Source organism: Amaranthus tricolor, chromosome 11, assembly GCF_026212465.1.
Source record: "Amaranthus tricolor cultivar Red isolate AtriRed21 chromosome 11, ASM2621246v1, whole genome shotgun sequence".
Taxonomy (NCBI): Eukaryota; Viridiplantae; Streptophyta; class Magnoliopsida; order Caryophyllales; family Amaranthaceae; genus Amaranthus; species Amaranthus tricolor.
Genome location: NC_080057.1, coordinates 22951647 through 23225166, shown reverse-complemented (window position 1 = coordinate 23225166; position 273520 = coordinate 22951647). Strand labels below are relative to the sequence as shown.

The 273520-nt window shown below is 33.3% G+C and overlaps 30 protein-coding genes, 1 long non-coding RNA gene and 1 pseudogene across 45 annotated transcripts in view; 13 read left to right on the top strand and 19 right to left on the bottom strand.

Moving 5' to 3' along the window:
• The first annotated feature begins 277 nt into the window (after positions 1–277).
• LOC130827478 (poly [ADP-ribose] polymerase 2) lies at positions 278–15739 on the top strand. 2 transcript variants are annotated; one of them, XM_057693208.1, is made up of 18 exons: positions 278–524; positions 612–888; positions 1188–1306; positions 1414–1495; positions 3161–3387; positions 3705–3834; positions 4217–4272; positions 4679–4752; positions 4943–4989; positions 5149–5198; positions 5403–5465; positions 6518–6598; positions 13071–13181; positions 13299–13374; positions 13478–13620; positions 13952–14025; positions 15057–15162; positions 15283–15739. In XM_057693208.1, the coding sequence occupies exons 1-18, from the start codon at positions 441–443 to the stop codon at positions 15373–15375; spliced, it is 1893 nt and encodes a 630-aa protein (XP_057549191.1). In that variant the 5' UTR covers positions 278–440; the 3' UTR covers positions 15376–15739. The 2 variants fall into 2 exon arrangements, with proteins under 2 accessions (XP_057549191.1, XP_057549192.1); XM_057693209.1 differs by lacking the exon at positions 13071–13181 and having other exon boundaries at positions 292–524.
• A 1648-nt stretch (positions 15740–17387) lies between these two features.
• LOC130827477 (uncharacterized) lies at positions 17388–26584 on the top strand. Its single transcript, XM_057693207.1, has 5 exons — positions 17388–17695; positions 19177–19625; positions 24365–24930; positions 25344–25410; positions 25629–26584. Exons 2-5 carry the CDS (start codon positions 19208–19210, stop codon positions 25979–25981), a joined length of 1404 nt encoding a protein of 467 aa, XP_057549190.1. The 5' UTR covers positions 17388–17695; positions 19177–19207; the 3' UTR covers positions 25982–26584.
• A 1232-nt stretch (positions 26585–27816) lies between these two features.
• On the bottom strand, positions 27817–28287 carry LOC130826674 (uncharacterized). The gene has a single exon (XM_057692241.1). It carries the CDS (start codon positions 28285–28287, stop codon positions 27817–27819), a length of 471 nt encoding a protein of 156 aa, XP_057548224.1.
• A 2017-nt stretch (positions 28288–30304) lies between these two features.
• On the bottom strand, positions 30305–34302 carry LOC130827475 (uncharacterized). Its single transcript, XM_057693206.1, has 2 exons — positions 33698–34302; positions 30305–33062 (listed from the first exon to the last, which is right to left on the bottom strand). Exon 2 carries the CDS (start codon positions 32739–32741, stop codon positions 31929–31931), a length of 813 nt encoding a protein of 270 aa, XP_057549189.1. The 5' UTR covers positions 32742–33062; positions 33698–34302; the 3' UTR covers positions 30305–31928.
• Positions 34303–37098: 2796 nt separating this feature from the next.
• LOC130827474 (beta-hexosaminidase 2) lies at positions 37099–39994 on the bottom strand. Its single transcript, XM_057693205.1, has 2 exons — positions 38948–39994; positions 37099–38287 (listed from the first exon to the last, which is right to left on the bottom strand). The coding sequence occupies exons 1-2, from the start codon at positions 39780–39782 to the stop codon at positions 37338–37340; spliced, it is 1785 nt and encodes a 594-aa protein (XP_057549188.1). The 5' UTR covers positions 39783–39994; the 3' UTR covers positions 37099–37337.
• Positions 39995–50105: 10111 nt separating this feature from the next.
• Positions 50106–69380, top strand: LOC130827473 (gamma-tubulin complex component 4). The gene is made up of 16 exons (XM_057693204.1): positions 50106–50385; positions 50472–50769; positions 51957–52093; positions 55688–55786; positions 58444–58564; positions 59970–60239; positions 60457–60537; positions 60610–60693; positions 61411–61497; positions 62285–62340; positions 63116–63307; positions 63511–63736; positions 64417–64505; positions 65717–65867; positions 68066–68188; positions 68665–69380. The coding sequence occupies exons 1-16, from the start codon at positions 50219–50221 to the stop codon at positions 68728–68730; spliced, it is 2247 nt and encodes a 748-aa protein (XP_057549187.1). The 5' UTR covers positions 50106–50218; the 3' UTR covers positions 68731–69380.
• Positions 69381–76203: 6823 nt separating this feature from the next.
• On the bottom strand, positions 76204–81357 carry LOC130827472 (blue-light photoreceptor PHR2-like). Its single transcript, XM_057693203.1, has 4 exons — positions 80313–81357; positions 77028–77251; positions 76649–76732; positions 76204–76536 (listed from the first exon to the last, which is right to left on the bottom strand). Exons 1-4 carry the CDS (start codon positions 81273–81275, stop codon positions 76455–76457), a joined length of 1353 nt encoding a protein of 450 aa, XP_057549186.1. The 5' UTR covers positions 81276–81357; the 3' UTR covers positions 76204–76454.
• A 2387-nt stretch (positions 81358–83744) lies between these two features.
• On the top strand, positions 83745–88669 carry LOC130827471 (caffeoylshikimate esterase-like; annotated as a pseudogene).
• A 1653-nt stretch (positions 88670–90322) lies between these two features.
• On the top strand, positions 90323–95640 carry LOC130827470 (uncharacterized). Its single transcript, XM_057693202.1, has 6 exons — positions 90323–90452; positions 90535–90574; positions 92253–92277; positions 94335–94409; positions 94941–95045; positions 95211–95640. Exons 2-6 carry the CDS (start codon positions 90570–90572, stop codon positions 95325–95327), a joined length of 327 nt encoding a protein of 108 aa, XP_057549185.1. The 5' UTR covers positions 90323–90452; positions 90535–90569; the 3' UTR covers positions 95328–95640.
• Positions 95641–96095: 455 nt separating this feature from the next.
• LOC130827469 (UDP-glucuronic acid decarboxylase 2-like) lies at positions 96096–103366 on the bottom strand. The gene is made up of 7 exons (XM_057693201.1): positions 100962–103366; positions 100441–100588; positions 98816–98895; positions 98608–98691; positions 98427–98501; positions 97858–97950; positions 96096–97232 (listed from the first exon to the last, which is right to left on the bottom strand). The coding sequence occupies exons 1-7, from the start codon at positions 101556–101558 to the stop codon at positions 97017–97019; spliced, it is 1293 nt and encodes a 430-aa protein (XP_057549184.1). The 5' UTR covers positions 101559–103366; the 3' UTR covers positions 96096–97016.
• Positions 103367–103473: 107 nt separating this feature from the next.
• LOC130827468 (pectinesterase inhibitor 6) lies at positions 103474–104651 on the bottom strand. Its single transcript, XM_057693199.1, has one exon. It carries the CDS (start codon positions 104535–104537, stop codon positions 103923–103925), a length of 615 nt encoding a protein of 204 aa, XP_057549182.1. The 5' UTR covers positions 104538–104651; the 3' UTR covers positions 103474–103922.
• Positions 104652–106687: 2036 nt separating this feature from the next.
• Positions 106688–109861, top strand: LOC130827467 (mitochondrial zinc maintenance protein 1, mitochondrial). Its single transcript, XM_057693198.1, has 2 exons — positions 106688–107092; positions 109330–109861. The coding sequence occupies exons 1-2, from the start codon at positions 106852–106854 to the stop codon at positions 109398–109400; spliced, it is 312 nt and encodes a 103-aa protein (XP_057549181.1). The 5' UTR covers positions 106688–106851; the 3' UTR covers positions 109401–109861.
• A 122-nt stretch (positions 109862–109983) lies between these two features.
• LOC130827465 (peter Pan-like protein) lies at positions 109984–116595 on the bottom strand. Of its 2 annotated transcripts, none has more exons than XM_057693196.1 (8): positions 116482–116595; positions 116301–116369; positions 116008–116196; positions 114513–114743; positions 113177–113269; positions 112887–113074; positions 111260–111453; positions 109984–110410 (listed from the first exon to the last, which is right to left on the bottom strand). In XM_057693196.1, the coding sequence occupies exons 2-8, from the start codon at positions 116316–116318 to the stop codon at positions 110307–110309; spliced, it is 1017 nt and encodes a 338-aa protein (XP_057549179.1). In that variant the 5' UTR covers positions 116319–116369; positions 116482–116595; the 3' UTR covers positions 109984–110306. The 2 variants fall into 2 exon arrangements, with proteins under 2 accessions (XP_057549179.1, XP_057549180.1); XM_057693197.1 differs by lacking the exon at positions 109984–110410 and adding an exon at positions 112654–112757.
• A 6020-nt stretch (positions 116596–122615) lies between these two features.
• Positions 122616–127826, bottom strand: LOC130827464 (ubiquitin-conjugating enzyme E2-17 kDa-like). Of its 3 annotated transcripts, none has more exons than XM_057693192.1 (5): positions 127618–127824; positions 127262–127341; positions 125146–125273; positions 124367–124471; positions 122616–123006 (listed from the first exon to the last, which is right to left on the bottom strand). In XM_057693192.1, exons 2-5 carry the CDS (start codon positions 127329–127331, stop codon positions 122863–122865), a joined length of 447 nt encoding a protein of 148 aa, XP_057549175.1. In that variant the 5' UTR covers positions 127332–127341; positions 127618–127824; the 3' UTR covers positions 122616–122862. The 3 variants fall into 3 exon arrangements, with proteins under 3 accessions (XP_057549175.1, XP_057549177.1, XP_057549176.1); XM_057693194.1 differs by having other exon boundaries at positions 127641–127776; XM_057693193.1 differs by lacking the exon at positions 122616–123006 and having other exon boundaries at positions 124361–124471; positions 127618–127826.
• Positions 127827–129486: 1660 nt separating this feature from the next.
• LOC130827463 (26S proteasome regulatory subunit 6B homolog) lies at positions 129487–135600 on the bottom strand. Its single transcript, XM_057693191.1, has 6 exons — positions 134957–135600; positions 133536–133766; positions 132840–132998; positions 131980–132132; positions 131695–131778; positions 129487–129914 (listed from the first exon to the last, which is right to left on the bottom strand). Exons 1-6 carry the CDS (start codon positions 135449–135451, stop codon positions 129780–129782), a joined length of 1257 nt encoding a protein of 418 aa, XP_057549174.1. The 5' UTR covers positions 135452–135600; the 3' UTR covers positions 129487–129779.
• A 1381-nt stretch (positions 135601–136981) lies between these two features.
• Positions 136982–142316, bottom strand: LOC130827462 (CBS domain-containing protein CBSX3, mitochondrial-like). Its single transcript, XM_057693190.1, has 6 exons — positions 142166–142316; positions 139251–139505; positions 139000–139081; positions 137969–138042; positions 137451–137511; positions 136982–137348 (listed from the first exon to the last, which is right to left on the bottom strand). The coding sequence occupies exons 2-6, from the start codon at positions 139497–139499 to the stop codon at positions 137206–137208; spliced, it is 609 nt and encodes a 202-aa protein (XP_057549173.1). The 5' UTR covers positions 139500–139505; positions 142166–142316; the 3' UTR covers positions 136982–137205.
• Positions 142317–145891: 3575 nt separating this feature from the next.
• Positions 145892–151001, bottom strand: LOC130827461 (uncharacterized). The gene is made up of 2 exons (XM_057693189.1): positions 149979–151001; positions 145892–146795 (listed from the first exon to the last, which is right to left on the bottom strand). Exons 1-2 carry the CDS (start codon positions 150739–150741, stop codon positions 146689–146691), a joined length of 870 nt encoding a protein of 289 aa, XP_057549172.1. The 5' UTR covers positions 150742–151001; the 3' UTR covers positions 145892–146688.
• Positions 151002–154998: 3997 nt separating this feature from the next.
• Positions 154999–174785, top strand: LOC130827460 (serine/arginine-rich-splicing factor SR34-like). 5 transcript variants are annotated; one of them, XM_057693188.1, is made up of 17 exons: positions 154999–155135; positions 155384–155475; positions 156209–156274; positions 156403–156477; positions 156566–156668; positions 156751–156797; positions 157153–157210; positions 168470–168519; positions 168600–168656; positions 168827–168927; positions 169028–169123; positions 170360–170393; positions 170657–170894; positions 171150–171288; positions 171710–171940; positions 172605–172810; positions 173368–174785. In XM_057693188.1, exons 2-13 carry the CDS (start codon positions 155389–155391, stop codon positions 170807–170809), a joined length of 927 nt encoding a protein of 308 aa, XP_057549171.1. In that variant the 5' UTR covers positions 154999–155135; positions 155384–155388; the 3' UTR covers positions 170810–170894; positions 171150–171288; positions 171710–171940; positions 172605–172810; positions 173368–174785. The 5 variants fall into 5 exon arrangements, with proteins under 5 accessions (XP_057549171.1, XP_057549166.1, XP_057549168.1 ...); XM_057693183.1 differs by lacking the exons at positions 171150–171288; positions 171710–171940; positions 172605–172810; positions 173368–174785 and adding an exon at positions 169665–169868 and having other exon boundaries at positions 155000–155135; positions 169960–170393; positions 170657–170793; XM_057693184.1 differs by lacking the exons at positions 171150–171288; positions 171710–171940; positions 172605–172810; positions 173368–174785 and adding an exon at positions 169665–169868 and having other exon boundaries at positions 155092–155244; positions 169960–170393; positions 170657–170793.
• Positions 174786–175789: 1004 nt separating this feature from the next.
• LOC130827458 (protein TILLER ANGLE CONTROL 1-like) lies at positions 175790–180292 on the bottom strand. Of its 2 annotated transcripts, XM_057693182.1 has the most exons (5): positions 180236–180292; positions 180063–180123; positions 178318–178946; positions 177529–177673; positions 175790–176109 (listed from the first exon to the last, which is right to left on the bottom strand). In XM_057693182.1, the coding sequence occupies exons 1-5, from the start codon at positions 180239–180241 to the stop codon at positions 176096–176098; spliced, it is 855 nt and encodes a 284-aa protein (XP_057549165.1). In that variant the 5' UTR covers positions 180242–180292; the 3' UTR covers positions 175790–176095. The 2 variants fall into 2 exon arrangements, with proteins under 2 accessions (XP_057549165.1, XP_057549164.1); XM_057693181.1 differs by having other exon boundaries at positions 175790–177673; positions 180236–180291.
• A 1647-nt stretch (positions 180293–181939) lies between these two features.
• On the bottom strand, positions 181940–190330 carry LOC130827457 (E3 ubiquitin-protein ligase RFI2-like). 4 transcript variants are annotated; one of them, XM_057693177.1, is made up of 5 exons: positions 189667–190226; positions 187941–187991; positions 185925–186094; positions 185348–185406; positions 181940–182517 (listed from the first exon to the last, which is right to left on the bottom strand). In XM_057693177.1, exons 1-5 carry the CDS (start codon positions 189812–189814, stop codon positions 182208–182210), a joined length of 738 nt encoding a protein of 245 aa, XP_057549160.1. In that variant the 5' UTR covers positions 189815–190226; the 3' UTR covers positions 181940–182207. The 4 variants fall into 4 exon arrangements, with proteins under 4 accessions (XP_057549160.1, XP_057549163.1, XP_057549161.1 ...); XM_057693179.1 differs by lacking the exon at positions 181940–182517 and adding an exon at positions 183582–183847 and having other exon boundaries at positions 189667–190330; XM_057693180.1 differs by lacking the exon at positions 185348–185406 and having other exon boundaries at positions 189667–190267.
• Positions 190331–191781: 1451 nt separating this feature from the next.
• On the bottom strand, positions 191782–195007 carry LOC130827456 (universal stress protein PHOS34-like). The gene is made up of 4 exons (XM_057693176.1): positions 194619–195007; positions 193476–193570; positions 192681–192802; positions 191782–192145 (listed from the first exon to the last, which is right to left on the bottom strand). Exons 1-4 carry the CDS (start codon positions 194809–194811, stop codon positions 192058–192060), a joined length of 498 nt encoding a protein of 165 aa, XP_057549159.1. The 5' UTR covers positions 194812–195007; the 3' UTR covers positions 191782–192057.
• A 1180-nt stretch (positions 195008–196187) lies between these two features.
• On the bottom strand, positions 196188–202419 carry LOC130827455 (universal stress protein PHOS34-like). The gene is made up of 4 exons (XM_057693175.1): positions 201952–202419; positions 198896–198990; positions 197216–197337; positions 196188–196524 (listed from the first exon to the last, which is right to left on the bottom strand). The coding sequence occupies exons 1-4, from the start codon at positions 202130–202132 to the stop codon at positions 196437–196439; spliced, it is 486 nt and encodes a 161-aa protein (XP_057549158.1). The 5' UTR covers positions 202133–202419; the 3' UTR covers positions 196188–196436.
• Positions 202420–205165: 2746 nt separating this feature from the next.
• LOC130827453 (nucleolar protein 16) lies at positions 205166–208060 on the bottom strand. The gene is made up of 3 exons (XM_057693174.1): positions 207585–208060; positions 205585–205706; positions 205166–205494 (listed from the first exon to the last, which is right to left on the bottom strand). Exons 1-3 carry the CDS (start codon positions 207928–207930, stop codon positions 205366–205368), a joined length of 597 nt encoding a protein of 198 aa, XP_057549157.1. The 5' UTR covers positions 207931–208060; the 3' UTR covers positions 205166–205365.
• Positions 208061–209070: 1010 nt separating this feature from the next.
• Positions 209071–217056, bottom strand: LOC130827452 (ABC transporter C family member 14-like). The gene is made up of 11 exons (XM_057693173.1): positions 215044–217056; positions 213871–214191; positions 213096–213182; positions 212381–213013; positions 212139–212303; positions 211498–211792; positions 210915–211129; positions 210531–210836; positions 210224–210287; positions 209901–210140; positions 209071–209323 (listed from the first exon to the last, which is right to left on the bottom strand). Exons 1-11 carry the CDS (start codon positions 217054–217056, stop codon positions 209223–209225), a joined length of 4440 nt encoding a protein of 1479 aa, XP_057549156.1. The 3' UTR covers positions 209071–209222.
• Positions 217057–219612: 2556 nt separating this feature from the next.
• On the top strand, positions 219613–222678 carry LOC130827451 (uncharacterized protein OsI_027940-like). Of its 2 annotated transcripts, none has more exons than XM_057693171.1 (6): positions 219613–219867; positions 220311–220497; positions 221045–221204; positions 221292–221329; positions 221410–221467; positions 222295–222678. In XM_057693171.1, exons 1-6 carry the CDS (start codon positions 219863–219865, stop codon positions 222393–222395), a joined length of 549 nt encoding a protein of 182 aa, XP_057549154.1. In that variant the 5' UTR covers positions 219613–219862; the 3' UTR covers positions 222396–222678. The 2 variants fall into 2 exon arrangements, with proteins under 2 accessions (XP_057549154.1, XP_057549155.1); XM_057693172.1 differs by having other exon boundaries at positions 219710–219867; positions 221045–221198.
• Positions 222679–223805: 1127 nt separating this feature from the next.
• Positions 223806–228024, top strand: LOC130827450 (probable galacturonosyltransferase 10). Its single transcript, XM_057693170.1, has 2 exons — positions 223806–223939; positions 225906–228024. The coding sequence occupies exon 2, from the start codon at positions 225957–225959 to the stop codon at positions 227352–227354; it is 1398 nt and encodes a 465-aa protein (XP_057549153.1). The 5' UTR covers positions 223806–223939; positions 225906–225956; the 3' UTR covers positions 227355–228024.
• A 1367-nt stretch (positions 228025–229391) lies between these two features.
• LOC130827449 (probable U6 snRNA-associated Sm-like protein LSm4) lies at positions 229392–233520 on the bottom strand. Its single transcript, XM_057693169.1, has 7 exons — positions 233290–233520; positions 233140–233181; positions 232920–233018; positions 232714–232791; positions 230724–230760; positions 230446–230601; positions 229392–230055 (listed from the first exon to the last, which is right to left on the bottom strand). Exons 1-7 carry the CDS (start codon positions 233290–233292, stop codon positions 230036–230038), a joined length of 435 nt encoding a protein of 144 aa, XP_057549152.1. The 5' UTR covers positions 233293–233520; the 3' UTR covers positions 229392–230035.
• A 1941-nt stretch (positions 233521–235461) lies between these two features.
• LOC130827448 (translocase of chloroplast 159, chloroplastic-like) lies at positions 235462–241133 on the top strand. Of its 2 annotated transcripts, XM_057693168.1 has the most exons (3): positions 235462–235717; positions 235946–237969; positions 238061–241133. In XM_057693168.1, exons 1-3 carry the CDS (start codon positions 235663–235665, stop codon positions 240857–240859), a joined length of 4878 nt encoding a protein of 1625 aa, XP_057549151.1. In that variant the 5' UTR covers positions 235462–235662; the 3' UTR covers positions 240860–241133. The 2 variants fall into 2 exon arrangements, with proteins under 2 accessions (XP_057549151.1, XP_057549150.1); XM_057693167.1 differs by having other exon boundaries at positions 235462–237969; positions 238061–241132.
• A 3073-nt stretch (positions 241134–244206) lies between these two features.
• On the top strand, positions 244207–246837 carry LOC130827447 (heat shock factor-binding protein-like). Its single transcript, XM_057693165.1, has 5 exons — positions 244207–244345; positions 245292–245354; positions 246024–246047; positions 246138–246180; positions 246538–246837. The coding sequence occupies exons 1-5, from the start codon at positions 244343–244345 to the stop codon at positions 246678–246680; spliced, it is 276 nt and encodes a 91-aa protein (XP_057549148.1). The 5' UTR covers positions 244207–244342; the 3' UTR covers positions 246681–246837.
• Positions 246838–250906: 4069 nt separating this feature from the next.
• Positions 250907–252426, top strand: LOC130827446 (uncharacterized). Its single transcript, XR_009047200.1, has 3 exons — positions 250907–251224; positions 251430–251474; positions 251998–252426. It is a non-coding gene; the product is annotated as an uncharacterized LOC130827446 (long non-coding RNA).
• Positions 252427–255163: 2737 nt separating this feature from the next.
• LOC130827445 (heavy metal-associated isoprenylated plant protein 36-like) lies at positions 255164–257749 on the top strand. The gene is made up of 4 exons (XM_057693164.1): positions 255164–255286; positions 255485–255560; positions 256118–256723; positions 257130–257749. Exons 1-4 carry the CDS (start codon positions 255242–255244, stop codon positions 257675–257677), a joined length of 1275 nt encoding a protein of 424 aa, XP_057549147.1. The 5' UTR covers positions 255164–255241; the 3' UTR covers positions 257678–257749.
• A 15745-nt stretch (positions 257750–273494) lies between these two features.
• The window catches only part of LOC130827443 (glutathione S-transferase-like), a 2234-nt gene continuing 2208 nt past the window's right edge, over positions 273495–273520 (bottom strand). Inside the window, exon 3 of the mRNA XM_057693163.1 lies at positions 273495–273520. This exon is cut by the window's right edge and continues 591 nt beyond it. The gene's annotated coding sequence lies outside the window, so the exon portion shown is untranslated.

The window sequence follows — 273520 nt, the reverse complement described above, 5'->3', positions numbered from 1 at the left end:
GTACATCTAATCTAAATATTATAAAAAGTTAATATTATGAAAATATGTCATTCGATGATTCAAACAAGATACCACTTGAGTATTTTTTTTTTCTCACACATTAATCGCAACATATAAAACAAGTTTTAATAATAAATAGTGTTACTAACTGTTATATAGCTAGTATTTTAGAACGGATAAAATTTGTTTATTTAGGTTTTTTTTTTAAAAAAAAATTTATTTGGCAAATTACAAGTTAACTTGGGCACATAGCCCATTATTAGTGTAATACTCCCGACGGCATCCCCCGAAGGAAATCGTGCACAGCACAACACTTTAGTACACTACTTCCTTTTCCAGGAAGCCTTTCCATTTAGTCTCCAAAATTCAAACTTCCTATAAATTCAATTTTTTCTGCTTCTCCCTCCAACCGCCATTAAAACTCTCCTTCCTCGACGAAAATGGCGAACAACATGAAAGTCGATCAGCTTCGAGATGAGCTCTCCAAACGCGGCCTTGATATTTCTGGCACTAAACCTACTTTAGTTACTTTCAAACCCTTCCTTTTCTCTCTTTCCGCCTTTGAAATATTTTTGAGCTTTTGTTTCATTTAATGGCTAATTTGATTTCAGGCGAAGAGACTGAATGCTGCCCTTCGCAAAGAGGATGCTCTATCTACGCCGACGGAGGAATCAAATTCAACAATTGGGAAAAAGAGAGAGAGGGAAAATAAAGAACTAAACAATGAGGAATCTAAAGATGAAATCAGTGTTATTGACAAATTTCAAGCGATGAATGTTCAGAATTTGCGCAAGGAAGCTACTCTCAGAGGAATTTCACCCGTTGGCACTAAAAAAGAACTCGTTGAAAGGCTTTGTTCTGCTGCTACTTCTGCTACTGATGGATTCGGTATATCACTAACTGTTTTCTTTAATTTTTTTTAGCTTTTAACTTGATTGGATTGAAAATAACCTATTTGTAATTCTGAGGGTACGGTTTGCATACATTGGATCCTTTTTCCTGCCTGTAATATGTAACAGATAAGAATTGAAGTAAAATTGGTTCAGCATAGCTCAAAATTAGGCGCTCAGCCCATCCTATACTAATGTCCTGGATTCGTTACTACGACATCTAGTGAATGTTGATGGAAATAATGTTGGTTCTGCTGTACTGTTGTCTATTTTTTTTTGCTCATGTCCTGGTCAAAGGAGAAGAAGTGGAGGAAGTTAAGACCGAGAAGCAGGTGAAGGCAACAAAGAAGGGTTCTGCGGTCTTGGATCAATGGCTTCCTGACAATATAAAAAGTCAATATCATGTTTTAGAAAAGGTGGTTTCTGTTCCACTCTTTTAGTTTCATGCTAATAGTGATTTATTGAGTGCTACCTTGAAGGAAAAGAAAGTCAACAACTCTTGATGTGGATTGTTTGCTGTTAGGAAGATGGAATTTATGATGCCATGTTGAACCAGACCAATGTAGGGGACAACAACAACAAGTTTTATGTGATTCAAGTTCTCGGTGAGTTCTAGGCTTTTAAGTGATTCAATTTATGATGCCATGTTAATACTATGTTTGGTTATGCTCGACAAACTTGTGTTGGATGCAACATAGGCTGTTCTTTTTTCATATTGTTTGTCATCTTGTTATCTTGACTTTGAATTAAGATAAATTGCTTGGTTATGTATGTGATTTTTGGTGGCTTTTGAATAACCAAAGTGATGTGCTAGGTTATGTGTTAACCCTTTATGGGATATCATTTAGATTCATATGGGTTGTATTGAACACATAGATATCAAAAGATCGATGCACGACAATTTAGCCAAAAACCAGGTTTCTTAGGCTGGTTTAGAGTGTACTTGTGTCATGTCAAAGGATCCTGATTTCCAACACGCAACATGTGCGATGAGTAAGAGTGTTTGCAGTGACATGACCTTGATAAGTCATTTTGCATGTGAAACTAATATGTTGCTCTTCAAACTTGAAAATTTGGGTGTTATGCTTTATACTCTTTGGTGCAAAATCAATCAGATAATGTAACCCAGCCAGTGAATTAGCATTATTTAAATTAATCTATGTGATTCAGCAGTCAACATTATTAAAATCAAGTTTTGTAAAGTTCTGATGGAGTCTACATTCTATGGGAGATAAGGAGTTTCCAATAGTGGAGGTGTACCCATGATATCTTAAAAGAGTTTTGAGTTTTAATAAACTGAATTTTATCGTAAAAATTGAATTTTCAAACTCAACATCTTCAATTTCAATGAATTCCCACATTTAAAATCAAGACGTTTATGATTGTCTTCATGAAAATCATAGTGCAAAAAAAAGGTTGCATTGTATAGTATCGGTCGAGTTGTAAAGGTTTTGCAAATCTGTCAAACCTATATTACTGGGCTCTTAAAGATGTAAACGAACTGTAATTTAGGTCGGTTCAACAAAAACGTCACACTTTGTCCGCATCACCACAATTATGACCAAACCACATTTTTGCCGTATGATTGAAATTCAAAAAAATTAAATTACAGAATGATGTGGGAGAAGGCAGCATAATTCAAAAATGAGGTACAAACAGAAATTTATTGTATCTGATTAGTGTTTCACCAATTCTGTCCTTGATCTTATTAAAGTATAGGCCAATATGCTCACATGAAGAAAACATTAACCACACTTCTAACAGAAATTTTATGATATAATCAAGACACCTTTTACTACTATTACTGGATCCTTCGGTCCCTTTTTAGTTCTCTTTTTTATGGTCCTTGGGATTTAATAAATTTCAATTTTCATCAAATGATTCTTCTGCTTTCATGATTGTAATGGTAATCATACATTTTTCAATAATTTAAATTAGAAGATTTTATATATGGAGAGTAAGCACTAATATGAATGGGTTTTGAATTATATATATTCAGAGTTGTATTTCTTAATGCTAGCAGCACTATACTATTGTTTCCAGAGTACAGAAGTGCAGTTTCTTCAACTAGTTTAAAACTTTCTACTCCAAAATGCTCAAGAATTTAAATTGCTGGTTAAACATACGACAATGATGTTGCTTCCTGTATAATTTGATTTTGTTTTGCAATTGTGAAATTTAAATTCCTCGACTCACTACTTAGAGTAGATAATTTTTATTGTTCATTCTTAACTCAGCAACATTCTATTTATCTGTTTGTGCTAATATAGAAATTGATGGCGGCGGAACATACATGGTATACAGCAGATGGGGCAGAGTAGGAGTGAAGGGTCAAGATAAGCTGTTTGGTCCATATTCATGTCAGGAAACTGCAATTCAAGAGTTCCAGCAGAAGTTTTTGGCAAAGACAAAAAACCATTGGTCCGATCGAAAAAATTTTGTTTCTTACCCGAAGAGCTATACATGGTTGGAAATGGATTACAGCGAAAAAGAACAAGTATGGCTTTAGTTTTTTTAATGCTTTTGAAACATTATTTTGTAGTGTATGAACTTTTGGATGCTTTCAAATAGAAATTGTTATTTTCTGGAGTCTGTGTCTATTTATATGCAGATTGCAGACATGTTCAATATATGCATGGAGAGTTAAAATATTTAATTAATTAATTGTTATGTCAGTCCTGGTCCTCCTGAAGTACAACTTCTCTCAGAATTTGCAGCTACTGTTACTGGTTTATACCATCATGAGCTGTAGTGACAGGATGTTCAAAAGTTCTGATCTCGAAATATAATTTTTGCACATACTTTTATTTTCAGGACAAAGAAAAGCTGCCTTCAACTAGTACAAGCATTCAACCACGGGAAACCAAACTCGAGCCTCGTGTCGCTAAGTTCATCTCTCTTATATGCAATATCAGTATGATGAAGCAGCAGATGATGGAAATTGGTGAGTATCTTTTTGATCCAAGTTTTCTATCCTGGTTTTATTTCGGCATGACAAAAATTTTTACCCTATATTTTCTAATCCTTTTTATTGTATCTATGATTTAATTGAATGTTCTCTTGACGTTCGTTACTTTTTGTAGTGTAGTGAGAAAGGTTTCCTGATGTTTATGCCATTCAGAGATCTTTAGAATAGATAATGCCCATTTTTATTGTTACCTGGGGTTTAACTTCTGTTCTATTCCATGACGAGAGGATGGGGGGGCTTTTCATAAATACAAATGTGACTGAGAAATCTTTATTTTCTGCATCGGGAACCTTCTCTTGTATCTTCTTTCTTTATTTTCATTACATGTATGTATAATATATTGCAATTAATCATCCAGGATACAATGCTGAGAAATTACCACTTGGAAAGTTGAGTAAATCCACAATTTTGAAGGTATATCATACATTTATTGTTTTTGTTGTAGAAGTAAATTCCTATAATTGCGGTAATTTTCATTGGAGGATTGAGATGTCCATGTACATTAAGGCTGGAATGTACGTCATAGTTTTAGTATGTGGTATTTTTGCTAGATCATCGATGTTAACACTCTTAGAACCAAAAGTAAATGTGTCTTAAGCGTCCTTAATCCCTTTGTTAGTTCTTTTGTTAAGATGCTCATGCTCACTTAATGTTTGTCTAATTACAAAATTTGTTACATATGGCGTAGACGCCGGTGAGTGATAGCTTATTTGATCGTCTTGATTAGATATTAACGTGAGTTGATAATTGATTTGGCTGTTGGTGACATGGTAATGAACTATACGTTGATGTTCAGTTACTTGTCCTTGTATATATGTAGGGTTACAATGTTCTGAAGAGGATTTCAGATGCCATTGGTCAGTCTAACAAGAAACTGCTTGAGCAATTAAGTGGGTGAGTTTACGTTTAATATGCATATTTGCTTTAACAATTCTCCAAATAATTGCTCACCATTGTACATATTCTTGTAGTTTGTCAATACTTTTTCATGTCTACTGATGTAATTTCATTTCTAACTGGTACTGTCACCTGCATGAAAACTTTACGCTAGATGCTCTCCTTTATGAAGTCTTTTCTTTTTCAGGGAATTCTATACTGTCATTCCTCATGATTTTGGCTATAAGAAAATGCGTAAGTCTATATTTCTTGTTAGTATAGTAACTGTTTTAGAGTTCAATGTGATTAATTTATACTGCCTTTTACATTTGATGTTTCATATGTTGATAAATGAGCACTTGTTCATTGCTGTTGCAAAGCTGTCTTCTCGTATTTGTTTGTAAAAACTTGCAGGCGAGTTTGTCATTGACACACCTCAAAAGTTGAAGAGCAAACTGGAAATGGTAACTTTTCATATTTGTACTTGTGACTTCACATGGTGCTAATCTTTTTGTTCAATTGCCTTGATTATTTACTTATTAGGATTATGTGATCCAACTTTTTTTGAGTGAATCGTGCTAAATTTTGAGTTTCAGTCATGCTATGTTTGACAAAGGATGTCTGCTAATCGCTGTTGCTAATTAACTGATGCATCTTTGATGTGTTAGGTTGAGGCATTGGGTGAAATTGAGCTGGCAACAAAATTATTGAGCGAAGATGTGGGAATGCAGGTACACCATCTGTTTTCTGAAACTTATGTTAGGCTTTCATTTGGCCTTTATTTTGTTTTCGTCATAAAAGCTTTCTTGATTTAGCTCATGTAATAATGTATAATTGATAGGAACAAATGGAGTAAAATACATGTGGAGATGATCATTAGAATTGAGTTTCTAAGTTGCAATTTAGTACTCTTAGTTACTCTGATCTCCCACGTTAATTTGTTTTGATTTTTGGGTAGGGCTTTGGCATTGTTGCATTGCCGTTGAAGTTGCCACAATAGTTTCTACTTGTGTGGTGTGTGACTTCATATTGACTAGAGCTATTCATGGGCGCCTTGGCCCACCCGACTTGAAAATCAGGCGGGCTTGGACAATGTTTATAAAGAAAATTAATATTTGGACGGGTAATACCCATTCGCCAAGATAAATGGGCGGTTAGCGCACAAAAAATACCCGCTAGTATATCTGGCCGCTCTCTTAGTTTAATATTTTAATTATTTGATGATAATTCTATTATTTTTTAAGCTGCTCTAGTTTACTCATCTCTTGTCAACATTACCCATTAAATAATAATTACCTAGCTTAGTTTAATACTCCTATCATCTACTGTTTACATTACTCCGTTGTAAGATAATGATAGTCAATGATCGCATTGCTTTGGTTGGATCATCCAACATAATGTTTAAATTTAAATAGTTTGAGTATTTTGAGAATTTTTATGTATTTGGAAGTATTTTGAAAAATGTATTGTATTATTTTAATTGTTATTAAGACTTATCTTTATAATTTATATTGTATTTTTAATTATTATTTAAGAAATGCCCGCTCACCTGCGGGTCCCGCCCGCTAAAAGAATGGGTGGGTTGCGACAAAGGTTGGAAAAATGCGGGCGGGCTTTTGAATATTAGAGCCTGTGGGTAAGGGATTATCCGGTCCGCTTCCCGCCCAAGCCTGCCCATGAACAACTCTAATTTTGACCTATGCTGAAGCTTATTTGTTGTCCCCCTTGTGTCACGTCTTGTTAAAACTTTGTGGTTGCTCTAACTTATACTCCTTTTTTGCAGTTTGATCTCTTGTTCTCTCTATATGGACGACTTCGTTGCGAACTGATTCCTGTTGAAGTTGATTCAGAAGAATTTTCCATGGTAGAGCTCTGGTACCAAAATTTATTAATAGTTCTAAGAATTTATGATGTTGTATCCTATGCTTTTATGTATAATGTACAACCACTACTTTAGAGAATACCTAAAATGGAAACTAATGATGCAGTAAATGGATGAGTATACCCTTTTGTTCACTGTTGGCTACTAAATGTAGTTTGATATTTTAGGATTTGAGTTAGGAATTGGTTACTATTATAATCTTAAAATCAGAAAAAATAATAAAGAATCGGAAAAATTATCTTGAATCATACAACCTTTCACTTATTTCCCTACGATAATGCGAACTTTTGATTAACCCTGAATAATACAACTTCAGTGTGGATTTCTCTCTAGCATCCTTAACCTGTTGGAAACCTACAATTATAGGTCAACTTGCAAAAAAAAAGAAAATGCAATTAAAATAAGCGAAAAAAAGATAATGGAAATTAATTCAACACCCCATTTCCACCATACTTCACCCACTGCCACTGCCACCATGCCCCCACCCATTTTTGGTCACCACCACCTTCATCAAAACCCACCACCAAAATTGACTCCCCTACCTCTCCTTTATCTCCTATGCAACCCCATCCCCCTCTACTATCAAATGCCACCAAATCCTTTTCTCCACTCCACTACCCTCTTAACAACACTGCCCCCACCCCAGCTTAACCCCCTTGGCGGCCAACACATTCTTCCCAGGCCTCACCACCTTCTTGTCCACTGTCGTTCACCAAACCTGCACCTTCATACCCACCCACTATCAAAACTTTCTGCCCTACCATTTGAGAACTTAGCCACCAACCTTTTTGCCCACCATCACCAATAAATTGCGACCCTGGCTTCCAATTGCAACACCCCCTCCCCCATAACCGCCAACTGCGAAATCACCCTCCTAGTCGCTTTTAATTCTGAGTGTGGGTTGTTTACAAGAGTGGTGGTGTATGGTGAGATCTGAATGTGGTGAGATCTAGGTGTGGGCTGCACATGGGTTCATATGTTCAATTTCTGGGTTGTGGTGGTGGGTCGCTGGAAATGTTAGGGTGGTTGTGGGAGGGTAGGTGCGGTTGTTCTAGGGTGTTGGGTGGGGTGGTGCACATGTGGAAAAAGAGGAAGGGGTGAGATTTTTTTTAATTTAAATGTAATTTATATTTTTGGGTAAAATTTATTAAAATAAATGTTGGTGGAAAACTCATCTCGAAGGTTGTATACTTGTATTGTTGTCGGTAGGGCTGCAGCTTCAGATACACTAGGTCTCCCACTTCAAAGGAAACATTTCGTCGTTTCATATTAGCCCATTTTTGCATATGGTGTTGAGCACGAAGCAAGTAATAATGTAAGTTATCCACAATCGCATCACATTCACGTAATAATTGATCCAAACAATCCACTTGAGTTGTGTTATGTCCAACATGAATCAGTGAGGGGGTGAACGCCCATAAAGAGCTTTGAAACGCGACATATTAATAGACATGTAGGGAGCCGTATTGTAGCAATATTCCACCCAATGTAGCCACTTAGCCCATTGTCATGGTTGTCCATTGATAAAAGAACGAAGGTAAGTTTCTAGGGCTTGATTTACAATCTCGCTTTGCCCATCCGTTTGTGGCCATGTTTCGATTTAGAACGGTACCTTGTAGACGGAATAGCTCCGACCAAAATGTGATCATGAAGATCTTATCTCTGTTAGAGACAATGGATGATGGAAACCCATGAAGACGAACCACCTCTTTAACAAAAACAACAGCTATTGTAGTGGCATTGAACGGATGTTTGAGCCCGATAAAATAAGCGAATTTGGTAAAGCGGTCCACCACAACCAATACGGTATCGTATTCGCCGGATTTGGGTAGTGCCTCAATGAAATCCATAGTAATATCGTCCCAAACCTGAGTCGGAATCAGCAAGGTTTGGAATAAGCCGGCGGGGTGCTGATGAGAAGCCTTTTGTTGTTGGCATACAAGACAACTTTTGACGAACTGAGTCACCATTTTCTGCATGCCTTCGCAATACCAATCTTTAGCCAAACAAAGGTAAGTCTTGTATTCCCCTTTACGACCACCTATCGCCGTAGTGTGATATTCTAGTAACAATTTGTCCACCATGGCTGAGGTACTAGGAATGGCTAGCCTCCCCTTGTACAGTAAGGAATCATGATGAAGTGAAAAATCAGCTATAACCCCTCCTTGGGCTTGCAATTCTGTGTATAATTTGCCTAAAACCGCATCCTTCCGTACCTCACTCTTTAAGGACTCCTAATCAACCCAACAGGTGGAAACCAAGGCGTTTAACTGAGTGTGATAGATTTTGTGGTGACGGGACAAGGCGTTGGCTGCCTTGTTGGTGATACCCGGTCTGAATTGTACTTCGAAATCATACCCCAACAACTTACTAACCCACAAAATGTCGCTCGATTAAATAATGTCGCCAATTTCTGGATTGCCAACACAATGACCATGAGCCCCTTCTCATAAATTGATTTTGCTTGCCCCCGTACTCCGAGTGCCTTGCTAAAATAAGCAATGGGATGCTTATTTTGTGAGAGGACGGCACGTAATCCTTTTATCGATGCATCGACCTCCACTACGAAGGGAATAGAGAAATTAGGAATAGCTAGAACAGGGGCTGTGAGCATGACCCTCTGAAGGTTTTCAAAAGCTGCTGTGGCGGCTTCATTCCAATCGTAATTATCCTTTTTGAGCTGGTCGGTGAGAGGTGAAGCGAGCTGGTAGATAAACCTTTGATAATAGTCGGCTAGACCCAAAAAACTACGATGGTCTTTTAGATTTTGAGGAAGTGGCCAGTCTTGTATAGCTTGAACCTTGTCTGGGTCCATAGCGATCCCTTACTCGGACACAACGTGGCTTAAGTACACCACTGTTGTTTGCCCAATTACACACTTCTTGGCATTGGCGTATAATTGATGACGAGCAAGTAACTCCAAGACTTCGGTTAAGTGTTGAGCGTGTTCCTCCATAGAGGGGCTGTATATCAAGATGTCATCGAAGAACACCAAAACAAATCGACGGAGATATGGCTTAAAGATGTCATTCATCTAAGACTAGAAGGTGGCGGTTGCGTTCGTCAAGCCAAAAGGCATGACGACGAATTCGTAATGATAACGCGGTTTTATGAACATCCTCTTTATTCATACGAATTTGATGGTAGCCTGACTTCAAATCCAATTTAGAAAACACCGTAGCTCCACACAACTCATCCAATAACTCTTCGATCACAGGAATCGAAAATTTATCCGCAATTGTTTGCTTAATTAGAGCTCTATAGTCGATATAAAATCGCCACGACCCATCTTTTTTCTTCACCAATAACACCAGGCTAGAGAAAGGACTGTGTGAGGGTTGTATTATGCCAGCTTGCAACATATCAGCTACTAACCTTTCTATTTCGTTCTTTTGGATTTAGGGGTACCAATAAGGCCGAACACTCACGGGGCTGGACCCGCTCTTGAAAGTGATTTGATGTTGTGTCGCACGACTAGGAGGTAAACCATGCGACATCTGAAATACTGCAGCATACTGTTGAATAACAGGTTGTAAGAGATCTGAGACCTTACTGGGTATATCGAAATCATAGTATCTTCTTGTCTAGAAATACTAGTCAGCTCCACTAATACACCACCCCCGGATTTTCGGATCACTTTCATCATCGATTTGAGTGTCACTCGTGATCGTTCTAGTGATGGATCCGCTGTAGTATCACCTTACTCCCCTTCCATACAAATTGCATCAATGGATGTTTCCAGTTGGTAGAGATGGTGCCCAATTTGGCCAACCACTCAATTCCTAAAATAATGTTAGAATGACCAAGTTCCAGGGGTAATTAGTTCTCGGTAATGCTAATGGCTCCCAAGTCCAATTCTACCTCTTTACACCTTCCTTTACCGCTTCGGGTCTCCCCCGTTCCCAATGTAACTCCAAATTCCTCAGTGGGTTCTATCAAAATTCCTAACTTCTTGACAATATCCGGTGAAAAGAAATAATGGGTTCCCCTGGGGTTAATCATCACCACTACCTTATCGTCTCCAATCCTCCCCTCAAGCTTCATGGTTCTAGGGTTATCAATCCCAACCACCGAGTTAAGAGAAATTCCCATCGGCCTGACATCTGTCTCCACCGGAAACGTCTCCTCCTCACTAGTTTCATTTTCCTCTTCACTTCCCCCCACAATCAAGACACTTAACTCACGCTTCTTATAGATATGCCCTACACGCCACTTCTCATCACACCGGTAACACAAGCCTTTCGACTTTCGATCTTGGTATTCACAGTTAGTTAACCGGCGGGGTTGGTCATTTTGTGGGTTACGGTTGAGGTGGGTATGGTTTTGGGAAATTTGTTGGGTGTTATTTGTGTTTGGGAAGTGATGATGGGTATTTGTTGGGTTAGGTTTATGTTAGACATGTGGTGGGTAATGTGGTTGAGTGACAGGTGGAGAATAATGCTGTTTGGGATAATTTGTGGGTTTGGGAGGGTAGTTTGGTAAATGTCAGCCAGACCCACTTTGGTTATTAAGTAGCCCAAGAGCCAGCAGCTTCTCCTCAATTTTAACAGCCCAATCATGAGCTTCATCCATATTCACAGGATCCATCAACTTCAATTCAGTTTGTATCTTCCATTCCAGCCCCTTAATGAAATTTTCCAATAAACAAGATTCACTTATCTCCTCCTCTAGATTCGAAGCAAACTGAATGAAGACCTTTTCATAATCTTCTATACTTCCTTCTTGCTTCACGCTCATCCATTGCTCCATGAGAGAACCTCTCTTGTGGCCTCGAAAATGTCTCAGCAATAATCGCTTCAAAATTCTCCAATTGGTGATCGATCGTCGCTTATTCTCCCATTGAAACCAAGCCAACGCATCTCCTACCAATCCCAAACTCGCCGCCCCCATCTTCTCAGTTTCAGTCAGGCTATACACCTCGAAGTACCTCTCCGCCTTGTTAACCCATCCATCTGGATCCTCCCCCAAAAAAAATGGAAAATCCAATTTACGTACCTTCCCGTGATGTCTTTCAGTGTTTCGTTCCATGGATTGCGTAATTCCTCCAAGAAGCTTGAACTCTCCTCTTCCTTCAAGCGATTTTGCTCAACCTTAGATCGTTCCCGGTTACTAGCTGAATGGGTTTGTGGGTTTTCTTCGTTGTGGTTCACCATTTTTGCACTGATGGTCTTAACCTCATCCATGAGTATGGTAATGGCAGCCGTGAAGTCTCTTTGCCCTTTAGAGCATTCATCCAATTTCTTGTTTTGCTCTGTAACCACCTTGGATTGTGACTCCTCAAAATACTTCTTCATCTCACTGAACTTCTCCTCCATGGTCTTCTTCAAATATGGTATTTCGCCTTGCAGGACAGCCAACACCTCTTCCAGGCTGTCCAAGCGATTTGCTTGTGTCGGGGCCATGATCGATTTGCTCTGATGCCACTATTGTGATGGGGATCAGCAGCTAAGCAACTCACAATATCAGAAAAGAAAAAAAGAAGAGAGAAGCAGAATTAGAACACAGAAGAAATAGAAGAGCAGAAGTGGAATGCAAAGTACTCCCTCGAGCTCTTCAAGTGGCTTGATAACTCTTACGGTACAAGACCAATTTAGTACTACAAGCATAATCAAATCTATCCCCCCCTTCCCTCTATATATAATAAGTACTACATTCTAGAATATCAAAGAGTACAGCTCAGCAGGAGGTGTAACAAACTCTAACAAACAACATCTTTTGTAAAATATTCCCAGAGATTGTATAACTGATTTGTTTAATTAACATGCTTTCCTTTGCTTGAGTATATGTGCTTAATAATGGGCTTGGGCCTATCCTCTTCCATGACAGTTGTATAATTCATGGTTAACCAATAGTTGATATTATTACAAGAAAAAAGTTGAAATGTTGTATTATTCAAGGTAATTTTTCCTAAAGAATATTAAAATTCAAAAGCAAGAAGAATTGAGGTTTATAATAGCTGTCAAAGAATCCCTTCTATGACTATGCCTCTTATTAGATTTGAGAATACATATCAAATGATGTAAAGAACGAGTATTTATTGTACCAAATTGACTCTTCAATGCCCTAGCCTTTCCCCTCTATTCCTTTTTCCTCCTTTTGTAAGTACCACTCTAAAAATCCGACCACGACCAATGGATATACACCCAATTGCAACACCAAGGCCACCACTGGTTGGAAACACCACCACCATTGCAATATAATTCCAAAAAATTCAATGACTAGTAGCAACCACCACCGTCACACAATATTAGAAAAATAATTATTTTGAGTTGCAAACCAGCCACCATAAAAACAGCGGGGAAAAAGTTATTTTGCCACTACAAATCATTATAATCGGGTTATAATGGTTCAATGTCTACTCATGTATATCTGCTCGTTGCTGCAGTGATGAATCCTGTTAGTATTACTATTACATGGAAAAAATATATTACTGATTGATTTTCTGTCCGCTCAGATCCAGCAGTATACTAAGAATACTCATGCCAAAACACATTCCAACTATACTGTTAAAATTGCTCAAATATTTAGGGTGTCAAGAGAGGGAGAAGATGAACGGTTTAAAAAGGTATTCTACTCGAGTGTTTACCACTTTACACCCTCTTCACTCCACAGTTTTCTCGTTGGATATTAGATTATGTTCAGTGTCTACCTCCACTCTGATTAGCGTCACTGTTCCGACCAGTTCTCTAATACAAAAAATAGAATGCTGTTATGGCATGGCTCTCGGCTAACAAACTGGACTGGAATTTTATCTCAAGGTAATTGCTGAATCCCATCAAAGATGAGCAGGTTTGTCATTTTATGTGTTACAGATAATAGTTCTCTTTCTCTTTATTTCTCAACTTTTGTTTCATTATCCAGGGTTGCGTATTGCTCCACCTGAAGCACCTGCAACAGGCTATATGTTTGGCAAAGGGGTGTATTTTGCTGACATGTTTTCTAAGAGTGCAAACTATTGTTGTTCCTTTTCTGGAGCTCCTACCGGCGTTCTACTTTTGTGTGAGGTAGTCATTAGCTCATGGTGTTTAAATGCTTTGAAGTGAAATTCTATTTTTTTGGGGAAAGTCTGAGGACTAGGAGTAGTTTCTTTTCAGATGGAATCATGTCTGCTGGTACTTTAATAATCATATTTCTGATATCCTTAGCTTTGACTTAATTCCTATTTCATTTGGTTAACAAATAACACACCCAAGAGTTGGTGTGCATCTAAGTTGTTGTGACCTGTATGACCTGTTTGTGTTGGGGAACTAATGAAAACCGCTACTCTTAGACCTTGGTGTCTGAGTCATATCCTTGTCTAGCTATCTGATTATAGCATTGTTTCTCCTTTTTTAGGTGGCATTGGGTGAGATGGAAGAGCTCCATTATGCAAACTACAATGCAGATAAATTACCTGCTGGAAAGCTAAGGTGAGGTCTCTATGTTGCTTATAGATTGTCTTAATATGTTCAATATGACACTTTCCACTCATGACACGTCTTCATAACAAGTAAAAAAAATTAGCTTTCCATTCCTGACACTATGACCTTTGGCATTTTCGTTCCTTAAAATAATGTTGTGCTAGAGCTTGAAAACTCTTTGTACTTGGTTTTCATCTTTCACTCATCATCAACACCAACAATACCAAAGCCTTAATCTTAAAAGATTTGGGTTGACTAAATGAACTAGTAGATCATATGTAGTGGTCATTCACATGAACTTTCTTTCTCTATTCGTTTTGATTTTTTAGCATCTCAACTTGTAAATCTAAGTTCTTTATACGATTTCCTAAATTTACTCTCGATGTCATTTTTGGTCTTTCACGCTCTATTTTTAAAGGCCCATGTTCCTATTTCTTCCTTATCACTTATCACTTCATCAATACTCTATATACCCACCATCTTAAATTATTTTTTATCTTATCCTCATAATAGGCGACGCCTAAACCTTTTCTTTTGTTTTGTTTTTGTTTTGATTTCTATCCCTCAAAGTATGTCAATTCATCCATCTAAGCATCTGCATTTCGGCTACTTATATTCCTACGATGATCCTTGCTTCCTAAAAGCTTAAATATTGGATTCATATAGTAGCGCTTTAGGGGCACATCTCAATTACATATTATCCTTGTAGTTGCTTTCCATTTTGGCCACCCACAATTAATCTTTTAGGTCACATTTTATTGGATATCCCCACTTTTTTGGGACCCAAGGTGAAGTGTTGGATATCCCCACTTAATCTTATATGTTTATTGTGTCTATACTCTATGCTCATGCGTATGTAAATAATAGAGTTCCTGATTCCTGGAGATCTATGCCATTATATGAATATGATGCATAAAGTTCCTTCTATGCTTGTATGTTCTTCAACTTTTGCTTTGGCACTAGATAGATGTAATGTGTTTTGTGCAACCGAACTAATCACAGAAAAATATTACCCTTAAATTGATGATTTTCCATAACAGCACAAAAGGAGTAGGTGCAACTGCCCCGAATATGTCCCAATCCAAAGTGCTTGACGATGGTGTTGTTGTTCCCTTTGGAAAGCCAGTAGAGAAGAAAGAATCCAAGGTAAGCAGTCAAACTTGTTCCAGCTGAACTTCAATTTTAGTTTGAACTTTGGAGTGTCTCATTCTTGTTCTATAGATTTGACTTCACATTACGCCTGTTCTCATACATAAATAACTTCAGGTTTCTCTACGTTACAATGAATACATAGTTTACAACGTAGATCAGATACGAATGCGCTATGTTGTTCAAGTCAATTTCAAGTACGCATCTTAAGCAGCTTCAACAAGTGATTCCGCCCTAGCTGGCAGCCTGGCACGTACAACCGCACCAATGAGGTGTGTAAATATTATCATAGAATGGAGGAGCTCATAACGATGACTTTAAGCTGAATAGCGTGTATATTCGTTCTATATGCCTAGTTGTATTTTTCTGTAATTATTCGAAATGCCCCTAGATTTGGCTTTTTGATGGTGGCTCGAGAAGTTGTAATTTAGAATTAGTTTTAATAAGATGAAATCAAATTAGTCGCCATACTAATTGCTGTAAGAAAATTAATTTCTTTTTGTTACTTGTTTGTAAGCTAGAATGAGTTCTTTCGTTTCGATTGCGATTAAGTAATTGTGTGCCTTTTTTGAGAGATTTATCGCTGCATATTGAGATTATGCTTCGATGTCAATGGTGTAGGTTGTACGATTTGGATTTGAGTCGGAGTGGGTAAGCTTGTTAAGTTTGGATTTGGTTGAATCATTTTGAGTTAAATTTGCAAGTAATTTGATTCAAAATTACTAAGATCTTTTTGAGAACATTATTCATTTAGTGGTAATTTAACTTTAATCAATTTTAAGCTTAACTTGTATCTTGAGAGATCGTCTTTTACTGAGACGACTTTTTAGTCCCAGCCCATCAATATTTTATAATTAAAAAAAAAACATAAAAAAAAATTGCATTATAACCTATTTAAAGTTGGTTTTTAAATCTATTGAAGTTGATATCTGAAATTAATGTGTAACATGTTAAGTAGTTGTATTAACTTATTAAGTTATTGAACTATTAAGTTGGTATTTCAAGTTTCAGCTTTCTATTATTCTTATTGGTTTTCTAATACTATCGTTGCACCTGCATTAACCATAGGTAGTTTTCTTTAATCTCATTTTCAATAGTTGCAACACCAAAAATCTATTCATATGTCTTTATATTTTAATCCTATCCCACAAAGTATTCTCCCTCATTCTTTTTAACATTTGCATGTTGCTATTCCAATATTTTTATTATGATTCTTTTTAACTAACATTCTGATCCATATAGTAGTGCTAGTTAAATAGACACTTTAGTAATACACCTAGATTACATAATATCCTACTCGACGTCCTTTATTTTTGTAATCCACACTTGATCTTATGGATCACACCTTGTTGGATATATCTCACTATTCTGAGATATAGACTGATAGTAAAAGACTCGAAAGGATTTATGGATTTAAGTTATTTTTAACCTATATTTGCACATTTATCGGAGGATCATCCGACCCAAATTCCTAAGGTATTAAACTTTGAAATACACTTCCTGTAAAACGAATATGAGGAAGACTAGAATCCATTGTGATCCCTAAATTTTTTGATAGTTGTGGTGTTCAATTGTGCAAGAAAGAATACTGGAGTTGGTTTACAATCTTGTGGATCATCTTAATTTTATGTCTATAAAAGAATATAAAGTGTGCAGTTAATATATTCCTTTTTAAATACAAAAAAAATAAAATTTACAAACCGTGAAATTTGTTGGAGGAAGCACTTTTTGCGTATGTTTGTCCTCAAATGAAATGAGCCTAAATGAACATGCTTAGGACGCATTTGACCCAAGGATGAAATACTATTTAGCCACATTCTAAAATGTCGAAAAAATTGTACCTCTTTGAGGTAGCTTGATTTGTCGTCCATTATCAATAAATCGTTGATGTTGTTAGGTTTTAATAGTGGCAATAAATGGTAGATTGAGTTAAAAGGAAAATGTGATAGTTACAATAACCGAACAAGAGTGAAGTGAGGGCAAAATCGTCAAAGAAAATAACGGTATTTAAGGATACACTATGCTTTTTCTACTTTAAACCTAGTTACTTTTATTCTTATCTTATCAGAGTAAATCATACTTACAATATATATATTTTTCTACCATATATTAATGATATCTTCATATTTTTCTTAGTTTTATATACAACCTAAAAAAAATATTTCTATTTACATAGATTTTTTGTCCAAGTATATAGTTTGCTACAATAATCTAGATTAGGAGTCCAAAAACTAAATAAAATTTTATTAGGTTTAGAATGTTTTAAAAATTAATCTCTAATTTGAAGAACCTTGTATGGGCCTCAAGCAAACCCAAAGGGCCGAAAGTCGGGACGCAGTTGTCTGAAACCGCCGCACTCATTCTCACATTCTCTCTCCGGCAGTTGTTAGCCGGCGTCCGCCTTCGCCAGCTATTTACCAAACTCAGCATCCGACCATCTCTACGGTAAAGCTTCATTCCGCCGGTCAGCCCGCAATTTAGCAGCCGCCAATTTTCTCCAACAGCTAATTACTGTTTTTTTTTCCTTATGGTAAGGTGTCTTACAATCTTGTATAAAACCTTATAGGTTTATGTCAATTGTCAAATACTATTGAATTGGGGCTGTGATTTCAATGTCAGCAATTGTCAGTCTTCAAATTTGGATTTGATTTTCTTGTTCTCTCTGATTTTAGTTTATAGGGTTTTTTTTTCTTTGTCTCTTGTTTGCTTATTTGTACTCCGTTGTCCCTTGATTTTGTAACAAGTGCAATTTGTCTTTTGGGTTATGGAAAATAAGACAGAACATTTTAATTTGGAGCTGTAATGAGGAATAAAATGTGTCGATGGGAATTTAGGAGACAGTGTAGGATTTTCTTTAAGGAAAAGTATTAAATTTAGTTAGACGGAATCATCATCATCGTCATCATCGTTTCCAATGTTAGTTGGACGGATTATTGATGAAAACTGTAGCAAATCCAGGGATTGAAGAGTATTTGTTAATGGTTATGATCTTTATTGTGGTTGCAGGTTTATGGTGTTGTTAGGTTTGAGTGATTAGTAGGATTAGTTGTTTTGGGAATCAATTGTGATTGCCGGATTCTAGGTGTATTTCTTATGTTGTGTTTGCACAATAGTGTTGTTTCTGATTTGAGAATGGAGAATTGACATTTTGAAGGGGCGGTGGATGAAGAATCATTTATATGCAACTTAATTTAAAATTTATTTATTTAAATAGATAACAAAACTTAAAATGGGGCTATATTTGGATAAGAGGAAACATAGGGAAAGGTAAAGGAGGGGAACAAGGAATTGCATTTCTCGCATGCCAATAAGGGAATAGAGCAAAATGAAGGGAAGGGAATTGGAAACAAGAACTTCACATTTTAAACAAAACAAATCCTTTCAGGTTAGGAAAGATTTTGAAGGAAAGCACACCAATCTTCCCTCCCGTCCTCTTCCCTTCCTTCCCAAAATGTTCTCCAAACATAGTGTTGATGTAGATGTTTTCACATATTCATCTCCCATGAGGTGGAGGTGTTTGGGAGTGGTTTATGTAGGTTCAAGTGGCATCATGGTGACACATCATTTTTGGTAGGCAAGTTTAAAGAATTTATTTAGGAGGTACCCCGATCAGTTTCATCAATATAAGGGAAAAATGAGTTTGATTAGGGCATGTTTTGGAATTGGCAAAACGAGTTTTCTTTTGAGATTTGGCATTGTTTTTGATGTTTATTGCAATATGAAATAAATTGATGATGCGAGAGAAGAAAAGATATTATCCATTTTAGAGTAGATAATGATTATGTCCTTACTCTTGACAATTCTTATAACGTTATGTCGTCAAAAAGATGGAGCTATGTAATACTGTAGCTTACATCTATTAGTAACCAGTTACAAATGTTGTGGAGTATGTGGTTTGTATTTTACATACGATCTGGTTATATATAGTGTAAGAGGCGTAGTTTGCTAGTTTATTAAATATGTGATTATTTGCAGTATGCTTGATGTCATTATTAACATACATTTGTGCAGCATTAGATAACAACCGATCATTCACTCTGTCATGATGACATGTGAAATCGAAGAGGCCTCAGGACGTGGTGAGCAATTGATGGAAGTTGATATTGCTGATGCTAGTAATGGATGTATGACTGAGATAAGGGAAAACGGTTTGCTTCTTTGGCCGGTATTACCTCAGGAGGGTGGAGAAGGTCTTCCATATGCACCTGCGAATTGGCCGAGCCCCGGTGATATGTGGGGATGGAGAGTTGGCAAAAGAGTGGCTAATTCTGGATTCTATCTTGACAGATACTTGTATCTCCCATTGCGTTTCCAGAAATCTAAGCGCAAGAAGGATGGATTTGCAAGCAAGCTTTCAGTTGAACAATATGTTCGAGCCATGTTCCCTGGTACTGATGTCAAAGCCTTTTTTTCATCATTCAGTTGGAAGATACCTTCAAAACAGGCTTATCTTTTGAAAGGTGAGCATTTATTCTTGGTGATAAGTGAACAGGCATTTGGATTGATGATACAACTTGCTTCACCTGAAGTTGTTTTATTTACTTTTTCTTTACTTTCTTTTTTTTATTATTCTAGAACATGACCTTACATTTGAATGCCTTTTTATGCTACTTTTGTAATATTGGCTTTATAATGTAGGGAGTTTTGTTGGCATCTTTTAAGTATGGGTTTAGTTAGCATAGCCTCTATGATGGTCTGGGGGTGATAATGATGATGGTTAAGCCGGCATTAACATTGATGCAGTTTTTCTATTTATAAACCAATCAATATGTGGTTTTGAATTTTGATGCTTTATGTTACCTAGAAACTGATTCCTGTGTCCATGATAGACACTTGTCAAAGGAGTAAGACTGAGTAAGACTCATGTCAAAGAATCAAATCCATCATTGACTGAAACTTCAAGTCACGGGACTCTGATATTTACATTCACGCATGCACACAACAAATTTATATCAGTACATTATAATTTAGTATAATATGAACTATTATTTATTTAATATGCATTTTTCATTTAATTGTTGTGTTAGTTTGTTGACATTTAGAGCTAGAATAAACACAATTCAAATTGACTACTTGTTGACTAGAGGATATGTAGAGGTAGTTGCTTAAACGAGATTGTGTGGCCACTCAGTTTAAACTTTTTCTGAATGTTTTCTTAAAAGAAAGAACAAAGGAAAAAGGAAGTCTATGAAAGAGGATATTGGTAAAGTTTTTGTCGTGCTAAAGAAGCTAATTGGAGATGGGTTCGAATACGAAGACATTTCAGACTGAGATGAAAATTTGTATTACTCAAATAACTAAGGCGATTTCAAGAGAATTGGGGGATATATTGTGGTAAAGAAGGATACATGTTAGTGAAATGAGGAGGTAAAGGCAGCAGCAAAGAGACAAAGAATACAGTCATGCTTTAAGAAAATGCAGTGATGGTGAAAACTTATCAGAGTATCTGAAAATTGAAACCAAAGGAAAAGTAGCAGTTAGAGAGGCAAAATAAAGGGTTTTCAAAGAGATGTTTGACAAATTAGATACTATAGAAGGAGAAAAACAAGTATGTAGCAAAGAGGAGGCAAGCAAAAACTAAAGATTTAGCTATAGTATAGTATTAAAGATAAAGAAAATAACATTTAAATCCAGGACGGGGGACATTGATTGAGAGAGTATTTTGAAGAGTTATTTCATGGATAGCAAAATATGTTATTAGAGACATAATCATCATTCTCAAGGAAGAAAATAAACAATCTATGCAAAGAGTAAAGAAGTCATAGTTTAAGGGGGCTTTAAAGCAAATAAAGCTTAAGAAAACAATGTGGGCTGATAATACACCTATTAAGGCAAGAAAATGCTTAAGGTTTATTGGAGTTACTTGAATGGCTGTTTTTTTTCAACAAAATTTGGAGTTCAATCCAAATGGCCAACGAATGAAGAAGTATCCATTTACAAGAAAGAACAAAGATGTCCAAGATTGCTTCAAGACCTTCAATTGTTGAGGATAAAGCTCGAGCCATACTATAAAATTATGAAAAAGAGTGATAAAAAATTGTATGAGGAAATATCAGATAATTAATTTGAATTTATGCCTAAAAATTCTATGATGAAAGCAGTTTCATATGATGAGACAAATGGTGGAGTTATATAGAGGTTGTATAAATGACTTGCACTTGATTTCCTTTTAATTTGGAGATGGCATACAATGAGGTATTAAGAGAAGGACTTTGATGGCAATGACAAAGAAGGTTATTTGTAGGAAATGCATTAATATAGTGTAAGATATGCATTGAGACGTGAAGACAAAAGTTACCATATTTGGAGGGGTAATAAATGATTTTTCAAATACAATTGGCCTTCACCATAGCTCATCCCTAAGCTCTTTTCTTTTTACAACGATTCTAGATGAGATAACTCGATAATTCTAGGTAGACGTGCCTTAGTGCATATTTTCTTAAGACATGTTTTGGTAGATGCTAACGCAAAGGGGCAAACACCAAGTTAGAACGATGAAGATAAGAGTTGGATTCATGATGATTTAAATATAGTATGAGTAAGGAGTATATGAAGTGTCATTTTAGCACAAGTGAGATTAGTAGAAAACTATAAAGTTAAAGGAAAAAGAAATTACTCCAAGTAGACTTTTAAAATATTTTGGGTTCATATTTTAAAATAGTGGGAAATCCAACAAGATGTGACTCATAAAATTAAGGGTAAGTGGCTAAGATGGAATGCAACTACTGGTCTATTATGTAATCAAGGTAAGTGGCTAAAACGTATTTTTATCAGAAGACTATTAGACCAATGCTACTATATAAATTGAATTGTTGAGATTTTAGAAATAATCATAGTAGGATGATGGTAGTAGCAGAAATGAGAATGATTTAATAGTTGAACAAAAATACCTTAAGGGATAAAATTGAATTTGAAGATATAAGAAATGATTTAGGAGCAATTATTAAGGAGAAGATGAAAGAGAATTGTTTAAGATAGTTTGTGCTTGTGCAACGCCGAGTTATTAGTGAATCACTAAGGTGGATTGAAAGTTTGAACTTGGGGGACTCAAAAAGATGAGCGGACATACAAATATAAATATCGTCGTATCCATATCTAAATTTCAAAAAGTTTCCTTGTGTGCTTAATTTTGAAATATTCACGAGTCTGAGAGTTTGGCTCGAGTCGGACATCGAAACTTGAATTTGTTTCCAACATAGATTCTAGTTGATATGCTTCCTAGTTCTTGTGTAATTTAGAATCTTGAGTTTGTTATTGTTATTAATTGAAATAAACGACGTTTAAGGTATCATGATCCCTGGAGTTTAGTTGGCATTTTCAAGTATTCACTCATTCAATTTTCTAGAAAGAGCTTCTTGGTATCAAACCAAATTTCATGGATTTTCAAATTGTTGAAATGAAAATTTGATATTTATAACGTATAAGATTCTTATTAACTTATAAATTGAACTTTTTGCCTAGCATTAGCAATACAAAAAAATTGATGATGATATTCTACAACTCCAACGTATCTAATGAAGATAGAAAAGGCGTCAATAATCTAATTAATGTATGGAGATATCTTTTTGTTGGTATTATATTTCCAATTATGATCAATTTATGGCTAGGTTGAAAGAGTATTAAGGGCTAAACTATCTTAGCTATCCCATTTTCTACTTCCCTTTTAATGTGACATAGATTTGGCAATCCTTTTACCACCGTGTGGAGGCATTGATTAAATGTCGTAGATTAGGATCTATTTGTTCATTCTTTCATTTGATTTGTTGATTCCTTTTATACCTACTTGTCACCCTCATAGGCGTGCTTTGCTTTTGTTGATCAGCTGCTTACTATCATAACATGCTTTCCTCACTTAGCTTCTTACTTTTAATGTTTAATTACCTTTCTTATTTATATGAAATTATATATGATGTTTGCAATTAGCAATTAGCAATTAATCTGAAACAACTTCTTTTGTTATTTTAAGGGTAAGGTTACGTATATTCCATCCCCAAAATCTCGCCTACGCAAGAGCGACTTGGTATTGGGATAGTGTCATGTTGTTGTTACTTTCTTTACCTTCTCAGTTGTTTTTTGCTTCTTTTCTCTTTCTTTACCACATTTTTTCATTCTTTTTCTCTCCCTTTTTGGGAGATGTATACTAATTTTTCTATTCTAAACCTGCTTTTATTTTCAGTGTCCTTTTAGTTTGATTAATATGGAGAACAATGTTTGATTACTCCTGCTTCCGTATTCTTTTTAGTTGCACCATTTTAACTTTGGCACTAATTATATACTGAGTTTGACCATTTTTTTATTAAAAGTTTATATATATTGTAAAGTAAGCTATTTTTGGATTTATCCGCATGTATATTATGTTCATCAAGTTATCGCCAACATCTTAGCCTTCACATGGAAAGCACACTTGGGCCAGGCCTAGCTCCGAGTACAGCAAGCTGTTATTGCGTAACTTCATAGAAAGTAGCAAGGACAAAAAGACAGAGTCGCAATTTGCTAGGTGCAAGTGCAACTATGACGCCCACTGCTCTTTTTTGACCTCCTTTTATTTTACACTTTTAGACCCACCCTGCAAGGCATTACACTTCCCTTCCTTCTTGAACAACTATCCCGCTTTAAGTAAAGAAAGTATACCGTGATTGTCTGTTGATGATGGAAATCAAATTACATGTAAGTTTGATGTCTGCTTCTTCACTTTGTGCTTCATGTTTTGGCTCTAGAAACCCTTCTACTAGGAGTTAGGGGCGCCTTGCACTTTATATACAACTAATTTTTAAGCTGATATTCCAAGTTGGGCTATGGAGGATTATACAGTGAATTCATTATCATGCCAAGAGGACTTGTGTGTGGGTGCTGTCTAATAGATTTAAGTGCACTATACATCACAGAACCAATGTGCTAAATAGTTCTGTGTATTTATTTAAAAGGAGTGCTTCCTAAGGATAAAGCATTTTGCTTAAGAGGTTTGTGATGGTCCCTTCCCAATGCATGAGTCCTACAGTCAAAAAGATTTGATAGTCATTTGCTGTGGGCTCATATGTCGGTGTGCTTATAGTTTATTAGTTGATGTGTTCTATATTGACATTCTGTTGGGGGGGGGGGGGGGGGGGTGGATGATTTCTCCATAATGTTTGAGCCATGGTTGTTTTCAACTGTCTAAAGTTAATTTTAGACGTTCCTTGTGTTGATTTTGCTATTTTAGATGAACATGGCTCTTTTCACATATCATCCGAAGAAATGGCAGAGCAGTCTCCACTCAATATGCTTCCTGGTGCTGTAGGCTGTAAGGCTGGTAATATAATTTGCTCCAGCCTTGTGGAAAATGACCAGATTTCTCCTGCTGTAAAACCTACCCAATCTTGTGATGTTTGCTGCAGCGAACCTGGATTCTGTCGAGAGTGTTGTTGTATATTGTGTTGTAAAACCATAGATTTGGCTTATGGAGGCTACAGCTTCATTCGATGTGAGGCAACAGTTCATGATGATTTAATCTGCGGCCATGCGGCTCATATTAACTGTGCTCTCAGATCTTATATGGCTGGGACAGTTGGAGGAAGTATTGGGCTAGACACTGAATACTATTGTCGTCGTTGTGATTCACGGACTGATTTGACTAAGCATGTCACAAGGCTTTTGGAGAACTGTGAATCCATTGAATCTCGGGATGACATTAATAAGATGTTATGGGTTGGTGCTTGTATTTTGCGGGGGTCACAGAAGAAACGTTCACAAAGACTGCTGAATCGTATTGAATCCATTTTGCAAAAGGCAAGTATGATTTTTTTCAAGCGAATTAGTCATTTCTCGAATGTGTTGATTGAATTTGTATTACCATTCCCAAATTTTGACCAGTTTTCCCAACTTAACTCTACATGTGATTTTTCTGGAATAATCCCAAATTTCTACGGAATCATAGACTGAACAAAACAAGAAAGTAGAACTCGAGACTGCTTTGTGGACATCCCCCAAAACTGGGTTGGTTGGGAATCTGGGATCACTCTATTAATTAAAATTTAGGACTAATTTGGATGGGTGAAGCACTGAAAATTGACTTTAATATCAAAAATTTCTTTGTTTTTCTAAAATAAAATATAATAATATCTGTGGTTATCTTTAAGTTACTTTGGCTTAGTTATGTTTTTTCTGTAAACAGAAACTTGACCATCTTGTTCTGACAGCAGCTTAAAGGTGGATGTGATTTAGTTGATGTCTGGAAGGCGGAAATGGTGATTGTACCCGTTCCCACAGGTGAACCCTCGTATATCCCTTCCATATTTTTCAATTTCATATTCTAAATCTTCGTTTTTATATTTTGGCATTGAGGTTTTGGCGATGTGGTTGTATCTGACACATGAGACTTGGATATTTGATCATCTTTTCTCCGAGCTTAATGAACATCCCCGAATTGCCCTTCTTTAAGATATCGCAGTTGAACAATTTTGGTTGTACCTTTGATCGATTTACAGGGCAAGTAGACGGTGTTAATTTTGCTTGCATAGACGGAAAAGAGAAGCTTTCTAATCAAATTGAATATCTGAATTTGGAGGAGGAAGTTCATCGAGTTCTTCAGGAACTTAAAAACTCGCAAGAGCATGAATTCAGGATCACGCAGGATCGGCTTCATGCTCGGAAAAATCACATTTCTAGTCTTTATCAACAACTAGTGAAAGAAAAATCCGAACTAGAGCGGCTTACACCATTAACTGATCATGATGCCTTACTAAAGTCGATTGCAACCATAGAAGAGCGTATAAAGAGTGAGCTTTGCAAACTAAGAGATATGGAGAAAGTGGCCATAGGGTGTGGAAAGACTCCCTAATAACTAATAAAAGAACACTATGTACGGGTCTCGAAGATTGACCCGTACCATTCATGCAGCTCTTGCCATCCCTCTTCACTGTTCATTTTATCAGGAAGGCGGGATTCCACCGGTAAGTTTCTACTCGAAAATTTTGGGTTTCATATGAATCAACTTACATGCCTTTGAATGTGATCATCTTCTAGCCTTGTTTCAAGCTATAGGGGATGTATTGCTTGCAGCTGTATTTCTTGTACATCTGCCTTCATATATGGGATGTATTGCTTGCAGCTATATTTCTTTCATAGTTCTCTTTGTTTTCTTGAACTCTGTTTTGATGCTTGTACATTAATGGATGGCGTTGCCGTTGATGAGTCTTGTTTTGCACACTAGACTAGACAATTCTTCATGAGATTGGATGTTTATTTAGCAAACTTCGAAAAATGGTGAACATTCGAGTATAAAGATGCTCGACAGAACACAATTAGGCTACCATTTGGGCTAAGCTACTCAAACTCTTCATTTTGCTTCACGTATCCGCGTTCAATCTTTGATCCTTGGACATTGGTATTGTATTTAGACACTTCATTTTAGACGTAAAATTGAATAAATATGTATCCAACACTTAGACATGTACCAGTATTCAACATTAGTACTCGAGTCCAAGTAACATAGCATGTGGCATTTTAGGCGTAAAATTGAATATTTATATGTATCCAACACTTGGACACGCATCAGTATCCAACATTAATAGCTGAGTCCAAGTAACATAGTGGGTGTGAAGAGCCTTCCTATACAAGGAACCCCCTCCTCCAACCACACCCCCCCCCCCCCCCCCCCCCCCCCCCCCTCCCCACTGTACCATCATAGGTGAAATTACTCTACCATGAAACTGTTGAAGAAATCTTTCAGAAATCAAGAATGAAAAGCTTTATGCTAGGGACATCATTTATTCCTCCTAGAAAAAAAAAGGCATGAATGCTGCTAATTTTTTGGCTCGTAATTAAATCAAAAGGGTAATCTAACGATGAGCATATGGTCACCACTCACCACATATAGGGCTTGTTTTGTTGGTAGTCATTGTTAATGGTTTGACTTATAATCCAGCTGTTTAACCTAGGTGTGTCATGGAGATATTTGGTAAAAATTATTTGTTGATTGTTAGCTGTTTGTTAGAGAAAAGTATGTCAAAAGTCAATAAAAAAAAAAAGCTAATATAAATAATAGCCAATGTTCCAACTAACTTAAAGTTATTTATCAAACACTTTTATCTGTAATATCTATAATTACTCGCTAACCCTAGTTAAGGTAAAGAAATTTGGAGTCCAATGTGGAACCCATTCATAGGAATCAGAATTTCATGAGAAATACAATTTTATCTCGAAATAATGTTGAATATGTACAAAGTTACAAAACATGTCAAGGTAGGATTGATTATAGGTTCATTTTTTTTATATTTATTTTAGAATCCCTAACATTGTTATTTGTTAAAACCACTCTCAGATTAGGGAATCCCAATTGAGTCAATTTGAACCCATATAATATGTAAATAAAAAAAAACTGCAAGTATAAGAAAATTGTACAAAATAAATGGAACAACATCAAGATAATTGAATGCCATATGATTTATCCCCTTCATAACATTTTTCTTAAATCTTCAAAGTTTTAAGTGCAAGTTATATATCTAATATTTTTTAAATAAACAAAAGACTTTTAAACCTTTCCAAAGCTACCTTCAAGCAAACACCCTCTTTATATTTACTCATAATTTTTACTCATGTCTCGTTAAAATTGCTATATTACCCTTTTTTACATATCAATACGAAGTTAATATGTAGCAATTTCAATGTGACAGATTAGTATACAAGAATAAGATTCCCCATATTACCCTTAAAACCACCCTTACAATCACCCATCCAAACATTCTCACCCCACCCATCCTTCGGCACAGTCACAACAAGATTCCCCTGCGCATAAACCGCAGTAGCATACTCTGCTCGTGCAGACGGTTGTAAACGAAACCTCCAAACATCCAATTCAAGCTCATCAATGGTCGATTCCAACGGATTATCACTCCTTACTATCACAATTTTGATAATCCCGGGATGATACCTAACGACATTAGCTTTAACATCACCAAGAACCATTCCAGCATCTTCGATTTGAGCAGTAAATTTGAAACAATTAGGGAATTCTTGGATGTGAACATCAGCATCAGATTTAAAAGGAAGTTCCAAAACTTTGCTGAAAACATGAGGTAGTTTTCGTAATTTCTTGTTATTATAATTAGTAGTACTATTACGTGTGAAATTTGAATTTTCATCCATAATTGTTGATGAAAAAGAAATTAAATGCAGAGTACAAAACTAGAAATTCAAAAGAATGGCAAATTATTGATTGAAGTATGATTGTGATTTTTTGATTGAAATGTTCGTAAAGATGAAGAATATATAAAGGGTGATATGGGGACCCACTTGATTGGTGTAGATTGTGTGTTTACTTGAATTTACTGCAGATTACGCGTTAACTAGTGAAATTTCTCGTTTCATTACTTACTCTAAATAAAAAATAATGCTAATCCAATACTCAGAGGGGCGCAACTTGATTGAATTTAACTCTCTTTTTAGTAGTATTTGCTCCAATAAAAAACATATATCGGCTACATTTGTTAATTTTGTCATTTATGGGTGTCTTTTTTGAAATTAAGTGGCTTCAAATGTTAATTTATAATAGCTCATACTTCCTTCTTTCCTATTTAATTTCACCATTAGCGTTTTCACGCAACTCAGTAGCATAAATCTTCTGTTCTTTTGCATGCCGCATTGTTATTCACCTTGGCTGCCTTGTAAGTTTCGATAACAATTAACATCATTTTCCAAAAGGATGGTTTGGTTTGTCTTGTCTGTATCCTCATTACAATGTAACAAACAACGAACTTACCACGATGCTTCGCATATGAAAACAACGTATAATTTTATTAATATAATACAGGTTTCTAACTCCTCATTTTCATGTTTGTGGCTTAAATTGTTTTAAATGTTTGGTTGCTTCTTTTTAAATATTTTTTTTTTACCTTTTTAATAATTTTTTAAAATTTTATATATATCTTAACGAATCTAGAAAATGTTACATAAATAGTATTATTTTTACTTATGTATTGTATATCCAATAAAACAACCATGTTTAAGTTTATATCTCTTTGAATATATATGAAAAATTATTAAACTTAATCAAAAAAAGAGAATAATAAAAATGTGAGAAAATAAAATTAATGTAAAGATAAGGCGGTAAGAAAGATTTATAAAAAGAGGAATAGACTTGTGAATATAGCAAACTAGCTTGAATCCCGTGCCAAGCACGGATAATTTAAAAATAATTAAATAATTTCTTATATATAAACAAAATTAATTTACATGTATTAATTTGTTATTTGTTAACTATAATACATATATATAGAGGAAATAATATTAAGAGAAATTAAACGTATCACTTTACATTTTCTTATGCTTGTAATATCGAGTATTATAGTAATCACAATTTACTCTTTTGAATATCTACTTCTATGTGTAATTTTGTATATATAATATAAATATATAATATATAATATCTTAATTTTTTAAACTCATGAGTGCTTTTGTGTATTTTTGATGACTTAAAGGGAAGATATTTCATAAATGATATTTTCAATAGATATAGTAGTGTAGGAAAATTTTGTTGATCGAGTAATTAAATGAAACGTATGTATGACAATTGAGAATTCTTACACCTTTTCAAGATACAAAATAATTTAATATGACATTATATATAACGTGATAACATTCAGCATTTCTTTTTATATGAAAAGCACATATTTTTTTGATTTGAATCATGTATCATACAATATTAATAAAAGAGTTGGAAAATGACAAATGACAAACTCTTAAAATTTTTCCAAATGAATTTATTAAATAGGTTAGAATTAATTGCTTGGCACTTTATTATCCTAAATTAACATGATATTTTTTATTACCTTATTAGCTGATATTTTTCAAAATATGCAAGTCAACCTTTAATATTCTTCTATAATTTGCTTACCTTATTAGCTACTATTTTTCCTTTTATATTCTTATATTAGTTTTACAATATTCCTTTTAATTATTTGATTGATTGATGTTCTAGTATGGTATATGTCTAAATATGAATCTTATTTTATTAATTGAATTTATTACACAATTGACTATTATAACTTGATCAATTAGGTGGGAAAATTTTGAATCATAACTTGACATATGTCAATCAGATACTTTTTTTTTTCCTCTTTTAGTTTGTTAGTATAGAAGTATAGATACCATATAATAAGTTAAAATTCTCGTTTGACACAACAATAATTTAAAAACTTATAACACAGTTTAGTGTCAAATTAAAGAATCTAATGAATATTTAAGTAATGTTATTTTTTTTCATGTAAACTTAAATTAATGGTCGAATAAAATTGTATTTTCTTTATATCAAAAAAGTATTAGTGATACAATTTTTTTCATGTGATCTAGTAAATCAGTAAGTTTGTGGAATTAAAGGCTCTATCAAGATTTACACTAATTTAATATAATATCTTAAATTTTTCAACTAATTAGTGTTTTGTGTATTGATGACATAAGGGAAGATATTTCACAAATGATATTATCGATAGATGTAGTAGTGTAGGAAAATTTTGCTAATTGAGTAATTAAATGAAACTTATGTATGACGATAGAGAATTCTAACACCTTTCGAAGATATAAATTATTTAATATGACAATATATATACCGTGACAACATTCAACATTTCTTTTTTATATGAAAAACACAGTTTTTTAATTTGAATCACTTATCATATAATATAATAAAAGAGTTGAAAAATAACAAATGACAAACTCTTAAAACTTTGTCAAATGAAACTAATTTCATAGGTTAGACTTGAATATTTGGCACTTTATTTTCCTTAATTAACATAATATTTTTCCTTATCTTATTAACTACTATTTTTCAAAATATGCAAGTCAAATTTTAATATTCTTCCATTATTTCCTTACCTGATTAGCTGATATTTTTCGTTTCATATTCTTATATCATCTTTATAATATTGATTTAAATTATTTTATGGTATATGTCTAAATATGAAATTTATGCTATTACTTGAATTTAATGTTGGAATTGACTATTATTGCTTGATCATTTAGGTGGGAAAATTTTCAACCATAGTTTAACACGTGTCAATAAGATACTCTTTTGGTTTCTCTTTTAGTATACTAGGATAGAAATCCGTGCAATGCAGGGATTTTTTAATATGTTAATATTTTAATAAAAAATTTAGACGAATGAAAATATTAAATGAAGGTGCGTAATAAAGTATTTACATATGTATTTTGTAATTAAAAAAGAATTAAATATAAAGAAACACAAAATAGGTTGTTAATAAAGAGTTTATAAGTTTTCAAACACCTCTTTATATACTACATTCTCAGTACGATGACATATTTTACCATCCTTGTCGCATATGAGAATTCTTAGTTCTTTCCTGGTAGTCACTCTAGAAACGGCAACGTAAAATTGTCCATGACTAAAAACAGGTTTAGGTAGGAACAAACTAACATGGGATAGTGTTTATCCTTGGCTTTTATTAATAGTCATCGCAAAATAAAGAGAAACGGGCGGTTTCCTTCTTTGAATAGCAACTGGTATCTTAGAGCTATTTGAAGGTGTAAGTGTAATCCTGGGAATGAATACCTTATAACCAATGTTAGATCCTTATATAACAGTCGCTTGTATGATTCGATCACTAAGACGATGTACTACTAAGCTTGTTCCATTACATAAGCTTGCTGATTGATCCATATTTCTAAGCAATATTATCGACACACCAACTTTTAATAGTAACCTATGGTTTGAAACACCAAATGCGCGTATTGAATTGAGAAATTCAATTGAAAAGAAATTATCGTTTGGTTCCCTAGTTGCCGTCAAATTTGTCTATTGAATTCAAACTCAAGTACAATCTTTCTTCTCCAGAGATAAGTGACAAAATATGTTCATTTACTTCGTCAACAATCTCATTTGTTGGCCCCAATATCGCTCGCTCATGAAAGTAAGAACTATGAATTGACCCCTTTTGAATTTGAGGATATATACAATCAACAATTGCAGCTATTGGATCAGATGCCTCTTTTATTAATAGATCTTCAGGTATACCTATAGTAACCTCTCCCTCGTTAGGTCCTCCTAGCTTTCCATCCCCAACTCTGAGAATCCAATCTGCAAAATCTCGTAGTTCTTCTACATTAGACAATCCCGGTCGTAGTCGCATGTTCTTCGTAAGACGTAATACCTTGCAGTCGTTCCAAGTATGTGAATAGTTGAGAGCGGTAAATACTATATCTTGTCTCGTAACCTTCGGTATCACCGATAAAACTTGCCTAAAATCACTACTAAATACAACTTCGCCGCTGAAGCTCAATTTAGATGGCTTACCATTTGGACAACAAACGACATCACGGAAACTCCTATCTAGAGCTTCAAAACAATGCTTGTGAGTTATTGGGGCCTCATCCCTTATTATTAGCTTGGTTCTTTTAAGGAGTTCTGCCAACTGACTATTAGGTTCTATACCTCTACACATGAAATCTTCATTAACATTAATGGGTATCCCAAATCGTAAATTTGCAGTTCTACCTCTAGGAAGTAATAATGCTGTTATGCCACTTGATGCTACAGGAAGGACAATTTCACCCTTTGATCTTAAACATGCACATATGATCTTCCACATAAATGTCTTCTCTGTCCCACCCTATCCGTATGGGAAATAAACACACCCTGTACCTTTTTCAATGGCTCTAGTAATATCATTGTATATCAATGTTTGCTCTTCAGTCATCAATGGGAGTAACTTATGAAGTTCAGCTTTCAAAGATTCCTTATCATAATTAAGCTCTTCCATGATTAGCTTATTTTGATCATCTTTGACTATGATGTCACTCGGGCAAATTTCAGGACATATGCTTTATCCTTGAACTACCATTGCCGTGTAGTATTTCTTCAAGGTCACAAAGAGTATAGTTCTTTAATTGATAATCTGTAAGATTCAAATCTGTAATGAAAAATGTAAATTTTATTACTTAATAGTGCTTAGTTTAATTAACAACATGTGTTTAAAACTGAACAATATATAAGAAAACTGAATAATGATAACATACCTTAATTTCTGTTGGTTGAATAATATTAGTGTTTAAAACTTCACACTCATCAGTTTAATTATAAGAAAACTGAACAATATATAAATTTTTTTTTGAGCCAATTAAGATTTTCTTAATTGTAATTAGAATTGTTTATAAATGTATTTAGAACTAAATAATGTATTTATAAGAGATGTATTTTTCTACATCAATTGGTAATAATTTCTTTAGTATCAAATATAGAAAATTGCAAAAGTTAAGAAAAATTCCAAAATAATTCAAGATGCACAAAATATATTTTTATACTAAGCCTTAATTACTATAGAATAATATATTTTATAATATAGAATGTCATAAAAGTGTACTAAAAATAATTGACCACTACAACCTTGTAGTGTTATTATGAGTAGAAATAAGTTAAGTATGATGTTCCTTTTAGACATTTATGTTCACGACCAATAAATCCTGTAATAGTAATTTTTGAACCAAATAAGTACTAAATAAAATAATTTGGTAAAACTCAAAATTTAAATCAATAATATGCGAATACCTTGTTTGGAGATGTAGAATGCCAAACCTATCATGTACAAAAGACTTATCCTTCATTTTGACTACTTCAAAGACATTGTCTTTCTCCCAGCTTGATTTTGGTTTTGAAACTTTTAGCACAAAATGAATTCTCTATTCAAGATTGCAGATAGCAATGTTTTTTCTTTGTAAATTTTCCCATCGAAGCCATTGTAGATGTTCCTTTTTTGTCCACCAGAATTATGTGAATTGATGTGGTCACATTTCTCTCTTTATACTCCCTCATATATGACCTTTGCATTAATTGTTCATGTCCTCTTATCGCTCTGAATTTCTTGAATGTGATTTAAGCTCATGGTTATTCTTGAAAATATTATTCATTAATGCTGAAGTTTGAGAAAATAGAAATGGCATGAGCAAAGAATTAGAATGGTCAAATAGTCTATTTATATTATAATTCCTACGTGAAACCAAATTTTTATTTTTGTAAAGGAATAATTATGTTATATAAAAACTGATTGCTTCACGCATATTCCAGTTGGATGATTTTTTGCATCAATTTATTTGTTTCTGTAATTGTCATCTGGTTTAATATACTTCAAATTTTCCTAAAATTTAAAATTGTAATTATTGTAGCCTAACAATGTATTTTGACTGATTTTAATGAACAATCAATTTCCTAAATTGCTGTAACTTTTATACACAGTATAATTTTGATCAATTAATCTCCTGAATTGCTGTATACTTTTATATTTATACACAGTACAATTTTAATGATCAATCAATCTCCTAAATTACATTATTGTATACTTTTATATTTATACACAGTATAATTACAGTTGGCTGATTGCCTTCACATATATTCCAATCGGCTGATTTTTTTGCATCAATTATTTGTTTCTATGATTGTCATCTGTTCCAATATACTTCGCTTTTTTTTCTAAAATTTAAAATTGTAGTCATGGGAACCTAATAATGTATTTTGACTGATATAAATGATCATTCATTTTTCTAAATCGTTGTACATTAATTGTAAATACGGTAAGCGTGTAAATGTTAATCACTGATTTTAATGTATTTTGACTGATTTATATGATCAATCATTTTCCTAAATTGCTGTTTATTAATTGTAAATATGACAAGTGTGTAAATGCTAATCACTGAAATTCTATTAATATCGGCCAATAGAAAAAAGACAAATGTCATTCACTTATTCAATCCTTTTTTTTTATTATACAGCAAAATTAATATTATGTATGATTGGTATAGATAAGTGGAATAACCTTTAAATAAAAAAAACTCGGGAAATTGAGAACCAAGAAGGGCAAGGTGGTGAGTATATTATTTCAAGTCTTTGAAAAATTAAATGTTATATAACTAGTAATAATTTATCCATCAAAATTTTTATGTAATTGATTACTTTGAGATTATAAAAAGTGATCAGTTTAAAAATATAAGTAATGACTTTAGGTTATAATTTATTACTTAAGATAATAAGTGATCGCTTTAAGGTTATAAGTGATAATTAGTATCACTTTAAAACTGTAAGTAATTACTTTACAAAATTATAATTTGTAAATAATCAATCATATCAAATTTTTAGTATATATTAAATCAGCTCAGGAGCAATACACCCGAACAAAACTTTATCTCCTTCTTTTCCAACCCTTTTCATTCACTCTTCTACTTCATTCTCACCCACTAAATTTTGCATAAACTCCATATCAATCATCATCACTTATCACTAATCACAATCAATCATCATCCCTTCCACTACTCTACCATTTAGAACTAGCATCTTTCATTTTTATTCACGAAACTTGCCTCCTCAATTTAAATTTGTCTAATTTTTATTTTTGGTTAGAATCTATACTTATCTTTTAATTTTTATCCACATATTTAACTTTATTTTCGTTTCATCCATATTTTTTTCACTTTCCAAAAAAATAATAATTTATTCACTTTTCGTAATTTTTTCACAGATGGAGTAGAAACCGGTGTTTTTATAGAACTCTCATACGAGAGAATCAAGTAAAAATAAATGGAGAGAACTAATTGCAAAATAAAGCCTTAATTGTTACAATATGTTTTGTTGTTTTGTTGCATTATAATTAATAATAATTTATTGCATTCTAAAAATCGCAAAATCTTGTGTGAAATGATCTCACTGTAAAATGTTCCAACCCAATTAATATAATTATTAGCATATAGCTTCTTACTACATGATTTTCTCTCCAAAAGACAATCTCTCGCAAGAATAACCTATAAATAAGCACCCCCAATGATCTATTACTATTGAAAACCTCTTAATAAAATTAGGTTAAATTTGGGTTACGTTCTTCTTGGCGTTTATTCTGTTATTGATTGACGAATAACAATGTTATTGATGTTGAACACAAGAATCTAATTGAGAAACAATTACAAAAAACATAGATAATTGTTTTTTATCTAAATTCTCCCAACAATTTAACTGTTTCTTTATGTATGTACCAACTCATATGTAGCAAACTCAATGATTAAGAGATATAGAAGAATAGGAGTATTTGTTTTGAGTCAACCGGAAGAATTATTTAGTCTAAAAGTGTTATTCAACTTTTCAAGTCTTATGAGATCTCAACCATCGAAATTTCTATTATATAAAAATAAGTGCAAATAAAAATTTGAAATTAAATACTACTTGAAATTATAAAATCTTGATAGGAATTTGAAAACGACGATGTATTAGAGTTCGAACAATGTGTTTCAAACTCCAATATTACCAAGATCGAGTGTATGAAGTTTTAGTGACAAAACAAATTACGCTATCAATGATATCAATGTTTGTAGGAGAAAATAAAGCAATAAAACGACACAAAGATTTAACGAGGTTCACCCAACTAAGGCTACGTCCTCCGGTGTGTAGTATCTCTTATATTATCAAAAGGAGTTCAAAGAACTCTCAAATATGGAGAATTACAATAGAGAAGAGATATAGGCTGGTGTTTGGCTTGGGGTGTATTTTGTGGATGATTACAATGTGAGTAAGAGAGCTCTATATATAGTACTAGATACAAGAATATCAATAGCTCTCTTGAATACAATATTAATATAGGGTAATGAATAATATGAAATAATTCCAAGAACTTGAAAGGTTGAAAAACAACATCCCATGCACATCAGAGGATCCGTTCGACCGGATCAGAGAGCTCGCTCGGTCGAGCGGCTCGGTCGAGCGAGTATTAGCTGCATTCTGGAGCATTCTGTCTGACCGCTCGACCTACCAGTATGGCTCGCTCGGTCGAGCGACCTCTCTGCTTCCTCTGACAGAATTCTGATCGAGCTACCATAAAACAAGTCCTTTCTACTTCTTCATTAATCTTCATTAACACCCATAATTCCTCATGAGTACTCTCCACATGATTACACCCATCTGGATTCCACAAACCAAGAGTCACACACATGAATATACACTTCAATTGTGCACTCAAGTCACACTAATCACAACAGAATTAATATTGCTTAAAAGTAATGACAGATAATATCGATCAAACTTGATACTAAAACTTGATATATACCGATACCAAATTAAAAAAAAAAAAACTAAATAAATATAAATTTTATTATTTAAATAGTGATTGACTTTTAAATTCAAGAGCTATAGATTTGCCTAACTTAGTTCAGTATTATTGAGCAGCATTGCACATGCCAGGATTCCAAATGCACCAAAGGGGTTGTATAGGCTCAGCCATGACCCCTCTTTTCACCATCCTATACCTCCACTCGTTCAACCGATCTGTGGCCTCGGCATACCTTTTCTTGCCCGTCTCATCCCTATTACCCGACCATAGAGACTCCGCCAATGCAGAAGCTCGAGGCCACAATCTCGAGTCAAGAACTGTCGGGTCAGCTTGTTCAGACCACAATGCTACCTCTCCACCCAAGACCAACCTTTTCTCCTCTGCAGTAAGATTATAGGTAATGTCATAGTTATATATAAGCTGCCACGTCTTGAACGGGCCACACCACGAGCCTCCGTTCCCCTGGTCAGTCCCTGGTGGCTGATCATACAGACTCATATTCCCCACGAACGCACCATGCCCACAATCTAAGTAGTAGTAATCAGAAGAAGAAACGATTGCTCTATAACCGGAGGATACTATGCGTTTTGTGTTTCGAGGACCACCGTTCCAAGTCTGTAATATGGTGTGATCGGGGGGCAAAATCGATGTGTCCTCTACTCGGATGGTGGGGTCTAGGAGAACGTCTTCCCAGTAAATCGCGGTTTTTTTCTGGGAGACGATGTAGGGGAGAGTGGAGTTGACGAATAGTTGAAGCAGTTGAGAAAGACTGTTGTTGGTGTTGGATACGAATGCTCGAATGTCGGGGTCTGCAGTCCAACACCCAGGGACGACCTCGTCTCCACCATTGTGATAGTATGGGTCAGGGAATAGAGAGACTATATCCTTGATCACAGTTTTCATGACTTGGTATGTCTTGGGGTGAAGAGGGTTGAGCTGCCCACTTCCGGGTTCTGATGCAAACCTGTCCGCCCATGCCGATCCTGCTGGCCACCAGAACTTTCCTGCGCATGTTACTATCTCTGGGTGCGCCTCTGCCCATGACCCTGTATGTGCTGCATTTACTCGCAAATTCGCCAAATTACAAACACGGTATATATATTTTCTAAAACTGGTTATTTTTTATAAGAAGTGAGCGGTAGGTTTGTGGTAACCAATTCAGCAAAACCTAATCACATTCCATATTCTTTCAATACTCGTGGGATGACCTTGTCTCAACTAGGGTTGTTCAATGGGCTGGATACTGGCCGGAACAGACTTACACAAATATGGGCTGGGTTGGATAAGGGTCCTTTAAACTTAACATGGGCTTTACATGGGCCGGGCTTTCTACAGTTTATATTAATACAAATACAAATTATTATAATCTCCATCCCCGTTGATCAATTTATATAATTAAATTATCATTTATAATGATCCCCATTTCGCACCTTTTTTAACCCTTATATAGTCCGCTTCATTTTAATTATAGTAGTGCATGTTTTCGGCCCGACCCATTTTCAACCCGGTCCTTACAAAATCCTTCTAAAAACGGGCCGGACACCCTGTTGAACACCCCTAGTCTCAATTATGAGCATAATCCTTGATGGTTGTGGCCCCATTCCTCTCGTCACTAGGACCACTCATGTACCTAACCTCAATCTTTTTAAATTAAGACTTTGACATTTTTGTTGTTCTATGAAAATTAATGATAGTGGGTAAAGTATCGAATTTACCTGGAGAATCAATCTCGGGAATAACACGAACGCCATGATCAAAACCAAATTGGACTATCCTGGCAACATCAGCAGGAGTATACTGCATAAAGGGACCATAAGATCCTTTAATAGCAAGTTGGGGCTCAGAAGGCAAAACAATAGGAAAGGAATGAGAATCAGTGATATGCCAATGAAACACATTAAGCTTATTCCAACTCATAGCAGAAATTGTTCTTAGAATATCCTCAACTCCATAGAAGTTTCTAGAAGTATCCAACATCAACCCACGATGTCCAAATATGGGGCAATCCCAGATGTGTAAACCCACAGGAACCAACAATTTATGATGTATAAAACCTCCTTCCAATCCTACCCAAACCAGCTGAGAAAACGTTTCGAGGCCCCGCATGGCGCCCCACACAGTCTTAGCAGCCAAAACAGCAGTTTGACTAGCATCATAGATTGTGAGATTGTAGGACTCATCCACCCCATGCTGCAATCCTGCGCTGAGGTCGCTTACTTCGATCTTTAAAACCCGTAAACATGAGGTTGACAAGACTACTTCTCGGTTGATCAGTGGTGTGTGATGTTCTGTCAGGATTAGTCCCTTGTATCGCTCCATGGCGGTCAGTAGGTGTCGATGTTTTTGGGGTCCTTTGATGCTAAAATCACTCGAAAGGTAGGCCGCCTTCGGTGTATCCCACTCGAGCTTGGTGGGTTTTGGCCACACATTCAGTGTCGGGTGCGATTGGGATCGGGATCGGGATTGGGATTGGACGGGTGATTCGATGCCTAGTTGAACTAGACCATGAACATGATATATGCAACAGAGGAAGTACAGAACACTGAGCATTGTAAAATCCTGAACAGGCCCAAATGGAAAAAAAATGAAAAAATTAGATTTAAATAGATAAATTAAAACTATAATTGATTGAAATAGATGGGTTTTACATGTTTTGAAATGATTCGGTAAATTAGAAAAGATAAACTATTTTAAATGAACAATTAAATGAGAATTTGAATACGTTACAGTTGACAACTAGTCAACAAGATATTTTGTGTGGTTGTGCCACTGGTTTAATTTCTTTGCGCATAAAGTCATGAGACCGATAATATGGTCCATCTCCCCCTCTACAAGCAATTTATAATAGAATTTAGAAAATAGATAAAAAAAATAATCTTTTTATAAGCCTTAAATAAGTATATTACTAAAACAATTGAGATTAATAGGCGTTACTTCTTAAGTTTATAAAGTCAGATTTATTTATTTTTTTATCGATGTGGGACAAATTACCCATGAATTACAAATGGACACTGTAATAGTTTATGGGTTCCTTTTCACACATAAAGTGATCTATAAGTATTTATACTTCTTTTAAATTTGTATTGTGCTTTATGTTGAAGTAACAATATTAATGTATTTTAGAAGGTGTTTGGTTTGAGCATATTTATCTTATTTACTTGTATTTAACTATTTATTGATTGATACGCCTTCAAACCACAACGTTGACCTTAACTTTAGCATTTGCACTTTTTAAATTCATCACAACTAATATTTATTTTTATTTATATTCATCACAATTTTCATGATAAATATAAAAAAATTTTATCCTAAATACATATTCAATATCATAGAATGATATGGTTACGGTAAATATATATAATCACAATGATCAAGTCATTAAAAACGAATATTATTGAATGATAATTCGTTTCTTGTCAAATAACCTACTAACCAAACACCTCTAATCTGTTTCCTAATAAGATTGTTTCCACAAAGTTGAAATTTAAAAACCAATCAATAGGTATTCTAATATTATGATTTTACTAAAGTAAAAGACATTTTATTTATGGTAGGCTCTCTAAATCTTTACATGGTGAAAATCAAACCTTGTTATAGAGATAAATGGAAAAACCCTCGACCACAAAACTAATAACCCATGATTCTCATCAAACATAATTTCGAGACTAAGTGATAAAGTACTCTTTCTGCTTAATATTGTTGTTTATAATTGAAGTATTCGGACATGGGGAGAGAAATTTAAAACATTATTTTTCATAGACAAATAGAAATTAAAATATATTTCATCTACCTCTTATTTAAAATGAAATATTTAGCACTATGTAAAAAGGAAAGTATGTGTTGCATTTACACTTTTAAATTAATGTAATTTAGTATATAACTCATCCTAGAGTCTCAATTATCAGTTTTAAGCTCTCAATTGAGTTGATTCCTTGATATTTGTTAGATTTAACTTTATGTATAAAATTCCAATACATGTATTTTTTATAAAAAATATTTATAATTATATTTAGAACTTGTGCGAAAATAACGCAAATGTAAGCAAGATCATTTAACAAAAAAAAGTAAGAGATAAGAGAAAGGAGAGAAGTACCTTGGATCCTTGTCAGTAACACTGATGGGTGTCAATCAATGCAAGGAGTTACCGTTGTAACAAAACAGAATTGAGGTGTGGATTGAGAAAATGGGTGTAAAGACTAAATTCTGTAATCTCTCTATCCCACTAAAATTATCCACTTTTATTTTTTATTCGTCCTATTAAATTTATTTTATTTTTATTTTTGTCTTTAATACATCTTTTTGACTTTCTCATAAAATACAGCTTTATCCACTTCTCTTAGTTTTTCTACCAGTTATTATCAGTATCGGATCTAGTGTGATGCCACTGAGGTTTATATTGTCTTCCCTATATGCAATGGTCAAAAGCAAAACCCAATAGATACATTTTACTTAAATTAACATCACTCGTTTTTTTTTTTAAGGATCCGCCAATGTTATCATTGGAATAAAATAGGTGAGACTTGTATATTGTTTGCTTTGGGTTGCAGTTTGCTTGAAGCAAAGTAAAAGTAAAATGCTTGTTGTTTAATGGTTAAGCTTAAGCTTAAGCATCGCCATTAATGATCACTTAAAGAGGTAGGGTGCGAGAATGGTTCCGATTTTGAATGAGAATTGCGATTTAATATCACGTCAATGCATTAAATAAGATCACTACTTACTACATTGGTTTTTGAACTCGTCATTCTCACGTTAAGGCCTCACGCACATGACGTGTTCAAATGTAACTACTCTCTTATCACCTAAGGGTTAAGGGGTTTGACACAAATATCATCAAATTCTTCATCCGTCTCTCTGAGTTCGCATCATACACAGATGATAACGGTTAAGACTTAATATTAGAGATTAATCCCTTGCCAATATTATTGATGAGTATTGGTTTATATACAACCTAAGAATACATTATTCTAGGCTACAATTAAGAATAGCCTTTGACTAATATTAACCTAAAATAGAGTATTATGAGAATATTACATAATAATAAAGATATTAACAATATTACAGAATATTGTTTAACACTTAAGACAAACGTGTGCCTAAAAATTAGATTATAGTTATTTAGGGGTAAAAATTTATAAAAATATCATAGAGCGAATATCATAAAAGATAAAACTCAAAAGTTAGAAGGGTGGCCAACTAGAGGTGTGCATCAATCTAAAGCCAGATCGGACTAGACCGAAACCGATTGAACTGAAACAAAATTACTTAAAGTATCAGGATTAGAGAAACTTTCTATTCGATCAGTTTCTGGTTCAGTCCGAGTTTTGACCGGGTAAACTAGATTCCTTTTTAGATATACATCATAATAAAAAAATATTTTAGATTATTTGAAAATTTAAGAATGTTTATACATAGTTATGGTCATGGTTATCAACCCATCATCGATCATGCATAAAGTTAGGGTTCGGAAGAAGTAGCGGATATATTATACATGTTTCCCTCTTAAGGGAGAGGGCATAAAAAATACGCACACTCAAATAAAATCCCAAATATTATATTGCAAATAGTATTCCCCTTAAAAATATTGAAAATCGACAAAATATTGCAATTTTGCGTAGATTTTACAATACATAAGTATTAAGTTGAGTATTAAATTGTAAAATTTAAAACTTTAATTTGTATTCATGTATTATGTGCTGAATACTCCCTCTTTCCGTGATAGTTTTCCATTAACAATTAATTAATAAAGCATTAAGCTTGGTTGAGCCATTGAATACCAATAAAGAATGAAATTCATAAATATTAAGCGTGGATGATTTTTGTTTTTTAAAAAAATAAAAAATACCTTATATGCAGTGTTTTCTTTAAAAACCGCAGCATATAAGGTATTTTTATTTTTATTTTTTTTAAAAACGCGCCTCATATTACTAGTCTTCATGAATACGATACTCATATGCTACTGTTTTATTCTTCAAACTGCTTCTTCTTCCAGCTGCAAAAACCCACGACACCATTCTTCACATTGTTGTTGTCTACAAAAACCCACTACATTTCTTGCTTCTTTTCTTCTTCATCCTTCTTTTTTCTTGTTTCTTCTTTAAAACCCACAAATTGCTATTGTTTTATCGTTCTTGTTTCTTCTTAAAACCCCACGAATTGCTTCTTCTTCTTAAAAACCCACGCACAAAATTGTTCTTCATCCTTCTTCAAACTTTTTGTTGTTGTCTTCTTCAACCTAACCCACAAAAGGCATTTTTTAGGGCTTAGTTTTTATTAAGGTAATATATCATTTTAATTTTTTTAACATTTAACTTCTTCAAACTTCATGGTATATTAGAGCTTAGTATGGTTGTGTGCTAATTTTGTTTGTGTTTTCCCATTGTAGTTTACATAACTCTATTGTAGAGCACTAACATTATCATCTAAATACCAAGGTAATTATTAATTATATATCAAGTTTTGTTTTTGATATTTTTATGTGTTTGTAATTATTAATGCGATTTTATTTATGAATTTAGTTGTTTTATTAGTAGTTTGTATGATTAGGGTTAATTTTGGGTTGTATTATTTTTAGAAATAATTAGCTAGAGTTAGTTGAATGGATGTTGTTATTATTATATATATACATAGGGTTGGTTGAATAAATGTTGTTATTAGAATATACATATTAATATTATTAGGGTTAATTAGGATTAATTACTTAGTTTTAGGGTTAATTAGGGTTAAATATATATTTTGATTTATGTGTATTAATTTTGTTTTGAATTAATTAATCACACTTAGGATGACAAAAGATCGTTCTTGGATGTATGGAAGCATTGAATCGTCAAAATTTATTGATGGCGTATTAGAATTTTAGAGTATTGCCGTTGAACATCAAGTTAGGACGGGGAGTTGGTTTTTATTACCCATGTGTCAAGTGTGGCAATGTATCAAAGGTAGATAGTGTTGATATCCTTAGGGAGCACATACTTCGACGTAGGTTTAGGCCTCAATATCATGTTTGGGTTTGGCATGGTGAGGAGGGAGTTTACAAAGAAAAAATTGTTGTTGAGGATGTCAATAATGTGGATGTCAATGAGGATATAGTAGATCGTGTTGATGGGTATGAGACAGATGAAGAGAATGTCGATGAGGATGTAGATCGTGTTGATGAGATGATGACGGGAGTCGAGGATGAGTTAGGAAAATGTCCTCATGTTTTTGACTTGTTGATAGAAGCTTCTCAAAAGCCTTTGTACCCTGGATGTACAAAGTTCACCAAACTAACAGTCGTGTTGACAATTTTTAACATTAAGTCAAAGTTCAATTGGAGTGACACAGTTTCACATTGTTATTAGAAGCGTTAGCTGAGATGCTTCCTGAGGGAAATGAACTTCCAAAGTCGACATATTATGCCAAAAAGCTCATGTGTCCTTTCGGCTTAGAGTACCAGAAGATTCATACGTGTCTGAATGATTGTGTATTGTATCAGAATGAAAATGAGAACTTAGAAGAGTGTCCTAGGTGTGGGTTATCGCGTTACAAGCGTAAAGGGGCTGGGGATGCTAAAGGGCCCCCGGCTAAGGTATTGTGGTATCTTCCAATAATACCTAGATTCAAGCGCTTGTTTTCTATAAAGAAAGATGCGTTAAATTTGAGGTGGTATGCAGATAGGGTGAAAAAAGGTCACTTGCTCACACATCCATCTGATTCTCCGGAGTGGAAGAGTATTGATAGTGAAACAGCCCGACCCAGCATAAATAGTATAATATTACTATTTATAAAGCACAGCGGAAGACTTATAGAAGTCTGGGCTGAATCCGACCTGTGGCTCGATAGCCACAGCAACCAATATCAGAGTATTTAAAAACCTTACATAACTGTAATACAATTAATTACAACCCAGTTATAAGCTAAGTTAATACATTATAAACTCCAAAAAAAAAAAAAATTTTACAACACATGATTTGTCAAAATATCATTATAAGTTAACTTCCAAAAACGATGTCCTCGCTATCGCAACACATGACACATAAAGGAGCAACACATCCATTCTGCACTAAAGTTGGTAACCTGAAAGTGGATCTATCCCCCGTAAGGGATAGGCCCCATAAAAAACTGTCAACAATTGAATTGTTGAGTAATCCAACAAACTATAACTTTTATGTACAAGTCATTAACAAACATCTCCAATCAAATTCCTTGTTCACTTGGTAGCCATTTATAAACATTATTTTATCAAAATCCAAAATCTTTTAAAAGATCGTTTGGTATCGACATAAATACGGCTATGAACCTTTAGTTCATAACAAATCAAAATACAGCTATAACTTTACAAGTTAATAGTAAAATAATACGGAAAATGAAACATATGCTTTCATTGCGAAACAAACAAAACTTTATATACCAAACATATTTATTCAAAACTCATTAAAAACAATAATGTAATAACGATTTAAAATGTGGGAATATATGGACCGTCAGGAAGTAGGCTTGATATAAATCCTGAGAACACGGGTGATCATCATCACCAAAAATATGGTTCTTGCAAGAATGAAACGGGATCGGAGGCTCGAGACCGATCCGAATAACCATTACCTATTATCAAGCTATAGGATTTCATAATAATTCGGATATAAATATTCGTTGCCGATTCCCAAAAACGGACATTTTTCAATGTCGAATATTTTATTATAAAACAAAACGATTCAATTGATTTTCTTTGAAATCAACAATCACCATTTAAAATACCAATCAATTCATCATCAACCATCAACGTGTAAGAACTTGAGCTACTATCAATGGAGTTTAACTAATTTTACACAATTCTTAAATCCCAATAACCAACTTAAATCAATTAATCAATACCTAATCAATTCTTATGTTCCCAAATTTATACTTGAACCAAACACCCATATTACTCAAATAAGAACCATAACTCAACAATACCAATCAATAAAACAAGAATATTAAACCTAAATTAATCTCAAATACCCAATAAATAACCCTAAACATCCAATTTATTTTATAGTTTCTAATACCACTTAATAAATTCCATTTTAGTACCATATCAGGACACTTGTTAGTAATTTGGTCATAACTTCCTCATAAAAACTCGTATAGAGGTGATTCAAGTGGCTATGCAACCATGACTTAGAGCTCTAATATTCTTATGAAGAACTAAAACCTAGAAACAATCAGAACGACCCCAAAAATGGCAAAATAGAAAGCTTATTATTGGTTTTCATGACAGCCTGTTGATATTTCACTATTTTGAACATAACTCTCTGATACGAACTCACTTTGGAGCGATTCAAGTGCCCACGCGACCGTGACTCGAAGCTCTACAAATCTCATGAAGACACCAGAACCTCGAAATGACTCTAACTGTCTCAAAAATAGTAACACAGGTTCGGACAGAACTTGCTCACATAAACTGAAATTTACTCTCAACTTTGTACATGAATCAACAACCATTTAAGAACTTAAAACTACTTCAAAACATTCAATTTATGCTTAAATAGATTAATTTGTGAGTTTCTTTTGAGCAAGTTAAATTTCCACACAATCACATGAAACTTCAAAACCAAAGATTCACTTCAATTGCTAGTTCTTCAATGGCTACCTCAAAATGGCACCTTCTTGATATTACAATTATTCAAACAAAAGACCTTCTAAAAACCTAGCACATAACAATTTAAAAGTCAGTTTAAGGTCCTATTGACCATTAAATAAACTTGCAAGTAAAATCAAGAACACATAAAAAAACTTACTTCTAATCCAAAAAGAGATGGAGATGGTGATAATTAGATATGTCATCCTTTTACAATAGCTACAATCATCAAAACACTTTAATTAGATTCTAACTTCATAAAATTTGAGTGAAAATTTTCTGAAATTGAGATTAGGGTTTTTCAATTAAAAACCTTTTATTTAGATTTACTCACACCAATACTTTGAGAAGATGAAGGTAGGTAAAATTTCAGATTTTTATTCTACTTTATAAAAAGATAAAGGTAGAAATTGATCTCAAATTTGTGTTTCTTTGAGATGTTATGAAGAAGATGATAATGGTATAGAGGAAGAGTAGTAAAAATAATCTTACAGATATAACTTAGGGGAAGGGGTTTATTATGATGAGTAATGGATTGAGAGGTGCGTCATAGGCCATAGTGGCCATACGTGGGTATTAATTTCCTACTCATACTTATCACAGTATGAAGTGGATAATACATCTATATTTTTCGTCGTATAATTTATTTTGTCTCCAAAAATAATAAAACTGATATCTAAAATTCGTAGTAAAATTTTACTTTTAAAATGAGAACTCATTTTACTTATTAAAAAAAAGTAATTTTTAACAAAGACGTTTTTATAATTGTTTCAGATAGGTTGCACGAAACTTGGCACACAAAGACGTTTTTATATCTGTTATATATTTTTTTTATTATACTGATCGAGTGTATATTAGTGACGAATTTATGGTGATTATTTGCTGATTGCAATTGTGTACATTAGAAATGAATATATGCATTGGATTATTAATAAAACGAAAAAAATTAAAAAAAATAATCATTATATGCATTTAGTGTTTTTTTTTAATTTAAAAAAACACACTATGCAGCATATAATGTATTTTTGTGCTGCGGTTTTAAACCGCGGCATTTAAAATAAGCCATCTGCTGCTATCACTAATGCTTGGGGTCAAAACCGTGTGTTTCCATTCGGGTGACTCGAGGGTCCACGTACCCGGTTCATATTTATTCCCTCACCCAAATTCTGGGTTTCCAAATTTTAGCCCAAAGTCCGATTGCAGGACAACCAATTCTATGACTATTGACCCTTGTGATATTTTCTCATGACCCCATCACCCATACGCAAATAACTTGCTACTGATGATTGTGTTCGTGTGGATCGAGAAGGGCCGATTGTTATCTCCTAGTCTCTCAAATTAAAACACAGCCTTTTGATCCCTAATTTATCATATAAATTGCTATCCATTAGATAACTCACGAAGGAACTTAATTGCACTGTTCTTGTGACCGCTCATGGTTGTGTTGTGTAGGATGCCCAGACCCAGAAGATCATTTGTCATGGTACTAAAAGTGGCGAGTTGTACTACTTGGATACTACTAGCTTGGTTCTCAGGGGGAGTTAGCTCTCTCGAAGCAAAGTCAAAGAAGTTTTACGACAAGTTTGGTTTTGGTCATCTCGAGACCAAACTTGAGGGGGAGTGTAGGAAAATAAAGAAATAATTTGATTAGAATAATTTGATTTGATTTATCCCGAGACCATATTGTGTTATTTTGTTTCCATATTTCTAGCTTCTATCTTTGTATTTATAGAGGTGATTTCCTCTACTTTAATTAATGAGAAAAACTGAATAATTCAAGTTTAAACCCTGAACTTAAACTCTTATAATTAATTTCTTCAACTCAACTCTTATAATTAATTTCTTCGCATGTGATCGACCTATTTTTGCACACCTCTGTGGCCGACCCCGATCACCTTTACTCCACCTATTATGGTATGATCTAAAAACTCTCATGTATTTAAGTTATATAAAGCAAACTTATAAAAAATAAAGAGACAACAATTAATTAGTTACTAAGAGTTAGACGGAGTAAAAATTGACAAATTTTTTGAAGCCCTTATATAGTTTCAAAAATTATGATATATTTTTAACAATTTCATATTTTTAATCACTTAACATGTACTACGTAATTTAATATTAATGCATCTAATTTTTTGAGGCTTTGTACAGTCGAATATGTTCAACATGCTCAAAACCTCCCATGATTAGAGAATAAGACACAAATTTTAAATTGTATGGTTGATATAAATTAGAAGATAGAAAAATTATCTAGATGAGAATTAGAACAAGCTAAGGGACCACTTTCATACAAGAAAATGCAACAAACTAATTATACAACGATAAAAATAAGATTTGTGGCAAACTCAATGAGGTATTTAAAAAGTAAAACAAATTTTTTTTTGAGAAGTCTCACATAAAACGCATTTGATATATAAATTAAATAGCCATATAAGTTAAATAGCCCAATTAATACAAATTATCTATATGTAGACTTTTTATTTTGAATTTGTTTCACGAGAGATAGAATTTAAGAAAAGTGGCTTAAGAAGTAAATATAAACGCTTCTAAGTATATAACAAACTAGTCATCGGGTATCTTCCATAGTTCCATTTAGTAACTCATGTTTTATTGTTATAACTCTTTGAATTTCATTCATATTTTATCACCTATACATATTTTATCACAACTTGACTTTTGCAGACTAATTGCAAGTTTGCAACTAAAATGTTTCTGCTCCTTTTGTATAAACCGTTTCACTATGGGACGGGTTTATATAATTAGTTTATTTCTTTAATTAATTACTTTAGATCGTAAGTGATCGTTTTAAGGTTATAAGTTTTAAGGTTATAAGGAATCACCCTAAAACTATAAAAATAATTATTATAAAATTTTAAGTCATCACTTTAACATTATAAGTGATCACTTTAAGACAAAAAGTATATATTGGATCAGCCCAATAACAATGATCTCACCGTGAAACTGTTTTATTTAATAATTAGTGAAAATGTTTTTGACAAGTTCTTTATTAAGACCGTTTCACCGTAAGACGACTTTATATAAACTGATCCAATTCTAATTAATTAAAATAAAAATAAAAAACAGTTTAGATATAATTTAATTTTTTTTTAATATAAATAATTTAAGCTGCTTGTATGGACTTGTTTTAGAATATAGACTTGGTGAACATTTTTTAAGAAAGAGACAAATTTAGATTTTTCAAATAAAAAATGGCTACAAGTATGAAGCGGAAAATAAATAACGGTTTTAAAATCCGGCAAAATAATAAAACTGTGACAAAACCTTTTTTAGGATGAGAAAATCAAATTAAAATTCCCGCACTCCACTATACTCTCCCACTTTCACTCTACTGTTGAAACCTCGCATCAGGAAAAGCAGCACAAAAGCCTAAAAAATGCTGCACGAAATTCTACTAGCATTACTAGGTTATACTGGCGATCTTATCATCGACGAAAGAGCAAACCGAAATTCCCTTGGAATTCTCTCTTCTGATTCCCCCATTTTCGATTCTCCTACATTCAAGCTTGCTCCTGACCTCTCTTTCATCGCTTCTAGTGACCGGTTTCTTTTTCTATCTCTCATCTATTGATTTCTTTGAGTTTTGTTTTGCAGTCCGCTGAATTTTGAAATATTTGTGGATTTTTTAGGGATGTGATTGAGAGAATTATTACCCTAGGGTTTTACTACAGGGAGTTGGATCGGTTTGCTACGAAATCGAGGAATTTGAGCTGGATAAGATCAGCGAGCTTGAATGTGTCGCTATTGGAAAGGAGCGAAGAGATTTCGAAACGTAAGAGTGAGAGTGAAAGTGTGTATAGGCGTGCAATTGCTAATGGAATTGTTGAAATTCTTTCTGTTTATCGATCGGCGGTCTTGCAAATTGAACAGAAGTTATTGGCGGATCCTCTTCCTATTTTGGCCACTGTGACGCAGGGGCTCAATAAGGTTTTTGCTTCCTCTTTTTCTTGTCGCTAAATTTTTGAATTTTCATGTTCCAAAGATAAAAAAAGTGTTTTTATATTTCCTTCTTGCTGTGTATACTATATTTAATGGGGAGCATACTAACATTGTATGCACTTGAATAGCGTGCGTGTAGTTAGTCAATTTTCTTCCTGTGCCCCTGTATTGATGAAATGATCTCGACAAATTGTTTCAGTAAAGCTTCTCAAAGTGCGACACTTGGCTTTGAAGGAGTGTAAAAAGTGTCTGCGTATATGTTTATGTGATTACTGTGGGCTAGATACTCCTGGGTCTTATAGATTGTTATATAGACAGCAGTCAGCAGTCAGCAGTCAGGTAAAAGTTTTTGCATTTCATCAGATGGAAACGGTTTTCTTTTAAGAAGTGATAATTTCCAACAAAAGGAACTGAGTGAGTAATCAAATTGTAGTAACCAAAGGATGCAGTAAATATTGGAGAAATGATGCTAGTTCTTCAAAAGGCCACCTTATATATGGGTTGTAGGGAGCAATTTTTTTTTGAGAAACTTGAAGATTATATGTGTTCATAGAACTCCCTCCTATTACTAATGATGCTAGTTCTTTAATGTGACTTATTAATAATGGAGGTCATATCTTGTTAGATAGATTGGTTCATGTAGTCTATCCCAATAGCTTGAAATTGTAGTTGTTGTGAGAATGACAAATTGGTTGTCTTATCAGAGTGAGACGAAGCGAACATAATATTTGATAATTATCCAACTCATAAAACAAATCTCAAATAATTTCAAAAACTTCAGTATACAATACTATCCAACTGTGTGGGATTCATAAAACGATGTTGATGTATAGTAAATGGTCAAATTTAAGAATTCAGAAACTAAGTGCCACTGATAATTGTGATATTTTAATTCTTTTATTGTGTAAAAAATCCTAATTTCCATCAATACACCATTGTCTATTCCCTACAAATTTGGAATATAGGTGCAGTCTAACATGTCCCTCAAAGATCTGTGTGATAGTAATTTTTCTGGGAAGGAATATTATATTTTGTTTTGTTCTATTTTTATTTCTTTGTTTTTTTGCAGTTTTTAATGCTTTTATTATGATTTTTGCTTACATTATGAGTGACTCTGTTTTTAAAGTTTTAGGCATTTGAATTCAAGTTTGTAATTAAAGAATTTATTTGTCCAGTTTTTTGTTCTTTTGCCTCCTTTATATGAACTTATCTTAGAGATAGAGCACGATGATATCCGTGGAGGCAAACTTCTCAATCTGTTGCATAAAAGATGTCATTGTGGGGTGCCAGAACTTCAAACTTGCCTTCAGAGGTAAGTTTAGAATTGTATTTAAGGATTTTTTCCCGTATTGCTGCCAAATGTGCAATTGTTTTATGGCATTTTTCTAGTCTATGTATTTGGTAGACCATTCTTTGCTCACCTTGTTGTTAAGTTGTTGAAATGATTAGTTCGGGCAAAATTCAATTGTTCGATATTGGTGATGATATACAATGTTTCACGTAAAATGAGGGCTATGTATGGAGTAAAGACATGGGAGGAGGCCCAATTATGTTTATTTGAGAGTGGATGCGTGCATAACCTGTGTATCTTAGCACTTAGCATACTCGATATTAGTGACCTTGAGTTTAATGTGAAAGCTTGATTAGAGCTCTTACCTTATGATAATTTTCCTTAAAGAGTACTCATGGTTTAACTGCTAACCACTTATGTGATCCATGAATCAAACAAGTGCTTTGTAAAGGAGAGGTACGCAAAGGAGTTTGTGGTCTCTACCTTATGGATGACACACGTTTGTTTCTATCTCCAAGCTGAAATATTAAGAATCCTAGCATTCCGATCTTTTTAGTTTTGTGGCTCTAAGTAACTTGTTTAAATTCTGAATTCAGGGATAATGCAGATTCTTCTATTCTAGCTTACTTTTTCATTGGTTGAAGAAGAATCTTCTGTTGCTTTAATTTTGGATACCTCTGACTTAGTAATCCTAAAAAGAGAGTATTTTACGTTTGATGACTGAGAAAATCTATCTGAAGTTAGATGGTTGGAAAAATCTAGTGTATCTCTTGTAGGGTTGGAGTATTTATCTTCTGTCCTCTCTCTAGATTATGTAATGGACTTGAACCCAGAGGTTCATAGATCAAATGGACTCTCTCAAGTCTCACCCTAATAGGCTAGTCATTTGGGATGAATCTTCCCATTTGTTCTATAGCAGATTCCTTTGCAGTGTCGTCTCAAGTTTTTGGTTGGTATAACAGAGAACATTAGTTAGAAGTTCAAAATATGTATGTCTTATATATTGATTTGTGCTGCTTGCTTTGTCCTTTATTTAATACGGTTTTGTTCTTTGTGATAGAAAATGGTACTGTTATCTTTTATCTTCAACAATTTCCAATGTGGCAGAGTTTTTTTAGGTTTTTGGAGGTGACTAAGCATGCTAACCCACTGATCATTCTTGATTAGTTTTCTTCACAGATTATCAAATAAGGGTGTATTTGATTGGCAACGTTCTACTAGAAAATCTCACCCTTTTTCGATTTCCATTTATTAGAAGTTTAACCTTGAACTGAGTCAAAGTTTTTTGTGGGTGACTTTGCCAGGTAATTAATGGTATGTGCTTAGTTGGTGATAACATAGGTGGTTGTTAGATTCTAAAGGAAATCCTTGCTCCGAGGTGTAGGTCTTCACATTGTCTTTCTCATATGCTCTTCACATGAGCCAGGATGTGTATAAAATTATGCATATGTTCTTCGTGTCATGCAAATTTAGGGGCCTTATCATGCCCTGTTTCAATATTTTAGGAAGGTAGTGGTAGCTTCTTCGTTCCAACCAAATTTGTCTATTTTCAATTTCTCTGTCTAGGGTAAGGCTATTTGCGCATACCCTTTAATAAACCACTATTATACTTAGCAAGACCTGTAATTCTTCTTAGCCCTCTTATTGTGGCATTGTCTACTTGAGCATTACTTAAATTTTGGATTAAAATATTGTTTATTTGGATGTTGAATTTTTATAAATCAAACAAGTAACTTATGGCTTGCTAAATTCTTGTTTCTTGACTCAGCTAAGAGTTTATTGGTTGTTAATGTTTCCAGAACCTTATGTACACATCACAATGTTGTTATTCGCTTCCACTCTATTCAAAATATCATCAAAGAATACCAACGCAATTTTCCTGAAAAAATCTTAATGGCTTTAAATGCAATTACGATTACTCGTTTTTTTATTGTGATTTGATTGTCACCCAAGTGACACTCATACATTAAAAAATTTTGTGAACCATGTAATTCATCTTATAACTCGCCTATTTAGGGTTTTGGGTATTTCAAGAGCTCGATAATTAACGCCAAATGCTATGAATTGTCTGTTTTATAAACTAAAACCATGGACTAGCATAAGGACTAAGGACTGTTAGCAGGATTGTAACGTGCACGCCTCTGACCATAGGGCCAATTACATCTTATTGAGCATTCAGACAACCATATGGTCGAATGCTAATGGGTTTATGCTCTCCTTGAGTGTGATTGAATGGTCTTGGAGGCCAGGCACTGCGACGTCGAGGAATTGGATTGGCAAAGACCCGAGACTATGAAAGGGGAAACAACACTCTTTTGTTGTGCTTGTTCATCTATTTCAATCTAATTTATCTCCAAAAAGAAGTCTCCACCCACCACCCTCCTCGATCCTTGTTTTCTCAATTACTTAAAAGGAAAATTTCATTGTCCTCAAATCAATTTCACCTCTCTAGGCTTCCTTTTATTTTCTAGACATAAGGTATTTAATGAAAATTTCAGACAACATTTCATTGCCAAAGCTAGTAAGTGGCTCTTGACATTAAGTGGCGCTCATCTAAGCAGAGTTTGCTGTCTAGTAGGATGTACACAACCTTATCCTTGCAATAGCAAATATCATTTGTTGCTTCACATATATAAGAGACACACATGATTTAATAAGTCATTTTTATTATAGTGCGTGTTTTGATGAGCCATTTTAAGGAAAATTTTGAACATGTCAAAAGTTGATTTTTAGTTTGTTGTCTACTTAATTTGTTTCTTAATTGCTATGTTAATGGCGTAGAAGAGGAATGTACAACGATTTGTAAAACATGTAACTTTGATAAATAGGTTGCTGCTGGTGGTTGTGTTGAGGCTGTCATGATGGTTGTTTTGGTGACTCTAGGTGTTGGGGATAGGTGGTAAAAAAATTTCCAAGCTTAGTTTTGTATTTTTTTTGTTTTTAATTTTAGATCCTTCCCTTTTTGGGATGAAGTTATACATTTGGGAGTGTTAATGTGTTATACTTGGTTATTGAATAGTAATCAATATGCATGGGTTTTGTTAGCTCCACAACCCTAATTGTGGAATCAAACTTCAAAGACAGCGCTTGTGGCTACTAAAGGTGTTGTGGCACATAATTTTCTTGCGATTGTACGCGGTGGTTGCAGAGGTATGATAGATTTTTTTTACCACAAGGGCTTGTTTCTCTAGGAGAGAACATATACTTTTTTTGCCTCTAAAGACACATAGTGGGGTTAATTATCACTCTGAAAGATGCTTGGGCTGTTTTGATGTCTTCTTTGATCTTTCTGGAAGGCCACTGGTTGTCAGCTTTTGTATTCTTCATTTTAATGCAATGAAGTTTTTTTTGTCTCAAAAGGACGAGACAAATTACATTAACATCTACGTAAGATCAGTTTCCTTGTTCTTTATAACATATAATTATGATTTTTGTAATGAGATTTCTGCTGAGCCTAGTAGACGATTCTGTTATGGTGAATCGATGCAATTTACTCGTGTTAGGTATTGTGCTTTGTCTATCACAACAGCTGTATGTTTGATTTATTTGAAACTGAACTGGAATTATGAGAGGGAGTTCAGTTAAATTATATATTATTATGTCCCTATGTTGTAGGCTGCTTTGGCATGGTCACCAAGTGATGTTCAACCAACTTGCGTCTTGGATGGTTTATGGCATTCTTCAAGATTCCTATGGAGAATTTTTCATCAAAAGGTAATTGCAAAGACCTGCTTTATATTCATTGTAGTTGCCGTTAGTGCTATGTTGCTATCCCTTGTGACTTTTCTTTGTTGCATGTAGGTCATGTGACGTTCTTTTTCGGGAGAACATTTAATCTGTATTTATTTTATTTTTTTGTTGAAAAAAGTGTTTCCTTCTGTAATGTCAGGAATTAGGAGTTTATGGAGATCTTGTTTATGTCTAATTATACCTTGTGTTAGTGAGATCATTGATCATTTCCTTAATCCTTCTAAATTTTAGCTATAAGTTCCGAATCAGCAAAGTTATGGGAGTTTCATAAGATGCTTTTTCACTTAAAAAAAAAAAGATGATTGTGAAAGCTGTTGACATCAATTCTGATCTTGTGTCAATGGCAGTTTTAAAAGCTGAATTCATATCAATTCTGTGTATTTGGTTTAAACCATAGCTATTTATAGAAAGGTGCATCTTCAAAAAAAATTTGTATATGGCGCATTTTAAGTGCTGGCTAATGCTAGTTGGTCCACATTTCCTTGCTGCAGAAGTTGAGTGTTGCTACTCTCTTGAATGGTGCACCTATGAACCTCTCCTCTTTTCTCTTTTATTTAACTTTTCAGTGAAGCTCCTTTTAATGTTCTCCCGAGTAAGTAAAGAAAGTTTCTCAGTAGTCAGAACTCAGTTGGCTTCAATGTATCTATATGTCAGTCCTAGTAATAAATGCCTATCCAGAAGTCAATGCATTAATTGCAACAAGGAAAACGGAAAGAAAGAAAGATTGATTTTAAATATGTTGAGAGGAAAATGAATATATGCCACTAGCTTATCATAGTCGGCTAATGTAGAAGTGTAATTTTAGCTATGTATATTATGAGCTTTGAAATAAAGGGATATATTCTTCTTCCGTGGATCTATTTATTGAACTTCATTGTAAAGGGTCCTCACATCTAACTTAATTGTATTACAAATCACTTTAGCTGTTTTTCGTTGCAAAGTTTGCTAATAAAGGGATTGCAATAATTTTATCCTTGCCTAATAAAAATATACTTCCTGATATAAGAGATTGATATATCCCCTTCTGTTCTACTTCCTAGCACTTTGTCATATTGTAAAATGTTTGTCGCATCATCTACCATATTCTAAATATTTTTCAGTTTATCAGACCGTAATATAAGCTGAGACTGCTACAAACAGCCATCCGCATCATAGTGTAAAAATGTGGTAACGGCCGCGATTGCGGTAACGGAGTGATGCGGTTATCGTAACACTTAAATATCTGTCAAATCATATGATATCCCTCGAATACGGCCCAAAATGCGGTTTTTTACAACTTTACAATGCAAGAAATATCAGTTCATTTGTTTTGAAAACCTTAATAACACAATTAATGCAATGCGATGCTGCTTTTTTTTTACACTATGAGACCATTACTTTGATATAAACCATATTTTTGCACTACTTATAGATTAGTACAAAAATGAATTTTAGGGAGGATTCACTGACTTTAGAAGACGAATATTTTTTTTCTTGGACTTTGTCTATATTTGTTGTGGTGACATCTTAGAGATACTTCTGCTCTTCGGTGCTACTCCTGATCCCCATTTCAGGATCTCCAGAGGGAAAGTTCCGAATTTTCCTTAAATTAAAACTCCAATGGTTAGATGTCATTTTAACCTTTTCCTCTCTCTTCATCAGATTAGTTATTTACTTTTTCCTTTCCTCTAAATGCTTATTCTATGTAAGTGAAAGTGACAATATAACACAAACTTTTGGATAATTACTGAATAATTTGCAAAAGCAGTGCTGGATCATGCATCTTGCTGTAGGTAGTGTTGCAGTTCTTGTTTCTATTGTTACAATTGGACGCGTAAGAACTAAGAACAGAGATAAATTGTAATAGAGCTACAAAACGTTGGTGCAAAACGGGATAACCAGATCAATTGTGCCCTAATTCTATGAATTACATAGAGATCATAAATGATTTTGTACATTCAGAAGAATATTCAATTAGCTGCAATAGAAGAATAACTTGCTCTATTTTCATTTTCCATTCTATGGTGAGGATTTTTGGTTACCACATGATTAGTGAATGAGATGCATTAATGCACATTTGGTGGGGTCCATATGAGTGTTAAGTGTGGAATGAGGTGCCACACGAAGCTCTTCACTATTGGAAGATGTTTACCTTTAAGTCTGTGTTCTTTAATTGTTTAGATAGGGCTACTAAATTGTACCAACATGTATCTATATCATAAAGGAAACCCCTTATTATCACATCCAAATGTAATTTGAGATGTATAGATAAGGAGGAGCCACCGGAAAAAAATGTTGGTGATTCTTGAAAATAATCTAATTATAATTATCCTGAATTTGGCCCCTTTGTGTGAATGAACTTTTACATAAAAGTGGCAACATAGAAAACTTAAAGGGATGGAGTGGGCAAGCTATTTAGGACTGTTCCAACGCAAAAGGCATGAAGAAAAAAATTTGGTGCCGGCATTAATCGTTAATAGCCAAAATTGCAGTGAAGCTACCTCATTTTTCGTCTACTTAATATAGTCTCTTTTCCTGTTTTTCTCCGTTGTTTGTATCTACTAGTTCCTAGAATACGTTAATGTCCAATGGTCTGGTTTAATGTGAAGCTATCTTTTAACCTGTTTGTTTCTCTTTGCCAGTCAAGAAGATAGGGAGCATGAGAAAGATTCTTCAAATCCAGAAGTGATACGCAAAATGACACGCTTAACTATAGAAGATTCATCACTAGCTGATTGGCACTTAGGTTTTCATATATCTTTGGTATGTTTTTAGCTCTTGTTCGTTTATGCATATAATTGTATCAGGCTGGTAGAGTTAAGATGATTTTTTGGGTGATAATTGTGCAGGTCCTTGCATATGGACAGTGAATTGCTTTTTTACTCTTGTATTGCATTTATTTTTTCTGCAAAATGACTTTTTCTCTATAAATTCTTTTATATTCCAGTCCTTGTGCGACTAGGATCCTTATGCCTTCTAGGGTTACTTAGATCTGTGTAGTTTTAGATTTTTTCTGTTTAGTTCATTCTATTCACTGTGTCATCTCTTTGTTTTCATTTCTTTCTTCACATTCTTTTCTGGGAGGAGGCCTGGTTGGTTTATCTTAAGCTGACAGAGAACATTTCTTGACCTTTTTGAGTGCGAAAATTGAAGAAACACTCTTGGGATGAAGGGCCTTCACTGGTTTGGCTTCATTCATTTACTGAAATTGTAGTTGATGCAAATGTGATATATTTGAACTACCTTTGCACTAGTGAATGAACATGGTAATAGCTATTGTGCAAATATCTATAATTCAAGGATGCGCCCCTTCCGAAAATTGACAGAACTAGTGTAGCATACATGTCTTGAGAAAAAAATTCTCTCTTTTTGGTGTATAGTTCAAGGAATATTCACATGACTTACTAAGGATATTTGTGGAGGAAATGCTTAGTCACTCTGTGTTTTGTTTGAATAGGAATTGGCTCACAATTCTCAAAAGGCTATATCTGAATTTTGGGAAACTCACCAAGCACTCAGATAAACACAATAATTTACGAAATTTCGCTTTTCTCTGAATTTTTACCTTTGATGTGCACCCATTTATTGTATTTGTCTAATTTGCAAGGGTCTTCTACTCCTAATTACCCTAGAAAATATCACCTAATTTTATTAAAACTTATGCTGTATTACATGATGGATAATATTATTTGATAACCAATTAATTGACATAACTTATTTAGAACTTACCCATTATTGCAGTTTGTTTTGAACAATAAAACGAACATTAATTAGGATAAAGTTGGCACAAGAATGATGGAAAAACCCAAAAGGGAAAAATCAATCTCACTAGCTTATGACTCAATCCTAAAATAAGTTTTCAACTTTTAAGAAACTACTACAAAAACTTCTGTCTTTTGACTACCTACCTTTACTTGTACATTTGACCATATCCATATGTTGCAAAACTAAGTAAAGATCCGATCTTTCTTTGTCCTTGCACTCATGCATCATGTACTCATGGTGCACACCCTTTCTTTCCCTCTCTTTTCTGAAATTTGTTCAATTAAGTTTTGAACCAAATAACTTCTTTGCTATTATTGTTCGATAATTTAAAATGAATTTATTGTACTTCCTCTTCCTTGGCGTCCTGCTGCAAATAGATGACTTTAATCATATGTTGATGCAGGATATGCTTCCTGAATATATCCACATGCGTGTTGCAGAGTCCATTCTATTTGCTGGAAAAGCTGTTAGGGTGCTTCGGAATCCCAGCCCTGGATTTGCACAAGATTTATTGTACCACCACCAAATTCCCAGGGAATCTTACGTTATTCAAGGATTTGCTGATCGCTTTTCTTTTCGAAAGGACTCCCTTGCAGATTCAGAATTTACTGAAGAAGAGTTACTGCCACAAGCTGAGGCAGACAAAATTGAAGCAATGCTTCAGGATCTAAAGGTTTCATATTTACTATGTTTTTTGCGAAGGGGCTTAGAATGTAAATTCTAGTTGCAGAGTTTAAGAGATATTTAGGGTATTTACTCGACATGATAAATTCCAGTTGAGGAGATTGGTGACTTTTCAATTAAAGAGCTCACCCTGAACTTTTAAGAAAAGAAGAACAATGAAATAAAAGCTGATTGCATTCAGACATAATTTCTACTCTGATTTGTAGGAATCAACTGAATTTCACAAAAGGTCATTCGAGTATGCTGTTGATTCCATTCGAGCAATTGCAGCCAGTCATCTTTGGCAGGTAATTTATTATAGATATTTGCTTCATGTTTCTTTAGGTATTTAAATGAACTTTCTTAAATGGAAAATGCAGCTTGTGGTTGTTCGTGCTGATCTGAATGGCCATTTGAAGGCCCTTAAAGACTACTTTCTGTTGGCCAAGGGAGATTTCTTCCAGGTTAGATATGAACATATTTCAGGTTAAGAAATATACCTTGTGGTGCAGCTATTGTCTTTTATGTTTATTAAAACTTATCACCTGTCATATTCTCTTTTCTTATTGTTTCAGGATTCTGAAGTATTAAGTTGTACATTTATTTCATGTCTTGACTCTTTCTTGAAAAACGATGTGAACTTCTTCAGGGAAATATTGTATATGTTCGTGTGTCAGATCACTGATTTCAGTGCAAAAACGTGTTAATAAATCTTTACCTCCTCATATTTTCTATGCAGCAAGCTCGTATTCCATTAGATTTCTAGAAAATTGGAATCCGGTTTTCCTTTTATCTGGAACTTTTCGTTGGCACTATCTTGCATTTCTCATATCTTCCATTTTACTCTACCATTGCTTTGTAATGATTATGTCTTTCTGATCAAAGCTGCTCTATATTATGTTACATAAATCATTATTTTTGAGCAGCTGGTTTATCCCTTGCCCTATAGTACCACCCAAAGCTTTCAATGATTGCCTATTCTGGTGACGATTTCTGCTAAATCAATATTAATGTTATTCTGCATGATTGGGGAACATCATATACTTTTTTTGCTTACTTTGCTACTGTTTGTCTATAACTAATTCAGGAGATGATGATGAATTTAGTCTATTACATGATTACTCATTTTTTTATAGCATGACATTCAAGATCGCTGAAGTTTTGCTTATATTTCATATCAGTGCTTTTTGGAAGAGAGTCGTCAGTTAATGCGTTTACCACCTCGTCAATCAACTGCTGAAGCGGATCTAATGGTGCCATTTCAGTTGGTATGGTAAACTTGCATTTTACTTTATTTCAACTTTATGCAATATAAGTTTGTTATCATGTTATGAGAAGTGGGAACTGAGAAGCAATCTATTTGTTTAAATTAATAGGCTGATAAGTTATACACGGTGTCACATGATTCCCCCATCCGCTTTGATTCATTGTACGGATTCGTGTTCGCAATTTGCTAGTTGGCATATCTTTTATTCGTTCGGTTAGGTTGTTTGGATTGCTTTTTAGGTTCATGATTCGTGCATGTGCTTTTCTAGAGTTTTTTTCTTATTATTTTATTCAAAATATCAAACAAGTAGGTTTAAATAAAGGCACGACATAAACAAAAAAATTGAAACACAGAAAAGCAATCCCATCTTTCATTAAAACTAAGATTTAACTCACATGACTAGTTCTAGCAAAAAGCGACAGTTTCTGGAAAAGGTTAAGCAAAATTATCTTCAATCTACCAAACAATGGACTCCTTGAGTCCTAACCTAGGCTCCTTGCCCTTCTAAATTACTAAGCTCGATCTTTAATGCATTTATAATATGAATATTATATTATTTTAAGTGTCAAATATGTTCTACAATTGTTTTTAAGCTCTTGAGCCAAAAGCACTTCGCCTATGAAAAGCTCACGCTTTTTGCTTTTTCTTTACGCCTTGGCACCAATATCCTTTTTTTTTCCTCTTTGCTCCTTGCGCCTTTTAAAACCAAGGCCGCGGGTTTTTGGATATTCTGACTATAATTACTTTTAAGTATGTAATAAATAAGGTTGACTTTCTTTGTGCTACAGGCTGCAGTGAAGACAATCAGTGAAGAAGATAAATACTTCTCTGGAGTATCATTGCGGTAAAGCCAATACTCTCTTTGATGTTTGAGTTACCATAGGTTTATGTGTTGTTTATCCACCTTCAGTTTGAGAATGCGTCTACTTTATATTATTTTGTATATGATATTTGGGAATGGTACAAATTCTATGCTTGAATCACTAACAAGGTAAGGTTGAGCCCTCCCAAAGCCCGCCTAGTTGGGAACCTTTTAATGGCACTAAGATAATGAAATGGAACAAAATTCTGGGTAATGAAATGAAATGTTTGGTAGATCTTCATGTGTGTTTATAAGCAATAATTTAACTAGTCACTCTAAGTTTTTCATGAAAAATGGCATGTAATTATATCAATTAAGAGCACTCGAGTCATCATTGTGAAAATCTTATGGGTCTAATATCCATGCATAAGGACAGAAACAAAATATATATAGTTCACGAACTATGATGATAAACTTACTTAAAATATAAGAAATTCACAAACAATACACATTTCTTAAGCATCATTGATCACTGTTGCATATTGGCCTTGGGTTAAACAAAAATTTTAGCCTCTTGATTATAACAGGGTGGTTACATTGATTCTCCCTACCTTCCTCAACAAGGGAGATTCATTACAAGTATCAGGTTATTAATGTTGTTAAACTTGTTCAAAGTGTTGAAAATTCTGGTATGTTGTTTCGTTTTGAATGCTTTGTTGAAGTAATTAAACCTGTTTTGCAAGTTAAAACTCCATTTTGTTTGTAGGCTCTTTTTGCTTTTTTTTTTGCCCATCTTAATTTGGTTTGCTTCCTCCAGGATGCCTGCAATTGGAGTTTCTGTAAAATCAACACAATTTGATGTATCTAAATCAAAAGCTTACACCAGTGGAAGTTCTGGTGCTGCCTCATCAAATATTACAGGGGATGTGGATGGCTGGGATGGTATAACGCTTGAATATTCTATTGATTGGCCCCTGCAATTGTTTTTCTCACAAGAAGTGCTGTCCAAGTAAGCTTTCACCTGTTTGCATACCATTTGAATTAAACTGATAACGGATTGCATTACTACATCAGCATATTCGATATGGATCCCCCGTCCTTTTTAACTGTCATTTACGACTTTGTTGGAATAAATGTTTTCAGAAAGTCATCCAGAGTAAATTAGCTAAACCACACTTTCCCCCCTAAAATTTATTGTTTATTGAATTTCAGGTATTGCCGTGTATTCCAGTATCTGTTACGGCTTAAAAGAACACAAATGGAATTGGAGAAGTCGTGGGCTTCAGTGATGCATCAAGATCACAGTGATTTTGCCAACCGTCGCAAAGAACGTATGAAGTGCCCAACATCTCAGCAGAGGCGGCAACGCTTTAGACCTATGTGGAGGGTTAGAGAACACATGGCCTTTCTGATAAGGAATCTTCAGTTTTATATCCAGGTAACTAAAGATACATGTCCAAGGTTATTTTCTCTGCTCTTCTTTTTCTCCTTTTTGGAGGGGGAGGAACTGTTTCTAATGTATGTTTCTTTATCCAGCTAAGGATTATGTTTCAATTGCAAGACAGACTTATTTGTCCAAAAAGACTGGGCTTATTTGTCTTGAAAGACTTGGCTTATTTTCTTTATGGTCTCTTTTATAAAAAACTATATTGCTATGTGGAAGAGTCTTTACTAGAAAATGCTATAACTGCACAATATGCTGTACCTCCATGTTATTTTCACCTGATCTGGCATACAAGAAAAATGACAAGGATTCTAAAAAGAATAAATTATTGTCTTCTAGATATCATCAATTTCAAGAATTTGAAAATCTTGAACTTTGATTTTTATGTTTTCAAGGATTCTAATCACTTGTTGAAGTAGGCATCTCAATTGTAGAGGTTCTTTCATATTTGATTTTTTTGTTTTCATTAATTCGTTAACCCCTATTTTAATAGAGATGGGATGAAGAGGAAGCAGAAACATTGTATGTATTCCCTGTACTTGTTTTAATGGCTTCCTCTGTTAGGTGATGGCCTTTTGCAGGCCATGGTTGAGCATTCCTGTCTCTATATGCTGACTTCCCTTCACCTTTCGGAAAAATATTCTGTTAAACTCATTGCACCTGTCTTTCTTCAGGTGGATGTTATAGAATCACAATGGAATATTCTACAATCTCATATCCAAGATTCACGTGATTTTACTGAGCTTGTGAATTTCCATCAGGAGTAAGTTGAGATTGTTTAGTTACGGCATCTTTCTTTCTAGAATCTAGATCCACTTGTAGCAGTTTTTTATGCAATAAGCCAACTTGTGTTTTGAGCATCTTCAGCTTAATATTGATATGGTTAGAACAACATTCCAAGCCTTAATCTCGACTATATGGGGTTTACTAATTGATATCATAAGAATATGATAATGTTTTCTCCACCTTCTCTTCTTAATCAACTTTTTACTAAAGATAAGATACAATGGAAAAGTGGTGAATTGGAAACAAAGGTGGTATATGTTGTCTTATACTCTTATTGGAATACAATATGCTACTACTCCAATGCCAAGTGGCTCTTAACTATTTATGTTGTCTTATACTCCAATGCCAAATAAGAGTATATGTTGTCTTATACTCTTATTTGGGTTTGAGGGGTCGTACGGATACAACCTTGCCTTTGTAATAAAAAAGAGGCTATTCTCCTTAGTATTCCAATAAGAGTTTATGAGTTGGCTACTTCTGTGTAGGGAGTTAAGTAAAGCCCTGCAAACTTTTCTTTACACACTTGCTGATATCCACCAAAGGGTTCCAATTCTTTCCACAATCCACATTACCTATTTACCTTATATCAGTGATGAATTAAGGTATTTTGTTGGAACTTGGAAGATTTGAGAATACAACTATGATGTTTTTTGGACCATAGATGCAAAGGCAAGGCTGGTTTTATCTCTAAAGTTATATTGTACTAGGTAAACTATAACGAAGGAGAAAAAAAAATCTTATCACCCCTTGCTCTAGTCAGTATTAAGTGCTTTTAGTTTTTTGTGTAATTTTTGAGGAAAATCATACGTCAACATTCATAGTTCGTGGTGTTGTTTTCCCATCCTCAATCTACCCTTTTTCTTTATGAATATTCATTACTATCCGTTAGCATTTAGAAAGTGGTCTTGAGTGTTAACAAAAATCTATGGGGAAGAAATTTGCACATGATTGACAATGAAGCTTCATTTACATGGGACTTGCATCAAATTTTCATGAAACTTAAAGCTAAAACCCATTACCATTAACATACCATTACCGGCATGCAATAACAACTACAAAATGAGGCATAAGTGTTTTGTATGATTTCTTTTTCCTTTAGCTACAGCTTAACTTTGTAGATTTTGATCTTGTTCCTTGGTAGCATTTTGATGGCTGTAATTGTTTAAACTATAGTCAAATTGTTTGCAGGTATTTGGCAGCCTTGATTTCTCAGTCGTTCTTGGACATTGGCTCTGTATCTAGGATATTGGACAGTATTATGAAGCTTTGTCTGCAGTTTTGCTGGAGCATTGAAAACCAAGAAAGCCCAAATCCAGCCGAGTTGGATCACATAACTGAGGTAACATGGATAATTTCTGTACTATTTGGTATACATTAAATGAAAATCTGGGAGACAAACTCTATTGGATTCAATTGGTTTTCCTTTTATTTGTTGCTAGAGTTGTGCCATTTATTTTGTGGACCCTAAAACGTACCATAATTGTAGTTTTCCCCTACAGTTGTTCCAACTTAAGAATTCTCATTTAAAATCTGAGTAACACAAGAGTTAAATTTAAGCCGGAGTAAAACACAGATTATACAATATCGTTTCAGCATGATTGATCATGATTATTTATTCAATCATGCAGACATTATGTTGCTATAAACTTTATTTTGATTAATACATTTTTATTTATATTTTTTTGAATCAATTATTACATTTTTATTGAAATAGTAAATTTTGTATTTTTATTGAAACTTGAAGGATTTAAAAATAGGTAATGTAAGATCGAAGATAATCTAGAAGGCAAGAGCGATAAAGGATATGAATATAGATATAATGGTAGAGATGATACAACAACATTCCATTACCCCAATGCTATTAAGGGCTCTTACTTAGGGTGAGGTTTAGATTTTAGAAGGGTAGGATGTATACAATCTTACCCTTGTTAATAACCTAGAGATGGTAGATGAATGAAATTAATGGAGAAGGAAAGTTCATGTGGACGCCCATTGAAACTGAATTATGGATTCATCATTCATGTAGCCGATCCCAATCTTTTGAGAAGGTTTTGACATTTTTGTTTAGCGATATATAAATATAAGGTCGATTTAAGTACAATATTTGTGATCATGATTATTTATTCAATCATGATTGATCATGATTATTTATTCAATCATGCAGACATTATGTTGCTATAAACTTTATTTTGATTAATACATTTTTATTTATATTTTTTTGAATCAATTATTACATTTTTATTGAAATAGTAAATTTTGTATTTTTATTGAAACTTGAAGGATTTAAAAATAGGTAATGTAAGATCGAAGATAATCTAGAAGGCAAGAGCGATAAAGGATATGAATATAGATATAATGGTAGAGATGATACAACAACATTCCATTACCCCAATGCTATTAAGGGCTCTTACTTAGGGTGAGGTTTAGATTTTAGAAGGGTAGGATGTATACAATCTTACCCTTGTTAATAACCTAGAGATGGTAGATGAATGAAATTAATGGAGAAGGAAAGTTCATGTGGACGCCCATTGAAACTGAATTATGGATTCATCATTCATGTAGCCGATCCCAATCTTTTGAGAAGGTTTTGACATTTTTGTTTAGCGATATATAAATATAAGGTCGATTTAAGTACAATATTTGTGATCATTATCTCTCATGTTGCTTAATTTGAAGTCATGTAGATGCCCCCATGTATTGGGATTAAGGTTTAGGCAGTGTTATAAAAGAATTGTGATATTTGGAGCTTCAATTGGATGAACTTTATATTTGTGAATTTTCTTGATGTAGAGAACATTAAGTGTTGTTTGATAAAATAATTGTCTAACTCTATTTGGAGATCCTATAACTTGACGTAAGAGAATGGTACCCTAAGCCCAGTCGGCGCCAAGTTATTCTGAGCCTAGATTCCCTATTTCCATTGCATAAAGTAACAGAAAACACTGGAATGGTTACATGAATGGCCCGTATGAGCCGTTAGGCTTTAATTAGATTATGGAAGTGCTTAAAACTAAAAACTAGAAAGCATCTTTAATTATTCAATAAAAATTGATATTAGTGATAAGGTCCATGATTGTAGGATTGTGGAGCATTGGTTTGAGCTAAGTACGAGGTGTTTTAGTAGCAATGCTCCACAATCCTATAATCATGGAGCTCATCACCTTAATATCAATTATCATTAAATAATTTAGATGCTTTTTAGCTTGAAGCCCTTATAAAATCCAGTTAAAACCTATGTTCATTCTTCAAGGCTCATGCAGAGCTGACGTTCACATGACCGGATACTCTTCCGAGCTTGCAATCCATGTCGAATACCTGGCTAACTGGATGGCCATATAAGCTTGAAAAGCAGAAAAGAAATTAGAGAGTAATTATTAACACCTTTATAGATCTAATCTGAAAGAGAAGACGTAAAGGGCAGGAAGCAGGGAGTTTGATAAAGAAAGAGAAAGGAAGAGAGAGAAAATGACACAGCAAATAAAAAATTCATACTTGCAAAGCTTTTCTGCTCTAATACTACGCCTATTATTGTTTCAGGAATTTAACAAAAAATCAAACTCCTTGTACACTATATTGCGCAGCAGCCGACTTGCTGGGAGTCAGAGAGCTCCATTTTTGCGGCGTTTCCTTTTGCGTCTCAATTTCAATTCATTTTTTGAGGTAAATCAATTTCCTTTTCCCCCAATTATAGATTGCTTGTCTTTTGCTCTTTTTTTGGTGATGATGAAATCAATTTGTGATTCAATATTCATAAATATCATAGTAACATAACATTTATTGAATATAGACTAACCATCAAAAATTGACTAGTAAGATTTTTTCTTTTTCTATCTTCTTTTGGGTGATGTTCTCTTCTATTTTTCTTTATTTTGCATGAATCTGTTCAATTTTCCACTAGTTATTATCATGTTATGAGTTAGTTTATAGAAGTTCTGAGGCATTACCATCCCAGACGAATTCACCATCTATAGAGTGGGACAGTGAACAGGGAGAGAGGGGATATATCATATGTACATACATCAACATGAAAATGAAGAACAAATTCCTAATGTTTTTAGATTGTGCCTATTTTGTATTGCATTTTCACTTGTCCTGCTTCTGTTTTTGCTAAATTTCTCATGCTTTGTTCATCACAGGCAACTGCTAGAGGTGTTCTGAATGTTGTCAGGCCACGCCCATCTCTTCCGGTTTTGCAACAATAAGCTTATGAATGGTGTTTTTGTTGTCAGTAAGTCTGAGATGGATCAATGCTGTGTTGGATCTTCCACCGTATATATTTCCTTCTTTTTTAGTCGGTGTGAATCCTTTTACCGTTGGCACTCAAAATATTGTGCAATGCTTCTCCATTATCTATAGCATTGTTGTATACTCCCCCATCCCTTTGAACTCGCAACAAGTACAAATTGTTGCTATTTGTGGGTTTGTGTTGGAAGGAATAAGACTATCAATATGTCAATGAAAATTGATGAGGATTGAGGAGTGTTAGGTAGCTTTAAGACTAGAAATGTAGCAAAGTCGGTGGGACAAACCAAAAAAGAAAAATGTTGCTAATTTAAGGAATAGATAGAGAATTTTTATTCTGATATTTAGCTATACTAGATTTCGTGCAGGCTTGTTCTTTTGGCTAGTTGGTGTATGTGGTGACACATTTCAGTTTTCATGTAAGTTAAGACTTGTGATATTTTCTTCATCTAAATATATAGAATTGTGTGCCCATGGAGTGTTTTTAAAGCTGAAGTAATCAGTTTTTAGGTATCTGGACTAGATGGCTGATGATCACCTATGACTTTGTGTATTTGTATGCAATGTTACCCTTGTAAAAACAAATAATTTTTATTTGTTTTCAATTAATCTTTGATAACAAAATTTTTCCTTCGATGTTATTTGTTCTTTGCATATTCTTCAAATGAAAATTTCACAAAGATTTCATTATGAAAGTTTCCATTTTGAATTGTTTTTTAGACAATATAAGTAAATAACATCATTTGTTTTGCCCATTTTACTAAAGGATACACATTTAACCCCTAAAAATCCTTTTGTGTTAATGGTATTTTTTTTTCATTATGACTTTCTTCTTTTTATTAAATCTACTTTTTTTATGATTTTAAACAATAATATTTATTAGTTATTTGAATTAATTATTATTATAATTGAAATTTTATTCATCATTGTTATTCTCCTTGGTTTCTTTTTATATTTCAAGTGAAAAAAATATTAAATATAGACAAGTCAAGTTCGTCCATTAAGATTGATGTTATTCTAATCAATAATCACAAATTCTTGTGAGAGACGGTCTCTTTGAGAGACCACCCTAATTTAGTGAGTCCATCATCATTTTTTAGTTTAATTAAACTTCAATGGATTGGATTTAAAAGGCATCTCTCAAAAAGACGGTCTTTCAGAAAACTTGTTAATCAATAATTATCCTTATTGGAATTTTATCCATCATTATTACTCTACTTGATTTTTTTTAATATTTCAAATGGAAAAAAATATAATTAAATTCAGCCAAGACCATCTATTAAGATTGATGAGATGGTAACAATACAAAAATATCCCACTGATTTTTACTAGTATTTATAATATTTTTTAAAAAATTTGAAAAATTTGGATAAATTTAATCAAAAACATCCAATAGTTATAAACTAGTCAAGCATTAGATGATTCAACTTGACTCACAACCATTAGATTTCAAGAGCTTATGTCAATTAATGAAAAACATCCAATTGACACTGATGAAACACCTAAACAAGAGCTATTGAGCTATCTCACGAAATGTAAATTTTAGGAAAAGTTGAGTGAAAAAATAAAAAAAATTAAGCAAATAAGCGAAATTCTAAACTTTTCCCAAAAGTAAGCGTCCGAACCCCAAAGCTGTGCTTTGGAGCTGTTCGCAGTTACTAACTGCGAACAGCTATAAAAGACAAAAGAGCTGTTCGCAGTTAGTAACTGCGAACAGCCTGCTCGCAGTTACTAACTGCGAACAGGCTGTTCGCAGTTACTAACTGCGAACAGACCTGATATACAAATTCAGATCAGTTTCTGGATTTCGCAAAATCCCATTTCTCAAACCCTACCTCACTCGACATTTCCACCTTCTCCCTCTAAAACCTTTGATTCATTCCATCAAATCGTGCAATCCTCTTTCAATTTGACACTTCAAAATTAGTGTGGGATACTATAGCTTGCGCAAAGGTAAATTTTTTTGTGTTTTTTTGGTGTATATTTGGATTTTAGGGTTTTAATCAAATTTGTTTATTTTTCAAATGTAGGTTTGTAGTTGTTAAATCAAGACTAATCTTAATCATCCATAAGCATTGAAGGTAATTTCTAATTGTTTTTATAGCTTTATGTTGGATTTTGAAGTAATGTTGTTGTATTAGTTGAATATTATTAGAAAATGTTGATGTTGATGTTGGTATTAGAAATGTTGTTTGTGAACTTATGAATTTATTTATTATTTGGATTATGTGTATTATATATGTATGAACTTAGCTACATTATGGATTTGAATAATTTGTAGACCAAAAAAGATTATAATCAAATGAATATAATGTACTTGTATAGGCATGAGTTGATGTTGATGTTGATGTTGATTTTCTTTGTGTTAATGAAGAAAATGGCATCATTTCGCGTCACTATAGTATGTTTTTGGAATGGTTGTATTAGAGAAAATAATGGCAAAGTTCATTATGTTGGGGGAAGACGTAAGTTGTTTGCTTGCAATTCGAACATGGATTTGAATCACTTTAGACGTTTTATATCTTCTAAGATTGGATTGGACCCTACTAGAAGTACCGTAAATATAAGCTTTAAATATGCCTTGAGTGGAGAATTTATTGCCTTTCCTGTTGAGGATGATGAGGCTATAGATGCAATGTGGGAGCATTCAAAGTACACCCAAATTCCCTCTTTGGAGTTATACGTAGAAGAAGTACCATTAGAGAATGTAGTTGCTTCTAATCCTACTCCTACCCCTATGCCTATAGTAACTCAGGAAACTGTAAATCCCGTCGTTTCTCAACCCCCTACGAATCAAGTTCCAATTGATTCAATGGTTAACTTAGGAGAAATTGCTGAGATGGGACCTTGGGATGATGGAAATGAGAGTAATGAGCTCATTGACGATCCTTCTGAGGACGATGTGGATGCCGATGAGGATGCGCTAGCAAATGACATGACTCTAGGCAACATTCCTACAATCATTCCTCCTACACCTTATGCCCTCTGTCCACCTTTAAACGAGTATGCGGAGGACAACTCATGGAGGACTTGGGCTTGTGATACCATATACACCGAACAGGGAGAGTTTGAGAAGGGTATGATGTTTGATAACAAGGAATCGTTGTTGGAAGCTATCAGAGTGTATCATATTGGGAGAAATGTGGAGTACAGAACGGAGACCTCGAACCAAACTGTCCTTTCCTTGAAGTGCAAGCGGGGTTGTTCGTGGAAACTTAGAGCTACGTTTGACTCTAATATATCTTCATGGCGTATTGTTACCTATAAAGGTAAGCACGGTTCTTGTGTATTGGGTAGTGACAATGTGTCGGCTGGACACATTCACCTAACATCTTCTGTCATTAACAATGTTATTAGAAATTGTGTTGCTAAAGACCCATCCATTAAGGTATCTGTCGTTCGTCAGATGGTTAAAGATCGCTTTGGTGTGGATGTGAATTATAAGAGAGCGTGGTGTGCAAAGCAACAAGCTTTGTTATCCATTTACGGGACATGGGAAGGTTCTTACTCACTCCTTCCACGCTTTTTAGAAGCTTTGCAACATTCCAACCCGGGGTTAGTATTTGAGTGGTATTTTAAGGAGGACAATGACATTGGTGTATATGTGAGACCTAATATTAGGACCTTCCAACGTGTCATTTGGGCCTTTAAACCTTGCATTGAAGGCTTCAATTATTGTAAACCTCTTATTGCCATTGACGGCACACACTTGTATGGTAAATATCGCCATACCTTATTGACTGCCATTGCCCAAGATGGTGATAAGGGAATCTTTCCATTGTCCTTCGCATTGGTAGAGAAGGAGAACATAAGTGCGTGGTCCTGGTTCATGTCCTGTATTCATAAGCATGTCACACAAAGGATGGGGCTATGCGTTATTTCTGATAGACATGCTGGTATTTTAGCAACCATGGAAGAGCCGGAGTGGCAACCACCTAATGTTTATCATAGGTTTTGCTTACGCCATTTGCTTAGCAACTTTAATCGTGCTATGGGTAATGTTCGGTTGAAGAAGTTGTTTGGTAAAACAGCTGAGCAAAGACAACAAGTTAAGTTAATGAATGGTCTAAAGGGGGGGAAGTTAAGACCGGGAGGGGTACTAGAGGATCGTCCAAGGGGGGAAGATTCAACAAGTTCACTTGAATCAAGGGAAGTGCACATGTAACAAACTTGAGATATACCACCTTCCTTGTTCACACATACTTGCTGTGTGCATCAAACGACACCTTTCATTTGGGAGGTTCGTGGATCCGTGCTATACTAGTCAAAGTTATGCAAGTACATACGAACATTACTTCATGCCAATGATCGATAAGAGGTCATGGCCGCAATACACGGGCTTTGAACTTAGACACGATCCCGATCAAATTCGGGGTAAAGGAAGGCCTAAGTCTAAGAGATTTCTCAACGAAATGGATGAGGCTAGACCATATCGATCTAATTGTCGTCGTTGTGGGAGCGAAGGTCATAACACTAGAACTTGTAACTCAAGGTAATATGTTATATATATTATTCTACAATAATAATCTGTAACTCAAGGTAATATGTTATATATATTTTATATTATTACATAATAGTAATATTAACTAAAACTAACACGAACACAGCAGTAGAGGAGATGGATCCAGCAGCTCCAGGACCCCTAGACCCTAGTGTGTTAACCATGCAGCATGAGCACAGGAGTACTCCTCTTTGGGATGCCCAGGTTAGTTAACGATAGTTATGATTTACATTTTACTATTGCGTACATACAAGTAACTTATTTATACTTCAATATTCATAGGTGTCTGATGCGGAAACGCTGGGCACCAGGCATCCAGATTCTGTTCCATGGGTGATCGATGATAGGATCATCCCATACTTAGAGCTAACGAGGTTATACGACTTTCACCTCGTAGCATACGGCAGAGTTGACCGTGCCATTATCACGGCACTGGTTGAGAGATGGCGTCAGGAGACGCATACATTTCATCTCCCTCTAGGTGACGCTACCATCACATTGCTTGATGTAGCCTTACTAACGCGGCTTCCCATAGAGGGACGTGCCGTTTGTACAGGCGGACGCCAGCTATCAGGCTGGCGTGACATGGTGCATCGCATATTGGGAGAGCGCCCTCCACCGGAAGTGATCAGGGGGAGCGGTTTGCGATGCACATGGTTGGTTCAGACCTTCTCGCAACTCCCCGGAGATGCTGATGAGGGCACCATTTCGAGGTACGCCAAGGCGTACATCCTATATTTGATAGGTGCTGTGTTGTTTGCCGATAAAACAAGCAACCAAATACAGCTCCTATACTTAACATTACTTGACGACCCGTGGGAGCGCATCGCCGAGTATAGCTGGGGCTCCGCAGCCCTAGGATACTTGTACAGGAGGCTTTGTGGTGCTGCCCATAAGAACGTCAAAGAGATTGCAGGACCACTAGTCATATTACAGGTAATAACAATAACATTTCATTCTCATCCACATTTGGTTAATAACATATTAATAACATTTGCGATCGTTAGCTGTGGGCGTGGGAGCATATTCTTATCGGCCAACCTTACAGAACCGTTGGTCGTGGTGATACTGCTCCTCCACCACAACCAGGCCCAGATGTTGCGTACGGTTCGAGGTGGAATTTTGCCCGCCGGACGCGCAAGCACACCGGCAGCGGTCTTGGATTCTACCGAGATCAATTAGACCTACTACGACCCAACCAGGTAAACATTTCAGTACTCATTAACATTAGTACAATTTTAATCATCATATCATTTACCTTTTTCATAACATGTATTTTAGTTTTTGTGGGACCCATACCCAGCGGAAGCCTACGCAGCTGTACCCGAACACTCAGGGATTCATTCCGGGGCGTGGAGGGCTTCTGTGCCACTCATATGCTTCGACATTGTCGAAGTACATCTACCAGAGCGCGTAATGCGCCAATATGGGTTGGTACAGGGCATTCCACCGCCTTGTGACACTGAACCCCGGCTGCACCTAATTTCGCGAAGAAATCAAGCTGGGGCTAACTGGATGGAGATCAACGGGCGCCACATCGCTCGTTGGGATCATAGACTTGAGCTGCTGGCACAAGGTGCGCCGATCGATGTTGTCGGCGCACCTACTACACCTGACTATATGCCGTGGTTCCTCTCCATCACGCGCCGATGGATGACACCACGTGCCATCTTGGATGCAGCACATTACACACCTGTTGCGCCTACGATGACCCAATTTGTAAGTCTTCATTTGCATTTATTTGATTAAGTTGCCAATTAAATAATAAAATGTTACATTATCTAAATATTAATTGCAGGCACAAGGTGCGGGAAACGTGATGCGGTACAGCCAGGAGGAGCCGGTGAGGGAGATTGCGCATGGCATGCTCGTCGGCTCGCAGTTCCAGCACTTCATACCGGAAGTCGCTGCACAACACTCACCGACTATCTCCCATACGCACATGGCATGCTCTCCTTCTTATGACTACCATTTGGAGGAGATTGATCATTCATATCCCGTTGACGCTGCGGGGACCTCGCAGGCTGGGCCATCACAGCCATCACAGTACCAGTCCCCTCCACTGCCAGAGCATCACGCGAACGCCTCTTTCTATCGTAGGAGGCGAAGGAGACCAACTCAGTTGGATAAGGTAGATGAGGGTTCGTGAGCGTTAACGATTACCTTTTGTGTATTTGGATCGACTATGTACATATATATATATATTTTAATTGACTTGTATATTTCAAACATTTGTGTATATTTTGTTGTATATACATGTTTAATTACTTTATCATAAGCCCCAAACTTTGACTTATGAATGATCGGAGTTTTGGCGATGAATCATGCCGCCTTAAAAATACATCGACTTGTAATTACCTATTCTAATGTCTCTAGTGCAATTACAACAAACAACTCAAAAATAAAGGAAAAAAAAAATTAATTAGCTGTCCGCAGTTAGTAACTGCGAACAGATATAAAAGACAAAACAGACTGTTCGCAGTTACTAACTGCGAACAGCTCTTTTGTCTTTTATAGTTGTTCGCAGTTAGTAACTGCGAACAGCTCCAAAGCACAGCTTTGGGGTTCGGACGCTTACTTTTGAGAAAAGTTTAGAATTTCGCTTATTTGCTTAGTTTTTTTAATTTTTTCGCTCAAATTTTTCTAAAATTCACCAAATGTCTCCAAATTTCAATGGAAATTTACCAGCTCCATCGCATGACAAAACGGAGCCCATTTCAATGTATATTAGGAAATAACTCACTTCAATTATTTAAAGAGACAAATCTTAATTGTCGAATCAAGTCTAATCTACTCTGGTCAGGATGAATGGGCCTGGCCCATTTGAGTTCATTTTCTTCTATGTATAGCCTGTTCCGTTTTCATTTGTGCTCAGTCCGGTCCGTATCCGGCCGTTGAAGTTGAGAAAGGCAAACAATATATTCTATAGAAGTTGAGAACAGAGTGAGAAGAAGATTACTATAAAAGCTCAATATTATTAGTAGCCGAGTTAATACATTTAGAGATGGACAATGAATAAAGGAAGATGCTTGTGCATGGATCTTCAGTAAAAAAGGAACAAACAAGCTACTCAAGAAACGATATTCCCGAAATCACTACCTTTTTGTTCTAAAGGAGCTCAATGTTGTATTCAGCAACCCGAAAATTTACAGACCCGCTTTGGAACAAAAATGTAGTTCTTGCTTAAGCAAGAGCGCCTGTGCAAGCAGTAGCCGGGGTAGCATCGACAAGTTTCTTTGCTGAGCTGTATTTTGCGGTGATAAATCTGGAAAATCGTAATACATTTGCAACAAAATGAGAAAGCAAGAGATTAAGAAGAAAAAAGTAAATTTAACGCGATATTATGACTCGTGGGTGTCTAGCAAGAATCAACCAACCTGAAAAAGTCCCTCCATAATAACTCGAACATCAACCAGTTCATTCCATCATCACCATCTTTCCGATTTTTAGCAGATATAGTTCTGATGATTGCGATACAGAAATTATTAAATTATTTATATACATTCCAGATGAGTAACAAGCTATGTTACTCGGACTCTTCATTTTGCTTCACGTACCTATGTCCGATACTTGATCCTCGGACATTGGTATGGCACTTAGACACTTCATTTAGGCGTAAAATTGAATATTTAGACGTATCCGGCACTTGGATACGTACCAGAATACAACATCAATATCCGAGTCCAAGTAACATAGGTAAAAAGCAAACGAGCAAAACGTAAAATCACAAAAGAAAACTGCCAAAATTGAATGTACCTAGAAGCAGTTTTCTTCATTTCGTCAAACATATGCCGAGGAGAAAGGCATCCCATAGCTAGCCAGGGCGAAATTTTGCATGAGAAATTGGCACCATATATGCTGTTGTTACCGTCCTTGGACTTAGGTGGCTGTGCCTTGCATTCAGCTGCAAAATTTTGGAGCCTTTGCATTGCTTCAGTCTCTCCTCCCACGAGAGAACTATTAGCAGTCGGTTTCCCATTCTACGGAAATTTAAACGAACAAGAGAAGCCAAAGTTACGATTTTACGATTATGCAATCAGATTACAGAATGTCGAACTTTAATAATCTATTCTAAGGCCTGTAATACACTGCAATGACAGCAATACAATGAAAAAAGTTGAAATTGTCTACAACAGACATGCACACACGCATACAAGCATCCGCACAAAGCTCGCATGATCGGCCATTGTAACATTACGGACGGATTTTTCGAACTACACATGACTAAACAAGTTTCCGTCAAGTACCCTCTAACATTACTTTTGATGATTGATCATGAAAGTCTAATATGATCGAGATGTCTTCCAATCCTTGATAATAAATCTTAACAGCCGACTTTGCCATGAACATATATTTCTACAACAATTCAGATTGTATTTTGACAATAGACACAATAAATCAACATCAACATTACTTTAATGCTTCTAAAGAGGCTCCCACATTTCCATCAACTCCCATAAGTACCATTCCACTAACTTTTAGGGGTCACCTGGATTGAGAGTTAGTATTTAAAGGGGTAAAAAAAGTCAAACTAATGTAACAAAGGTATTTAAGGATGCAAATGAAGTTATTGAAATAATTGTGATAGAGGTAGAATAAGAGTAAATTAAATAAGATGAATAAAAAAAGAGGTTGATGTCCCTCATTTGGAGGTAAAGAATAACCCCACCCTACGCCCATAAATATTTTCCCTCAATCCAAACGACCCCTAACGATTTTATATTTGTAGCAATTATTTTGGAACAAAGCTAGTATAAACAACATAGTCCAATCCACTATCTAATATCTACTAACCGGGAAAATAAACTACGTAGTCCAATCCACTATCTAATATCTACCAAATCAGAACTAAAAATGTTTTGTGGACAATGGAAGCGATCACCCAAAAACAATCAAGAAACAATAGAACTATGAACAACAATAAGAAAACACACCGAGAATTCGACGTGGTTCACTATTAATGTGATAGTTACACCCACTAGAAACCGAGACAAATTCACTATATAAGGAGATCAGAAACAAGATGATACAGAAAATTTTGCCAACTCATCAAAAACTCTCAATTTTTGTGGCTCTTAGTTTTAACAGCTCCTCTCCTTCGGAACCCTGAGCCTAAGCAACGGGAGGTGTTTATATATTCAACCCCCTTTTGAAAAGAGTAATTAGGTTTAAGGAACTTAATTAAAAAATAATCGTGCGCCGCTCACAGTCTCTGCCGAGACTAAGGGAGCCTCGATCGAGATTCCAAATTCACCCAAGATATGAGTCTCGCTTGAGACTATATAATCTCGACTGAGATTGACTTAGTCTCGCCCGAGACTACAAGACCCAAAGCTTACAGTCTTCCACAGCATACTAATCTCGACGATATTACTGTCAGTCTTGGCCGAGATTAAGTTGTTGCTAACAGAAACTCTTCAACCACTCCAATAGTTTGTTCCAATGTTCTAGACTTAGTTCAAAACACCAAACATCAACAAAAAGTGTCACATAATCCAGCAATTTTCAGCATACCAAATACTTAGCAGCCTAAAAGGAATATCTTTCTAACAAATGTCAAAAAATGAAAAAGCTGCAAATGCCTCAAGACTTTTCTCAAAAGACCAATTGTCTAACCAAATTAACTTAATATAGAGTGAGAAAACCCCAAACAATTCCTGTAAATCAACTCAATTAATCAACAATCAGTGCACAAATTGAAGATACTTCAAAGCAATGAACAATGTAAAAGAGCACATCCCATTACATGAATACCAACATATGAAATCAAACATAAAAGGTAAATTGTTAATAATAAACCAACCTTTGCTTAATCCACTGAAAATAAATCCACCTATTATATATTTTAAATTAAACTCACCTATTAGTTGGTTTATCAATCCGATAGTTACATCCACCAGGCACTGAGAACAAATTTCACTATGTAACCAGATCAGAAACAAGATGATAAGAAAATTTTGGCAAGATCATCAAAAACTCTCAATTTTTGTGGCTCTTAATTTTAATTCCTTTCCTTCTTAACCCTAAACCTAAGCAATTGGAGGTGTTAATATATTAAAAACCCCCATTTACCAAGTGTAATTAGGTTCAAAAACTTGATTAAAAAATAACCGTCGAATAATCAAAGCCGCTCACAGTCTTGGCCGAGACTCCAGGATTTCACCCGAGATTGATATGAGCCCCACCTGAGACTCAACACCACAGAAGCTACTGCTTCCCACGAAAATCAATTTCAACCGAATTGAGATAGTCTCGCCCGAGACTACAAGACCCAGAGCTTAAAGTCTTCAACAGTATACTAATCTCGACCGAGATTAATGTCAGTCTTGGTCGAGGAAACTCTTCAACCACTCCACTTATTTCTTCTCGTGTTCTGGACTTAGTTCAAGTCACCAAACATCAACAAAAAGTGTCACATAATCCAGAAAAAAATAATAACTAGCAACTTCACCATACGTCCATACCAAATACTTAGCAGCCAAAAAGGATTATCTTTCTAACAAATGTAAAAAATGAAAAAGTTGCAAATGCTCAAAGACTTTTCTCAAAAAACCAATTGTCTATCCAAATTAACTTAATATAGAGTGACAAAACCCCAAACAATTCTTGTAAGTCAACTCAATCAATCAACAACCGGTGCACAAATTGAACAAAATTCAAGGCAATGAACAATGTAAAAGAGCACGTCTCATAACATGAATACCAACATATGAAACCAAACAAACAAGGTAAATTGTTAATATATTAACCTTTAACCGATCCGCCGAAAATAAATCCACCTCTTATTTATTTTAAATAAACTCACTGCTAAAAATAAACCGCCCTATTATTCATAACAATCTTCAAAACTTCTTCGTAAGTTTATAATTAAGAATAAACAACATTTGAGCTTATTTCAACAATTATACGGAGTAAGAGAGTTTATTCAAAAATAAACAATACTCTGGGTTTTTTTTTTTTCAGCGGATTGAGCAAAGGTTATTTAGTTTTTACAAATTCCCTAACAAATAATAAATGATACCAAATGTTGGAAGTAAAAACCTGAGATAAACTAGCATTTGGGTTAATACCCAAATCAACAAGAGAAGGAATTTCTCCAGGCTCAACATCCCCTTGTGAAGGTAAACCTTTCAATTGATCCAAAGCAGCTATAGTCTCCCTAACTTTCAACCCTTGTACTTTTTCCCTAAACCCACCATAATTTGTAGGCATTTCCTCCAATTTAAAGGGTAAATCGTCCAAATGATACAATGTACTTCCCCAAAAATACTTCATTTCAACCCCTTCATTCTTCATTGCAGCTTCTATCCTTCCCTCAGATTTCGCCTCCTCATTCGACACTTCTCGGTGTACATACACTGCATCAGCACCAATTGCCTTAACCATCTCAGCAAGAACAGTCTCAGGTTTACCAATTCTAACTATTAAATCAGACCCTCTTTCCCTAAGATTCTTCCTAAGATCAGAAACTGATTCAATCAAGAAAGAAGCACGATATGGGCCGGTTTTATCAAACCCAGATGATGATTTTCCATAATCTCTTGGGTCAAAACAATAGAGTGGAAGAACAGACATAGACTCATTGTTTGCAGTTGTAAGACACTCATTGTCATGAACTCTAAGGTCATTTCTGAACCAAACAATGGTGGATTTGCTTGCTGCGGCGCCATTGGAGGGTTCAGAAGGTAATCGAGGGTTAAGAAAAAGGGGATTTTGGAGAGGGGAAGCAGAAAACGATGAGTTTTTGGAAAAAGGTTTTGGAATAGAAGGAGAACTGGAAGAGAGGGAAAGAGCAGAGGTAATTTGTGATGGGATCTTGACATTTTTGGGAGAGAAAAGATGAGTGGTTTTAGTGGGTGTGAAGAAATGGGTAGGTAAGATTGTTGAGAGAGATAGAGAAATGGAAGCAATTGGGGGAATTAGGGTTAATGGTTGATTTTGATTGTCAAGATTATGAGTTTCTATGCATTCTGGGTTTTGCGGTGCTGCTGGTTCAATCTCCATTGATGATTAATGGAAAAGCTTTGAAGATAAGTTGTGGGTGTTTTTGTTGATTTGGAGACTTGGGGGATTATGTTTGGTGGGAGATAATCTTAGTAGTGTCTAGTATTCATCTTAATAGTCTTATTTAACGGATATATTTGACAATATAATAATTTTATTATTAATATCTTTAATTGTATATAATTAAAATTGTAAAAAATTGATATTAATGATTATTGAATTGAAACGAATCATACAAACTCTCATTTGACTATGTTATAACTTATAAATTAAAAATAATATACAAGTTAAAGATTGATTGATGAACAGTGTTAAAAATCAAATAAGTCTATTATGATGAATTGGAGATAGTATCATAATCCATACAGTAGGTATATTCAAAACCGAATACAGACTCATTTCAGATTCGGATATTTGAATACCCGATTTACGGAATACCTAAAAATACCACCCATTTCCAACAAGTTAGTTTGGGAATCTGATTTTCTCCTTTATTCAATCCTAGTGGAATAGAGATACAAAAATGAACTTTGGTGCTTGATGGTAAAGATGAAAGAGAGTAATCTACTCTATACTTGTACTTCCCAAGTACCTTCGTTTTATTTTGTTCATCGCCTATAAAATGTATTTCCTCCTTTTCACCGTAATTTTATATTTTAGCAATTTAATGTACTATTTTAATTATTTATATATTAAATTATATAAATCTAACAATTATAAAAATATAATATTATGAAAGTATAAGATTAGACGATTCAAATAAAATCTCATTTGACTATATTTTTCATATACATTAGTCGAAATATATAAAATAAGTTTGAACGATAAATAGTGTCAATAATCGTTATGTAACAAGTATATCATAACAAGAAAAAGTATAAAATGTACTTCCTCCTATTCATCTTATTAGTCTTATTTGACCGGGGCACATTTGCCAATGCAATATTTATATTATTAGTTATTAATATCTCTAATTATGTATATTTATAAAAAGTTGATATTAATAATCTTTACATTGAAACGAATCAAATAAAATTTCAATCGACTATATTATAACTTATAGATTAACACTATGGAAGGAAGGAATATAAGGGAATTTGAAGGGGTTTAGTATTTTATTTTTGTTAATAGTTAAATATTTTATTTTTGGAGAGATTTGGAAGGAAAAAGGGTATATTGACTATCAAAATAATGAAATGACTTTTACTCTTACCATTTTGTTTTCTAATTTGGATGAAATTATGTGATTCCCTTTCATCATTTCTAACTACAAAAATTTCATCTTCTCTATTTCCTTTCTTTTCCTTCTAAATATCTCCTAAACAAACAAATAAATTATCTTATTTCATTTCTCTTTTCTTCCTTTCTTGTCTCTCTCTTTTCCTTCCCCCTTTCCTTTCCCTCCTAATGCTCTACCCAAACACAATGTAAGAGTAAAATACAAGTTAAGAGTTATTGATAAACAACATTAAAAGTTAAATGAGACTAATAGCTTGAATAGCAGGGAGTATAAGTTAACCGATGAATAGTGTAAAAGATTTAATATCACATTTTGTACTCTAAACTTGATAATATAAATTTAAAAAAATTTCACTTGACTATTAATTTTCTTACAAATTTGTGAAAGAACTTAAGACAAATTAATTGATAAATAATGTAAAATGAATGAAATATTACATTTAATTAAAAGCGAAGGAAATATTTTCTAAAATTGATAAAAAAAAATAAAAAAAACCTATTTTGACTATTTTCTTGCATTTTCCATTAGTAGTATAGTTATTAATTCTCATCATAAAAGAGTTTACGTATTAATATTATTAAGTATCATTTGACGTTCCTTTTCAAAAAACATTATTATTGTGACTTTTTGAAAAAATTATAGCCTATCCAAATCATGAAGTTGGATTGGTAGGCCAATCTTTCTTTAAAGTAGATTCGAACCAGATCTTAACTTATTTGAAAAACTTAATATCAAAAAATAGGTTTAACTCTCAAAAAAATTATCATAATCTAACTTCGCCAAAAGTTCGAATATCAAAACTGCAGAAAATTTAAATTATATATAATTTGAGTCGGAGTTGAACAAAAAGTTCAATAAAGTCGAGATTTTACTTAAAACGAAGACAGACAATACAAAGAGGTTTGCTAGGTAAATAATTGTGATTTACCAATCAAGTAAATCACATGTAGGTGGCATGTACTTATAGGTCTATAACTATAATAATTTTATTTTCCTTTTTTATTTTGATTATTTTATTAGTTTTTATTGTAATTTTATGGTAATTTATAAATTATCATGATTAACTTAGCTTTCTATTATGCAAAATCCGATTTAAGTCTGACTCGTTGTGTGCCCTAATATCAACGTGACAAGAATATAAGGTATGGGCAGACGTGGGGCGTGTGATGGTGCAATGCGTGTGCATTATGCTGCGTTTAATCAGTCATCATCCATCTCATTGTCACCTTTTTTCTTATCATATTATCGTTAATCATGTTTCCATTTCATCATATAAAACATTATATCATTCTCTTTTCAACTCTTAATTATCTTCTTCCAATCATTCTTATTTAAAGTTATCAAAACTGGTATATAATGGCAACTACATTTACCAATTGCATGAAAATTTAACCTTTTTTGGCGTCAAGACATGGAATTCGAGTACCAAGAGGTGATTTTCCCTTATCACTCTTATTCAAGATTTTTAACTCATTTTTATTTCTGGGTTTTGCTTATTTATTGATTTTTTGTGAGTTGGGTTTTGTCTTTAATTTGATTATAATGGTTTTTTTTTTTTTTTTTTTTTTTTTTTTTTTTTTTTATGGTTTCAGGATTATATTAGAAATTCTAGAGATGTTCAACTGTTTACTTGCAGATGGCTGCCTCTTTCTCCTCCAAAAGCTATTGTTTTCCTCTGCCATGGTACTATTATATCATATCCTCTAATTTGTGGTGCAACAATTTACCTTTTTAATAATAAAAATAATAAAGGTGAATTCTTGGTCATCAATTCATCATCATTCATCATTCATCATTCATGTCAGGGTATATTCCTCTCATAAAAGTTGTAATCGGGTCTCAGACCTGGAAAAAATTGGATGCAAATCGTTAAAAGTAGTCTTTGACAAAAGTTAGATTTTTCTAGGTTGTTTCTGAGAATTTTCCCTAATTATTTGACTGGTTGAGTTAATATTTTTGCAGGATATGGCATGGAATGTAGCAATTACATGAAAGGTTTTATTCAACTCTTTTTTTAAGTGCATTTAAAGCTGAATTTTCAACTTTTTATTTCTTTTCTGAATTTTCTGATGGTTTTTTTCTTCACATATTGGCTGTCTAACAATTGCTTAGTTGGCAGATTATTTGCAAATTGCAAGAGTTTGTTAAGAATTAAAATATGCTTTGCTTTGACAATTTAAGAGATTTTTTAAAAGATGCTTTTAGAAGAAATGATTTGCAACATTGCTCCTAGAATATGTGTCTAATGAGTGGGCCAGCCTGTGTTGCATCAATATGGATGTATTTTCAACCATTAGAAACAATAGTGCGAAAATACGTTCGGTCACCGTTGCGGTAATGGTCGTGCAAGTAGCGCTCAAAGCAGATGATTTGCACAAGTAGTGCTTAAAGTAGATGATTTTATAGTCAATGCGGCTTTTCGGTTGCCGTAAACTCAACCTTTACAATAAAGTCGTAATACTGTGATACAGTTTTGTTTTTGCACTATAATTAGAGCAATAGTTTAATTTCATAATACTATTTGTAAATTTTAGGATGTCGCTTTCTTCTTAATTAGGTAAGATTAGGTATATTATTAACTTATCATCTAGTTTGGTTAAGATGGTACATCCATCTATAAACTTTTACTAATAAGCTTTTATAGCAAATTATAGATTGAAACTACTCATATATACCCTACGAATCTACACAAGAGTGCTAAGTGCTTGTTCAAATAAGGCAATCTAGTGAAGCATTTGAACTTAGAATTTTCATAAATTGTCATGACTCATACAAGAGATTTCAATTCATGCAAGCTTAGAATTTGTGGGACATTGAATGCCAACTTTATTGAGTAGAACTTTCAAAGATAATATTGAATTATACTTCAATGTCTTCAAAAGTGTTTATCTTCTTGTTTATCTTCTTGGGGTTTGTTTGGTATGAAAGATAGGAAGGACATGAAAGAAATATAATGAATTGGTTGAGGAAGGGAAAGGGCATGACAACGTATCATATCTGCCATTGTAAAGGCTATCAAATTTACCAAACCAATTGTACACGCGTTGTCAAGGAATGTCTCATGATTTCGGCAGCATCATCGTATTGTTGCCGCAATCATAACCGTTACCGTATTTTTGCACTATGCATCTACAAATGTTAATGTTATCACTTGTTTGATATTAAAGTGGTAAAGAAAACACTAACTTTATTCCCTTTTTGTTGTTTGGTGTAACAAAGAAAATGATACCTTAATTTTGTAACTATTTCTATCTAGATTTAAATTGCCACAAATTAATGTTTCGTTTTGATAACTAGAAATTGTCTCTCGAATATAAGTCAAACGACAACTATTTTAATCAAAATTGCTCACTCGAATATATATATCCAACAACTTGTACCGGATTAAGAAAACATGTTTGTGTTGGATTGGTTTGTCCCAAATCGATTAATTAAAGATGGTGTGCATGCTTTATAAGCCATTGGAGCCCTTCTTCCCTTTACCATATGGTTTGTATCTCCTTGGCTTATGAAGTGTGTGCACATCGCGTTTTCCCGACAATATGCTTGCATTCACAATAAGTCCAGCCTAATTTAACAACTCTTTAGTTTGGTTGTTTCAGGATGTGGAATCAGGCTAGCTTGTGCAGGCTATGCTGTGATTGGCATGGATTATGAAGGGCATGGGAGGTCCAAGGGAGCTCGTTGTTACATTAAGAAGTTTGACAATATTGTAAATGATTGTTATGATTTTTTTAAGTCAGTTTCTGGTAGGTTAACAAATCCCTTACGATGATCCATTGTCTAATGTTCACATGGTCTGTAATCAGTTTAGATTATGATTCACAGAACAGAACGAGTATCGGGATAAACGAAGATTTTTGTACGGAGAGTCGATGGGAGGCGCTGTTGCGTTGCTACTCCACAAAAAAGACCCTACATTTTGGCATGGCGCAGTCCTTGTCGCGCCTATGTGTAAGGTAATGCTAGATCGGCTCTATGATCTGACGCTAACGACTAGTTTGTTGGTATTAAATGATGAGAATGGTAATGAAAATATAATATAATTTAGCTAACACCCTGGTGAAACTACAAGATATCGGAAAAGGTGAAGCCTCACCCTGTGGTGATTAGTATCTTGTCAAGAGTGGAAGAGATTATTCCGAGATGGAAGATAGTTCCAACCAAAGACGTTATTGATGCTGCATTTAAAGACCCGATCAAGCGCAAAGAGGTTTTTTTCTAATTATATTTCATTTTTCTATAATCCTATCAAGTAGTGCACCACAACAACAATGTCAAAGCCTTAATATCAAAAGATTGGGGTTGGCTATATGAACCAATGGATCGTCTAAATGAATTAGGAGACGCCCCCATGAGAATTGATCTTTTTAGTTCATGATCATGGGATGTGACTAGGTTTTACTGAGCTGATTGTCACAAACCTACCGTTCACCCTCCTCGAGGACTCACCGACAATCAAGTGGTGCATGTGTTCTATACTTCTATATATGCACTCGTCATTTGTCACAACTCGTATTTTAACTCATGTAGTTTCGTTGTTTCTCTTTCAGCAGATAAGGAGTAACAAGCTCATATATCAAGAGAAACCAAGGTTGAAAACGGCCCTGGAAATGCTGAGAACGAGCATCAGTTTGGAGGACAGCTTAAACAAGGTTAATTCCTATACAATCTCAATCTTAGATTTCAGCTTATGTTTCTTCTCATCAATACGATCATAGTCATTGGCGAAGCCACACCGGGCTCTGGGAGCCTCCAGTCCAAACGTACGATCTTTTTTTATTTGTATTTTTGACCCGGTTTAAACTGATTTGCTAGCTTATCAATTATTCGACTATAATTAATTTATTAGTATATCGGCTATTTGGCCCGTCATAGTTTAAATTCCTGGCTTCGCCCCTGATCATACTTCAAGCACTACAAAGCTTGTAACGCGGATGGTGGTGGTTACAGGTAACCTTGCCATTCTTTGTGGTGCATGGGGAGGCAGACACGGTGACAGACCCAGAAGTAAGCAGGGCATTATACGAGCGAGCCAGCAGCCTAGACAAGACTATCAAACTGTATCCGGAAATGTGGCACGCTTTAACCTCGGGAGAGCCTGATGACAATGTAGAACTGGTATTTAGTGATATTGTAGTGTGGCTCGACAAGCGTAGTAATCTTGACAATCGTAACACTAGTAGCACGCTGCAGGATCAGTACCTTGCTCGTTGTGCACCCAGGTTGTGAGATCTGCACTCGCAATGTCATTGATGAATGGTCGGAACACAAAGAAGCAACAATCGAGGGCGTATGAGAAATACGTGTACGGTTATAATGGAAATTGTATGCATCATCATCCCGCAATGTAGAGCTTCCATCTAGTGTCTAATATGAACATGTTAACATATCTACTTGCTGGTTGTGAACTTTTCTTTTCGTCCATTCGTCTTTCTTCGAGTAAAATCAGCGTTGGGTTTGTCATGACCATAGTTGTTAAAATCGCGATTCTACTTAGAATCGTTTAGAGAGGTAGAATCGAATTGTAGAATCGTACGATTCTAAAACTACCGATTCTAAAAATAAACTTAAATATTTTAAAAATATCTAGTTTCTTATTATTATTATCCAATTTAAAAGTTTAAATTTATGAATTAAAGTTTCTTTGACTTTATTTTAAGAATATAACGAAAACTTTTTAATAATTAGTTCAAATCTTCATACCGATTAAGGAATTTATTTTTTAAAAGTTTTTATGATGGAACAATTGAAATTTATGTGTATATGTGAAAGAGATTAGTAAAAGATAGTACATCAGAAAAATTAAAAATAATTCATACTAAATTTGTAGATTGGATCGTTAAATCCTAGAATCGTGAAGTAGTGTAATGATTCTACCTCTAAAAATTTTATTTCAACTAGAATCGTAAGAAACTACAACTTTAAGTATCTACCTACGATTCAAATCGCTCGCTTGTTTTGGGATCGTAAAATCATAAAATCGTTGATCAGAATCGTGATTTTAACAACAATGGTCATGACAAATGATTATAAACTGAGTGATTTTGCCTCGGTCTTTTTTTTTTCATTGTAATTTAATGGGAATTTTAGTTTAGAACTATACTCTTTGATGCAATGTAGTTTTTGTGACGTCATTTTTACCATTTTGTGCATTTCTTAAAATAGATATTCGATCAAGTTAAAGGTAATTGGTTAACTCCTCGTGTTAGTGCAGAAAATTTCTTTATTTGAATTAGTATTAACTTCTTATAAATAAACCAAATCAATATTATGTTTGAATATATATATATATATATATATATATATATATATATATATATATATATATATATATATATATATATATATATATATATATATATATAACTATGAAAGAGAATAATTTTATATTTATTATGAAAATATGTTTCTTTATATTAATACAAATAAATATTTGTTGAATAATTTTCTTTTTACCCTTAATAGATTTAGTGGGGAAAAAATAAACATGAATGCGTGTTATTGAGATTATCAATTTTAGTATATAGTATTAGTGTATTACCACAATTGCTAGGACCAAGTACTTTAACAACCCTTTGATCGTTGGTACTTAATAGCATGATAGAAATGATTTGTAATGTAATCAATTCCATGGTAAAGAAAAGTTAATTATAAAGAAGTTATTTTTTTACAATTTTCATCGCTACTAAATATCATATGATTTCATATCTCTAAATTGTAATGCATTGAAATGAATTTTATGACAAAAAATAAATGATTCAAGTAAAATAAGAATAATCATTAAACTTACCAAATGATTTTCACGAATAATTTGCCTAAGGGGTGTTGGAAAAAAAAAAATTCAACTTTTGTGTTCTCTAAAACTTAATTCTAAATAGTGTTCTCTTAGGTAAGAAGTTTTACTAAGCTAAAATATTTGGTTTGGAAATCTTATCCTAATTAACTTAATAAATTGTAGTCGTGTTATTATTTATCTTGTATTTATTGTCTTATATTTTTGGATCTCTATGAATAAGATTGTTATTGAGTGACTTGTATAATCACAAATCTATCAAGCGGCTCTACGGTAAACGGTTGATGTTATTATACTATTTCAATAAGAATATTTTAAAATATGCTATGTTGATGTTTAATTTGTTAGTCAATCTATCAATAAGAATATTTCTATGCTATGTTGATGTTTACTTTGTTAGTCAATTTAGCAATTGACTTTGTTAAGCAATTCATTAATTGTCAGTAAACGAACTACACTTTATTATTCATTGTTAATGCACTCACATTTTATTGTGATTGACAATAGTTTCGACAAACATCTTTATTGATTTTGACTTTTAGACTTGATTGAGATTTTTGGTATTATGGAGAAGTATTTTTTGAACATTCGATTCTTTCTGTAAAACTTGTGGAATTTTTTTGAATTTGTTAAACGCATATATTTGCTTGACAAAATAACATTATCCTCTTATAGGTTTGGAATTAACAAACTAAAAAGATATAGCTTATTAAAACTATTTAACTATAAGAACACCATTTTGGGTATTAAATTTTAGAAAACACCAAAGTTGAAATTTTTTTTTTGTTTGACAAATCACTCGTCACTAAAATAACACTCAATCTTCATCACAAATTCTTGTACTCCGAGACAATCAACCCTCCCCATGAAACGCATCACATGTACGCCAATAAGTTAATATCCTAACTAACTAATATAAATTATTAGCATATACACAGTACTTCTATAATACAAATATATACACTTTTTATTTTAAAGTCACTTTTATCATAACACAATCTCTCAAATAGATATTACCATATAATACCAACCGTCAAAGTACTTCTAGTAAGTGTAGTTCTATTGCTACTCGGTCGTATTACTCGTATTCTTTGCTTCAACAAGTTTTCCCACCCTCCATAAACCCTCGGTGTTAAACCCAGTAAGGCCTTCGTCTTTCTTGATCAATTTTCGTGTTCCTTTTCATTTCATGCCCTAATTTTGTTCGTTACTGTAAATTTCAGCTATCTGTTCTTGCTTTTAGATCCAGATAATTAATATGAGGTATTTCCATTTCCATTCCGATTTGAATTTCGATTTTCTAGTATTCTAGCAATTTCCTTTTTTTCCCCCATAATTATATGGTAATTTGAATTGGACCCTTTCTGGTTGCTAAGTTTTTCTTGTTCATTAATTAATATTTTTTGGTAGTTTGAATATAGTGGAGTTTTTACCTATCTAGGGTTCTGAATAGTATTGGTTACTGGGTTTTAAATTTTAGGTCAAATTTCAGGGCGCCTTTTTTCATGAAGATGAAGTAGATAACTAGGGATATTTCAATATGATTGATAAAGTTGATTATAAGCATTTTAACTTATGATAGTCCCGATTTTATGCGTATTATATTGTTGTTCTTGTTGCCTGCTATGACTGTATTGGCCTGTTTAGTAGCGGGTAACAATTTTTGGTAATGGGAATGAATTTTAGTTTCCAATGGCGATTAGCACATAGGTCATGCTTATATTCCATTCAAAAATTTTAGGTGTAAATAATATGGAGAACATAATACAAGGGGAAATTGCAACAGTGAAATAAATTAGTCAGTATTAATATCATATGTTTGACATAATTTATTGACTTACTATTTCTCTCCTCATTTGTTTTTCTCTCCTTCTCATTGCATTTCACCCTTTGTTTCCAAGATTCCATCATTGATTTTTTAAGGTTTTTGCTCATCTTGAATTTGTAACCGGATTAATTGTTGTCTAATAGTTTTCAGCTTTCAAGTGTAAGGAATATAATTGAAAAAAGTGGAAGGTGAGTTGATTGAGTGCATAGGTTAGAATTGGAGTCATGTGAATGATAGTAGTGCATAGGTACAACACATTGAGTTGGGGATTAATGGTGAACATGATGATAAAATGATGGTTAGGAAGAGCATGAGAGGGAGGAGCAAAGTGGAGTTGGTTGTGAGGATGGAGGTGATAAAGACAACAATTACACTATCAATGCAAGTTCATAAAATTTAAAGAAATTTTCTCACTTATTTTTTCCTCCCTTTTTACATCCAATCTAGACATGCTCTTAGTGGAGAATGTGGTGACTGCTTGCGTAGACATTTATATTCACTATGTGTGTTCAGTTAATCCTCTGGTTCACCAATTCATTAATTTGTAGTCAAGTAGTTGAATTAGTTACTTAATGAGAAATGTTTTGTTAAGATTTAAGTAGATTACTGTTTTTATTTTTGATTGAGTAAGATGAATCTTTTCTATATGCTAGGTTAAGTAACTTGTTACTTTTTATTATGAATAATATTAGCCCAAAAGTTTGTGAAAAATGATTTTAATTACCTTTTGTATTGCTGTTAACTGCTAATATTTGAGTGCAATAAGGGTTTTTTTGGAGTAGTGGTGCTATATATACTTGAAAATGACAACAAAAAAGAGAGAGCCTATGCTATATATTGTGAAATTAATTTCTGATTGTGTATGCTTTGAAGATAACTTGTTCTATGACCAAGTATTAGATTGCTTTAGATCACAATAAGTTAAAATGAAGAAATAATAAGTTTTCTCTAATTTCTTTCTTACTGTTTGTCTTTGGTTTTGCTTGCTTTTTGTCTATTTGTTGATGCTTATTACTGCGGTTTTAACTTAATACAACATATTCTATTTTAGTTCGAGAATTGCCTATGAAGGATCTACTTTGATTAATTTGTTTTTTTTTTTTTCACTTTCAGTCGACCAATGGAGGAAGATGCCCCGGTAAGTATTATTTACCTTTTATATTTATTTCAATTTTATTTGTGTATTATAGTCATTAGTATAGCTATCTGAATTGAAATTTTTGGGTGGGCTTTGTTTGCCAATTATTGTGGTGTTTTAGTCATTTGGTGTAAGCTTATAGCGTGTAGATTGCATTTCATTAAGATATTTGGTTGTCCATGACAATGTATGACCCGTCTGTGTTAGCATGTCTCACCAAAGTGGCATTTAGCCGTCCTTTTTCTTGATTTATGTTTGCAATCCGCCATCTTCGAAACCCAAGCCTATTTTTTCTGAATGCTAGATGAGCTACAAAAGACATTTGCTCGAGTTAATGATGGCTCAAGTACAAACATAGAGCCTAGAGTTGTCAGAGTCGAAAAGAGGATTTCTCACTGCTATCTCTCATTCAAAACCATGCATGAGACTTTCATCTCGCACGACTCCTAAGTGATAAAAGAAAGAAGAACTCATTTTCTTTCTTTTTTGATTAACTTCCTCGCGTATGTATAAGACCGAATCCGTTCGATTTCTAAAAAAGATTACTAATCCTTAACTTTTCGAGGAATCCTTCATCAGTGGTTTCGAATGACTGATTTTTCAATCTTTTCGCTCTTGGTTCCGTAGGAGTCAATGTAAATTGACAAAAGTGACAAGTTGTCCCCTTAACTTAGTCAAAGGTGTAATTTAGTTGCATAGGTTTTTATTTTAAGAAAGATTGACATTAATAATTCAATCTTTCATCCCATGAGCTGTAATGATCCCACCTTTATTATTTTATTCTAATAATCTAACCTTTGACTAACATTTGTTCACAACATTCCCTATTACTTGTTAATCTGCGCGTCAAATTGTTAAAAGAAAAAGAGAAAAAAAACAAAGATTTTTCGAGTCCTCTATGTTAGTTGCCCTATTGAAGTTGCAAAAAGAGAGTTTTGAAATAGTGAAACTCATACTTGAATTCTGCAAAGAGCAACGTGCTATGTTCATTAATGAAGAAAGAGCATTGAGTGGGGAGGGGGCTTGTCAGACATAGGTCGGTGGAAGGGGTGGGGCTGAGAATAGGTTTGATTTCCTTTTTTTTTTTTAACACTGCAGCAGATTAACTAGTAAGGGATGTTGTGAGCAAATGCTAGTCTAAGGTTGGATTCACAATAACAATGTAATTATGGGATGTGACCAAGTTTTACAGAGTAGGTTTTCACTAACCTACCGTTCAACCTCCTCCTTTATCCGGGTTTGGGACGAACAATAAATAACAAGCACTCGCAGGCGGAGTTTCAAAGGTTGAATTATTAGATAATAATTCAACGGTGGGATTATTCACGTCTTTTGAAAAGAGATATAGGGAAAAGAGGAGAAACTGATATAAAGATGGGCAATTTACAGTTTTTTTTTTTTAATTTTTTTATTTAACAATTTCATGCGCTGGTTAAATAGGAGGTGTATCTAATGCTCTGTGCGATCTTTTCTTTATTTCACGCGCTGGTTAACAAGCAATTCACAGCCTACAAGTAAAAATTTTGATTTTTAATGTCAATTTCTTCTTTATTTTAGCACTAAAACAACTTTATATCTAATGCTCTGTGCGATTTTGGGATTATGGTTTTAGAATTGTTGTAGATGATTCTCAAATATTAACATGAACATATTGCAAGATTTTTGTCATACTGTTACCTGATTTCCAAGTTGCAGCATGACAAATCTCATTTCAGATGCTTTGCATCTAGCTTCAACCATTTTCCATTCAGATCTTAATTAACTGAATGATGGACATACTTTAGAAGGTGCTTAACATGGTAATTTATATCAAAAAGGTTTTTCATTATTGAGTTCATTTTAGTCTTTCATCTCTTCTATAATCTTGGAAAGATTCGTCTTTTGATACACCCACAGTTTTGTAGAGTACATACTGAAGTGTCTTTCACAAGAACCGTGCTAGTCAATGGCCCACTTTTAACTGCTGTATTTTCTTAATTATGCGGTCTTTATGTTCATGCTGTGATTTATATGTAATTTTGTTTCTTATATTAGCTCATGAAGGTTACCTTTGGCAGGGAAAGAATGAGGAAGAAGAGTTTAATACCGGTCCTCTCTCCGTTCTTATGATGAGTGTCAAGAATAACACACAGGTACACGACAATTGCTATTCTTCTTTATCTTTGCAGATTATATTATAATATAAGTTTATGGAACTTTTAAGAACTACAAAGTTCTTTTTCGAATTATTGGACTTCAAGTTATCTGAACTCGAAATCTAAGAGTGACAATACTTATAACGATCGTTCCGGATATTATACTAAAGATAGTTGGAATAATCACATTAATAATTGCATTGACAGTTATCTTCATTCTCAAATCAGTATTGGGAGTTCCATCCTAAGTGGTAGTGACAATTCCAGTGACAGTTACATTTTGAATTACATTTTTAATGAAAGTGGAAATAGGAGTGAAAATTTCAGCAAAAGAACGAGCACAATTGATAGTAATTTACCTAGAATAGAAAGTTCTAATAATCTTGATGTAACTAAAAGATATCTCATTCATTTTGCTTTCATCTTTTGGACAATGTCTCTATGCAAAGGAATGTGATTATATTTTCTCCCCTGTATACATTTTTTATACTTTGTATAGTTGTCTAAACTTCCGATTTGCCTAATCAGGTCCTTATCAATTGCCGGAACAACAGAAAATTGCTAGGACGTGTGAGAGCCTTTGATCGTCACTGCAATATGGTGCTTGAAAATGTCAGGGAAATGTGGACTGAGGTTTGTCTTAACTAAGAATGCCTTTTCTCCCCCAATTTGTACAAAGTTTCTTAATTGATAGATCATACATATTTTTCTTCAATTGAAATATTCTTGAAAGGAAAAAAAGGTTACTTGTTTACCAATTCCGAAGTACAGGTGCTTATTCATTGTTGATTGCTGCAGGTACCAAAGACCGGGAAAGGGAAAAAGAAGGCGCAGCCTGTGAATAAGGACAGGTTCATCAGCAAAATGTTCCTTCGAGGAGACTCTGTAATCATTGTCCTACGGAATCCCAAATAGGTTGCCTGTACTGATGATGCCTATGCTGGAGGTTCTTACTATGGTCTATTTGTATTGTGAAGCTGAGATTGGTGTTACCGTAATCTTGTTTTGGATAGACGTATGTGCTCACTAACTCCTGCTTGGTTCTGGTGGTTATGCTGGTTCACAATGTAGTTCGTGTTTCAATCTCGCTGTTATAGTGCATTCAAGCATCACTGACTTGCCATTTTGTTCTTAGATTAATCACAATGTTATATGCCAAGTTTATTTTGGTTATGCGAGAGATGCTCTTTATATTTTTGTTATAATTATTATACTCTATGTTGCTCCTTTTTGTTTTAGCTTGTGCTAATTGAGATGACAAATTTTGATATAAGAAAAAATTACTCGGTAATAATTTTAATTTTTTAATTAAACATGAATAATCCCACTATAAAGGGTGTTTGCTAAGAATATACTATGGTAACTTTTTATCTATACAACAAACCATCTTGTATAAAAAAAATAAAAAAGTGAATACAAAATTAAATTATATGAGAAAATTTTAAAATGATGAAAAAATAAAAAGAAATTACATAAGTTTATTTTTAAATTTAACTTCTTATTTTTAAAATTTCACATTTTTTTAGCAATTAATATGCAAAAACTAGTCATCATTTAGACAATAATGTTCTTGGGTAAGTGACCCTAAAATTTAGATTATTTATGAATAATTAAAAATTTAAATTATTGTAGAAAAATCAATAGAAAAATAGATTATTTTACGTAATTTTTCCTTTGATAAAAGACCGGTTCATTTTTAGAATACAACTCTAATTCTTGGGTTTTTATTAAGCTAATAGTTAAATGTATATATTAAGTGGATGAGGAATATTTAGGTTTATTAAAAAAACTCTAATCGATCTTTTAGGCAAGGGACTCTTAAAGCTCTAGCCCACATCAACATGGCTAAGCTTATTTGATTAAAAATCTGATTAATATCAAGCTGTATAATATATATAGTATGCAAAAATGACATTTGAGTTGGTTCAACATACATGTATTGTATGTATGGTCGTATGGATATTCAGTACACTTTATACTAGTATCATGGATTTGCTAGTGGATATGAAGCTTTTTACTTAACGTTCATTAACCGTATAATATTTCTTGTAATAAAAAGAAACCAATGATTTACATGCAATTGCATGTCTATAAAAAGTGCCAAAGAGACTTCATGCAATGAATGTCAACAACCTTCAATGGTGAGGAACAACACTCCTCTGTTCCATCCATTTTGTATTATTTAGGAGAAAAACTCACATGGTAACCCGGACAAAGAAGTATATAGTTTAAGAAGGTATTAATTCAAAATTTATCTTCCAAGATGAGAAAAGACAGAGTATCAATAGTAGTATAATGGAGGATACAAATGAATGAATCAGCCATAAAAAAAAATTAGGACAGTCTTCAATAATAAAAATACTCGAGGCTATAGTAAAATCTACATATCTATTCTCAGAAAAGAGAAGCAATTTTGGGGCCAAATCTGCAACTAGTTGAGCCTTGAGATGGTATACTGTGAAGGAAGATGCCGTGTTAGGAGAATGGTGCAGAGATAAATTAATCATCATTATAATCATTACGCAATATATCTACCTCATCGAAAGATATCTTTGTAAGTATATGCCAGACATGTAAGCCAAAAAAAATAAAGAAAAATTGAGCTTAAAATGCGGTGGTGTTTCCGACTTTCTGGTCACCGAAAATACGCTGCCTGAAGTCGGAAATCATCATAGGCAGACCTTTATTGAGCGGGATCTTAGGCTCCCATCCGAGCAACTCTTTAGCCTTTGAGATATCGGGTTTTCTCATGTGAGGATCATCCTCTGTGTTTGGTTTAAATTCTATCCTTGCATTTGGATCTATTGTCTCCTGAACAACCTGATATAAACAAATCCAAGAAGTAGCATATTTATTCAATGGACAATGAACAAGACATGTTCTTAATACAGATCTACAAAAACTCAAGGACGAAACCTCGTTGTAACATCATCAAAATATGCCCTACAAAGAAATAAAGTTTGCACTGGTCAAGGTCTAATCATAACACAAATTTACATCTTTCCGTTCTATTCTTATTAATTTACTTTGTCATATAGAAGTAGTTCAACTACACCCGTAAGTGCTCTTGGGCATCGTCGGCATCAAGTCCGGTTAAAGGAAAAGGTTTGCGGTGCAGGTGAAGGAAAAGGGTTGTAATAGGTTAGGAACTGTGCAAAAAACAGTCACGTCTTATGTCAAGAGCCGAAACAGCCAACTATAATTGGGAGGAAGCCTTTGGCATTGTTGTATCATATAGAAGTATTACACTGGGGACGGCACAACTGTTACAGCTTGACAGTCAGAACTAAACTACATAAAACCTTTTCTATTCTAGTTGATTTGGGCATATGCATTTATGAAACAGTTGGTAATGGTGACGAGTCCTAATAGAAGCATCCCAATTGGAACTTTAACCATTGATAATGAAAGTTAAGTAATGATTTAAAAAAGTGTGACGGAGTACCTTGGCAAGTTCAAGCATGGTAAATTCACCGGGATTTCCCAAATTGAAAGGACCCACATGTTCACCCTCCATAAGGCGCATCAAACCATCAACCTGGAGCACAAGACGGATGGTAATGAAATTGGGTATTCACACACAATCTCGGGGAAAAATCAGGTCGGAGATTAAAATTTACGAAATTCATTTTATATTTTGAACTATGTGATAAATTATGCTCAAACTACTTGAAGCATAGTAGGGGACAATTTTATTATAGTTAAAAATAAAAAGTGTACTAACAACCCCTTTTCTGAAGTATAAAGGCCACTTTCACATGGGTTTATTCCACCATCTAGTAAAAATAGATTGATGGTTACAACAATGGATTCTTGAAGAGTAAATCCTTAGCTTGTGAAGACAGCACAATAAAAAAACAAATCATCGAATATATTAATTATTCTCCTTTATGATTAAGGAACCATGGACACTAAATCATCAAAGATATTAAATATTATCCATAAGACCATAACAATTAAGAAACCATGGACATGTAAGAGAACAGAAAACAAAAATGGATGAGACGAACTTACCAAGTCAGAAACAAACTGGAAACTCCTGGTCTGCTTTCCGTCACCATATACAGTCATTGGTTCCTTCCTTAGGACCTAAATCATGTCACCATTTGGCATAAGGTTAAAATCGAGTGGATTAATACTAATCAAGAAAACTGTATGTATCTGTTGAAAGAGAGGAGCGTAAATTCCTAATTACCTGTGCAACAAAGTTACTAACAACACGGCCATCATCAATGCACATCCGAGGACCATATGTGTTGAAAATCCTAGCAATCCTCACCTACAGAGATTAGAGAACGACAAGCAATATTAATAAACAAATATTTCTAAGGTGAAATGAACACAGTCAATCAGTAATTAGTTAGTATTCTCATTAAAATTTGATTAGATGAACTGCTACGAACCTCAACACCAGCACCTCGATGGTAGTCCATGGCCAATGTTTCAGCTGTACGCTTTCCTTCATCATAACAACTTCGAACACCTACAACGCGTCCACCCAAAATGCAAAAACTTTGGTCACTTTTTTATTGGATACTAGTCCATGTCGATATTTGCTACACAATGACATAATAACAATGCTTTAACACACAATTTTCTTTGTAATGGGTAAAATCATTTGGTCCTCACGGCCTTCCCACACACATCCAAAAGAAACAGAATGATACATCATTCTGATAGATACTCGGCATTTTTTTCAATGCATGAACAAGACGAGACTGTCTCGTACTAATTTACCATGATACTTTTTTAAATGAGCCACACACCTAGATGTAAATTACAGTCACCCTCGAAATAGGATTAGTTAAAGATAACCCACATATAAAAATAAATATTCGTTAGATTACTTGTATAAGCATAGCTGAGGAGTAGTGATTTTCACTTCCTTTAAGTATCCATAGCTGAGGAGCTGATATAAAACTGCAATGCCTTAATAAATGTAACTAGAGTCCTATAGGAGCAAGCCAAGAAAAATCCCTATGAAAATGACAAAGGAGAAAATGACCAATTGACATCAACTAACATTTGAGTATTAGGGGTCCCGCAAAACAACGATTTAATCTATACATATAATTGACACATGAAGCTATCATTTGCTGAAAAATCAGAACAGTAAATTTTAAATTTCTAGTCAAAGTGATATAATTGAAAAATCCTTAAAATTATACTCCATTGGTCTAAAAGATTTCTACTTCTACTATACTAATCTAAACAGCAGATCTAAACCCAGTGTCAAGCCGCACACTACCCCACGTGGCTCAGTGTTCTTACTTACGACCCCAAAAGTGAGGGAATACTAGAAATAAAAGGCTCTGCTTTTCACTTACCATTGGTCCACGTGTCTGCTTTCTGTTACTTTCCCATGCAAACTAGCAATATGGAGTATCACCTATCACCTATGCTATTGTTAATTTAAACACGCATGTCGATGTACATTTATTAATAGCTAATATCTCTTGAGTAAAAATTGCAAAAATTTAATTTATTAACAGTTTGACAACTATACATCGAAAATGAATTTAATAAAATATATTCATGATAATTTATTAAAGAGTTAAAGTAAACTTGTAAATAGAGTAAAATCAAAGTGCTATGAAGAGATGGAGCATAATACTTCATCACACATTGTGTCATTATATAAGTAGAATGAATTGTGTCAGATTTAAAATGTATGAATGAGATTAAAAGAAAGTGATCGGTTATTGTTTAAAAATAAAAATAATACAAATTAAGTGAGAGTGTGGGACGGATCAAAATGGAAAATACTACGACAAAAAGAATATAGCAAATTTGCAAACAAATTCCCAAAAGCATCGTCAACAAAACTCACACATAAAATGATGGGATAACTACTCACTTGAGTCTAGAGTAATAGAAATCATAAGACTCACATGTTTGGTGAGATGATGGAATATTACTCCAAAGGCATCACAAAAAATGTGAACAGAGAAGGGTATTATGTACAAACTACAAACCATGTGATAAAACAAAGAATTTCCAATGAAAATAAAGAGAGAAGGATTGATACCAATGGGATTAACGTTGCCCCAATAAGTCTCTTTCTGAGGATGTTCCAAAGGATCACCATAAACTTCACTTGTGCTTGTTAGAAGAAACCTTGCACCCACTCTTTTTGCCAACCCTAACATGTTCAATGTTCCCACCACATTTGTCTTGTTAATTCAATTCAATTCATACCAGTTAAGGTTTCAATATCAATCCCAGTTCCATTCTAATTTACAAAATCACATAATTGCAACAATATAGACTCTAGCATCTGGCCCACATGCAACCCGCTCAGAAAATTAACATGGAAAATTCCAGTAATCTGTTTACGTAAAAATGGCGCTTTTTTTGATTAAATTGCCCAGAAAACATAATCATTTTGTTTTTCAAACAAACTAGTAGTCAAAAAACGTTCCGTCATCTGTCAATTTTGAATCAACTGCACAAAAAATTGCCCGTATTTTCCAAAAACAGTGTAAATTCAACGTGAAATGATAGGAGTATTAAACAAAAACAGAAGGATAAAAGGAAGAGACAGGATATGATAGTCTTGACAGGGTTGTGCTTGTAATGAACAGGGGAAGCAGGGCAAGCCAAATGATAGATCTGATCAACCTCCAATAAAAGAGGTTCAACGACGTCGTGTCGAATCAATTCAAATCTAGGATTTCCAAAATGATGCATAACATTCTCCTTTCTTCCAGTAAAAAAATTATCCACTACAATCACGCTATCACCTCGAGCAATCAAACGGTCTACGAGATGAGATCCTACAAACCCCGCGCCACCCGTCACAACTATTCTCAATCCTTTTGTCTTCAACCCTAGAGTGACTTTCCCCGATCTAAATCCGCCCCTCACTCTGTGTGGCAACAACCGAGTCGGCTCAGCCGTGAGGAACGATTCTCCAACGAGTGAATCGTGCATGTTGTAATTGGTTAACGTCGGGGGTGATGAAGGAAAGAAACAGAAAACCAATGTGGAGATTGCAATGCCGAGGAGGAGGAAAACGAGTCGTTGTTCGCGTAAGAGATAGTGAATCGGACGAGTTACGCTGTGCCATGGTTTGGGTGGTTTGGGATAGTACTCGTCCGAAAGGAGTTGAACTTCGTGGCCTCTGAAGGTGAGCTCCATAGCCATGGATTTTATTGGCTCGGAAATGAGTCGAATCGGTGGTGAGTTAAAATAAAATGGTTACCGAGTTATAAGAGGGAATGGAAGAAGGAGAAGAGTGTGAGAATTTACGAGGAAGGAGGAAATAAGAAATTTGTAGGTGCCTCAAATTCTTTATTTACAATTATACCCTCGTATTTTCTGTTATTTGGGATTTTGTAAAACAATTTTTTTAAAAGTTTCTCCATCCCATTGGGATCAAATACTATCTCTGGTCTCTAATAATTGCTATAGTTAGTAGTTACTATAATTATTATTGTTCATCAATTGACGCATTTGACATGAAAGTACTGATCTATATAGAAGTCTGATAACGCAATCGAGTGAAATATAATTGTTTGATTCATTTTAATACATATTTTCATAATATTAACTTTTTAGAACTTTATAAAAAACAACACTTTTTAAAACTTTTTATCATATGAAATTAAAGATGTTGATTAAAATTGTATTGTTTATGTATTGGATAGCGTGAAAAACAATATTGTATCAACTATTAAAAACTAAAAGATGTATGTCTTTTGATTTTTTTAATAACACTCATCAATCACTATTAATTTACAGCAAGTCTTGTATAAAATCATCTCACAATGAGACGAGATCATACAAACAATCCAAATTAATTATATTTAAAATAAAACTAATTAAGTTAAACTTATACGACAAATAACTAAAAAATGTTTTTTTAAAAATTTTTAAGAAAACAAAAATTAAGCGAGTCTTTATTAAATTATCACATAATGAAATGATCTTAATAAAAAGTTTTTCTTTTAATATTTGAGTTTTGAATTTTAAAATGTTCTAAATAACTCTTCCTTTGGGTTGACTTTTAAGACTTGGGCTTAGCCGAAGTGATGGATAAAATTGTTTGTCGTGTAAACTGGTTCTCTCTACTTCGGAACATCCACAAATTGTTGTGAGAGACGGCTCTACTTGAGCCGACCTATAGAGTATTAAGAAATAGAAAATGTAGTGTAACTACACACTTACTCGATAGGGTTTTAGAATGCCTTAAGTAGGCATTTAGAATACGTCAAGTAGGGGTTCACAGGTATGTCAAGTAGGTGTTTTTTAGCATGCTGAAGTTGTTTCAGTAGGTATTTTTAATCGCCTAGCTAATTTTTGTAAACCTCAAACATCTACTTAGTAAACCTGAAAACACCTATTTGACATACTTGAAACAAGTACTTTATATACCTCAAACACCTACTTTACATACCAAAAATCATACTTAATATACCTCAAAAATCTACTTGATAACACCAAATACCTGCTTAGTATACCACAAAACCTACTAGGTAATTTCAAATCCCTACCTAACATACCTCAAACACTTACTAGGTATATCCTAAATGCCTAATTGATATATCCCAAATACTTACTTGGTATATTTCAAACACCTATTTGACAACCTTAAATATTTACTTGGTATACCCCAAATATTTGTTTGGTATATCTCAAACCCATAATTAATATACATCAAATCCTTACTTGATAACTATAAATACCTATTGATATATCTCACAATGCTCCTTAATATACCCTAAATACCTACTTGATATTATCAAATCCTTTACATGCTATAAGGGATCAACGAATCAAGTTGCCGTTGGATTGTCGTTGCGATGCCCATGATTAAATAGCATTTCCATGTGCAGTAAGAGCCTACAGTCCAACAAATCTTTTTACATAGATCCCACATATTATTACGGCAAAAGTGTGTGCTGAGTCATTTAAAAGCCGTCTTTTAGAAACGATCTCTTAGAAGACCGATTATGTCACTACGTAATTAATTAATTATATATATATATATATATATATATATATATATATATATATATATATATATATATATATATATATATATACTCAATGTAATTTAAAGTCACGAAAATAAAATTAAAAGTCATTTATTAGACTGGTAAATGGACTTTATTTTTTGTTGATCAAATATGGCACGACACGACATTTTTCCCAACATAACTTGACACAAGGGACAATAGACACGATATTTGGACGATCCATCATAGCATGAGTTCAATATTGGTTAAAAAATACACATATTTGCAAATAAGTAAGTACAATATTCATCTTTTGATTTTGATTTTTAACAAACATCTTATTTGTATGCCAACTATAAGCGGAACAGAATATGTGCTTACCCTCCGACAAGTACATAGAAAAGTAAAGTGCATAGTATAGTATATAGAGGATAAGACTAATCATCATCAAACCCTATAATGATTAATACTTTACTCCAAATCAGTATATAAGATATCACGAGACTTTAATTATAAGTTTCAATTGATAGTTGAGATTCTTTAACATGATCTAAAGATGACGAGCATCCAAATCTTCAAGTCCAGCACTAGCAAGTTTATTAACAAGAGCAAGAGCATTACTAGTAATATAACTAACATTTTGAACCTTATTACAAACCTTAACAATACTCTTATTTCTTATTTTAGCACCATCAAACCCATTAAGACAAGTGTCCTCATCAGTTAAAGCAGCACTTAACCAAGTCAAAACATCCCCAACTTGATCATTAAACTCCCCAAAACTTAACCTTCTTAACACGCTAAGTGATTTATAAAGATTATCTAGTGTATCTTGTATACACTCTACACAATCACTTAATGCTGTCCTAACTTTTTTACCTTTAACATGATTGCGTATTTTGACTTTATAGAGGTATTTTGACACATATTTTACCTCAGAAATTGTGACGGATACGCCGACCCGGGCCCACTTATGTGGGCTCTTTTTGGCCTTATTGGAGTAGGAAGCTAAGGATTTGATACATAAGTCTTGGTATCTTGTTACTTTACATGCTTCTTCAACATAATTTTCAGCATTCATAACAGTAGGGTATTGTGCAGTTGTGATGATGAAGCCAAGTAGGAATGAAAATATGGTGAATGATTTTGTTGGGTTTTGGATCATTTTTATTGTATTTTTTGGATTTATTTTTGGGTTTTGAGGAAAATTAGAAGGGGGTTATTTGGTTATGAAAGAAATAAAAAGAAATAAGCTAAGGGTGTCTCATGTTTGTACTAGTAGAAAGAAAAAGGGAAGTGTGACTTGTGAGAGTAATTAATTGGAGTTGGAAGTGATAAGAAAAGAGGGATGGCCTTGGATTTCTCATGAACTTGTTTGGTATGTCAATGAGCATCAATGCAATTTCTATCTCCTCATTAAAAACATCACAGTGCTTTGATATAGTGCATGTGTACTTCAAACACTTTTTTTGAACAATCCAACTAAAATGTTCAACCTGAATGGTCTATTTGATAATTAATTGTTGGTTAGAGTTATTAACCAAAGTTTTTAGCTGGTTGAAAATATAGGCTAATAAGTGCTGGTTGAATATATAAGCTAATAAGTGAAGGTGTTTGGTAAAACTTTATTGTTAGCTGTTGGGTGTTTATTGGAGAAAAAATTAATAAAAAAGTCAAAGTCAATGAAAAAAGTTATTTTTTATAATTTTTTACTTTTACTTAAAAACTTTTTAAAAAGAAATTTTCATAAAAAATATTGCTGAGTAATGTTTTATTTGTCGAACATCCCCTTATTATAGAAGTACTTTCTTAGTTTTCGTGAAATTACTAGATCTTCAAATGGCAGAAAGATTAAAAAAGTTGTAAGGACATTAAAAGTGCATGAATAATATAAAATAAAAATAAAATATATTTATTTAAGTTTAATAATGCGGTAAAAACATTTTCATAAAAAAAAATTACAAAATTATAATCGCGGACCAAAAATATTTATAGTAAAACAATGGTAACACAAGTATTTATTAGTGTTAAAAATAAAATAAAATAAAAAAGAAAGTCAAGTATTGCTATTTTTTGCTGTCTATAGACTATAGGCCACACATTGGCAAGTAGTAACGCTTCAAATATATGGGCATTTTGCGTGATTTGCCCCAAAAACATATGTTCATACTTCATACTACTACTACTCATTATTTTAGAAAAAGGAAAATTGTATTTAATGCATAATGTTTAATTCAATTTAATTGATAATTAGTGATTCATTTATTAGTCACCTATTTGAAAAGGAAAATTATGTATTTTCGACTCAAATTTATCTATAATTTAATTATAAATTATTGGATTATAACTTTTAATTCTGACTTATAATAATGGTTATTTGTGTAAAATTTAATTATTTTCTCCTAAGTCCTACTCTTATTATTATTCAAGTGAAAAACGAGGGATAAATTATTTAATATAAAGTGAAAAAAACTATTCAATAGTGAGCTAAAAGAGGTTCATTCATTACCTATCATTGCCTTGATTCACATGAACTTTCATAGAGTCTATCCTTACTTTGTAATGGGGTGATAAATGAGTAATGAGTGGCTTCAAGTAGGTTTTAACTACACACCATCAACAATAATCACAAAAAAAAAGCAAAAAATATTGCCCATATAGTCACTGTGTTAAAATAAGCAAAACATCTTAAATTAAAACTAGTTGTGAGACGTTTTATTTTGAAAGTGTGAGAGTGTCCGTAATCTTATCCTGAGAAAAATTTGTAAATGAATAAAATTTTAAATTTTAAAAATTATTTATGTCTATAATTTTAATTAATGTATTTAAAAAAATATTGTATAAAAAATATACAATTATGAGCTTTGTTATTTTATTTGAATGTACATGTTTCATCATAATAATCATAATCATCAATACTAATAAAAGAACTGAAAAATAACACATGACGACTTCTTAAAATTTTGCCAAATGTGTTAATTTAATATGACTATAATTGATTGCGTGAGAATTTATTTTCCTAAATAAATTTAAAGTTTAATCATGTAATGTATTTTTGTATGGTTTAATTTATTATATAATTCTATTTACCTAACTTAGAATATAATAAGTTCAATGTAATAAAAGTAAAGGTATGTGTTCAATAAATAATTTTAATAAACGTTAGTAACTTTTTGATTTAAAAAAGTCATGTATTCGACCAGTAAATCTTATAACGATAATATATATGTGCATCATTATTTAAAATTATTTTTTTTATTTATATTCTGTACTAACAAGTTCGTGCATTGTCCTAGTTTCTATGTTGGTATGGATTAAAAATAGACGTTAATAATCTTCAATATTAATTAATCTCTAATAATCCCAATTCCCATCTAAAAGAGGTTTAATTTATTATTCCCATTCAACCGCCGGCAAAACCAAGAAATTAACGAAGAAAATCATCGGAGGGAGAGGAGAGGAGAGATAAGGTGAAAGAAATGATGAGAACAGAGGTTCTAAAAGCCTATAGACAGATTCTCAAAGCCACTCGAAAATCGTTTGCAGGAGATTCCCAGATGCTTAAAGCTTCTGCCATGGAAGTTCGTACCAAATTTGAAGAGAATCGAAGCGTCGCTTCTGAATCCGACATTCAAAGGCTTATTGACGATGCTTACACAGCTGCTCAGTTCATTTCTACCAACATCGTCCAAGCCAAGCTCAATGACCGTGGTTCTTATGGTAATTTCTTTCTTATATAACTAGATTGCCCACCACGTGTTTGTTTAATTGTCTGAATGAAAATGTGAGAATATTGATGAATTATGTAACTAGTTGAAAATTTTCTTTTTGGGTTGTTTGATTGCATAAATATCTATATTGGGTTCAGTTAAAGCAAATCCCAAATTTTCAATGTATGGAGATGGTTTGATGCTCACACCATGGCATGCTCTACTCTATGGAGGATGATGAGGGGTGTGCATTTGATGTTTGGAACTTTGGTTGAAGGCTTGGTTGAAGCAAAAAGAGAGCTTCTTGAAGGGCACCTTGAACAAGGTAAGGAGGTGTATAAGGTGTGCTTTAAACGACGCCAGGAGTTGTGCAAGGGGTGCCTTGATCGTGGCAAGGCGTCAACAACTTCCAGTAGCATTCGAAAGTGAGTGCTCGTTCGAGCACTCTAATCCATGCCCATATTCGCGTTTCCATTTTAGCTGGAGGCTTAAGGGATACGTGTTATGTTTGTCCTAGGATTATTACATTGGTGTAGGGGCCTATATGTATACCTAAATCATCATTGGAATGAGTGAGGGAGGAGCTAATATATAGGAGCAAATAGGGTTAGAAAAACCTTGAATGTTTTCTTGTATTTGATAAGTGGTTTCTATTAAAGGTAGTAACATCAATTGAACTGAAGTTATACGCACTCTGTCCCTATTTACAACTCTCAATGTGTCAAACTCACGAAGACAGAGGAAGTAGCTATTAGCAATGTTGAAACAAAGCTTCAAACTTTATCAAACAAGATATACATTAGTAAATGAGGCTGAATTTAAAACTATGAATTTGGAGGAGCTAGAGTATAGACAACACAAACAAGAGGAGAGGGGATTGTAATTTTGGTTCTAGAGTTTGGGAATGCCCTTTATCCAGCAGATTGTTTACTGGCATTCATGTTGCCAGGTTTATTAACATTCTGCTTTCTGTTAAAATTATGATGTTTTGGAAATAAATAATTATTGTTTTTTCTAGAATTTTTTTTAGTGTGGTTATATTGGTCATGAGTCTCGAATCTAGCAACTAATAGAACCTAGTGAATGAGCTGACTGATATCATGCTGAGAATAAAAATCTAAAATTGCATGGATAAAGTATTTAAAAAGTGAAATCCTCTCTATCTAATATGCCTCTTAGAAACCTCATTCAAGTGCAGGTTTAGGATCCCTTGTGTGTTGCTCTTGTGCTTTATATTAGAACTAAGAAGTTACAACAAAGGGTGGTAGCTGCTTGAATGAATTCTTCCCACTCTTACACCTAGAGAGAATAAAGGACAAGTTTTTTGATAAATTGATCAGTTCATTTCCAGAAGAACTGTCCCCGTCTTACTTCACCAGTTGAAAGGCACCTTTATAGGGAGATAGCTTATGAAGTGAATAAAAATAGCATTTATGTGATTATGCCGCTTCATCACAAAGTGGTTTGTATGTTATATTGCTAAATTCATTGCTTCTGTGATATTGTTCTAGCACTTGAGGCACCACTTGAAAGTGATGGAACCATCAATTGCAAAAGCTAACACTTCCTGTGTCTTTTTTAAGTTTCTACATCTTGACTATGTGCTATTGTATATTCTGTTTTCAGCCAAACCTCCCATTCCCAATTGGCTTAGAATGTGCAATGAAGCTTTACCGAACCATAACCTTATCCTCGTCCTCATGTAAATACAATAGTGCATTAGAGGGTGTGCAATTAGGAAATACGAAGGCTATTCATAACATCTATTGAAGGTTTACTCCTGATTTTCATCTCTGGTCAATTTAGCTCAAGGACAATTGTTTCCATCTAAAAGAAGTGAATTTTACTCTATAGTCTTATCGTCTTAACTCAAGAACAGTATAGCTCTATCTGGATAAACCTGCTTGTTATTTCAACATCCGATCATCTAAAAGAAGTAACAGAATTTTTACGAAAATAGTGATGACGGTGATGTCCAAACGTCTGGTAGAGAATTGTTCTCCGTGGTGGAGATTCTGTGTTACCGTGGTAGGTGGTTCTGTGTGCTTCGGAACTATTAGCTTTGAAGAGATACAATCGTACGTGCAATGGACTAAATTATCCATGTAATATTTAGTTTTTCCAAGTATCAAGAATTTGAATCCATCTTTTCATCCTTTAACTGGTTTACACAGAATTGTTCCTTGCTATTACAAAATTGTATTTCATTGTGAGCCGTATTTAACATAGTATGATAATGTGTTGCAGAAATGAAACCAAGTAAAGAACACGCTGGTGCAACTTTGGAGGTTCCATCAGAAGAGATTTTAAAGAATTGAGATTATAATGAACACAGCATTCGCTTTTACTGCATTGGATTTCTCGGGTAATCTGTACCATCAGCTTGAACATTTTTACAATCGTACGTGCAATGGACTAAATTATCCATGTAATAATTCCATGGAGGCTCGCATACTGTTTTTTTAATGTTTTTTTAATCTGAGTTTTTAACAATCTAAGGACCAGGAGAGTAGGAGGAGGTTCAGCAGTAAGCTGTTCAGTGAATTGTTTTCAGGGTTCCTGATATGTCCTTAACGAAGAACAAAAGAGTGATTCTCTCCTATCAAGAAAACATCAGTGATTCTTCTTTCCTGTTAAGAACCTTGAAAGGAAATTCTACTTCACTTTGATACTCTCTTTGGAAAAGAATTGCAAAAAGAAATTAGGTCATGGTGGTAACTTTGAAGTTAACACTGATACTCTTTTGTTCTAATATATTACACCATTTCTATTTTGGATATGATTCGGTACAATTACACCATTTCTATTTCGGATATGATTCGCTACAATTACTCTATGTTTTATCTTTTATTTCTTAAGATATCACTACCTCAAGAAAAATTACATACGACAGACCAAATGGATTTGCAACACCTCAAAGTTGGCTCTCATAGATAGAATCTAAAAAGTCATATATATACACATCCTTGTAAAAACAAAAATATCATTTATGATATTTAAGAATATTAAATAAAAAAGTGAGAAAAAAATGAATTTAAACTGATGGAGAAATTTTGAAAATGAACAAAATTAAAAAGTATAAAAACTATAAGGTGAACATGAAAGACAGAGAAAGGTAACTACAAGTTTAGCAAATGTATTTCCTAATTCCACTCAAGTAAACATACAAAAAATTTTGTAACCTGCAACTCGGCAATGTTCACTCTCCGGCTGTTTTCAGCAAACTATTCTTCCTCGTCTTCCCCATCGTCCTCGTCCTCGTCGCTTTCCCCTTCTAATCCTTCGTCTTCTTCATTTTTCTCGTCAGATCTCACTTTACCATTGTTTTCTATTTTAGACCAAAACAGATATGATTGAATGGTAAGATACTTTTTTTTGAATAAAACCCCGATCTTCATTAAATTAAATCAAGAGAAGCCAAGGTAATAAGACCTTGAGGGAGAGGATTCATATATTTTTTCATATGTATACCCCGTGTCCCATCTCACTAATATAAGCAACAGTATTACCATTTCTACGAACATGGTTGTATCTAAAGTCAATAAACAAGTCCTTATAAAATGCACACCTTAACAAGGAGGGAAATATCGGTTTGGTTTTACAACGTTACAGCATGGTTGATGCGATGCGACGCGGTTTTGCGTTTGCTCTATGAAGCAGATAGAAATATTAAAAAGAAGACCCGTAATTCTAATTTAAAAACACCTATTTATCGACACCAATAAATGCTCATGCAGTGCTGAGCTACGTTTCAACTGCGAGCTATTTCCTTGTCCTTCGTTCACTAGTGAAACTTGCAGCACCACCTCAATTTATTTCTGTATCAAGGAGTTTTACTTGATTCGAGCAGGTAACCTCAAATTAATTCTGATTCAATGAGCTTTACTCATAAAGCCTCCTCTCAAATTACGACAGTGCCTAAAGCCTTAAAATCATGGGCCAACTACATGAACTGATAATCTATCTTCTGTGGTAGTCCGCAAAATTCTCTTCTCCATCTACTTGATCACTTCTATCTAGATGGTTTCTTGCAAAAGCAAATCGTCATATATATTGGGCTAGGCATGTTCAGCTTAAAATTGTTTCTTTTATCCAATTCTATTGACTGGTCAAATTACAAAGGCAAAAAATATGAGAACAAAACAAGACACTTGCAGCAGAAACAAGATTCACTTACCATTGATACTGAACAGCACTTGACCAGTACACAGTCCCTCCTCAATTTTGATCAGTTCAAGAGTCATCCTTGGTCCAATCTCTTGAAGTTTAACAGCACTTTTCGTAGATGCATGGTTGACTCTACCAAGATCACTCATGAGGTTGACAGTTGCAGCTTCTTCATCAGCTTCACTTTCAGATCCATAACCAGTCCTATATAAATTCACAGCATATTGAAGAAGAAATGAATATTAAAGCAGAATGTATGTATATTACAATGATTTTTCTCTCTTTATAGAGGGGGGGAAGACGATGAGTGATTGGCTGTTTAAAAAACTTCAAGTTCCAAAACTCTTGGCAATGAACATGAAGCTATAACCAATCACAAAGCCATGAGCACAATAACCCCTCAACCAACTGAAACTTTTATCTTTTTTTAGGTTTCATTCTTCAATCAGTCTAAATATTTAAATGTTGGAATTTAATCTAAGGTAATGTTAATAAAAGAAATTTAAATTTTTATTTCAACATCTAAAAAAAGTGGCCTATGGAGTCAGAATGCATACTATGTCCTCAGTACTGTATAGAACAATACAAGTCATTACTAACAGCTAAGTATAAAAAAAAAGATATTCTATATGGTAAGCACTAACTATTGCAAAAGGCGAGCGGTAGCAATTTTAAAATTTTTTCCACAAAATAGCTCTCAACTCTCGGAAAATGAACTATAGTGACATTATGAAGGTAAAAACGTTTAATTTCCGTTAAGTTTTGATAGAAGTCATAAATGCCCCTAATAAATCCCAAATGTAAAGCCCAACTTAACGGAAATTAAACTTAACGGAAATGTCATTGTAGTTAATTTTCCAAGAGTTGAGTGCTATTTTGCGGAAAACATTTGGGATTTATTAGAGGCATTTATGACTTTTACCAAAACTTCACGGAAATTAAACATTTTTACATCCATAATGTTACCGTAGTTAATTTTCCAAGAGTTGAGTGCTATTTTTGTGGAAAAAACTTTAAGAATTATTATCACTCGCCTTTTGCCATAGTTGGTGCTTACTATATAGGATATCCAAAAAAAATACAGTTAAATTAGTCAGAAACATAGATACATGGAACGTGGAATGTAGCCACGTTTCGCGACCCCGGAACGTCAGTCCCTAATCACCACGAAATGCGACCCAAATCACTCAAGGTGAGTAGGTGACGTCTTGGTGTAGAAGACTTTTTTAAAGATATTTTGGGTTTTATTTACAAATTAAAGAGAAAAAGGGATAAAAAAAAAATGAGATGAAACCTAGAAATCTAAAAAAATTCCACTTGAAAATAATTTCTTAAAAGTAAAAAAAACCATTTTAATTTAATTTTTTTTTCAATTATATATTTTATACATAATATATCTCGTACCCAATCGTTCCCGAGTCAATCTAGGTTGCGTTTCGTGTTCCTGTTCCCGTTCTCGTTCCCCGTTCCAAACCGAATGTAACTTCCAGGTAACAATGGTTAGAAACCTAGAAGAGTGCAATAGAGTTGAATTACAAACTTGAGTACGGAATGAAGTAACCAATATTTAAGCCAAAATTGCAGAAAGAAATCAAACGTTAGGAAGGAAGGGAAAGAGAAAATGTGACCATTATTACCTGGTAACAAAATCACTCACATCCTGCAGGTTTCTTAAATCAGGCACCTGATGATTCTGCACAAATTTTCTTATCCTCCGTGACACACCAACAGGTTGTAATCTTATAGAATAATGCCGGAAATCTATAAGTTTAGTTTCTTTGTTATAATTCATCAATACTATTCTCTGACAGAGACAAAGTTTTACCTGTAAAGTATTAGGAATCAAATTAGTCCAAAATAATATAGTCCGAGTTACTTGGTGATTCCAAAAAATGACATGCTTTGTTGTTGCAAAAATATAACTTACTGTATTAACATCAATAGTAGGGAACATGTGCTGAAACATTCTAGTTGTCAGAGTTAAATGTTCCTCTCCAGTGCCAAAGCCGGATAAAACAAGCTGCCACAATTAATCAAACGTTAGAAAAAAAGATCAATAACGTATCATAAAAGAAAAATAACAAGGGCCTTAATCCAAGAGGAAGCTGACAAATTACTCTAACAAAAATGATGTTCTTTTCAACACACAGCCCCTTAGCTTAACTCCTTTGAACTTATCTTATTACATCAAAGGACCAGATACTAACTTACTAAACCAGAATTATTATATTTTAGTGTGTAATATGTGTACATTGTTAAGCATAGGATTCAGCTTGGCTTAAATGAAAATTCTGAGTTCTGACCAAAATATTACACCAAGGTGTTTCACTTAGGTATAAGAGGAAATTTTACCACAATGCCGTTAGACCAGCAGCATTATATGGGTTGAGCTTTCAAAAGAGATCATTGCAGAAATACGAGAATAGTTGAAACGTGCAAGTCAAGATGGAAAAGTGGATATAACATAGATGATAAAATCCGAAATGAAGACAAAATAAAGGGTCTTACTTCTTAGAGTGATGCAATCGTAGATATTGATTACAAAATGAGATAAAACCGTTTTGAATGGTTTGGTCATGCGAAAATAGAAAAATGCATTAGTTAGAAAAGTGGAAGAATGAACTTTAACGTGCTTGGAAGAAAAGAGGTAGGTAGAAGATCACAAGGATGACAATTTTCATAAGTTAAAAATGATATGCAGAATTGGGATTTGTGGGAGCATATGACAATACATAGAAATGAAGAGAAGAAGAAAATATACGTGGATGATCATTGAATGGAATAATTAGGTATAGATTAGGTATAGATCAGTTTTAGATAGGATCAAATAAAGTAAACTCTTTTTTAGCAATGATCTCTTACGTTAATTTGTTTTGGTTCATGTAGCCAACCCCATATTATTGGAAATAAGGCTTTGGCATCGTTGCTATAAGTGTAAATTAAAATTGCCAACCTTATCGAATATTCTAACCTTTGTTCAAAGTTTGAACTTATTAGACCTAAATTTTCTTCTTATACATTATTGGAGCAGAGATGTTTTTCTTATACCTTACAAAATTACTGAAAATTTAACAGCATAAAAAATATATAAAGCAAAGTTTTTACCACAAAAAATCCAACGCTGAAATGTCAAGAAGAACAAGACAATTAATCTATAAGTAGAGAAGCCACAGTATTATACGGTCCAGTCTTAGGATTATAAACATCAAAACATCTCAAAGAAGAGAGAAAAAAAAAAAACTAATCAGATAATATGGACTCACCAATGGAGAATTTTTGAAAAGATCTTGTGGACATCGAGGCCGCAACTGAGATTGAGCAACATCCACAGCTAATGAGTATTTGTGGATTTTAAATGTAAGAGTTGGACCCTGTGGGATCTTTGCAACTCTCAAAAATGGCGCAGTATGGGTTTTAGACAATATCAGGAAATGAGTTACGCCCATAGGTCCAGCAACATTCAAAAAGTCCTTGATATTGTTCCTCTTTTTTTCCTGAATTACAGAACAACTAAATAAATAAATAAGAACCCACGATTGCATCATCACATAAACTGGAATCCAGGAAAAATAATTAGAAACTGGAGTCTGAAGACTCCCGAAAAAATAGTTTTTAGTACGAATTACCCAAAAGAAACGACCCAAATAGAATATAAAGAAGAATACAATGAAGAAACAGAAGATCAATGGACTGAATAATAATACTTCCCGTATTCTTGTTATTAAACTGTTACAATATACAAGATACAGAGGATCTTTCGAGTGGTCCCAAACTCCTATGTGAATTATTCACCCAAAACATACAAGCATACCCACAATAGAAGACCCTCAACTATAAATATACAAGACTCTAAGAATAAACCACCTAATAAAAGTGAAAGACTACTAATAGTAAAAAGTCAATAATGCCTTTGGACCCTTCGACCCAATTCGTAACATACTAGTATACTACTGTGATACATGGCACCAAAGTAGTTCAAAAATCAAATACTTTTTAATTCAGAAGCATGGACATGCTCCCTTGCCCAGGGATAAGATCCATAGCAATGGAAAGCCATACTAGTAACTTTTACACTCGCACCGGAAAGTGAATGACCAATGAAAAATTAAGAAACTTTGCCTCCACCGAGGAAAGGACAGTTCAATAAGTACTCCATTATCAGATTCTAAAATCTTGAATGATGCTATAGCTCAACAACCTATGGCCCCTGTGGAAATAAAATTTTCAAAACTCCATAGAACTAGATACATCATTAGCTTTGTTAATTAATAAATGATCATCAAATAAGCAAGATGTTTCAAATTTATTCTTTTAGCATTAACTTTTACGGTTTAATTGCACTCAATCATCAAACAAAGTAAAAGAAGTAACTAATAAGTAATAACATTTGCCTTGATTGAATTATCATCAAACAAATCAACCCATGAGTTCTAAAAGCAACTGCCATAGCCAGCTTACTATTTTAAAGCTTAATGGCACTAAATTCTTTCATTTCCATCCAATTACTCTAAAATAACATTTTCATACATACCCGTGCAAGGATCTAGAACCGGGCATGCCTAGTCATTTGATTGAAAACCTTATGAAATTGAATTGTGCAATACTCACAAAAGAATGGTAGCTCAGTTGATTCAACAAACATGCAAGATGAATAGTCGACGCACTCAATACTAATATCCTAGACTTGCCCTAGTTGGACCTCTCACATATAGTTCTCATTAAACAAGAGTTACGAAAGGAAGGCAAAAAGAATGAAACCTTGAGCTTAAGGGCAGTATAAGGAAGCATCAATTTCCTCAAATCCATTTCAAGTTGTCGTAAAGAAGAAGGAAGCTTTGTTCTAGAGAATACAAAATTTTGGGGTATCTTCTTCCCAGTAACTTGATCAACAGTAGGAAGCTGCTTGTTTTTCAAATTCGACTTAACAACTATCTTGCTCCTTTTCCTCTGATAATCCAAAAACCCATTAACATAAATGCGTTAATAGAAGAAATAAACTGTGATACCATTTATAAAACCAAATTAAGTAGAGTTAGGGTTTGATGGCTTACATTTCGAAATCGAGCCATGTAAGTATAAGCTAGATGAATATGACTGAGTACCTGTTATCAAGTAATATACTAGAATAGAAAGGTAGAATTTTAGCGTTAATTGAGTAAATTAAGCAAGGGAAAAGCTGATAAAAACTAGAAGATACAGGAAAAAAAATCCAAAAGGCGAAATTGGACTCACAAAGTGTAAATGAAATAATGAATGTAAGAGAATTGAAAAGAAAAACAACAATGGAGATTGAAGAATAAAGAAGACGCCAATAGTAGCGGCAATTGTTCTTTAGTCTTCACAATTCGGCCAGCCCCTACTTTTATTATTTCTTTAGTACCGTCTCACCATGAGTTGAACTCATCTCACGGTGAAACTCTATTTTACAGTCAGACGGTCTCATACAAGTAAGTTCATTTCTCTAAGTGATCACTTTAAAATTATAATTAAGGTTATAACTGATAACTTTAAAACTATAAAAAGTCATCACTTTAAAAATAAATGTATATTGGGTCAACCCAATTAAAATGATCTCACCTTGAGATCGTCTCATATGAGAATTGGTGATTATTTATGTATTTTCTTGTTCGCCCGGTTGAAAACGGACAAAAACCCTATGTTAGCAGCTTTTTTTATTCTAATATTTATTAATTTTATTTTAAAAAAATATAAAAAGTAATTCGCAAAAGCTCTAACTTATATTGTAGTTGCAAATCATCTTTTTAATTTAACTTTTGTATTTAGAATTTTCTTATTATATAAGATAGGCCGAATGAAGGATAATTGAATGAAAATGAAACACAGAACCTTCATAAAAAGTGGTATTTGCTCTTCAAGATCTAATTCTTATATTTAGAAAAGTATATAAAAAATTTAACTATTAAATTAACATGGCAAAAGTCATTAGAAAAGTGACAAAGGAGACTTTGGGGGTGTCGTCGGGTAAACCAAAAGTGTTCAAAGAGTCATGGTGGTGGAACGAAGGGTGGAAAAGAAAATAAAAGATAAAAACAAGAGATTTAAGGAACTTATGGCATGCACGGAAGAAGAGGATAAGATTGAAAAGAGAGAGCTATAAAGAAGCAAAGCAGGCGGCAAAGAAAGCGGTTACAGAGGCAAAAAACCGTGGTTATGAGGACATGTATCGAAAGCTTGATACCAAAGAGGGGGAGAAGCAGATTTTTAAGTTGGCGAGGACTAGGGCCAAACAACGGCAAGACTTAGAGGCAGTGAAGTACATTAAAGATGAGCGGGGACGAGTTCTTCTGAGACAAGAGGAGATCAAAACCAGATGGTTCCAGTACTTCTCACAGCTACTCAATGAGTCTAACGGGCCAAAGGAGGCGGATAACCAAATTTGTGACGTCCAAAGAACACTGGAATAGGGTCAATGAGTGATATTACCACAGGAGAAGTAGGAGAAGCTCTCAAAAAGATGGGAAGAACAAAGGCAGTTAGGCCAGATAACATCCCGATTGAGGTGTGGAGAGGTTTAGGAGAAGAGGGCATTCGTTGGCTGACTAACCTCTTTAATATTATTTTGAGGACGCATAAGATGCCAGAAGAATGGAGGAATAGCACACTAGTACCTCTATTTAAGAACAAAGGTGAAGCGCAAGTATGCGACAACTATAGAGGTATCAAACTCCTAAGCCACACAATGAAATTGTGGGAAAGAGTGTTAGAGGGGAGAAGTAGATAGGAAACGGTGATTAGAGAGAACCTATTTGGTTTTATGCCAAGAAGGTCAACCATGGAGGCAATTCATGTTTTGAGGAGACTGATGGTGAAATATAGGGAGCGAAAGAAAGATCTGCACATGGTGTTCATTGACCTGGAGAAAGCGTATGATAGCATACCACGACGTGTAATCTGGGATAGCCTCAAGGCTAGAGGTATTTCTTCAAGGTACATTGAGGCTATACGGGATATGTATGACAGAGCTTCGACTATCATTCAAACACTGGTGGGGATAACGGAGCCTTTTTTCCGGTTAAAGTGGAAATACATCAGGGATCGGGTTTAAGCCCTTTCATTTTTACTGTCATAATGGAAGAGATTTCTAAATCTATTTGGGAGACAATACCGTGGTGCATGATTTTCGCGGACAACATAGTGCTAGTAGCAGATACTAGAGAGGAGGTTAGCAATAAATTGGATAAGTAGAGGGAAGCTCTAGAAGGTAAAGGGTTGCGCATTAGTCGTACGAAGACCGAGTATTTGCGCTGCGACTTTAGCGGGCCACCACAGGTAGGTGAACCAGAGGTGTCCATAGGTGAAACAATTGTTAAAAGTACAACCAAGTACAAGTATTTGGGATCGATCATTTAAAGGGATAAGGATATTGACAGGGAGGTAAATCATCGTATACAGGCGGGTTGGCTAAAGTGGCAAGCAGCCACCGCAGTGCTATGTGATAGGCAATTATCAAGCAAGTTAAAAGGAAAATTCTATCGGGCGGCAATCAGACTTGCTCTGCTATATGGGACCGAATGTTGGCCTGTAAAGAAGATTTTCGAACATAAGATGGAAGTTACAGAGATGCGTATGCTAAGGTGGATGTGTGGGAACTCTATGATGGATCGAATTAGGAACCAAAAGTTTAGGGACAAACTAGGGGTAGCCCCTATATCTAGAAAAATGCGCGAAAATAGATTGAGGTGGTTTGGACATGTGTAAAAGAAAGACTTTCGACGCCCCTGTGAGGAGGGTAGAAAGCATTATAGTAGCGAGTAAGAGGAGTCGAGGAAGACCCAGGAGAACTTGGGACGAGCAAATAAGAGTTGACTTGTATGAGTTACACCTCTCTGCGGACCTGACTAGGGATAGGAGTAGTTGGAGACGCCTTATCCACGTCTTAGATTACTGATGTCCTCTTAGTGTACCTTTTGTGTCTTTAACCTCTTGCTTTTCTCGTTTCCTTTCTTTTAGTTCTTTATTTTCTTTTTGTAGTGGGTTCTCCGTTTTATTTATAGGCCTTTTAGTTATCTTTCACGTGTATCTACGTCTCTTTATCTTCCTCGAGCCGGGGGACTCCTTTGGCCGCGCTCTCCTTTATGGCTATGAGTTGCCGACGTCTTTCCCTCCCCAGACCCTGTCCTTAGGTTTCTATGAGCGCGAGACACTGAGTTGGATAATGATAATGAAATAATATTTTTCTATAAATAGTATAAAATTAACAATTAATTTAAGATTTTCTAACATGAAAAAATCACATTTCATCACTGAGTAGTGCGTTTTTGGTTATAGAAGAAAATGTGGTTAAATTTCTACAAAAATGCAAACACAATCCTCATGTGTTAGGTTGTGATCTGATCTCAAAAGTCGTGATATTATGTAACCGTTGTGTGCTCCAAAGCTTAACTTTTAAGTTTTCGCGTTATCATATTATTCAAAACTACTATATGCATTAGAATATTGAACTATATGGGGTAGCAAAATAATGTGGATGCTTAGGTGGTTAAGAAAAATTACCGTGAATAATACAACTTTTTGTTATTTTTCTACAATAATATCAACTATTGATTAATCATGAATAATACTCCCTCCTATTCTTTTTACTTGGGACATTTGGGTTGGGCACGGATATTAAGAGTAGGAGGGGGTCCACCAAAAAGGTGATAGTTGGGGTATTTTAAGTGATTGGATTAATTGTTAATGATTTCCTTCTTTTTGTTAAATAAAGTAGATAGAATTGAATTTTGGAGAGAAAATTGGGTTTCACATTTCCAATTAAATTAATTGACAATACTACATTTTTCGGGTTTTTTTAATTAACAAAGTATAAAAGTACATAACTTAAATTACAAAAAATTACATAAATTAAATTACACATTATAAATTGAAAAAAATAATCTAAGTCTTCAATTCTTCCTTGATTTCTTCAACGTTTTTTGAACGACAACCGAAAACGAACAACCCTCTCGCCACATGCGCATGCGGATATTAAATCTTTCATTGACTTCCGATTTAAAAAAAAACAAACACGGTATGCATTTAGTGTTCAAAATTGATTAAATAGCTACGAAAAAAATAAACATTTTGATTTTGAAACAAAGCCATCAAACACTGAAATCAGCCATGATACAAAGAACACAACAGATCAGTAACATCATAAGGCACTGAAGAGGCGCCAATTCCAAACAAGAAGCAAGAGTAAACAAAAACCTAAAAGTTTCAAAATGGCGCCAAGTAAGAGATTAGAACCACCAACAAGTAAAAATCAGAGGCGCCAAGTAAGGGAACAAAGCAACAGTTATATAAGGAGAACATTAAATAAAGAATAAATTATCACTAATTAATTTCCACCAACCAAAATTCAAGTACAACCATGGAAAAATCAAAAGAGTTAGACGATGACGTAGTGTTTAGAGAGACAGCAACACTTGATGGATTTAGTTTCCACTTAGTGCAACAACCTCCTAACTCACCAGATATGAATGTGTTAGACTTAAGATTTTTTAGGTCTATACAAAATAAAGGTTGCAAAGGAAGGGAGACTTCCACATTATTTGGAGGTACGAAGGGAAATTATTTACGAGGCACTTTATTATTTGGATACAAAGGTGAATCAATGTACATTTAAGGTCATCTTATTTTACTTGGGAATCAAAGATAAACAATTTTTTGATCAACAACAGTTAACAACAACACCAACAGAACCACCAGCACCAATAAAAACAACAGCACCAACACAAACACCAACAACAACAGAAACACCAGCACCAACGGAAACAACAGAGGAAACAGCAACAACAGAACCAGCAATAGTGGCATACGCATCAACATCAAAACAACCAGCACTAATAGCATGAACACAGGTATCATGTATATATGACAGATATGAGTATACTTTTGGGTTACATGTTTATACTCACTTTTGGGTGAACTATGTAGGTAAATGTTTTGGTGTAAACATGATGTAGCAAACAAAATCATCAAGTTGTTTAACCATTAACATTTAAATGAAAATGGCAACTTCAATAGATTATTGATGGTTTCAAAAACAAAATCGAAAAAATTCATCTCAGAGAACAAAATGTTCTCATCACAGATACCCCATAAACCATAGTAATTGCCTCCTGAATTTGGTAAGAACATAGCCTCCTAAACATGATGTTTGGTGGCTTGTGAATTGAAAACCCTAGATTGGTGGCAAAATAAATTGATTTAGGGTTTTTGCAGCTATAATCAAATGTTTACCCTCAAAAAAATTATAAGGCAAAAAATCAGAACACCAACACAGATATGCATACCATAAAAAACATACACAAAATCATCATAAGTCATAAAGGAAAGATGTATCCATACGAGAGAATGGTCTTCCAACAACAAAATCAGACACCAAATCATCATCATCAAGTGATTCTTCATCTGAGGAAGAGAATAAGTTCTCAATATAAAGATCTTGTAGATCTAGTTGTAAATCAAACGAATCCTTAATTTCTTCATCCTCAGAAGTTAAAGTTCTTCCCCTGTTAGGATCCGTTTCAGCAGAGCTCCTAGGAGATGGAGGAGCTCGATTGTAGCAGTTAAACCAAGGATTAGGAGGACCAACTAGATCACCGTCTTGGGATGAAGACAACCAAGAAATACAAGAACTTGGTGACTACATATTCAAAAACCCAAAAGCATATACAAAAAACCCAGATCTGAAAAACCCCAAACGTATTAGGGTTTCAATTGAACACCAGAAAAAAGAGAAGAGAAAGGGATAAAGAAAAATCGACACACAAAGTGAAGAAGGAGGAAGATGAAGAAGAATAGAGGAACACACAGTAACAATGGAGATGAAGATGAGACACACAAGGACGATAAAGAGAGAGAGAAAGCATTAGGGTTTCAATCAGGATGAGGATGGGGGGAGTGATTTTAAAAGGAAGGGAATCATTAAGGATGTTAATGACTGATTATGAAGATAATCAGTTTGGGTAAGTAGTGTAAACAGGGGTATTTTGGTCATTACGGTGTGAACTAAGGGTATCTTAAGTAAAAAAAAATTAGTGACAAAAAAGAAAATGGAACAAATAAAGTAACTTTACCCAATAAGAAAATGGGACAAGTAAAAAGAATAGGAGGGAGTACCAACTTAAGGGGGTATTTTCCTAGAATAATACCAACTTTAATTTAATCACAAATTTACCAATTATTTTGTCTTATAATCACCTATAGTTTAATTTTTAACATGTTAGGAATTTTCTAGAAAAATATCCCTTTAAGTTGGTATTATTCATGGTTAATCAATAGTTGGTATTATTATAAGGAAATTAACAAAAAGTTGTATTATTCACGTTAATTTTTCCAATTGACAATCAGTAATCAGCTCATTAGCACAAGAATGTAATCAACAGGCTGACATTGAACTAGTTATCAATGAGAGCAACATAATCCATTATCCTTCAACATACTAACACTTAAAACACATCCATATCTCACCAAAAGCAACTAGTAGATACTAGATAGTACTTAGCTCATACAAAGCAATAGAATTTTTATGTAGTATTCACAAAGGCACAACTCAATGCTTTTCACCACTAATTTGTGTCGGATGTGATTAAGCGGGGATACGAACAATCAACCCATAGCATACTTCTGAGTCCAGCTGCGAGCAGTGGCCTCATACTTTGATCTGTCTGTCTTGTACATATGAGCAATCTCAGGCACGAGGGGATCATCCGGGTTTGGATCAGTCAAAAGAGAACATATAGAGAGAAGAACCTGAATCATTTTCAAGTTAGAATTACTCATGTCGGAGAATTAATGCTGAATACAACCATCACAAATCACAAATCACATCGTTTTTAGGAGATCAAAAATCCAAATCAGTTAACTCCTATAATTAAAAGGCATAATATTTCAAAACTTCTCGAAACTAGGAGACATACAAGCCAACCCAAAGACAGCGGTAAAGCTTCAATGCTAGAATATGAAGAAAATTTATTCCCAAGGATCTCTATGTGATGGCATCAGCTTGATCCTCTTACTTTTTGGACTGGTCTAAAATGAAGTTCATGTCGTCCGGGTCATCGTTATCCAAGTCAATACCACTCTCAGTCTGTACATCTGAGTATAATCAATCCATGTCCAGCTCCTCATCTGAGTAAACAGTCACCTCAGGAGCAAGGGCTCCACTGTCCACCGAATTACCCATGGATCTCTAATGGCCACACCAGAAAGTGCTCTTGGGTTCCTGTTAGTCCGCCGAATAGTCATCCCACCAAGGATCCTCAAATACTAGTTTCCTCAACCCTAGGTCTGCAAGAGTTGCATACTCCTGTAACTATTCCTCATCCAATGGGTTTTCCCCTCCTTTTGGACCAACTATTAACATGCACCCCTGTAATGCCCTCTTGGTTAACCTATGGGTTCACTCGCTAGTAATCCAAGAGGAACTTGTTTCGAACCACTAGAGAAGAACCATGAAAATGCTTTGGATGAAACAAAAGATGAAAAGTCTGTAGAATTGAACATTTCCGATGGTAATCAAAATGAGGAGCAACATGATGGAGAGCAGATTCAACCACTCCCAATAGAAAATACTAGGTAAAGCACCTTGATATCAATTTCAATATTCATACCAATTTATCCGGTATAATTACCCTCTTTGTCCCTCACAAGTCAACACCAAAGCATACCTCCCCCATTCTTTCCACTATTTTCTCAAATTAATTACAAGTTGCAAGATAGTTGCTTTTCTATCAACTATAGTAGTTAGCCTCAACTTGTTCACGACTTAAAACAAAATGGCATCCTTTTGCGCACCACCATCAACAATCACATTGGAAGTCTTCTCATTAAACTCAGCAACTTGTTTCAATTCAAAACTATTAAGTAAATGAGTGTATTAGGTAACACGGTCCAAATTGAAACATTAAGAAATACAACAAAAAAATACCGAACAAGAGACCCATATTACTCATCATAAAACTTGCTCTGGGAAAAATATATTAATCAGAATCTGTATCACATAATACATTGCATACATTGGCAAATATCTTAGTTCATTTATATAAGTCACATTACAAAGAACAACTAAACACACCATTAAAATAGCATACAGAAGCAGAGATCATCATACCTTGGAAATAGTAAGTGCTGGGCTCCATTGCTCTTTAAGAATATCCAGACATATGCTTCCATTACTGTTTATGTTGGGATGGAAGACCTTTGTCTTAAATGCAACCTGATTAATTCAAACAAATCATATCCATACTGAAGAAAGAAATGTATCAAAAGGAAGAGTGGGTTTTTGTGTGTTTAACAAACAAAAAATATGAGCTTGTGTAATTATAGTTCAAAAAGCAACTTCACTGAAACTGCACACAAGATAGAAGCGGGAAAGGAACCAGCATATGTAGATACACAGGCTATATCATACTATCACATTGAAGCTAACATCACCACCTCCATATCCTAATAAAAAATAGGACTAGCAGTAACACTGAATTGCACTGCTGTTTAATCTTTCTTCTCCTTCTCATCAATCAGTACTATTAATTTATTAAAAAAAACTTGTCTATTCTGATATTTTCATCCATATTTCTTAATCATTCCATTTTGACATCTCAATGCCTTCAACCATACTATCTCAAAAATCAATAAACTATAATTTAGCCAGCTGTTTGTCAAGGTTCAAAGCAAAAGTGATGTGAAAAACTAAAATCAGTAAGGTTTTACATATATTTATTACCTATAGGTAATCATACAGGCAACTTCAAGTAAAATATTTCAAATGTAATAACATGCATATGGGTGGGAGAGAGCATTCAAGTCTTTGTTTTACAACCTCAGAAACTTAGGCAAAATATACCACTACAAAAAGGGTAACTTATTACTAACAAGGAAGCACTAATTTACCTTAGGTGGCTTAAATGGATAATCTGGAGGAAAATGAATAGATATAAGGAATACACCTCCTGCATATGGGCTCTCAGTAGGACCCATTATCGTTGCTTGCCAATGGAACATGTCTTCTCCAACTGGCCCTGTAACATAATATTTTATTATTGTCGACAGCCCTAAAGACAACAAAGAAGTCATAATATCTTAAAATTTTCAATGTTTAAAAGACCATAAATCCAAACTCAAGCAAGTGATTCAAAAGTATATGGTAATACTAAAGGCACCACAGTTGAGGGCTTGAGGCACATCAGGAAATGAAGTAAGTTAAGGCTGCGTAGAAATCAGATAACAAAAAGAAAATAGCGAAATAAAGGTAGTTTATGATATCAAGAAATATGTTTAGCCTCACATTACTCCATGGTAAAAAGCCAAGGTAAGGCTTTCATAAAAATTCTCGTAATGGAGAATGAATTTTGCATATAGTTACTACATTCAATCTCCACAATAATCTCAATTTTTACTATTTTTTAAAGTAGAATATTAACTAAATCTCCATGTATAGTACGGTACATGATAATCTTCTCTATCATTCTTAAGTGAGTTCCCGAGAGGACTTAGTTGGTACAAGAACCCAAAAGGAAAAATTAATTTGAGCAAGTAAGACCCTAAAAGAAAACCACAAAAAACTCGACAAAATCTTGAATTGGATTCAAACATCATCCCGCAATCGATACAAACAATGCTATATTCCCAACAACTCTATCATAAAGTTTTGACTAACAGCAGCAAGACTATAGTATATCAATCTCTCCGTAATTCTCTCACTGACATGTTAAAGTACAAACAGCCATATGCATTAGGGGTGTTTATCCCGAATCCGAATAGTCTAATCTGATCCATCGACCTACCCACTCGAAGAATTAATCACGGGTCTTTTATAAAGAAAAATATATGATCCCAGGTCAGATCATGGGCCATGAGTTAAGAATATTTGGGTACCATAACAGCCACATAAAAAGGATGCAAAATTTTTCTCTTCTTATATCTACTCCGCTTGGTTAAGACTAATGTCAGATATACTACTTCTACTTGAAATCTGAAAGCATCCCACACTTAATAAGATAACAGTGAAAGACACAAGTAAAAGACATTATTCCTGGAAGCTAATTTTGTTTAACAGCATCTCAAAATACATGAATAGGTAGTATCATACATGAATTCACAATTTCATACAAACTATGGCAAGTAAAATTAATAAGGTTGCGTCAATCACTTCAGAAAAAAAATAGGTAGTGTCAAAATAAACGACTAAAGCATGATTCTCCAAGATTTTCTTTATCAAGAACAACAAGCTAACTTAATGCTATGCATAATAAGCCCTTGATTCGTGCTCAAATGATCGAACTGAGCACCAATAAGGCAGTAAACATAACTCATAAGCACTGCCACACACAAATCAAATACTCAATGTCCCGGTCCGATAATTGGGTACCTGGATAACTTTGGTCGGGACATGCGTCATTTAAACAGAAACTAAGTATCCATTTGGTTATGCATACCTCTAGTACGCATGATTAGCAAAGAAATTTACTCGAAGTTCCAAAAACAAACAAGCCATACAAATGACCGCAAACAAAACATCACATACATCAAAGTTAATCATCAACAAAAGCTTCTACCATGTCTCCGTACTATATTCACCATATACAGAACGCAATTGACCCATGTAAAGGTACCCGTTGCAACTCGAAGGAGATGCAACCACAAATGTTGTCCACTACCCATATCAACTCTCCAAATAGCTTTTATTTCAAACAAGGGACTCAAAATGATGATAAATACAACTCGATATTAATGGAGAAGATACAGTCTCAGCTTTAAAATACTCCTACGTGATACTCAGAAAAATAATAACAAAGATTAATCCTTTCAAGCTTCTTTTATTGAATTTCAGGCTTGTTAATATACACTTCAAAGGACAAACAAAGAAAATCAAAATAAGCAACAAAAACAATCAGTGACTAGGAAGAGCTAAATCACCTACGAGCGGGACAATGATGCTCAAAAACCACAATTGTACGATGAATAAAAAACATTTAAACCTATCAAATCGTGTATCAATATTTCTTACCTGCACTGCAAGAAGTAGGTGGATCCTTCTGCAAATCCTTAAGCTCTTTCACTATTCTCTTGGATGCCATTAAAACAAACCTTTGAATTTGAAACAAACAAAAAATTCGATTCAGCATGTGACATCTGATAAGACTTAAGAATCAATAAGTTTCAAAATAATAGATGAGAAATCCTGAATCCAAAAGGATTGAAGATGACTTTGAATTGCACAAATTTAAAACATAAACCCTAATCAATAGAAATAAAATTAAACTAACAAGTGTAAATTAATTAAATGATATAAATTAAAACCCTAAATTTGATGATTAATTGAAGTAAAAGAAATGAGAGAAAAAATTGAATGCAAATACGAACCAGAATTGGAATCGGTGACAAACCTTAGATGAAAATTGGAAGTTCAATTTGGATTCTGAACGTTTTTGAGGGTCGGAGTTGAATTTATATTGCGAAGACCGACCGAGAATCAGGTAGACGTTAGGTAAGAATTGAGTTTTGACTTGATCATGCGGCCACTCCCAATAGCCGGTGATCAAATTACTTGACCATGTTGATACCTGATACATGTGACCATCATCATTTTGAATTTATCAACCAAATAAGCTTATTATAAAAATAAATACCTAAAATAAGATTCGAAAAATCTTAATTCTCACGATGAGCGTCTTCTTGTCCAAGCCTAAGGTTATGTATGGACATACCTTTTAAAAAAAATATATAGTTCAGATAAGAAAAATCCATTTATTAAGATTATCAAGCAGGTAGCGACATAAAAAAATACGAAAATTTTATGCAGTAATTTTAAATTTTTGACTTTTTCATGTGGTAGTTAAATATTTTTTAATGTATGGAGATACTGGCTTCGAATTTTTTCATGTGATAAATATTCTTTATTAAATTAAGTATACCCATTAATCATTTCGAACAAATTTTCAAAAAATGTGCCCCATAAGAATAATTGTGACGTTTATTTTTTATAAAAAGGTTGTTAATGGTTAATGAACGTAAATTTAACAAAAAAATCTTAACATTTTAGATGTCAAGTGGAAAAGTTAAAAGCTTATACTCACCATGAAATTCAAAAAAGTTTGTACAACACGTGAAACAACAAAAAACTTAGGGTTACCACATAAAATTTCCAAAATAATATTTGCAGATAAGCTCGCACGCCATTTAACTTAAGAAATATATTTTGAAATTTCAAAATTGTGAATAAAAAAGGAGTTTTAATTAGTAAAAATGTAGTTATTTAATTACAATCAACAAAAATTAATTTTAATTAGTCAAAATTAGTAAAAATTAGTTACAATCAATAAAAATACATTTTAATCGGTAAAAATCAATTTCAATCTGCAAAAATCAATTGAACAAAACATGGCCTTATTGTTGTCATACTTAATTACTTCAAATTAAAGCTTATTACGGGGGAGCTACCTGCTAGACTCGACTAATCTGACTAAAAAAATGGACAGACTTGTACAATACTTTTGAAAATATTTTAATATTTGAATGGGTAATACCTACTCGCTAAGTTGAATGAAATAATAGTGGTAAGAAAAATAATACATACGAGTAAACCCACATGTTCGTTTATTTTATAGATATACACTTAATTATATGAGAAGATACCATACTCTCACTTAACTTCAGTCTATTTACTTCAATAGCACAACTATGTGAACAATGAGAGTTTTAACTTCATTGTCTTGTATATTCCTCTACAGCGTCAAGTGTCTCACCTTTTGAGAATATTTTTGTACTTTGTATTTGAACAGCGTGTTGTATTTATTTTAAGATTATATATTTAACTTTTATATCAATTGTGCTCATTTATCTGCAAGTCCTAACTGCAAAGAAAAAGGACGAGTAGCAACAACAAAATAAGCTCCACAATAGCTAGCAGACTTCTATAAATTTAAGCCTACAGTTTATAAGCATGCCTAATCCGTTATCCGCCCAACCCCCATAAACAAACATGTGGGTACAAGTATTTGTGGTCATGCGTTGATTAATGTGTGGGTGCAAGTAAGCTAAAAGGAATAGCACAAGGATGTGCTATTGTTACACTACAAGGCTCATGCTAGATTGTTATCCAAGACCCTAATTGCAAATTTAAGGGTGGGAACATTATAATTATCAACAAACAAAACCATTACATAATGACATCAGGGAGTCGGGGACACAAGTCGGGAAATATAGGAAAATGCAAACTTTTAAAGCAAGTAATTTTCAAAATAAGTGTTTTATAAGGCCATTTAAAAGGATCAAAAAAAATAAACATAAAAAAATAAAATTATGTTTCGTCCATTGTTAGTAAAATGCTACTGGTAAAAAGTAAATAAGAAGAAGAAACCAGATAGTCACTCGGATATTTTTGAAGTCAAAGCAGAAAGTAAAACTCCCAGTTGAACAGGATGTTTTAATATGGAAGTTACATGTGTACCTAATACTTTATATAAGATTAAAACCATGAAATAGACAATGAGCTCATTTCCTAGCACTTCTATATTCTGCGATTATCACTTGTAGAAATCAAAATCGGTGTCAGGCTTCTTCACATTGGATCGATAACCCTTTTCGAAATCCTTGGGCAAGATGACATACCGATTCTTACGAACAGCATGCATGCCTGCTTCTTGACAAATTGCAGTGATCTGCAAACATCCAAACAGTTGCAAGAGTTATTCGACACCATGTATACATTTGGAATAGGAGCCCAACAGAAAACTTTATGTAAAAGATAAGGGTGTCCTCCATAATTAAAATTTGTAATGAAATACTTGGTCCAAAACACAACCTTATAGCATATTTAATGAAATCTAAAACTAAAACTCAAACTCATTCCCATTATTATCATATTAATACACAACAAAACGACCCATAATAGATTAGACACAAACAACGAAATAACCTATCACCTGTTGTTTCAAAATTCATATAAAGGGAAAGAAATTTCCATTTATATTCCGCCAGACCCACAAGCACTGTGAAACCCCAGTCTAACATCTACTATGGTCGTATGTAAGCCACTTCACTCAGGTTTAATCTCCAAGCCTCCAACCGAGAACAGGGTGAAAAAGGCCGTCACCGGAAAGCTAATTTCCAAAAAGCCATTAGTAATTTACTGTTTTTTCAAGCTGTTAGGTTAGATTTTGGCCTTTCATGAGGTCAAAAACTAAAAAACATGTTTGGTAAACCATTATCACTACCTTGTTCTTTGCCCAAGATTTTATTCCCACCCATTCAAAACTAATATTAAAAGCTACTATATCCCTAGGACCTGAGCCGAGGAGGTAACGAGGGAGATAGCAACATTTTACTAAAGAAAAATAAAGTGAAAGTGTAAACACCAAAATGAAACGACAAAAATTAAAGTGTAGACATCATTTTAAAACAGGAGTATTAACTTACAGATAGACAAATAAAATAACTATGATGTCCAATGACTGCTATATTAAATGATATCTAATAACTTGTGTATAACTGAATAGGAAATAATATTAAAAAATCATGATTTCTTCATCAGAGGAAACATATATGGGAAGATGGGAAGGGTCAATTGATGTCATTTTATTGAAACCCTTGAAGGATAACAAAGAACAAGATTCCCATCCCTAACAGGATAAGACATCAATTATAATGGAAGGTCAAATATTTCACAACTCAATGGCTCAAATACTTTTCCATTAGTTATCCTAATCTAGCTTTCCAAATTAAATAACAATATGATAAGTAAAGTTTAATATCAAGATTTAAGGCCCATTCTCCTCAACATAATGATAGTGAGAGAGTGAAAGTGATGGGCAGAACTCAACTGAACTAAAATTGAGACAGCTGAAACGATGGGCAGTACTGATGTGATATCAAAATCGGGGAAAACAAGCTCTTAATATGGAGAACCAAAGGCATAGATGACTTCTCCATTCTGATGACGATTTAAGGAAGAAGCTCCATTCCCACTAAACATCTTGTTAGTGCCATCTACCACCCCTTACTTCCATGTCCAAACTAAAGTTCTATTATGTATCCCGTGTGCTAGAAGTACCACCATAAAAGGGGCTACTCTAATTCCTGTGGGCATTTTCGCTTATTTCCTACAGACATCTTCGTAAAACAATTTTTTGATACCAAACAAATTTCCGGTTGCAATCACAATCATGAAACATTGAAAGTTTGAAATCCATGCAAGAGTGACTTCCTGAAAACCAAGCCAAGCATGCGGACGAGGGTGATACGACTTTTGCAACACGAGGGAAGAGGGAAGTCAAGACTGTAATACAAGAAATAGAAATCATATACTCCTATATGGCTCAACAAGGAGGGGTGAATTAGAAAATAATGTTATGGCTAATTCATACCATTAACATAAAAGATGTCAGGTATAGTCAGAGACCATAAACGTACAAGACAGGGAAGAAATATCAAACTACTCACCTCAGCAGCACTAATCTTGTCTGGCCGAGAGACATAATCTTCTAAGTCAACTTCATCACTCAAGTTCATTTTGGCAGTACACACCTAAACACAAAAAACATAAGAACAGGCAGATGAAACATTAATACCATAAACCGGCCACTGCAAATCAGAAGTAGCTCAAATAAAATCTACAATCCCAACTTGACAAGTAGATAAAGAACATGTTTGATACCCCTCCCAAAAAAAGTCTCTAAATAAAGGGGGAGGGAGAGTTGAGAGCAGGAGATGTGAGATAAAATGTACCTGAAAGACAAGCCTCTTTTGACGTCTGTCGGGCAAAGGAAACTCAATTTTCCTGTCTAACCTTCCAGGTCGTAGCAATGCAGGGTCAAGAGTGTCAGCTCGATTAGTTGCCATGATAACCTTAACATTCACTGTTTGGTCAAATCCATCCATCTACAGTAACAGCAGAACAAACTCAAGTGAATACATATATAATGCATGGGATGGAAAGATATAAGAGTAAGATTTCATCTTAGCCCTCGTTTCCTTCACCTTGTGACTTCATTTTTATTAGTCCAATGCCATTAAATAACTAGTAGGATGGATATATGCAAGTAGCAACCTTATCCTTGTGAAAACAAAGAGGTTGTTTACAATTGATCCTCGATAACTATTATCATTTGCAACTTCACATAAATTAGAATGCACAAGATTAAATACCATAGTCTATTATTCCGTAAAAATAACTTCAGCTACGCAAAAATAAGTTCAATTCAACCAAAAAATAAGCTCACTTGGTTCAGTAGAACAAGTTTAGTAAAAACTGTGACTGTAAAGATTACAATAGGGAAAAAAATGAATTCAATTCAGCAAAGATAAGTTTGTCTCAGCAATCATAACATCAATCAGCAAAAAGAAGTTTGACTTAGCCAAAAAAAAAAAGCAAAAATAAGTTCAGTTCACTTTACTTAAGTTCAAAAATAAGTCTAGTACTGTAAAACAAGTTCTTTATACAAAAATTTTGCGACCGCAAAGAAAAAAAATGGAGAATCAGTTATAAAAAAAAAAGTTATAGCTCTGTAAAAGTAAGTTTAAATCAGCTATAATGAGGTGAAGAGAATGGGAGCTCAAGTATATTTCATATATACTGCTTTAAATACCTGGTTCAAAAGTTCCATAAGAATACGCTGAACCTCCCTATCAGCACCAGTCTGAGCATCAAACCTTGCAGTAGCAATAGCATCTACCTCATCAATGAAGATGATTGCTGGGGCATTCTCTTTAGCAAGGCGAAAGACATCACGAACCATTCTGGGACCCTACCAAAGAAAGTAAACAAATTTTAAGGCTCCTAAGCATATTGGCCGATGTGATGCTTGGGTTTGGTACTAATTTTAACCTCAGCTGTATTTCCTAAACCCTGACATGGTAATTTACAAGCTTGATAGTGAGAGTCCAAAGTTATAATTGATTGCAACAAGGATTACTTCAATTTGATATATAAGGGAAAAGTAAATCTATTAAATTTCCCTTTTCTGGATGAATGAAGTGTCCACACCCATGGATGCACACAACACGGATACTTGAGCTGTTAAAGAAGTCTGAACTCTAAATATAATAAACTAGAATAATTTTACCATCTTGAAACGGTAAATATTCTTAGCAAACTCGCATACATCCAAATGCCTCTTATCATGTCAAAAACAGCCTTATTAGAGGCTTTTGGGTAAAGTAAATGTTGGTGTTAAATGGCAAGGATATACACGAATATTTAAAATCTAATAATATATGTAACAAAAAAACCACTCCAAATTCACATGAAACTAAGTAAGGAAAAAACACATGCAAGACCCTACCTCACCCAAGTACTTCTGGACAAACTCAGAGCCAACAACCCTTATAAATGCAGCAGTAGTATGATTGGCAACAGCCTTAGCAAGCATTGTTTTTCCTGTGCCAGGAGGGCCATAAAGCAAAACACCTCTTGGTGGATCAATTCCTATTTGCTTGTACAAGTCATGATGAGTCAAAGGTAGCTCAACTGCTTCACGAATTTCCTGCTTTTGTATATCACATCCTCCAATGTCCTGAGGAATCCAGAGGATAATCAAGAAATGTATCTTTGCAAGAGACTCATGAATTGGAAGAATATCAGTTCTAAATAACAATAAATCAAAAGAAATGAAGAAATGTATCTTTTGTAATTTTGCTCAAATTGGGGAAACCATTGTTAAGGACTAGATCTTCGTTAGTATTGAATATTTGACAAGCTTTCATTGGTTTAGGGAGGAGGTTCCTTGGGTTGATTCGCAAGCATTTAAAGTTACTAATGGTGCGCAAATTTGTGTCAGACAGTTGTGTGGTTTGACACAAAAAGTCCACAACAAATTCGATTGAACTTGTTCACCAAACATCTTTGGCTAAAATATTAGCATACTTTCCTTTTATCCAAGAGAATTAAGCTATCTCAAGTCAACCTTGTTGCCAGCTACTGTTTTTGAGGTTTGTTATAATCAAGAATGTGTGCCCCAACTTAATTTCAGCATTATTTATGCATATAAGTTTCACGGTCAATAAATAAAGTGATAATTGGGCTGTATTACTTTCTGTGTTAGTTGAGCGAACCAACTGTCCCTCTATAGAAGAAAAAAGGAAAAGATATCACAGAACCACAGTATACTACAATCATCATTTTAAATGCTTTACAAGAGTGCCTTCGAACACATAATGCATTCACCACTAGTAATCTAATACTAATCTAATAACAAGTTCACTTATTTGCTTTAGCAAATCTCGCTTTAGTCATTAAAGAACTGCCAAACCCAGCTACCAACTACAAATTGCATATTAATACTTCAAATTAAGCTTAAAAACATTAATTTTGGAAATCCCTTGCTAAATAGGACGAAAAGAGTAAAGTACATTACCTCATTAGAGAAATCCAAAGTCCATTCAAGTTTTGGGATAAAATGATTCCAAGTTTAATTACTCGACGATTTTACAAATTCAACTACAACTACCACTAAAAGATTTATTACTTGTTGTTTGTACGACAATCTGAACAAAATACGTCTAAATGCCAAACTTTAATCTACCTAGTTCACATGTTTACCAAATAAATGTCCTTCTACACCTTAATCAACAACTCTAAATTCTAAATCTCAAGCACAAAACTTCATAATCAGACAAAAACCCTAAAATTCTAAATCCATAAACATAGAAAAATCACAAAATTTCGAATTAGAAATGACATTAAAACAAAAAAAAAAAAACTCACATTATAAGTGACATCAGGCTTCTCAGATTGACTCAAAAGCGAAATACTGGAATCAGCTTCAGGAGGAAGAACATCAACCAAAGCATTTGAATGTCGATGAAGAGCAACAGAAGCTGAAGGCTTAAGCAACTCACGATTAATAGTACTAAGAATCCTGACATAGTAATTACTTCCAGTAGTAGATCCAACAATCCCATTATTCTGGTCTACCATCTCCATGAATTGTCCAATAACAAGAGGCACAGATTGAATTCTCTTGACTTCTTCTTGAGCTCTAAGAAGCTCTCTCTTAAGGTTTTTCAATTCGTCCTTCACGTATTCCTCTTGAATGTCTGTGAATTCGATTCGTCTTTCGAGTGATTTTAGTGCGCCGTAGAGATCTTCTTCGGCTGGAGAAGAATCTTCGGCAGATGTAAATGAAATTGTTGGCGGTGGTTCGGAAGATGATGGTGGTGGTGTTGGTTTAGGGTCGAGCACCATAGCTGATGCCGCCATTGCTGTCGAATTGATTGAATTAGGTGTGAGAGAAAAGTTGAAGTGAGGGTTTCAAGACGTCGAAGAAATCTAGATTCTAGAGGGTAAGGAGAAGCGCAATTCGAAACTGGAATCGCGTAGGTTCAAAAGGCTTTACTTTGTACTCGTAATTTTTCATTTTAATCCATCCCATATAATTTCTTATTTTTTTATTGGTTTTCATACATTATAATGACTTTTTTTTAAAAAAAATATTTTAAAACTTATTTTAAAATACTAAAATAAATTAGTGTATAAAATGAAATAAACAAGAATTTAGTTTCCAAAAATGATTTAAAGTAGATCAATCAATCTCCTGACGTCTCTTAAGTCCAACTCATCAAAGCTTAATGTTTACCCATACTTTACATTTTTCTTTATGAGTCAAACTAATTAAAGATAGTCTCTCAAAGAGAACGCCCTTTACAAAAGTTTGTGAAAATAGAAAGATAGAGTTAAATGTCCTTAAGCAAAGTCAAAGGTAATTATACCTTTGATGCAAGAAGGACATTTAACTCTATCTTTTTATTTTAAATGTTTTTGAAACTAATTTCTTATTTAATTAATTTTATATACTAATTTATTTAAATATTTTAAAATAAGTATTAAATTTATTTGTTATTTTTTTAAAAGTCATTATAATGAATGAAAACCAATAAAAAATAAGAAATTGATTTAAATAATTAAAGTGAATAATAAAGTCAAAAGTCACTTAGGTTTAGTCAAAGTCAAACAGGTTATCTTCAATTAAAACTATTGGAATCCTAAAATTCGACTATAGTGCTTATTTTTTTTAGTTTATTTATAGTTATAACTCACATAAAAAAATCCACGATTATAAATTCTAAAAGAATCAAACTTTAAAACTATTTTGAACAAATAAGACATTTAAGTGTTACTCTATCAGTAACATCCAGTTTTCTTCTCGCCTTTTGCAATTTTAATTTCGATTAAAGAGTTAAAATTAAAATTACAGGAACTCATAGTATAACCCTACAAGACCAAAGAAAGTATGGATAACAAAGAAAGAGGAAGGTAGTGAGATTGAGAGAGATGATAAAGGTAATTTCCTTAGAAAATGTTATATTGAAAATAATTTGGTATTACCATTAGAAAAATGTTTTTCAACTAATTAAAGAAAACTCAGACACTCGTTACATTAAGTAAAAAATAGATAATCACAATGTCTTAGTTTGCACCTTATATTATTTTTGTTTTGTTTTATTGATTTTGCAGTCCATATTATGACAATAGTCTCACTTTTTAATCTCATTTACAAATATATATATATATATATATATATATATATATATATATATATATATATATTCTTACTATCTATTTAACCAGTTAATTTTATTACCTACTTATTTTTTTTATTTTCCAACTCTATTCTCTTTCATCATTTTCATCCAAAGAGCAACGAGTATTAAATGAAAGGAACGAACGTAATATATCTTAAATTAGTGACATCATCCCATGGCAATGATGGGAATGAAAAATGGACTCAAATTCACAATGGAAATGAAATATGGATACACTTCTCGGTGAGCATCTGTTTCACCCTTTTATTAAAACATAATCCAATATACATTTCTTGGTACCTCGGACATTCAACCGATGTCCAGGAAGATAAGCAACCCAAAAACAAGCAATACGTATTTACAAGCACGAAGCCAGTGATTGAAGTTGTACTGATACACTACGACAGATAAAAGATTATTTCTCGTCATCATCTAGTAACCCCCTTGTATAAAGGCGTTCAAGCGGTCTAATTCATCTCGATGCTCACTGACCACTGCACGAACTACATCACCAATAGACACCATACCGATCATCCCTTTGTCGTCGATCACTGGGATGTGTCGAATACGGTTATCTGCCACACACCCCAATAAAGGAGTAAGAAAGTGTTCAAGTTTTACATTTGCTCTAGAAATATTATAAGAAAGGAACCAGAATTTGGAATTAGCTAACTAACCTGTCATGAGCTGCATTGCCTTTAGAACCTTAGTATCAGGTGTGACAGTAATGAGTTTGTTCTACGAGCAGACAATACGTTCAGTAAGAGGACATGGAAGAGTTTAATTAGACTCAAAGGCAACCATATTTAACGAAAGTGTAGACAGAGTCCCGAATGCAATTATATTTGGGGGTTGTCATAGGATGAAGCATAAAAATACTGCGAATGTTGTCATGATTGCAGTAACAGTCACGTTTTTGCGGACGTGGCACCTCACGGTGCAGTGTTACAACACGTTGCACAGACATCACAATGTGAATAATTCATTTGCATAGTAATTCAAGTTTTTCAGGAAAATATATTTCAATTAAAATGACAGCTAATAATGGTTTATATGTTAAGAGTGACAGCTAATAATGGTTGTTCCTATACGTTACATAATGGGGTTTTGCGATTCGGTAGGCTCAAGAACTGTTATAAACTGGTCATTATGTAACGGAACGACCTCTTTATATTCCCGATGAGATGTGACATACCTCTTCAGTCATGATGTCACCAACTTTGGTGGATTTTGAGGATCTTCCTTGTACAATGATTTTTCTTAGATAATCTGCAACATGAAAAACAAATTTTAGTTGCCTGAAGTCCAGCCGCTATGCTTTTGTTAGCTGCATTTAGCATGATATGAACTAGTTTAAGGGATAAGTTTGTGCAAAGAAGGTACGGTTTCTTTTGAGTCTAATCCAGGAAGCAGCTCACTGAGCATATGAAACTCACTCAGAAAGTAGCAAAGAGCATATGCAGGAAGCAACTCACTGAAGCATTATCTTATGTATTGCAAGCCTCTTAACACTGCACATTCTGAACATGCGAAAAATAAGCTAATTGCTTACCTAAGGCTTTTCAGCCTTGCTTAAACGCTAGAAAATGTGTGGAGAGCTCAAAAATTGCCAAAGATACTTGACAATGAGTCAATGACACAAGACTTAGAAGAATCCAGGAGAGCCATCTGACCAACACTATTATAGAGTCAAATTGTCATAACATTGGGCTTTTAAATGAGACATTGTAGGAAGATTGGGTAGTTAAGATGAGTATGTTAAGGTAGATTAAATAGGCATATCCTAAAGGAAAAAACTAACTGATATAACCCCATCTTTAGTTCATTACATGGTCCCATTTGATGATTTTTTCACGTATTAGAGATCTAAATAAGTCAAACCCTCACATCCGCTTCACCCAAGGCAACTTGTATGTCTTGTAAATAAACGACACAAGTGAAGTTTTGGATCAGTGGCGGATCTTGGGTCGTAAATTAGAGGGGGCCAAACTTATAATCCAAACAAAAAGCTAGGAGGGACAAAGTTCGATCTTCCAAACTCTTGTTTAAGAAATATACTATTAACCATTGAACCACATCTTTTATTTTAAAATGTGGACAATATTTTGGTTCGGGAACCCTTCTGGCCCCAAAGAAGATCTACCCCTGAATTTAGCCAAATCAAATTTGCACAATTTTCAAAACAAACATTGATGTCAAGTTATTTTAGAAAAAAATTTCATATACCTCTTTCTGTGATGATACCAGCAACTGATTCTTTCTCTCCAGGCTTCACGACAACCAATGCCCCAACATTGTGTTGTGTCATCTGCAAAGAGAAAGATGATGTCCAAATGAAGTAACAACTTCAGCTGACAAACTTCACTATATTTAGAAACTCATCTGCCCCCTAAGCTTCATAACTAAAGGTGAAATGAACAAATCCATAACAGATTTTTTTAAAATTTAAAACAAAGAGGAAGATATAAAATGCATACCGACTTAACAGCATCATAAACCGAGTCATTAGTTGTGCACCAAAGCCAAGAACCATCAGCCCCTTCACCCTTTTCTTTCAAGACATCTGAAATAGTCGTCCTCTCAAAGCCATGCTCATCTATACGACCAGGTGTAGCCGACTCAAAACGTACAGATACAATGGGTCTTAAAAATTGAGATCCCAAGCGTACATGTTGCAAAACAGCATTATTTCCATTTGAGAGAAGGGCTCTAAAAGCTCCTTGCATTTTTCCCTGTAAAACAACACTTAATGTGTAATTTTGGAGGGTAGAGACGGAGCGAGTTAGGAGAAAGGCGGAAGAATTGGCTAACATCCTTTTACATTTTTGACATTCAAAACAGAAAAAATGAAACCCATATGTTTAATTCCCTTCTGTTTTACCAATTTATAAAGGAAAGCATATCACTCACTCTTATCTTAATTTCACTTCACGTTGCAACTTACTTACACATTATTGTATGTAGTAAGAATTGTAATAGAGTCAGAAAAAACCAAATTATTTGACATGATATGGTAAACAAATCAATATACCAATGGAATAAACTTCAAAGTTTTGATTTACAATACACACAACAAAAAATGATGATTGACTTGAGGATGAAATGGAGGGAAGGTAAACAGGACAATTGTCAGCAATCATGTTACCGTCTAGAAGAATTCAAAGGGTTGCACGGAGGACAAGGGTAAATTCGTATTCTCCTTATGCGGAAGGTTCTTTATTCGCGGAAGAACGCAGAACCAAGGGGATGCCATGCAATGCACCCACACCTTGTACAGAAATCAGTTCGGTTCTAATAGGTCCAGTAATATTTGTTCCATATTGGAATTTCAGGGAAAACTTGAACTATGCTAACAAAAGTTTCGAAATAAGAGGACCAATGGATCAGCCGGTCAGGACCTCTTAGATCAAAAGTATTGGGCATTACATTATTATCAGGCCAAGCTAGCAACATCATACTCAGGGAAAAGTGAATACCCTTTACATGATCCCAAAGTATTGCATTGTAATATTATCTCAACTTTCATTAGTAAGCGAAGTTTTCAATTCAATGTTGTAAGTGTTCTATCAGGTTACAAAATTCAGTATAGAACTTTGAACTTGAGGGTTGAATTGACTCTCCACACCTATGTATGACTTGTTTGTACAAAAAAAAAGTCTTCCTTTCTAGAAAACCTTAATTCCATGCTAGATTGACATTCCTGCTCTGAACTTTCTGATTGATTATGTTCTGTCACTCTTGTTTAGAATCACTTTGTGCAATCTCATTCAAGAATTCAAGTTCACATCACTTTTCCATTTTGATTTTCTCTTACAATGCCTTTGTCTCTTTGAATTCGCCACATTGTATCCACAAAAAACTCATTTTCATTTGCGAAATGTAGCTAATTCAAAGTCAAAATAAGTACCCAAGATCAATGGCTATCACCTATCATTTTCCGAGACATCATCGTCATCATAGCCGGGCTCATAGAACTATAATGGGGTAGTGATAGAAAGAGAAGGCAAAAAAATAAAATTACTTGTGAGTTGTGACATTTGTGTATTCCTCGTGATTACACTGCAAACTAGTATACATTAGTTTGTGTTCTTTTATGTATTCATGGAAAATTATTCTCCAAAGAATATATTTCCGCCAAACCAAACACCTCTTAATTCTTAATTCTAGATGACCGTAACCACGCTGCAACTATATATACATCAAAAATTTACAGAAAATAGTAAAGTATGTAAGTCAAAAACGCTGCTTTGTACTTAATTTAATGAAAGTCAACTCATTGGAATTGGTTGAATAATTTCGAACTCAAATATTAGCTGAAAATTTAATCAAACCGATTTTTCTAAAAGAAATTTCAACACCATCAAGTTCAAACAAACTATTCCTTCACCCATACATTTTGCCATTTAAAAAATTAACTCTCACATTATAATCTGAAATAATTCAAAATAAATGAGCCGGGAAATAATATAACTACATATCAGACATACAGTGACTCAGACCTAAAGTATAAATTATACTCTCTATTTCTTAAAGTTGTTTTCACAACAAATATTTATGAAAATTAATAAAATAAAATTTTTAGATAGTGAAAATACTATTTAATTAAATATTTCAATGGAAAAAAAATAGAAACCATAAACATAATATTGATAAAAAAAAATATTGAAATAAAATGATCGTAGAGAATCTACTATAAAAATATCAAACATAACTCATGGTGAGGATTATTACTCATAGGTACTATTAACAAAATATTAAAATAAGAATAAATAAAATTAACTATGACCAAAATTAAGATATACTTCTAAATAGAAAGATTTTTCACGAAACAGAGGGAGTATGGATTTTCTAGAAAACAAAAACTGAAAAATTGTTAAATATATACATAAATTTTTAAAATTAATCCAAACACTTCTATACACAATTATATGTATTTGTCGAATACTTTATGTCCCCAATTATATACGATTAAAAATTATAAAAATATACATTAAGATGAACAAAATAAAATATCATTGTCACTTTATTTTTTTTTCTTGTATAACAATCACAACATGTAAAATATCAAATAACGATGAAGACGGCAAAAATTGTTTTACTCCATTGTAAAAATCTAGAGTGGTCCAACTTTTTTGACCTGGAAAGAAATTTAGGACTCTTTTTTCTTCCAGAAACAATTTCAACATAATAAATCCATCCAGAAAAACAGAAAACCAAAAGAAAAAAAGCATGAACCCAAACAGAGAGATTAAATTATATACTTCTATATAACAATGGAAACAAGATCTTAGAAAATAGTAAATCAGCAAAGCATAGAATCAGCAAAATAAGGATTATGGAACGTAAAAAATAAAGATAAGAGGAAAGCTAGGGAAGAAATTGAAATACGAACCCGTGAATGAAGAGGAGGAAGAGAGAGAGGTTAGATTTAGGGTTGGTGAAATGATGACAGAGATTGAAACAGACAGACAGACAGATAAGCGTAAGGAGAGCGAGCAAAAGAAAGGGGACGATTAGTTGTTTAATTAGGGGTAATCTAAATAAATAAGGGTAATTTGTTGTCCATAATCTCATTTATTGTCTATCTGTTGTGAATAATCCTTACTATTGATTATTTCTAAATAATTCAACTTTTATATATTATTTGCTAATACTTTTACATTTTAACTGGCAATCATAAATACCTATCACCAAAGATGAGTAGGGTAAGACCAACGAAGAAGCATAGGGGCGAAGAAGAAGTGAGTGTAACGGCTCTTAGATACTTACAGTATCCGGTTAAAATTTAAAAATAATCAATAGTAGGAATTATTCAAAACAAAGAGAATCGATGTTATGATCTTGCGTGAGGACTGAGGAAGGTCTTGTCTAAGAAAGATGATAAGATCCAATTATATTAAAGTGAGTTTAGTATATGATTGATGAGTGCTTCCTAGGATTGAATTATGTATTTGTAGGCATAAAGCTTTATAACGGATGAATGAAGTCATAAGTCATTAAGTCATGGTCCCTATGTTGTCTTTAGAAATTGGACAGTTCTATATTGTATATATAAAGATAAAGAATTGAGAAGGCGTTTAATTGCATGGGAGAGAATTTAAATGTGATGATGAGAAAATATAGTCATAGGTGTTAATGTGTTATACTGGATATTACTTGTGATTTTATTAAATTTTTCGATATAAATTTTATTAATTTATATAAAATATTACAATTATTAATAATATATTTCAAAATCAAATTTAACACAAAAATATGTAAAATTATTTTATAAAAGTTTAAATGAAAAAAATAGTTTTCGTCATGAAAAATATAAATGACTTACATAAAAAATAGTCATAACATGAATCATATTAGAATTAAGCATTGCATTTAAGCAACCAATTGTATAAATAACAAAAAATCCTAGTAAAAGTATATTATGTTTTAACCATCTCAAAATATCCAATACACTAAATAATACTCATTTAATGAATAAAATAAAAAAGATTTTATAAATAATTGAAAAAAAAATAATTTATATAGTTTTCAAATACATTAAATTATGTGAGTAATAAAGTCAAAGATAAAAAAAATAGTCATAAAAACAATGGCATTATCGTCGAATGTTGGAGGGAAAAGTTTTGTTGAGATTGTGACACGTAAGCAATTTTAAATAGTGATAATGTCAATAGTGTTTTATTTTAGTAATAGTTATAGATTATAGATTCCCTCTGATTCACACCTAATGTCTCATATTGATCGGTCTAAATAATAGATGACAACTAATATGTAATTTTAAGGATGAATAAATTGGTAAAAAAAAAGTAAGTACTTTTTTGAATTAAAGTGAAATTTTAAGGATAAATTGGTCGAAAAAATAGTTATTATAAATAAAAATGAGACATTTAAGGTAAATTTATCAAATTAGAAATGAGGATATCTCTTCTGAATTAGAGGGTGTAAAAGAAAATATAAGAAAGTAAAAAATTTTGTGTAGCAAATAAAAAGAAAAAAGTATTAGGAAGAAAGTAACTCATAGAGTTAACTGTTATCATCATAATTATTATAATTATAATTATTTATTATTATAATTATATTAATCCAAAAGATGATAAATTGATCACAAATTCTTACTTGAGACCGTCGTTATAAAAATATGCGTCTCAAATGGATCGGTCCATTATTAATAAAAAAATAATTATCAGAAAAGCGTGCACTGTGTAATCCTATTTGAATTTGGTGTAAAAACCTATTGAAGTTGATGTTATAACCTAATTGAGTTGATGTTATAACCTATTAAATTTAGTATCTCCAAATAGGTTATAATACCAACTTTATTAGGTTATAACACCAACTTTAAATACCAATTTTAATAGGTAATAATATCAATTTCAATAAATTATAACACCAACTCTAAATAAAATAAAACGCGCACGTCAATTTTTAAATTTTTTTTTTTTTATTTGTTAGGTCTGAGCCCGGAGAAGGTCTTTTAAAGACAGTGTTAGGAGAGGCGCTGTAAATTGATTGATAATATCAAATTGCTTTATGGATGAGAATTGAGACATGACAGATACCGGCAGTGTGGCCCACTTTCTTATAATAAGAAGATAAATAAAAACAGAGGAAGTGCTTCTTGGTGAATCCAAAGTTGTGGAGCAATAATAAAGATATATAGCAATTTTCGTGAGATAAAAAATTATTAATATACTTAAAAAAATTTCAAAGAAAATTTTAAAAATTATTTAGAAATTGCATGTACGGTTTCTCTACCTAAAATACAAATTAAATAAGGCAACTATGTTTATTCCATTGTAAAAAAAATAATATTGTCGATAAATTATTTCTACAAAAATGTTTAAAGTGAGATCGAGGTATAACAGATATACTAGTATAAAAATTAGTGTAATGTGATGTATGAAATTTTTTAGTATTAACATATAAAATTTCCACTTTTTAATTTTTCCCATTTACTTTTGCACAATTTTCAAAATAATTATTCGAGTCTTACATGCATAACAAAAATTATTAAAAATGTATAATAAGTAATTATACATTAATACGAATTTTACAAGATCTCAAGTTCATATATCTTATCGTTTACGTATCTCTAAAAAACCTAAATTCCTCTCTCTTTAAAGTGAAAAATTTTAAATGGAAAAAATATTAAAAAACGAATAAAGTGTAACAAATATTATTTCTAATTATTTATAAGTGAATTGAATGCGCAAATGTAAAATAAAAGCATAATTATTTATAGTTAAAATATGTTAAATAGTGTTATAATTCGGTATGAAGAGTCAATTATTTTAAAAAATCTGTTTAGAAATTTTTTTAAAAAAAATATATTTCAAAATACTCCATTCAATTCACTATAATTGTCCTATTAAGTTTGGGAATAAGAATGAAGAAATAAAGGGGACCTTTTCACATAAAGTGGTACTCCCATGTGTTATTTTACATAATATATCCTCCAAATTTCAATCCATCATACATATCACTTAGGATATTTTTGTAATCATAAATAGTTCATGAGGACAATTTGGTAAAAAAAAATCTATGACTTAAAATAAAAATTGAACAATTAAGATGAAACGACTAAATAAGAAAATCGGACAAATATAGTAAATCACCTCAAAATCACTTCAAAATGACAATATGATGTATTAATTATATTCAAAAATCTTATAAAAATAAAAATTCATTTTGTTGAGTAAAATAAGTTGTTATAAAGCAACTAAGATGCACTTCAATAAGTATATGACGAATTATCAATTAATTTAAAAAAGTTTTCCATGTAACTACCTTTCAAAAAAAAAAAAAAGATTCTAATTACTTTTTTTTTTATATAGATTTTCAGTTTGAACTCTTTTGCTTCATAGAATAATTTGAATTTTGAGGTAAGAAATACTTTTTAAAAACCTATCAATAATAACATAAATCTAAATCAATTTGATGTTTCGTTTTCGAATATTTTACCGTAATTGCATGTTATAGAGGCTAATTTTTCGTATTAAATCTTAATAAGTTAATTTTTATTTGTGCAAATAAATCTAAGCCCCAAAAAGAGAATGTGACACAATCAGCTCAAAGTCTACAATCTTGCACCATTTGGTAAAGCATTATAAACCACACATTGGTCATTTAACAATTCTTTTATTATATTGTGTATGTTTTATATTTGTTCCATAACAATTTAAACAAACACATCTGCTAAAAAATTTGCTGGAGAAATATAATGCCTAGCAATTAAACTACGAATCTCAATGCCGTTTATTAATCACAAGCGCCAAAGAAAAAGAAATCGATGAAAACAATATAGCGATATTCTTTTACGTCGACGTTTATCACAAGGCAGTCTCATACACTGCTACTCCATCTCCATAGGTGATGCTGGAGGAGCGACTCAATTGAACTCCATGTGACGGTGACCCAAGAGGCCAGGACCAGATTTTTGAATTGGTAGCAGTCGTCCTACACTTATGTTACAACACCCAAATTTCCTGTCTTTCTTTTTGATTGTGGTTTCATAAAAGTAGTCAGAAATTCAGGAGTATACGAAAGTACAATCGGAAAGAATAGAAGGAAATTCGGGTGTTATATCTGTTGCCCCCACTTATGAAGGAAAAAGAAAAGGAAAATGAAAAAACGGGAAAAAAGAGCTTATACCAAAAGCTACTCACCACTCTTTTAGGCTCGGCATTTCAGTTTGAGTGAAAAAAAAAAAAGAGCAGCTCATTATACCACTCCAGCTATCCGTACACTTGATTTACATAGAAGATTTCCAAAATTTCTTCCAAGACCAACCACAAATGATTAATGAACATAAATGGCTACCGAACACTTTAATTTAGCTATGGAGTTAATAATTAGTGGAACAAATATGATTTCAGCATATTTGGAGATTATGGCTGCTGCTCTACTACACTATCATCATCGCACAGAGGCCATCATTCTCCAGTCGTGCTTCTTTCTACGCCCTCTATGATGGGCTTTCTGCGCGGAGAATGAGTTCTCTTCCACCATCTCCAAGCGGATACCTGTATCAATAACTTGAATTAGCAAATGTCGTTACCAGCATTCAAATACGAGTTTTGACAATTTCCTTTCCTATGACATCACTGACATTGGCAAATTGGCAATAAATGCAAGGTACAATATGTGTTGTGTGCTTCTTGACATTAACAACTAAAACGTTGTCATTTCAGGTACTAGTCTAATAAAGAGATATAAACCCCCCAAAACTGTTGGTTTGTATTGAAATTCGCACCAAATAACATAATCTCTATTAATATTAGTTTCACTTTCCAAATGTGGGTGCCTCTTTGTTTGTCTTAGCTTCAATATTGTCATTGTTCCCAAAATGGCCCCTAGTCACTACAATAGATTACACCACAACCCACCACTTAGGTTCCCATCCCAAGACCCCACCACTATTCTCCGACCTTGTCAAGTATAGAAACTTCTCAAATAATGAGGATGTAAAATAAGGAGACATCGTACATGGTTTGTTAGGAATTGTAATTGTTTCTAGATGATCAAACCAAGTAACCAATCACCACGATACTATTCCAAACAAAATATAAAGCAATAGAGAGAACATTGGTAATTTAGATACTTCTTTCGAAACGAGTATCTTAGCACATTATAGAGCAGATGATAGTTGAAGGCTGAGGTAGTAAGACGCCACATAACTACTTTGGACTATACATTAAAAATATACATCAACCGAGCACTAAAATACACCACAAGCCAGGTTAAATTATGAACGATTTAAGCATTTGAAGTTAAAATAATAGTAACTATCTTTTGGGTCGCAAAAAAAGAAAGTTAAAATATGGTGCGAAGACTTGCTAACATGTGAGGCCTGATCAACCCTTACAATGGATGCTCAGGCACGAACAAAGCTAAATTAGGCCTTTTAAAAACCTTAGCAGTTTTAGTAAGATAACTTGGCTCCTACTTGCTGCTTGTCTGAATTGGTCAACTACATAGAGTTGTTCCTCACCAGGACATTTAATTTTGGAAGTACAAAAGCACTTCAATGAGAAGAGAATTGGGGACCACAGGAATCCTTCAATTCACAACTGCTAGGAGCAACTGAATTTACTTTCTTTAAGGTTCTAGATTTAAACAATGTAAAATAGTTTCTCTACTTCATTCAAGGAAGAAATATTTTCACATCTAAAATAAGACATTTCTCGAGTATGTCAAGAAACTGTCATGTATTGGATAAGGGGGAACTATGGGTATTTTAATATTAGTTGGTTATGAAGTATATTCTGGAAAAGGATTGTCCCGGAAAAACTAGTATAAATAAGAAAGAGAGAAATGGGAAATCATAAGAAATTTGATATACATTTTGTTAGTCTTTTACTCATTTTGGGAGAGTTGTAAGCCTCTCGAGTGCTTGTATCTATCCATTATTATAGTTCTTGAATTGCAGTAATACAATCTATCTTTACATTTCAATATACACTATACATTTCTTACAATTTCTCTATAAGTAGGTTATATTTCAATACATTACAGAAACACAAACATATTCCATTCCCTTTAAGAATTCATCATTAGTTGCTTACAACTTGACAGTTCTGCTACTTACCAGTAAACTAACATCCTATCAAGTCACTACAGCGTTTTATGCTCTCATCAGTTCATATATTTTGATTTCAATAACTAATCAATTCATACTCCAATTAACCTAGCAAACATTGCTCCAAGGATGAGTCCAATTTTTTTATCAATGTCTTTTCAGCAACCCAATAGTATATCATAGTCTCGCAACCCATGTTACCTAAATTGCTTTTTGAGTTTGCTATTCTCCAAAATGGACTTTAAATAAATCATAACCTACCATTTAGATAACATTGCTTCCATCCTAAGTTCCTTACCTAAGTGATTTAATTTACACCACTTGATCGATTCCGATAGGCTTGATATGCAGACGTTACATTCTTAAAGAATGCTAATCTCAGTCCCTTTTTCTCCATTCCATCTAGTTCTCTATCCATAAGCAAACAAATGATCAATATATTTTAATACTCTAATTAATAATTTCTTTTAACTCCTAACACCTAGAAAATGCTTTGTTATGGTGTTTCCCTTTGCTCCTTCTCACTACTCTCATCTTTTATCCTCTAATCCCTCATTTGCTTCAAGCCTACAATTTAATAGCACTTTCATGTCACATGAGGGACAACATAGGACAATATATGGGTATAACATTTATCATCCAAATAATTGCAAAATTGCAGACAGGACTTCAAATCATCAACTTCATTGAAAAAATTTATTGACATAAAATGTAATTCTATATAAACACATTTGAATCCAATAACAAAACCTCTTTAAAAATGTATGCAATACCTGATTTGTTCAAAAAATACATCCTCTTTAAGACACAATCTCTAAATCATTACTCTGTTTGTTGAAGATCACATATCCAATGATGGTTGGGCACATATCCCATTGGGTTTACTAACTTCCCACACAATATGCATACTTTCCAGTTTAGTTATAGATCCCACCATGTATGACTACCAAACCCCTTTCTCCCTCATCTCTCCCTTCAATATAGTCCACTCATTTTCCTATCTCATCCCTCCATACTAAACATCCATATAATCAGAAGGAAGTGTAGGCTACGCAATAAAAGAGTACTATACATTCCATATAGGACCCGTACAACAATCATCATTACATCCTTATAGCCAGCCAGCACAATAGGCAATATGTTGGAAAGACAAAGGCAAACTCAAATCAACATAACAATTAAAAATCCTTATTGCTAGTAACAATCGTCTAACCAGGAGTAAACACTTCTCCAGTATACCATACTTCCACACTTAATAAAATGAAAAAACATTGAAGTACCAGGATACTAATTTTGGTTGACCTGATGACATCTATCAGAACTCTGCAACTTTCACTTCAAAAATCAGAACTTTCTCTACTTGCTAATTGTTAAAGACTAAAGAAATCGAATGCGCTAAATGCAATAGACACTCAACATTTAAAAGACTTATGAAGTTATGATTACGCAAATTTACACCACCCCAACTAAATACCAATAAACAACTTAGAAGAGGTAATTCTACAAGAAAATTGCAAAAATCATACTATAAAGAGTACACCATCACAATCCCACTCCAGTATAATCACAAAAATGATGGGAGTATATAAAATACTTCTTACAAAAACAGCATAAATAAAAAGTGTACCTCCAAATTTATCACCCCACAACGACAATCTGGCATCCTCCTCTTCATCGTCAAATTCATCACCATATCCAAACTCTGCATCGCCACGATATCCAGGTTCACTCCCATACCCGGATTCGTTCCCTTGAGCATCACCCCCAGCGCCAAAACCCGTAATCAAACTCTCTTTTTCCCCACTTCTCTCCCTCTCTCTCCTCGCTTCGCTAACATCAGAAGACCATCCATTAGCATTCCCATTCAAACCACCATTAACAAACAACTCCCCACTAGAATCAGTCCCTCCAGCTGCCACCATAAAATCCGAGCAAGTAGCCGTCGCAGTGGCCCCCATAGAGCAACACTTCCCATATCGGGTCCCACTACGATCACTGCTTCTACCAGAAACAGAACGGGACCCGCCTCGTCGACGTCGCTTCTTCGCCATCCACCGAAATTTTTCTCTCCTATTAGGGTGGCGGGACTTGTCACCCCCACCATCGTCGAAAAGACTGAGCTTCGAGAAATCAATAGAGTCAATAGATAAAGAAAATATAGAAGTCGATCGATCTGATAAGCAAGGGCGTTTCGAATGGAGCCCGGTGGGTTTTTTACGATTAGGGTTTGAGTGAGAATTGGGAATTGTTGTAATGTACGAATCAGAATCTAGGGTTTTGGAATTAGAATTAGAATTAGAAGTTGAATAACTGTTGAAAGGCTTCCAAGTATGGAGTTGGAACAAGCAAGAATCGATTGAATGACGAGATGTTAAGGGTTTTGGCGACATTTACTTACAAAATTTTAACAAATTGAAGAAAAAGGGGTTTTTATTGAAGAATTTAGAAAGAGAAATCGATGATCAGGTTGAATTGGACTACTGGAGTGCTGGAGGTTGAAGATGGTGAGTGAGAAGAAGATTCCAGAATGTTTGAGTCGATAACATTTCTTCGTTGAAAGCTTCGACTGAGAATGAATGAGATTTAAAAATTCCAGTTCAAAAGGAAAAGAAAGAAAAGAAGGAATGGTTTTAACGAAGAGATATTTTGGGTATGAATTAGAAAATTTGAAATGAATAACCAAACAGATAGAGTATAAAAAATTTACATAATAGTTAAAGTTTTAAATTATTTTTTTAAGATAAACAGTTTTTTTTCAAAGCAGAGGTTCGGCTTGTTCGCTATTATTAACAGCGAACAGAGAAGCTTGATCAAAAAAAGTCGAGGTTTTTGTTGGCTGTTACTAACAATGAACAAAGATTTTTACCCTTTTTACCCCGCAGAATAGAAAGAGAAAACCCTTTAAATACAGCAGTTTTAAATTTTACCCCCCAACTGTTCGTTGTTACTAATAGCGAACAGCTCCAAGCCACAGCTTTGAAAAAAAACTGCTTATCTTGGAAAATAGTTTGAAACTTTGGCTATTATATGAATTTTTTATATTTTTTTACTTATTCATTTCAAATTTTCTATGAATTGTGATTGTTGGCCCAAGTTCGAGAAAGATTGGACATTCATATTCATATGTAAGGCCTAATGCATGTCATAGGTAGACATGCGAAAATTTAAAGTAAATAAGTAAAACAATATTAAAAATTTCAAAATAAGCAATGGAGAAACTTATTTTTCAAAATAAGCGCTTTATCCCATTGGTGAGATCTGGTATTTGTTCGCACTTACTAACAGCGACCCATTACTAAGTTGAGTGAAAGGAAGTCAACTCAGCAATCGGACGCTGTTAGTAAGAGCAGCCTATTGCTGAGCTGACTTTCTTTAACTCAGGTTATTAATGGGTCGCTCTTTTCTTTGACTCAGCTTATCAATGGCCCGCTCTTACTAACAGCGGCCCATTAATTAGCTAAAGTCAGCTCAGCAATCGGCTGCTGTTAGTAAGAGCGGTTGATTGCTGAGCTGAATTTCATTGACTCAACTTATTAATGCCCCCTGTTAGTAAATGCGAACAAATACCAACCTCAGCATTGGGCTAAAATTGCTTATTCAGAAAAATAATTTTCCCCATTGCTTATTTTAAAATTTTTTAATATTATTTTGCTTATTGCTTCAAATTTTCTAGACATGCTTGGTCAAACCAATAGGTGTAATAAGTTGCGCTGTCTTCAACATTTTAAAGGTCCTGAGCAAAATTTAGGTTATGACCCCTAAACACATTTTGGTATTTGCAATACAATTTTATCATTCAATACAAGCTGATAATACAAATTTATTATTAGTACATTTCAAAGGCCCTGAGCAAAATATACTAGTATATCTTAATCATTCAATACAAGCTGATAATACAATTTTATTAACCAATTTATCTAATTACTGACCCTATCAATTTAATTTTGCTACATAATACACAAAAGCTCTCATTTTAGTTTTAAGCATATAACAAAAATATGAGGCCCCTATTAATCGGGGCACTAAGCAGTAGCTCGTCCTGCTCCCCCATGTAGTCGGCCCTAAAAATAAGAGGAAAAAGTCAAACTGTAGGAAGAAAATAAGAAATGGCATGTTGTCCTCACTTTGGACATGATCGATTGGGCTTAGCCAACTGAAGTGGTTAGGCGGTCGAGATGTTAAAGAGGAGTAACAAACACAGGCGAGAAGCAAGGGTTTTTTCAAATCAACTGTTTTTCTAATAGCGTATTGAGTTTTTTTAAGGGTTGTGTTCTTCTATTGTGACCATCAAAGTTAGAATGCACGCTTTTCAACGCAATACATGCAATCAAGTCCAAAATGACTTCTCAACACAAACCAAGAATTATCATAACTGATTCCGTGATAGAAGGGATTATATCGTACATAAATCTTATCATGTTGTAGCCATAATCTATACCAGATTCATGATGTGCGCACTGCACAAGAAAGAAATGAAAATATCATAATGTCAAAAATCACTTTGTATGTAAGTTTGAAATTAAAAGGCCTTTAAAACGTAACTTATAAACCTTATTTCACACACATTTTAATTTTTTCAATTCATAGCCATCTAAAAGTAAACTAACAAATTTATATTATAATGCATTACTCTTTTTCTTTCATAGTTATATTTCATTTTTTTTTGTATTTATATTTTTGTTATCTTAATTTTAGTAGTGTGAGAACGATGTTTGTATTATAGTTCAAACAACGTGTTTCAAACTCCAATTTAAATAGTTTCACCATTTATCGATCATTATTCTGTATGCCGATAAAGGTGTTCAAAACAGACCCGATGACGACCTTATAATGGAATCCAATTTGACCCAACTTTAAAATATATCTATATATAATTGTGTTATGTTTTTTAAATGTTACTTACACTGTCATTAAAATGCATTTCTTATTATTATTGAAACTTCAAAGTTTTCGTGCTGATACTCCCACTGTCATTATTTATTTGATTGCACCATATCAAATATTTTAATTTTCTTACAAGTTGGTATAATTGCGTTACATTTGTAATGATTTTTTTATTTTGTGATTTTCAAATAAGTGGATAATAATAAGATAGTAAGATTTAGTGAAACTTGAGAATAAAGTCAATTAGATTAATATAGGTTAGTCATCTCCCAAATAGAACTTGAAGCAAAAGTCAGGTGATACTTTAGATATATGCGGCAAAAGAATTTAGCTACAAAAAGACAATATATTTCAAATAATTTTTTTTACAATATATACTCTTAATACAAGCTTTTGTGTTTTAAGAACAAGTTTTATGAAAGTAATTAGGGCTGGCCTTGAGATTTGAGAGGCTTGGGGTAAAATATTTGTTATAGGCCCCTAATTACTAAAAATATTATTATAGGCCCCTAACTATTAAATGCTAAAATCATTGTTTTTCTAATTTTTTATAGGTCCGGGGCACAGGCCCCTTATGCGTCTTTTTAAGAGCAACACTGAATGCAAATATATTGATATAAAAGGAGTGACTTTGTTTATTATAATTTTCTTATATTAAATCTTTTGGGAAATTGATTGTTGTGGCAAATTTTTTAAACTTTTACCATCATTTTATAAAATTTATACATATAGTGTATAATAAATATATTATTGTCTTACTGAAATTGAATAATAATATATGCATGAAAAAAAATATATAAAGTATCACATATGTTACATTCTTTACAAATATTAAATATCATTTCTTCTAATAAAAATCTTAAATTAATGTATTTTCTTAAAAAGTGAATTTTTTTCAATGCAAGTTAATTAACAATGAATGAAGGACGTTTTAGACACTAAATTTCAAGTAACAACAACAAATATATTTAATTGATATTTTTGTGTGGGCTTTATACTAAGTTTAAATTTTATTAACTGTTAATTAAATAATTAAATTTAAATTATGGATATGAATTGTTTGGATTTGATTTATTGGAGATTTTGATTGATGTATTTTTTTTTAATACTGATGGTTTATTTAGCTGGTAAAATTGATTTCTTTATTCAAATTGAGGCGAAATAAGTCGTGCTTAGAGATGGGCGATATCTAATACTTATTAATGCGTGATCGATCATACGTAGTTGTTTTATGGGTCAAAAGTAGGCAAAAACTAAAGATTTTAATATGTGATGATTATAATAATATTTATGCTTTAACATACAATATTTATACAAAAAGTGGTTCAATATTTATAGTTGATAAAAGTTCTTATAAATGTATCCATTTCACTAAATTTATATATTGTTTAACTTTATTTTCTATCGCAATATATATTATGGTACACAAACCTATATTTCAAATTGCGTACCGATATTAATTTTTTTTTATTTTATTCATCTGTTTTGATATTTTTTATTTATTTATGTAAAAGTATTAAATAACACGTGCTTAGCACGGACAATTTCCTAATTTATAGTTATGTAAAAATCGATATAGATATAAAATACAATTTTAAACGGAAGTGAAACATCTGACCCCAAAATAAATTCCATGACCCTAATAACCACAATAAGTCGATTTTGAAATATTTGCTGCTGACGGTGATGTAAGACGCGGGTAAATGTCACCGAACTCACCGTCTGGTGCCGGTAAAAGGGTATCCAGGAATTACTATTACTATTACTATTGGCTTATAAATCCTCATTAGTCATTACTCCCTACTTATTACTAGTCATTCCTCGTCGCTCTTTGAAATCCGCCGACCGAAATTATCTTCTTGTCCTTCCCTCCTTTCTTAGTCCCCATCTGCCTCTACTGGTAAATCTTTCTCTCTACTTTCACTGCTTCAATGTGTGATGTTTTTCTCAAATTAGGGTTTATCTTCCTTTTATCAAGTTTTTGTTTTCTCTAAAAAGGATTTTTCTATGTAAGTTTCTCGTATTACAATTTTGTAAGTAAAATAATTTATTTTGGATTTTTAGGGTTTACTCTGATTTCTTGATGATTTTGAATGTATCGATTTTAAACATGTTATCATTGATGATGTTATGATTGTAATCATTCAGAAACTATGATTAGCCGTTCCAGAAGAACTCTATATGTCGGTAATCTCCCAGGGGATATCAGAGAGAGGGAGGTTGAAGATTTGTTTTACAAGGTATTTTTAGGTTTTGCATTTGATAGTGTTTTATTTTATTCTGTTTTTCGGATTTGTTTCATTAAATTGTTTGCTTATTGGCCGATTGATGTTGCCTTGTTGGTTTAGAGGTGTTCATTGGGGTCACGTGTTTTGGTTCGGTTCAAGATTGAGTCTTGTGTCCACATTGATTTTTACATTATTTTAAATTCAACTTGAAGTTGGGTTCGGTTCTAAGTCGGTAAATATCGGGTCATCGGGTCTGTTTCGAACACCTTTAGTCAAAATGATGCTGAAAAATTAATGTTATTTAGTTAGAAAACTGTTTAATTACATGGGAGTGACAAATATATTTTATGAAAATTAATATTAAAACTTATTTATATAACCACCATTTAAAACCACCAATAAAACGGCACATAAAGTATATTTGTATTATATTTTGAAGATTATTTGTTAAGCATAATTTAGATCTAATTACTAATGAAGATTAAAGCACATTTTTTATGCTTATTTTATGGCTCTTGGGGTTTTGTGGTCTCAAGTCTGGTATTCAAAGTGAAGTATTTTACACTTACATGGACTATGACGGTGAACTAATTTTTTTGGTTATGCACTATAGTCTTCTGGTATTCTTCAGTGATGAATCTTGGTCCAAGGCTTTGATATATTATCATTGTTGTTACTGTGAACAATATACTATATTCGAACAATCTGGTCTTACTCCTTATGAGGTTATTGATCGTTGATGTAGTATGGACGCATTGCTCATATTGAATTGAAAATTCCGCCAAGACCTCCGGGTTATGCGTTTGTTGAGGTGAGCTTTTTTCCCATTTTCTAGAAGCGGTTAGGAGTGATTTAGTACATACATTTTTATAGATTTTGGCTACATATAATTGTTGTGCAGTTCTAACTACTGTTGATGTGTTTTTATTATGTTCTTAGTTTGAGGAGGTCCGTGATGCTCAAGATGCTATTGATGGTCGGGATGGCTATGATTTTGATGGGCATCGACTAAGGGTTGTTGAACTATATTCAACTTCTTCTGTTTAGTGGAAAGCTATGCAGGCAAATAGTTTGAAAAGTGTATTGTGATGTTTCTTTGAAGGTTGAGCTTGCTCATGGTGGGCGTGGAAACTCTTCATTGACGGACCGCTATAGTAGTCATAGTGCAGGACGTCGTGGTATATCCAAACATACTGAGTTTCGTGGTAAGTGCTTGTTTTAAAGTGTTTCCTTTTGATTATTTACTATTTAGCTACTAGATCCTCCTCATATTTATACTGGATGCAGTGTTGATAACTGGATTGCCTTCTTCTGCTTCTTGGCAAGACTTAAAGGTACATGCATATTGTAGTTGATGACTATGTCTCATGCCAATCTCCTCATATTATAGTTTACATTTGTGGTTTTGGTCACAATTACGGTGACGATCATGGTGATGCGGTAGCAAGGATAATACGATTTTCGTACAACTAAATATCTTTCGAGACTATGACATATCCTTTGATTTGTTCTGAAACATTTTTTTGAACATATTTATGATGCAGAAAATATTTGAAAGTTTCTACATCTTGGAGGATACTTTTAGATACAACCTTGTTTTAACACTGTCATATGCAAATGTATGCATGAACAAAATTTCATTTTCCTCTTGTAATGGTGGATGTGATTCTAACTTGCTAATATATCCAGGATCACATGCGCAAGGCAGGAGATGTTTGCTTTTCCCAAGTCTTCAGTGATGGTGGTGGTAAGATACTTTTAGCTCGAGTATGATTTATTGGTAGTTATTGTGCTTGCATGAGCCAATATTATGGTTTCTCTATTTGGATGTCGTTGTCCTTCCCTTTTGGGTTGTGGTTCATTCTAGTAAACTTCATTTCATTATTCTCTCATCTTATTCTCAATATATGTGTAACAATTCGACTCACTTATTGACTAAGTAAGAAAAGTCGTTACAAGTATGATTACCCAAACTGAATCCAATCCCAAAACAATATCAAGTAAAAGTGAATCACAAATCTCAAACATAACAATGGCAACTAATCTTGAGTCCAACAATTGAAACACAATTCAAATTATACCACAGGTAACTATATTAGTCTAGCGTAGTTAACTTAACCTAATATATTATATTTTTACTATAGTCAAACATTGCTACTATCATGAGGTCAAACTTTAACTAAATGTGAAGAAGTAATCCAAAATAATACATAACGAGAGAAAACAATCCAAAAATATGCAGTTGGAAGTATAACACTTCAAGGAAACATTAGTCCCAGATCTTTGTGCGCATTAGGAAGGATAAATATACAATTGATTTGGTTAGAAAGCATTATTTTGGGTATCATATTGATGTTGAGTTTCTTTGTACGGTAAGTTAGATTATATTTGAGATACGTAACATATTAAGATTATTGAATACCTTAGAGTAATACTATAGTACAACAACTAAGGAAGATGACGTACTGCGAATTATTCGTGTGTTAGTAAAGCCTAAGTAAGGACGAAAGATGATTATTAAGGTCTATAGCTTGTGTTGCTGGAGGTAATCATATTTTGGTTGAGTTCAATGAATTTGCAGTACTGTGGGATTTTCTTATATAATTACTTCGATTAGAAAGAATTATTTTGGGTATCATATTGATGTTGAGTTTCTACGTAAGGTTAGTTAGATTATATTTGAGGTATCCTACATGTTAGATTATTGAATAAAGGATTATTGATTGGTATATGAACGTAAAAATCAATGGTTATAAAGTATCGATAATTCTAATGTTACAGGAAAGTGGACTTCGATTACCTTAGAGTAATACTATGGTGGAACAACTAGGAAAGATGAAGTAATGCGACTTATTTGTATGTTAGTTAAGCCTAAGTAAGAACGAAAAGTGAATATTAGGTCTATAGCTTGTATCAATAGAGATAATCATGTTTTTGTTGAGTTTATTGAATTTGTAGTACTGTGGGATTTTCTTATTTGATATGGAGTTAGACTATTATGTTATGGAGAGAAGTTTTATGAATAGATAGGGATTTATAGTTTGGACATGAGTACGTTATTTGGAGGTCATGCAATTTAAAAGAGAATAATAGCTTTATTTGGATGTCGATAAGTATAAACATAGTTTGATGATAGAGTGTTACTGGTGAAGTTTAGATCTTTGTATAATTTTGATTATATCATTATTAAAAATGGTTTTTTTAAAAAATTTTTTTTTAACTTTTTTTAATTTTTTTTTTCAAGGATAGTATCTCATAGTTGTAATTTTTGTTTATGATAATTCGAGGCTATTAGGCTACATTCTATTACATATATTATGAGTACCTTATAACTGATATTAGTGGGTATATTTTGAGGTTTTATTAATCTTGGAGGTAACATTAGTGAAGAGTGGTGCATGACATAGGTACGAAGACTTTGTGGGAACATAAGTTTCATGAATATGTAAAGATAATAATGCTAAGGGATAATGTTTTGAAACCTTGAGGAATAATGCAAAATTAAAAATTAGTTTGGTTATGGACTTGAGCAAAATATCATGATTGTTCAATGAATGGGAATGATTGATATGATGAATTACTTTAGAAGTGTAAAATTTATTTTTGAGGTTATATTAGGAGTTTTGAATTCTGTTTGACTTGAGGAAATTATGAGTTGATTGGATTCCAATTAGCAAATTGATCATTGGTAAGGATGAGATATGAATTGCTTTATATAATTGGTCGGTTAGAAAGAATTATTTTGGATATCGTATTGATGTTGAGTTTCTATGTAAGTATATTTGAGGTATGGAGCATAATATTTATCGAAGGATTATTGATTGGTAAATGAAAGCAAGGAAAGGATAAATGGTTTTTAAGTATCGATAGTTCAATTATTAGAGGAGAAGTGGACTTATTTGTGTGTTAGTATAGTAGAGCAACATGGGAAGATGAAGTAATGCGAGTTATTTGTGTGTTAGTAAAGCCTAAGTAAGGACGAAAGATGATTATTAAGGTTTATAGCTTGTATTGCTAGAGGTAATCATGTTTTGATTGAGTTCATTGAATTTGTGGTATTGTGGGATTTTCTTATATGATACGGTTTAGACTATTATGTTGAGGAGAGAAGTTTCATGAATAGATAGGGACTTATAGTTTTGACACGAGTGCGTTATTTGGAGATCTTGCACTTATAAATGAGAGTGTAATAAACATCATTTAGATGTTGATAAGTATAAATATAATTTAATGATAGAATTCCACTGGTGAAGTTGAGATCTTACTTGGTATAAATTTGATTACATCAACAACGAAAATTGAAGAGTTATATCATCAAAAGTTTTAAAGGATATAGAGTGGTAGACTCAGGTTCTTAAAATGGTTTGGTTTTTATATTTCAAGGATTGTATTTCATAGTTGTGATATGGGTTTATGATAATTCGAGGCTAGTAGGCTACATTCTATTACTAATATTGTGAGTACCTTATAACTGATATTAGTGGGTATGTTTTGAAGTTTTGTTAATCTTGGAGAATAATAGCTTTATTTGGATGTCGATAAGTATAAACATAGTTTGATGATAGAGTGTTACTGGTGAAGTTTAGATCTTTGTATAATTTTGATTATATCATTATTAAAAATGGTTTTTTTTTTTTTAAATTTTTTTTAAATTTTTTTTAATTTTTTTTTTCAAGGATAGTATCTCATAGTTGTAATTTTTGTTTATGATAATTCGAGGCTATTAGGCTACATTCTATTACATATATTATGAGTACCTTATAATTGATATTAGTGGGTATATTTTGATGTTTTATTAATCTTGGAGGTAATATTAGTGAAGAGTGGTGCATGACATAGGTACGAAGACTTTGTGGGAACATAAGTTTTATGAATATGTAAAGATAATAATGCTAAGGGATAATGTTTTGAAACCTTGAGGAATAATGCAAAATTAAAAATTAGTTTGGTTATTGACTTGAGCAAAATATCATGATTGTTCAATGAATGGGAATGATTGATATGATGAATTACTTTAGAAGTGTAAAATTTATTTTTGAGGTTATATTAGGAGTTTTGAATTCTGTTTGACTTGAGGAAATTATGAGTTGATTGGATTCCAATTAGCAAATTGAACATTGGTAAGGATGAGATATGAATTGCTATATATAATTGGTCGGTTAGAAAGAATTATTTTGGATATCGTATTGATGTTGAGTTTCTATGTAAGTATATTTGAGGTATGGAGCATAATATTTATCGAAGGATTATTGATTGGTAAATGAAAGCAAGGAAAGGATAAATGGTTTTTAAGTATCGATAGTTCAATTATTAGAGGAGAAGTGGACTTATTTGTGTGTTAGTATAGTAGAGCAACATGGGAAGATGAAGTAATGCGAGTTGTTTGTGTGTTAGTAAAGCCTAAGTAAGGACGAAAGATGATTATTAAGGTTTATTGCTTGTATTGCTAGAGGTAATCATGTTTTGATTGAGTTCATTGAATTTGTGGTATTGTGGTATTTTCTTATATGAAACGGTTTAGACTATTATGTTGAGGAGAGAAGTTTCATGAATAGATAGGGACTTATAGTTTTGACACGAGTGCGTTACTTGGAGATCTTGCACTTATAAATGAGAGTGTAATAAAGATCATTTAGATGTTGATAAGTATAAACATAATTTAATGATAGAATTCCACTGGTGAAGTTTAGATCTTACTTGGTATAAATTTGATTACATCAACAACGAAAATTGAAGAGTTATATCATCAAAAGTTTTAGAGGATATAGAGTGGTAGACTCGGGTTCTTAAAATGGTTTGGTTTTTATATTTCAAGGATTGTATTTCATAGTTGTGATATGGGTTTATGATAATTCGAGGCTATTAGGCTACATTCTATTACTAATATTGTGAGTACCTTATAACTGATATTAGTGGGTATATTTTGAAGTTTTGTTAATCTTGGAGAATAATAGCTTTATTTGGATGTCGATAAGTATAAACATATTTTGATGATAGAGTGTTACTGGTGAAGTTTAGATCTTTGTATAATTTTGATTATATCATTATTAAGAATGGTTTTTTTTTTTTAAAATTTTTTTTAATTTTTTTTTCAAGGATAGTATCTCATAGTTGTAATTTTTGTTTATGATAATTCGAGGCTATTAGGCTACATTCTATTACATATATTATGAGTACCTTATAATTGATATTAGTGGGTATATTTTGAGGTTTTATTAATCTTGGAGATAAAATTAGTGAAGAGTGGTGCATGACATAGGTACGAAGACTTTGTGGGAACATAAGTTTTATGAATATGTAAAGATAATAATGCTAAGGGATAATAGTTTGAAACCTTGAGGAATAATGCAAAATTAAAAATTAGTTTGGTTATTGAGTTGAGCAAAATATCATGATTGTTCAATGAATGGGAATGATTGATATGATGAATTACTTTAGAAGTGTAAAATTTATTTTTGAGGTTATATTAGGAGTTTTGAATTCTGTTTGACTTGAGGAAATTATGAGTTGATTGGATTCCAATTAGCAAATTGAACATTGGTAAGGATGAGATATGAATTGCTATATATAATTGGTCGGTTAGAAAGAATTATTTTGGATATCGTATTGATGTTGAGTTTCTATGTAAGTATATTTGAGGTATGGAGCATAATATTTATCGAAGGATTATTGATTGGTAAATGAAAGCAAGGAAAGGATAAATGGTTTTTAAGTATCGATAGTTCAATTATTAGAGGAGAAGTGGACTTATTTGTGTGTTAGTATAGTAGAGCAACATGGGAAGATGAAGTAATGCGAGTTATTTGTGTGTTAGTAAAGCCTAAGTAAGGACGAAAGATGATTATTAAGGTTTATAGCTTGTATTGCTAGAGGTAATCATGTTTTGATTGAGTTCATTGAATTTGTGGTATTGTGGGATTTTCTTATATGATACGGTTTAGACTATTATGTTGAGGAGAGAAGTTTCATGAATAGATAGGGACTTATAGTTTTGACACGAGTGCGTTATTTGGAGATCTTGCACTTATAAATGAGAGTGTAATAAACATCATTTAGATGTTGATAAGTATAAACATAATTTAATGATAGAATTCCACTGGTGAAGTTGAGATCTTACTTGGTATAAATTTGATTACATCAACAACGAAAATTGAAGAGTTATATCATCAAAAGTTTTAGAGGATATAGAGTGGTAGACTCGGGTTCTTAAAATGGTTTGGTTTTTATATTTCAAGGATTGTATTTCATAGTTGTGATATGGGTTTATGATAATTCGAGGCTAGTAGGCTACATTCTATTACTAATATTGTGAGTACCTTATAACTGATATTAGTGGGTATATTTTGAAGTTTTGTTAATCTTGGAGAATAATAGCTTTATTTGGATGTCGATAAGTATAAACATAGTTTGATGATAGAGTGTTACTGGTGAAGTTTAGATCTTTGTATAATTTTGATTATATCATTATTAAAAATGGTTTTTTTTTTAAATTTTTTTAAATTTTTTTTTCAAGGATAGTATCTCATAATTGTAATTTTTGTTTATGATAATTCGAGGCTATTAGGCTACATTCTATTACATATATTATGAGTACCTTATAATTGATATTAGTGGGTATATTTTGAGGTTTTATTAATCTTGGAGATAAAATTAGTGAAGAGTGGTGCATGACATAGGTACGAAGACTTTGTGGGAACATAAGTTTTATGAATATGTAAAGATAATAATGCTAAGGGATAATGTTTTGAAACCTTGAGGAATAATGCAAAATTAAAAATTAGTTTGGTTATTGACTTGAGCAAAATATCATGATTGTTCAATGAATGGGAATGATTGATATGATGAATTACTTTAGAAGTGTAAAATTTATTTTTGAGGTTATATTAGGAGTTTTGAATTCTGTTTGACTTGAGGAAATTATGAGTTGATTGGATTCCTATTAGCAAATTGAACATTGGTAAGGATGAGATATGAATTGCTATATATAATTGGTCGGTTAGAAAGAATTATTTTGGATATCGTATTGATGTTGAGTTTCTATGTAAGTATATTTGAGGTATGGAGCATAATATTTATCGAAGGATTATTGATTGGTAAATGAAAGCAAGGATAAATGGTTTTTAAGTATCGATAGTTCAATTATTAGAGGAGAAGTGGACTTATTTGTATGTTAGTATAGTAGAGCAACATGGGAAGATGAAGTAATGCGAGTTATTTGTGTGTTAGTAAAGCCTAAGTAAGGATGAAAGATGATTATTAAGGTTTATAGCTTGTATTGCTAGAGGTAATCATGTTTTGATTGAGTTCATTGAATTTGTGGTATTGTGGGATTTTCTTATATGATACGGTTTAGACTATTATGTTGAGGAGAGAAGTTTCATGAATAGATAGGGACTTCTAGTTTTGACACGAGTGCGTTATTTGTAGATCTTGCACTTATAAATGAGAGTGTAATAAACATCATTTAGATGTTGATAAGTATAAATATAATTTAATGATAGAATGCCACTGGTGAAGTTGAGATCTTACTTGGTATAAATTTGATTACATCAACAACGAAAATTGAATAGTTATATCATCAAAAGTTTTAGAGGATATAGAGTGGTAGACTCGGGTTCTTAAAATGGTTTGGTTTTTATATTTCAAGGATTGTATTTCATAGTTGTGATATGGGTTTATGATAATTCGAGGCTAGTAGGCTACATTCTATTACTAATATTGTGAGTACCTTATAACTGATATTAGTGGGTATATTTTGAAGTTTTGTTAATCTTGGAGGTAATATTAGTGAAGAGTGGTGCATTACATATGTGATGATTTTGTGGAAACAGAAGTTCTATGAATGTGTAAAGATATTAGTGCTAAGGGCAATATCTCGAAACCTTGAGGAATAATTAAAAATTAGTTGTGGTTTTTGACATGAGCAATATATCATAATGATTATTTAAATCATGAGGATGATTACTATATAAGATTAAGTATGTCAGAAGTGAAATTTATGTTTGAGGTTTTATCAGGAGTTTTGAATTAAGTATGACTTGAGGAAATTATGAATTGATTGGATACCGATTAACAAGTTGAACATAGGTAAGGCTGAGATATGAATGGCTATATTGAATTAGTTCGGTAGAAAGAATTATTTTGGATATCGTACTGAACATATTTTGGTTGAGTTTATTGAATTTGCAGTATTTTGGTATTTTCTATTATATGATACGAAGTTATACTATTATGTTGAGGAGAGAAGTTTCATGAATAGATAGGGACTTATAGTTTTGACATGAGTGCGTTATTTGATATATTAGGCTTTATTCGAGGCTATTAGTTGGTAAAATTATGATAATTCGAGGCTATTAGGCTATATTTTATAAGTTATATTATTAGTTGGTATACTTTAAAGTTTTGTTAATATTGGAGATAATATTGGTGTATAGTGGTGCATGACATGTGTATGAAGACTGTGGAAACGGTAGTTTTATCAATGTGTAAAGATAAAATTAAATGTGTGAATTAGATTAAAATATAATTTAAATACTCCCTCCAATTCAATTTAGTTGTCCCATTTTGTTTGGGCACAAATATTAAGAAAAGGAGGGGACCACCTAAAATAGTAGACTCATGTGCAATATTGGGTGTTTTTAATATTAAGAATTAGAGGGGACCACCTAAAATAGTAGATTCATATGCAATATTGGGTATTTTTAATATTAAGAAAATGAGGGGACCACCTATAAATATAGGTCTTAAAATAGAAACGAGACAAGTTAGGTGAACTTACCCAATAAAGGAAATGAGACAAGTAAAAAGAATTGGAGGGAGTATGTAGTTTAGAATTATAAAATGAGTGAGTTATTTTTAAAAAAATAAGAAGTAAATTTTACAGGAATAGTCCGTTGTGGGTTAATTCAAACAAGAAACATCAATTAAAGAGTGTGAGGGAATATTCCTGCTTCAAAATATTGCTTTTTTCAAATGTTACATTATGTGACTGATACTTTCTTATGTCTCGATTTTGAATTTTGTCATTTGACGGTATGTCCGCTCATCTATCTTATGATATACATCTCACTCACCCCTTATTCCTACAATGTTCACTCCTTGAAAGCGCACTGGTTTAATTTAACAAAGGAAGTTATATAGAATTTGGCCTTCAACCTTGGTGATACACTTTGGTCATATAATATTATGGTCACTACTCTCTATTTTAGCTACCCTCAATCAGATTCAGATTCATTACATCTTGATCTGTGTAAAGTTGATTTAAAGTACCTAACTCAATTGATACATAATGCTTACAAACTTTTCAGGGACACTGAATTTTATTTCATCTCATTGGTAGATATTGGGCCCAATTGGGAGGCTTTCTATGTTTTGTATGATCAATATGCATCTGTCCCTAGTGTTTTTATAGTTGGAAAATGGACTTGTCAACCTTGCATAGCTTGAGTGTGCATGTAAGGGGTTTCAGGATGGACTGCATAAGATAGATTGCTATATGAAGTGCTGTGCTTCATTGTCACTAGAAGGGCAGGGTTGGTGCCTGCTTTTCTTGGTCCCTCTGTTTTTTTTTTCTTTCTACGCAGAAAGAATCTAAATTATTCTCCCTCTGTTAATAAGGAAAAAAGTTTGCAGTTTATTTTATGGCCAATTTTTGTTTTTTCACAATGGGATCTACTGATTTTTTTGGCAATTAATGAGAAATATATTAACTCCAAAAAAAACCTTTTACTGCTATAAAGGGAACACTTTCCCAACATGAAAGGGAAGTTACACTAAGCCAAAGCCAACAACAACCAAACAACCCAAAAAACAAGAAAAAGCCTTAACCATAAGCCAATGCTTACAAGAGTCCTCTAGTCTAGCAACTACAAGGAAAATAACTATGAGCTACATGTTAAGCAGGAAGTCCATGATTACCAAAAACACGAAGATGCCTTTGCAACCACGTCTGATAAAGCATTTCAGTCCAAAGCATGGTATATAAAGAGGCTTTGGACTGCTTCTGCTTACACATCTTACTCATACTCGGAACGGCACAACCAAAAGAAGGGGGCCAACAGAAATATGAGACAGAATAATTAATGTGAAGAAACATATCATGAATGTAAGGACAAGAGTTAAAGAGATGATCTCTATCTTCAGCAGCCAGGTGACAAAGAACACAAGTAGGATCACAATGCAAACCTCATTTAACAAGCCTATCCTTAGTGGGAAGCGTGGTAAGGAGAATTTGCTAAAGACAAATAACACTTCTGGGAGATGCTTTGTTGTTACACCATAAGGCTCACCTACTCAACTCCCCCCAATGTGCATTCTATTTCCTACTATCAATAATCCAAGTCAACATCCAAGAGGTTGTGCACCCTAAATTGCATAATATCACCCTTCTATTAATAATCATTCACCCATTTAATCCCAAACCTATCTTTCTTAGAAGCCAACGCTCATAAGCTCTTAAGGAGGATAACATCATTCCAAACCTTGATATTGCAAATGTTGAAGGCATGCAAACTTGATTCCAAGCAACACGAGGTTTTGCCCTTCTGATCATCAAGATGCCAAATAAATTTGTTGCAAATCTGCTTAGCCATAGAGATAATCTTCCTTGGTAACAAATTGATCTGAGCCCAATAAGCATGTATGCCATGAATAACACTATTCACCATTTGGAGTGTTGGACCCTACCAGCCATAGAGAGGATTCTAGAAGTCCAATGCTTAATTCTGGCAGTTCTCAACAATGGGCATATAGTCATGAATACTAAGCCTCTTAGAAGATAAAGGAAAACCCAAAATTTCTAAAAGGAAAGTCCCCTTTAGGAACACCAATAACATCCAAAATAGAAGCAATAGAGTCCTCAGGAAAATAGATAGCACTCTTACCCCTATGTACTGATTGTTAGGTAAGGGTAATCTCTGAATTGATCTTAATTGAATAGACTTTGGTGGAAGAATGACCGGAAGTAATTCTTGTGTAACCCCTTCAAATGGTACATTTTTTGATTGCTTCTTGGTGGAAGCTTGGTTGCTGTCTCTCTTTGGTTTTTCACTGGCTCACAATTGATGATCCCTTGGTTAGGAAAAAACAGGGTAGTGCCATTGTGGATTCATTGGGAGATGGCGTGGGAATTCTCATGGAGATCAACACCACGTCACCGCATGTTATTATTAGCCTTTCTTGCAGTTTCCCGGTCAATAAAATCTAATTATTGACTTATTGATACTCTATTCAGCCTTGAATGCTCAATTGATAGCTTTGGTGCTCAGTGAGCGAGTAGAGAGTTTTACGTTGGATTTCATTTGATTATTTCTTGAAGTGAAGGGGAGGAAAATTTGGGGCCCTCCAGATATGTGAAAAGTTCAACTCGCGGTGCTACTACATGAATTAAATGCGTATAATACACCTACTCTAATTCATTGATAGTGAGATTATGTGACTATAAAACTGCCTTGCGTCATCCCTCAGTTCCTATGAGATTATCCCATATGCTATTTACAGCTGTCTTCTGGAGTTTCCTTCTTTACCATTTTTTTAAGACTGACCTTTTGGTTTGCTCTCTATCTCTCTTTTCATAATTGGGTTACCCCATCAACCTTTATCCTTTAAAAGTAACTGTTTTGCTATAAGGCAATCTGTTAGGGACAAATGAGGTTCCTGGAAGGAGCCTCCAGTGGAAGTTTTGAACTGTTATTGCTGATAGTATCAACCCTTCTTTTGCGAAGCTATTATTTCTCTGTTGAGAAATAAATGATGAAAGATTACTCTAGGATCATATTTTGTCTATTAATTAATTGAGTCATGTGTGATGTCTGAAAAGTAGATTGATTACAAGCAAATGATCACTCTTTTTGCGCATTCAAAGGAACATTTTATATCCCATTGTATATCGGATTTCCATTTTATTGCTGCTTTGTACAGTCCTGGTCATAGTTGTAATGCTAGATGCCTTTTATATGTTAACATTTTGGGATGATAATGGTCGATATCGTTGATTTTTTGTGTGCAGGGACCACAGGGGTTGTTGATTATACAAACTATGATGACATGAAGAAAGCTGTGAGTTCATCTTCAATCTATTATTTTCTTTTTCTAATTTCCTATGTAAGTTACAATTTGTTGCTACTTTGTTACTGCAGATCAGGAAGCTTGATGACTCGGAATTTCGCAATGCATTTTCTCGGGCATTTGTTCGTGTATGGTCCTGTGTTTCTTTCACGTAGGCATATGCTTTGTCTTAACTCATAAGATATATCTGCATTTGGCACAAGTACACTGAAGTCAACTTATATATTCTAGAACATGTTCTGTATATACCTTGCATTTATGTATTATGAACTCTTTCCCCCTTTACCTACTCTTTCAGGTGAAGGAATATAAAGGTAGTCGTAGTCCGCCGTCAAGGAGTAGGAGCAGAAGCTGCAGCCGAAGCCGTGGTCGAAGTTATAGTAGTAGTAGAAGTCGAAGGTAGAATTCTTTTGCAACTTGTAGCAATAATTTCACTTACTCAGATTTCAATTGGCATGTAATGCCTAGTTCTTATTTCCTTGCTTTGTGTGTTATGCAGCAAGTCTCCAAAGAAGGCCTCACGCCTATCACCTGCTAAACCCCGTTCCCGATCTTTATCATCTCGATCTAGATCAAGGTCTCGTTTGTTGTCAAGGTATGACATTCGCTTCTTTTTTCTGTGTTCTGTCCTACCAAAGCTTTTCAACGAATGCTAGGTTCATTTTGATGATAATTTATTTGTCAAGTTAAAGTAATGCTATTTTTTGCGTTGAAATGCCCAAATCTTTTGGCCCAGTTTCACCATAGAATTTCAATCTGTTTGCCCTTATCCTATATTGATGATTTATAGCTCTGTCCCACTTCCATTTTTTTAAGTGAAGGCGATAGATTTCATTTGACCTCCTCTGAAGGCCCGAAACCAAAAAAGGAAGATATTGTAATAACTGGTTCTGTATTTTAAGGGTGGTTTAGTTATGAGTTTTATGATTGACGACCTTGGTTTTCTCCTTATGTGTGTTTGTATTTACCTTGGAATAAGAGAGGATCTACTGTTTAAAGTCTTTATGAGAAATTTTCTTTTTTGATTTGGTGTTCGCACGTTCTATTCCTTGGTAGTGGTATCATGAGGATTGGTTTAGTTTTCTTTCTTTTTCGATTCAATTTTCATGTGTAAAGGTTGCATGTTTGTTTGTTAGATTTGAATATGTGCAGCAATGTGGGAATCGCAAATTAGGATCTGGATACGTACAGCTTTATGGGATTTGCAAATTAGGATCTGGATATGTGCAGCTTTATCGGAATTGCAAATTAGGATCTGGATATGTGCTGCTTTATGGAAATTGCAAATTAAAATGATGGGGTGTATTTCAATTACCTCAACTTTTATTTTAGTTGTGGAGGTATGCGGCTGTTTCTTTGAATGGCAGCATTGGGTACCTTCATGATCTATTTGTTCTAATACACTTAGCTTGACATGTCCATGGGTGCTAGATTTGGACACAGAAGCTTATGGACTGCTATGTTAAAGCTCTGGAATACTGGAAACTAATTGCTTATTGCATTTTGGAGCTTTTTGGATTCTGTGGATATGGTCATACAATCTGGAAGGGATGCCCCTGCTCCATGTGTATATTGATACATTAAATTATAGTATGGTGATATTCTAAATGGTTTACATTTCCACGTAAAAGCTTGTTTGCCGGGTTTTAAAGATGTTTTAAGTTTTATATTTTTATTCCTCCTGCTAAAGATATTTGTTTTCCTTTTGCTCCTCTTTGCGTATGAATGTGGTAACACTGTCCTGCAAGAGGAATCAAGGCTTTTGGGTCAAGGTCTGAAAGGTTGTTGAGGACATGTGGATAACAAATTGAGTTGTTTCTGGAATTTGCAGATCACGATCAAGATCCAGTTCGCCAGTGCCATCTGTAAGTTTACTTTTGTTAATGTACTTTAGTTTTTTTTGAAAGATTTGTTGATGTACTTTCGCAACTGTTATGTAGAGCTCAAATAGTCAAATTCAATCCTTGGTTTGAGTGGTTCTTGTAAAGATTTTTTTTTTCCTGACAGCATCTTATTTCTTGTCATTCCCAAACCCCTAGTTGTGGCTGAATAAAGAATCTGTTTGCCAAGTTATCATGGGGAAGATCACTACAATAGTTAGGCTTATTTTCTGTTATTCTATGTGCAGCGTAAGAAAGTACCGAGCAGAAGTCCCAAGGAAAGTAGCCCCAGTCCCCGTAGGGATCGTAGCAGAAGCCCGAGCAAGAGCCCGATCAGAAGCGGGAGTAAGAGCAGGAGCCGGAGCAGGAGCAGGAGTCCATCAAGGCACGAGTCCACTTGACAATGCTTCGTATTCTTGCTTCTGTGGCACTTCTGCAGATTCATGTTCTAATCACTACAATATCTTGGGAAATTTGTGATTACAGGTAAAACTTGATTGGATCGTTGGCATTAGGGGTGAAATTTATTCGGATTAAAACCGCAAACCAAACCATACCAAACCGAATAACAAATATGGTTTGGTGATTTTTTTAAATTTGGTTTGGATTAGGTTTGGAATTTTTAAAAACCGAAAACCGCATTACTAGACCGAACACCGAAATATTAAGGGTAAGACCGTAATTTTAAAACCTAAAACAAAAACCCTTACCAACACTCACCTTTTTTCCATTCTCTCCCAGAGTCCCAGTCTCCCTCCCGCCGTCCCCTTTTTTTCATTCTCTCTCTAAGTTCTAAATTCTTGAAAACCTAAGCCTAAGCCCGCCGGCAGCCAACGTCGACGCCTCACGCTACTCCTCTCCAGCCGGTCCAACCGTCCAAGTAAGTCTTCTTCCATTTTTTTTTTGTTCGATTTAATTTTGTGTTTAATTTTCTGGTTTTAATGTGTTCGTTTAGGGTTCGATTTAGGCTTTTTTGTGTTTAATCTTTGTTTTTTGTGTTTAATCTTTGTTCGATTTAGGGTTCGTGTTCTTCCATTTTTGCTTGTTTACTGTTTTTCTGGGTTTAGTCTTCTTCCATTTTTTTTTTGTTCGATTTGATTTTGTGTTTAATTTTCTGGGTTTAATGTGTTCGTGTTTAGGGTTCGATTTAGGGTTTTTTGTGTTTAATCTTTGTTTTTTGTGTTTAATCTTTGTTTTTCGTGTTCTTTCATTTTTGCTCGTTCGATTTAATTTTGTGATTAATCTATGTTTTTAAGTGTTTAGGGTTCGATTTAATATATGTTCTATTGTTCTTTTTCAAGATGTCAAACCCAGAAATTGATAGTGCTGGAACAGAGACCTAAACGGCCTCTAAAGCAACCATTGGCACTGTTCGAAAGCGGATGAAGATCGTTCCGGCGTATGGGATCACTTCTTAAAGATTGAAACAGAATCTGGAATGCAAGCCAAATGCAAATACTGTGCAATTCAATACAAATACAATAGTAAGAGGAATGGAACAAGCACTTTGTGGGCACACATTTCAAAGTGTCGTAAGTATCCTTACAATGTTCCTAAAGACTAAGTCTAAACAAAGTTTGCTTTCATTTCAAGTTGCTAAAGAAATTGGGGGTGCTTCTAGTGGCTTAGTTGTTCATAAGTTTGATGCAGGAAAGTTTAGAAAAGGTTTGTCATATATGATAATTGTTGATGAGTTGCCTTTTAAGTTTGTTGAAGGCCAAGGATTTAAGTTTTTTTGTAGTCGAATGGAGCCTAGGTTTTATGTACCATCTAGGATTACTGTAGCAAAAGATTGTTATGAAACATACTTAACTGAGAAAAGAAAGTTAAAATCATTTTTAAAGAGTTGTAACTCTAGAGTATCTTTAACCACTGATTCATGGAATTCTGTGCAACAAATTAATTATATGGTCTTAACTGGTCATTTCGGCACTAGGTGTCTGATACAGACACGTTAGGCACAGGTTTTAGTTAAAGAAGGGAGTATAACCGAGAGATACAAAGCATTATCAATAATCACAAACACACACCATGAATAACAAATAACAAAATGATTAAAATCTTGAAGAACTAAAAGGTCTAAAACAGAACACTGAATTCACTTAATCTTGAGACTTGAGAGTACCCATAAAGAACAAAGAAGGAGAATGGTGATGAACTAAAAGAATGGTGATGAACTGAAACAAACTTACCCAGTTAATGGTGATGAACTCGATTCTTGTCGACGTCTCAATGTGAATGGTGAAGAAGAAGCAAGATGACGGCGTGAAGATTGAAGAAGATGGGAGTCTGCCGTCTGGACGAATTTGAAGATGCAAGCAGCAGCTGCCAGCCAGGAAGAATGAAGATGAAGATTGAAGATTGAAGACGGGATTTCAGAATCATAAATCAGAAGGCCCAAGGTAGATTTAGGCATTTTAGGTTTTGGCGGCCAAATTTAGAGTTTTGAAAATAATTTTTTTTTTTTTTAAAAAAATATAAACCGGATACCGGGTACCCGGTTTCCCAAAATTTGTACATATTTTGAGGCGGGTATCTTGAGGCGGGGCGGGGCGGGGATGGGGCGGGTATCACCTAAAACCCATCCCCATCCCCATCCCCGCGGTGGGTATGAATTTTATACCCGACCCGCCCCATGACCTATCAAACCGGGACCCATCCCCTCCCCGATAGGGTGGGGATGGGGCGGGTCTCCTATTAGACCTGCCCCGCCTGCATCCCTAGCTGCTGGCCCAAGGTGCGCCGATCGATGTTCGTGGCGCACCTACTACACCGGACTGCATGCCGTGGTTCCTCTCCATCACTCGCCGATGGATGACACCACGTGGCATCATCGCAACATCACACTATGCTCCTGCTGCGCCTACGATGATCCAATTTGTAAGTCTTTATTTTCATTTAAATGATGAAGTTGTCGATTACATAATATAATATTAAATCAACTAAATATTAATTGCAGGCACAAGGTGCTGCAGCAGTGATGGGGTACAGCCACGAGGAGCCGGTGAGGGAGATTGCGCAAGGCATGCTCGTCGGCACATAGTTCCAGCACTTCATACCGGAAGTCGCTGCGGAGTCTTCACCGGTTACCGCCGATACGCACGTCTCATCTCCTGCTTATGACTATCATTTGGAGGAGATGGACCTTATATACCTCGTTGACGTTGCGGGAACCTCGCAAGTTGGGCCATCGCAACCATCATAGTACCAGTCCTCTCCTCTGCCAGAGCGACACCCGAACGCCTCATACTACAGTAGGAGGCATAGGAGACCAACTCAGTTGGATATGGTAGATAAGGGTCATGAGCGTTAGCATTTCGTTTGTGTATTTGGATTGACTATATATATATATATGTGTGTGTGTGTGTGTTTATTTGGTTGTATATTTTAAACATTTGTATATATTTAGTTGTATATATATGTTTATTTACTTTATCATAACCTCCAAGCTTTAACTTACGAATGTTTGGAGTTTTGGCGACAAATTATCCCGCCTGAAACATACATTGACTTGTAATAACTTATTCTAATGTCTCTAATGCAAATATAACAAATAACAACTCAATAATTAGGAAAAAAATATAAAGTAAAGTAACTGTTCGCAGTTAGTGTCAAAACAAGTCAAACAGCTGTTCACAGTTAGTAACTGCGAACAACTATTTTGTCTTTTTTGACCTGTTCGCAGGTAGTAACTGCGAACAGCTCCAAACCTTTGGTTTAGAATTTTCACGCTTACTTTTGGAAATAAGTTTAAAATTATCTTATTTGGTTCATTTTAAATTTTCAATCAATCATATACTTTTTGAACATCTAACAAAAATGTGTTTGATTTAGTTTGTCCTAATTCTTATGGTTGGAAACTTCGTGCTCAATAAAAGAATAGTGTTGTATCTTTGTGGACCATAGTGACTTATAAAGGTCCACATACATCTACTTGTGTTAGTGACAACAATAATTTGGTGTGCGCCAGTTAAATTCATCTACATGATGGGGGTTTTCCAAATGGCTATGCTACACCAACATGGCAGAGGTTTTCAATGGTGTCATGAAAGGTGCTAGATTCTTACCTGTTGCAGCTATTGTTGAACTTACTTTTTATCGTGTGAACAAGTGGTTTGTAAAGAAAAGGGAGATTGTTAGACAACGACTTGCTTCTAATTATACGTACACTCCCTACATTGAGAGAAAAATAGAGGCAAACAGGTGTAAGGCAAGATATCACAATGTAGAGCCATATGACATAACCAATGGGAAATATGAAGACACAACCAGTAAAAGATGAACGAATAGAACGCAAAGGCAGGAAGCGTTACACTGTTAACTTTTCAAACCGCACTTGTACAAGTAAAAAGGTTCGGGTATTTCACTATCCATGTTCACGCGTGTTAGTTGTATGTTCAGTATAAAGCTTATCTAAAGAACCTTTTGTGGATCGTCGTTTTCGCACTACTAGTTATCTGAAGACTTTTGAGCCACAATTTGAACCTGTGCTTGACTATATATATATATATATATATATATATATATATATATATATATATATATGTATATATATATATATATATATGTATATATATATATATCTATGTATATATATATATATATCTATGTATATATATATATATATATATATCTATGTATATATATATATATATATCTATGTATATATATATATCTATGTATATATATATATATATATATATATATATATATATATATATATATATATATATATATATATATATATATATATATATATATATATATCTATGTATATATATGTATATATACATATATATATATATATATATATATATATATATATATATATATATGTATATATATGTATATATATATATATATATACATATATATATGTATATGTATATATATATATACATATATATATATATATACATATATATATATATATACATATATATATATATATATATATACATATATATATATATATATACATATATATATATATATATATACATATATATATATATATATATATATATATATATATGTGTGTGTGTGTGTGTGTGTGTGTGTGTGTATATATATATATGTATATATATATATATATACACACACATATATATATATATATACATACTCTTACTCTACATTTTACTTTTATGGGTCAACCCAATTTGAAATAGTTTCTCAAAAAGACCATCTCATAAAAATTTATATTTTAATAACATGTGTATTTGTACACCTTGAAGCTGTATTATTATATTCAACCGTGCTTGACCTTAACTCCTAATTTCTCCCTTTTTCTTTTTTTTTTTTTGTTATTTGTTACAAACATAACAAAAACTTTAAAAATTGCAATTAGAAGAACAATGAAGTGGGACTTATAATAGTTGTTTTGCAAAAATATCAAATCTTTAAACATAGTTTATATTATAGTAGTAGAAGCAAGAACAAATCGGAAGTGACATACATACATAATTCTAAAAGCATCCACAAACAACTAATAGTAGGAGTAGGAGTAGGAGTATTCATGATTAGCCCTTAAGAAAAGCAAATCCATTTTAATTAAACGAGTAGAATTAAAAAAAGCTAAGCATTTTCCTGAGTCATACAATGCATATTATACATCACTTGATTTACAAGCAATCATAGGGCTTCCTTGGAACCTTCAAATTCATCACCTGTCTGCTGCTTAGACCTCAAACCATAGCAGCTGTACAAGGAATTATGAGGGCATTATTAATTGGTTTCTCAATCTGTCTGCTTTGAGATTATTACTATAATGTTATGTTGTGAGGGGAAATGAAAAGTGTTACTACCAACCCTATCAGTAATCATCTCAGAGGAATAAAAAGGTACATAATTTACAAAAAAAATATTATATTTAAAGTTTGCTACAAGTCGATGTTATTACTTTATTAAGTTTGGAGAGGATTAAACAAAAAAAAATTAATTTGTAAGGACGGTATAAAGACATAGATTTAATGTGTCCGTGAGAATTTATAAAGCATAAGACCATTTTCATAATAGATTCTGAAAGTAAATTTTATTAATAGATATTATTACGAAAATAATGTAGTCCATTCGAGGAGATAAGGTGAATGATAAAGATATTATTATGTTTTTTTCTTATCTTAATCATAAAACGGAATACTCTAAGCTAACATTATTCACTCATTCAAAAAAGGTGTAATATCAGTATTAGAGGATGGAATCCATCTTTCATATTTCAAAAACTCTAACCCTTAAATAATTAAATGATTCTATAATATTCTTTATACTCCTTTAGATTTGATACATCATTATAAAAAATCCCTCGTATCTAATTTGTTATCTAATCTGCCACATTTTACACACCTCTAATATATGCTTATACAAGCGAAGAAATTAATTTTTTTGAAAATGATAAAAGATTAAATTTTTGCCATAAAAATAAAAAACATGAACACATCATTTCATGAAAACAAAAGAATCCATGTGCAAATTCCCAAATAATGATTCATAGTGAGCTCTCACTAGTCACTACTTAAATTCTATCAAAACTCAAAAGGTAGATGAAATGGATTATGCAAGTTAATTGGATCACATTACATGAGTGGTAATATTGGGTCCCAACTTGGTCAAAGTAAAAAGACTTATTCTATTGCTTCTATGTATATGTACCATTTTTGTTGGAAATTCAATTATTTGCTAGTGTTTGGGGACACAACACTCAACAACACACATTAAAAATTTATGGATCTTACTTGTCTTACATATAAGACGTAATATATAAAATAAGCTTAAATGATAAATAGTGTTAATAATTGTACTGTAGCGAATATTTCAAAACGGAGGAAATATTTCACTACGTCAAACTTTGATCTCTTGTAACTTATAACTTTATAGATGCGGTGTGGATGACATTTATCACCCTTTTTATTTATATTGGCAGTGACATAAGATTATTATTGTGATATTTTACTTGTACAAGTTAATTTGGAGTAATAGAAATTTTTTGGATTGTTTATTTTACAAACAAAACTCATCCGAATTTTTTATTAATTTACTTTAACACATTAGTACTATCCATAATTTTTAGTCGTAGATCCGCCAGTGATATCAACGGATAATCAGTTAGAAGATAATATACCTTGAATGAGAAGCAATGAAGCTAACTCGTCATTGGAGAGATCTTGACCATTGGTGGGACTGCTTGGATGGATCTGCATGTCTTTGTGCAGTTTTCCTTCTAAGTCATCCGGATGAATCTTTTTCTTCATCATCCTTTTCATTAACTAAATAAATATAATAATTACAAAGTAATCAAAAATTTATTATTTTTAACTCATCAAAAACTATGACTTAAATGGCATCCAAAGACATTTATGCACATCTATTCAAACTTTGATACTCAAAAACGTTTATTTTATTTTATAAGTAATATCAATTTTAAAAAATATATTAAGTTATGAATTTAGCGGGTTTTTTCTGTTAAATATGAATTGGTGACATGTAATTTGGCTTGATTTCGTTTTAATTATTAAAAGTAGGGTTTGGATTTGGATTGAAAAAATCAACACCAAATTTAATTCAGTTTAATTTGATTTTTACAACAAATCCAAACCAAACACTAAATTTACACCTCAATTATGATGCAACACTAATCTTGTTATTAAAAAATATTTTTTAAGGGGAAATGAAAAATCGGAAACAAAAAGCCAAAATTAAAAACAATCCAAAATAAAAAGGATAAAGGCAATAATATCTAAGGAATGTAAAGATAACAAGTAGGGCTTCTTTGTTATTGTTTTTTATTTTCGGTTTTTAATTTTTTTAAAACTAAAAATCAAAAAGGGAAATCAGATAAAGTGGTTTTACTTTATAGTAGTCAGTTTTCAATAAAAAAAAAAGAAAAAAAACCCAAAAACAAAAAACATACCTGGTTGAACTTCTTGAGTGGGTGCAAATCCTCTTTAAGAAGCTTTTTAGCTTTGAAGAGACCATTTTTAGCTAAAGAATTAGGCTTCATGATCATCATATCAATACCTTGTTTTTCATTCATCATGATGTCACCCTTAACACCATCATCATCATCATCATCATCATCATCTTGCAATACTTTCACATTATGATGATAATCAGAATCTTCCAAGAAAAGTTCAGCAAGAGTGACTCTCCTCCTGCTTTGTTCTTCATCTTCAATACAATTATTATTCTCATAAACTTGTTCTTCCTCAATAATCTCATGATTAGCACCAATAACTTTATCTAATTCATGGCTAAAGTACTCAACATTCATCAATGGACTTGATTGATCATCATTTTCATCAAGATCATAACGATCATCAATAACATGATGATCATCATCATAGTCATGATTATCATCATGAATTTCTTCAAGCATTGCATATTTACTAGCCTCTAAGGGACTAATAGCAATGGTACCAATGGATAGAATTCCATCTTTCCAAGAGTCTAGCATGTCTACTATCATATGAGAATTATGGCCATGGAAAACATTCATCTCATTTTCTATTTTTGAACTCTCATCTTTTTGTGTTCCATTTTCTGCAAAAATTGTCATGTTTGTAAATTTATGTTAAAGAATTAAGATACATTAATATTGTTAGAATATACTCACTCCAATTCACTTGTCCCATTTGCTTTTTGGACATTATTCATCTCTTACTATTAATTTGTATTTTATTACTAATCTATAAGCTATTGGTCTCAATGCAAGTATTATTTATATCAACTTTCTATAATTTTTAATTACGCACAATTAGAGATATTAAGGATTAAATAAGTGCATTGAATAGAGTGCATAAAACAAATGAGACATTAATAGCGAATTGGAGGGAGTATAACATATCATAGGGCTTCACCATCAGCTTAAGTTTTTGGTGGAGTTGGTTCCTAGACATGGTATCAGAAGCCAACTTGACAAGAGGTCACGAGTTCGAATCTCAATCATCTCTCATTTAAAGTGAAAGAATTTTAAGCTATAAAAGAATTATGCTTGATTGAGTTGGTTGTTAGACAAATATATGTTTGATGATAGGAAATGGAGTAAAGAAAGGGGAAGAATTTTAAGAGATTACGTATATTTAGTGGCAGACTAAGATTTAAACTATAAGGTCCTCAAAATTGATTATAATAATAAGCAAAACCCAAAAATATAAGCAAAAGCCAAAATTAAAGGGCCACCATAATATTTTTTTACTTAAAGAGATTCAATATTATTTACAATATTTTCTTAAGAAAATCAATATAATTCACTTTCAAGTCCATTTATGCATTTGCTACTGATCACATTTTCTTCATTTGGATTCCAAGGGATGATGAAATGGAAGAAAGTGATCTTGAAGAGAGAACTCTTTTACATTTTAGACAAAACAAAAGCCTTCAAATATGAAAAGAATTATGAAACAAAAACACGTATGCTAAATTTGCTCTTTACTTCTCTACCTTTCCTTACAAATTATTTATTAAAACATAGTGTAATTAATGATGAATGTAGAGTCATAGCATTTGGCAATTTGAAATATTTTATTTGTATTTTTAATCATTTCTTAATTAGTAAAAAATCAATGATTCATATATTATTTCAAAATAATCAACAATATTTTTAATTTCTTTAAAAGTTAATCAATAATTATACAACTACAGAAAGAATCATATTACCTTCGAGAAAAGCTGTGCACGGATTAACATTGAGAAATCGCGGATGAACCCAATTAAAGACCTACATTTAAAAACAGAAAGCTAAATATAAAACTCTACATTAACAAGATTCAAACATATGAATTGGGTCTTAAAAGTTGCATGGAGAAAGAAAGAGGGAATTAAGAACTAACCTTCATTTTTTTTTTTTACTTGGACTAAGTTTGTTTTGTTGGTAGGCAAAGAAGAGTGTGTGTATACGAAAATGTTGGGCTTAAAGTATATGATTGTGAGAGTAGGAGTGGCCAAGAAGACTTGGACCCATCGGCTCATGGTATGTTTTGATTGATTAAGATTTAATTTGTGTTGGTTATTTGATGGAATGATCCATATGTAAAGATTCTTGATGCAACCTTAGGCATCAATTTAGGTAATTATTTTTGATCATCAAAAATTTGATCTTGATCAACCTTTCTTATCATTTCATAATGTACTTATCATCAAATCATGTAATTTTCACTGATGTCGTTATTTTTGGTATTTTGTAAATTTTAAGAGAAGAAATATTTTTTTGAGGATGTATTGAAGAATTTTTTTTGTTATGACATCACAATATAGAGGAGAAAAATTGTACGTGAAAATTAATTTTTAAAATATGGAGTGAACCTATTATTAATTTAAGATTTATGACTTAGATTTTTCACATACTTATTATTGGTTTTAGTATTTTTTTTAAGATTTAGGATCAAATGACTTTATTGACATAAAATAGGAAAATTTTCACTTGTTTCCTATTATAATTTTATCTTTTCATTTATGTTGAATACTCCCATCTTTGATGGTTCATGACATTGTTTTAGTCAAAGACCATCATCACATTCTCAGCAAGTCGGACCTTTAAAGTTGTAATTATTCAGAAATTAATTAAAAGACAAAAAATATTATATAAAAAATAGATAAAAGATGAGATAGTTATAGATAATTTTTCTATGAAATATTGATACTTATTGATGTTATAAATGCAAGTTTTCTATGTGGCTTTGGGATTCCGTTGGGCATAATATTCCATTATCTACTTACCGACTTTTAGAGCATCATTGTTTTCATCAATTACATCAAATTTTTTTTAAAGCTGTCTATTTGATTGATAATAATAAGAACATTTTTATTTTGTTTTGGCTTTTAATACATTGGAAGTATTTGGTGATGATCATTTCATTTTTGGTTTTTATAAAAAATTATCTTAAATAATATAATTTTTATGAACTTTTCTATAATTATATCAACTTCTGATTAGCCATGAATAATATTGATTTAGGAGGTGTTCGTTTAATAATACCAACTTTTGTTTATAATAGGTTATTTGACAAAAAAATTGTAAATTAATGATCAAACAAAAGATGGTATTCTTCTAAAAAATTCTCCATAAGTTGGTATTATATATACTAAATTAAATGTTGATATTATTATAGGAAAATCAATCACTGCAATTTTTCTTTTTTTTTTTATAAAAACTTTTTTCTTGTGTCGGTTTTGTTCAAAAATGGAAGATTGATTATAACTCTAGGAAAAACTAGTCAAATTGAGTAAATGCAAGATACTAAGTACCCAAATTCATAGTTTTGAATCAATCAAAAGGTTTACTGAAGCACCAATGTGTAGTTGGTAATCATACGATTCGTGGGTAGCTACGAACAATGGTTGGATAGCCTAGGAAAAGGAGGTAGAATGCTCGACAAATCACTGATTGTTCTATCCGAGAAACACATGGAGTGTTATAAGAACCAACAAGTCGAAGGTCTCAGGTGACGACTTGTAGACTCTGCGCTGATCTTTTTTACGCGTTATGCAACACCAGCTACTCAAGGTGCACATATTTCCTTTAGGTACAATCTGGCTTTACGTACGACTAAGTTTTCATTCGGCATGAATACACATCGTTCAACAAAATGTACAAATTATGGGTCCGAATTGATTGTTTTCCAAATTTACAAGATTGATCTCGACGATGAAGTTTCCGTAGCAGGGTTTCACAGCATTCATGATCTACATAATATGAACATTATACCTCAAGCAAAATCCACCAAAGGTTATATTTTTCACCAAAGTTTGATGAGCTTGAGATAGGAATGCTGTATATTTTATACATACATTGATAATAACCCTTCATGGCAATAGAAAGTGAGGACCGTTATCTCTGCTCCACGGATGGGCTCTGGAAGAACTGTCCGCGTAGTATGAGAAAGTCGGATTAGGCTCATATAATTGTCCTAAAGGCACAAATCTAGGCATGCTTCTTTGAGTGTCGAATCTTACGGGGCTGCTACTAATGGGCACAGGTAGGCCTGATGCTTGATGGGGATGTAGAAATGATGTGTGTTGAAACTGAACCCATCCGTGAGGGTGAAGGCCGCTTGCGCCAGGATGCTGATGAGCGACCATCGGTGTTAATGCGCTCATAACTCCAATGCTTGGCCTATGTAACATAACAAGATTCACATCAATCAATTATTTAAGGTTACATATACGGGTAAAACAAACCACATTTTAGTAAGCAACTGTTGGAAAAATAACCCACATGTGATGCCACATCAAACAATTAGAGAGAGGTTGGCTAACATATAAGTTTAATGGGCTACTCCTCCTATTATCGATTGGTTCTAGGATAGAACCTCATCGGGTTTTTGTGCAGTCAACTCTTTGCTTATGTGGGTCTTATTGTGTACAAACCCGTTAACAAATTTATCAACAACATTCCATTACCCCAAAGCCATAAAATGGCTCCACGTGAGTGGGGTTTGGGTTTCAAATGTGCGCAAGCTTACCCTTGTTAGTGATAACAAATAGTTTGTTTCCAATCCACTCTTGGTAGCCGCAACTTCACATAGATAAAAAATGCACATGATTTTACGAGTCATTTTAAAATAATCCATTATAATCTGAAATCAAATAACTATAAATCTTTAGCCTCATCAAAATAAGGGACATCATTTCAGTAAGCATCGATACAATAACCCCCCTTTATTCTCTGATCTATTCTCCAATGTACCCTAGATGCTTAATGATTGTAATTTCCGTCCAGTAGTTTACTAGACAACTCTTCCACTTACCAAAGAAAAGTTTCCTCTCTTTCCTTTTCTCCTTATATTTTTCATGCTTCCCCGGTCTAAGAACAATCACAAACCTAATAATTGGTAGTTTTGCAAATGAAGGATGCATAATGATCTATACAAATAACAAGTAGCAATGGCAAATTTACAATCCTACACCAACTATTCCACACAGACTCTTCTTTTCACCATTTAACAACGCCAAATCCAAAATATTCCGAGGGCCATTGAAGTTTAGTCACTTCACAGACTAAAAAACGTATATTTTGGAAAATGACACCATCAAAGAACTGGACAAAATTTGTTGGTAGTAGTAGCTTCGCCTATACAACATATAGTAGCATACTTTCTAACCTTGAGAAAAAAGAGAAAATTCTAAAGACTAAATGACAGATATAATTGCCTAGCCTGCGAGTCTAGTAGAGCATACCTATGATTAGAGCAAAGGCCTCCAATTCACTCAAACCAGGCCCCGGATATATTGGTGGATTAGTAGCTTGACCAGCCTCATTCATTTGGCTTCTAGTTGCTAAGAACATAGGCAACTAGGCAAGCGATAGCCCCATGTTGGGTATGTGATCTCAAACAGCAGTTGATCCATGGAACACTAAAAGCATCACACTGCCTAAATAAATCACTGAAGTGATTAAAATTAGGGGCATGCTGTCACTGTGCCCAGAAAGGATGCTGAAGGGGCTGAAAACACAACCATATGAGTAAGTTTCCAAGGCTATACAAAAACACTCAAGGTGTTCAATGGTCGATCATAAAGGTCATGTCCATAAAATAAAGATAGATGTTCCATTTCCCATGACAATCTGTGCTTGTATTTTGTAAATGGTCTAAAACATTCCAAAGTGTAGCAAAATGCTGCTATTCAAGTCCGGTTCCGAGCAACACTTTTGAAGTGATTTGTTTGTAAACCTTTTTTATATTTGAAGTAATATAATATTACAACACATTTTGTCTTGAATTATTTTTCTTGAAGTGGAAAAGCTTTCATTTTCTAATATAATGAGGGCCCATTTAAAAAGACATGCGAAATTTGGAGGCCCTTGAATCTATGATACCTCCACTAAAACTCAATTGCATAAATGAAGCTAAAGAATGCTGCATGTCCAAGTGACGCCACAATGTGAAAGTGGGGACACTCAAGTATACTGTAAGAGTAGTGACTGATAAGCCAGGTTTTTGGAGATGGTTGGAAAAAATTATTTGTTGATTGTTAGTTGGATGTTCATTAGAGAAAAAGTGGGAAGTTTAAAGCCAATAAAAAAGCTTTTCAGCCGGCTTAAAAGTCATTTACGAAACACTTTTTTTGGCCGTTTGACCAAATAAAAACCTAAAAGCTAAAACCCAACCAAAGAGGCAAGAAAGAAGGCATTTGCCGAATACCCCGTCGTCGACATAACTAAAGCTAGGTAAACATACCATGATTATGACTACTAGATTCCACTCAAATCAAAAGATCATCTTCTCTCAAAGTCAGTGTAATATCATTGTGATCATTGTTAGCATAGTTCCTCTAACCCAAATTAATCATCCAAACATCTTTAAGCGAACTACGGAAGTTATGATCAACTGTAATATCATTGTGGCATTGTTAGCATAGTTCCTCAAACCCAAATAAATAACCCAAGCATCTTTTAAGCGAACCACGAAAGTTATATTGTGTTAACAACAATGGTGTAGGCTATATCCCATGTCTTTTACCCAATTATATTGTGTTAACAATATTGGGCTAGCCTATATAACAAGTACAGGCATCACAGTGGATTTACATACAAGAAGAGCAGAGAAAGATAGCAATGCATCCCAAAAGGAGATTAAGAAAAGTAGACAACAAATTTTGAAAAAGTTAAATAGGTAAAAAAAAAGAAAAAACCTCAAAGCTCTACGAGGTTAAAGCATACATTAGTTGCCTTATTTATCAAGAATCACATGTTTCTCCAAGTAGAAATGATTACAAGTCCTAATCTGTCATGATATTCAAAATAACGTTTGTAGCGCAACACTAGTTTTGCCGTAATTTGGTTGAGTCCAATAAAAAATGTAGAAAATTTTCTTTTTTTGCATATTGATGGGATTTGGGACCAAGAGCAACGGCTATTGTAGTTTTTCAGGTAAGTAGAAAGATTAAATGTGTATCCAGGAAAAATGATTTGGCTAATACATTATAAGAGAGAAAGTGCTTACTGAGAAGATGGATAAAATTGTGTGAATCCACGAAACGGACATATGTGAACTCTATAGGGCTGCAGCAGACAGAAAATGAAAACATTACATACAATTTGACTTTTCTTCATGTCACTGGAAATATCATTAAATAATTCTACATCAATAATAGCATCTACAAACAAATATCTTATGCCCACTGCCCATATACGAGCGTCACAGTATCAGACACGGAATATTCATAATTTACATACAGCAGTCAAAAACTACAAGGGATGTAGTGGCTCTCATATAGGATTTGCACACCATTTTTAAATCAAAAATCTATCAGCAAAAGATCAGTAATTTGACCGTTAATAACTACAGTCAAAATCATATTCGCATTGCCGCTGCATTGTGAGAAACCTTAAATCTTACCCACAAAAATTAATTAAACAAGTAAATTTATTTTCATGATGAGCATTCATTAAGAAATTGTCAAAGCTAAAATGACATTTGAGGGCCTAAGGCCATTCTTCAAATCCAATTTCTGATCACATATGATTTACTTGCAGACATAAAACTGTATAACGTCAAGAAAGATAAGCAATTGATTTACCGTTTCAGCAAGAGTGAAATAAAAGGGATAGTGATCAACACTTCCATCATCGACACCTAGCTCCGGAGACGTAAGAGAACCACTAGAATATTTCCATTGACCTTTCTCAACTGACCGGCAATTCGGACATTGCATAGCTCCCTTCGCATTAAACGCAGAACCAATGCAGTCTGTACCACATATCATGACAATGAACATCAAAGAGCTAATAAATATAGGAAATAATACTTTCAAATTTATCAAACTCCCACAAGGGGAAATGGTCAAAATAGTAAAATTTGAGCGTTAATACTCTTGATTTGCAATTAGCAAAATTTTATAAATAATATTTGGAAATAAAAATTCATGACAAATCTAACAAGACACCACACGCTAATGTTTCTCTATATAGATGTATTAACTATTGATGTTTCAAGTTTACTAGAACCAATCTGCACTCCTTTTCGATGATGCAAGCATTATGAAACATAGGAAAAATATTTTTGGTACATCGGCACTCCAGATTAGGGATCCGTTGATTTCTTTAGTTGGTTTGTTTGACCAGCTGAAAATGTTAGTTGTTTTATGCCAGCTGTTTACGTAGATGTTTGCTAAATTTAGGTATTGACTATTGACTATAAAAAGTGGGTCAACAAGTCAAAAACCAACAAAAAAAGCTATCTGGAGTAGCCATTTACCAAACACTTTTTGTGGCTATTTGACCAACTAACAAACCAAAGCCAACCAAAAAGCCAATGTAAAAGCCAACTACCAAAACACCCCCACTAACATTGTGTTTGAATTCTGAATGTGAGTAAATGGGGAAAAGGGAGGAGAGAGAATTGGAGGGATAATGTTTCTTTCATTGTGATAGCAAAAGGTGAGAGGGGAGGGAGCAGAGGTAAACAAAATGAAGGGACTAAAACTGGAGAGAAGTTTCACATTTTGCATTAAGCAAATCCTTACTACAACATAAAGATTTGGGAAGGATAACTCATAACTCTTCTCTACCCCTCCTTTCCCTCCATCTTGGGAAATGTTAAAATGTTCGATGGTTTGAGATACTTTGTTAATGTGTATAGGGCAAGTTTGAATCAAGGAGGTCCTTACATAGGAACCAAGTGAGGTGCAAACAAGAATACAACTAGAAGATGTCAACAATGATAGGAGAAGATGCAATATGGTGTCTTTCCTAGAATATATATCCAAGATGTAACGGTGGTGGGTGTAAAGAAAATAAGAAGAAATTATAGGAGTATTGCAGGACTCGAACTTTGCTATCCACTATCATCTCTTTATCAGAAAATTACTACTCTTTCTTGCAATTCTTGTAAGGAGAACAAGTTCTATCTATTACACATTCACATTTTTTTATCAACACTTATTGGCATTTCAATATAGCCGAACAGTAAAGATAATATCATTATACTCATCTGTCCTCTTTGAACTGCATCAAAAAGAAAGTGGATAAGTTTTAAAAAAGTGGTAATAAATGAAGAGAGAGAATGAATTATGTGGATGAAATTAAAAGAGAGTTAAAATGTATGGATAAGATTAAAAGAAAGTGATGGGCCATTGTCCAAAAATAGAAATGATGCAAATTAAGTGGGACGAATCAAAATGAAAAATGAAGCAAATTTAATGGGATTGAGGGAGTACTAAGTATACATTTGCACGACATATTCCACTCTTCTTTTCCAGCACACCCACATTTTAAGTGTATATAATAGCAATATCAAACCTTCTAATACAATTCCCTTATTGACATCTCCAGCATAATAACAAGTCTCAAACCCATAAAAAAGACAATGGAAGAAAAGAAGAGAAACTTATATGCTTTTGATTACTCAAAGTTATATAGAGGACAAAATGGAAGAAACGGGTTCAGCCTAAAGAGGCGAACAGCAAAAAGGTGTTGAAATCCTCTCAATGAAATATCTCCAAAGGGGCAACAGCCAATGCATACGAGGCATAGTTCACTACTCAATATAAACTAACCAGACAGCACGTGTAATAACCAATACAAAAACAAAATACCATTAATAACAATGATCCAGCCATTTTGTTTCGCAACTACCCCAGCCACTTCTGCATAAAGGATGCTTAACATTACTTTAACCGAAATCAGTATCAAAAGAGGAGCATATGATGCTGATGAAAATGAGATATAAAGATAGATATGAATTCTCAAAACGCTGGCTCAAACTTTGCGTAATTGCTTTAGTATATCTAATTTACCACCAAAAAAGCTAAATAATCTATCTCTGTGAAGTCAAACAAATAAACACTACAACATAAACCTTGGCGTGCAATTCCAAGTTCATTTTTAGTTGCACGAGAAATCAAGATTTCATATAAGATAATAAAGCTTGGGTAAGCAGATTTTATCCAATACAAGAATCGTTGAGCCGTCTACATCATAGTATATGAAGCAAAAATGGACAAAATACACAATGATAACTTGTTAAGTTTAGCTGGACTTATTGTCAACGCCAGCATATAATCAGGGAAACACCAGGTGCACACTCTTCATAAGCCAAGAAGATACCATCCCATGACCATATGGTAATGGAAAGAAGAGCTCCAATAACTTATAAAGTGTGTACATCATCTTTAATTCATCGATATGGGATAAATCATCCCAACATGACTATCTCCCACCTTCTCACTTGCCCTTCTGTTCCTAATAAATTAATTATAACGTGAAAAATCTTGTGCGACCTACTTCTTATGAAGAATTGATTTATAACAATTATGAATACTTGCAATAAGAAATTAATGGCAAAGCCTTCATCCCAACATTCGGGGTTGCCAACATCAACCACAAAAAATCAATGTGATATATCGTCAATAATAAAGATACAACTACGAAAATCAATTATATATGGTATCCCTACTCCTTCATTCGTATATATTATCATATGCTCATATGCTCCGGAAAATTCCAAATTTTATGCCAATGCCAATTTTTACTTTTGTTAATTATGTCATTTCAACCCATTTTTTCCTCTTCTAAGCACCTCAATGTTCCAACCTAACAAGTACATCTTCTGGTCTTTTTTGCATATAACTAAACCAACACAAAGCGGTTTCTTCCCATTTTGTCTTCCATATTTGCAAATCAACAACCCTTTCCTTTGTCTTCATTTCAAATTTATTCTTTAGCATATATTCACTCATTCAACTTAACGTATGCATCTAAGCTACCCCATCTTCATTATGATCTCTTCGTAAAGACCCAACATTTGCATTGCTATCAAAAGTGGAAGGATTAAACTTGTTTCCATTTGGGTCCTAAGCCCTAAGTCATACAAAGGACCTAAATTAAGATTTCGCTGTACTGGTCTTATCATATCTATTCCTAAGATCCCATAATCCAGCTCTAAATAACATGCTTTCAAGGACACGCAAGGCAATTACAGTCCTGACTCCTATACTAAAAACATAGTCTCAATCAGCATTCATCAGCTTTTTTGTTTTTTGATTTTGTCAGCTAATGTCACATAATTGAATACAGTATAATATAACCATGAATCAACCAACCTACAACATAAATTGTCAGCTTAAACAAAACACACCAAAAGGTGAACTAAACTAAAGGATTCCTCAAAAAATTCACAAGTATGAACACAATACTCAATTTTGTAAAAAGTTCATAATTAACCAATCAAAACATTTCGTATAAGCATCAATATAATAAACCCATAAACTACCTTAAGAAATTAAAACTACCAAAACAAAGATTGAGCCAAATGATGATTACCCAGATGAAATTCATGACCACATTTAAGCTTAGCCCTGGATCTATCCCCATCATAGGTAACCAAATCAAAACAAATGGAACATGGAATTGATGATTCAGGTTCAACATTCAAATCAATCCCTTGATCACTATAATCCGACCTTACCATGTTTACAATCAAAGCTTAAATCTTTATTATTATATAATCAACCCTCAAAAATCCAGCAAAATAAAAGCAAAACCCAGCTTGAAAATCCCCTCAACTGTGGATCAAAAATCTGGGTTAAGACCCAGAAATGTGATCACGCAGACAAATTATATTTGGTTCCCTAAATCTATCCCTTCCTCCTTTTTCTATGTTCTTAGAAATTTGGAATATCCTTTTTTTTTCTCTTCTTTATTGGGTTTTCTGGGTTAACTGTATTCTCCCTCTATCTGATCTGTATATTACGTGGTGCGTACCTTTCGTGGTATAGTTTCGCAAGCATTTGTATTTTGTAAGAAGATCACATGCTAGTTGCTACAACAAGCTAACCAACGTTTAGCGTGTTTGGTTATATTTTGGTTCAACTAAAACCATTAGGCAAATTGTCGTAAAAATATAGTAGATATATGAATTAAATAGATCAATTAATATAAATTAAAGAGAAAATAAAAATATGAGTTTCTTATTTCGAGGCCGTCTTTTTAAGAAACGTTCTCTCATAAAAGTAGCTGAAAACCATTATTATTCGTCTCTCGATCCTACTAAAATTGCATCAAAGAGAAAATTAGTGAATTTTAAAGAGATTATAAAAAACTGGCAATATATAAGGAGATATGTTGAATCGTATAGAAGATTTTAAGGAAAGTTAAAATATACAGATATTGTCTATTTCTAAATAAGGAAACGATGTAATATTAATTAAAAATTTTAAAATTTAAAATGATGCAAATTGAGTGGGACGAAGGAATAAAATATTTCATTTACAAGATTGTTTCATTCTTCAATTAATTAATTAAATAATAACCAGGTTTTTTGTTAAAATGTGGGACTTGAGAATAGTATTTTTTTTAATTCGAAATGAGATTAGGCTGCAAATTGTTTTAATTTTCGTATAATTTAATTGAACCTGGATTTAGTAGTTTGGTATGATATGCATTCTCAAAATTGGGTTTTTTGCGATTTTGGTAGTTTTTAATAAATTAAATTGGGCCAAATCGTAAATCATATTTTTTTTAACATATAATGTAGATTGTAATTAGCTAATAGATAATAAAATTAAAATTTTATATAAACTCTCATTCACTTTATATAAATTTGAAAAACAAAATCAAATTCCTGATGTAAGATTATATTTTATATGCAGTTAGAAATTAATTTTTAATTGTCTGAAAAACTAAAAACTCATAAATCTAAACGGACATAATCATTATAATTTGAGGGCAAAACTTTGTAGAGGAGCAGTGCTAGAAACCATGGGGTTGATTAACTTAAAATTATTTCATCATCTCCTTAACCCAAGTTTGTTCTCATGGAAAGTAAATTCACGCTTATTGCGATCAGGAACTAAAACTGAAACTCAACAATCTAAGTCAGATTCCATTTTTTAGGAACCAAAACTGGATGAAATTGTGATATCTCAAAATGAACTTTATAAGGGATTGATAGACTACTCATATCAACAGGGTGCATCTTCTTTTCATGAAAGCCCATTTGCTAAGAACTTCACAGTTAAGCGTACTTAGTGGAGAGCAATCTTAAGATGGATGACCTCCTAAAAAGTTTTCCAGTTGTGCACGAGTGAGGTCAAAGTGTGTTGGAAATATTTGTATTGGTCTGTGAGGCCAATCTACAGTCTCCATGAGTAGTTACCTGTGGTCCGAGAGGTCGGATTATTACAAGAATCGGAACCAAAACTAGCCCAACCCGGATCCTGGCCATCACTAAGTGTTGTATAGGAAAACTGAAGAGGTATTTGTATTTGAACATGTTATTACAACAAACATTATTAGTTTGTTTAAGAGTACAATGTAGCTCAAGAAGGAAAATACACAACCAGCGCACCTCAACGACAACATTTGCAACACCTTATATTCAGTCACCCGACTCTAAGAGGACCAAGAGATGAGATTGTCACCCAAGAAACATGAGTAGCCAAAAATAAAAATCTATTCAAACTCTCCAATTAAACATTAGTGTAAATGTCTAGACATGCTGTTACCCTTAGTATTCAACTAACAAATGAAGGAACACCTAAGAATAGATTATAAAGTACTCAGAAACAGCAATCCATAAGTGTCCGATTTGTCGAACTCAAACAACATTTTCTGGAGAAGTATATACATAAAAGATAGACAAGGAATGAAGGTGAAACAGGTCAATCCTTTCTTCCAAAGCCTCATTCATCAACCAACACTTACAAAATGAGATTAGTGCTTAATCCCAGGCTTCTTAACTATCATTACCGAGCAACGAGCATGATGAGCACAGTAATCACTTACACTACCTAACAAAGCCCTGCAATACAATCATATATTTAGTGCCAGCAAAAGCTAATATAGAGGCAACGCAAGGTGAAGGGAAAATTGATAGTCTTGTGATTGAAACGTAGAGTTTAAATAATTTGTGGACATAAACCTCATTTGTATTACATTTTACGTATCTTATCTTTGAGGGTGGCTCGTAGCAAGCTTTGGCTCACTAGTAACCGTTGCGATGGTTTGTTCCAACATCGATGAATTAAGATAGTAGGCACACTTTATAATTCATTTGAGCCGTTTCTCTCATTACCATATGATTATGGGATGATATCTCCTACACTTATAGAAGTGTGTGCTCTTTGTATTTCTCCGGTTATTTACTGGCATTTACAATAAGTCCAGCTCAACTTAGGAGTAACTCTATCTATGCACCAAGTTTAATCGACCATATTGTGGAGTGCAAAGTTTGTTTGATAAACAACCATAATAAAGTTGTTAAATAACTGAAAAAATAATCTATACATATTTTTTGAATGCTTAATTGATGCTGATATAAGTATGTGACAACTTACCTCTTAATTGCACCATAGCCGTGACTGCCCACAATCAACATAGACGCATGGAGCTTCTCAGAAGCCTCACAAAGAACATTCCTTGCATCGCCTTCCACAACTTTAACTGTAACATCATGCACCTGAGATCATATCTAATCCAATTAGTTTCAAAATTCAAATGTAGCAAGTAAAGCACAGCACTTAACAAAGACCCTATCAAGCTGTGAAGAACTAATGATTCTTCATGTCAAGATACATGATCAGCACAATATGCAGAATAAAAGCAACTAATAGCGTAACTCATCATCATAATTAACAAAATTTTGGTGGTTCCTTGGTGAGGAAGCTCAAATAATGAATGGAGGAAGATAAAAACTTTTTATTTAATATATTTTCGGGCTCCAAGACTTTTATTTTCTGACTTCGTCCCTGAAATTGCGCTAATACGTTGAAATCGACCAAAATATACATGATGGTTCACAGAAAACCTCAAAACAATCCATATGCTAATAATTTTTTGCATAAGGCTATGTAACCAATATATAAAGTGCGTCTGGTGACTTCATCCTGAAATTGTGCTAATACGATGAAATCGACCAAGATACCAAGATGGTTCCCTCAAAACAATCAATATGCTAATAATTTTTGTATTAGGCTATTTAACCAATATATGAAGAGCGTCTGGTGAGACAATTTCAAACAAGAATTTGTGGATATTGATTACAATGAAAAATCCAAATGGTAAGAATGATGAGTATTGAGTCGCACTTAGCACACAGAACAGAAGATAAAATGATCGAGTTGAGTAACTACTGATTTAGAGTGGCACAAATCTTTAGCCTTATCAATCACCCTTGAAGCTGCTTTCTTTAGACCTGCTTCCGTCAATGATAAAACATTTGCCGCTCCTGCATTTGCACAGTTTTATAAACCCAATGTCAAATATACTTTAAAACACATAATTAACACAAAAGGGAGGTACAAACAAAAATTACCAATAACAATCAATACCCACTTGATTATACAACTCCTATGGTAAGAAAATTGTTAAGAAGCAAAATTTTCAACAATGCTTAAATCATGATTATCAATGTCCAACTAAGAAAATACAACATAAAAAACATGAAAAATTATGAGCAAGGATAGGAGCAGAAGTGTAGAAAAAAAAAATTTTAAAAAATATGTGTTTTGGACCGTATCAAAGGATATCCTATGCTTTCGACCGAAATTTAAGCTCTTCCCGTTACAGTGATCGCAATCGTCACCTTATGAGCAAGGATAGGTGCAAGAGTGTATTTAAAAAAATATATATGTTTTGTGCCTTATCAAAGGATATCTTCATGCTTTCGACTGATATTTAAGCTTTTCTGGTTATCGCATTAGAGTTCCCTTGCCATGATCACAACCGTTACCAGATAGGTGCAAAAGTGTAGAAAAAACTATTTTGAGCCGTATTAAAGGACATCTTATACTTTCGACCCATATTTAAGTTGTTTTCGTTACCGCATCAGTATTTCGTTACCGTTATCGTAACCGTTACCTTATGAGCAAGGATAGGTGCAAAAGGGTAAAAAAAAATATATGTTTTGTGTTGTACCAAAATATATGCTTTCGATCAATATTTAAGTTCTTCCCATTAGCATATAGTGTTCCATTATTGTCATCGCAACCGTTATCTTATAAGCAAAAGGATAGGTGCAAAAATGTACAAACTATGTGTAGGACCGTATCAAATGATATCTTATGCTTTCGACCAATATTGTTCCCGTTACCGCATCAATGTTTCATTATCTTGATTGCAACCATTACCGCATTTTCTACAATATGATCTTACGACCATAAAATATTTGATAAATGATTTTGATTACTAAGCATATCCATACTAGAACTACACTGACGTAAAGAGAAAATTCACAAGAAGAAAATAAAGAGAAAAAAGAGAAGAAATCAAATTACCAGGACCAGTGGCTCCAATAGCAGAAGAAGGAGGAGGTTTAGCATGAACAAGTAAGATCTTAAAAGGGTAATTAGGAGAGTAAGGAACGAAGAAGTGATCAAGTGTCCATTCTAACGCATAAAAACTCTCTTCACTTTCATCAATTCCTACCATCATTACTGGTTTTTCTGAGTCTGATTCTGTCGTCGCCATTTCTAAACTTTGCCTTTAAAGGTTTCGATTGATTTCTTATTTTAGGGTTTGGGATTCGACAAGCTGAAAAATTCACTTACAAATTGGATGAAAAAGGGGATTTTATTGTGAAGAAAGAAAAGAGCGGTGAGAGGGTTCTTCACACTCCTAGACGTTTCCAGGACTTTACTGGGTGCTCTGTTTTCATGCTAAACTACAACTACCCATTGTTTAATTTGTTTTCCTTTTTCTTCTTTTTTTTCTTAATTAGCCTTTTTTTTTTTTTTCTATTTTTAAAGGTATCATTTTTGAAGTGAGTCGGCTTAATGAACACTGATCATAGTTCTTATGAACGGAATATACTGGGTAAGATGATGATCACGATGAGTTGGAGTTAATGTGACTTGCTGAAGAATTGTTAGAGATGTGCATAAATGAGGATAAGTATGTTATAAAATATCTTGTGTTGATTTAATCGAGGTTAAGAAGTAAATGTACTAGCCGATCCATTTCTTACTCAAAAAATAGTCAGATAAATGATATGCTAATAAATATGGTTGAATGAGTGGGCAAAAATTTATAGTCGGATCATTGACACTAACAAAAAAATATAATCAAATGATCGATAAACCGGTAAAATGATTATTTAAAAAGTTAAAAAGTCTAGACTTTTGTTTGATGGAAAACGTTTAATTTGAGACTTGGGACGTTGAAAGTTTGTAAGATACCAATAAGTATTGCGTGAGAGTATGAAAGACAAAAATTCTATTAATTAATGATTGAGTGTTAAAAAAACCTCCATAACATCAAGCGAATTACATACCTCAAATTTTATTTTTAAATAATTTTACCATTTGATTTTTATGAATTTGTGACATATAAATCGTCCATTCATTGTATTATATTATAAATTATGAAGAAAACCGAGTTAAAGATACAATAGATTGTGTATTTAGAGTAGAGTGTCGAGACTCCCCTGATCTCGATGTAGCTTCACCTAGATTTAAGCACAAACATATAAGCAAAAAACATAACATAATTACAATTAAAAAATATTTGGATATTTATGATATCTAGTTATAATTATATAAAAACTAAAGTTAAATCAAAATTAATTAGTTGAATTTAGAAGAAGAATTACAAGCATAAACATAACAGAAAAATAAATGGAAATTATATTCTAAAACCTTTGTCTTTCTTGTTAATAAAATCAAGATTTCACATAATAAAATTGAAATCATAAAAAATTAATATTGTGAAATTTGCACCGAAAGTAGAGATGAATTAAATAAAATTTTATTTAATTATATTTCTTCTTATACATAATTACATACTTAATATACAAGTAAAACAATTAATTTATACTAGAGTTGATTCAATCAATAAAACTACTTCTCTCTGAATAATCAACCACTGCATTAAAAAACAGTTTATAAATTTCATATAGCTCATGCTGTCATGTATCACACAAGCTTATTGCCCGAACAATATAGAATGTCACATTTGTATCATCATTTGCATCATTTTCCTAATAATACATCATTACAATCCAAATATTTTTGTTTGAAATGGAACTATTACACACAAATATATGTGTTACATGAAGCAGCGCATACTCTTCTCATACAATAAGTCGAAAAAGGAGTTCAGTGTTTTATCTTAGGTTTCTTCACGATCATTACTGAGCAATGAGCATGATGAGCGCAGTAGTCGCTTACACTGCCGAGAACAGCCCTGCAATCAAATATAAGTTACTTTCAGTGGCTTTCCCAAGCGTACTTCCCATACAAAAAAGGAGAATCTAGGCTCGTGCCTGCCACAGGCATTGGCCAGTTTGACTAAAAACTTATATTGAATTGTGTAACATACTTTATAACATAGTAAGATGGCAGTTGGGTTGATTCAGTACACATGTATAGATGAGTGTTCCGATACATACAAATGCAAAGCACTGATACAGTGATAATCACTTGAATGTCACTGGTCAGAGATTTGGTTCAAAGAATTCTTCATGGAAGAATAAATATGGTTTTTTATGATATGAAGATAAGAATAATGCACCAAAAAGGAACAAGATAGTTGGCAACATAATATTTAAAAAAAAAAAAGACAGGTCGGGTACCTGACCCGTAACATATTTTTTTAAAAAAAATTGACCCGCCATTTAGAATGTGAATTGACGAGTCGGGTAGGGTTTTTTTTGAACGCCCCTAGTTCGCAACAATCTATGTTGCATCACATTTATGTTTTTAGACTTGAATGTTGTATAGGGTTTGATGATATATCATGCATGACTTGTTCTCCTTAACTTGAGAACTGAACTTAGCTTCATAAGTTGTTAAAATGTAAGACTAGGTACTGAGCAAATTCAAACTCGACTTATTAAGCAGTGAAAGTCAGGGAGAACAAGTCGTAAATATCTTACCTTTTAATTGCTCCATAACCATGACTACCCACAACCAACAGGGATGCATTGTGCTTCTCAACAGCCTCACAGAGCACATTCCTAGCATCACCTTCTACAACTTCTATAACAACATTGTGTACCTGAAGAAAAAGCAAATTCCAAGAGTTTTAGCTGCCTCAAAAGTCAAATATAATGCGAAAGAAACAAGTACATCTTACTTAGCAAAGGATAAAGAACATAGGAGAGAGCTACCATCCCCCTCCCCCAAGAGCCCAACCCTACACCTATGTTATTCTTATATTATTATGATTGCTAAATATTTGCTAATTGAAGGTAGTTCCTTTCGTTTGAGCTCCGCTCAAGCTCAACATGTTCGTGAGCAAGCTCAAACAAGTTATTTCAAAGCCTATATTTCTTATCAACCTTAACTTTCTATGCACTAAAACTCGACTCGATTCAGTTTGTTTGCATCCCCATGTATAAGGCATATCCAATTTTTAACATGGCTCTATCCATGGTTAGTTCTTAAGAAAAAGGAGAAAGGTAAGGGAGCAGAAAATCGACTACCACAAACGTTCAGTCACTGAAATAAAATTTTGGGGACTTCTCTGGATTAAAAAATCTTCCTGCATACAGTGGCCTAAATCTAATAACACCTATGCCTATGTTGATGACATACAACATTTCTCTAGAGGAGAATTTTCATCTTTTTCTTCAGTACTCGAGAATTTTTTTACAACCTACCCAACACATTTGCCCACTAAATTTCTACGGCCCAATTGGTTGTTGGTGTTGAATAATGTTAATTGGTGGGATGGTAATGCAAAATTAAGCTAATATAGCTAGAAAAAATTCTTGAAAAGGTTTATGGTTGACTTTCTATTCCTATGGCCCAAAGCTAAGTCTTTCATTTGGGATGCAAGCGTCATTAGCTGTAAAATGTACTCGCAGAATGCAGACTAGGAACTTTTACTCCAACTCCAAAAATGATGGCAAAGGGATGCATCGATTTTGAATCTGGCATATATTGTTAGTATTGAGAAAATATTTAGAACACTTCTCACAAAAGTGACACCTTCTGGATTAGATTGGTTAATACTTAATTGTGTTACTGGTAAGACAAGTAGTTGCATCATTTCTGTTTATTCTCTGATTATAATATAAAACGATTCATGATATTGAATCATTGACATAACTAGACCCCTACATGCACTGGTGCTGAGTAAGATTGGTTTCCAAAGGATGAAAATTTCATCGGTGCTTTATTCCCCTTAAGCAAAGACTTGGATAGGACACATGTATAGATGATCTGGAATAGTTGGCTATGAATCTGTTATAACATTTGCAATCAAAAATCAACAACAAAGGATAGTCAACTTTCTTTATCAGATGCAGTGACATGTTGTGACACAAGAAGCCAGAAAACTAGGTTTGGAAATACCTATTTGTATAAATACAGTAACTTCTGTCAATTATAGAGTGCATAGAATCAATCATGAACTATAAGGAATGATCATTCCATAGAATCAAAATTTATAGGACTACGAATTGGTGTAGTTAGAGAAATGCTAAAATTTTCAAAACTTATCATATTCACCATAATGCAGGATGAAATGCAATAAAAAAAAACAAAATTGTAATAATCTACAGTACCCAGTAGACATTTTTGTGTTTTTCAAAAAAAAAAGAAGAGTATACCGATTTAGAGTGGCACAACTCTTTAGCCTTGTCTACTATCCTCGCAGCTATTTTCTTTAGATCAGATTCCACATAGGGAAAAATTTCCGCACCTCCTGCAAAACAGATATCAGAAAACAAATTCTTATTCCTACATGCTCAGTCATGCAAAGAAAAGTGTAAAGAAATGAAGTTGATAAACTTAATCAAAGTAAGCTGAAAATACAAAAAAGAAAATTCTATCTCAAATGAGCTAAAAAGCTCTTAAAAAATACTTCACAATATTCAGATGCCGATCTCTGTTCCCCCTATGTTAATGAATTTTTCTTTTCATTTCCATCTCTTCCATCTAGCTAACTCCTTATGTGTTCTGGTTCAAGCAACATACAATGCCGTTTACTATATATATCTGCATTTTATATTTGAAACTTTTTTCTTGATAACCTCTTGCTTTTCTTCATCACTTCCCATCCAAGTTTAGCTCACTTATCATGAAAACGTAAGGCATATAAATAAATAAAACACCTATTAATTTCAATGGTGGAGATAAGTTCATACAAGACAGTACATGATATGAATTTACTTATGGTGTTTTTGGATGAACAGAGAGGAAGAAAAGGAAAGGGCGCACAGGGAAGAGAACGGGAGGGGAATAAAAAAAATTGGAGTGAAGAATGATGAGCTTTCCTTATTAAAAAATTGTTCTCACCATTTACGAAAGATTTCATCTCTTCATTGCCCTCCATCTAATTCCCTTCCCTCCTCACTTATATATAAATGAAGGGGTAATCCCCTCAATTTCACTTACCTTTATTTCCTTTCCCTCTGTTTCTTTGAACCTAGACAGGTTGATAGGGTTAAAAGTTCTATCAAGCAGAAATCATAACCAACTATAAAATATGTTACAAGGCCCCCGGTACCATAAGTCCATAATACTTCCTTTAATTTGCAAAACTTGCATAATAGTTATTTTTCATCAATCAATCTTGTCTCACATTCACTCCCTAATATATGAGATAGACTATTCGTCTAATAGCATTGAAAACAACCTCCTTGTTATCATGAGGATAAGGTTGCATACTTTTATCCAGTAGTAATATGTTAATAGCATTGAAGTAACAAAATATATCTCCACATTATACCTTTCCTTTTTCTATCTCACTATCCACCACTCTCAATGGTTTATTCTACTTATAACATTTATTAATCATCTCTATGCGCAAACAAATGCACCTAAAAAATACATTTTAGGACAGAAGCTGTACTTATCAGTAAGATTACTCAAAATCTCAACTCAACGTTAGTAAATACAAGATTAGTTGAACATGAAGATTTTAATGAGCTTCTCTTCGCCTTAAGATTTCGCTTCTGGTCTCCGCCTATTCATCTAATAGCAATGCAAACCTCCAATGGCATAAAGCAAGGAGTTTGGATTCAAACCCAAAAACACGAGATGTTCACCACTTAGATAGCCTAAACATCGGCCATTTAGCTCCAATGAGAGATAGAGAAAATTCATCTCAGTGACTCAATATCGGCATATAGCAGTTTCTATTTTATTCTCAGTTCACATTGACTTAACAGACATGGACCATTCCAGCAAGAGCGAGTGACATGAGCCTAAAATTATATATAAGTAGGTATTTTTTCCTATACTAAAAATATTATCGCCACAAAAAATCATCATGGACACACAAATACTCCTTTGTCCCACCAACATTGCTACCAAGCACACAGAATTGAGCAAACTCAGAGAACGGACGAAAGGGGCCATATAATAAACTCATTATTAGGTGTTAGAGAAAGCTAACGAATGTGGATGCTTGGGCCTAAAGGTATCACGAAAGGTTAATGACCATGGCTTGAAGGTGCACTAATAAACCATGGTTATATGCAAGTATTAAGGTGATTTAAGCAATAAAAGTAATGTAAACATAACACCAAGATTTAAGGTGGTTTACCATTAATGAGGCTACATCCACCATCCTAGGCTAGTGTATCATTATGTGTGTAAAGGATTTAGGAGCTTGAGAGCTCATTACGTAGAAAATTAAAGAGTACGGTAAGGATAAGAATGGGAGGCTCAAGCTTGTAGCTTGGCTCTGCATCAATACATACAACATATACACATATATAGGCAAAGGAGAGACAAATGGGACAACAATATCAAGTGGACAGCAGCTATAAGGAGGTCAGCACAGGCAGCAGGTCTGTTCTGATTTCTTCCCTTGCTTGCCTTTCCTTTTCCATGATACCCACGGTCTCCCATGCTCTTACACATTGCATATAGAACTGAATATTTGCTCTCCTAGCCTTCACATGTCAAAGATACACTATCAATAGTACCATGTACTATTGATTCCCATACAACCAATTTATTAAATACTTAAGGTCTAGTAATCACCTAAGTTACTTCTAACTTTTAAGCCAAAGATTCTTCTACACTTTAATTATCATTTAACCCATGACTAATTAATATAATACTCAAGTCACACTTCTTTCATTGGGGCACTTATCTTAGACTCAAAACTCCAAGAAAACAATATCAAGGCAACAAAAAGACAATTTAACATCCTTCCAAATTTCAAAATAATTCTCTGCTACAAGTTGCCATTAAATAATGTAAGTTCAAGCATTCAAACCCGAGGAGAGAAAAAATACACAATAATTTCCGTGGCCCTATTTATTTTACATGTTTTTGGAATTCTGGGACCCAAAAACGAGTAATTAAAGTAAAGCAAAAAGAACCAAACTAATCTAAACCAATATTTTGTGTCCCTTACTTTAAGTGCTCATGTGCAGTTAAGCACCTTGCACCCGGAACCACCATGATTCAAACCTTCAAAGACATCCGCAAAATTCCTCCAACTAAATCAAATACTATTATAATATTAACTAAATCAATAATATTAACAATACCGAAGTCAATCAATAATATTAACTGATCAACGAAGTCAATCAATAATATCAAAACTAAATCAAATAATCAAAATATCGAATCAAAACTGCAAATCAAGAAAAAAATTGAGCGTATAACATAACGAAATCAAATTGAATAGATAAGATAATAACAATACCGGGACCAGCAAATCCAATGGCGGTTGTAGGAGTAGGTTTAGCATGAACAAGAACAACATCAAAAGGGATATTAGGAGCAAAAGGAGTAAGAAAGTGATCAATAGCCCATTCTAAAGCATAAAAACTCTGATCACTTTCATCAATTCCAGCCAACATAACCGGTTTTTCTGAATTCGCCATTGTTGTAGATAAGAGCCTAAACTCTTCGATTCTATATAAAGGCGGGAAATGAGAGAGACAGAAGAAGGAAGGTGGATTATGCTTTATTCGTAGCGATTTGGGTTAGCTTTATACATCTGATTCAGATTTCTTTACGAATTTGCAGTTTACAATTGCCTCTCTGCTAGTGTTTCAATTATTAAAGCTGAATGGTATTTATGCATTATTTTCTTGTTCATCTCATCTGATCTCATCTCATCTAATCTAGTGATTAGATGATCTCATCTTGTGAGTGACATAATTATTAATAAAGTAATATGGGATTTTTTTATAAATTATTAAAACTTTTGTCATTATAATTGTAATAGAGGTGTTCAATAGGTCGGGTCGATCCAACAGGTTAACGGTCAAATTATATTTTAACGGGTTATTAGCGGGTATGATCAATAACGGGCGTTAATGTAATGGGTCGGATCGGGTTATGTCAGATAATTATAGGAAATGGTGGGAAATTTTTTTTACCACTTTTTAAAAATATTTTTATATGATGTTAATGTTACACAACCACCATATATCATATAATTGTATGCATTGTGAAGTAAGTTCCCATTTCTAGTTATTTTCTATTTTGATTTTATAATTCTCATCATTTTTTTATTTTTTTTTTGCAGTTTCTTTGCTCTTTTCTTTAGGTTTGAATTTGAGATTTTAATACTTGGAATATAACTTTTATCATTTAAGAAAGGCTTCAAAGTTCTTAAGTAATCATGCTAAACATCTATAAAGATATGTACATACGTTTTGGAATTGGAATTTTAATAGTTGAAATAGGGTTTTTTTATGCCTTTGAAAAGACTTTTTAAGTACTAAAGTAGTCATACTAAACATTTATAAAGGTTTGTTAATATCTTCTTCTTTATACACAAAGTAATCTGTTTGATTGAAAAAAAAAATTAGAACTCAAACCTTTACATGAGAAACTATTTACAACAAAAATCAAATACTTTGGGTATTTGGAGTAATTATACTTGAACATCTATAAAACATGTATATACGTTTTGAAATAAAAGTTCTAATACTTAGAATAGGGCTTTTATATCTTTAAGAAGGCTTTTTATGTTATAAATTAGTCATATTAAACAGTTTTGAAGTCTAGAACCAAATTCATAAGTGGACTGGGCGTCGCATGTAAGCAACAATTGGACATGAGAGATGCTGTTAAAAAATGAGTCAAAGTGGGTCGGATTTAAACGGACTTTGACCTGTCCCGGCTCGTTTAACATTTTACATGGCCCGCCCCGACCCATTTAAATTATGATCGACCCAACCCTCTCCGACCCATTTAAATTTTGAACCAACCCGCCTCGCCCCGACCCGTTGAACAGCTCTACTTGTAACTGATAGTCTCACACAATATTTTACAATCAGTTGCAGTATCTTAGAGTGGAGTTAATATTAGAGATTGACTTTGTTTTCGAATTTATTAATTTTTAGTTTCGTTATTGGGGTAAGCACTAATTAAAAGATTTTTAACATTGAGATCGTTTTAATATGAGATATATTCATACAATTAGACTATTTTTCTAATTAATCACAATAAATTGTTAGCGATTATTATAACACCCCGGCCCAACGGACCTTCGGTGACTACTCATGAAGACAGTAAACTAACCCCACAAACCAACACAAGTCTTTTCAGTGCACTTTGGCCTCACTCGTGCACGCTCGGAAAAACTTCCCAAAAGGTCACCTATCCTAAGATTGCTCCCTACCAAGCACGCTTAACTGTGGAGTTCTTAGCAAAATGGGCTCCCATGAGAAAAAGATGCACCTTATTGATATGAGTAGTCTATCAATCATATTTCAAGCTAAATCTGGAGTATTACAATTATTTTTTAAAACTATAAAAGTGATCATTTTAAAATTAAAATGGATCACTTTAAGATTTTAATTAATAACTTTAAAGTAAAAAGTGGTGAATTTAAGTCTGAAAATATATATTGGATCAGCTTAATCATTTGAGAATTTATATTCTTGCAATCCTCTATTAAATTAATAGATTAATGAAATTGTTTTATTCATTTTATCAACCAACTAGAAAAAAAATTCCAGTAAAAGAAAAAATCTAAATGTTACCAACAAATAAAAACATTTAGACTAAATGCTTAACTAACATTGTGAGACTGATGAATGGTCAAATTGTGATTACGTGAGTGAATCCTCGAAATCACCTCCCTCGTGTCCATTGTCCAATCCATATCTTTTAAGTCACCAACTTTGTTCTTGCGTGTTGTGTCTCGAGTCTTCATGAAAATCTAGATCGGGTCAACTTAGGTTATAGCGGAAAATTTTGAGATTCTTTGATTAAAATATTACATATATTAATTTGTATGAAATTATAACACACTAACACAGTCATGTTCATTTCGTACACATGTAAAAAATAAATGTTTTTCTATTTTTATAATAAACACAAAAAGAATATTTTGTATTAGATTTTTTAATACTCTTTCAAAAAATTCGTAATAAAAATTCCATCATATAAACTTTTTATTGTACTAATAAAAGTTCAAATACAATCCTAAGAAATCATGACTACTTTGCAAATTTTAAATAGAAATTCCCTTACATTTACTTGATTTGTTTGTAAAATTATGATGCAATTTTTATTGAAAATATTCATTTGCAATGAAACCAAAATTTTGTAATGTTATTATTCATCAAATCAATTAAAAATAATGTCTACAATTAAAGACGAGTAGCAAATATTTTTAACTTTCTAAGCTTTATAGCTAGAAGTGTTCAAAATAGACTCAATGACCCGTATTTATTCGACCAACCGAACAGACATAAAAATAAATTTAAAAATCAATGTGGACACGAGACTCAATTCTAAACCGACCTGAAATCAACTTGATGACCCGAATGGACACATTTATTTGCAGCTAAATTTCAACATAAGGCATGAAACATGCATTACACCATGAATAGATGATCTTGTTCATTTGGAAATATGATGCAATACATGATGCATGGAGAATGAAGATATCAACTGAATATGGCAAGAATCATAAATGAAATGCAGTAGCAGTATACCAATATCAAACCTAGCAATTAGTATTTTCAACAGTTTCTTCCCCGCGCCATAAAAATTATCATAGCAAGCAAAAAAATTGTGGAGTACAATTGATTTTCTAATACAACTCATTAGACAATTCAAATACATTGAAACTCCGTGCTTCCTGCTCGAGATTTCAAGCGATCCTACACTTGCCTAGAATCAAAGGGTTTTTGTCCTTGTACTGATGGTATCTTTGGCACAAATTCTTCAGTGCGGCAATAGAATGTTGCATCGAATTCAGTTTTGTGTCCCTAAACATGCGCTGTTGCAGAAAGCAAGTTTGTGAGGACGGAGAAGTATAGAGCTTGAGCTGAAAGGATGCATAATAAAAACTAAACTACCACGAGTGTACCTCATAATTATCTCCATACTTCTCAATTAAAGGACGAAGATGTACACGCTGCATTGTCGTCAATGGCTGTAATGGTGCACTTTTACCGTCCCTTCTTTTCTTTCCAAGTGCTGTTTTAAGATCTAGACAAAACATAGCGTGCACTTTTTTATAATGCCAAATAATTTTCAAGTACATACGTTGGCCATTCTTAAGATCTAGACTATCATTTTCTGGAAATTCTTAAGAGGAATATCAAATATGTCGGCCATCTCAATCATCTAGGGCAACACAATGAACTTGGTTTTGTTTAATCCTAATTTTAGCATCCAGACATAAAAAAAAAAACTTCGGCAAGGAGGAGGTTTTCTAGTACATGAGAACATAAAATTACTATACCACCTTTGTAACATATATATTACAGAAAAACCTAGAAAAGAAAAGCATTTGATAAATATAATTCATATTAAAGGATAAAATGTAGTCGTCATAATCAAGCTTCCAAAGGCTTTAAGAAATTATGAAACTAGTGAAATCTAACACCTCTAGAAGAAGCCAACTAATCAACTCAGAATTAAACACCAACACCAAAATATTTCTAAATGCTTAAAAGAGTATGATCCACAACCATTGTTCAAAATAAGATTGCCCAATAGACAAGCTGACAACAACCCAATATTGCCTTTCCATATAGACCTCAAACCCTAATAACAGCCCACAATTAGAATAGTTAAAGATATGTAGTTTCAGTCAAATATTCGGATATTCTAAATAGTTTCTTTAAGTCCAAACCAAAAAAAAGAAAATAGGGGCACATCGATTCATCATGACTATCAGTGGTAGAGTAAATAAATAACTCATAACTAACATCGACAAGCTCTAAATTCAAATTGATCTGCTGCTTGCTCTCTGTGCTAACTGGCAACTAAATAGAAAATCAAGATTCAAGTCGTTAATAGATTCAGCAAACCTAAATTTGAATTTCCAATCAATTCAAAGTTGAAACTAATTATACTTACTACTACACCAAAAACAAACTTTCTTTCTGTGTATGACTGTAGGCGTCATCAATGCATCCAGAGACTTAAACAAAATCCTCAACAATCTCTCAAATCACTCTTATAGACAACCCAAATACACAATCACCATCTCTAACATAAAATCACCAAAATCCCAAGCAAAAAAGACTTTAAACATCTATTGACGCAAAGCCATAACAACTAGTTACAATGAAACATCAGCTTAAAAATTATTTCTTGTCTGCTTGCTTTTCTAGCCTATTATTAGGCCTTCCAAAATGAGGAACTACGCCTAAATACAGAATGCTTGATAACAAATAATCTCATTGTCATCAAACATACTACTTTTGTCCTCCATTCAGTTGAAATGGAAGCTCAATTTGAATAATCCGACAAAACTTCCAACATAATTACCAGAAACATTCCATAATACCAAAAAACATTAACACTAATTCCACTATGCATAACCCTTTATTATTTTGATTTGGGGGTAAGGCAAAGAATACCTACTAGCAAGGGGGGCTTTATTAAGCATTTCCTATTAGTTTGATGCTTATAAATGTTTACAATTGAATCAACAATCAAGAATACACACAACTCTGTATCCATGAATTTCAATCTCACAAAACTCTGAACCACAAAGCAAATATGTTGCTAAAACCAACCATTTTTGTTGTCAATTTGAAAATTAGAGCTCAATAAGAATAAACAAATATTAAAAGTCCAGAAAATCTAATCGCATTCATCCCCTACTCAGTAATCAACCACCAAATTATACGAAAAACGACTTCAGAATCATGAAGGCAACATTAATTTGGACCAAGTCATCAATCTAAACTTCACATTATGGACAAATTTCTTAACCACAAGTACCTAGTTCTACTACAAAATTAACCTACCCAAAAATCAGAATCACAATAATCAAGCTATAAATTATCAACTACCCAAAAAAAGTAATCCAACAACAATTCCAAAGCAGTAATCCCGGTAAAAAAAACTAACCGTCTTCTTCAAGGTCGCTGCCGGAATCAATAGGCTCAAATTCATCAAGTTTGGCATCAGCGGGATCTTGAGGACGAGGCGGTGGTACTTGAAGAGAATCACTCTCGATAATATGCGAAGTACGAGATCGAACACCGAGTAAATTAGGATTAGAAACAACCCCAAATTGCTTGTAATTTCGGATAACGGTGCCCGTTTCGTCCCATGTGGTGCCTAGAGGATCGAGAAGAGCAAGAAGTTTAGGAGGAAGATTGAAAGCGGGTTTAACGATTTTGGGATTCTTCTTGGGAAGTCCTACTTTAACCTTAGCCCTTGAGTTCTTGTACTTCCTCCTTGATCTCCCCATTTCTGCAACTTCTGACTTCTGAGTTTTTAGGGCTAGGTTTTCCTCAACGTCAACAAGGAGATGAGGGTTTTAGAGAGGGTTTTCTGGCAAATGTTTTTACGACTTTAAAATAAAGAAGTTTAGCAATAATTATGTAATTTACAACAGTGCGCTATATAATATAACTCATGTAAGATGGGTGTGTAGCTTCTCATACAAAAATTCTGTGTTTAAAATAAGAAAAATGTTAGCTTTGAATTTAAAGCGTGGATTAAACATTTAAAACAAATTATTAATGGTACCTTTGAGGTACTCTAAGTTTTTTTTATTATTAATGGTATCTCCGTATTATTGAGCGTTTTACGACTATAATCTTTTTAACTTTTTCCGTCTAAAATCGTTAACTTTCTTTTATATTTTTGAATTGAAAATTAAAAGAAAAAGAAAAAAAGTTAACGGTTTTGGACGGAAAAAATTAAAAAGGTTATGGTTGTAAAACGCTCAATAGTACGAGGGTACCATTGATGATAAAAAAAACTCAGGAGTACCATTGATAAAGTGCCAAAACTCAGGGGTACCATTAATAATTTCCCAACATTTAATAATTAAAAGTGAGTATTTTAATTATAAAAATTGATTTTACAATTGATTTAGTTGAGCTACATAGTCTAATTTAAGATTGTGTCATAATGAAGACGTCTTATATAAGAATTTGTGATATAATATAAACATATGATTAGTTGACATGAATTTTATTGAATAAAGCTGATTGAGCAAATTTTATATGAGTAAGTCTCATGTGAAACAAGTGCAATGTAGTTCTTTTAAAATAACTAAAATGGATATTTTAAGTATCAAAGTGAATGTTTTAATTCATTAAATTATACTGTTTAGCCCAGTTTAGTATTGTCTTATGATGAAACTGTCTTAAATGAGAATTTGTGAGATTTTAATAATTAAAAATTAATTGATTCTGAATTTTACTAGTTGAAACTCATTCTATTAATTAAAAACGTAAATCGAACCCGTAACCATCCCTCATGCTAACAAAATCACAACGATAAAATCACAAGGATAAAGGAGTAGCTTAATTTGTAAAATTAGCATTAGCCTAACATAAGCATCATACATACCTAACAAACATTCAAAAACAACTTTTAGGTTAAAGTTCAACACCCCAAAAGATGCACAACATTGCACAATATATCATAGTAATAAACCTTATCAGTAAATTATAGAGCATTTCTTTATTGCGACAATGTTGCAATCTTACAGCTATACAACAGGATGATCACATAATACATAAGGAAGTATCAGAATTCGGAGGACCGATTGGCGTACTCTTGAACTAATGCCCCGAAAAGCGATGGCCTCGCGAGTAACAGTGACGGGGAATCAAATTCCTTCGCTTTCCCTATTCACAAATAACTCATTTAAGTAAATGAATACGAAAAAAACATAATTTTAGAGAATTACGAATTCAAACAGATCAGGTTGGGTCGGGTTCGGATTCAGGTCATATATAAATAGATCAAAAACCCTTTGATCCAAACCTAACTTGTTTAATTAATTGGGTCGAAAATTACAACCCCAACCTGCAATAGATCAGGTTCGACCCACTTAACCCGTTTATAGTTTTTTGTTTTCATTTTAAAGTTTTTATCATTGATTATATCTAATTTTTTTAGGCTTTAATTTTAAATTTTGTTTTTTAGTTTTTTATTTTGTATTTATGCAAATTAATAAAATATTAAATGAATTAAGTTTAGGTTATAATTACTTATTTACTTGGAATTAAGTCGTTTAATTAAATGAGTCATACAAGTGTGTTTCAGGTTTAAAATTTTAACCTGAATCTAACCTATTTAGATCAGGTCGGGTCGACACGTTTAATTAGTAGGGTAAAAAGTCTAAACTCAAACCCACTTATTTCGGGTTAGATTCAAATCGAGTCAGTTTTTGCCGGGCTTACCAAGAATAGATGTATATACCTGCATCTATTACAAGTACACTATCACAGTCCATAACAGTAGGTATCCTGTGAGCAATGCTGAGAATTGTGCAAGCAGCAAAGTCTTCTCTAATGATGTTTTGTATCACTACATCAGTTTGTGAGTCTACGGAAGCAGTTGCTTCGTCCATGAACAACACTCGACTTTTCTTCAGCAGGATTCGGCCTAAGCATAGAAGTTGTCTCTGCCCAACACTCCAATTATCTCCGTTATCCACCACTTAAAAGGAAGAGATCAGTTAGTAACAAAGTTGTTCACAACTTAAAAGGTTTAAGGTTTTTAACATAATGATATTTTTGTACCAGGAGCATCGAGTTTTTCGGGTTTGGAAGCCACCACATCTTTAAGCTGGCATCGCTCCAGACTCTGGATCACACACAAGCAAACTAGCTTAAGTCAGATGAAATATGTTCGATATGTCAAGGAATCAATTCAACTAAAAGCTTAAACTGATAGCTGATGCCTCAATATATGTTATGTATTTAACACGTCTCCACACATTTAGCGTTGGAAGGAAGGGAGGACGAGATTTGAAATCATGACCTGGATTTCTGATACCATGTTAAGAAATTAATTCAACCAAAATCTTACGTTAATGGTTAAACATACCTTCCAAATCTCTTGTTCTGAGTATTGGTTAGTAGGGTCGATGTTGCTTCTTATAGTCCCTTCGAAAAGAACGGGCTCCTGAGGGATTATCCCAAAACGAGACCTAAGATCGTGGAGCCCTATCGTTGATATATCGATATGATCGATCACAATTCTTCCTGCAGAGGGCTCAATGAGCCTAAAGAACACTTGAACCAGAGTTGATTTTCCGCTTCCTGTTCGCCCTACCACACCGACTTTCTCTCCTCCTTTAATGCTTAATGTTATACCCTTCAGTACTAGAGGAGTATTAGGCCTATATCTAACCTGTAATAGCAAAATTTACGTTTTGTCCGAGGGATTCGATTTGGGAAAAAAGGTTTGATTTGCAATTTATGTTAAAACCTGCAAGTTTTCAAGCTCAATATTGCCTTGAGCTGGCCAAGTTGTTGGAAGAACGCGATCCTCAACAGTCCAGGCAGCTTCCGAAGGGATTTCAGTGAATTGTTTTATCCTCTCTACTGAAACCATTCTATTCTCGACGAAGCAGCTCATGTATATAGCCCAAAACATCACAGAGTTGAGAGACAGTCCATAAGACAGTGACAAACCAACATTTTCTGAAGCAAATAGAATTGAAATTGGTGTCTAAAAAGAAAAGGGATATTCTATATGGTAACAACCTACTTTTATGAAACGTTAGTGGTAGCAAATTTTAAAAAAATTCCACAGAATAGCATTATAATGTTGTACTTAAAGCTCCAGTTACATTAATGGGCTAAAAACGTCTAATTGGTTGTAAGTTGTGAAATATCTTTCTTTGCCCTTGTCTTCTTTCCTTAGAGCTACAGTAGATTTTGTAGTTAAGATTTGTTACCACTAGCGTTTCATAAAAATATCTTGCTACCATATAGAATATTCCTAAGATATTTCATAAACGTTTTTAAGATTTGAACACAAGTTTGACAGGAAAGTTAGCACACAAAACCTGGTTTGATAATGTTGCTAGGAAGTAGGATCATGAACAATGTTGATGTACAGAGAAACAAGCTCCCGAGAAGTTCTAAACGAAATCCTAACCATTCATTTGATCCATTGTTGTGCAAGTCCATGCGGAGATTGGCATTGACTCGATTAACATTTTCCTGAATGAAATCGGTCTGCTTTCTGAAACACCGGATTGTCATGAACCCTGAAATGCTCTCTGAGAAGTGATGGATAACAGGGGCTTTTGTGATTGAGTCAAGTCGAGTCAGTTCACGTGATGTTGCAAGATAGTAATCCTAAAAATCACAAATAGCATGATCATTATATCATGTGCACTTATTATTCATGTGAAGTTGCAATGATGTTTGCTGTCAATTTTTAGTCGAATACAATCTCTTTGTAGGTATAAGGGTAAGGGAGAAGCCACCTAATGACGTTCATTGCTATCACCATATTTTTCTTGTATTCTGCTCATAAAAACTATGATCGGGGGTATAGAGAGGGTTAGATGACGGCTGACCATACCCTTATCAAACGAGATACATGAAACCTATCCGTATGTCAAAATTATACTTGCTATGTACATGTAAAAGAAGGAAATTTGCATAGAGGGATTTACTCGAGGAGAATCAAGATGTTTACCCTGTACCACATATTCAACCATCCAAGCGGAATCAAGAGAAAAACAGTTGGCCAAGCATACTGGCAAGTGACAATGAAAGTGCTGAGCAAAGTCATGTACATGGATAATGCAAGGTTCATAAATAGAGGCACAAAAACATCGACGTTGGTCTGATCAGTAGAAGCCTGTAGGAAAAAATCCCAGATTAGTAAATCTCGATGCATATTACCATGAAAAAGACAACGAATTTTTTTAAGCTCACCCTACTTAAAATTCTTCCTGATGGTGTCATATCGAAGAATGACATGGGAGTGTGAAGAATGTTGCTGAGAATTCGGTTGAAGAAAATTTGAGCGGTCTTCAATCCAATAAACATAATGAAAAAGGATCGAAAGATGACCAACACAACAGATATAATTGCAATAATGGAATAGATACGAATGAAGAAAGAAGGATTGAACGATGAGGAGCGTTGTTCAGAGGTTTCGTAAGCCAGCCAGTAATCAGCAGCCATCATAGATGATTGCCAAGACAAAGAGAACAGTAAACCAGCAGCTACTCCCCACCATCCCAAAGCTTCTGTGCAGTAAACCTTGTATATATGCAAACTAACTTTTCCGGTTTCCCTTTCCTCGTCTTTAATCAATTTAGACCCACCCTTTTTCGAGTAGGATCTTGTTATATTATCGTTTTCCACAGTAATTTGATGATTACTTGACGATGTGTTAGGATCATTTTTATGACGAGGTGAATCTTTCAGAGTCTCCGTGGCATTTCCTTCTTCTACGAGCTTCATGGAAGTCTCATGGGCAGCAACAAGAGCATGAAAATCAGTGCCTGTTTCTAGAAGATTGTCGTATTTTCCTTCCTGCACGATCCTCCCTTTTCGCATTACCTTCTCAAAGAATGAATATTGTAGTTTGAGAAAAAATATACTCTAGAAAATACATTGATCATACAAAAAATGTCTAACTAACCAAGATGAGATCCACATTATACAAGAAGTCCACTTGGTGAGTTACAAGTATAACAGTTTTATCCCTTAGAGCTCCTCTTACACACTCCTGCAAATATATCAAAGGAAAAGCCCGGAATTTATAAAAGTCAATGTTTGTTATCTTCCACTACAACAAATTTAACTTTTCACAACATTAGATTTAGTGGAATTTAAAAAAATGCCACTGACTTAGATTTTTAGTGTAATAATTATTAGTTTTTATTTTGAGCTTCATTATAAAGTGATTTAGGGACACTTTATTTGGTCTTTAGTGACATATGTAATTGTAACTATAGTCTATAGTAGCATTTATGAGAAATGTCACTAAATCCTATGTCACGAAAAGGTTTAGTGTGATTTTTTGTTATGTTGTTAAAGGGTCTAATAAATGTCACTAAATTCTCTTTATGTACTATTAGAAATTTGAAGTAGCGGCATTTAAATCAATACCGCTAAATATATCCCACTAAAAGAAAATTATGTTGTAGTGTTTGACTAGTTCTTCGAGTTTTAAGAAAAAGATAATTCATCAACAATATCACAAGATTAAGCACAATATAAGGTTTTTTTTCTTGCTTTAAATTCTGATAGCCTTTTGGTTCTCTTAAAAGAGTTGGATATAACGAGTCTGTTAGGCAAATGCTTTTAGTTGAAACTGTTGACTGGTTTGACTAGTTTGAAGCATGTAGTATTGGCTAATACGTTATGCTAATTGGATAAGAAGAGTATATAACTTTAAAGAATCCGCGCAAGACCTTGAATATTTGCGATCCAGTATGAGCATCTACTGCACTGAAGACATCATCGAGCAAATATATATCGGAGTCTTGATAGACAGCTCTAGCAAGCTGTATACGTTGCTTTTGTCCACCGCTAAGGTTAATGCCTCGCTCTCCAATCTCAGTGTCATCGCCAAACTCCATCATTTCCAAATCATTCTCAAGGCAACAAACCCTCAAAACTTCTTTGTACTTTTGTTGGTTCATAGGCAAGCCAAACAGGATATTCTGTTGAATTGTCCCGCTCTGTATCCAAGCAGTCTGAGCTACATAGGCTGTAGTTCCACAAACTTTGATCTGCATTAAAGAGAAAATCAAAACTATTGGCACAACATAAGTACAAATCTGAAACTTGTTCGTCAATAGTCAATAGATTAAAGCAAATGATGCATGGATAAGATATAGAAGTATCAAATGAGGCATGCTTCACAACAACAACGGCAATGCAAGGCCTTAATCCTCAAATAGTATGGTCAGCTACATGAAACAACAGATCAGTTCCAAAGGTCTTCAATATGAATTAGGAAAAATTACCATAAATAATACAATCTTTTGCTTATTTCTCTACAATAATACTAACTTTTGATTAATCATGAATAATACCAACCTAAAGGGGTGTTTTCATAGAATATTTCTAATATGTTAAAAATCAAACTATAGGTGATTATAAGACAAAAAAAATTGGTAAATTAGTTAATAAACTAAAGTTGGTATTATTCTAGGAAAATACCCCCTAAGTTGTTACTATTCATGATTAATCAATAGTTGATATTATTGTAAGGAAATCAACAAAAAGTTGTAATATTCACGGTAATTTTTCATATAAATTATTCTCATGCTTTCATTTTGATTCTCTACCAACTAAACTAACTGAATCATGATCGCAAAAGAAAAAAATAGGATTTGTCTTTTCTTCTCTCTTTTTTAGTTTATCTTACAACAACAATATTTCATTATCCCAATGTCAGTAAGTGGCTCCCACCAAACCGGTGTTTAAAGGTCCGATGTACACAACCTTATTCTACTTAGTGATAACTAAGAGGTTGTTTCCAACTGACCCTTGATAGCAAATATCACCTGCAGCTTACAAGAAACATACCAGTTTAGTAGAAGTATATACTAAAAGAAAAAAGTCATGAATAAATGTACCTTTCCTCTTATTTTGTGCATTTCTCCTAGGATTGATGAAAGTAAAGAGGATTTTCCTGATCCAACTGTACCAACAATGGAAGCAAGCTGCCCTTTCTCAATGCTTAAATTTATGTTTTTCAACACTTCTTCCTCGCCTTCGTCATCCCAGCTAAAGAAACCATCTGTAACCGTGACTGCTATAGTATCATCTCCCACAACTCGCTCCACTGCTCCTTCCACCAATTCCTTACTTGTCATGAAAACATCGAGTCTCTTCAATGAAACCATAGCCTGCAATATCGAAATCATAGATTGTGGGAATGTCCTAATAGGCTCCTGCAGCATCTTGAAAAGAGTTATAGTTGTGAATACTGTTGCTGCATCAAATGAAACACCCAAAAGGATGGCAGTGCCGAATGTGATGGTTGACACCACTAGAGGTAAAGACCATAATACTACCATATTGGTAGCTATAGAGTAAAGAAGCTTGGCTAGCCAACTATATTCTGATTCTCGAATTGACGTGATTTGCGTGTTGAAGTGCTCTTCCCATGCTTGAAATTTGATAACCCGCATGTAGTTAAGCATTTCGTTGGTCGCCTTCATCCTAGAGTCGCGATTTTTCATCACATTGAATTGAAAAGTCCTGTCTCTTTTCATACAAATTAACATAAACAAAAGCACCCCGAGAATTCCAACCAATGCAGTGATCACAGATTTACCTATATAGTTGTATAGGAGAAGTAAAGCGATAGAGAGTTGTAGAGGCATTTGCCAGACAGCGTGGAGCTGCAGCATCATATCGGAAAGTTGTTGAGCATCAACTGCCATGTAATTTACAATCTGTCCTACTCCGTGTGTTTGCCTAGCCGAGCATGATAACTTTAGCCCTTTTTTGTACAAATTTGTAACGAGTGTAGAACGGATTAGCATCCCAAGCTTTTGAGAATGGAAATTGAATTGATGTGAAGTCATCACTTCAATAATTTTCGCCAACAGGAGGATGAGAACTAGTAAGTACCCTTCATAAGGGGAACTTCTAACACCGGAAGTAAAAGCAATGAATCTATGTATCATAAACGGACCAACATACATGACACAAATTCTTACAACCGCTAAGAAAGCAGTAAATGCAATTTCCTTCCAAAAGCATCTAAAAAGAGTGAGACTAACCGGGTTTAGGCACTCTTCATTCGGGTTAGGCCATTTCGATTGAAAGAGTATCGACATTCTTTCAGCTCCATGTTCAGGTGAAAGAGCCGGCACATCATCAACACTTAAAGGCCTTTTGTACCCTTTACTCAACAAGGGGTTCATCCATAACCAAAATAGATTTGAAATAAATGATGCATTTGCATAATCACTAACAAAAGATTGCTCTAAAAGAGGTTCATTTAGAGTATCATTTTGTCTTGACATCATTATTCCTTTTGAACCCTTAATGCCAACCACTAGAAGAACAAATGATAGTGCAAAACACATCAAAGAAAGTACATCATCTAATTTCAAATCATGCACATTTCTTGAAACTAAGAACAAGGTATTAAACAAGAAACTAACAACCCAATACACTCGAAACGATACTCGATGCTTAGCTTCCTTAGACTTCTTCTCAAGGGCAATTAACATTGCTATAACAACATAAGTTATCAATTGAATGATCCCAAATGTGCCCTCCACAATCCTCCATTGGGACCCACTATTTTTACTACTAAAGGCTAAGATAGCAATAACTAAATGAATAAGTGCTAACAAAATAGTTACAATGAAGGATAGTTTATACCAAATATTTGTCTCAACATGAACTCCATAGCTAGTTGATGAAGTCTTTCTTTCTTTGAAAATGAGCTTAAACAAGAAGATAGTAAAGAGCACAAGCAATAAAATAACATCAAAGGAAATATACAAAGCTTTTTGGGAACATGGAGAAAGAAAAATGAAGTTAGCCCATTGTGATATGGAAGGAGATGAACTGTTTTGGGATACTAATGGAGTTGGACATAAGGAAGTGTTCCAAGAATTATAGGACATTGTTAAGGATATTGGAGATGTAAGTTAATTACTTGCCTATAACGTCTTGTCATACAAACCAAAAGTGTTTTATATACTTAAGGAAGATATATGACATGTGAAGATATCTTCATTTTTTAATTTTTGATAAATTAAATATTTTCATGATGCATAGAATTCAAATAAATGAAATTTAAGTCTCAAAGAAATAGTTTTATTGTTTAGTTCGTCCTATTATAATTTTTAATCATGACGCATATTTTTTTTTTGTATTTTCTTTTACACATTGACTTATATTTTTTCATCTTTTCGACATATTTCTCCCACTTTTCATACATTTTTACTTTTTTTTACGCACTTTATACATTTTCATCTCCCTTTCTGAGGATCTTTCTCGAGCCGAGTTACTCTTTGGCAGCATCCTCTTTTATGGGTATGAAATTGTCCTTCCTTTATAGACCCTAATCATTATTTCTATAGACGGAAAATACAATATGCATGATAATAAGGACCTACCCTACGCTCAATGAGACAATGAGATGGAGTAAGCAAAGAATCTGCTCTTGGTTTTGATAAGTCACTCGTACCTTATGAAATACGTCCACCCTTTTAATGAGTCAAAATAGCACAAGTAATATTTATCACGATCTTACATTGGGCTTGCATGCCTACCATATTGTTTAGGAATAGTTTTTGTCTAAAACCCCAACATGAACATAAATATACAACTATAAGAGGACGCATGAGGTTAGCAAGTAGCAATAACGAAGTAAAGACCAAAAATGCCTTTTCTTTTTCTTGTTATACACATTCTCACATTTTGACAGTTTTATTGTGAAATCATCTTTGTTGGATTGACTTAATATACATTTACAGTTTTAAAATAATTGCTTATGATTTTAAAGTGTGATCAATCATTACCTGAAGGTGATCACTTACAATTTTAAAATAATTACTTGTAATATTAAGGTAATCAATTGGAGGAATTCGTTATTTATATGAGTTTGTTTCATGGTAAGACGGTCTCATACAAAAGTTATTGTTCAGTAGTTTTGTTTCATTTCGAATTCTCCTGCTTTTTAACATACTCCTATCTGATTTTGTGCGTCATTACATATTCCTTTATTTGTCTTCCAGCTTCCATGTCCAAAATAAAACCTTTACTCATCGTTTCAATAACGAATAGTATATGACTATATGAGACATCATCTAAAACACTACTTTATCGGAAATTTGGAATATTGAATTACAAGTTTTTTAATTCCACTAGCATTGTCATTCAAACCAAGCATAAGGTATGAGTTGTAACTTTTCAAAGAAACTTCAATTAAAAAGTTAAGTTGATGATTGAAACTTGACGATATATTATATTTACTTATGTGCATTCTTACTTGAGAGCTTATAGAGTAGAAGTGTAGATGCAACGTATGTGATCTTTTTAAATATGGTGCTAAATATTTCATTTCAAATGATGGTGGATAAAATTCAAATTCGTAATCCTTATGTGACGTTGGCTCTGATACCATGTTAAGAAACCAATTCAACCAAAAGTTTAAATTGATGGTGAAAGCTCATTATATTTCATATACCTTTAAGAGACTTATTTAAAGGATTTCAAGACAATTTAAAGGGTGACAATGTTGGTTAACAAATTGCTCAAGGCCTTGACAATTCGTTAATTGAAAGTTGTCGCTTATTACACGACTCGTGGGTCTAGGTAGAAGGGAATTCAAAGTTCAGCAATCGCATCGAGTAGTCATTTGTCATGTACTCGTTGAGTCCTTCTAGTGAGTTTTGTAGAAAATCATAATGTAAAAATTAGACTGATTTGAGTTTTGAATACTTGATTTATATTAAATCATCAATGAGAGGAACACCTCTACTTAAACAATAAATTAAAACTAAAATAAGGAAACAAAATATTAACCTAAATAAAATAACCTAAATATAAAAAATATCATAACTTCATAAAACATAATATTTTGAAATAATATCTTTATTTTATTCTACTTTCTATTTCCCTACAAGTTTTTCTTCTTGATGCTTCCCGATTCGCTTAAGTAGTTATGTCTTAAATTGTCTTGCCCATACTAGGGCAAAGTTCTGAGAAATGAAATGTTGTTTTTATCAAAATTAAACTAGAGAAAGACTCATTATATGTATGAGATGATCTATTTAACTAGTGTATAAGAAAAATCTGTCGGTGAAACCGTCTCATACAATAATTTGTAAAAAAAAATTAATTTCTAATGAGAAACGAGTAGTAATAATTTTTGAAAATATCCATTATTCTTGTGAAAAGGATTGGGTTAACTTAATCCCATAACAATCATTAATTAATTAATGAAATAAATTAAGTGAATTCCTTATCATACAAACATCCCCTAGAAATTTATTTTCTACAACAGTAAAACGCCTTGAACCTCAGATCAAAATAAACCTATATTAAATACAAGTCGTATTTAAATTTGGTGTACTTATATTGAGTTCGTGTTAGTGATGGATACAATATAGTATTCAACTTTATAACGAAATACACGTTAATACCATGTCAAGTTCAAGTCGATGGTCACAACGACTCTTGGCAATCTATTGGTCAAATTAGATGCAGTTCATGCAAGTCGATAATTGAACAATTTATGGGTCGGATACTTTTTCATAGCTAGCCCTAAACAACTAACAAACGGTGAACCAATCCAAATAAACCGATCAACAATCAACAAGTAACAGCTCATTATTTACTTTTTTCTTCGTCTGCAATTCCACCTTCCAATTCTCTCTCACATCTGCTTCTAGGGTTTTCTACCTTTTCTCCGCGAAGTTCATCATGAGGTACTCTTTCGTTTGTCTCTTATTTAAACCCTTTGTTACTTAATTTCTGCTTTTAATTCCCCCTAATCTTTTTATTTTGTGTTTTGAATGTACTATTTTCGAAAAAACTGATGTTAGGGTTTTATTTAGGTTTTATCATTATGTTGTTTTTCCTTTCAAAATGCTACTTCATTCTTTTGTTTGATAGATTCAATGTATGGTTTCAATTAGAAATTGAGTTGTGCTACTGAAATGTTATGAAAAATTAAAATTTATGGAACTTTTTTTAGTTTTTTGAAGCAATTTATTTGGATTTTGAGAATTAATATGCTGGATATTTTATAGGCTTGAGCATTTTCGAAATTTCTATTTGTGGATTTGTCAGCCAGCAATTGCTGGACTAGCGATGTTTGATTTCAGCTGTTTTTTCTGGATGAGTAAATTTATATTCTTTATTTATGCAGTCGTCATCCGGAAGTAAAATGGGCCGAAAGGGCAGACAAAGTATACCTTACTGTGATGTTGCCTGATGCAAAGAATCCAAAGGTTAATCTAGGGCCTGAAGGAACATTTACTTTTACTGCTACTGGTGGGGCAGATGATAGTGCTTACGAACTGACACTCGATCTTTTTGACAAGGTCAATGTGGAGGTAAATTTATTGGTCATGGTTGATATTGTTACAGTGATGCTGCTTTGTATTGACTTTGTGTCTTCCTTCTAGTGGCAGTGTATAGTGATCATATAAGAAAGGGTTTAGGAGTTCCAAATATTGAGGAAAGATAAATAGAATCGTTTAAGATGGATTGGGCTTGTTCAAAGACGAAGCGAATTAGTAAGGAAGATAGAAAGTTGGAGCTCGGAAGACTTAAAAAGAGGGTGAGAAAGACCGAAAATTACTTCGAGGACAAAAGTGAAAAATAATATGAATGACCTAGACTTACAAATTGAGATATAGATAATTGGAATTAATGGAGAAGAAGAATTTATTTGGACGACAATTGGAAATATTAGTTCATATAGTCAATCTCAATCTTTTGGGATTATGGATTTGACCTCATTATTGATTTAGTCTTTACTCATTTTTTGTTCAGTAGCGAACTTCACATAGTTGGAATCAAGGATTTGGCCTTGTTGTGTTGCTCTAAGTCTGCTCGATCCTTGTTGATTTTTTCATTTAATTTTTTACATTTTTCTAGGAAAGCAAAATTAATTATGGAGTCCGAAGCATAACCTGTATACTAGAGAAGGCAGAGATGAAAAGGTGGAATAGGCTTCTACGTGGAGATGGAAAGGCTCCACATTATGTAAAAGTAGATTGGGATAAGTGGGCAGATGAAGATGAAGATAATGGTAATGGTATGTTAGTTTAGTTGATTTTTTGACTTACTTTACTACAATCTATTCGATCAGTGTACATTATTTAATATGACTTTGTTTCCTCAGCTCCAGCAGATTTTGATCTTGGTGGAATGGACTTTTCGGTAAGATTTTCTGATGCTAGGTTAATTTACTTTCTCGCCGTCATTTTATTTTGACCTCCTGATACATTTTGAACTTGTAGAAATTCGGAGATTACGCTGGTGGTGGTGGTGAGGATTTTGATGATAGTGATGATGATGGTGAGTAATATCTTTTGAAAATAGTTTTGCTTGCTTGAGAATGACTATTTTATTTGGCAACCTTGTACTTTTGATATTCTGAACTATCTATTCACTGCTTACCAAAAAAGTAACTGCAATGAATGCTCAATTGAGTTTGGAGTGAGTGTCCCATGTAAATATATTTGAGGTTTATGAGATGAGCAATTGTTCCTTGGGGCGTGTGTGGGGTTCTATACTCTAGTAATGTGTTGCTTCTTACTTTCAGTTGCTACTACAAATGCTCTGTTTGGACTTTTTCTTTTCCTAAAGTTTTCTACTATAAATAATCTCCAATTAGATTATATTCCAAAAAATATATCATTCTGAAACTACTAAAATTTTCAGTTGCATAACATTTGATCGATGTAACTTGGTTAGATGCCTTCAACTTAAATGTGGTTGATGTAGCTCCCCTGTATCTTCTCGTGTTCATTTTACATTGTTATCATCTGAGGTTTTGTGGGAGGTGGATGTGAGACAATGGTGCTTGCCTTTGAAGGGTTTGAGGGATTTGTTGGAATGTCTTGTATATTGATGGAGTAATTCCTTTTACATATGTCCTCATTCTGGGTCATCAAAAAGTCAGCCGGAGATATGGGTGAATAACCCTTTTTCTTACTGCAATGCCATGAAGTGACTTCCATCATGGCGGGGAGATATGATTACCAACCTTTTTCCATTACCCTGATGTCATTAAGTAGCTCCGCGCATAGGCAGGGGTTATGGTGACTGGCCGTGTGATTTATCTTATTATTTAGTGAGCAAAGATCTAGCTAACTGATTACAATTTTTTCTGTTGTATATAGATCAAGAAGTATCGAAGCCTGAAGTAGAAGGAGCACCCAAGGGAGCTGAGAAAGTTGAGGAAGTTGCTGCCACAGAGAAGACCGAAGCATCAAGCACATGAGGTTATTTTTTAGACTAGTTTGTGACCAGGACTGACCAATCTTCATATTTGGAAAATATTTTGCTTCTGTATTTTTGGTGGGATGGATTTTCTGTGTGCAATCCTTTTCCCGGGAATCTGGCAGCTGCATGCTTACCCATGCTCATATGAAGCATAAAAGTTGAGCTATCTTAGGCAGGATAGATAATGGATATCTGTTCTCGACTGCTTGTTTTTGTTTTTCCATTGACTTCCACAAGGATTCTATGATTAATATGATTCTCTTGTCTTGGTTTTTATCTCTCATTGTGTGCTCTGTTTAGTAAGCTTTTGAGCTATTTGGTAGCTGAAATCTGATTTTGCTACATACTAAGAGAATACACATGTTGAAGCTTTGGAATAAATGTGATTCCAACACATTTAGGGGCTATTTGGTCGAAGGGAATATAATTTAAAATGAAGACATAAGCACAAGCAAAAGTTTTACGGTTGTAGAAATTGAATACAAAATGAAAAAATAATACTCCATTTATATTGGTTTGGTCATGTGAATATAAAATCCTCAAATTTGCGATTTTCTTTGCAAATTTTTGGTTAATAATTACCCGGTATGTGTTAGTAGATGATTTTTTCATTAGCTTTTTGTTTGGTTTTAAATCTTTGCTCTTTATTTGGTTAAGCAACTAAAAAGTGTTTGGTAAGCTAAAACTAAAAAAAATTGAGTTAATTGTTATTGGCTTTTAAATAAACAGTTAACAATTAATAATTAATTTTTTTATCATAAATTATTGTAATATAACTAAAACAATTAATTTATCAATCTATATTTTTAACCCATTAATTCAACCATAGCTAGAGCCAACACTATAGTTTAAAATTGATTCGAATAAAGGTGTTCAAAACAGGCTTAATAATTTGATATTCACCCGACCTTAGAACCCGACTTCAAAATGAATATAAGACAATGTAAAAATCAATGTAAACATAAAACCCAATTTTGAAACCCGAAATACTTGACTCAAAATTGATCTAATGACCCAAGTAAACACTACTAGATCCGATTAATCGGAATCTTATACCCGCCAATTGTCAAATAGACCGTCAATGTTATCTTCTGACTTCCAACTGCCAAGTTCCCCACTTTCCATCCCCACTCATCAACGACTCCTCCAAGGAAACAAAATCTCATATTACTATCTATACAACCACCTCACCATGGTTCATCCCGATCTCCTTTCAATTATCACTTCCATAAATCGCATAATAGAATTACAGCAATATAATACAGCAAAATTCTACACACCCATGTTCAGATTTGGCCATGGAGTAGAACATTTTCGCCCATTAATGGCTGCCATAGCAGTGTTAACAAAGTAACAGATTGGGTTAGATTTTCTTAGATTCAGTACCAAATGAGGCGGAGAAATACTAGTTTTGGACGGCAGTATAGACGGCGGTACACTAATCTTGTATGGTTGGTGTTGTGTGGATTTGCAGCTCTACTTTTGTTCATTGTTCTTCAAAGTAAAGATAATCAACCCATGTCCAGCCCTGCTTTAGCTAAGGTAAACCCCTTTTTTTGCATTGTTCTTGCTTGATGTGATTGTTTTTTGGGAATTGTTTGTGGCATTGCCATTACTTGATTATATTTTTGGTGTTTTTGTTTTTGATAATTCATTTCAAATGTGGATTTAAAATAAGTCTTGTGAAATCTCATCTTTGTACTAACAATTGAAAGTAGGTCAAATTTAGTTATGTGTTTAAGACTAATTGGAACAGTTTGGTGGGTATTTGACTGAATATTCTACTGATTTGTTGAGATATTTGTTCATAAGTGGGATTCTATGAAGTAATGGATAGGAACAACTTCAGCTGAAAACTACTTTCATTTTTGTTTGCTCAACTCAGAAGAAGTTAAATTGATGTGCAATTGGTTAGTTGAAATAGTAGATTAGTAGTATATATGATATGATGATAGCTACTTGGATGAGTACTTCTTATTCAGGGGCATCCAATTTATGGGTGGTTGATCAGAGAGATTCCTTTGTAGTTTGTGGTGTCTTTTCCTTCCTACAACTCTATGATTGTTTGACTGAAAAATTAGGAGCATTTTGTTGCATTTCTTGGACTAATACACTATGTTTGGATAAGAAGTTAGGAGGGAAGGGAAGGGAAGGGAAGGGAAGGGGAGGGGAGGGGATGGGAAAGAATGATAAGAAAAGCTTCCCTTATTTGTTTAAGAGGGTAAGGAACTTAGTGCAAAAACGCGGTAATGGTTACAGTTGGGGATGATGCGGTTGTCGCACTGCCAAATATCGACCTAAGCTTAAGTATAGCTTGGAACATCCTAAAACGCGATTTTCTTACGCCTTTACAGTTAATATCGGTTTGGTAAATTTGAAAACCTTTATGGTACAACCGTACAAGTACAACCCATACGTTACTATATAGTGTGGCTGTTTTTGCATTATGGTAAGGAAGGGAGAGGAAGAGAAAACCATTTTCATCCCAAATCTTCTCACTTTTGGAGAGAATTGGTCATCAATAAAATTAAAAGAATTAATCCTTTCAAATCCCTTCCTTCTAAATCCTTCCCTTCTAAATTTGTTATCCAAACAAATGAAATTGTATCCCTCCAAATTCTCCGTTTTCTTTCTTTCCAATTCCTTTTATCTAAAGAAGTGTTACTGTTGGGCAATTTATATGAAGTCATTGAGGCATACTGATGGCTAGTTTTGTGTGTATATATTAGCATTGTGAATAAATAATAATAGTATGTCCTTTTCTCTCTTCATTTGTGAGGGGATTATTGTGCTTAATTGCAATGGGAAGTATGGGTTGATCCCTAATGAATTGTCTTGGAGGTCCAACTCATTGTAACTTTGACTATCTAGACTCCTCGATAGGATTGACTAAGCAAGTAGATTAACCAAAGACTAGAAATCTTAAGTAGGCATTTTATAGATCAAATTGAGCAAACTTGAAAAGCACAAGTAGTCGAGCAATCATCAAGAAAGGAACAAATCACAACATTGTGGTGTTATAGGCCAATATTTTGAGTTTTGATGTTACTTTGAGTGTGATTAATCCAAGTTATCTCTCCCATCTCTTTTTAAGTCCTAATAGTGTATCTAATATAATGCTTGTGTATTGTCATAAAAAGTTTATATCATTAGGCCCAATTACTACATTCTCTATTACCCTCAATGCCAAAAATTGGTTCACATCTAGGCTCCCACTGCCACTTAGGCTTCCACATGGTATCAGAAGCCAACGTGGCAAAAAGGTCACGGGTTCGAATCTCAAATACTCCTCAAATTCAAGTATATGTCGCTCTCAAGTATGAGGGGTGTGTTAGAGTATATAACATATCTTGGTGTCTCAACCATCAGCTTAAGCATTTGGTCGAGTCGGTTTTTGACACCAAACAAACTTTTTGATTTTTGTAAGCAAACCTTTCATCTCCGCAGACGCTTCCTATGGAGTTAGATTTGTATTTGTTATTCTGATCTATTTCTGTGTTTTTAGCAGAGATCTTATAGGCAAAATAGAATTATGGAAGGCCTTAATGTTACATAGGAGATGTTGAACCCAGCCTCATTTACAAGACAGCTAAGCGACCAAATCGCTTTAGCTAAATCTCTTGTCGTGATAGCGAAAGAAAGCAAAAACCTTCAATTTGCATGGGAGTTAAGTGCTCAGATTCGATACTTGCAGATCCTCCTTTCTAAAGCTGCCACAAGACGTAGCTCATTGACAATTAGGGAGTCGGGAAATGCAATCAAGGATATGGCACTTCTGCTTTTCCAACCTCAACAACTTCATTATGATAGTGGAACCATGATCATGAGATTGAAGGCTAAAATCCACTCACTTGAAGAGCAAATGAGCACGGTGAGTGATAATAGTTCCAAATTCGGGCAATTAGCCGCTGAGGAAGTCCCGAAAAGTCTCTATTGTCTTGATGTTCAGCTGACAACCGAGTGGTTTAGAAATCCGAATGTTCAAAGAAGACTTTCCGGAGGAAAGTCAAATGTGTGGAAACTCGAAGATAACAATCTTTATCATTTTTGCGTCTTCTCTGACAATATCCTCGCAACATCGGTAGTAGTAAATTCCACTGCAGTGAACTCAGAACACCCAGAAAACGTTGTTTTCCATCTTGTAACCGATAAGATTAACTATGCACCTATGAAGGCGTGGTTTTCAATGAACGACTTTCGTGGAATAACTGTCGAGGTTCAGAAAATCGAGGACTTCAGTTGGCTCAATGCTTCCCATGTTCCGGTCCTTAGGCAGCTCCAAGGTTCGGAAACCAAAAACTATTATTTTACTGGGAATGTCGATAAGAAAACGCCTATAAAGTTCCGGAATCCCAAGTACCTATCGATGCTTAACCATCTCAGATTCTACATCCCAGAAGTTGTCCCGGCTTTGAGGAAGGTAATATTTCTCGATGATGATGTTGTCGTTCAAAAGGATCTTTCGGGTTTATTCTCCGTTGATCTAAATGGGAATGTAAATGGGGCAGTTGAGACATGTACCGAAACATTTCATCGGTATCACAAGTACTTGAACTATTCTCACCCGCTTATACAATCACATTTTGATCCCGATGCCTGTGGTTGGGCATTTAAGATGAATGTGTTCGATCTGGTGGAATGGAGGAAAAGAAATGTATCGGGAATTTATCATTACTGGCAGGAAAAGAACATAGATCGGACGCTCTGGAAACTGGGCACTCTTCCACCCGGGTTACTCACTTTCTACGGATTGATTGAGCCGTTGGATCCTTCGTGGCACGTTTTGGGATTGGGATACACGAATGTGGATCATAAGCTCATCTCGAAAGGCACCGTGCTGCATTACAACGGAAACTCAAAGCCATGGTTGAAGATTGGCATTGAGAAATACAAACCGTTATGGGAAAAGTATGTTGCTTATGATTATCCTATACTCCAACAATGTAATGTTCATTGATCTGGTCTAAAGCTGTTAATCGGGTCAGGTCGAGTTTTTAATGGGTTGGGATGGGTCAAAGCCCGCTTAGACTTGACCTGCTCCGATCCATTTTAAAAAATTCATCCAATGATCTTTTAGTTTGATTTTGTAGTCCATTTTGTCGACTGTCATCTGGCCTGACCATTTACATCAAAGTCCGAAAATGGCCCGTAATCGACCTGTTATTGGCCCGACCTGTTAATGATCAGTTTAAAAGTGATTCAACCTTTGACCCGTCTCATTGAACACCTCTAATTTGGTCCATATTCTTGTAACACTGATTATTTAATGGATACACAAATTTTTGAACTTGTTATTTAGCGTTAAGCTGAATTATTTAACTACTTGATATTGTAATTTGGAAAGAATAAGTAAAATAATATAAAAAAAGTCAAAAATAAGTAACTTTTGAATTTTATTCTCAAAATAAGCACTTTTTGTCCAGTTCAGAGGTTCAGCACTGTTCATTGTTAATAACAGCGGATATAGAAATTTGGTCAAAAAAAGTCAAGATTTTTATTCGCTGTTACTAACAGCGAACAAAGAATTTGACCAGTTTTCTTTATTCCCAAAATAGCATCAAGTAATTGTTCGCTGTTATTAACAACAAACAAAGAGAACTGGTAAAAAATGGTCAAAATCTTTGTTCGCTATTAGTAACAGGGAACAAAGATCTTGATTTTTTGTTGACCAAACCTTTTTGTTCGCTGTTATTAACAGCGACAATGCTGAACCTCTGAACTGGGCAAAAAGTGCTTATTTTCGAAATTAAGTTTAAAAGTTACTCATTTTTTGACATTTTTATATTATTTTACTTATTATTTTCCAATTTTCTTGCAACACTATTAATTCTCCGTTTAAAAGGACTTCTCCATTAAAGAAATTTTTATAGGTTTTGCCAAATAAATGCATTTTAGTAGGTAGTGTTTTTGACAAAAAAAAAAATTGGAAGATAGTTATTGACAAAAGTAAATTTTTATAAGTAATTTTTGACAATTTTTATTTATTCCACAACTATCTGCCTATATTTACAATTTAATTTACACTCCTATTATTTAATTAAACTTAGATAGAATGTGAGTAGTTAATTAGATTTTTGATTAATAATTTTTGTAATATAGATTGTTGAAATATATGAAATGAATTAATTAATTAGTTTAGGATCACGGACATATTCGGTGCAGTGGTTTAAGTCGTTTACTAATTGTAGTGAATTTATAAGGCTAAAACCTCTACTTGTAAAGAAATGCTAATATTCATAAAATAACAATTTGAGTAGCATTTAGTTGTGGAGAGTTATTTTCATAGTGCTACAATTTGTGAGGGTCCAAAATCAATATAATGGTTAAATTTTTACATTTTTTTCAACAAATTATATTCCAACAACTATTATAATTTATAAACACTACTATTATCGAACAAATTAATTTACACAGCTAATTAGACGATAAATCTATCAGCTACGATAGAGATAGCTATATTCAAAACGTTGGCATTCTAAAATTAGAGTAGTGGTTGAATTATTTTTTCTACATTTTCTCAACAAATATATTTCAATAAATACTATAATTCATAGCCACTACTTTGCTGAATTTATTAATTTACATAATTAATTAGACAATAAATATATTAGCTACGATTAAAATAGCTAATTTCAGAATGTTAAAAATTGATTCAACTATTTTTCTGAGATGTAGAGCTCGAGAATGCTTATTGTATCATGGTCGCGATATGCAATCAAGCTTTTTCAACGATATCATTGAAACTAAGAATAGGGCATCCATGGTAGAACAGAAGATAGAATATATTGATTTAAAAATCTTGTAAACAAAATCATTTTAACATATTTTTTTGTCATAAAATTATAATTTTTCATGATGTATATTTATTGGTACTATAATTTAAATTAATTTTGAAAATTGTAAAAAAGTAAATAAAAGAATATCTTTGGAGTTTCATATACTATGAATATCTCACTAAAATCCAAATTTCAAAAGCAAATTGTTGCAAGTAATCTAATTGAATAGTACAATCTTATAGAAAGGGAGTAAGTTTTATATAGACTTAGTTCACAAGATAATATTGTACAATGTTCTTAATATTATCATTTTCACTCGTTTCTACTCTATGAATGGAAACACGTACAATATTTTAGTGTAGACTAAATTTATACAAAGACTTTTCCTCGAAGGTAGGTTGGCTCTAATCATTCATGTCAAGTTCTTTTCATATTAAAGTGTCAAAACTCACAATGGCATATGTAAATAGATAACTTACTAATTTTACTAAAAAAAACACTACTTATATGCTTAATTTCATATGCATAAATCAAATGTATTGCTGCATATGCAACTAGCTTTAAGGCCTTAATTTCAAGCGGTTTTTGAGCAGTTTAGATGGTCGAGTGAAGATGACGCATCGGCCAATAGCAACTAACGAGAGGACAACTCAAACTATTGTAACCTACCGAAGAATGCATTACATCACCTTACTAGATAACTTAAATCCATAAACCTGATTCACATGCTATGATTCTTTTTGAAAATCACGTCTTCCCGATCATGCAGATTGTTCGGGAACTTGAATCCGAAACCAGTGGCAAATGCATCTAAAGCAGCAAACACCACCGCAATATGAGTGTAACCAAGCCTAGAAATATTTCATCGACCTCGGCCTCCAGCTGCGAGAAAACAAAACAACGGTCTAGTTTAGACGTACAGCCCAAGTATATGGTCAACTTCCGCCTAATTCCTTGAAATGCTCTGTAACATGTGAGGCCCGACAAATATATCCATACCTCTAAACAGGAAACTAGATGCAAACTAGAAAAATATACTTCCACCCTTCCAAAATACTTGCACCTTTTGACTTTTTACACAGTCGAATGCACTAATTCAATCCTTAATATCTTTAATTATGTATAAAAAATTATAAAATTTTGATATTAATAATCTTTGCATTGAGACGAATCAAACAAGATCCAACTTAACTATGTTTTAACTTATAGATTAAAAACTAATTACAAATTAAGGATGATGAATGAATAGTGCATTACGGAAGAATTACATACCTTTCCCAGCAGGCTTCCCACCAGGACCACCACGACCTCTACCTCCAACACCTTTACCGCCATCATCCATACCACGTCCAATGCCTTTGGTCTGCCGCCCAGAGCCATCTTCTCTACCTCTTCCTCTCCCACGCCCTACACTGGGAGGCTTCCTATCTGAGAGGATTAATACATGAACTGAGAAATGATGCAAACTGATCCATCTCTTTTAAAACTATCATTTCCAAAAAAATCAACTTTGTGCATAACCTTTCACCATAAGAGAATAAAAATAATACCTGTGCGACTCTTCTCTTCCTGGACTTTATCAATGACCTAACCAGAAAAAGTATCGAGAGTAAATTAGATAGAAGGTAGAAACTCGTAGAAAACATATTTTGCAAGAATTATAAAATGACATATCAAATTAGAATGACCTATTTAAATAAAAATACAGCAGGAAGCAAAAATAGACATGAAGCCTGCCTCGATCCTATATTAGAAGTATCAAGGCAATTGCTATTTCTATCTCCTTTTAGTCAATTTTTCTTAATTTGCTCTTTTTGCATATATAAATATGGATCCAAGTTTCCAAATGTTGATCAACAGTCAAAGATGTATGAATGGGGAAAGTAAACAGGTAGTGGGGTTCCAATTCTTGCTGTGTCTAGGTGCTGTAATCAGACGAAAGAAACCAAAAGAATAGAGAAAGAATCGTTTTCGTTTCCCTACTACCAATAGTTTTTGTTTCTAATTACAACACCTAAACAAGGCAAAAGAAACTAGACGATACTCTTGCCCTTAGATGCAAATGCAAGAGAACGTACTAATACTACACAGAAAACCCTCTCCACGTAAGTAGCTAGGGGAAAGGTACCCACTTCACGTCACCGGATATTTTGTAATTCCGTGAGGAAACGCAAGGTTAGGAAATATATGTCGACCTTATCTGGTTACAAATTCATTGTTTATTCTTCATCATTGATACTAGGATTTCACAACAAAAGGCAGGAAAATTCAAAAACAATGCCATACGCGGGAATTTTAATGTGATGCAAGGTGCGCATAACACAACCCATCACAAATTGGGTGCATCAAGCACAAATTCACAGAAACACACAACAAAAAAGGGATGTGTTGTTTTGAGAATAATTCTTTCTTGTTTTTTTGATAATTTGGGTGTCAAGGCCAACTTGCGTGCACCAATTACTCCCAGATACTGATGTTCACGACCAGAAAAATCTCAAGTGTGGCCCTGAAGGGACTCAAATGTGTGACTTCTAGGATTAAAATATAATCCCAGAGTTCTACCAGGCGAGTTATAATTGATACTAAGAATTCATGACAAAAATAGAAAAGATTTGAAACCTCATATCGTACAAATGCCATTTAGTTTTAGGTACGCATAATGAGATCCATCATGACTAGGGAATTTTTCTACTAAGAATGACATATTGAAATTTGAAAATCAAAGATGTCATATCATAACAAAACAATGATCTGTTAAAGATGGAAAAGGTTGAAGTTGAAGTGTTAAGGTCCCTGGCCGCAGAATAATGCAAAAGAAACACCTTAGCATCTCCATTTCTAGTTAACATAGCATGAGCTGGTAATAATTTACAAATAGGTAATTTATAGAACTACAAAATTAACTTTTGGTCTGTACTCTGTAGAGTGTAACCATCATACAAGACACAGACACATATGTATTTATGCGACCATATGAATTCATCATTGGCAATGGCAATAGAATTGGCTAAGAGCAGTATTTGGTAAGCTATCAATGGAAAAGAAAATGCCGAGTATTGGCAATCACGATCACAGAAAGGAAGGAACATATCATTACTTCAGGAAGGAACAGCTCATATTCTAATAATAGGAGATAACATCCCAAACCTCAAGACTTCAAAACCCATTGTGCCTAACAATAATGTTAGTAACTTTTGGGTGATTTCTGGAGATGCAAATGGGTATTGTACTGCTATAAAATTAGGTCAAAACATAACCTTTGATCTCATCACTATATCGATTAAAAAGTTGTTTTGAGCAACTTTATTGAGACCCATACAATGGCCCATCAGAAAAGATGGTCTAATCCATAAAAGGGGTGTAGAACCCCATATTTTAGACTTTTCACCACAAAGATTCAACAAATATAATTTTCACATTATATTCAATAATATACTATGCTATACTACATAACATTCCATTCAACCAGAAAAGAAAGAAATTCACTGCTGAAAATGAGTTCAAAATTTAAGAGAAAGCCAACAAGAATGAAAATCTTACCTCATCCGGAACTCGAAGATACTTGATAGTATTCCCCCTAATATAACATTCAGGCATCCTCCAGAACCTGTCTCCATCCTGCACAAGAAACCAAAATTCAATCAATAAAATCGATTTCCACCAATCAACAGAACAAATTTTTTTTAACCACATACATTTGACAAGGAAATTATATCAAATTAATCAAAATTCAGACTTTCTATCACCTTAGAGGTACAAATAACTTCACGGAGATGAATGTTCATCCAGGTATCACAATTAACCAAATGTCCATTATAAGTCTCCCCATTCTTCAATTCCACCAACTATTACAAGGAAAACAAAAATACAATTTTGGTTATGTCAAAAATTAGTTCAAAAAGAAAATTAGAACACAAAAAGAAAAATAATAAAATTATCGGCAAATTGAGTATGAAGTGACCTTACCATAGGGTGGCCTTGCGCAGTCTTCAATAGTGACAGAGGAAGCTGAAATTATCAATCATAAATCATTACACAAAATCAAAAATCCCAACTAGTAATCAAGAAGAGGGAAATTTGGTGGAAAGGTTAAAGAGTATGATAGAAATACACTACCATTGTTAGCTATGAGATGATTGATTATTATTGCAGAATATCAACGAACTGCGACGAACAATTGTAAAATTGAATAATTGTTTAAAACCCTAATACAAACGATTCAAAAAGACGATAGAGAGTGAAAGATTTTGAATAAAATCCCAGAAAAATTGTAGCAAAAAAAAGAGGATACAAAAATGATTCTATCTATAATCTACCTATCTATTTATAATCTATAATCAATAATATATAATCTATAATCTATAAAAACTACTAAAAAAACAATCTTGGCACGTGTCAAACTATATCATAGTGTAGGTAAAAATTTCTACGCCCATTCTTTATAAGCTAATGTGGTAGAAAAAAGATTGACATTTATAATTTATTTCTTAATACAGTAAATATGCAACCACACCTTTTTTATTCCCATAATAAAAATGAATATCTATACAACTCTTAATTAATTATTCACTTCTTATTAAAGTAATGTAACAATTTTCTATAAAAAAAAAGATGTGCCAATTTTAAAAAAAGCACAAAATTAATATCTTATTTCTATAAATCATTTAATAATTAAATACGATATATTTTTTGAGTTAATAAACTCATAATATTTGCAGAAAATATCTTAAATTCTTAGAGTTTGAGTCAACAATAAAAATAATTATTATTACAATAACATCTAAGTCTTTACATAAAAAAAATTTCAGCCTATGAATAAGTTCAATATATAAGTTAGCAAATAACACTAAATAAACCCAACTACATAATGATTAAAGACTTCAATTATTACAAATTCAACATCTAACAAAATAATTAGCAAATTGCTAACGTTCCTTCACCTAATATCTTTCCATTATAAAATAATGGTCTCATTAAATGCTTGGATTCAACATGTCATGGACACATATCTTTTTATTAATCTAAATTCTTCTTTATAGAAAAAAGATATAAATATTACAAAAAAAAACACCTTTATTCATATAATTAGATTTAAATGTAAAATGGGATAAATACAAAGAAAAAGTTAATAAAAACAGTAAAAAGATCTATCTAATTGGGAAATGAGAAAAAATTACAAATGAGATCAAAATATAATATAAATATGTGAATAAAAATTAAAGAAATACTGCAACTTATGATCAATAATAATAATGAAAATATTAAAAGAAATATAATGTTTTAAAAATTACCCAATAACCTTTATATATAAAAATAAATAATCTTACAAATTTTTTTATACAAGTAATTAAATCAAGAATTAATCTATGTACAAAGCACGAGTATCTATCTAGTAATTATTAATTACCAGAAAAGATAAATAATTAAGAGAATAAAATTGAGGCAAAAGAACGAAGCTTCAAGAAAAATGTGTAATGCACTTTTTTTATTCACTTTAATTAATATTTTACTATTTTTCCAATTAGTACTACTTTTTATTTTATTCAGTTTAATTATTTTACACTTTTTTTTGTCTTATTTTTTTTTAATCTCATTTACAAAGGTATTCTTTTTATATTTTAAGTTTGACCATTCATTTAAATCATTTATTTAATTCCACATGGTAGCATCAAACTTTCATGGAACGTCAGTGGTAGTATTTTTGTAAGATTTTTCCACATGGTATCATACAGCATTTTCTGTTAAATTCTTGTCAATTTCCGTTTAATTCACCATTTTGACATTTCTACCCTTATTAAGTATTGATTGTTGTCCTTATAATTTGCCGTGAATCATTTTTATGCTTTCAAATGTTCAATTCACTATTTTGACGTTTAATTCGCCGTTTAATTCATCAAAGCTCTTAAATGTTGTAACAATTTTGTTTTTATTCAAATTTTTGTCTTTATAATTTATCCTAGTTAAGCACATATATATTAGTGCTTGAAATTCACCTTTTGAACTTTATAATCTTAATTAAGTACATTAAGTGAACATCATAGTTTATGTAATAGCGCTTAAGGCACCTTTTGTCAAAAGTGCCAACAATTTGAATGAAAACAAAATTGTTAAACATTTGAGAGCATTGATGAATTAAACGCCAAAATAGTGAATTAAATGAGAACATAAAAATAAATATTAAATGAATTAAAGTTATATGCTATCTTGTGAAATTACAATTATTATTATGATGATACTTCTATTTTATTTTATTTTTTGGCTTAGTGGAAAAAATAAATATCTCGATATGCTATATTTATAGATTATGCACAAGATGGAAGGCCCAAAGTTTCTTGTGAGAGCTGCTTAATCCTCTCACCTTATCTCTGTTTCTTTCTACCTGTTTCTCCTTATCACCTTTTTAGCTACCTTCCTCATAATTCAATCCACCCAAAACCCTTGCAAAACCCTATTCTTTACACTCCTTCCACCATTGAAATAGTTGAATCCATGGAGTCTGGGTCTCAAGTGGATACGACGTCGCTTCTTGCTAAACAACCATCAGGTATTCGTGCTTTACCTTCTCATGATGATGACGATGATGATGATTTTGACACTGATTATACTGTTGAAACGAATAATTCTCCTGAAAATTTGATTGAAAACGATGAAAATAAAATGAATTTAGCTACTAGTAGTATTAATGAAAATAGTAATAGTAGTATTAGTAGTACTTCCGCTAGTAGTGGGAATAATGGAAGTTTTGTTAATGGTGAGGATGAATTTGAGACAGGTTTAGCTGACTCAGATGATGAAACCCTAGAAAAACCAATTGAGCTAGGTGAAATTGATACCCTTGCATCTGGGTCTGATGTAGTTTCACCAGATATTGGGGCTCCGAAGGTAGGTTTGCCCGTGGCGAAGGTTTCAGATGATGGGGATGATGATGAAATTGAGGATGTTAGTGGAGAGGAAGATAATGGTGAAATTGAGTCTGAATTGAGTAGGTCATTTGGTGTTAATAAGGCTCCTAGAGTTAGGGTTTCGGGTGATGATGAGGAGGAGGGAGAGAGTGAGGACGAGATCTTTGAAGAAGCAAACGAGAAGATAGAGAGTGATCCATTAGACGATAAGACTGTTGATGGTGATGATAAAGTAGATGTTGAGTTGGTTAATGAGGAGGATGCTGTTGTGGATTCCGTAAATGTGGATGTTGTTGAAACAGTAAGGTCAGGGGTTGCTGTTGTTCAGGTAGAAGAAGAAAAGCTGGACTCTAATGTCGAGTCTGAGGAAACTGTTGTAGGAGATAAGGATAGTGAGGTGGAATTTGTAGTTCAAGTAGGGGAGGAGGACACATCTGTGGTGGAAGAGCCTGCGTTGGATGCGTCTGCGTCTGTTGAAGTTAGTGAAGTGAAGTTAACTGATGAGGGGGATTCTATCGTGGATTCGATTCGTGTCGATGCTGGTGAAGCTTTACGGTCTGTAGCTACCATTGTTGGGGAAGTAGAGGAAACAAAAGACTTAGAGAGCAAAGAAACTACAGATGCTGAAAACAATGTTATTGAAGATTTTGTTTCAACATTGGAGGATAGTGTTGCAGAAAAACCTGCTGTAGATGATGAAACCCTAGTAAAATCAATTGAGGTAGGTGAAATTGATACCCTTGCATCTGGGTCTGATGTAGTTTCACCAGGAATTGGGGATCCGAAGATAGGTTTGCCCGTGGCTGAGATTTCAGATGATGGGGATGATGATGAAGTTGAGGATGTTAGTGGAGGGGAGGATAATGGTGAAGTTGAGTCTGAATTGAGTAGGTCATTTGGTGTTAATAAGGCTCCTAGAGTTAGGGTTTCGGGTGATGATGATGAGGAGAGAGAGAGTGAGGACGAGATCTTTGAAGAAGCAAACGAGAAGATAGTGGGTGATCCATTAGAGGATAAGACTGTTGGTGGTGATGATAAATTAGATGTTGAGTTGGTTAATGAGGAGGATGCTGTTGTGGATTCCATAAATGTGGATGTTGTTGAAGCAGTAAAGTCAGGGGTTGCTGTTGTTCAGGTAGAAGAAGAAAAGCTGGACTCCAATGTCGAGTCTGCGGAAACTGTTGCTGGAGATAAGGATAATGAGGTGGAATCTGAAGTTCAAGTAGGGGAAGAGGATACAACTGTGGTTGAAGAGCCTGCATTGAATGAGTCTGCGTCTGTTGAAGGTAGTCAAGTGAAATTAACTGATGAGGAGGATTCTATCGTGGATTCAATTCGTGTTGATGCTGGTGAAGCTTTACGGTCTGGAGCTGCCATTGTTGGGGAAGTAGAGGGAACAAAAGACTTAGAGAGCAAAGAAACTACAGATGTTGAAAACAATGTTATTGAAGATTTTGTTTCAACATTGGAGGGTAGTGTTGCAGAAAAACCTGCTCTAGAGGAGTCTGTTGAAGGTGCTGAAGTTACTGGGGAGAAGTTAACTGATAAGAATGTTGATGCTGTTGAAGTTGTTGGGGAGGTAGAAGAAGCAAAAGACTCAGAGAGTGCAGCACCTACAGAGGCCGAAAATAATGTTATTGAAGAATTTGTTTCGACAGTGGAGGATTCTGTAGTAGAAGAACCTGCTGATGTGGATTCTAAATCCTTGAAAGAAGATGAGGTGAAGGTTCTAGGTGAAGAGGACTCTATTGTAGACGAGATTAATGTTGATGTTGTTGAAGCCGTGAGATCTGGAGTAGCTATTGTGGGGGATTCTGAAGCAGCGAAAATGGAAAAGGAAACGGAACCAGAGGGCAAGGACGTAGGTGCACCCGTTCGTGCAAATTCTTCAGAGGTCAGTTATTCAGTATTGTTAATTATTGTATCAAATTCGTTGCCAACTTGCCATAATCTGCTGCATCATTTTCTTGTTTTTTCTTTTGCAGATTGTTGATGTTGAAGATCTCTCAAATCTGGCTGAAACTCCTGTTTCAGTAGAGATTGATGAGAAACTGCTGAATACAGGGGAGGTCAATTTAGAAAATGATGAATCAAAGCAGCATGAGTCTGGTGATGGTGTGAAATTTGTTTCCCTTGGGGACCAAGAGAGGGTTCAGGGTGATCCTGTTAATGATACTGCTTCTGATAATATCGATCAGCATGAAGCAAAACCAGTAGAGGGGCATGACAATGGAGAGTCTGATGGTGACGGTGAACCTGTATTCTTTAAGGATGGGGTGTCTTCCAGAGCTTTTATGGAAGAGTTGGCATCTGGTGAACATTCAGAGATGATTGATGGTCAGGTTGTCACAGACTCTGAGGAAGAAGCTGATTCTGATGAGGAAGGAGAAGGTAGACAATTGATTGATTCTGCTGCATTAGCTGCTCTTTTGAAAGCTGCGGCTAGTGGTAACTCGGATTCAAGCACTATCACTATAACATCTCAAGACGGATCTCGCCTTTTCTCTGTTGAGCGACCTGCTGGTCTTGGAACATCACTCCGATCTTTGAGACCTGCATCAAATTCAAGCAATTCCAACATGTTTGCTCAGCCCAATGTTATTTCTGCATCTGAGGATAGCTTAAGTGAAGAAGACAAAAAGAAGCTGCATAAAATACACGAGTTGAGGGTAAAATTCCTGAGGCTTATTCAAAGACTTGGTCAGACTGCAGAGCAATCCGTAGCAGCACAAGTTCTCTATAAACTAGCAATGTTCGCAGGTAGGACAGCGATTCCAACTTTCAGTCTCGATAATGCGAAACAGACTGCTTCGCTGCTTGAGGCTGAAGGTAATGAAGATTTAGACTTTTCCTTGAACATCCTGGTTCTTGGGAAAACTGGTGTTGGCAAGAGTGCCACCATCAATTCAATATTTGGTGAAGAGAAGGTAAAAATCAATGCATTCGAACCTGAAACCACTTCTGTTAATGTCGTTAATGGAATTGTGAATGGGGTCAAAATCAGGGTCATTGACGCACCAGGTCTCAAATCTTCTGCATTGGAGCAAGGTTTCAACCGTAAAGTTTTAGCCTCGGTCAAGAAGATTACTAAGAAATATTCTCCAGATCTCTTGCTTTATGTGGATAGGCTGGATTCACAGACAAGAGATCTAAATGATCTACCCATCTTGAGGACAATCACTAGCTCGCTCGGTTCTTCTATCTGGCGGAGTGCCATTCTCACTTTAACTCATGCAGCATGTGCTCCTCCAGATGGCCCATCCGGTGCCCCATTGGGTTACGACGTGTTTGTGGGACAGCGTAGTCATATTATTCAACAGTCTATTGGACAAGCTGTTGGTGATTTGCGTTTTATGAATCTAGGTATGATGAATCCTGTCTCCCTTGTAGAGAATCACCCTGCATGTCGGAAAAACAGAGAAGGAGATAAGGTTCTTCCGAATGGTCAGGCCTGGAGACCGCAGTTATTGTTGCTATGCTACTCGCTCAAAATATTGGCTGACGCAAGCGTGGCCTCTAAGCCACAAGATCCTGTAGATCACAGAAAGCTTTTTGGTTTCCGTGTCCGTTCACCTCCTCTCCCATACTTGTTATCTTCACTGTTGCAGCCTCGTACCCACCCTAAACTTTCAGCTGATCAGGGTGGTGAAAATGGTGATTCTGACATTGACTTGGACGACTTTTCCGATTCTGACCAGGAAGAAGATGAGTATGACGAGCTCCCACCATTCAAGCCTTTACGGAAAACTCAGCTTGCTAAGCTTAGTGGAGAGCAGAGGAAAGCGTATTTTGATGAATATGACTATCGAGTGAAGCTGCTTCAGAAGAAGCAATGGAGAGAGGAGCTGAAGAGACTGAGGGAGATAAAGAAGAATGGAAAAATTAACTTGAATGACCCAAGTGACATGCCAGAAGATTATGATGCTGAGAATGGAGCCCCTGCTGCTGTACCAGTGCCCTTGCCCGACATGGTATTGCCACCGTCTTTTGACAGTGACACTCCAGCTTATCGTTATCGGTTCTTGGAGCCAACGTCACAGTTCTTGGCTCGTCCAGTGCTGGACACCCACGGTTGGGACCATGATTGCGGGTATGATGGTGTCAATGTCGAGCAAAATATAGGAATCGCAGGACGCTTCCCAGCAGCAGTAACTGTGCAGGTAACCAAAGACAAGAAAGACTTCAACATTCACTTGGATTCTGCAGTCTCAGCCAAGCATGGAGAAAACGGTTCCAGCTTAGTCGGGTTTGACGTTCAAACAATTGGTAAACAGCTTGCTTATATCATAAAAGGCGAAACCAAATTCAAAAACCTGAAGAAGAACAAGACAGCTGGTGGAATCTCGGTTACATTTCTGGGAGAGAATGTAGCCACTGGAGTGAAACTCGAAGATCAGATATCTTTGGGTAAGAGGCTCGTTTTCGTAGGGTCCACAGGAACCGTTCGTTCTCAGAAAGACGCTGCATACGGTGCTAATTTAGAACTACGCCTTAAAGATGCCGATCATCCCATTAACCAAGACCAGTCCTCTTTTGTACTGTCACTCATGAAATGGAGAGGAGACTTGGCAATCGGAGGAAACGTGCAGTCCCAGATATCTGTCGGGCGTAATGCAAAGATGGCTGTTCGTGTTGCGTTGAACAACAAACAGAGTGGGCAGATAACCGTGAAGACGAGCACTTCTGATCATTTGGCTCTTGCTTATGCTGGTCTAGTTCCTATTGCTCTTGCCATTTATCAGAAATTCTGGCCTAATGCTAGTGAGAATTACTCTATCTACTAAAACTCTCTTTCAATTTTGGTTTCAGTTATTTATTTCTCATTTGTGTTTAAATTGTGATGAAGACTCGTTGTTTCATTAGTTATTTGTATTATTTTGAAATAATGGCTTTGTCTCATTGATAGGCCTTAAATTTTGTTGGGTATTTTCTATAATTGCGGGTTGTCAATGTATTCACAATTCAATGAGTATGGAAACAGACTTTTGTTTATCATTAATTATATTCTTATTTCATAGAAAATAGTACATTGAGCTTTGATTATATGATTGTAAAGGTACAAATTTCTTCTATGCTTTTGCCATTTATGGAAATACTCTTTTTGTCCCTCTAATTTGAAGTGGTGATTTTTGTGTACTATGTAACAAAATTAAAAGGGAGAAAACGAGTTGATGCTTGGCACTTGCTTATTCTTTATAAAGATACCAAAATCCAGATAAAGCTAATAAGTACACTAATCAAGGTTGCTTGATATTGAATCTGCAGCCTATTTGAGAAATGGTTATTAGTTAGTTGGTTTGACTAGTTGATTTGTTAGCTATTAGAGAAGCGTTTAGGCAAGAGCTTGTTTATTCTTTATTATGATATCAAAATTCGGACAAAGTTGATAAGTACAATAGTAAAGGTTGTTTGATATTGAATCTGCATGCTGTTTGAGAAATTGTTGTTTATTGGTTTGATTAGTTGATTGTTATCTGTTAGACTAGCGGCAAAGCAACCATTCTGGAGATAGTTGATAAAAATTTGTTGTTGGCTCTTCACAGTTGATTAGAAAAAAAAAAAGTTAAAAGGCCAAAACGAGTGAATAGGCTACTTATAGTATAACGATTTTTTAATTTTAGCTCTAAAGTCGATTGCATTCACCAAATTTTTTTTTAACTGTTTGATCACCTAAAAATCAAAAATCTAATAAAATCTATTTATCAAAACATTCTTAATCCTTTAGAAAAGATAAACGAAAATATGAATATTCATGAATCTGAGATTCCCTAATTAAACATGTACTTGCATTAATTACCAAGAATTTTGTGGTCCAAGCATTTTCTTCTATTTCTAATTAATTCTTAAAGTGTTTAGTTATGAATTTATGATATTATTATTATTATTATTATTATTATTATTATTATTATTATTATTAGTGAGGTCCATGACAAATTGATCAGATCAACTATAAATTCATTCTAATGCTTTTATTTAATTTGGTCTTATTTTAATTTTTTGGTTATGATTTACATTCCACGTTTCTCTCCTCTACCCACGAAATAATACTTTACTTGCTTTTTTAAAATTTCTCACCAATTGTCAATAAGGTAATTTTCATAAGATAGTGGGTGTAGATTGCATTAGTTTTTGATCGAATATTGAGTTAATTTTAAATCGAATCAAAATTTAACATGTTTTTTTAATCACAAAAGTTTGGACGAGACGATCTTATTATGAGAACGTTAATTTGGGTCGGCCCAATTCACGCGTGTAATAACATTTTAATTTTTTAGGCATTTATCAATTTTGACCTTAAAGGTATTAATTTTGAAAATTGATATCTTTAAGGTCAAAATTTATACTTTAAGTTCAAAATGAAAAAATTCCCAGAAAATGAAAAAAATGCCTAGATTGTTACACGTGCGAATTGAGCCGGCCCAAATTGACGGTGTCATTATGGGGCTGTCTCGTCCAAGACCAGCTGTTTTTTAATATGAGGTTAAAGTCAGAGAATTTGTAAATGAGAAAGAAAATTAATCATTCTAATAATAGGTGAGAATCGAACCTCTAATAGTTAAAACAACAACCCTAAATCACCATGCAAACCATGATTTTGGACCATCTCCATTTTTGCAAGGCTAATTTTTGATATATGTCAGCTCATTCACTATTATTGTCCCTATTAGTTTTTGCACATTTGTTAATGTACTATTTCAATCTTACATATCTTTGAATGTCTTCGAGTAAAAATTATAAAAAATTGATATTAATAAAATTTACTTTAAGACAAATTAAACAAATCCCACAAAATCTCACTTGACAATGTTTTAAGTTATAGATTAAGAACAAAAAATTAATTGATAAATAGTGTCTAAAAATCAAATGAGACAATCATAGTGAATAAGAAAAGCGAAAAGACAAAATATAATCAAATCTAACTCTTTAAAAAGATGTACTTGCTCCAAATTAAATGAGACTCGAGGCTGAATTAATACAATAATTTCTAACTAGTCACCGTGATTTGTAAATCACTATAAAAAAACAAATAATAATAAACAAAACCAAAAGAGTTAAACTAAAATAACAAAACTCTCATCCTATCAAATCATATCACGTAAGAATAATTCGTTAACTATGCAAATAACAGTTATTAACATGTGGCCATCTCTAAACCAAATCCTTAGAGCATCAATAATGATCTCTTTTCGGGTCATATGACCAAATAAGGGAAAAAAAAAATAATATAAATGGTGATCTTTTATTAGGTGGGTTGGGGAATAGATCACCAAAGAAGGTCTTCACGACCCGTTCAAGTGAACGGTTACTCAATTTTTTTTCAAAAAAATTGCTACGAATCACGTTTTTATTGGTCCATGAAAACCAGCAGCTCCCCCCCGCACTCCCTGACACGCCAAAACCCACATAGCTGCTTTTGATCGGTTGCCAAAAAATAGCCGTTTAATGTAATTAACGACTATTTTCGAATTTAATTATTTTTTTTTAAATTATACCAACAGTTATATTTTTTCGAGATCTATAAAATGAGACCCATATTGATTTTTTTGACATAATTTTATATTTACATATTTTCTTCTTATTTTCCTACTCTTTTTTTGTTAAAAAAAATACCAAAATAATCATTTCAATAATCCCAAAAAAAAGATGTTGAAGATCGATATCAACTGATACTTGGCAAATAAGGATGATGTTGAAAATCGACAAACACATTTATCCTTAAAAGATGACTTGGTTGAAAAAATCTGGCAAAAGTTTGGGGGGAACCGCAATTAATGTATCATTTAAATTTTAGTTTTTTTGATTTGTGTATTTATTTTACGTATGCGCATTGTAATCTTTATTTGATGTTTACGAATTTTACTTAATTATTATTATGTTTACATTTATATTTATTAAAAAATATTAGTTTTATTAAAAGAATATTTTTTTTATTATAAAATAGTAGATCTATTTTAATCAAATAAAAAATTATATTAACTTTGTACATGAGAATATTATTATAAAAAAATAAAGATAAATGTTAGATAAATTAAGGGAGAGAAATTATGATGGGGTAGAAAAAAAGTAAGAAAGAAAGAATAATGACCTTTTAAAAGAGTTCATTGTTAATAAAATTAGATTGAAAGATGAACTTTTAGAGGAGAGAAAAGTTATAAAATAGTAAGATGAGCTTGTTTTTTTAGCGGATGAGTAGGAATGCTCTTAGGATTGTGTAATCACGCATCTCCAATTCAAGCCACTCCACCCTGCGACGAGACAACACTGCAATGGTATTCTCTCTTCCTCCATTTCATCTTTTCTCTCAATTCTTAACTCTCTTCTCTACCTAGGGTTTTGTGATTGTTCGTCGATAATCGCACAACGATTCTGGATCTCAATTCATTATACGCGAATCTTTGCTTGAATTCAGTTACTCTGGAAAGTTTATTTCATGAATAACCCTATGTGAATGTTTCCTCTTCATTTTTTAAAATTTCTGAGCAATGTCGAAATGTAGGTTTAAGTCATGTTTCTGTGAGAGATTCTTTCTTTTGTAAATCATTTTGTGTTCATTGCTTCGCTGCAGTTTTTGTACATGTCAATTCATGATGCTTGCACACTTTTATAAACTGGAACCACATTCTAAGTTCATATACTTTTGGAAAGAATATGTTAGTGGAAATTCTAGGATCGATGACCTTCTGTAGTATCTGTGGAAATTGAGGATCGTTTAAGATTGGTTGGCATGTTCAAAGAGAACGAGTAAGAATGAAGATGAGTTGGAGGATAAGGGTGGATACTAAGGATTTAAACTTATAAATTGAGATGGTCGAAAATTAAAATGAATGAAGAAGAATCTATGTGGACAACCATTAGAACTTATATATTGGTTCTGTAGTCTCTGATATAGTTGTTAAAATTACCATCTCAATATTGAAGTTCTTGCATTTTACTCACATTAACATTAATATGGCATTGTGTAACAAATGTTCAACCATGTGATTTAGGAATTTACTTTCGGATTTGTTGATTATGAGCTAAATATTGTGAAACAAAAATTGCCTTTTACGACTTTCAAGTTGAACTTCTTTTGTCACGAGACTTCAATTTTGGTAGGACTATATTGTTTGAGTATAATTCCATAATCATATCTAGCTAACGATACTATTTTGCTTGTTTACTCATTCTTATGTTGAGCTTTCTAATGACTTGGTGGAAAATTTCTTTTTATTGCAGGAGGGACATGATTCAGAAGTTTCAGATGATCCCAAGCAAAAAACCACTGATATGACTGTGTTTGTGAGTTGCTTGAGATTTTAGCTCCATATTCTGCATTTGAAATTTCAGTACTGCAGAGCCTTTATTTGTGTCTCTGATTTTTCATTTTTTTCTTTACTGTATTTCCTTTTCTCATGTGACTTATGTAGATCATTTTTTTAGATGAAAGTATTTCCACTTGCTCCTTAACATGTCTTATATGTTTTCTGTTAAGAATCATCTTTAGGCAAATACACTTCTAATAGCAATTTTGGAGAGAAAAGAAAGGACGTCAGAGGGGAAGGGGGAAGGGAAAAAAAGGGAAAAGAAATGAAAGGAAAATAAGTCTTGTTTGTTTAGGAGGAAATGGAAGGGAGATGAGAGTTTTCCCTCCAAATCTTTCCAACTTTGGACAGATTGAAACCTTCACAAAAATTATTTATCGAATCCCTCCTATGCCCTTCCCGCGAAATCCCTCCCCGTCCTTTCCCTTCTTTCCTTCCATCCAAACACACCCCTAATGTTAAGCGGTTCAGCCTGTTATCATATTCATTTTGAGAAAACTTAAATCTTGTTAACATTGATTGAATTGCATAGGTCTTGATGCTTATCGTATAGCCATGGCTTGTTTTTGTTACTGACTAAACTTGGCTCTTGGTGCTTTTTGATTTGAGTATCTTTGTTGATTTTTTGTTTGGCTTTGTGCTCCAGGTACAAAACCTTCTTGAGCAAATGGTAAGTTACTAAGTTGTGCTTCATGCTCCTTTTTATCTGATATGGGGTATATGCTGATGCTGTTGCAAACATCATTTATTTCTTTTGCAGCAAACCAGGTTTCAAGCTATGTCTGAGAGCATTATTACTAAGAATATCCTTTTATTCATAACTCATGCATTATTCTCACTTCTCAGTATTATACTTTTTAGATTTATGCAATGCTAGATGTTCATTAAAGATATATTTATGTATATTTGGGCATGCCAAGCATGATCATGATTTTTCTTAGTAATATCCTTTTCTTCATAGCTCATGCGTTAATGCTCGTTTCTCAGCGTGCTTTTATTTCGGCTTGTTGTCTAAAGTTGATTAAAATTTGCCTTCCAACTGAATTCCATCTGAACCATGTTTTAGATTGTGGTGTTACATAGTTGCGCATATGAAAAATGTGGTTCAAATTATTGTACTAACAATGATTAGATTGTTCTATATTTAACTACGATTGCACTAGACCAGATGGGAAACCGCATTGATGAACTCGAACAAAGCATTAAGGAGCTGAAAGCAGAAATAGGAGCGGAGGACTCTCCCTCACCAGATCCATCATCAAACTCTAAGTCGGAGGGCAAACCAGACGAAACTTCAGAATGATCTCTATATAGGTGCCTACCTTTTGGGTTTTTTCTATGTTCAAATGCCAATATTAAGAATTGTTTTTTCTTGTGTGTTACGGTAGAGATTTGTTGTATTTAGATTGTAGATAAATTGCAACCCTCTTTGCCCTTTCCTTAAAAGGGTACCCATGCCAGATACTAGCTATTTGTGCACTCTGATTAGCTTCTTACTTTTTTATTTCTTGTATTTTGGTGGCATATGAACTTTAGGTAGAACTGTAAGTGTGGCCAATGTTATCCACTAATTCACCATGTACAACTAGTGATCAAGCTTTTTATTGTAGACTCAAAGAAAGACACAATAATAAATTTAGGAATTAAATTAACCTAGCTATTTGCACTTTCTTAACGAATTAGCCTAATTTTTTTAGTTTATTTCATTTTTATTTTTAATTATGACACATTTTTCTACTCCTAATTTTTATTAACATGTACATTTAACTTTTTTTTTTTGGTTCAGACATTTGTCTCAATTTTTCCGTAATTATACTTGACATTTTTACCACTTTTGCTCAATTATTTTGATTTTCATCCTATTTTATAGTCGAGGCTGAAGTAATTCTTATTTTAGTATTTTGTTTTTTGAAGTTGACTGTCTTATTCCTTTTACTTTAATTCCTTCTCTTGGTTGCTTTCTATTGTTGTCTTTATTGTATAAAGTTTAAGCTTTTCTACTCAGTTAAGCAATTTATGCTCCCCAATAATTGAAAGGACCTATCTTGTTGGATTGTTGGTATTCGAATGAGAAATAAAATTGAAGTGTTTTTTAAGGAAAATGTAAATATTTTATATATATTTAATGATTAAAAAGATCAAAAATAAATTACGTAAATGAAATTAAAAGAGAGTAAAAATATTAAATGCGATCATAAGAAATTGGTGGATTATTATTTAAAAAAAATAAATACAAAATAAGTAAAATAGATTAAATTAGCGTATAATACTTAATGAATAAGACAAATTATAAAAAAAAAAGTTGTTTGTATGTATGTGAAGTTGATCTCCACGTTATTTTTCATAATGTCAGTGCATATTTATGAGATTTCCATATTTAAGCAATACTCTATAACCCTTAAAATGGCTGCTTACAAAAATTCTAGATCGTTCCAGTGGATGAGTTGATGGTTGACTCGTACGACCACTCTTAATTATATCTTAGGAAAAAGTGTGAAAGTATTTAATAAAAAGTTTTTTTAAAAAAATATCTAATAAAAAAGTTGTTAAATATAACAATTTAACTTGTCAAAATTAAAAATTTTTCTTCCTCATTTTCAATTTTTTTTCCAATTTAATTTCCACACTGTCTTCCTTCCTATTTTTTACTCAAAATCGAAGTTAAATTGGAAAAGAAATTAAAGATGAGAAAAAAGAATTTTCAATTTTGACCAGTCAACCGTTATATTTAATGGTCAACTAAAGAAAAACGTCACTTGGTACTCTTTGGAAAAGAAAAATTTTGTTTGGTATTTTTTGGCAAAATTTTTTTATTAGGTACGTTTTTGAAAAAAAAATTTATTAGGTACTTTTTGACAATTTTCTCTATATCTTATTAGTACATTTTGTCACTAGGCACCTACAGTAAAAAAAAAATTCTTTTAAGTTGCGAAAATTTCTATTTATCGGTTTTTATTAGATTGAAATTTTTGTGTTCAATGTTAAATTATGTGCACTAATATACGAAAAGTAGTACATATTGTCTATAATATATAGCAAATTATTACTTACTTATCAGAAAACAACATAATAAGAGATTACATGTTTGAATTTCACACACCCTTTATCTGAAGTAAAATGTTTCGTGTCAGGTATAAGAAGGGTTTGTGCTGCATCAGCACAAAAGCCCATAGAGTTCTCTTGTGAGTGGACGTGTAACAGAATAAAACATATATCCCGAGACCTCAACCATCAAGTTAAGCTTTTGATTGAATTAGTTCTTTGACAACCACTTCAGTAGTACCAAGTATTTAAATTAAACACAAATTCTTGTGAGAGATGGTCTCTCAAAGAGACTATTTCTCTTAGGCCGGGCCATTATATATTTTTTAAAGTATTGTAAGTAGGCATTAAGAATGATGTATGTAGACATTTAAGATATTGAAAATAGGCATTAAGGATAATGTAAGTAGACATTAAGGATAATGTAAGTAGACATTAAGAATAATGTAAGTAGTTATTTAGAATACGGTAAGTAGGCATTAATCTCTAATGGATTGGGCTTGAGATATGTCTCTCAAAGAGACGATCTCTTAAGAGACTATCTATAAATTAAAACTCCATTCATCTTCATTACCTTATTTTTATATATATATAAATGTTAAAAGAACTAACACAATCAAAAACTTAAACTATGATCGATAGCTTAGCACTGTATCAGTTAATTATTACTTATATATGAAAAAATGGGTAATTAGAAGACGTACAAAGTTTTTTTATTCTTAGTTGAAGACTAGAAAATAACGGATGATAGTGTTGAATGATTTTTTTATGTAATGCAATTGCCTGATAGGATAACTCTCAACTTTCCCGTCATTATGAAGTCTTTTCCAGCTAACTACTTTTACCAAGGATCCTTCAAAATTTAAATAGTATTCATCCTGTTTCTTAATAATGTTCCTATAAAAAATAACCATAAAAATTAAAAAATATAAAATTTTTTAAACAGTGAATAAACTATTTTATAGAATAATAAATTTAATAGAAGAAAAGTAAGTACAATAAATATTAAAAAATATTTAAAAAGTTAGTGGAAAAAAAATATAAGACTATAACAAATAAAAAAATGTTATTATAAAGTTAGTGGAAAAATATATAGAGATAATAAGGAATATAAAAATGTTATGAACTTAGTGGAAGATACGTGGATACCATAAACATTATTAAAACAGCTGGTCTTGGACGAGACGGCTTCATAATAAGACCGTTAATTTGGGCTCGCCCAATTCGCACGTGTAAACCTGGGCATTTTTTTCGTTTTCTGGGCATTTTTCAATTTTGACCTTAAGTATCAAATTTCAAAATTGATAAATGCCCAGAAAATTAAAATGTAGTTACACGCGCGTGAAATGTGTTGGCCCACACTTTGTATTAACTTGCGACGGTCTCGTCCAAGTTTTTGTGTTACTAAAATATTAAAATGAGGATGAACAAGTTATTTTTGTTCAAAATTTGTGATATAAAAGAAAGATTCCTTATGAGAACAACAAATAGAACACAAAAAATGAAAAGTGAAAATTTTTTTAAAGAACGAAGAGAATAATTCACATCTAGGTCAAATTAGTTGCTATAACTATTGTTTATTTTATGTTATTTAATATATTATTTTGATTTTTAATATACTCCCTGCGTTCCACGTTTATGTTGCCATGAGCTAAGGAACTCTTACGGAAATTAAAAAAATTGAATATTTTAGATAGTAAATATAATATTTTATTGAATAATAAAAATAATGAAAAAAAGTGTAGAACATAAGTATTACAAAATTTTAAAATAACATTAACATAATTATTTAAAAATATTTAAATAAAGTTAATGAGAAACATGTAGGGACCATATGTAATATAAAAATATTAAAATAATGTCAATGAAAAATATGTGGATGCCATAAGCATTATTAAAATTTTGTGATATATATAGAAAAAGTCCTTAAACCTTAGGGGAACAACGAATAAAACAGTTCAAAACAGCAAATCAGAATAAAAATAATAATTATTAAAGTATATATTGAGATGAATTAAATAAGACCCCACGTAATTATTTTAGAATAGTAATTACGGTCCGTTTGTTAGGTGGTAATAAATAGTGGTAATGAGAATGAAAATTAGTGTAATTTTGGTTGCAAAATCTCTTTGATACGTCATATTTATCCAACTTCAATCATCTCATTTTCTTCATAAAATTCATAACCTAATATTAATTCTGAAGGAGCCCATTTGAAAAAAAATAATATATTAATAAATATGGAAAATTAAATCTAAAAATAGCAATATTTCCATTTAACCGTTCACCTTAACAGTATTCTACTCTTCTACCGTAATTACTCAACTCTCAATTCCATTCAATCAGCAATATCAATTTCCTAAATTTACTCAATTAATAATTTCCCAAATTTACTCTAACTCTTAATCCCCAATTCAATTTCAAATCAATTTCCATGTTCGTTTGTCTTTTTGTATTCATTGGTACGGTACCCCTCCTTTCATCTGATTGTCTTCTCTCTAAATTAATTTAATTAATTTTCAAGTTCAACCATGTCATTTGATTCCAACATTAGATTTTTCTTGAATATAAATTGAGTTAATTTTAATGGCAACAATCAATTTCTTCTCCCCAAATCATGTATTCAAGTTAATCAGTTCCTAAAAATTTGACAACGTTCAACAGTGAACGAATGGTTGGCGTCTTGGCGGTTGCCGGTTGGGTACTCGTTCTCCGATTCTCGCTGATCGAGTACCGTTCAGGTGCTAGTCGAGTGTAGTATCGATTGCCGGTTGGCTAGTAGTGAATTGCAGCCTGAGCCTACAGGTACTACACCACTTGATGTTTAAATTTTTTTTTGAGGAATATAGATTTGGATTTTATTGTATTGATGTAATTGTATTTCTTTTATATTTTTATTTTATTTATGATGTTATACTTTATTTATGGGCTTTATGATACTTTTTTTAATGAGTTTATTAATTTTCCCAATTTACATCTTTTCAAAATGCTTTTTTGACCTTTTATACAGCAAAAGTGGCCCCCACAACAATGGTTGGAAAGTTGGAAAGGAGAGGTGAGTATCTTCTAACTCTTACTCAACTTATGGTGGGATCATTTCACTTAAGTTGGTAATCTTAATTTTAAAAAATTAGATTCAATATTTGGAATTTAATTGTTGGAAAATTATAAACTCTCATATTAATTGCCACTTTAAAAATTTTTTAAACATGTCATGATATAACGTTTGGATCTGTCAGCTTAAAATTTTAAGTTGTACAACAATGATTTTGTTATTGATTTTTAAATTTGACTTTTTAAAATTCACTTACCGGATCCGACACTGCTTAAAGGATAAAATGAGGGAGTAATACTTAGCAACCTATACTAGAATCTTAATCTCAAAAAATTAGGTTTAATGTTTGAAAATTAAGTGTTCGAAAATTATAAACTCTCACATTAATTGTGACTTTGAAAATGAAGTTTTTATATTTGCCATTGCTTAATATTTTAACTTATTTAATATTAACTCTGTTATTATTTTTAAATTTAACTTTCTGAACCTAACTAATATAATATTTGGATCCGTTACTGCTCAGAAGGACAAAGAGAGGGAGCAATACTTAGCATGACTTATAGTAGCACCAACTGTTGCGGATAATTCTGTGGCTTCCATTAGATGATGTACAAGTATTATTTTGGATAAGTGCTGCTTCTTTTGACATAAGTTTTCTTATGTTTTGGGCACAAAATATAGTGCTATCTCTTGTAAGTCGTAATTGTAAACCTAATTCTGGTTTCCTTCAGATGATGTATCATTTTTTATGGTTAGTGCATTCTTTTTTTTTTTTTTTAATTTGAGATTAAATAGTAGACCGAAAAAAGAAGAAGATTAGGTGAAATTTAATCTCAAGATCTTATCTGAAAAAGACGATACTTATTCCAATTACAACCTAAATCCAATTACACAAATTCTAAATTAGGTCCTCTTTTGAGAGACCGTCTTTTATAAAAACGACTCTCAAGAGCCCAACCCATATTCCATATTTAGTTAATAGCTTTTTATGTAGTTTTTTTTGGAATATGAAAAGTCCAATGATAACTGCTTCTTCCCCAAGCAAAATAAAACCTCCATTATGAAGATATTAGATTTTCATCTCCCTTCTTCAACTTTCAACTATACTCTACTTCTGCAACTTGAAGATTGTCTAACAATGGAAGATTTAATGCTTGAATTTAATTGTATTTTTTTTTTTTAAAAAAATTAAGTTTTATCTACGGTGGAAAATGGTAGTGTTGAAGAAGACAATAATGTTTACTGTTTGGAGAAGGTAATAAAAGCAATTGTGGTTCTTCTGAATTTTAATTTTTTAAAAAATTAAGTTTTATCTATGGTGGAAAACAATGATGTTAAAGAAGACAACAATAGCTAATTTTTTAGGAAGAGTAATAAAAGCAATCGTAAGTTATAAATTCATATATTTGGGGATATAACCAAATATAATTGGTATTATAACCTTGAACATTTGACATAGGTTGATGTAATCAGGAGTATCACATTGGGTAATAATATAATATATTTAGGGTTATAACATAATATAATTGAGGTTATAACAACATATATTGAGGTTTTAACAACATGTATTTGGTGTTAAGGCAACATACATTTGGGATAATAACATAATATATTTTGAGTTATAATATAATATATTTTGGTTATAACATAATATTTTTGGGGTTATGCAAATGTACATTATGGGGTTATAACATAATATATTTTGTGTTATAACAACATATATTTGAGGTTTTATCATAATATATGTGGTGTTAAAATAATGTATATTTGGGGTTATACATCCAGCTACATTGGTTATACATTTCTAATAATTTTTTGATATAATACAAATTTTATAAAATTATAAATCCAATTACTATAATTTGACAATAATATCAAAGAAAAATGTAAATCATTATAATTCCAATTGTAAAGTATTATAATACCAAAAGAGTAGTATTATAATATTAACTATGTCTTATTTTCAATAACATAGTCAAATATATCAACTTAATTTAATACTTAAGAAGTCTTGAACTACAAACAGTAAAGGCTATTAAAGTATAAACTAAAACTTGCGTATATGTTCTTGTCAAAACTACAATATAAACCAAATGCTTCATCTTGAGCAATTCTTCAAATTCAATATTCGTAACATTCTCGATTTGTTTGGGAGTTAGCTTCACGATCTCTTTTCCATTGGTGTGAAATAAATGAGATTTGCAGTTTATGTATATGTTCTTGTCAACACTACAATAATAAAATTGCAAATTTATTAGATAATCATATGTATAAAAAATGTGTAACTATGGGATGTAAAAAATCCCAAATATATTATGTTATAACCACAAATATATTATGTTATATCTACAATTGTTTTTATTACCTTTCTCAACGAGTAGCCATTGCATTGTTGTCTTCTTCAACATCACTGTTTTCCACCATTGATGAAGTTTAATTTAAAAAAAAAAATCAGAAAAACTACAATTGCTTTTATTACCTTTCCAAATAGTAGACATTGTTTTCTTCTTCAAAATTCACTATTTCCATCGTTAATGAAGCTTAATTTAGAAAAAAAAATCAGAGGATTGTAATTCCAACTAACATATAACACAATTAACCCAAAAAAAAATGAAAATAAAAGCTTTAAAAACGAAAATGGTGAAGATGAAACATAAATACATACCTTTAATGGTGTTGCAAATGTTGAAGAAGATAAACAGAGGATGAACAAAACAATGATGGAGTTAAACACACCGAAACGAAACCTTGAGAAACGCAAATGGAGACTGAAAGAGTTTGAGAGAGGAAGTTGGTGAAGATGAGAAGTTGAGAAGTTTTGTCAAAGAGAGTGTAAAGAAACCCACAGAAGGAAATTGAAAAGTTAGGCGCGTATTTGCATTAATTTAATCATTTTTTTTAATTTAACATTTGGGCCTGCCCATAACTAAGACGCCTCTTCTAAAGACGGTGTCAAATAAGAATGGTTGATTCTAAATAAGACAAGCTCACTATGACAATTTGGAATACATAGTCCAACTAAACTAATAAAGCATTCACTTTGAATCTTACTAATTTTATTCAATTTGCATTGTTAATAAGCCGTTCTGATATAAGATATACTCTTTTAATTAAGCTTCAACAAAATTTAAAAACTATCCAAATCAAAAAATCATACTAAAAAATTGACAAAACACCAAAATAGGCAACTCTAGTTTTCTAAATATATATGTGTAAAAATGCAAATTCATGAAGTGATTGTATTTTTATTTTTTATTTTCCTAATTTTATCATTTCTTATTTGAATGGGTTAAATATTTATAATTCTTTGATTTTGGATTATAATGGAAGATATTAAAATTACTCTCTGAATCATGTATAATTTTTATTTTTGTGATGTTACTGATAATGTTTGCTAGCATAAGTCAATTAAAAACAATTTCTTTGTTGTCATTAATAAGAGTAAGATCGCAACCTCAAATTCTTATACGCTAGAGACCTAGAGTCATTTAATGAATGTTAATGACATAAATATTTTAATTTAGACATTGGGCCCATCTACTTTCATAGTTGTATGCCTAAAAGTCCTTTTCTAGAAAAAGTAAATTTAAAATTTGGCCATTGTTTGTACCTCTTTTTTCTTACTTTTCTTTCCCACACCTTTAACCTCCATCTACATATACTCATTACTCTCATAAACATGAGCAAACACTTCATTACACTTCTCTTATCCCGATTTGTTCTTCTAAATTAAAACCTATTTTCTTCCCACTTTTAACTCTTAATAGATGGCTGCACCAACAGACAACCTTCAGGGACCTTTAAAATACCAGGTATTTTCATACACCATTTATCAAACTACTGCTCCGTCCCTTTCAATTTGCTCCTTTTGACCATTTTCTACGGTAATTTTTTTAATTAAATGGGGCAAATTCTAATGAACGGATGAAGCATTAGTTATCTATTCTTAAATAGTTTAGTTTAAGTTTCTTGCTTGTGATTAATACTTAATTTATTAACTGCATTAATAGACTTGGACCTTGAGAGTCCCAATACATTGTGAAGGTTGCAAGAAGAAAGTGAAGAAAATTCTGCACAAAATTGATGGTACTTAATTCTCTCTTATGTGTTTCAGTATTTTTTTTGTTCAGTTGTTCAGTTGTTCCACTCTACTTTTATGGGTTTCAAAATGATTCTAATTTTCTTCAAAATCTAGGTTCGGGTCTGCCTAAGCTATTACTCAAGTCATTCATTAAAAATCCTTTTAGTATTAAATATGTTGGAAATAATGAATCCCACCTCATCAAAATAATGGACGGTGGATTTGCATATAATGCTTAATGAGTAATCTTGATTTTGAAAAAGAGTGAACCTAATTAAATGATAACGCTTATTATTTGCGGGTTTGTGGGCATGAGCCCATGGATGCTTGTGAATGTGTTTGCACGAATGGGCCCACAGGTGATTATGTGACGAATTGTCACTGCCAAATAAACCATTTTTAATTCATCGATGTGAGATAAATCGTCCCGGTTGAATTGTGTAACATATAATACATAAAAATGATAGTCGAGTTGGTTCTACGCATACACAAAAAGGAGTGTTTGTGCATAATATACTTATATCTCGGATTCGTCTCGCTTACAATATTTTAAATGGTGCAGGAGTATATATGACAGAAATTGATTCACACCAGCACAAGGTTACAGTGACAGGCAATATAGAAGCTCAGACTCTTCTCCACAAACTTTCTAAATCTGGTAAACCTGCTGAACTATGGGCGGATAAGTCTGTTTATAAAGGGAAATTGGTAGATGAACCAATTCATCAAAATCAAGAGACTAAACCCACCAATAAAAACAGTAAGAAAAACAGTACCAAAGACCACAAAGCAGAAAATCAAGCAAAATCTACTAAAATTCCTAATGGAAATGAGAAGATTAGTATGCCTGACAGTCATAATGATAAAAACTTGAAAATCCAAGAAGGAAAAACTGGTGGAAATTGTGATAATGGTGATGGAAAAGGGAGTGGTAATAATAATGATAAGAAGAAGAAAAAGAAAAGTAAAGGAAATGGAAGTTCTGGAAATGGTGATTGTGTTGCTCCTCAACAAGCATCAAGTCTTGTATCTGAAGCAGTAGCTGCAGGAGGGTCAATGCCTGTCGGGACGAATTCCGTTCGTCCAGCTCAAGTGCCGAAGCCTGCTAGTGGCGGAGTCAAATGCCCTCCGACACTTGCAGGCGAGGAAGGAACACCTTCAAAAAGTGGTGAGTATATTTTTATAAGATCTTGTAAAGTTAAAATAAATGTTAAAAGTATATAAGATATCTCGATGCTTTAAATATAAAGTTAAAGTTTTTGATTGAGTTGTTTTTTTTATATGGTATCAGAGTTTTAGTTGATGGTTGAAGGCCCAAAATATGTTATATAGATAAATTATAGCAAATTTTCATATCGATATTTGTGCTCCCAATGACTTTTTTCTTAGTTGTGGTGGACCTAGGTGCCCTCCAGCGTCTACACTTAAGGATACTTGAATAATAATACCTTATAATCTTTGATATATTTTTTATGACAACTCTATATATTTTATTTTTTGTATTGGAGTTTTTCTATACTTATAAGTCATTTGTGCTCCCAATGACTTTTTCTTGTGTCCGCCACTGACAATAGCACCAGGACCAGCACCAGAACCGACACCAGCACCAGCACCAGCACCAGAATCAACAACAGCATCAGCACCAGCACCGGATCCAACAACATCAACGTCAGCTACAGAACCAACAACACCAGCACCAGCACCAACACAACAAACACAACCACAAACATTGCAAGAAGAGAATCCCGGGCCTTTGCTGCAGCATGGAAGGCCCATTGAATCTGTAAACCTTGGATATCCGGCCTGCGGCATAGGGCCTCCTAGACAAGGCTACGAAAATGGGCCATATCTCGGGCCTATAGATAATTTCAGGCCCATTCCACAGCAGGATTACATGTACCCTCCTCATGGTCTAGCACAACACTACCCAATTTCACAACTTGGAATCAGTTATAGTATGGCACAACCTAGCAATAGTACCTCTTATTATGCCCCACCATATTACGCCTATGAATATTCTCGGCATCCCATGATGCATATTCCACCTCCTTCCAACCCAATAAATTATGTTAATGATGATCATTATTACAATGATGATTCTAGACAGTGCCGTTTGATGTAGCACTTATTTAGTGTAAAAATGCATTTTCGATTGTGTAAAACAAAACATATTTAATGGTAATATGAATGGTTTTGCGGTAGTTGCAGTCTATATTTATTTAGTACTATAGCTCATTTTTCTAATTGATCAGTTTAGAATTATTAATAATCATTTTAACACACTAAATATACATGGATTTACCTAATAGAATTTGTAAACCTTTATAAGCAATAGAAGCGATATTTTGCACTATACTACAAAGGTCAACAATAGCAATTACGATGCCCAAGTGTTAATCTCAAATGATTAAGGTGGATTCCACAAAATAGATCATTTGAGTGGTACTTAGCCCACATGGATTTAATTAGGAGTGTATTCACGAGAATTGATTTTTTGATTTATGATCATGAGATATATAATTAAATATATTAAACTGATTGTCACAAATTTACCATTCACCTTCCTCCTTATTAATTCTGGCTTGAGACTGACAATGAACAACGTCCAGACTCAAGGCAGAATTACTATATTGCTAAGGTCTAAAAAGAAAAAGTAAAAGAAAAAACATCAATTATACTTTTGTTCATTATTTTAATTTTTTGCACTTGCAGTTGTAGGTTACCTTAGCAGTTATCTTAGGCTTAGGCTGTGTGAAATTATTTACTGTATATATTTGCTTAGTTATGAAGACTGAAAGTTTTACTTTTCTTTTTCAATCTAACATGTATTCTTAATTCAAAAAGTCTTTTTTTTCCTACTTTATAGTTGGAATTTGGTAAATTATTAATTACTTTTTTTTTTTTGCTTATTTGACATCATGTAAACGAAAAAACTAATATATAGTAATTCAAAATAATAAAAAATAAATGGAACATAAAAGGGCAAATCTAAAGGGCTAGGGGAGGCAGGCTTCCATTGTCAAAAACACAATTTTTTGTATTTTTAGCTTTGACCTGTACTAATATATAATATATACTCTAAAGAGTGAATAAATATTAAAAAAACTAGTATAACTCAATTGTTAGAGTTATACATTTGAAACCTCATGCGTGCAAGGGGTTGAATACTTTAAGAACTTGATCAAATACTCCAAGAACAACACCAAGAATGTTCTTGCAATGTGACTCACACAAGCCTTCTGTCTGGGTGAAACAAAAGGTGGCCAGAACAATTCCAAGGAATGGTTCTGTGCCTTGGATAGAAACAAATTGGTCTTTACTCAACCAATTGGCCTTTTCCTCACACTCTGATTAAGATTCACTCTCTTACTCTTTGTGGAAAAACTGAATGTTCTCTTTGTTTCACCCACAAAGAACTCTCTCAGGATAGAAATTGCAAGCAATTACTTGAAGGAAATTTATTAAGAAATCTGAATGATTGATACAAATGAGAGGATCCCTTTATATAGGATTCGAACGGCTATTTTTAGGCCTAACAAACTTAACTAACTTCCTAAGCCTTTTATTAAAAATCATGTGCTATACATGAGGATAAAACAGAAACACCCTAATACAAACTGACATCAGTTTTTAACACTCATCTGACTGACTTAGGACTTTGGAGCTGGGATCATGGGTTCTGTGTAGACCATTAGGGTTGTCCTTGTGCCTTGGTTACTTGGCCCATGTATAGAGATGATTTTCCTTGGATTCTCTAGTCTCTTGGTGTACCAGTGTGATCTCCAAGTGCTCTGCATAGTCAACTGGCAGACAACCTGTTCAGTTGGCTGTTTGGTTGTTTGTGCTGCTGTTTGTGTGTGTTTGGGATGAACAGCCAGCCTTAAGTTGCTTCCAGCATTTCCTCCTTGGTCTTGAGATAAATCAATGTGTCTGTTTGGCTCTATTAAGGCTTGACCCTTTTTTTGAAAGACTTCAGGTTCAGGTTCATCACCCCAAGTGTAGTCCTCAGTGGCTGTCTTGGTTTGGAGTGCATCTGTTACTGGATCTGTAATTGGATCAAAACCTAAATTTAATGTTAAAGGTTGAAATTCTAATTTATTCTATAAAATAAACTAGCAAATTTATATTATAATGTAATTGCTCTTTCTCCTCCATAATTTTATATTTATTTTTTCTATATATATTTTTGCCATCGTAATTTAAATTGTGTTTATTGTTGAAATTACTAGGCAAATATTGTAGTTAAAAACACTTGCTATTTTTTCAAAAGGAAAACTTCAACTCCATGTCTCCATGTGTTGAAAATGATTTTTTTTCTATAATTTAAGTTTATTTTAGTCTATATAGTTTTAAATTTTTCGTAGTTTAACTACTTATATATATAATTTTTATAGTATATCGACTATTTGACGCTTTTAATTATATCAAAATACTAGTTTCACCCCTGGAGGCAAAAAACATTAAATGCAATTCTCAGGCAAAAAACTTAAATCTTATCTTAATTAGAGAGTAATATTATTCCCTCCGTTCTTTTGTGTCTTTTTTGTTTACTTTTTGCACAATTTTCAAAGTAAATTTTGAGCTTTAATATCTCTAAATACGTATCATAAAAAATTATAAAAAATACATAATAAAAAGTCAACATTAAAACGAATCTAACGAGATTTCACATGAATATATTTTATCATTTATATATGTCTTAAAAATCTTAATCAAATTTCTTTCTACAAAATAGAATATTTTAAACGGAAATAACATAAAAAATAAAAAAAAAAGTTATTTTTTAAGCAAATGTTGTGCATTAAATACTTGCCCTTTCCTCACCTATAGGCTATAGCCAACCATGTAATAAAAAAATTTAGTTTTATATGCTCAAGATTGGGTAGTATTCAAAAGTTACTTTACTTAAAGTAAAACTGAGGAAGTGAAAGACAAAGGAATCTTATTAGTTGGATTCCACCTCAGCCTAAAACATAATTTGTACATCGGATATGGAGATTATACTTAAATTTAGGCTACTTTGTCTCGAGATCTTCTACCAATTCATATTGAACATTGAATGTTGTATACCTAATTTTTAATTTGCATTAATTTTTGTTTCATATTATTTTGCTTATTTTTATATTTTTTATTGGAAATAAATTTTGTTAATTTTTCAATCTGATTTATAAATTAAACGATTCTTTTGATATCACTTAAACTTTCTTTTCATTTAATATTATATTTCTTATATTAAAAGATTACAGTCGTTCTAATCATAAATAAAGTAGATATTTACCTAGACTCGGAGTAAAAAAGGACCTTAATATCTTAAAATTATGGTTAATGAAGTAAACACTAGAAGTTTGCTATTTATGATTAGTTTTTTTTTGTATCAACTAAGAAGTATATGAAACATGTATATTTATAATGATAATTATAATATATAGGGTCCGTATATATTATTGTTAAGTTTATAATCAATCGTCCATAAAGATGACCTATTTCTTTCAGTTTAGCTAAAGTTTTTAAATACCAGAAACAACACTGCAAAGGACGAAATTTAAAACAACCTAAAATCATATTGATGCTATCTCATTAGGAGTATTATTTTAATAATCTTATAGATGTGTGATAAGTAATTTGAATGTAAGTTGCAATACATAATTGCAATACTTATGGAAAAATTGAAAAAAAAACTTCATTATAAAAAGATTCTCACAATATATTTTGGAAAATTTTAATTCCTAAAATAAGCGTTTTTATATCAAGGTTGAGGTCGAACGTTTTTTTCGCTGTTGTTAACAACGAACAAAAAGAAAGCGATGTGATAGCGTTTAAAGGGATAAAAAAAATCTGAAACATATTTTTCCGCTTTTACTAACAAACATTCTGATTTTTTTTTCCGTTGTTACTAACAAACGTTTAAAAGGGAGACGCATAAAGAATTTTGATTTTTTTTAACTAGCTTCTTTGTTTACTGTTAGTAACAGCAAATAAACTTAAGCTCGGATATAAAGCCTCTTATTTTGTGAATTAAAATTTCTCAAAAGCTTATTTTGAAATTTTTTTTTATAAAAAACTTATTTTATTCCAATCTTTCGTGCTTATTGTCTTGTCAAACAACCCATTAACATCCCAGTGATGAAGTGATGGCAGATTCTATTAAGCTTTTAAAAATTTACTTTGGCACAACTTGATGGGCTATGGATAAAGGTGGTGGTCTAATTATTATGGTCTTATCTGATGGACTACTCCTATTTTAAGGTAAAGCTGCAGCTCCAGATTTGGTGGTGAACTAATCATTTTGGCTTGTGGAAGTACTCTCCATTCTCTTTAATACTTTTATAACTAATTAAATATTCTCTCTGTCCTGGTTGAGATTTTAATTTTTTTTGTTGGTTCTTAATATTTAAAAAATATTTTACAAAAAAATATGAAAAGCATCTTGTATGATAAATTATATACGTCGAGATGAATTGAGCAAAATCTTATATAAATATATTTGAATATTCAGACATTTATCCACAAACAAATTTTGTATATAAGTTATTCTCTCCTTAAGTAGTATATTATTCCTTACACTATGTTTGGATAGTAGCTTTGGAGAGAATAAAAAGAAAATAAAAGTTAAGGAGGGGAGAGAAAGGAAGGAAAGAGAAATGAAAGGAAAGTACTTATTGTTTGTTTAAAAGGGAAGAGAAGGAAAGGATGGAAGATGAGGATTTCCCTCCAAATCTTTCCATCTTTCGAAAAATTGATATTTAACAAAAATCATCCATTCAATCTCTCCAAGTCTCTCCCTTATAAATTCATTCGTTCCCTCTTAGTTTGTTGTCCAAATAAAGAATCTCTTATTTTTCCAAATCCTTTTACTTTCTTTCTCTTTATTTCCTTCCATCCAAACATATTGTTAGGAAAAATTGACATTGATAATCTAATCTTTCATCAATTTGCCCACTTGTAGAGTATTTCTGAATAAACTAATATTTACCTTTAGTTTGTTGTCAAACATACTAATAGTGTATATAATATGCTAATAGAAAATAAAAGTGTATGTTAATAGTAAACTAAGGGCAAATATGCACTTATTAAAAATATTTCAAAGATAGAATTACTCACAACATTGGCCTCGTGTTTCGATTATATGCTAACATTTACGATAAGTCCAATTCAATTTGACATATAAGCTTATAATAAATGATGGTGTTTGGTAAACAATTTTTTTTCTCACTTTTTTGGTTAGTTTATAACTATTGGCTTTTGATTGGGCGAACATAAAAAATATTTGGTAAATTACTTTAAGCAAAAATCCAAAAATTATATAACTTTTTCATTGTCTTTTCGCTTTTGCCGTACTCGTTTTTTAATAAAAACAACAAATAACAAATAATATTTATCAAATATCTCCTTAACAACTAGCTTATCGTCCAATATTTTTAACTGAACGTCATACCAGTCAACAACTTTAATCAATAGCTCAATCTAACGAATGTTTGGTAGATAGTCTCAAAAATACTAATATTGACAATTGAGTTCTAAGAGTAATGTCTTTTCTACTAAAGCTTGACCTAGGACAAACTCTCTAGTCTTCGATCTCACGCAGTACTAATTCTTTTCAAGTATATTTGGAAATAATTCATTGGTAGTAGGTGTAATAATGTAAAAATAAGTCTCCTTAAAATTTTTAGAGCCCAAATGACTTCGCCCCTTAAAACTTTTTACGTTATCATTTAGAATTAAAATACTCCCTCCGATCTTTTAATTTAGTCCCATTTCCTTATTTGGCAAAACCTTTGAATTAGTCCCATTTCTATTTTTGGCAATCCTTTTTTACTTAAATACCCTTAGTTCACACAAGTAATTACGAATATACCCCCATATACCTTACTTACCCAACTACCCTTCACTACTTATCCTTCACTACTTACCCTTTACTATTTACCCTTTTTAATGGACCCCACACAACCCTTAATATCCGTGCCCAACCTATATGGGACTATATTGAAAGATCGGAGGGAGTATTATCTAATTTTTACAATAAAAATATGTAGTATAAAAATTGTTTAATTTTTAGGTCGTTTTATAACCAAACTATCCATTGATGATGAGATTTTGATTGAGCATCATTTAGTGGAGTAAGCAATGGCTTTCCGTTGATGAGAGCATCAATGAGTAAGATAAGGTTCCGATATGCCAATAGGTTGAATCAAGGAAATGCAGAGAAAATGTTGAAACAAGGGCTACTACATCGAGAGAAGAAACTGCTCGGGTGAGCGAGTGGTTTGCTCGATTGAGCTTACCTGCTATCTGAATCTTGATTTTTGTGTTTGGAAATGTGAATTCTTATGAAGATGCCGAGATTGAACTTCTTCGACCTCTTAGGCTTATTATTATAATAGTTGACTTTTAGGTAGGAAGAAAGATTGGTTGAGAGCAAGCAATATTGTTTATTTGTTGATGAACCTTTGAGAACAATTATGATTGTATGTGTGACGAAACTCCATAAAAGTGTACATACAAACTCTAGAAGGTGGTTTTAAGAGTGTGAATCTTATTGTAATTGTCAAATTATCATTGAGGAATACAAATATTTTGATTTGAAGGGAGGTTACCTTAAGGTTCCCATTAAACACGTATATTTTTATTTTTCTTACGTATATTTTTACTTTTATCTACGATTAAGTGTCCATATGCACGAATCACGATAAAGCCCCTTTTGTTTATGTAGTGAAATATAGCTCACTTTATTTGTCAGATGAAGTGTGGTTTTTATTAGATGGTGAGGCAACATAAATGAAAATCATTAAAGATTAAACTAAAAGCGCACAAGAAACTTGATATTATTATTACATGAGTTGAAAATACTTTGAACATCTTTCATATTTTACAAGCAAAAATAAGAATTACTATTGATATGTTATACTCCCTCCATTTCATTCTAAATATAGAAGCAATATTCTAATCAAACAGGAACATAATAGATTCATGATAAAAGAGGTGTAAACTTATTGTTAAAACCTCATGATATGTTAATTAAAACGCGCGTATTTCTTAAGATTCTCATTCAAGTTAACAACCATTTCCCAAGCAGGCTTGAACAGGATAACCTTACACCAAGCACTTACATGAATTGAAAATACTTTAAACATCTTCCAGTATTACCAGTAGAATAAAGAAACTATTTATATGTTATACTCCCTTCGTTCCAAAAATAGAAGCATTTTTCTAATCAAACAGGAACATAATAGCTTCAGGATGAGATTCAGAAGTATAAGCTTATTATTGAAATCTCAGATAACGTTACGTACGTACAACCCACTTATTTCTTAAGGCTCTCATTCAAGTTTACAACCATTTCCCAAGTAGACTATACAAGATAACCTTACACTAAGCACTTATATGAGTAGAAAATACTTTAAACATCTTCCATATATTACAAGCAGCCTATTAATATGTTACACTTCCTTCGTTCCAAATATAGAAGTATTATTCTAATCAACATGAACATAATAGCTTCGGAACGAAGATTCAGAAGTATAAGCTTATTGTTGAAATCTCCGAATATGTTACGTAAAACTACTTATTTCTTAAGGCTCTCATTCAGATTAAAAACCATTTCTCAAGCAGGCCGAGACAAGTATCCTTACGCCAAGCGTTTACATGAGGACGATCCTGGAAGATGTGTAATTCCTGGCAGGAAGTCAAGTAATATAGAATAGGCAAATGATGCAGATCTGCCAAAGTGAAGATTTCCCCTCCCAAGTATTTGGAATAAATATCCAAAACCTTAGCCAATTTTGCAGTGTTCTCTTCAATAATGTCTTGTTTCATTTGGAATAAGTTCTTGTAGACAAGTTCCCAAGCAAGTTTTATAGCAATTTGATCAAAATTGAAGGGATTCCACTTCTACCCATGCTTCAAGGGGCCCCATTTTTATTGGGTCATTGAATAACAATTGGGTTCTTTTGTTTTTGTATTCATTTGCTATGTATATTGTAATTGCCCTTGATTCTGTTTCATATGATCTATACTTGTTAGAATTATGTCCTTTGTACTTGTAGTAGTACTCCTTATATTAACGCTTGCACTATTTTGCACGTTCCATATTTAATAATCCCTTCTATCCCTCTGAATTTGCATTATGTGATTTAAAAAGTTCTCATATTTGTGAGTTATATGGTGCTTTCTCATAGGAACAGAAAGAGTATATTCCGTTTAATACATTAAAATTATCTCATTTACCGTTTGAATACTATTTATTGTTCAAATAAAATTTCACGTGCATTTAAAAAAAATCACAATATTAATTTTGAAAATATTATGTGATTGAAAAGATCCTATGGGTAAAAGGGGTTTTAATCTTGTCCAAAATGTATAAGTAATAAGTAAGATTAATTATGATCAAAATTATTATTTGATAATAAGTAGAAAGATTATTTGTGAAAATGTCTATTGGAACACTTCTAAATAACAAATGAGAATATTAAAAGGGAATGGAGGGAATGCTTTAATCTTAATCTATAAGTTTAATATTGTCAAAAGAAATTTTGTTTGATTCATTTTAATTTTACATGATGTTAATTATATATAATTAGCATTATTAAGGAGTTAATATTGAATTAGATAGAGTAAAAAAATAAATTATTGAAATCTTAATATCTCTGAGAAATGATAGAGTATATATAACAATATATATGTTTGGGTTAGACTTGTTAAAACGGCAGGTGTAGTGGGTTTTGGGTTAGATAATTTTTGTGTTAGGTTTGTGCACCCAATATGTTATATTTCCTCCGTTTCAGGGACTTATCCTATTTGGTTTTGGCACATTTGCTAAGATAATTATTGAAATCTTAACATCTCTTAGAAATAATAAAAAGTTTATATTAATAATCCTTACATTGTGATGAATCAAATAAGATCGCACATGACTATATTTTAACCTATAGATTTAGAACAAAATAAAAATTAAGAGTAAACTGTGAACAGTGTTAAAAACCAAATGGGACAAAATTACTGAAACGTAGGTAGTATATTTTAAATATTTCTTTTGTCTTACCATTATAATCTTCAAAAAATATTATTATAATCCTTTTTGTTTTTATAAAAAATGAAAAACTTCTTTAAAATATAACTAGTGATTAATAATGAATAATAGTAAAAAAGATCCAAGTAAAAAAATTAATTAAATTTTAAATGTTTAAATATTATTAGCTTACCAAAGAGCTTGATATTATTGGAAATTGATTTCCCTTGCTATTCATTTCATTAATTGATAAATATATGCAAAATGTAATCTCTAGTTTTAGGAAACTAAATAACTACAAAATAATTACCAAATCAAAAGATTTACAAAATATACAAGACATTATTTTATTCAAAGATATTCTATTCTAATATACCCCCGCAGTTGAATCGGGAGGTTTGCGGACGCTTAGACTTGACCGAAAATCATCAAAGAAAATCTGAGGAAGGCCCTTGGTTATAATATCGGCAATTTGATATCGAGATGAAACATGAAGTACACGAGCATCCCCACGTTGCACTTTTTCCCGAGCAAAATGTATGTCCATCTCAATATGTTTAGTGCGTTGATGGTGAACTGGGTTGCCCGAAAAATAAACAACACTAACATTATCACAATAAATACAAGTGACCTTAGAAATGGGAAAATGAAGCTCAAGAAGTAAGTTACTAAGCCAGCAAGTCTCAGAAACAACATTAGCCACACCATGATATTCAACCTCAACACTGTACTTAGAAACCGTAGGTTGGCACTTAGAAGACCAAGAGATCAAATTATCACCGAGAAAAACACAGTAGCCAGAAGTAGAACGATGGGTGTCAGGACAACCGCCCCAATCAGCATCGGTGTATGATAATAGCGAAGAGATGGAGGACTTATATAGCTGCAGTCCATGATCAAGAGTACCCTTGACATATCGAAGAATGCGATGAAGAGTAGTCATATGTTCAACCCGAGGATCATGCATAAAAAGACAAACTTGTTGACCAGCATAAGAAATATCCAATCGGGTGAAAATGGCATACTGCAAAACCCCAGCCAAGCTACGATACAAGCCCGTGACAATAAATAAAAAGAGAAGAATCAAAAATGTTGTTAACAAAACCAATAGTAGTCACAAAACTAGCAAATACTCAAAGGCTGATGAGTAGGATCGCGAAAACCCAAAGAGACTTTCGAAAACCTGCTTAAGACCATAAAGAGACTTTCGAAGAAGACAAACATAATCGGGATGAGTAGGATCACGAAAACCCAAAGGCTGATGTATGTAGACAGTTTCAGTCAAGTGACCATAAAGAAACGCATTTTTTAACATCCAATTGATGAATAGACCAAGACTTGGACAAAGCAATTATCAAAACAATGCTAATGGTAGCAGGTTTGATCACTGGGCTAAAAGTCTCATCACAGTCAATGCCTTCTCGTTGAGACTTACCATCACCAACTGGACGCGCCTTACAGCGCTTAAAAGAACCTTCAGTCTTGGTTTTGACCTGAAAAATCCACAAAGAACGAATCACATTAGCATTAGGGGGCCGAGGGACAAGATCTCAAGTATTATTCTCAATCAAAGCATCATACTCCTCTTTCATGGCCTGTTTTCATTTCGGTCACAGAGGGCATGTATGGTTTGGGAAGTGGGTAAAAGGAAACGGAAAGTGCTTGAGAAGTATTTTTGGGGTTGTGCTTAAAAATTCCATGCTTACTACGCGTAACCACGCCGGGAGGGGATGGAGGAGGGGGAGAGGATGAAGATACGGATGGGCTGAAAAGGTGGGGTGCTGGACCGTGTGATGTAGGAATGTTTTGAGATGAGAAGAAGGAGTTTGTTGATGGGGGGATGATGTTGGCCCATTAGGGAGGTGAGGCCTAGTAGGAGATGGGTTTGGGTTAGGTGATGGGATGTTGCTGCTGGGTTGAGAATGGTGGAGAAAGAAATAAGGGTTGGGATCATCTAAAAATTCGTACTCGTGAAGAGTACGTTTGGAGTCTTGGAAAAAAGAAAAAACCGTTTCATCAAAAATCATATGACGAGAAATAAGAATCTTACGAGATGCGATATCATAGCACTTGTAACCTCTATGTGATGATGGATAGCCTAAAAAGACACATGGAGAAGATCGAGGTTGGAGTTTGTGAATTTTAGTGGAAGAAATTAAAGGAAAACATAAACACCCAAAACCCGGAGATGGTTATAAAAAAGAGTTTTGTGATAAAGAAAGTGAGTGGGAGTGAGATGACCAAGTAATTTAGACGGAAGAATATTAAGGAGATAGGTTGCGGTATTTAAGGTGTAGGGCCAAAAATACGGAGGAAGAGAAGCATAACACAAAAGGGTACGAATAATATTATTGATGGAACGAATCTTTCTCTTGGACTTGCCATTTTGAGAAGAAGTTTGAGGACAAGAAAAACAAAGAATAATACCCCGAGAAACACAAAATTGGTGAAAAAGTTTACTATCAAATTCACCCCCATGATCACATTGAAAGGATTTGATTTGTAGCTCTAATTGGGTATTAACATAAGTATTAAAATTGGCAAAAATTTCATAAACTTGAAATTTACGAAATAAAGGAAATGTCCACAAAAAATTAGTATAATTATCAAGAAAAAGAAAATAGTATTTGTACCCAAATGGGCTTGAAACAGGAGAAGTCCATAAATCACTATGTATTTTTTCAAAGGGACGAGAACTGACAGACATAAAAGTACGAAAAGGAAGGCCAACATGTTTTCCTAAAGGACAAGAACGACAAACAAAATTAGGATTTTTATTACATTTGATTAAACGAGGTAATACAAGGTATCTAAATTAGTTTTGCCCGGGTGCCCCAAACGAGAGTGCCAGGTGCTAGAAGAGGAAGCTGATGACGGGGATGAGAAAGAGGTAGCTCCATTTGTCGAAATGAAAGGATAGAGATCACCAGTGCTATTAGACCGCATAATTATGTTCTCCGTGTCCAATTCTTTCACGAAAAATCCAAAAGGATCAAATTCAACAGAGACCATATTATCATTAGTAAATTTTTGAACGGAAATGAGATTTTAAATGAGCTTAGGGGCATGGAGGACATTTTTGAGAGTTAAAGGTTGACTGGGGGAAGGAAGAGAAACATGTCCCTGACTGTGAACCGGAATCATATGACCATTACCAGCAATAATTGCATTATTAAAACGATGCTCAAAGGACAATAATTCAAGAGAGTACCTTAAGGATGTGACATATGAGATGTCGCACTGGTATCCATATAATATTGTTCATCCGGAGAAGATAAAGAAAGATTGTGCATGGCGTGATCAATGCCTGTAGGACAATAACCCAAAAAAGAACTAGACCCAGTACAAAAATTTTGGGTCGGATGTGGGCCTAGAACTCCAGGCGCACCATAGGAAGATGAATAAGGCTTTTGTTTAGTCCAATTGTATGTAGAAAATGGACAAGGGGAAGCCATGAAAGAAAGAAAGAAGAAGAAAGAAGGAGGTGGAAGACAAAGGTTTTGAAGAATCAAAAACCTAGACTACTGATACCATGTTGAAAATGATTTTCCTTGCCATCCATTTCATGAATTGATGAATATTTACAAAAGGTAATCTCTAGTTTTAGAAGACTAAATAACTACAAAATAATTACCAAATCAAAAGATTTACAAAATATACAAGATATTATTTTATTCAAAGATATTATATTCTAATAGATATCTCCATGTTCAAAAGCAGGAACTTAACCAAACGGCTGCAAAATTACATCACGGAATCAGTATACCGATTACAATCATTTCAATTATTAGGTGAATCACGTTAATTTCTTGTATTTTTAATTTAGCCGTAATTATTAGTTTTAAATTTGAATTTTTGATTTAAAATTTTCTCTAATTAAACTGAAAGCTCTAATCATTAATTTTGATAAGATCAAATTACACAAGATTTACAATCAAACAGAACAATTTAAGAGTACTAAATTTCAGTCATCAAACTAACTAAGAACATAATTAGTAGTCCGTCCGCCCTATTAAATTAACAATAATTAAATTTATTATGCGAGAGCTTTTTAAAAGATTTGTGGTAAACTTAATAGAATACAAAGCTTAACAGTCAAAAACTCAAATCATCTATGAATAAAATTAGTTCGTGGGGACCGTCGGTCCCAACTTCCATTAAATTTGCAATATTTCAATTTCATGTGTGACAAGGATTTTTTAAAAGTTTAAAGCAAACTCAATGGAACATAAAACAGTCAAAAACTCAAATTAGTGATCAAACAATAAAAGAAATTAATTTAAAAAAAAGGAAATACATACATTGAGTGAAAGAAACGGGGGCTCCTTATGAACACCAGATTTCATGTGCTCATTTACCGTATCTCTTCATATTTTTTGTTTGTTAGAGCGAAGATTGTTAGATTATATTAAATATTTTGAATTTATTTAAATTTTTAATTGAGTTGATTCTTTTATCATGATATTAGAATCTAACGTGTTAAGAAATTACAAGTTCGAATTTCAATTATCCCTCATTTAAAGTGAAAGATATTGTGTGAAAGGACTTATTAGAGTATATAACTATCATAGGCCTCAATCGTTATTTTAAGTTTTTGGTTGAATTAATTCTTTGACAAAGATGATAATTAGGTGACAATCGAATTTAAGACTTTTTTCTATAAAAAATTGTAATTGTTTTTAACTAAAATGAATATAATTCACAACTTTTTTTTTTTTTAATATAAGGCGTTTGGGGTTAGAAAAAGAATATAATGGTGTTATTTTTGTTTTATTTGATAAAAGTAGGTATATTGTAATTGTGTTGGGTCATTTTAGAATGAATTGCTTTCGATTTAATTAAATTTCGAGTTAAGGATTTAAAATTACTTTATTGTACTCTCTCCATTCCTTAATTAACTTAGTAAGTATGGGTTGACTTTCACTAATTATGCTTAGAACTATACCTACCCCTTTACTCCATTCACTCACCTACCCTCCAAACATTTAATATTAACAAAATCAACCGGTCACTTTCATTTGTATTTTTAATTAGTGTTTTGAGAGACTGTCTTTTTGAAAGATACATTTCAAGTCCAGCTTATTAAAGATTAATGCTTTACTTATCTTATTTATAATGTCTATTTACATTATTTTTAATGCTACTTACTGTATCCTTAATGTCTACTTTTAATATTTTAAATGTTTACTTACATCATTCTTAATACATACTTACAATATTTTACAAAATATATAATGGCCCGGCCTAATTAAAAATAGTCTCTTAAAGAAACCGTTTCTCACAAGAATTTGTGTTGTATTTTTCCCATTTTCTCTATCCAAAAGGTAAACTCAAAAAATTAAGTTGATGAAAAATTAAATTTCAAAATTTCTTCTTCTAATTTCTTTAAAATATTGAGACGATTATTTAATAAACCATTAATCAAATTCACTATTTATTTAAACAATTGAAAAATAATAAAACCGTATCATCTTACATCAATGCATAAAGAAAAAAATTTGATTCAGCTCGTCTTGTATGAGATCGTCTTATGATGAAACGACCTCAAAATAAAAAGCACATAAATTAAAAGTATTTAACCTAAATATGAGATATATGTCACGGTCTCACCGCGTGAATTTGTAAATTTAATTTGGCACAAAGTAGGAACTTATTTGACATTATCATGAGAAAAGCTCCCAATTAAAGCAGGTTTAAAAACAAATAACAGGTCAAAAGGCAGAACTAGGAATCTTTTTTATTGGTCTTAATATTCTCAATTATAGTGGTTTCAAAATTTTATTATTACTTCTATGAATTTTTTTTTTTTTTTAAATTAGTCTATTCCAAAAGGTGATATAATATTGACAAAATAGCACAATAATTATACCCTGCTCCCCGTTTTATATGGAATAACAATTAGATTTTATGTTATGGAGTATATAAACACAAGATGAAAATGCTTTAATTTATTTATTCGGATTATAATGATTGAGTAATATGCTTTTATTACTCCAATCAACTAAACATTTGTTGATTTTGTCAAAGGAAAAAAATTAACTAAACATTAACAATAATTAAAGGAAAAAATATTGTACAAATTTCAACTTATGAGCATACCCACTCCATTTCACAATATGGATTACATTTGATATTTTGTACGGTAATTAATAAAATTAATTTGTGAGATATTTAAATTTTTATATTGAAATTAGAAATTAGAGCTAAACTTTAGTACAAAGTTTATTTATTTTTCATTTTGTTACTTGGATAAGCAATAAACAAAGGATTTTTATTCTTGCAATCCTCTTGTAAATTGATAGACCAATAAAATTGTTTTATTAATTTTATCAACCAACTAGAAAAACATTTCATATAGAAAAAAAAATTATGACTGAATACGAGTTGGATAAGTAATAAACAAAAAACTTTTAATATTCTTACAATTTTTCATTAAAGTGATGGACCAATAAAATTGTTTTATTCATATTCTCAATTCCAAATAGAAAGGCATTTCATATAATATGTTACCAACATTCTGAAATGGAGGAATAAGTTTTATAGTTATGTATCAGAAAAGTTTTAACATTTTATTGTGAGTTATATGGAATATAAAAGACAAATGGACAAAAAATAGAATAATATGCAAAGTAAAATCTCACAATAGGTTTTGTGACATGATTAATTTTACAAAACATGTTCGGAAATTATGAACTAATAATTACATGTATACGTGACTAATTAATTTTAGCAGTCTTTTGGGATTGCGCATCTTATATATGCCTAGAACCAAGCCTGAACCAAACCCGATTAAATTGAACTTTTTGAGAGGTTAATAAGACTACCACCATATCTTCAATCAAAATTAAAGGCATCTGCCAATCGCAATCGACACATATTTGTTGGAAATCAGGAAAAAAAAGCATGATTCCATGAGAGCACAATAATCCAAATGTTCAGGTAAAATTAATATTTATTAAA

Bases quoted from the DNA above. Each gene is read 5' to 3' on its own strand.
- LOC130827478 (XM_057693208.1), top strand. From the start codon at position 441: ATGGCGAACAACATGAAAGTCGATCAGCTTCGAGATGAGCTCTCCAAA. The intron at 1,307-1,413 runs GTGGTTTCTGTT...GTTTGCTGTTAG, and splicing joins AATATCATGTTTTAGAAAAG to GAAGATGGAATTTATGATGC. The intron at 13,375-13,477 runs GTAATTGCTGAA...TTCATTATCCAG, and splicing joins GACTGGAATTTTATCTCAAG to GGTTGCGTATTGCTCCACCT.
- LOC130827477 (XM_057693207.1), top strand. From the start codon at position 19,208: ATGATGACATGTGAAATCGAAGAGGCCTCAGGACGTGGTGAGCAATTG. The intron at 19,626-24,364 runs GTGAGCATTTAT...TTGCTATTTTAG, and splicing joins ACAGGCTTATCTTTTGAAAG to ATGAACATGGCTCTTTTCAC. The intron at 25,411-25,628 runs GTGAACCCTCGT...ATCGATTTACAG, and splicing joins GATTGTACCCGTTCCCACAG to GGCAAGTAGACGGTGTTAAT.
- LOC130826674 (XM_057692241.1), bottom strand. From the start codon at position 28,287: ATGGATGAAAATTCAAATTTCACACGTAATAGTACTACTAATTATAAT.
- LOC130827475 (XM_057693206.1), bottom strand. From the start codon at position 32,741: ATGTGGAAGATCATATGTGCATGTTTAAGATCAAAGGGTGAAATTGTC.
- LOC130827474 (XM_057693205.1), bottom strand. From the start codon at position 39,782: ATGCTCAGTGTTCTGTACTTCCTCTGTTGCATATATCATGTTCATGGT. The intron at 38,288-38,947 runs GTAAATTCGATA...GAGTAAATGCAG, and splicing joins TCCCGAGATTGATTCTCCAG to CACATACAGGGTCATGGGCA.
- LOC130827473 (XM_057693204.1), top strand. From the start codon at position 50,219: ATGCTGCACGAAATTCTACTAGCATTACTAGGTTATACTGGCGATCTT. The intron at 50,770-51,956 runs GTTTTTGCTTCC...TTATTTGTCCAG, and splicing joins TGACGCAGGGGCTCAATAAG to TTTTTTGTTCTTTTGCCTCC. The intron at 65,868-68,065 runs GTAACATGGATA...TTATTGTTTCAG, and splicing joins AGTTGGATCACATAACTGAG to GAATTTAACAAAAAATCAAA.
- LOC130827472 (XM_057693203.1), bottom strand. From the start codon at position 81,275: ATGGAGATTGAACCAGCAGCACCGCAAAACCCAGAATGCATAGAAACT. The intron at 76,733-77,027 runs GTACATTCAATT...CGCAATCATCAG, and splicing joins ATGAAGAAAACTGCTTCTAG to AACTATATCTGCTAAAAATC. The intron at 76,537-76,648 runs GTTGGTTGATTC...ACGATTTTCCAG, and splicing joins TTATGGAGGGACTTTTTCAG to ATTTATCACCGCAAAATACA.
- LOC130827470 (XM_057693202.1), top strand. The intron at 94,410-94,940 runs GTACACGACAAT...TTGCCTAATCAG, and splicing joins GTGTCAAGAATAACACACAG to GTCCTTATCAATTGCCGGAA. The intron at 95,046-95,210 runs GTTTGTCTTAAC...TGATTGCTGCAG, and splicing joins TCAGGGAAATGTGGACTGAG to GTACCAAAGACCGGGAAAGG.
- LOC130827469 (XM_057693201.1), bottom strand. From the start codon at position 101,558: ATGGCTATGGAGCTCACCTTCAGAGGCCACGAAGTTCAACTCCTTTCG. The intron at 98,896-100,440 runs GTATCAATCCTT...GACGCGTTGTAG, and splicing joins GGGCAACGTTAATCCCATTG to GTGTTCGAAGTTGTTATGAT. The intron at 97,951-98,426 runs GTAAGTTCGTCT...CTTGTGCTCCAG, and splicing joins TCCAGTTTGTTTCTGACTTG to GTTGATGGTTTGATGCGCCT.
- LOC130827468 (XM_057693199.1), bottom strand. From the start codon at position 104,537: ATGATCCAAAACCCAACAAAATCATTCACCATATTTTCATTCCTACTT.
- LOC130827467 (XM_057693198.1), top strand. From the start codon at position 106,852: ATGATGAGAACAGAGGTTCTAAAAGCCTATAGACAGATTCTCAAAGCC. The intron at 107,093-109,329 runs GTAATTTCTTTC...AATGTGTTGCAG, and splicing joins CAATGACCGTGGTTCTTATG to AAATGAAACCAAGTAAAGAA.
- LOC130827465 (XM_057693196.1), bottom strand. The intron at 113,270-114,512 runs GTGAGTCCATAT...TAATTGTGGCAG, and splicing joins TTTTCAAAAATTCTCCATTG to CTTGTTTTATCCGGCTTTGG. The intron at 111,454-112,886 runs GTAATAATGGTC...GAATTTATATAG, and splicing joins GTGAGTGATTTTGTTACCAG to GACTGGTTATGGATCTGAAA.
- LOC130827464 (XM_057693193.1), bottom strand. From the start codon at position 127,826: ATGTATCAGGTATCAACATGGTCAAGTAATTTGATCACCGGCTATTGG. The intron at 127,342-127,617 runs GTTCGTATTTGC...TCAAATTCAAAG, and splicing joins TGTCACCGATTCCAATTCTG to GTTTGTTTTAATGGCATCCA. The intron at 125,274-127,261 runs GTAAGAAATATT...ATTATGTTACAG, and splicing joins ACCTACTTCTTGCAGTGCAG to GGCCAGTTGGAGAAGACATG.
- LOC130827463 (XM_057693191.1), bottom strand. From the start codon at position 135,451: ATGGCGGCATCAGCTATGGTGCTCGACCCTAAACCAACACCACCACCA. The intron at 131,779-131,979 runs GTACATTTTATC...TTTTGTGTTTAG, and splicing joins AAAAGAGGCTTGTCTTTCAG to GTGTGTACTGCCAAAATGAA. The intron at 129,915-131,694 runs GTGAGTAGTTTG...GGATGTTTGCAG, and splicing joins ACAAGATTAGTGCTGCTGAG to ATCACTGCAATTTGTCAAGA.
- LOC130827462 (XM_057693190.1), bottom strand. From the start codon at position 139,499: ATGCAAGGAGCTTTTAGAGCCCTTCTCTCAAATGGAAATAATGCTGTT. The intron at 139,082-139,250 runs GTATGCATTTTA...TTCTCTTTGCAG, and splicing joins TTTATGATGCTGTTAAGTCG to ATGACACAACACAATGTTGG. The intron at 137,512-137,968 runs GTATGTCACATC...GTCTGCTCGTAG, and splicing joins GTGACATCATGACTGAAGAG to AACAAACTCATTACTGTCAC.
- LOC130827461 (XM_057693189.1), bottom strand. From the start codon at position 150,741: ATGTCGCCAAAACCCTTAACATCTCGTCATTCAATCGATTCTTGCTTG. The intron at 146,796-149,978 runs GTACACTTTTTA...TTATTGATACAG, and splicing joins GTGGGGTGATAAATTTGGAG to GTATCCGCTTGGAGATGGTG.
- LOC130827460 (XM_057693188.1), top strand. From the start codon at position 155,389: ATGATTAGCCGTTCCAGAAGAACTCTATATGTCGGTAATCTCCCAGGG. The intron at 157,211-168,469 runs GTAAGATACTTT...TTTTGTGTGCAG, and splicing joins AGTCTTCAGTGATGGTGGTG to GGACCACAGGGGTTGTTGAT. The intron at 168,520-168,599 runs GTGAGTTCATCT...TTGTTACTGCAG, and splicing joins ATGATGACATGAAGAAAGCT to ATCAGGAAGCTTGATGACTC.
- LOC130827458 (XM_057693181.1), bottom strand. The intron at 178,947-180,062 runs GTAATATGATTC...CAATTTTTGCAG, and splicing joins GTGCACAGCTTTTCTCGAAG to AAAATGGAACACAAAAAGAT. The intron at 177,674-178,317 runs GTATGTTTTTTG...ATATTTATTTAG, and splicing joins CACTCAAGAAGTTCAACCAG to TTAATGAAAAGGATGATGAA.
- LOC130827457 (XM_057693177.1), bottom strand. From the start codon at position 189,814: ATGGTAAGGTCGGATTATAGTGATCAAGGGATTGATTTGAATGTTGAA. The intron at 186,095-187,940 runs GTATTTTGTTTT...TATGTGGTACAG, and splicing joins CTGGATCATTGTTATTAATG to ACTGCATTGGTTCTGCGTTT. The intron at 185,407-185,924 runs GTAAATCAATTG...TGTCTGCTGCAG, and splicing joins ATTTCACTCTTGCTGAAACG to CCCTATAGAGTTCACATATG.
- LOC130827456 (XM_057693176.1), bottom strand. From the start codon at position 194,811: ATGGCGACGACAGAATCAGACTCAGAAAAACCAGTAATGATGGTAGGA. The intron at 193,571-194,618 runs GTAATTTGATTT...GTGCAAATGCAG, and splicing joins TATTGGAGCCACTGGTCCTG to GAGCGGCAAATGTTTTATCA. The intron at 192,803-193,475 runs GTAGTTACTCAA...ATATGATCTCAG, and splicing joins ATTTGTGCCACTCTAAATCA to GTGCATGATGTTACAGTTAA.
- LOC130827455 (XM_057693175.1), bottom strand. From the start codon at position 202,132: ATGGCGAATTCAGAAAAACCGGTTATGTTGGCTGGAATTGATGAAAGT. The intron at 197,338-198,895 runs GTATACTCTTCT...CTTTTTCTTCAG, and splicing joins AGTTGTGCCACTCTAAATCG to GTACACAATGTTGTTATAGA. The intron at 196,525-197,215 runs GTAAGATATTTA...ATTTGATTGCAG, and splicing joins GGTTATGGAGCAATTAAAAG to GGCTGTTCTCGGCAGTGTAA.
- LOC130827453 (XM_057693174.1), bottom strand. From the start codon at position 207,930: ATGGGGAGATCAAGGAGGAAGTACAAGAACTCAAGGGCTAAGGTTAAA. The intron at 205,707-207,584 runs GTTAGTTTTTTT...TGTTTTGTCTAG, and splicing joins CAGCGACCTTGAAGAAGACG to ATCTTAAAACAGCACTTGGA. The intron at 205,495-205,584 runs GTACACTCGTGG...TTTCTGCAACAG, and splicing joins AGTATGGAGATAATTATGAG to CGCATGTTTAGGGACACAAA.
- LOC130827452 (XM_057693173.1), bottom strand. From the start codon at position 217,056: ATGTCCTATAATTCTTGGAACACTTCCTTATGTCCAACTCCATTAGTA. The intron at 212,304-212,380 runs GTGAGCTTAAAA...TTTTTCCTACAG, and splicing joins CAGGAAGAATTTTAAGTAGG to GCTTCTACTGATCAGACCAA. The intron at 211,793-212,138 runs GTAAACATCTTG...TGTGATTTTTAG, and splicing joins GGTTGAATATGTGGTACAGG to GATTACTATCTTGCAACATC.
- LOC130827451 (XM_057693171.1), top strand. The intron at 221,205-221,291 runs GTATGTTAGTTT...TTGTTTCCTCAG, and splicing joins AGATGAAGATAATGGTAATG to CTCCAGCAGATTTTGATCTT. The intron at 221,330-221,409 runs GTAAGATTTTCT...TTGAACTTGTAG, and splicing joins TTGGTGGAATGGACTTTTCG to AAATTCGGAGATTACGCTGG.
- LOC130827450 (XM_057693170.1), top strand. From the start codon at position 225,957: ATGTTGAACCCAGCCTCATTTACAAGACAGCTAAGCGACCAAATCGCT.
- LOC130827449 (XM_057693169.1), bottom strand. The intron at 230,761-232,713 runs GTAAGATTTTCA...TTTTCTGGTTAG, and splicing joins ATCTTCGAGTTCCGGATGAG to GTCATTGATAAAGTCCAGGA. The intron at 230,056-230,445 runs GTATGTAATTCT...GTTTTCTCGCAG, and splicing joins TGGGAAGCCTGCTGGGAAAG to CTGGAGGCCGAGGTCGATGA.
- LOC130827448 (XM_057693167.1), top strand. From the start codon at position 235,663: ATGGAGTCTGGGTCTCAAGTGGATACGACGTCGCTTCTTGCTAAACAA. The intron at 237,970-238,060 runs GTCAGTTATTCA...TTTCTTTTGCAG, and splicing joins TTCGTGCAAATTCTTCAGAG to ATTGTTGATGTTGAAGATCT.
- LOC130827447 (XM_057693165.1), top strand. The intron at 245,355-246,023 runs GTGAGTTGCTTG...TTTGTGCTCCAG, and splicing joins CCACTGATATGACTGTGTTT to GTACAAAACCTTCTTGAGCA. The intron at 246,048-246,137 runs GTAAGTTACTAA...TTTCTTTTGCAG, and splicing joins AAAACCTTCTTGAGCAAATG to CAAACCAGGTTTCAAGCTAT.
- LOC130827445 (XM_057693164.1), top strand. From the start codon at position 255,242: ATGGCTGCACCAACAGACAACCTTCAGGGACCTTTAAAATACCAG. The intron at 255,287-255,484 runs GTATTTTCATAC...CTGCATTAATAG, and splicing joins AGGGACCTTTAAAATACCAG to ACTTGGACCTTGAGAGTCCC. The intron at 256,724-257,129 runs GTGAGTATATTT...CACTGACAATAG, and splicing joins AGGAACACCTTCAAAAAGTG to CACCAGGACCAGCACCAGAA.